Here is a 288,358-nt window from a genome sequence, read left to right as displayed (position 1 = left end):
GGACTAGCCAAAATACTTGTACTTCTGCATGGGACTCAAACACATGCCGTAGGATTACCGCAAAGTAAAAACATTCCTCTAGCCATGTGAATGATCCTTCGCTTTCGTTGCTTCTCTCATTGGTAATATCCCAGGGGGTGACAGCAACATTCTTTAGGTAAACATGTGATGTATGGAGATAGACTGTTTCTCAAATGAGTTCACCTCTGTGGGGTTTTGGAGCAGAAAATTTTAAATGAATACCATCACATCCATATGCATGTTATGACAGCCTGCCTTTAAAAAAAAAATATGTATTTTTAAACATAGATGTTGATTTTACAGGGAACTCAATGCCAAGAAGCAAATGAGTATAAAAATACATAACAAAAGAACAACATTTCCCTATAATGGAAAAAACAATACATTGGAAACAAAATCCTAAGTAATTTTTATAACTTCTGTTCCGTAGACTACTCAGGAGACACAATATGCAGGATAGACAAAGGGCCTTGCACGCATACACAGCTACGCCAACTGCAGTAGCAAATGAGCATTTCTACCAGTAAATGACTTCTACTGTGCCTGCTGGGCTTCTTTGCATATGCAAAAATCAGAAAATAAGGAGGCACCAAGAGAATTATATGACCACTGTGAATTTTCAAATTGTCTTTCACTACTTCTCTTCTTAATGTTAATAAGAACATATTTCTTGAAGTATCTGCATATCTACCGAGTACCAACTTCAGCGCATGCTTAGCAAGGGTATGCTATTTAATGGATAGAAAAAGCAAGAAAACAGTAGACATAAAATGCAACAGTACCCTTCAGACAAATCTATCTACTAGCAGTATCAAAGGAAGATTCATCATGAACTTCAAAACAGGAATAAGAATTGTATCTAAAACTATGATGAAAAAACAGCTTCCAGACAGTGAGAGAGCAGGGGAGCTGCCTGTACGAACAGGATCTACTATATCAGTAAATTGACTTAATTGAACCTACATTCATTGACAGTCGAGATCAACATTAAACTGCTTGCTTCATGCTCTCCACTGATGCTAGCACAGAATATCACAGAATATCACAGAAAGACACAGCCTGTTTTTTTTTTTCATCCCAGAAGAGCAATCAATCTCTATTCAATCTACAGAAAATGACAGAGAAAAAAAGGCAATAACCAATTTTCTTCATGGCTCTCTGCAAAGAGGAACAAAAGGGCCCCAAGATACTATTATTTCTGTGGGCTTCAAAAGAGAAAAGGAAGATGATCCTTATAATGTTCATAATTTATTTTCTTTGTTTTTGAAAAACAAAATAAATTGGAAAATCGTTTGCTTAAACTAATCTTTTGGAGATTTTTTTAAAGGACTTTCACAGTCATAAATGTGAAACTACCATCTCCAGCCAACGCTACTTATCTGAGACAAAACCATATTGTATCTGCTTCTGTCATTCCACCCCACCCCCCATGTTGAAGTAAATCAGGTAAATCAATTTTGATTTATAGAAACCATGAGGATTTAGTCATGATAGCAAAGCCAGAGTGCATTGCTATATACCCAGCATAACCACAGTCCTAGTTTTTCTGCATGACCTCCATAAAATAATTCAGAGATATACAGCATTTTAAGGCCAACGTCTGTATCCTCAGTGCAAAATCTGAAATCTAAATTGAAGGTGACTCTGACTCTCAGACCCATTGCCTGCCTGAATCTTTTCATTAGGTGTGCAAGGCAGCTGGGCCCAGGAACAAGCCAGGGAACAGGGTATTATTCACACCTTGTAAGGGAACCAGGACAAAAGGAGTCAATACTATCTTATCCTTCTGTTATGTTTAGAAAAGGGAGAGAATGAAACTGTGGATTAAGTTAATAGCAACATATATACTATTTGTGAGGAATGCATGGTGTTTCTTTGGTTCATTTTCTACTAAAGAGCCCCAAATTTTACACTTGGGAACAGCAGCCTGAGCCATGGCTTTTTGAGACACTGAATACGCACCTTAAATACCTGAGACGTGTGTTGATTATGTCAAGCTGTTCCAGATATGAAAAGCTTGTGGCTTGCTTCGTGCTATACAGATATGGCCATAATCATTTATATCATCTGGGCACTCAGAAGAAGAAATACAAAACAGATTTCACTTCATTGAATATGAATAGTATATCTCCTATGTAACAAAATATTTAGGGTTATTTTGTGTGTGTGTGTGTTTTGTTGTTTTGTTTTTTTGTTTGTTTTGTTTTTTAAACACTCCTCTCACCTTGGAGGAACTTAAAAGAGTGCTTTATGTTACAGTGCTGGAATATCAGTTAATTTCACAAGTTTAGTGTAGTTGATGTGGAATTATACTGTTATAAAATTAATGAAATATACTTCCAAATATACAACATTATTAAAAATATCTTCGTAACTGTATAATCAGGCAGCACTTGCCCTCTTTCACCATCACCTGACACCTTAACGTGTTTCATGTTATTCTGCCATCAGCTTTGGGAGAATTAATTGGAAAGATAGCCCTGAGAGCTGAACTAACACACCAGCTTAACCAAACCCCAGTGTAAAATCACAAGGCTTTTCTAGCTCATTTACAGTGATGAACCTCATTTTACCATCAGTCATACCACCTGTCAGCTGGAAATAAAGAAATGCCATTCATATCTTGAGGCAACAGTCAAGCACAACTGCAGGATGATCTGTATATATACTGTCTGATTTCAATGGGAGCACTAGGCAATAGGGAACTAGGTAGCTTTTTCTGTGAATGCCCTTCGCCCTTATGACAACCCTCAAAAAAAAAAAAAAAGGTAGAACTTATTTCTCATACTAGAATCCTTGTAAGAATAGACCCTGTACTTAAGGGTGACATTTCAGACACCTCCCTCACAACTAAAGCCTGCAGTCTCTCCCACTTCCTCCCCCTTGCACGTGTGACAGGGACAGAAAACACAAAGACCATAAAGTCACAAAGCAAGGTACTGAGCTTTCATCCAAGGATTACGTCATGCCACTCAGTAACTACCAAGTTTGCCACATATTTGGGTGTTTTGACTGCACTTTCTTGGCCCAAAAAGACAACATGGAAATTAGACTGCAGACCTTTTTAAGTGGGTGCAAACTTCAGAGAAAGCAATGTAGGACATTTGCTCATTTCACACACAGGAACGAATTTGGCATGCCTGCATTTTTGCATTGTCATGCACTCAGAAGACAAAAGCATTTATTAAAAAAAAAAAAAAAAAAAAAAAAAAAGCAGTTTGTTTGTTTTTTTTTTCCTTGAGAAGAGGGTAAGGCTTTCTTTCATGTACTGGGAAATGTCACTCTGCATATGAAATTATCCAAGTACATCAAGAATGCACTTGAAGTTGAAAAGTCAATTAATGTACATATTACTTACTTTTTTATAGCTGTCCTTCATGTAACAAAACTTATTTCTATCCCATACACTCTTTAAAGGCATTGCTTCATGAAAGATGTTCTAAAACATACCACATAATTGCTGCTGTAATTTCTATGTTGAATTTATGCTGTATTTTATTTTCTGAGTGAAAGCAGTGCTGCCTTGCAAAGACAAATAGGACAGGATGGAACTGAACTACCTTTGGTTCTCTGTGCAGGTACAGATTAGCCACTTGACCTCCCTGATCTCTACTCTGCCTGTGTGTATAATGGTGCAACTCTGCACAGCATTGTTATGAGAAGTAATTAACTGACACTAAAAGGCTTTGAGACATGCTCAGTAAAAATTATTTCTATAAAAGTGCATATGCATAAAGTGCTAATTGATGCCAGCTGGCCTTTCATCCTGGACAGTAAAAACAGCTTTTTACCACACACATTTTGTTTTGTGGGCACCAGCAGCATGCTTTTCATTTTTAGTGCCTGGGTTTTGCCTTAAAATACACCAACCATTTGATTTTCAGGAATACTGCTATTTGGAGAATAATGCAGCAATGTATTTCAAAGATTACCTTTAATTCTGCACAGGCAAGAAGTAACACCCTTCAAACCAAGAAATGAATCCTATTTGCAATGTACAGTCTTAGATTTGGGACTTTGCATCTTGAAGGGTCTGGAGTATCCTCTTAATTTCCTGTATGAACCAGACAACCAAGTTACAATAGCCCTTGAAACAAAGCTGCTGTTCCTGGACTGGCCTTACATGACATGGCATATCTTACTTTGATAAGTAATTATTTTTCTTTTGATTTTCCCTCTATGCTGTAAAAAACACTGTTTTCTGGAGCCCCTCCCCTGCTGCAAAAGCTTGGATGTGCTCCACCTGCTTATGTTTGCTGATAGAAGCCAGAGGAATTTTTTACTTCATCTGTTTCACAGATGCTCAGACTCTTGTCTCAAGACATGTCACACAAAAATGTCTCCAAAATAATTAGCAGGATTTCAGTCGGCTTGATTGTGATGGCTGCACGTAAGGTAAAGCTCAGACAGCTCTTAAGAAATGGCAACTCTGAAATGAGTGTCTGGGACCTTAGCAGCATTCATTTAAATCTTCCCGTGCGACACATTTATAGTTTTCCATGTAGTCAAAAGGGCAAAAGGGTTGGTATGCAGAAAGCTGCTACAATGTGAGAAACATCGTGCACTTCTGTAACCTCTTGCACTCATGCTGACATAAAAGTAATTGATAACGGAAAGCAATGATGGAATCTAAGTCACAGAGGGGAGAAAATTACAGATGTTTGCAATCAAAATCTCTATGTCTCACTCCAAAGTAAAATTCACCATTTATTGAGGAGCATACTGGAATAAAAACAATCTTATGAAATGTATTGCAAAGTAACATTTTAATTTTTAATTGGAAGATGCGCTTCCCTTGGCCGTTTGCCTCGTAGTACAACTGTCAAGTGGGGCTCTTGACCATCCGTCATGAGCCTGCCCCTGCCTTGCTGCTCTTCACCCAGCCCCAGTGTGCCACCAGCCTTGCCATGGCCCATCAAATAATGACTCCATTGCAAAATGAGGGCGCACTGACAAATGTAAAGAGACAGCAAGAGTGCCTCACAATTGTTCACAAGGCTCCTGCTACAAAGTCTAGAGGCTAAATTACTTCTCTCCTCTGGTTTCACAATAGACTTTCACAATATGAGTCCTCAGGTTTCACAATGTAGGACTCATAAGCTGAAAGTCTTTTGCCTGAAATGATAGGAATTTAATTCCCATTGCATAATCTCTGGATAAGAGTACTTCAGACGGCTACGAGTCACTGACAGCCAATTTCGCCTTACAGTGATATGCAAGCCCCCTCCAAAAAGGTCAGCAAGATGGCCCTACGGGAAGGGTGGGCTACTGCGAACTGCGCGCCACACCAGGACACCTTGAGCACTCTCCTTTGGTACTTTCTTGGGGGGACAGCAAGGCTTTTTTTACTGTTGACTTATTTAACTTCTCATGAACACAAAAACTACTGGAAAGATGAGAAAAACATCTGAATTAAGTTTCAGAACTTAACTGGGAGGCAAGAAACATCAAGACAGGCTCCAAGGAGCTTTCTCTTGTTAGCTCGGGCATTGCTATTTTTCAGCCACTGCACAGAGACAGTCATTCTGTGGCAAGGCCTGGGTGCTGCAGGCCCACACAGCTCCTTCCCCTGCAGCACCATGGCCTTTATATCTGAGAGGCTGCAACACAGCCCCACCATAGCCATGAAGCAGGCTGAGGCCATCTCTGATCTGCAGGCCTGATGGGCTCAGGCAGGCCCACAGCTGCCAGATGGCCTGGAGCAGCTCCATCCTGGCCAGGCAGCCTAGGGAGGCATGCAGGACTACCAAATCTGGGTCCCTTTGCTCACCTCCTACTTCATTTATTTATTTAAAGCCAAGCTCAGTCACCAGTAATGCCTACCACACTCACAGCCTGGAAAGCTGACACAACTTCAGCTGCTGGGCAAGACAAGGCCACAGAAATGCCAACACATTTCCTTTGTGAGCTTTTATTTAGTGTGTGTATATGTAAAGATATATATTTATCTTTGAAGACCACATTGGCTACTTATGTAAATGTGCACAAGCGCATTCAGTTGTGCAACACATCAGGTGTCAGATATTTATTAGATAGATAACAGATATTCCAACTTGGGAATGCAGAGTCACAATCTGTTTGGCCTTGTATAAAGACTTTCAAACATAACTCCGGGCAAAGCCGTGGGGTAAAAACACACCTCCCTTTTAATCACTACAAGATGCTTCATGTGATAAAAAGCATTTCAAGACTCATTTAATCATTTAATATTTTTAATACCTAAGCCTAATAACAAATGACAAACAGCACTGGTTCACATATCCTGTACTCAATTACTCTGATTTCATTAACAGACTACTTTCAATCATCAGGAATCCCAAGCCACATGTCAAACCAGAAGCACAAGTTTTCACATTACATAATTTAGCATAGCAGCCAAGTCAAAGGAAGTACACCAATTAATACCATGGCAAAAACAACCCCAAAACTGCATCTTGTGGCAATTCCCACAGTGATTCTGGGCAGTGTGATTACAAATAGCTGAGAAAGGTAAATTATGTTACTGTGCTATATTGAAAGCATGTGTCAGATGAATCAGTGCACAGGAATTTCCCAGCCTATAGATAATTCAGTCAATGAAGCAGCTTCCATAAAGAGCTAGAGCCAGCTTTTCTGTCCATCCTGTCCCAGAGAATACCCAGAGTCACCTTCAGGATCATTCTCAAAATAATAATGAGACAGATATTATCTTACCTTATTTCATTTTTTTTTTCCTTATCTCCTCTCCCAGTTTCATACTCAACTCCACCAGTCTTTACGTTGATCATTCTCTCACCTTAGATTAATTTAAATCTTTGTTTGACTTGAAGCTTGCTTTTTTCCCTCCTGTTTTCTCTCTCCTACCAAAAAAATAAATTGTCGGCGGGGAGGGGGAGCACCAGAAAAAAACACACACACACAAGTAGAAGACCCTGAGGATGAAAAAAATCCAACCAAATAACTATTCATTGACAAACAGTTCAATTAATTTTATAAAGTAGCAAACATTTTCACAGAAGCACAGAATGTTAGGGATTGGAAGGGACCTTGAAAGATCAGCTAGTCCAGTCTCCCAAATTTTCAACTTATTCTCCTTCCAAAATTTGCTCACTTTAATAAAAGTAGTTTCCTTCTATTTGAAATGTTTGCATATGGGCCCTTATTAAATAAGAAGTCATCCACATCCCAAGTTTGTTATTAATTATCAAGTGCAGGTCACTGCCATGCCATTTAAATCTTGAGAGCGTTTAAATCAGAAGACTATATCGTCATCATGGCTTTACAGATGAAAAAAAGAGCGTACTGAATTAAGACCATCTTCCAGCTGATTAACTCATTAATTTCCTCCCAGCATGCTATGCTCTGGCAACCAGGAAACAATCCTGATATCTAACAGGCATGTGAACATGAGCTCCTGAAAAGGAGTAGATTGCACTCTCACTGGCTATAAGACAGTATTCAGTTCTATCAAGGTTCTACCAATTCAACCTTGTAATTTTTTTGCTGACTTCCACAGATAAAACTTGATAAACTTAATTCTAAATTGACATTGTCATGAAATTCAGCATCTTATTTCAATGACAGTATGTATCATTCAACACGATCGTGCTGTGATTAAAGGCAAATACCAGAGATTCTTGGATTGGTAGTACAAGGGAAGTTCATACCAACAAGTACTTACAGATTTTTCCAAACCAGCATGTCTAATGAAGAAAGGAGACAGATCGATTTTAAAGGAAAAAAAAAAATCATAACTCTGTTGCACTTGTTATTCCTATACAAGCGAGAATTTTATAGAAGAAATCTTACTGAATTACCACAAGCCTGAAGTCTAATATTCACAGCAGACTGCAATAAAGGTAGGTCAGCAATAGAGCAAAAGTCTTAAAATTGCCCAGAAGTACGCTGTAAAAATAGTTACTGTTATAAACATTTAATTAAATATGCAAATCTTTCATGAAACAAACAAACAAACAGAACTACTCATACATTGTCATACATCCCCAAGAATGGAAAAATTTCCTTCCTCTTTCAAGCTAATATATTTATACTTTGTTCTGCATTGCAAGCTATATTGCAATAGTACAAGCAATTACTATTGGGACCAACAAAAAAACAGAAGTGGCACACGTAGGATGTTCTCTTCTCCAATTATATATATTTTTGATTGCAACATTAATCTACAGTCCCACAGTCTGTGCATCATAAACGAGGCCAGTGGAGGAATGGATCTGTAATTCAATCCAATTTCAGCCTCTTTTTTTCTTTATTTGGCAATCTCATTTGCTTCAGTGGGAAGCTTTGGGCACCCAGGATCAGCCCTGAAATAAGAACTGATGGCTTTGGGCATAGTACAGCTGTAAACAGAGATTACATATTCCTTAGAAGGGTCATGTTGGCTCAAACCAGTGTGAACATGAGTGCTCAGTGCCAAATGCAAATTCTGCAGTATTCTAATGGAAATCAAAGAAACAATATCCATGGCTGCAGGGGAAGAGCTACACAGAATACCTCCACAGAATAAGCACTAAGCACACATGTCTTTGTTGCAAAAAAAGCACTGCCTAAAAAGATCTGCCAACAGCACTCCCAGCCCGTTCCCTGTTCCCTCCCGCTGCAACGATACAAGGGAGCAACAGCCACTGAACCAGAAGTTCTTGGGTTTTGTAAGAGCACAGCATCACATGCTATGAGGAAGGGTGCCTTCTCCCAGACGCCAGCTCACAGCAGGGCCCTGTAGGCTCTGAGCACCGCTGAGAAGCAGCAGCCACTGCAGCGGTGCCGCTCAAGTCACAGCTCCACATCCCACTGAAACTGCCGAACCACCACAGAAACATTGCTCAAGGACACCCTGGAACAAAACAATCGTCAGTGACTGCAGCATCTGTTCGGCGTAACCACTATAATAAATTTCAATCTCATTTTAATTTTTAGATGTCAAAAGCTATTACGTCTTAGAGATTTGAACCTTAATTATTATGGAAGCAATTAGCTCCTATGACCAGAAGGCCTTGCCTGAGCAATTGTGATGAGCACAGTGTTTCCTACAGCACAAGAAATAAACATACTAACAAAACTGCAGCTATCTAGGACCTTTCCATTGCCCCACGCTTCGCATGGGTGTCTTGGCTTTGTGCCAGGCTGCACAAGGCAGAATTTTCTCCTTTAAGGGCACACACCGTATGATATTATACAGGCAGGTAATTGAAGATTACATCCTAACATAGGAAATTTCGAATGTATTAAGTTTAAATACTTCCATCAGCAGATAGATTAAATTGTTTTAAGATATCTAAATAATCTTTGAGAGAACACTCCTCTGGTATGCTACCTCCTATGATGACAGCCATGGTTACACAACAGCTCTAAGTACCTTGAAGACTGGGATTTCTAGAACTGACAAAACACACATTTGGGTTCCAGGATAGAGAAGTATTCACTGGAGTATTGTGCACTGAAGAAATTGCATTAATACAAATTACTTTTTATTACCTTGTTTCAATCCATTACTACTTAACAGAATTATGCATTTTAATTTTCACCATCTTTTGTAGTGTTCCTGTGACACATTTTATCTGCAGTACTGTGTCCCCATCAAGCCTTCCCCTAGCACCAGTGAGCTGATCTGACCTCTGCAAACAGGGCTGCTGGCTGGGAACGGCAGCTGAACATCATGGGACAACAGAGCTATTTTAGAAAGTGTTTTAGGATCTTTCTGGGTGATAAATCCTACAGAAATACAAGTTACACACTGCAAAGCTGCTGCTGAGCATTCACCAGCACACAGTTCCTGGTCTCCTTGCTACCACACAGGTTTTCCATCTGCGTTTACAAGCAAAGGTGAAATTCAGGAATGGCTGGTGCTCATTCTCAGCCAAGTCACAGGAAGTACTATCAATTTCTATATATCTGTATTTTATACAGTGTTCTCTCCCTCCACACCTAATTGAAACATAAACTGTTTAGTGCCTTGTTTTGCATTAAGGGGTTGAATTTAGACTACTTCTGCTGATAAATATCATTTGCTAACAAAATTAAGGGCTAATGACTTCCAATTCAAGCTTTTGTTAAATCAAACTCAACATCAAAGCATTCAAGGCATAGGACATACTCGATTCCAGCCAAAGGGACTTTTGTTTATGTTACCAATACTTTCCCCAGGCTGCATATCATGCATTATTTCCATTTTCCATTTGCTGCACCTGCCTCCAGGAGAGAACTAGGGGTGTGAAATGAAATATGATGTACAAGGTGGTTGTGCAAGCCATATACTACATGTACCAATGGGAGGAGTAAAGCATAATGTACTAATGGATGCTGTGACTTTATTTCCCTGTGTTTTTCAAGTTTTTTTTTTATTGTTTAGAGGACATTTTCTGCAGCCTGCTGCCCGTGAAAGTGGACTTGGACACACATATCCGAGCAAAGTCTGGCTTACCGGAATGAGAGTGCTGTCACTGTGGTGTGACATTTCTGCTCCTATTTCTTCAGAGCAGTGCTGTCTGGAGGCTGCTCCCCACGCAAAGCCAGGGAACCTGGGCTTTGCTCCCAGGAGGGGCTGAGGAGACCCCCAGCATCCTAACTGTCAGGATTGCTGGGTAACCCAGACCTGAGCATCATCTGCATGGTCCATAGCAATTGGAAGCCTTTCTACCCAGCCCAAGGCGCTGGGGACAACAAAATCCTCTCATCTTCTCCAGAGTGCGCATGACCATGTTCATTAAACTCTCTCCGAAACTCAGTTCACTTCCTAACTTCACTCACAATATGCCGAGCAAAAGCCCTGAGTTCCCTTCTTCTTGAAGGAAATCACAAGGGAACCAGAGGGAGCAAGACCTGCATCCAGGGCACCTCAAGTCCTGCACTGATGTAGGGCAGGTCCCAGAAATCCTCCTGTTCTCTCAAGGTCAATTTCTTACTCATTTTGTGGAATTCCCTGAAATGGTTTTAACAGGCACATTCAACAGCAAAATCCAAAAATAAACAGAAATAGGGAACACTGTTTTCCTTTAATTAACCTGCACACATTCAGAGCAAAGTTACTCCACCATACGTAGAAAACAGCCATATACTTTTTCCTCTAAAGGTGATTAAATCAGAAACACAGAGCTGACTGTGAAATACAAGACCATTTTCAGATGGGATATAAGAAGTTCCCGAATAACAAGATGCCCTTTACTTGAACCATGACTGGAAAAATGTCAGTGGTGCAAATGATATGGAAAAAAAAAAATACCACCAGCATATCTGACAGGACATAACTTATACTGCTCTCAGAATACAGAATATGTTAGTCTTACAATGCCACTTTGCCAGTAAGCAAATAAAATTACACCCAAATACACCCAACACAGCAAAACTGAACATTGCAGAAGGTCCTATTGAAAGCAGGCTCAGTTTAAGATTTAATAAATATTTTGGCCAATTTATATTCTCCGCCTAGGACTCCTGGACTTCAGGAAATGAAGCATTATGACATTTTAACAACATCCTCCACTTCCATCTACCCTTCATATTTCTATTAGCTCTTCTGCACTCATTTAAAGCATCAATCCTCACTGACGTAAATGGGCTTTCCGTGCATGAAATAAATAAAATATGCAAGAGTGTTGAGCTTCAGGGAGGATCTGAGAGCAGCCAGTGCCAGCCATCACGGAGCATGTGCTGTGTGAAGATTGCTGCCATCCTGCAGGGCACCCCATCATGCTCCCAATGGAGCAAAAGCCCCTGTTAACTTCGTAGGTGCAGGAGAGGACCCAGCCATTTGGTCATGCATTGATAAAGAAAGGACCACATTCAACTTTGTTTTTAATATTAGAGCAGGACTTGGCCAAATTGTTGTGAAGCACTCTAGGATGCAGCCATGTGAAAGGCTTCTGCAAGTACTTTACTCTTCCCTAACTTCAGTATTGATTTTTTTGTTTGTTTGTTTGTTTGTTTTGTTTTTGTTTGTTTGTTTGTTTGTTTTTTCCATTTCTGCAACACCGCATTAAGAAAAAGTAAATAAAATACTTCACCTTCATAGAAAACTTACTTGTTGGGGCATTAATGTATTTGATGAACTCCACTTTTGCAAAACGCATCATTAAAGACTCTTTATCTCTCATCAACGAGTACTGTATCTAAAGATACTGAACCTATTAACGTCTGCCCCATGCAAGAGTTCACATGCATCCTGTTACCTCATTTGATGAGGGGCAGAAGTGCAAAAACAAGATAGACTAATAGAAAAATGCTCTCTTCATAGTACAAAATATGCAGTGCTTAAGGATAATAACAGAAGGCCTCTAATGAACCAAGGCAAAATAAGCTATGTGCCTCATGTTCACATTAAATATGGTAGAAAAGAGTACACTCGGGAGTGATGGTATGGTTTAGCTTGTTTCACTTGTTTAATCTGTATCTTTATTAAGGTTAATGGCCATCTTAATGTTACAGGCTTACAAAATGGTAACGAAGACCAGCCAGCTAGCTGGACTTATATTTACAGCTGGGTAAAGCTGCACTCAAGGCAATAATTCCTGACCATGCGATAGCTGCAAATAGAACCATTTTTATTAATCTTTATTAGGATAAACTTAGGTGGTTTTAAGAGTATGTGCAGCTTCCAGCCAGCTATGATTTGACTAGTCAAAACAGCAATAAATGTTTAAGAGGAGTAAGGTATTTAAATCCTCAATGGAAATTTAAATAAAACACTAGATCATTAGCCATCTATTTGTATCTTCTGGATTTCCCCATCTCAGGAAGTCTTCAGGCACATTTTCAACCTTTTTGAGCCAATATGTTGGTATGAACAATAAGGAACACCTTGGTTTATGGGTATGGAAATGAGACAATGTTTGTGTTAATTTTGACTGATTCATTATCAAGGTAAAAACCACAACCTACACTCACTAACAGCACAGCAGAGGGGAGCCATCCACCTACTCTTTGACTGGTCAGAGCAAAAATTTGGGGTTTGGAAAGCAATGAAGAGGAAAAGGCACAAGGCTGGGGTTGCCACCTGGGAGGATGCTTCAACAATTGGGGGTGTTTTCCAAATGCTGAGGAGGCACCAGGCCCAGGAGATGGGGAGCACACTGGGATGGACCAGCTGGCTCCTGAAATTGAGAGCAGTGATGCATGGCTGTGCTGATTAGGACAGGACACAGGACAGAAATGCTGGACAAAATGGCTTAAGAAATTGATCTAAAGGAAAAAAAAAAAAAAAAGTATTTAAGTTTTAAAACCGCACGACTAATAAAAGCAGCAACAGCATTAATAAATTTGCTCTAGAGGCATTTAGGGTAGAGTAGAACTGGGTTATTTTACAAGTATATGGTAAGAGACAGCCCTGCTGCAAGGCCTTTGCAATCAAAATTAACAAGGCAGAAAATCAAAAATAAGCAACAATATCTGAGCAGACATTGTTCCTAAATGACTCTCTCACACAAAGAATCGGAGTCAGGCCTAGCAGGGCAATTTTAAGACAATGTTTTATTTATTTAAATAAGTATTCCAATGAAAAACATCCTATTTCTATGGAACATAGCCTGATCACTATCAGTATCACTTTCTATTCATCCCACAAACTCATTATGAGCTTTCACCTCACAGACTACACGCCACTCTCTGCTACTCCGGTGTAAATGCCATTGCTCATACCATTTGGGGGCAGTTTCACATGCAGAGATTTATTAGTAGTGTCCATATTGTCTGTAAAGGTGGCAGTTACTTCTGGGACAAGAACAGAAATGGGCAGAGAGACAAAAGGGAGCAAAATGGGCTGGAGTACAGCAGCCGGAACACAGAGATGCTGCGTGGTGCTAGCTGCTGGCCCCACAGCTGCACCAGGGCCACAGTCCCTCCCTCCTGCACACACATGGGATAAAACCCACTGCAGTCATGAGCAAGCTTAGCAGCAAGCTTAGCATGGGAACGTTTTCCTTTCCTTTTTTTTTTTTTTCCCCCCTTGTAAGCAAAATGATTAAGCTATACAAAAAGACCGAATTCCAGTTATTGGTATTAATCCTTAGCTTGATTTTTTTTTTAAACTCTCTATCAATATGTACAAGATTTGATTTTAAAACACCAGTATTGCTGTAATGCAATGTATGCAAATTGACTAAATCTTGTTTAGCAATCTTAAACTAAGATATACCACCACAGAAATTTCAACATCATACACAAAGCCTGAATAAATAACCTTAACAACTGTATGCAATAAGACAAGCAAGCAATGTGTATTGTGCCTGTAAACACCACATCCTGAATATATGTTTTGCCATTTAATAAAAGCATTCTCTTAAGAATGTAATTATTTGCACTGTTTATGTTTCTCTCATCACAGCCTCCCATGCTGCTGAGAAAAGCTTATCCACTGGTGGGAACTGAAGGAGTAAGATCACATTATCCAGGTGGATTACAGTTAGCTACTGATTATTCAGCACTGACTTCACTTTGAAGAGCCTTCCAATATATATATATATATAAAAAAAAAAAAAAAAAAAAAAAAAAAGCTAAACCTTAAACCTATGACACCACTTGAAAAATCGGAGTCACCATTTTTAACCTCTGTCCTTTTGCATTAATACAGCGGTGCCTGGAAAAGCTATAGCAATAGAGAGGGAGTCATTCAGGCAGTTCCCTTCACACCAGCACCATAGCTGAAAGGGACAGAAATCATGAAGCATTAGGATCAGCATAAGCCAATGAGGACATTAAGGAAGAATAAAACACACAGAACTTAAATGAAATCTGTTAAGTCACAGAGAAAGCACACATTTCTGAGCAGACAGAGACTTATTTTCTGGAGGTGTTCCAGATTTTCAGTCTCCATCTGGCAGTAGTTAGTGCTGTGATAAGGCAAGAAGAAGTTTCCAGCTACAACACAAGAGCGCATTTGTCATGTAAGACCTACAAGTCACACAAACACAGTTAAATCAAAAGCCTTAGGATCTGAACAAGGACAGACACATTTTTGAATGCATCTAAATGGCACTCATGCCTGTATACACAAACATGCTCAATTTAAGTAACAGCAAATTAGGAGCCCATGATTGGAAAATGTGGTCCAGCTGGGCAGAACAGAAGATTTGTTCTTACTATTTTGTGTCCTTCTGAAGCACAAGGTGGTTTAGCTTAAGCTGAGACTTGCTATTTACAGGTTTACAGTAAGCCAGTTGGGATTTTTCATTCTTCAGGCCAGCTACCACCAATGATGCTTGGTGCACCAGCACTCAAACCCCACATCCATTGTAGGGAAGAAGCAGGCAGCACATGGGGACTCAGCCAGGGCTGGGATTCCTCCAGAGCCCAAGACCTGCCTCCCACCTAACATACACTGTGACTCAAACAAAAGCAAAGGACCTCCTTCACAAGGGTCTGAATGCTTCATTGAGCCCAGAAACCCTGCTGAGTGGGACTGTGACGGTGCAACCCCAGGGTGTGGGTCTGTCACTCCCCATTTGGGAACACGGCTGGTGTGGAATGGAGGTGAAGGAGGGCAAGAAGATGCCCCCTGGGAACTGCAGCCTTCGAGTCAACTGCTGCCTTAGTGAGCAACCAGCATCACAAGCCCTGAAACATGTGAGCATACAGCCCTGTGCTGCAAATCAGTGCAAACAGTATCTGCTCTCTCCTGTTTGGTGAAATCATGCCAAGGCTGGCAGGGTGGGAATGGCAACAGTGCAGCCAGCCCAGGCAGGCAGGTGTGGATGTGCAGTGATTGGAGGAATGAGTCTGAAGCCTTCTGCTGTGAGTAAAAAATATATTTCAGGAAACACAATGGCAGTGAAGTTGCATCAGATCTGGAACTGTGGAGAAATGGGAAGTATTTTTTTTAATTTATTTAATTTTCTAGGTTTTGTGGGGGTTCTGCCTGAATTAGTTAAAGCAAGACATTTCTCTGCTGTTCTTAAAGCCATCACATTCAATTACAGAATGAGATTGGATCTCAGCAGAGAAGTTTTGTTTCTTTGGGATTCAGCAGCTAATGCTGAAAGAAAGAAAAAGAGAAGCTTGTCTTGTGATGAAAGGACAAGAAAAAGAGCAATCACATAAGAAAACCAATGCCCAGACCTCTGAACAGCAAAGCAATTGCATGTGTCAAGTTCCCATAACGTGATGGTGCCAGCTGAGGCTTATGTTAAAACAGTGCAATAAAATGAGATGTCTGAAGCCTCTGTCAGAAGAATGATGCTATCTCATTAATGGGATTACACAGAAAAATTGGAGGAATTTCAGTCAAGAGGAGTGAAACAATTAAGAATCAAAAGGGTATGACTCATGCAAGAAAGTAAAAACTGGGTACTTCGCTCTAGCCTGAAAAGCTTATGTCTCCAAACCGCAGAGCCTCAGTGGTACCAGCAACACTGCAGCATCTCCCCCACTTATGCCTGGAGTAACAGTGATGCATCAGACCCCATAGAGCGAAAACTCATGTTATAAAATATTGGCTTTGTTATGGCAACACTATTATCGCTTCACTCAGCAAGAAACTAATAATCAGAGGGGAAAGAGGAGAGAAAGGCTAATTACCTAGAAATAGCTGGAGGATGTAAGCTCCCTTAGAGAAGAATATATTTAGTCAGGGGGAAAAAAATTTAAAAGATTGTGACTAGAGAGAGTGGGTAAAATTGGAGCACTTTAGTTAACAACTACAGAGGATTTCTTAGCCATAGGAACAACACAGATGTAGAATCATCTTCCCGGTCAAAGTACTGGAACTCACAATTGTTGAATTGATAAACGGAGGTTGGCATGTCCCCAAAACCATCCCTGTAATGCTCTGGCATTGACAGGAGGTCAGTGGCTACTGACTGGCTACTGGAGGAAGGGGAGAAAGCAAAACTGGTACAGGGAGGAAAAGGGGAACATTGTGGCAGCAGATGTTCCCTAGTCACCACTACTATGATATATTGCATGAAAAATAAATGAATAAATAAAAAAGACCTCTAAATATAGAATGAGATTTTCCTCACTGAGTGGTTCAACATCTCTCTGCAATCTCTGCAATCCGTCTTTTCAGTTCAAGGACTATAGGTTAAATAAAAAGGCTCATTTAAATTCTGCACACATTCACAGAGGTAAACTGATTTCAGAAAGCGTTATTATGTTTGAACTCTCTCTCACTAGGGGTGAAAACCAGATACTTTGTGAAACGTTTTTATGATAGCTAATATTCTCTAAAAATTCATTAGATGTCAACATAAAGGACAAAAGACATCAGCACGGAAGAGCAGATGCTACGTGCTACCATACAAAGCATATTAGGGTTACTTGCTCTGTGCTCCACCACATCAGCATAGGGCAGCGCTGCTTCAATACCCGGCAGTGGTCTTGTTTCTCAGCTATCGTGGCAGGCAGAAAGTCAAACAAAAATAACACTTCCCCACAAGGAACTTTGCTGAGGAAGTGCCAGACCTGGAGGTGTCAGAGCACAGCCCTTTATGACACACTCACAGCCCACGCCATGTGCATAGTATGCTACAAAAAGCAGGGGATTTCACCAGGAAGCAACTTATTTCAACCCCATTGCAGTCCCATCAGATCCTTCAACAAGACAACTGCTCAGGAGGAGCGTCTGTGTATGTGTGCACACATACACACAGAACAGAGCGTTATGACAGTTACTTGCACTTTGGACCTTACCTGGCACTTGCAGCATCAGAGAATTGCTCCTCTGCATCTGATGCTTTACAGAGGCTCAAACCCAGTTCTCTCTGTTTTTGGAGACCCTTAAGGCTATGTGGGTTCTCCACATGACCACCACCTGAGGCAGGCAAAGTGGACTTGGCTGCTGAGCCCCGCAAAGGGCAGTACAGGCCAAACTTTGACCTGGCTCAGGCTGCCTGTGTGTGAGGTGAGGCGAGCTCTGCCATGACACTAGACAGCTCCAACACAAGGTACACACAGAGTAGATTTGTTTGCTTTATTATATGGTTTCTTTCCACAGAAGAATGCACTTGGAGTTCTTAAGCCATTAAACTTTAAAGCAGCAGAGCTTTTTCCGAAGCTGCTTTGATGTAAGTAGGCAAATTCATGTTCTTTCTTAACCAAATGATGATCTAACTGCTCCCCAACTTTTTTTTTTTTTTTTTTTTTTTTTTTTTATAACCAACCTTGAGTTTTAACCTGCAACCCTATTTCAGTAGTTTTATACCTCTGATAGTACAGCTTGCTAAACACAAATACGCAGCACTTGGCTCTTTATCTCCCATCTCAGCACTAGCACTTACAGAAAGCAACTGCTGTGTTTACAGCAAGAAATGTTTCTGGGAGGCTGTCAAGAATTTTCTATTTGTGTTGAGCCACACACCTCAACCACATTTATCACTGAAGCCCAGATTTTTTTCAGAAACCCCCTAATGACATTTTTGATTTAGAAACCTTATGGTAATAGTAGTAGTTAATGGGGTTTCCAGAATTACCACGTTGGTTACTTTGGGCTCTTTAGATTCCTCTTACGTATATGGGACAATTCCACAGTGGTCTCATTCCTTAAGTTTTTGCTTGCAAGTACCTTGCATCCAGTGTGAGTCCGGGTCTTCATGAGGGGTGTTGTGGTACACAGCTCAATGGCTTCTGGTTCATGGAAGATCACTGTCGGGAGAGGCTCCTTCCGAAGAGTTAGGACATTCAGCTTGGTCTTTAACATGGTCTGAAAGTGCTGAACAGAGAAACAAAAGCAATTACATTGCATTCTGGTGCAGAAAAATGAGAGATAATAGTTGGACCTGTCTGCATGTTGTGCTTGCTATTCAATGCCTTGGAAGTTTCCATGGGGGGAGTGAATCACAGAATCACAGAATTTCTAGGTTGGAAGAGACCTCGAAGAAGCTTTATAACTTAATAAAGTTAATGTCTCTTACTATAATTAGCAGTTTGGAGACTGTTTTTAATTCAAAGGATATACACACACAAAATGAGATGATTTAGCCATTTTGAGCAAAGAAAACATTTCCAAATTTGCCAAATTAATACGAAAATCTACATATGTCCCAAAAAGGGTCTATATTCAACCTCTAATCACTCCCAGGCACATTACAAAAACTGCTCTTAGACCCAGTTCCACTACTAATGACAATATGGAGGAAAGAACAGGTGATCAAAGACCATTCAAAAAACTACTGTTTCAACCTTTCTTGTTTTCTATCATCTGTACTTAAATGTCATCCCATTGAGGCTAGAAGAAGTTACCATTCCTGCCAAGCCGAATGCCTCATCAGTTTGCCTTTAGCCTATGAATTTTAAATCATCCTGCTTTGTAAGCAGTTGTCTCCAATGTCTCCCGTAGTCTCCAACGTAAATACCACTACAAGTACATAACAAATGGATGTCATTAAAAACTTGCCACTTGCTACAACAAACAATAAAATTTCCCAGACTTGGAAGAAGAACTAGCCAAGTGAACATTAACACTGTTGAATTAAAAATTTCTCAGTAATTGCTTAAGTGAAGAAAGTCAATCCATGAAAAGTTTCTAAATCAATTTTGGAGAATCAGAAGATTTAAAGATTTTTTTCAATGTTTAGATATTTCTTTGAACTGACCTTGATTTGAGAAACTAAATATTTTTGCTTGCTAAAATGTATTTAAAGGGTAAACTATACAGATACAAAACAAATTAATGTCATATTCCAACTAGAAATATACTACAGTTCTGTCTGAAGAAATATGCATTTGTTAAAGCTTCATAACTTGACTCTTATAAATCAGCAGCTATTATACGTATGTGCAATATCTCCTTTTTTATTTTTTACTCTTTAGGTTTTTGTTTTGTTTTGTTTTTGTTTTTGCTTTTTTATCAAAACCAAACAGTATGCTCTGACTTTTGATGGGAGATTCTTAATTTGTTTTGCAACCACTCGTTTCCTCTGCCTCCCCTTAACCTCTGTAAGGCAGAGGAACAGTACGGGGTCTGGTCTGCAGAAAAAGAGTCGCTAAGTGATTTCCCAGAACCATACATGAAGGCTCTATCAGAGCTAGAAATTTAAATTGGGTCCTTGCTTTTCAGTTCTGTGCTTTAGGTGAGGAGAGTGCTTATTAAATATTTTATTTATACACAAGGGATGAATCCAACCATTTGGATTTTACAATGTTTTCATACAGATTTTTGTGGATTCAAGTTTTCCATTGAAAATTCACGAGAGTTTCTTGGAAATTAACCTCCTATGTAATTCATAAATACTTTATCATTAGCTAACTGAAAGCCTGTTAAAACAATATACCTCTGAAACAATTTAATCCTTACCTCATCAGTGTCTGTATCGAATAATTGTTACGATCCTAGATCTACAGCTTTTTCAACACTCTTGTAAGCATATTCGGGGCACAAACACTAACAGCCTGTGACAATAATACTTGCTTTCCTACCTCATGCATGAAGTTACAGCCTGTTACAATAATACTTCAGAGCCTCTGTGCAGTTTATGCAAGCGTTCAAGTTTCCATTCCAGTGAAAAAATGTACTCATACTATTTTTCATCTGGCTCATATTACGTGTTATCCCATTCACTCTCCCAAACACATCTCCAGAAAAAAAAAAAAAAAAAAAAAAAAAAGAGAGAGAGAACTCTGTTTAAGATGATTATACATTGAAGAATTGAAGAATATTCTTTGCTTTGACACATGTTTCTGAAGATAACAGTGCTCTTTGCCAGCCAGAATTACTGAACTCATGGAGAGAACCTATTCCATTTCACCTTTCAGTTCCGATTAGCAGCCTTTTGTTTGGAGTTTCCTAGGCTTCTCTGGCAAAGCTGTTAGCAGAGGCCAGACAATAGCTTGCCAGCCCCGAGGAGCATAAAGCCAGCTCAGTCTGAGATCCTGGGTTTGATGGAGCACTGCTGATTACCAACCACAGCACTGGGCCTACTGGGCCCGCTGGGCCCATCAAGTAACTGCTATCTCCTACAACTGCCATAGCTTGTACTGCTCTTGTATACAGGCTCTAGATTGGCTAACTTGCTGCAAAAATTGTATTTCTGGAGGAAATATGTAGAAAGGAGACCATGCTGGAGGCTGGTTGTGAGGGCTGGGATGACCCCAGCCTGGGACCGACCCTCAGGAGCACCACAGCACTTCTCCCTCCCAGCACGCTGGAAGAGCTGCATTTGCATTGATGAGCTGTTTACAGAGGTTCTTAAATAAAGAACACTGCTTCCATTAGATATTCAACAGATGAAAAACCTCCATTTGGCTCCAGAGCATTGAGCTGGTTCTTTGGTATTGTGCCTCTCCTCTGCTAGCATCTCTATCAACTTCAGTGGGACTACCAACAACATTGTAGAGGGCAAAATTTGACCAAAATGAGGAAAGATATGACAATAAACTACTTTTTTTTTTTTTTTTTCATGTTTTAACAGCCACATATACAGTCTTAAACAAGGAAAAGCCTACTCTCCGCCTTACAAAGAGAATTCAATACTTGCATGAGCAGCAAGTTGGAGTGGTTGAATGCCAAAAACACTAGAGCACAATTGGCAGCAGATAGATAACTGGTTGCCAGAGAAATGCAGGACCGACTAGGGGTGGACACAGAAATATCCTTTTGCTTTGGACTCTGTGGCTGGTGCAGACAATGCTGTACTCCCTGTGTACAGGTCATACTTTGGTTGCCATAAGAAAATCAAGACTCTGCCAGCAAGACATCACGCAGTGAGACCCCAAATAAGCAAGTTATTTAAACACGTGCCTAACTTTCACTATGTGAGCAGTCCCAGTAAAGCACACGTGGGTAGTCAATGGTTTTATTCATGTGCTTTAAGCCAAGAACAGGATAAAGTGCTTCGCTGAATCCATTTCTTAGTTTCCACTCCAAACTGGCATCTCCTCCGGAAACTGTTGGCAAATGCTGACATATAACAGTAGCCAATGTATTTTTTGAGTAAAAAGCGTTAGCTCTCCACTGCTGTGAACCCAAAATATTTCTTTAAAGTGCTTTAAGTTCACAACGTTCTTGAAAAGCATGACTTTGGCAATTCAGTAAATAAAGGTTCAGAGAACATTATAGCATTCACATTTTATGTGCCAGAACCGCTAGCTTCACTTGGTAGCTCTTAAACTGAACATCAAAAGAAGAGATTCTTAACTGGCACGAATATAGCAGCTCGCAACTGCACATCATTCATCCTTTATCCATTTAGATGGTGCTACTGATACAGACTTTATGTTCGAAAGAAATGTGAGGAGCAACGCAGCAATAAGAAATTGGCAGCAAGTTTTGAAATTCTTTGAGCAAACAAAATAGCTGAATTGCCAAAGAAATGATCAGAGCTGTAATTAGCATTGTATTTTTCCTACTTGCTGAACATAAAACCATTCAGTGTGAAATTTAAGTAAAGACCCTACTAATATTGAAAATTTATCTTAATATAAAACCATGGTTTTGCTTATTCAGCTATTCAAGTTCCATCATTTTGTTTTGCTTAGTTACCAATACCAATGGCATTGTCTCCCCCTATAGAAGAAAATGGGACAGTGTACAACTGGTAGCCCAAACTCTTAGCAGGCCATGATTGTCACTACAAAGGTACGAAAGATTCTTTCCTCCTTGGTAAGTGCTCTGTATTGCAGTGAAAATTTCATTATCAATAACTCACCTAGCTACATGTTAATTCAACATAAGAATCAAGTACTTCTGAATAGTTTCAATATATTTTATCAACTCAACATTCATGTTTTAGCTCTAGAATAACTATTTTACAACATTCAATTTGCAAATTTTAGGTTACTATGCATTTAGTCCAAGTTTAATTTCTGTTGCTGTTAAAAAAATTAGCAGCGTTTTGGTTTAATTTGTCAGCAAAAATATGGCCTTTTCCACAACCCAGGCCAAATGGCTTGGAGAAAACTCTGATACTATACAATTAAATGTGTCTTTGAGGAGAAAAGTAGGCACTGACAGTCTGTAATAATAATGCTTAATGCCTCTGCACAGCTCTTCATTTTTAGGTCATAACTAAACAGATGCTGTTGTTTACAATATTGAGTACTCACTAGCCAAGACTGGGCTAGGAGATCCTTTTATTTTCTATCAGGCGACGGAAATAAACTCAAATTCAATAAATACAAGTAAGAAAGTATTATATGTTGCATGTGCATATATATATATATTTTGTGACTCATATATATGTATATATGAGTCACAAAAAATGGGACCATAACTCATTGTAATCTGTAATGCAGCAAAAATGGACTCAGTTTACAGGCTATATGGGTTGTGACGCTGTGAGTGTAACAAAGTTTTCAGGCCCATAGCCCTCAGCCCCCATTATCTCCTAACATCAGTGTTATAACCAACATTCAGCTGCATCAGCTCATCTGGAAATGTGATACTTCATATCTTCTGCCAAATTTTGCCAAAGACACACGTTGAATGAACAGTATTGCAAACCCCAAACTGGTAGGGTGTTAACGTGTTAAAAGCCTCTGAAATAGGGATATGCCAAAATGAGAAGCAAAACTCAACCTTCTACAGCACCTATAAGAAAACTGCCAGATGAAATCCACATTAGAGCAATAGCAAAAGATCAGTCACTGGGAAGAGTCAAAAATAACCTCAGTGATGTACTACCGTGTGCAAGCACTTCCTCTATCATTGAAATTAATTTAGTTCTGGCTTGAAACCCAAACTGTTCAACAGCATCTCACAGCAACAGCAGCCTATGAGAACAAGGGCAAAACCAAATGCAATGAACTGCAAAAGAATTTTGGTAAGTCCAAATGTTCTTTTTCCTTTCCCTCAGCGGAATTTGGCTACTGAAGTCCACATCCAGTCCATATGTACAACAGACTCCACTATCTTACTCATAGATAAAGGAGATGAAAACACAATCGTCCTTCAGCAGTACACTTATCCCATCACTGATGGAAGCAGAGCTGTGACCCAAGGAACGCCCCACCTCAAGATCTATATTTTCGGCAAGAAAAGAAGAATTCAGATACAGTTCATATGAAAACTTACCCTTTTTAAGTCTTTGTTTTATTTAAAGCAAATGCAATCCAGTACAGATAAATGTCAAATCTGATCCATCTCTTGTTAAACAAATACTGGTAATACACTTTAAATACATCTTTCCTCTTCCCCATGTTAAACTTCACTGTGCAGTATTTATTTATCCTGTACTAGCAGTTCATATAAACATTGTACTGAACACTACAATAAAACCCTCCACAAAGGGGATGGAAGCGCTTATCAAAGTCAGAAATCATTCCATCAGCAGCCTGCTCTATAGCACAGCACTGATCGGCATGCACAAATCCAAGATCCTGTCACAGGTCTTTATACTCAGGCAGATATGGCCTGAATAATCTGCTTGAAACTGATCTAAATCCAGAAATTTGGTTATTTCCAGTGTATCCCCTCTAGCATCTTAAGAGAGCTGGATTTTGCCAGCCTATCAAACCAAATCCATCCAATGCCTTTCAGATAACAAACGCTATTTAGGTTAAAGAGCAGATAATTATGTCTGAATTCACATCTCAATGGCAGAGGAGCAGCAGTGGGCACGAGGATATGATGGATTCACCTTCAGGGACCCTGGGACTCAGTTTGGAAGCTCAGGAGCTCAGGCAGCCCATGGTGTGACTCTGCATGCCCACACCGAGGGATGGCATCTCCCAGCGGTCCAGGGGCAAAGCACCTGGCAAACATCATGTCACAAAGAGACCTTCACACCCCGTGTGGTCACACAACAGAAACTGAAAGACTACAAGCCACCACGTCCCTGCTTGTGTCCCTTGGTCCTATCACCCCCCACCAAGCAGCCTGGAGGAGAGACGGGGCAGCAGGGAGTACTTTGGCACAGAAAAGAGTAATCTGCAGCTGCTGGGTGTGCCCCAACCTGTGTGACAGGACACCAAGCAGAAGACAGCATCAAAGCAAGCAAGGCATGAGACTGGAGAGAGGGAAGTGGCAGGAGAGCAGGAGCCAGCATCATGCAGACGCTGCTGCCTGCTGCCAGGCACAAAGACTTCTCCAGGGCCTCTCCCGTATTCGGTGAACACAACAAGGAGGGCAAGGTTAAAGGTCAGATGGAGGAACCCGTAATATACAGGAAAAATGGGTAGGTGAAGTGAAGAGGGACATAGGTCTGTAGAGAGAAAAGCAGGATGGGGATACAAGCCCAGGTGCAGGGCATGGTACAGAAGAAGCCAAATTCAGCTAAGTGTTAAAAATCCTTTCAGCAAAGATGCTGCTGCATGCAAGTGCTGAGAGTTATTCCACCCCACTGCAATACCAGCTTCTTGGGAAATATTCTGCTTCCTGCTGTGATAAAACAAAGCCCTTAAAAATCCACAACTATGAAGATTCCATTAAAAATAAAAAAAAAAATTGCACTGCCTATCTATACCCCCTGATCACCCAGCTGCATGTGTGACGATGCTCACATTGCCTTGTTTTCTTACAAGTTTAAAGAACTTCTGTTTCCTCACAATTTAATTCATGTGAAACGTTTTGTTCTCAGACCCTGTGTACTTTGAGTTTGCTCTGGCTGGGTTCCTCCATCCTGTTGCCAAGCTTATGCGATTCCAATCAGCAGGATTGCTGCCCAAACAAAACACAGTCCCAGATACAAACACCCTCCGAACTGCAGGGAACTTCAGAGCCAGATGAGAATTTCATGACTGATCCTCTAACATCTCTCTACACTCAGCCAAACTAAACCCCCCGACCTCAGCAAATCTGAATACCTAGGATATTCAGCGACCATGCTCCCCGTTTAGCTGTAAACGCTAAAAAACTTAAGTCCCAGTATAGAGATCCACACCGGAGTAATAGAGTCAGTATCTCAGAACACCAGTAAGCAGGAAAATAAAATTAGAAATCCTTAAAGTGTCAGTGAAGGAAGTAAAATAAACCATAGTACTACAATAGCTTTTTTGATAAAAATATATTATTTATTTATTTATTTATTTATTTTTTAACATTACAGTAACATTAACATTCCCAGTCCATTATTTCAGTGGAAATTAGGCATGTGGACTGAAGGTGTACAACTAACTACATCTAGTTGGATTTGGGCTCTGACAGTTTATTGTTTTACTGATAAGTGTAAAATAGGTTTTGCAATGTGTTGCTATGCTCAGAAGTCAAAGAAAACCAGCCTGGGAAACATGGCCCCCATGCACAGAACTAAAGGAAATTAAAGTCATCCTCTTTATCTGCTGTTCATCTTCTCATCACCAGAGCAGCAGTACCTCTCCAAGAGCACTGTGACCACATGCAAGCCTTGATTTTTAACTAGATTACATTTCCAAAAGTACCAGTATGCCAGAATTTCTCCATGCAAACCCAAGTATTTATCAGCCCCTGTACTTTTCAGCCCAAATGGGAACCAGAGCACAGGCCCAGGAGAAGACTAAAGGTGTTTTTTGTTGGTTTGTTGTTCTTTTTTTTTTTTTTTTTTTTTTTTTTTAAGGTAAAAAAGGGAAACGAAAGAGTGGATAGAATTAAATAGGAACTGATATGAAAGGAAACAACAAAATAGGACATGCAGCGGCATAGATATGTCAAGTTCATTCACTTTGATTTTGAGCTTGACCCCTTAGCTGCTTTCCAACATACTTTTTCCCTAACATGTGTTTCCAGGAGAGGTATTATTTGGTATAGCTGGCCCAATATTAAAACAATGGAAACCTGCAGCACGAAGGTGGTTGTTGCTTTTTCAATTTGCTCTTGGAGGCTTTCCAATAATTTCTGTGTCAGAGGATGCTTTAAAACATTCTTTCTCCTCACTCTGAGCCTGGCAGAGCGAGATCATCTTGTACAATACTTGCCAGACAGCCACTGCGTTCCCCAATACAGGTCTTTCAAAAACAACAACAACAAAAAAGCATTTCAGTCACTTTCACTCATCTCCTTCGCTTTTTGCAATAAATCGATGACTTGTTAGGCAGTTCTGTAGTTCACTCATCTCCCTCTTGCCTTTCTGGGACTTGCTTCCTGAGACAGGGCTAAGGACCGGATGACAGAGGTGTCTGCTCCAAACAGGGAATTTGCTCTGATTTATTTGTTAGGTACATGCATGTTTGCTAACACTGTGCAGAAAAAAAGTGTCCAAATTCTTGCCAAAATTATTGGATAAATATGAACCAAATTAACTTTTGTAACAGGTCTATTAATTCTTGTATTTACGGCTATGAGATAGTGATACAATCCTAATGACATAATACAATGGTAATCCACTCCTTTCTCTAAAGCTGTCCATTTTATCACTGACTCCTGGTTACTCTTTGATTCTGTTTTAGAGAAATGACTTTTGTGGGTCTGACACAGTCCCCAGACTAAAGCCTGGCATTCCCAAAGGTCTCAGAATAGGGGTCCTCCTGCTTCCCAGGGATGTAAGCCATCTCCAGGTGAACAGACCTGCTCCTTCAGCAAGTCACCCTCCTTTTTGGAAAGCCTCTATCATGTGTATCCCCCCAGCCTTGCAGAAGACAAAGGAAGAAGCTAGAAGGCTTTAGCCTCCCCTCTCTCCACACATCCCCATGAGTGCCATCAGGACATGCTCCAGGGCATACCCAGAGGAACCACGTCTGGCCAGCACTGCTGTCCCATCACACACATACACGTCCTCTCTGGCCAGCCCTACACTCACAGGCCTTTCATCTCCTCTGCACTATTAATCCTTCTCACTACCATCAGCAAATTATTCATCAGGGAGGCCCTCTAGAAGGATTCACGGCGATACAAACCTTTGGGGCTGAAGATCCAGAATACAGATAAAACTCGGGTCCCACTGCAGTGCAAATGCATAACCCCTGTCCCCAGGAGATTTCACACAGGAGGTCTTCTCACTTCTTAAAGCCATGAATAAGAGCACACCAGAGAGCCTATGTCAGGAGTAAGGGAGTCTACAGAAAATGATCAAAAATACCCTTCCACAAAGTGTCTCATTAATTCAGCAAAGCTTTAGAGTTGGATAATTGACAGCATTTGCACCAAGAAACCTTTACAAAAGGAAATCAAACCAACTCATTTACATTCCTGTTTCTCCTGCAGCTACCTTACTGGTTGAGTTAAGCCAAAACAGACAGATGCAACATTACTCTGCTTTTTGCAGCACAAAATCATTCAAGTGAAGTGGCTGAGAGCGGCACTCCCCCTGCCTGGTGCCGACCCATGGCAGCCACAGGCAGGACAGCCCTCTCACAGCCACGGGCTCCGGATGGAAAGGCTGGATCTGCATGGTGTTTTCAAGGTTTTCCAGAAGTAATTAATGTTTGCTGATGTTTCCACTTTTCTGATTTTCAAAGGCCAAGTCCTTAGTGCTTGATGAGAAGGGAGATTAAGTTCCCGAGTCTCACAATTTAAGCACCCAAATCCAGAGATACTCAGAAACTCCAGCTTCCCTGTAAAGCCTCAGTTTCTTCTTTAATTGCCAAAGTTCAGGTTAGTTAGGCTTTGCAGAAGCCTAACTAAACCCTCTGCTTAGTATTAAGTTTCAAAATGCTAGTGATTATACTTATATACATGTCTACAGTTCTTAGAACAACAACAAAAAAACATAAAAATAAAACTACAGAAAAGAAATAAAATATGCACCAAGAGATTCAACCAAAAGCCCTTATCCCCCCAAGGCATGGTTAATATACTATCTGCAAATACATATGGGACCAATTAAACAGAGCTAACTCCTCACAAAGGCACTGCAGCGTCACTCTGGAGGAATCCACAATTGATTAAACAAACTCCAGTAATTCCATTCTGGAAACACGTACTCATTCACAGCTAAATCCCAGACTTTAGGAATCCCCTATGCCATGCAAAAACTATCCCTGCTTCCACAGAAATACAGGGCAAAACAGATACAAAGTGCAACAGGACCTGCACCAGACCCCTTTTTGCTTCTGCTTTACATGTGCTACTATGTTTACCTACACCTAGCGTTACTCCTGCTTTGTACAGCAGTAGCTAGACGTTGCTATTTCAGACCTGTAATTCAGCATCACCAATGCAATGAAGCACATTGACTGATGGAAATATTTAATTGTTTAATATTTAATATTTAGCTGCATTAAATGTAAGAGTGCAAAACTATCCCAAGTGTTCCCTTCCAGCAAGACTGGCATAATTTAAGACCTCAGGCCTGCATAAGGGCCGTCGTTCAACCTCTTACATTGGGAAGACAGATTCCTCTTTTTCTGGGAAGTATACTCTCACTTTTGCCCAGTCTGCTCCAAGTTTTGACTGACACAGCAATGACTGGCAAGTTTTCCATGCAGAAAACATCTGCAAAATAAACAACCCTGCACATCAGCAGACAAGCAGAATAGGAAAATCATTCTTCTCAGCACATCCCCGTCTTTTCTCACCCCACCCCTACAACTGATGGTTACCTTAAACACAATCCTTTCTCAGCTACCTTACAACTAGAATTTTATTTTGTATCCAAAAAAAAGCCAGTGAACTTTGAGAGTGTGGGTTCACCTTCAAGCAGTGAAGTTGCAGGAGACACGGGAACGTAATTGGGCAAGGTTCATTTTCCTTTTTAAATGTTTCCTGGTGCAAACCCTGCCAATTATCACAAACAAAACTTTAACGCAATTCAGGCTTGTGGGAAATGAAATAATACAGAACATCAACAACCAAGGAAAAGGGCCTGGGCTTTTAAACCTCTGAGCTTGCCTAGATGCAGATTTAACATACGCTCCTGTAATGTAAGGCGATGGAAGTATTCCGAATGCCCAAGACACTTCCAGTCTCCAATGTACATGTGTTGGGCAGCTAGTTAAACAGATGTGAAAGAACCAGGAAAATTAAAATAAATGAACTGCCTGCCCAGCATTTCCCTACTGCCTTCTTCCTTTGCCCCATTCAATTTAACTTACAGGCATTACTGATGCAGTTATTCCAGCATCCCTCAAAATGCACAGCGCTGTAATTCTACGGGAGATGTTAACAAGGTGGCTTTTATCAAACACAGTGCATCTGAAATCTAAATTATTTACCCTGAAAGAGAAGGGAGGGAAAGAATTTAGGTGCCTCTGATAAAATATTGAAGTTTTGAATCTTGTGAGTACCAATTAGTCATTCCTCTGGGAAAAAAAAAAAAAAAAAAAAAAAAAAAAAAAAAAAGACATTTATTTTAATCAAAAAAGACATGTATTTGGCTGAAAAAAGCAAACTCTGATGTAAAATGTTTGAGCAGCTTTACATACTCAGTCCTCTATAATTATAACAAGGTTGCTAAAAATTCCATTTTCACAAACACCACTGCCACAAATAAATAATTGCCAAAATAAATCCAGTAGATTGCCACGCAGAAATGTGTCTTCTACAGCTTAACTTGTGATAATGTTTTTTATAGCATGTCTCTCTGCTCAGATTTGCAGCTTTTATTTGCATTCTGACCACAAAGCCCAAGGGTTATCAATCACAGAATCCACTTTTTCTTGTATTTGCAATTCTTCATGCTGCAGCCCTACTTTTGAACTGTGCTTATCTAAGCTATTTCCATGTATAATGGACATACAGCTCCTTCAAAAAAAATCTCTGGGCCAAACTGATAAGCGATGTCAATGACGGCAATCTGGAGAAAAGAAAAATATATATAAAGCTGATTCTGGCCATTTACTGATACGACAGTAATCAGGTAGGCAGCAGATACGATGCAGATGGATGCACGCATACGGGGATTCAATGTGAACCTTCACATTGCTTCTGTGTGAGTCAGCCCCAGTTCTGCCATGGGAGAAGAATCCACATGGGGCTTTTGAAGGGACTCCAGAAAGTCTCCCGTCCTCTGCCACAAACATTTCTAGGAAGAGTAACTGCCTAGCTCATAGCATCTGCTACAGCTGCCTACTGTTGGAAAGGGAAGATCATTTGTGCAGCACTTGAAGCAAACACCAGCTAGTATCATGAGGTCCAACTCCTCTGACCGAGTGCCATCAGCAGAAGAGAACCTCAACGCAGAGCTTGTCAGATAAGCTGTATGGCACACAGAGAATAACGCAACAGCTATGCAGGACCTCACCACCATGCACTGCCAGCTGATTTTTCATTGCAACTGCCGGGATCCCCAAGACTGTCCACTACAAAGCTTTCTCTGCCTACATGCTGTTCAAGAACATGCAGCACTCAGTGCCCCAGACAGGCACAGAATAAGGTTTTGCCTTCAGTCTGCACTTGGGAAAGTTAGCAGAAGGTCAGAGCCCAGTGCTTGAGATGGATATTTCTCTTCCTGAGGGCTGATCCCAAGCTAGATGTCTGAGGATTGTCTTCGTGCATTCCGAGTTTTACCTTTATTTAAAAGAAAGTCTGTGAGAGTGTTGGTGCTGTTGGAAAGTTACTTGGGAGACCACCACAACTAAAGCATTGTCATTCCAAATAAATAAATAAACAAATACATCTGTGTCAATTCAGTCCAGAAGCAAATCTTGAAACAGAAAAACCCAGAAGTGGAAAGTCTGGGTGAGCTGTTAGTCACAGTCACGGACTTTGAGGGGGCACTTGAACTCCACATCACTCAATCACCACCAGTTCCCCTCCAATATACTGACCTTTAACCCAACTACATTATCTTGAGGCTTAGGAGAATTCCGGAGTGGAAGGTATCCTTGTTTGATTTTTATTTTATTTCAGAACCCAGGTTCTCTGTCTAGAACAGATTTTCAGATGACATTAGAAAAGCCTCAGAAATAACATCAGTAAAGATTTGCATGCACAGCTATTTGCACAAGGCAAATCTACAGTTTTACAAGACAATCAGATAGATAAACATCTGTCTGCTCCATTCTGAGCAGCTGATGAGTGCAGGGGACCTTTGATCATTCGACAAAGCCTGTTCCCTCCTGGGTGCAATCCAGCAACCACCATAACAGAAATGTTTCAAGTTTTGTTTTTCAACATCTTTAAGTGCTGGTTGGGTATCATAAGCATCTCAGTGTCATCCACGCTACAAAGGGCACAACAGGGAAAATCAGAGGTTGAAGAGCTACATCATCTCCCCACAGAAACACGAACACAAACTAAAAGTTTTCTGTTCAAGGCAGGCGAGCATATGCAGTGCTTATCCATAAGGAATGGCAACAGCTTTCGACTGTTTCATGATGAAAAAGCTAAACAACAAGTACATCTGCTGAAACGCTGATTTTTAAAAATAATTATTTGTAGAAATAAAGATTAGGTACCATCTGATGACCATGGTATTCCATGCAGTGCTCCATCCCTTGTATAAATAGGGAACCAGCTTCAACCCGCACATGAAACCAGGCTGTGGCTGTAATCTATTTTCCCTGTAGCATCTGTGGAAAAGTGATTAGTTCCAACTCCTGCCCTATGACATGAGCATTTCCACTTTCATGTTTTATCACCACTGCAGTTAGAAATTAACTGGCTCTGGTGACTACCACTGATATTCCCAAGCCAACAGAACAAAGATGTTCCTGAAGCAGATTTGGGATTGCCTTTTCCGCTTACACAGTAGACAAATCACAAATGCAGTTTACTGTTATGCTGCCAGTATTTAATAGTGTTTAATGGTGCGGTATGGGTCTGAGCGAGGGCAGGGCACAAGCATCCCTATGGAGAACAATTAGTGCATCGGCTCCACCACAGCCTCTCTCCGTGCCCTCCTCCCTTCCTGTGCACTGCTGTACTGGAGAATGGGAGCAAAATGAAGCTTGCAGGCTGAATATTTGCTGAATTACCAGTTCAGACCAGACAATTCCATCAGCAGCTCCGGCTGCCTGCCCCAGGCCCTGTAAAGCACTCCTGGGTGTCACTGCCTGTACTGGGTTAGGCTGCAGCCAGCCTGGCTGCCCACCACGGCTGCTTCATCATCCTCAGCTGTCACGGAGGAGGGTATCTCCCATTTATTCGGATGTGTGTACGCACACACAGCAGAAGGAGCGAGCAATGCTCAGCTCATTTTCCTCCAGCCCATTCGGTTTGGAAGAGATCCTTCTCCATTTCAGTGCCTGAAGTGTTCTGGCCTCAGCCGCTTTTCCATTTGGCACGCAATCAAACCTTATTTAGAGGAAACCCAATTCTTCTATAAAAGTTGCATCTCAATAAATTGTGTCTTACCTCTCTTCCCTACCCATGTTCTAAGGGGGAGAGGACTGCAGTTCTCCCAAAGCCGTTCCCATTTGAACATTGCTTTCCATGTCCACCTTTCAACTCTCAAAACTGCAGTCAGTATGAGAAAAGGCACAGCAAAGAAGTGAAGCTGTCTTCCCGTATTATAGTCACGTAATAATCATAAGCAATTTCTCAGAGAAGTCCTCCAGGCACAGTTTTAATGTTAAAGCAATTCTTGCTCCATTTTAACCATCCAGTGATACAGAGCTGATAGCCCAGCTCATTAAAAAGTACAAGACGCTGTTTCAAGAAATGCCATAATTTCTTGGGCAGAGTTTAGACACGCTCCACAGAGCAGCCCGGCTGTTCAACCCCAGCACTCAAGCCCCTAGGCTTTGGGCTCAGGTGCCCATAATTTCACTGGGAAATTCAGGTGGTTCTTCTGCTAAACCAGGTGCTACACGCAAGTGAGACACTGCAAACCCACTGTACATTACCCATCTCCAGCAACTCTGCAAACATCACACTGCTCTGCTTAAGGCCTTTTTTTTTTTTTTTTTTTTTGAGGAAGAAGGAAAAAAAAACAGCTATTTTTAAAATAAAGCCTACTAGAAGGAGATTAACTATCCTTAAAAAATACTTGACAGCCTCTTTGCATGTTATTGAGTGGCCCATACATATGGCAGATGAGTGCAGTAGAAGATGATAATGCATAATGATAAATAAACACTTCTGTTTAAAATCCATAAGCCTACTTATGACTAGCTTGAGACATACAAGTATCTACAGCTTACTCAGTTCAAGAATCCTCTGCTTTCAAAATGTCCATTCAGCAGCCCTGCCAGATATTGTTTCACAATACTACAGGCTCACTTATTCATAAACAAATCATTAACATTCTTGACATAAATCCATAGTGTACAACAAATCCCAGCTATGATAATGTTTTACTACATTTGCTGTGCCCATCATGAATGGGAGTTCTGTGTTCACCAAAAAAAAAAAAAAAAAAAAAAAGCCTCAACAAATAAAAGGCAAATTATTCGCTGCGAGAAAACCGCCAGGGTGAAATGCCTATGCACAAATTACAAACTAATTATCAATTCCATATAGTAAGAAACCTTGTGTTCAGTTAGTGAACCTGGATGTCACAATTTACGCAAGAAATCTTCCTGCTAGGACTCTAATAACTAAAACCCTGATAGTTAAATATGGAATGGCAGACTTTTAGAGTTTTCTCAGCTGCAAGGAAAACCTTTTACACGTTCCCATTCCTCCAAACACAGGCACAAAAACCATCTGAAAAGATCCATCCGAATCCCTCCAGCATTCACACATTGCTATGGGTTTATTTACAGCTCTGTACCAGAGGTTTTCAGCCAAGCCCTGAAATGATCATGGGCCATTTTTATATGTATACATCAAAGCTTAAATTAGACTAATTAAAATGAATGGAATAGCTTAGGGAACTCGTCAGGACTAGGCTGCTTCTTCTCGCGGAACAGCCTCTGCATAGATGGCAGCACAGAGCAATGCTTTCAGTCGGGGCTTCCCCAGCAAGAGCCTACACATGGTCCAAAACCACAGCCACCACAGCAGCATCCCCATGGGGCGAGAGGGGCAGGGGTCCGAGGGATGGGATTTCCCGAGCAAGGCCGGTCTGCAGCACCTCCAGGGACCAGCCAAGTGGTCTGTCACCAGCAAAACCTCAGCGAGCATGGAGTTAAATCCTCCACCATGTCCCCCAATTCGCTAACGCCTTCCGCACCTTATTTAAAGAATTAAACGTCTTCCTTAATGGCCATGTTTAAATAATTAGGAAAGATACTGGGAGATGGTTAAACTTTCCATTGATGCTCTTGGCAGATGAAAAGTACACTCCGAAGAACTGGATTTCTCTGTGGATTGATAAACAAAACGCAGACTGCTTTCTGTGTCGGCTGCCAGCTCAGCCCAATAAATAAAAGATGTTTTCAATTCCGGAAGAGATACATGTGCACCGAATGATTTAATATTTAGCAAATGCTATCCCGCAGGAAGTTAGGCTTCACTTAGTGCTCAGAGCACAGCCCTTTCGGCACAGGCGGCTGCTTACTCGCAGTAAGTAAAAATATGCGCATGGCTGAAATGAGAGCTTTGTTATTTCTATAAAAGCATGCAAGTATTTACTGTTACACTGCAGCACTTACTAGGAGCATGGCCCCTCTTGTTATTATTTTGATTGACATGGCTTTTCCATTTCCAGCTCGGTTTAGCTCCAGTTTTGTGATAAGGTAACGGCAGGGCACTCACGTGTTGATACCCAGGGCACGGCTAGCTCGCAGTCTTCAGGCCTGAGCTGCTGGGAGACAGTCTGCAGCTCAGGAGAGCAAATTTACAGGATATATTTACGGGTTTCGCTCTGTCTGTACCCAGCCTTCAAAGCCATTTCAAACCTACTTTTGCCAAAAACCGACCAAGGTTATCTAGCCTAGCTTTTGGTACCACAGAGGTGACTAACCTTAATGGCTCTTCAACCCCACATCTCTTGAAGTTGTAACACATCTGTTAGTACAGAAACAGTCAGGAATGAAAGAGTGCAAGCAATGAATAAAATTAAGAAACTCGTTTGCCTCCAGGTTTCTGAGCATCCCAGAATCACCAGTTTAGACTTTGCTTGCAACACTAACAGACACACACACACACACACACACACACAAAAAAAACAAAAAAAAAAAAAACAAAAAAAAAAAAAAACAACACATAATTTAAGGAATTTTAGGCGGAAAATTACACACAATCACATCCACGGAAATGAGGCTCCAGAGAAGTCCCCAGCTACGAGGGTCAGGTTGAAGCAATACACGACTTGAAAGAAGGCAAGCAGCTCCGCCAGGGACCAGCAGGGAGGGTGGACAAGGACTGAGGCATTTGCAGCATGACAGCACTGCAGAGTGGCAGCAGAACAGACAGGCTGCGTGAAGCAAAGCCCAGCCCCTCTGTTCAAAACCTGAGTGCACCTGAGGACATGTGTGTTTGCTGCCTTCCATTTCCTATTTTCTGGAAAAAGCGATATTGCAAATCCCAACTTTCCTCTGCTGACTGGAGACAGCACAAAAAACCTGCACTGTGCAAACCCACAGCCACACATCTCCTAGCACTCCTGCCAGCTGTTCACTAACCCAGCTCAGAAACTAAAAGAAACAACACTTTAGCTTCACAAAGCAAAAGGCAAAAGCAATACCTGTCTGCTCTGGCTGGGCTCACCTCACCCATTTATCTCCTTCAGTACACCAGTGTTAAATCTTGCACTGATCTAGTTCTCAAAAAAAAACAAACAAAAACACGAACTACCAAAAGCCAGCCAGCCAAGCCACAAGCCTCAGGCCCCTGCTCCAGCAGCAAGGCTGTCTGCATTTTACCAGCGATCTCAGCCAGGAGCAGAGCCAAGCCTGAATCTTCAGATTACCCTTTGCAAAATCTCAGGACTGGTGCTACCAAAAGAAAAGAAAAGATCAAGCAGGTTGACTCCGATTGTTATTTCTGTACCTATGTTTATTAACTCTGGATACATAAAAGAGAGGAAAGCTTAAGCAGTGCTAGAAAAACACACATTGATGTTAACCACAATGGCAAACTAAAAGTATGCACTGAACCTTTCCTTCAGCCAGGAAATACTTTCAAGCTGTTTCTTTTACAGCTAGTCACTGGGTAGGAAATGCTTTTTAGACAGAAAAATATTTTCTTTTCCAGAAGACTCCATAAAATCCCTGTGCAGAGTGCATTCGGATGAGAATTAGTTACTTGTTTACTGCAGTAGTTCAATACACAGCTAGACCCAAACCGACTAAACAACTTATTTCCTCTGGTAAATTAAGAGTGGCCTCACTTAATGGTCAACACAAACAAAACAGTTTGATTTTAAGGAAAAGAAGAGGCCAAGCACTGGCAACACATCTGCTGACTGTAAAAAGCTGAATGGCAACATCAGAGTGCAAAGGAGGATCTCCTTCATGTACCTTTCCTTTTTTTCTACATGAAGATATTCCAGAATAAAATGTTACCAAATGCAATGAAATTGAGATGTTCTAATATATGAAAATAATGTCCTAAGCCCTGAGCTATTAATTCTGAAGTGCTGTGGGCTGTAGCTTATCATTATCATCTAGAAGCGAGGAATGGTTGTAACAGCCAATTTCATTTCTCCCCAGTGACTGAATCATGTGCTAGCTAAATCATTTATTAATGTCAAAGGCTGACATTTTTCAATTAAGATAATGAGATTCTGGAGGCTCTGGCCATCTGAACCCTGTTTGTGCACACTCGTTTGGCAATTAAAAAGAAAAAAAGGAAGCAGTCTGATAAACTGATTTTACTTAAAGTGAGTACTAAATACTAACAATTTAGCATTAATCCTAACACATATCTACAGCTACGTTCTGGGAATAAATATTTATACTTGTAACCACATAGTGTTAAGGGTTAACATGAGGTTAATGAGATATTAATCAAAACATAGACATTAGAAATTGGAACTGCCTGAAGTCATCTTGCCCCCCATTGCAGCTCCTCTAGTGAGGACCAAGCCTTTGTCCATCCAGCACCTCAGCAGACAGACAAACAGCATTTCAACATTGCATGAAAGTTAAATCAAATCAGGTCATAGAAATAACATGGTACCAGACAAGCTGGTCCAGATGTTACCAAGATCTGTCCAGACTCCACGTGCTCAGTTTATTTTATTTTGTTTCCAATCAGTTTCCAAGATATGATGATGAACTAATAAAAAAAAAAAAAAAAAAAAAAAAAGTGTTCTCTTTTGAATTCCAGGTGTACAAAGCAGAACAGCATTAACCATTCGCTAGAGCAAGCCCTGGGTCTGCACATGGGATCAGGTAACACACCCAGGACCAGCCAGCATATCACAGCACGGCATTCGCAATACACACTTCGTGCCACAACACTGTCAGCTCCCACACACATCCATCAGGGTGGGCAAGAACTGGTGGCACACAGTGACACAGAGCTCACAGCTTCTCCTTTCAGACACGAGTCCATCCCCAAATTCTCCTCTGAAGCCCACAGGAGTTTTTCCAAGCCCAATTCCCCACGTGCCATGCACTGTCCGGCCAGCCCCTGCTCAGCTGGAGGCCCACTGGACTTCAGCATCCCCATACACCACTGACAGGAGGGATGAGGTGGGCCAAAGGCTGTGATACCAACGGCCAAGCATCGCCAATCACCCAGGCAAAGCGAGCTGCCTCAAAGAGTCGCCAGAGCTGCTCCACACCAGGGCACCACCACTGCGCAGCGTAAAGGCTCCAGCGCGCAGCTGCCCCTTGGCGCTGCCAGCACTGGCACCGCAATGACCTTTCAGCAGGAAAAACTGATTATGCTGAGGAGGTGATGACATGCTTAAAAGCCATTCCTCCATCCCCAGGGAAGGATAACAGACGGCCAAGCTGTGCGGTGTCACTGCTCCCATTGTAGTCCCCAGCGAGGTGCCTGCAGCCCCGTTCCCTCCCCAGTGTGCCAATCCCATGGGTAAGATTCAAGCTGGCACTTAAAGGAAGCCCTCACCTGCTCCGCTAGCTGGATAGCACTGACAAAAGAATTCATATCTATAACACAGCTATACTGCTGCCTGCTGATGCCTGCTAACTGGGGTGCTACAAAGATGCCAAGCTATTTTTCTGGAAACTATTATGCAGCCATAACCACTCCGCTGCCTATAGCTCTGGAGCACACTTGCAGTGATTAACAATGATCAGCTTCGTTATCTGGCTCTTCAAACTCCCAGCTCCCCTTCACTATCTGTATGGGAAGTCACATATAACGCTGTAAGGCCTTGGACATTTTTGAAAGCAGATGTTTCAGTCTGATTTTGTTCAGGTATATGTTGAGTTATAAAACTCAGGAGGCCAGATCTAAAAATTTCCCAGAAAGCATTTTAAAATAAAAAATAAATAAATTAATTAAATTTTAAAAGCACTAGATAGCTTTTGGAATAATAAAGAAGAATATGACATCACTTTCCTATTGTGCTACATATGGATTTGAGAATAAGAAAATGTTGGAAATTATGTTTTTCCCAGGATAAGACAGACTGCTCTCTAATTTCAACTCTGTAAGGACAGCTGCTGGGTAAGAAACATTTTTTGTTGCTCCTGATAAATGCTGGGGAAAAAAAAAAATGGAGTAGGCATTTTAAACCCTTTGAAGAAACAAACATTAAATTTTTTTGCGAAAACATGAAAATAAGAAAAGGAATCAGAGAGACTGTATTCACAAACAAGAAATACGCTTTTCAACCAAAATCTCGAAAACATCTGTTGAAGCCAGGCCACAGCCCACGGACAGCTGGAGGCTGCAGCAGGGGGTGGCCGTGGGCACTGCAGGGCCGCAGGTCGGTGGCCAAGAGCCTGGGATGCTCCCAGCCTATGCCTGGGGACCCAGCATGGCACCCATGGGCCCCCTTCACACATTCTTTACCCTCACAAAGGGAAGGAGCCGTGTGACCACCAGGTTTATTAATGCTTCCCTAAATATTTTGCAAAGTGCTTTTCTCCTCCACCCCAAAGCAAGCGGGCTCCCAGCTCGCAGCGTGACACAGCCATTCCGGTTGGATACGTAACAGCCCCTTGTCCAAACAGCGAGGGCTCAGTCAAGAATGACCTCAGTAACAACACGTTCCAAACAGAGTAACACAGAAACGTTCAGTCTGGCTCGCTTAGACATTAAATCTTTTCACAGTCACATATATCTGCTTAAAAATAAAGGAAAAAAAAAAATCAGGTAAAATTCGGACACTCCCAAATACACATGAGGTTTCTTCAGAGCAAAAGAAACCCTGGGCAGCTCCACTGACATTAGCAATAGCACTTAGATTAATACCAACTTACCAAGATCAGAATTTGGACCAAAAGAGATCTGCATATAGATAGATGGGAGCAAAGTTTATCCCCACGTGAACAAAGTGACATCTATTTAGACATTAATGGTGTCTGAAATGTCTGAAATTCTCTAGTTTGATATAACATCAGTGATTTAAATGCCAAACCACATTCACTTCATTTATCTTGGAAAGCTTCACATACACGGAAGAAAACCCTCAAAGCATAACACAGAAACTGAAGGTCAGCCTGTTGCTTTCAGAGAAGGCATAGTAAACTGCAGAACAAACCAGTTACGGACATTTCCACAGTTAATGCTGCTCACCGCACATGGATATTTTTCTAATGTCATGTAAGCAGCCACAAATAACTCCTGCTGTTGAGAAACAAAAATCCTAAATTGAAAAGACAACATAACAGCCCTCTGAAAATCATTTAACAATATTTGTGTTTCTCGTAGCCAGTCAGAACCAAGTCATGCCAGTGCAAGGTTTTGGCAGACAGGGCTCTGCGCTGTGACAGCCACAGCCCCCTCCGTTCCCCAGTTGCTGACAGCTCCCCACCAAGGGGACATCCTGCTGCCCCCACATCCAACAGCTCCACATCTCTATAAGGCACTTCACATTAGTCCAAAGCCTCTCTTGTTGATGTTTTGCTGACAAACGTCCCTAGATACGTTCACCTACCCACACCCCACTGCCCCACTCCAACCTGCTGCAGCCCTGTCCTGGGCTCACAAAACCAGAGGAAGCCTGTCCGGCCATGGGGTGAAATCCCTCAGCTGCAGCAGTGGGATGGCTCTTTCCAGGAGAAGAGCTTTCTAACTCATTTCAGCTGTTGCTTGCAACTCACGACCTCTTCAGATATGACTCTCCTTAGTCAGATGAGCTCCACTGCTTGTGCCCAAAACTTGTCAGCATCTCAGTCATAAGAAGGATGTGGGAGAGTGACTTCAGGGAAGAAACAATTAAACAGTGACTAATTAAAACTTTAGTGAATACTGTCCTGAAGTGCCAGGGCTTCTCCTTGCCCTTGATTATGAAAGTAAGTTGTCTCAGTCCAAGGCTTGCTCTGTCCCCCAGGAAGGCTGACCTTCACCTCTCCAGACCCTGCAGTGAGCCCAGTATTTCTGATGGGGTTGTCTCCTGCACCAGGCTGCCCAGTCACCACTGGACAGATACCAGGAAATGGCTCAAACTCTGTCCTTGGCAGTAGATGAGGAAAATAAAAACCCCACGCCTCTGTCCTGGGGTTACTCCTTGGAAGTGTGCATCCCATGACCAAGCCAGAAGCTGTAGGACTCTGTAAGTGAGGCACAGGGAGCCATGTGTGACCTCAGAGCTACCAGAAAGAACAAACTGAAGGCTGCCATGATGATCTGCAGTAAAAGGCAACAGCTGGACCACCTTGGCCCCTGCAACCTTTAGAGATGTGCAAATCCTCCTTCTGCATGAACTCTTGATTTTAAAGGTACAAGATTAAAACGTGTAACATTTTTGAAAGGCAACATCCCAGCACCAAGCTTCTGGGCTCTTTAGTGACTCTAAACACAAAATCAAGCAAAACGCCCACTTTCTAGCTGGTCTGCTCCTGTGATTTTTCCAGTGAGTTTTACAGGGATTAAATTCTCTCCTTCCTAGGTTCACACTTACCTTCTTCCTCCACCCTGCCCAGTCTACATCAGCCAAACAGCAGAGAGACACATATTTTGGTGACTGCAGACACAATCCTCTGCCAGCCATGGAATAAACACGTTTCTCCTTACAAAGTGATGGTGCTGCAAGGAAACAGTTGGATGCTGACATCCAGAAGAAACTCAAGGTACCAGCCAGAAGAAGCAGTGGCAGTGAGAGTGCAGGCTGAACACAAGACATGGCTGCACTTCAGGGAACACTGTTGGTGGGTTTGGTGCTCGCTTTGCAGCTCCTTTTTGCAGGAAACACCAAAGCTGTGTTCACTGTCAAGGTTTGCTCAAACACACAGTTTTTCAACAAAGGCTCAATGGCCCCTTTCAGCCAAACTGTTGAGAAGACCACTGTGAAATTTTCAGAATATCCTTCCTTCTGATTCTAACCCAAACAACAAAGCCCAGCTGTGAAAACTGAAGCCTGCACAGATCCACACTGCACAGCCTCCTCCTGGAAAGCACTGGGACAAGATTCAAGCCTCTACAATTTTTGTTGATTCAATGTTATAGTCAGGCACGGAATATTCCTGCGGACTATAAAAAACAAAAAACAAAACACTGAGGAAAAATAAAACACCTCACGTTAAAATTGATTTACTGTCATTCAACAGTGCTGGAACTGGCAACACGGAAAGCAACATGGACACTGTAGAGTATGCAAGCCTGGAAAGCATCACAGAAACAGCTCACTTTACACTCCACATGTACATCCAAGTGCTTCCGTGTTGGGGCTCACCTCTACCTTAAAATATCTACATATGAGAAATGTGCCAAATTGCCTGGTACCCCACAGTAATACTGCCTGTGTCCCCTCACACACAACCCCATGAAAACTTCACTCAGCCCACCATACATTTTGAAAGCCCTAATTGCCAAGCACCACACCACCAAAATCTGTTCTCCAGGCCTTGCTTTGACTCCTCCCTGACAGCCTTCTGAAGGATGAAAGAAATTCTCTGTCGCCTTCTGCCGACATGCTGAGTGGGGATGCAGGGAGGAGGTTTGTGCAGGCCTCAACCCCCAGGCAGCTCAGGGAGCTATGGGCAGGGCTTCCAAAAAGAACTTTCCTGGTCAAAAACTGGGAAAAAAAAAATCCAGATGGAAAAGCTAAAAATTGGAAAAAGATTCTATTTTTAAAAGTCTCAAATCGGGGAAAAAAGAAAAAAAAAAAGGAGAGAGAGATTAAAACCCTGTTTTTGAAGCCTTATGTTTTTGCTGTTTGTCTTGGTGTGCTCCAGCTCCGCACCAGAGTTGCAAGAACCAGCACACCCAGACACAACCCTCCTGGTGGCAGTCTTGTTTCCAGCAGAAGGCAACACTGGAAATTTGAGAAAAATGTCTCTTAACATAACACTAGAAACCAAATTCAGCATATTAATTTGGACTGGTCAGGTTTGATAAATAACAGTAGAATTTTTGTTTTTCTGTTTTTATCAGAGAGACTAGAGGGAGTGATTTTCCCCCCAAGGAAAACCCCTGTTTTCAGGTCAGTATCATCATCAGCTCAGAAAGCGAGCATTAATCCTGACAGCAGGAAAGCTCATCTCCAGCTACAGGAAAGCCACCAATAGAGTAAGATATGCTATGCAGAGCCTCGACCTGCAGCCACACAGAGAGGAAAGGTTGCATCTGCCCACACCTTTTGTCTCTCAGCACCACAGCCCACTCTCAGGAAGGAGTTCCACAGTGTGGAGAAATGTTTGTTTTAAATGAGGCCATACAAGCTTTCTGGATCCATGTAACAGCACGGTAGGTGGGATTGCTGCCCTGCCCTGAAGCCCAGACAGAAGGTCAGTACAGACCCCAGTGGAGCTTGGACTAGCTCCCATTGCAAGATCTTTAGGGCAGCTACTCCCCCGGTAGGACCAGACTTCTGAACACCACTTCTCTACAGGCGCTGAATGAGTGGTCATGTTTTCAGAAGAGCTCAGTCCACCAGGTAAAAAGGTCTCTGGAAAAGCCTGGCCCCAAATGGAGGCTCTGAATATTTGGAAACTTACTCCAGGGTCATTCTGAACGCTTGACACGAAACGTATGGAATATCCATCTCTGAAACCCAGAGGGAGCCTGGAGCGGGAAGAAAGAAGCGGCCACAAATCTGAGCTCCAGGACATTTAATTAACTTTCTATCTGTTCACAGCGTTCCTGGCAATTCCCATCAAATATATCTGGAGAAAATATTTTCACATGAGCAGACGTTTGAAAACCATCTGGAATGGCACAGATCCAGTGCCATGAAGGGGCACAGCACAAGATTGCCAGTGACTTTGGTGCCACGGCTCTGAGATACCTGCGCTCACAGCTCAGGTCAGTCCTCAGGAAGCCCATCAGGGATCCGGGTCACACACAGGGCTGTTAAGGCTGCCTGGAAGCAGGGTCAGCCATTAACCAGCAAGAGCGGAGTGGGACAGCCAAAGAAGGCCTGGGGCCTATCCCAGACCTCACTTGAGGCCCTTGGCATGGGGGTGAAGGAGGCCTGTGAGGGAACAAAGGCAGCAAACAGTGGGAATGGCAAAATTTTTAAGCTTCTGAATTTGCACTGGGACTGTTGTCAACAACAATTGGTTCATCAGGAAAGGAGCTACCATTTAAACACAGCCAGTGAAAACAGGCATGGAGATTCTTCAAAACAACCAACACTTAGAAGCCGATGCTGAACTGCTAAAATAGGGGTCACTGTAACAAAATCAACTTAATCCCTCTGAGACTGTACAATTTTGTTGGAGTGCTATCATTAAAATAGATATCAAGTATCAGAATAACACAACTTTAAAAAAAAAAAAAAAAAAAAAGATTCCCCCAAAGACTTTATGCATCAAGATTTGTATTTGCTACTCCGCATTTTCATAAAAGGTCACATTAGGTCTTTTCACAGACACTTTACCCACACAATCACCCACATTTAAAATCTTTGCTCAAAAATTTTTATGCACTTAATCAAGAAGAGCCCAGCAGACTAATGCTGCTGTCATCTGCAACTTTCCAGCTATTATTTGAAGTGCAAGTAAGTTCAATTATTATACATGAAAGCATTGCAGAAAAGAAAGCAAGTATCAAACATCGCTTGAAGGGACTTTTCAGTTCCACATCCACAAGCACCCAGGCCAGGCTCTCATCCTGCTTGTGCAGCACGCCGGATGGCAAGCAGAACCACCACCACCCCAACCCAGGCACAAAGCCCCTGCAGCCAGAGGCTCTGCTGCCCAGCTGAAGGCCTGCCCGCTGCACACACGACCACCCATAGAAGGTGATGGCAATGCTGCTATGGACTGTACTACTGGCTGCCATCAGGGAACAAAAAAAAACAAAACAAAACAAAACAAAAAAAAAAGCAGGCAGGTAAAATCCTGAACTATTTAGACTGAATGCTTTGGGCTTTGACCGACTTTCCTCAAGGAAATCATTGCTTATTTTTTTTAATTATTTATTTTTATTTTTCTTGGTCATCAAACAGGCTGTCAGCTTCATAAACTGAAACTGGTAGTACACTATAAACGAACCCCTAAGATCACTTCCCAGAGGGCTTTCCACAAAACAAGTCACTGATTTTGATTTTCTTTCAGTCACAGAATGCTTCCCAAAATTAGCATTTTTCCAGAGCCATTCATTTTCTACAAAGAATAAATAACGTAAAAAAAGGCTCTGCCCAGGCTAAGTGGTGCCAGATGAGCTTGGTGCAATTCACTGAGTTTTGTTTGAAAGATCTCTGACTGCTGCAAAGTCGTAGTAGCAAACTGGCATAAAAACTTTGATGCCTTGAAAAATATCCTGTAGCTATATAATGCCAAAACACTGTGCTGTGAGACGTCCCGGACGTTTGCATCCACATGACTTCAGCTTAAATTTCAAATACTTTTCACTTTTTCCTTCTGACATAATATTTAATAAAACCAGAGTTCAGTAGTAGTATCACTCCCGCTATACATGTCTTGCAGCAGTTTCTGTCTAGACAGCTGTTTGTATGCTTTACACTTGCAATCTGTTTGTGTTGGTTTTAAGGAGGAGTTATTCCATATGCTGTTAAAAATTTGAAGAACACTGCTTCAACTGACTGCACAGCGCATTTTCAGTAGACGTGCATCGGAACACCACAAATATAATATCAAGATGAGAAGCTGATTTGAAAGCACCGGCAGCACCACATTACATCTCACAGATACAAACGTTGCCATAAAACCAGTGGCAGAGACACACGCATCATGACCCAATTACCTTGAAGCCATCACATGTGCCACTTTGCTCAAAGCTGGTTTTTCTTCAGGGAACAGTTTCCATATTGCTGACACAGGAAAGGTGTTTGATGTTTACCCTAGGTGGTAGGGGATATTTTCTGAATACTGGAAAGCCCTGTGCAGCGTACTGCACGGGTGTGGGGACTCTGCCTGCTTTCCAGTAGCGTGGGGCAGAAATCAAGGGACTGATTAGCCAGAGGCGACCACTTGCCCAAGAAATAACATCCAAAAGGCAGAGATGCAACATGGAATGACGGCAGCAGGCACCACCACTTCTCAAAGGCCACCAGTGGTACCACGCACAGGACAAAAGAAAGAGCTATTTCCACAATGAGAGCTCGGCACAGCTCTGCACAGGAACGCTCGAGGTTACAGCACCACCGCATCCCCTACTCCTGAAGGAAATGTATTTGGACACAGCGATCCTCTGCCCACACGTGCTAGGAGAAGCAGGAAGACTTATAAACAGGGCTTACGGACAGCCTGAACTCGGAAACTATGCACCCTCAGGGATTTATTATCTAGAAACAATGTCTGGCATCAAGCTTCCAGGAAAATTTAGGTTTCAAAGCAAATACCAGTCATCTCACAGACAGGCAAATGGAACTGCATTAAGACCTTGGTTGTTTTCAAAAACCACTTCAGAGCCCTCACGGGAGCAACACTGTGGCCAGCAGCTCTGAAATCCCAGCTGCGACCCTCACGTCCCAAACCAGACGCAGAGGGTACATTTGGAATTAATTTTAAATACGGATTTCAGAAGAGTTTTGGCTTTATTTCAACCAGTGCCATCACAGCAAACATCAAGCCAAAAATCAGGCAGCACTGCCTGTGACTACCAACAAACTCTGCCACAAATGGCGTGATCAGACCCATGCACAGAGGGCACAGGGCGCCCACAACTGGAGCCCAGTGATCACAACCAGCGGACCAGTGCTTATATATGTGCTGCACCTCCCAGCGAGGACTCCAACAGAGGCAGGGCACGCAGAAGTCCTCTGCTTTCACCAGCATTTAGTTGAACACAAACGAGAAGTGCTGCCGCAAAAATTAGAACAGAAAAAGTTTTCAAAAAGGACACAAAGATCATCCCTTTTACACTGAGCATGAAAAATGCTAATGCCTGTATTACCTGTAAAATCACAGCCTTCTTACATACCACACCAGAGTGGCTGGTCCCTATGGTATACTCAAGCAGTGTCCTAGCCCTGCAGTGTCCCACATAAGTAACAGTCCCACTGACTTTAGGGAAAATGCACGGGGCCGAGATATTGCTATAGGTAAAAGAATGGCGGAAGGGGAAGGGGAAGAAACAAAGAAGAAAAAGTGGTATTGCATTTTCAAGGAAATTCCAGAAACCTAGATATTTACGTTTCTCTTGCTTATTCTTCTACTCCATTTAATTCCATTGGGAACTACACTGGGAGTCTGCTGGGATTTTTGTACATGCACAGCCAAGGCCAAAAACTTCAGCACAAACTGTGAAACTTGACAGGACTGAGCACATTTGGAACAACAGCAGCTTTTACGTGAACAGCCAAAGAGCAGGAACATGCAGCCCTGTTGCACACCAGGTGCGACTAAGGAAAGGAGACCCACAAGCAATAGACAACCACTGCACCCTTCCCAGAAGGAGGCAGGTGTCTGCACGCTGCCACGAGTGTGCCCTTCTCAGCTAACCACACACCGCTGTCCTCAGCAAGGAGGGCAGGGCTGACCCAGGACAGCAGGCAGCCACTTCCAAAGTCGGCTCACAGTCTCTTACTAAACCAGGCCAAAAGAAATATGCAGAAAGATGAAAATATTTTCACTGCCGTTTTACTTAGCACAGAGCTACAGCACGGACTAATAACAGACCTGCACTTTGGCACAGCTGGAAACTGACGCAAGATGCATCTGAGTCACAATGACACCACATACAACTCACGAAAGCCCAGCTCCATGCTCTCTGCACCCATACATCAGCTTGAAGGAGAGCCTACAAAAGACAGAGCTGGAACCTGCCATATACATCCCCCAAACACTGCTGCATCTTGGCATGACTGGCACATAACTGCAGAACACGTCAACAGAGACCACAGGACATCATCGACTCTACCCAGTGCCCCAGTAGCCAAAGCCTCCCCTGCTGCAGCCCAAACCCCATGCCCAGCACCCTCCCACCCACGCCACGGGGAAACACCAGGGACGAGGTGGGGCCCCCCTCACGGTACCCTGGTGGCACCGAGATTTGTTTCACAGCAGCTGGGTGGCAGGAGACAGGGAGCCTGGGGACAAGGAGAAGGACACAGGACACCTGAAACTGGATTAAGATGTTGACGTGGAAAGAAGGGGAAAAAAACACGTATTTATTGCTTTGCACAGGCTCCCTGTGGGAGGGCCAGGCAGCGCTGCCAGCAGCTCTGGCCAGGCTGGTGATGCACAACGTGTGGTGGTTCTTGGAGACAAACACAGAGATCAGGCTACTTAGAAATGACCATGTCTCAATTTTATTTTTATTTTTTAATAAAGTTGGGAATATTAGATAATCTATTGCCAACGCAACTCTGGCTTGTGTGTGTACACCTTAGAATCCAACTTTTAATTAGGTGATTGCATCCCAGTGACTCAGAGCAGCCTTCCTCCTTGGTGGTGCTCACTGCACTCATTTTGCCTGTTGTTCACTATGTTTTTATTTAACCTCATGTGAACACAGAACTATTAATGGCTTCTTGAGTTTTTTTTCAAAGCTCTCCTCTTCTCATTCCAGTAACTAGCACAAGTCAAAATGTCATTTAATTTGGGAGGTTTGGATCCCTCTGGCTTGTTTTTGACAGCACCTACAGCTCTTAATACGCTTCCCCAGCAATTCTCAGTAGCAAGAACCACAGTTACAGACTCAGCATCTTGGGAGACTCAGGATGCCCGGAGGCTCCAGCTAGAGGCAACCAACATTACGTTGCACAAGATCAGTGACCACTGCTGAGTGGTTCGGGGCTCCTGGCTGCCTCCCACGAGCACAGCCTCCCCTACACCTCAATCCCACTGCAACAGGTAAGCGAGGTGCGCGTCCCCCCCTCAGGCAGCCCAGGTTCCCGGCAGCATGTGGTCTTCCCCATGCGCTCCAAGGGAGAGATGCCTGCATGGGCACGGGATGCGATAACTTCATCCCTGCGGGCTGTCGCAGACTGCAGCGGGACGCACGCGCCCGAGGAAGCTGAGTAAGGTTACACTCACAACTTTCCTCTGCACAGCATAAGCACTTGATTCTAATTAGCCTTTCACGTGCTCCTAGGCAGCATCACCCACTTGTTACATTAGTATCTTAGCTTTAAACCGAAATCCAAGAACGGGACACATCCATACCACCCAGACCTGCACACCACTGCTAAGCTCAGCCTTCCCCTTCTCCTCCCCTCCCTCCGCTGCTCTTTGTGCCAAGTGCTGGGTGCAGCCTCAGGTCCTTCCCCCACAGCATCCCAGGGGCACATGCCCTGCCAGGGGCACGGTCCCACCGGAGTGCAGGTGGAAGAGGTGCCCCAGCCTCGGCACCGGGCCCAGGATCACCATAACACAGGTGGTCTCGCTGCTTGGCTTCGGTACCCACAGGTTTCTGGCTCATGCAGAGGAAACAAACAAATAATAATGCGTTTACATAATAATATTACATAAGGTTCATAATATTTACACCGTAAGAATTTACACAATAATATTTGTCCTGGAACCCACAAACTATTGTTCCAACCAACTACAAACCAAGCTCCTGGTCCTAGAGCAAAGCATGCCTATTGGAGAAAAATAACTGTTCCTGTTCCTGGCTGGGGGGATTCACGCTCAAAGATCTGCTCTTCGTGGCTTTAGTATCAACTCAACCCAAACCTCTGAATTTTCTGCTTGATGGTATCAAAGCAAACTCTCAATTTCAATTGCAAAAGCCACAAAAACCTTTAATTGTCAGCCAGCTAAGCCAGACCGCCGGTTCTTGCTTAAAATGCCCGCTCCTCTCTCAGCAGACACTTGCTCTGGAAACTAACGAAGTCGACACAGCGGAGCTACAAAGTGAGTTGGATTTCTTCTCGCCGCCTGCCTGTCTCAGATTTCACCCTGATTTTATTTACATGCAAATCTGCATAAAAGCATACATTAAAGAAAAAAAAAACAAAAAACAAAAAACAAAAAACGCAGAGAAGCGGGGCCAGCACCCTGCCGAACGGGGCCGGAGCTCCCCGACCCTTCGGGACCCGCACCCTCGGCGGTGCCACCCGGCCCCGGGGCACCCCGCTCCCCCGGGACCCCGCTGCAGCCCCTCGGACCCGCAGCGGGCACCGGGCGCGGGGCAGCCCCGCCGCACCCCCCTGCCCCGTTCCCAGCCTCTCCGGGCCGGGGGCGAAGTTGCAGCCGAGAGTCCCGGGGATGCTCCGCCGGCCCCGCCGCCTACCTGCAGGCGCTCCGTGGCCGGCTGCCACATGGTGCCGCGGCGGCGGGAGGCGCTGCCGAGCGCGCTGGGTCCGGGCGGGCGCGCACAGCTCCGCTCGGCTCCGCTCCGCGCCCCGCTCCCCGCTCCCCGCTCCCCTCCGCTCCGCTCCGCGCCCCGCTCCGCCCCGCTCCGCCCACGGCCCGCCCCCGGGCGGAGCGGCACCGGCAGCAGGAGCAGCAGCAGCGGCGGCAGGGGCACGGTGCAAGGGGTGGCCCCCGGTGGGTGCCCCCGGAGCGCGTTGCAGGGTCGCGGCCGGGCTGTGAGCGAGGCTTCCGTCAACGCGGACCTCGAAATTGCTTCTGGAAACGCGCCGCCGGCATGGCCCTTACCGGGGACGGGCTAGTGAAGGACATTCGAGGCTTGTGGCTTGGCTAACTGATGAAGCAGAGGGGCTGGGCCCATGCCCTCCCCCGGAGGGGAGCGACTCACCCCACGGGGTGCTGCCCTGCTCACCCACAAGCTGACAGGGTGGCCCCGTGTGTCCCCGTCACCCTCTCATTTCTTCCAGCTGATGCCAAGGAGGCATTTCCTAAAAGCCCCGCTCTTTCCCAAGCAAACTTTGATGCTGCCCCTCTCCTAACAGTGTATCTACCTGCCACCACTGCCTGTAGCAGCTGGGAGCACATACAAACCCTAACCCTAACCCTAACCCTAACCCTAACCCTAACCCTAACCCTTCTGTCAGCAGCACCTCACAAAGCAGGTTTGGGATCCACAGCTAGTAGGAAGGGGCCAGCTGTATGGCAGGAGGTTCCTTCGTTCTTCGTTGACATGACTTTTGTACAAACCAAAACCACCGAGGGAAACCTCCGCACGTTCTGTGAAATGGGTGGCATGCTATTGCAACAGAAAAGCACAAACACTCACTTCATTCCCAAAAGTACGGGAAAGTGGAGAAAATGCCCACTGTACGCTTCAGCCTGTGTGTTACACGAGAGGAAGGCAGGAATATGCTTGTAGGTAGGGTGGGGCAGCTTGGCTGCAGGTTCCTGAAATCAGGCTGGCTGCTTTCTGACATCAAAGCACCATGCGAGCTCCCGGAGCCTCCCCAGGCACTGTCCCTCACAGCAGCAGCGAGGCAGCCGCAGAGCTGCTCTGTGATGGGGCCTGCAGCCTCCAGCAGCACTCGGCTGCCCTACGGGTTCCTGTTGTCCCAGGAGATTCAGCCCCTTGAGACATGCTCCTCCTGTCCCCAGCACGAGCGCAGCGTCCCCTCCTGTCCTGAGGCTCCCCGCCACACCTCTGCAGGAAACTCATTTTTCGGCTAGACTGGTAAGGGACCAGAGAGGGCCGAGTTCAGGAAATGATCAATTAAGCTCGGGTGATTTCATGTCACAGTCTCACCAAGATGAAGTCATTTTTACCTAGACGTTCTAATATTTTAATCCGAGCACCGTTTTTTATTGGGTATCTGAGCTGTTCTGCATTAGGGAAGTTCCGTCCCCAGCCAGTCAGAAATCTTTTGCTTTTGCTTAAATAAATAGTGTGAATTAATATTTCCAGGATGTGCCATGTTCCAGAATGTGCTTGTAAGAAGATACAGATATTTTTTCTATTAATTTTCCTTCCCCTGTGCCAAATTCTGGGATTTCTCTTCTTGTAATGAGTTAATATGAAGATAATTCTTTCCAAAGACTGCAAAGCATTGCCCAGGTTAGGCCCACGTCGCTCAGTGGTCATGAGGCAGAACTACTGAAGCCAGGGGTGCTCTCCCATTTCAAAAGGGAGTATTTGATGGAATAAGCCAATTTCAGTTTTATTCACAAAGCAAATTTGAAGCTTCTCCAGTGACTCCAGGTATTTTCTCTCTCAATGGGTCTTTGTCTTCCCTTTGGGGCCATCTCATACACTAACTAATATAAGGTGTGTATAGCAACGTGGCTCCTCTGCTTTCAAAAACAAAACCAATCTTTTTTTTTTTTCTTTTTTTCTTTTTTTTTTTTCTGTAGACATTGCCTTTTTAATTACCTAAAATTGTCTGATTGCCAACCACAATGTATAATTGGACTTAACAAGCTCCATTAGCATTAGGGGCACTACAGTTTCACACTGAAACATCTCACTAGAAAAGTCATCCTGTTACTTAAATGCTGCTTCCCCAAATATTGTGCAGACTTTGCAACTCCAGTTTTCAAGATCCTCATTTTGATTGTGCAAGTTTATCAAGTGTACACATGAGTCATTAAATGCATCTTTTTTTTCTTTTCAGAATTCAGTTTACCTTGTTTTTGCTGTTGCAGAGTAAGAGTTTGCCTAATTGATGACTTTAATGTCCTGTAAAGAGCTGTAATTAACAATGTCCTTCCAAAATCTAAATTCACTCTTAAACATGTTGTCAACTCACTGCAAGCCAACATAGCATCCTTGCATAGATGAAGTACATCGAGTACATTGTATGAGTGATATCTTTCTGAAAAAACGTTTTGTGCCTAAGCAACCCAAAATACAGTATCCAAGTAATGGAGACTTTAGTGTTTTGTGTTTGTTTGTTTTGGTTTGGTTTGGTTTTGACAGCTTTATCATACTTCAACATACAAATTAACAATAAATGTATTTTTAAGTAGAACTTCATCGTTCACAGAAGGCAAAGCTAGATCGTATGGAATTAACTCTGCTTTCTGTCTAACTGATACAAAGAGGACAGAGTGAAGAACCAAGTCAGAGATTTCCAGTTCCATTGGTGCCACGTGTACTTGGAGGCTCAGCATGGCAGAGCGGTGGTGCCGGTGCTGCTCAGGGAAGATGCAGCCAGGCTGGGCCTCCAGCGCCGCGTCTGGCCGTGGGACGCAGGCAAGCTGCCAACATCAGCAGCCTGGGTTCTGAGGGGACTCATTCACCTGCTGGCTTCAGTAGCTCCTGAGAGGCAACTTAAATTACAGCAACTTCTAAATGGCAGATACCCGTCCTTTAATAGGTACAGCCACATCTATAGATCTGGCTCTGTATTCCCTACCCAGGAGATATAGGATGGCTGCTGTTAGAGTCACAGCAATTGAACAGCAAGATTATTTCTTTCAAATACTGACAAAATGCAGAGCACATATCTCCATTGCCTTTCAGCATTGTGCTTTGGTAAATTGAAAGAAAAAATTATTGACATACTTGCTTACTGTATAATCCCACCCGTGCAGCACCATCTATTTAGGTAGTCGTCTTTATTCTGATTACTTAGGTGCTTTGGGATGACTGCAGATGCGGCAGTGCAGCTCCACCAGTAGTGGTTCAGCTGAGGCCGCTTCTGCTCGTGGTGCATCTGGCTGATTATCCTCTTCACAAATATTTTTAAATGGCACTGGGAGATCCTCTAAACCTGAAGCAACAGGGTGTTAATGATTTGTGAAATTGAGGCAGTGATAAGTATCCCAGAGAAGGGAGATAATTCAGTTTTGGAGATGGCATATTCTGCAGCCCCTCTGTGCCCGGCTTGCCGGGTGCTATGAAGTCCTGATTTCCAACGTGCCTGAGAAGCACTTGCTGGGGTTACCGTGGTAACCAGGTACTTTTTGTCAGCCATGCTGGTGCCAAAAATGTTCATGTCCCCAGTGGCATCTTCAGCTGGAACTGTCCCACTGCCTTCCTGGAGCACCAAACAGCTTCTCCTCCTCTGCCCACAACAAAAAGATAAGGTGTCACCAGCGCCACAAACAAGGCACCAAAACCAAGGCAGGCCAACAACTGCAGACAGCAGTTCACCACAAATGGCTTGCATGGCTTTACAAGACCAAATCCATAGATTTGGTCAATGGTGGAGCAGCCAGGGAAGGGCAAGAGCCTGCCAGGAGCTCAGCCAGCTCCTCCTGGCTCCACACGCTGCGGCCTAGTACTGTCCGTCAGGAAGCACCAGGGAGCCCAAGCCTCCCAAATCTGGGCTATTCAGAAAAGGAGGTAAGACCACAGCAGAGAGTGATTTTGGCAGGCTCTGGTCTACAGCAGTGGTGACAGGAAAGGCTGAGCCACAGGACATGGGGTCATGGGCAGGAGCCCAGCGGGACCCGCACGGAGGAGAGGGGACAGTGAGGATGGGAAACGGGAAAAGCAGAGGCCCAGAGCCTGAGGGAGCCAGAACACAGAGCATTTCAGGGATGGTGACCACATGTGGGGTGACACAGGAAGGACGAGGCAGAAGGGACAGAAGTCCTCATCTCCAGGGAACACTCCCACCACAGCACCAGTGACACAGCTGTTCGCCAGACACTGCCATGCAGGGACAAAGACGTTCCCAGAGTGCCTCTAGCAGCCAATTTTGCCTTAACAAACACAAAGAATATCAAGTTCAGTTTGTAATGTAATCTTGTAAGCAGCAGAAAATAACACACAATTTGGGGTTTGACACATGCCAGACATTTCTGTCTTTATTCTCTTCTAGGACCAGAAGAATTTGAAACAAAACCTTTAAAGACCCCCATCAGCTCCATGCACCCTAGATTTTACTGGTTTTATTTGTGAATTACTTCTGATGATTATTAAATACTTATTTGTCTATGTTATATTCCCTCCAGAAACACATTCAGAGATCACAATCACCCCACATCACTTTTACACCAGGCTAAGTCCATGACTTGCTTACAGCTCCTGTTCATGACTCTTCTGTGAGTTGCACAGGTGAGACACCGTGAACTTAATGTGAAATACTTCTGATTTATAGCAACATAAACAAGGGAAGAATCATGTGTATATAGAGAAGCTGTTTTTAGGGAAAGTACTAGAGACAGTGAAATTACAAAATGAATGAATGAAGAGTCATAGGTGATAAATAATGAGACAATTTTATAGGTACTGGATATCCCCTCAGAATAAGAAAATTTACTAAGGAAAGAGACTTTTGACCATCTACGGTTAAAATTGTTTGCAGTACAACACTGCAGCAAGAAAACGGTTTGCAATGTCATTTAGATTTCGCAATTGCCAACCACTTCCTTCTCAGTCCATGGGCACTGCACAGATTATTGGGAAGATTTCAGACACATGCTGCTGGGCTGATGTGAATTGATTCACTGACAAATACCTATGGAGGTAGTAAATATAGATTTGCAAAGCATTCGGAGAAGCCCAAGAACCAACTCTTGTGGATGGTAATTTAATGGGGCTTAAGTCCCTTCTAAGTTTTTGGGAACCAGAGTGAATGAGTCAATGCTGAAGGTACAAGGCTGATGCCATCAACATTTCACACATGATTTTACCAAGTTTTGCAACTCATAAATGCACTCTACAAATATGTATACCTTTTCAGCCCTAGAAGAGGCAAAAATACGTAACAGAAAATTGACAAATCTCAAAAGTCCTTCACTTAGCTCCTGCTTAAATTTCAACGTGAGCAGTCCCTAGCACAGCAGTGCAGCTGGGCTCGTGTTTTGCCTCAGCACCATCTGGGAACTTGGTCCAAGCTAAAAGCAAGAGATCAGTTAAGCAGACCGATGTGGGGCTGGGTGGCTCCATCCCACAAACTGCCATCGGCATGCAGGCAGGGCAATTATTGCACAGGTAACATATCTACTTGTAACATAATTTGTTTATCCATTATGAGATGGGATTTGTATTTTCCTTTCAAAAATGTATTAAACATTGTCTTTTTAAAGAGATTTAGGAGTTGTGTGCCTCTTTGGTGTGTAACAAATACATCCCCATGCTGAGGGAAGGGATTTGCCAACTATTGCTGCAGAATGTTACACAGAAAATTGCACTCATAAATCACCCCTGACACTGAGGTTTGAAGAACAGGGATGTAAATCAGAGGCAATATACAAATGAAAAAGAGAGATACAATGAATTCTCAGAAATCTCAGTTGCTTCTGAATGAAGAGTGCATTTAACTGTTAATTTGAAGTCAGATATTTCTCTGTCTGCAATTTCTGCCCTTCTTAAGAGGTACTGCCAGATGGAAAAAGAGAAATAATAATAATAATAAAAAAAAAACTGTTTATACAAAATCAGGGCTTCTTGAAAAACAATTGAAAAAACATGGGTAGTGCCAGCCCTGCTGCCAGGGTATGGTAGTTGTTTTGTTGGGAGATGTTTTTTTTCTGCAGACAGGAGTCCCCTAAAGTGGAGCAAAATTAGAAAATATTAACCAGTTTGTACAGATATTTTGTAGTGCATTGCATGAAACTTTAAAATGTCATTAAAGCCTCACCATATTTACCATTCAATAGCCTATTCCAAGTGAACTCTTTCAAAATTCAGCAGTGTGTATCACCAAGTAAATCACAACTGTGAGACATTTTGATTTAAACCTAGCATGTCTGTCATTACTGCTAACTTACTACCCTATTTTAAATATCACGTGTATTAAAACAGAGTAAACTCTTCAAAGTTTATGAGGAATTAAGGGACCTCCCTGGAATTGTAAGACGATCTGTCTGTGGAAATGAAGTGGGTGAAAGACAGAGGAAAACTGATAAACTCCACACCTAATTCAATGCTCTAAAAGTCTTCTCCAGGCTTTGTCATTACCACACATGGAATAACACAGGGTAAGGGGAAAGGAAGAAGCAGCTTTTTGAGTACTGGGGATTTTAAAAAGCTGGTCATCAGCTGCGATATGTAGAACAATAACAATTTCAAATTCATGGCAGGATGACATAATAGGCACGTGTGAAAGCAGATCCTTTCTTAAATACATGAGGTTTTTGCCAGTTTTGTTTTGACAGACCTGTTCTATCAAGAGCAATACAAAAGGAAAACAACCAAAATACATGTTAAAATTAAAATAACAGGAGGAATTGGCATTACATACAGATCATAAATAAGGCATTATGGATAGCACATCTTCGGTACAAAATCCTTGAAAGAAATTATTCTTCATCGTGACAGTTATTGCCTGGTTGCCTTCTTCACATGACAGATGCAACATAGTGAGTCAAACAATTACAGGCTGCTCTGTAGAATATCAATGCCATATAGCAGGATCTACAAACACCATGTTTTCAGCAAGTTAACACTGATCTGAGATCCCTGAGATCCCAAGTGTTGCACTGTCCTCATGTGCCCCCAATTTCCATTCCGTGCAGCCATCCAAGAGCACCAAGGCTGTGTCCTCCCCTGGGCCACGCAGGGAAGTTCCCTCACCAAGTGAAAGACCCCACACACTTCCATAGCGGAAAGTTGCATTTCCCAGTGTATGTGTCTTCTGAATGACTTCTGGAAGCAACCTGCTACTCTTTCTACTGCCTGGTGACAGGCTTGCAAAGCACAGGCATAGTGATAAAACCACGGAGAAGTTTCTAGACCCATTGGAAAGATCTCCTCTAGGAGCAAGAGGAGCAGCCCAAAATTGCACCTTCAAACTAAATATACAGAGTGGACTGAGACTCAAGTCAAAACCAGTCCTTTCATGTGTCACAGGAAGCAGTCAGGCCTATGACAGGCAGGAAAAATCAGCATTTGCAGACAATAAGCTGTACATGCCTGTCAACACTATGCTGAAGCATGGGCGGGCAGCCAGCAGGCAGCCAGAGCAGCCAGCTCGAGCAATGAGCAGAATCGCTCCGGCTTCTCTCTGCTGGCCCACCTGCCTCACTCCTCCTTGGACGGGGACGGGAAGGCCAAGCCAGTGCCACCCACCACATCCCCCAGAACTCCTGTGGCAGGGAGTCAGTCTAGGCTGAGCAGCTCAGGAAGGAAACCCTCACACAAAACCCAGGGGGACAGAGCAGCTGCCAAGCGCCTGCCAGCCCCCTGCCTCCACAGCCACCCAGCGCCTCCTCCCACCTGGTTAGCCACGTCACCACAGTTTCGTGGGTTGACTTTAAAGGCCTATTTTGACAGTGGGTACATGGCCAAATTACCCAAGGGAAGAAAAAAAAGAATCCCTCCATGCTGGTTAGAAAATAATTTCCAAAGTAGCAGCTGCGTGGCCCTAAGCAGGATGCCCTTGTGGTGCCTCACAGCCCTGTAGTGCAGAGGCAGCAGAGGCTGTGGAAATTGCCTGTCACTCCTGTGCAGGGATGCAATTAAAAGGTCTGTCAGCAACCCTACATTCTGGTTTTGATTTAGCTACATTAGTCTTATCCCTCAAAAGAATAACACTGGCTCGCTAGAATAGGGCTATCAGTGGATAAAACTGAGGGCCACCTTCCCACCCCTGCTCCTTAGGGACTGCGAGGGATAAAGCTTACCCCTCTGTAAGCCTAGACACGAGCAGCAAGGTCACTGCTCTCTTCTGACCTGCAAGCAGCTTTGCTGCAATGTACCAGAGGGGAGATTTGGTACGGGCTCTCCTCCTTTTACAGCCCCTGCAGTGGTGCCAGGGTATTCTGATCAAATGCAGACACAGCTTTATGCTTTCCTACAGCTGTTCTTACACCAAGGAAGAAAGCAGGTATAGGTGGATATTTAGATTTGTGTCTAGTTTGAGTTGTGATTTATATTAAAAAATGGAAAGTGATTCTGAACTGGAACATATCATATGTGCTCTTTACCCCAACACAGTGTAAGAAATAAGCTAACTTTAGGACATTGAATGGTCTGTATCCATGAGCCATTGTTTTTTCCAAAGAAAAGCCAAAGCCAAACTTCTGGAAAGTGGCTGGGGTAAATGAAGCTTTATTGTGTAGGAAATTGGCCTCATGGCCCTGATATTCATTACCTAAGTATTTTCTTGAAGCTAGTAGTGGTCACATTTTCAGATGCAAGATGTATGAGCTGAGATTCTACATCTTGGTTTCATAGGCTCGAGGGCATAAGATATAATTTCCAGAAAGATATTGCAAGTGAGTATACTATTATATTTCAATTCTTTTAATACAAGAATGGACGCTAAGCCATCATATGGGACAACTATTTTTAAATAGCCTTCCTGATGGTATTTTAACAAATTGTGGATTGCCCAAAGGCAGATACACTAAGCAAAGACCATAAAAGAGTTGGCAGTAAAGGTTTGTCATAAATATTGCTTCCACATTCAACAGGGCATTGATCATATTTTTTTCAACCTGACTGAGATATTTTTTGTTAGATTTTACACAGATTCATAAATTTTACAGGTACTAAACCACAATGTAAGTGGTTAGATAAAGGGGAAGTTTGGTGAAACTTTATTTTAGAATCATGGACACACAAATTGACTTTCATGAAAAGATCTCAGAACATTTGAGACATGCATAGAAGGCAAATTTAATTACATGCAGTTTGAATTTATAAAAAATTACTAACCTGTGAATTTAAGGGCTGTGCTAATAGTTGTAGATCCACGGTAAGAACCCAGGAATCTCCTGTGGTTTCCACCCACTCCAGAACAATGCTCACAAGGTCACTTCTGCATCTGCAAGAGCTTTCACTCAAACCATGGAAGTGTTCCAAGCCACCAGCCTGAGGAGCAAAGCTGTGCTGCTTCTTTTCCTGTGGACACATTTACAAGTCAAAGCCATAAGGTCTGTCCGTTAACAGAACCATCTTGTGCTGATATTTTGGCATAAATGTATTCTACCTCTGTTGTAGACACTTATCTTTCCAAGCAATCTTGACTTCATGATTTTAAGTCAAACACTGCAAAGGGGCAGAAATGCAACTATGCCAAAACACTGAGTGTTTGAAACAAGGAACAACAGAAAGCCATGGCTTGAGAACAAAATGGGGCATTCACAAAGGCTACAGACCACTATCTCTATTCATGTTTCATTTAGGTGTTAAATTGTATAGCCCTGGTCAAGCAGTGTCACTCTGAGATACTAACTGCCTGATGCAACGCTCAAGAATGGCACGCTAGAAGATACAGCACAAGCAAAGGGAAAAAGCACAGGATGATGAGGCAATGATCATCCCTCAAGCCACTAGGGGGAGAGGAGGTAAGAATTAAATCTGCTGACAAACTAAGTGTGATTGCAGTTACTATGTGCCAAAGTCATCTAAGTTGCATTCAGTGATTTTCTGGTTCCACAACAGCTATGCACATTTTTGGTGATATGTGCAACTTGTTTCTGGCTCTTCAGCTCAGGTTCCAACCAGATTTACTTCAGATTAGCTCAAATCCATCTAAGTCAATAAAAAGCTGAGGTAAAGATCAGAACAGTCACACTCTAATTTCTTTGGGCATTGATGGGCTGACATCCATGTATCATCCCATGCACAAGGACATTACCTTGCTCATCTGGAAACAAGAATGGACTCCAAAGCTTCAGACACTACAAATTCAGATTACTGTTCATGTATATACTGTTCCCAGGAGGTGGAAGAGAAGTCACAGCTGGCTTCTTAAGATTTCTGTTCTGCTGCAGGGAGCTAACCCTAAAGTGAAGAAGACCAGTCTACAGGAAAAGAAGCTAAACAAAAATCTAAACCAAAGAGCATCTCCTTGAGAAGACACCATTGTCTCCAGACTGACAAACAGGATCACTTTGGGTCTGTGGGACTCTAGCAAAAAGTCTGGGGTCAGTGAGCTAGAGCAGATTGTTTCCCTTAGACTCTTCCTGGCCTGTTATTGAAGCAAGCACAGCAGACCAGCTTATTTTCCTAAATGATTAACTTTGTGCCTTTTCTGCTCAGCACATCAGATAAAGAAGTTTATTCAGTTAGCTTATTTATTTACATTCCTTTGCCAAAGATCTCACCAAACAAAGCCTATCTGATGATTTATTCTTTGCTAAAGGGGAAGCTTATTTACAATAATCATCTTATCATAAACTTCTTAAAAAGAGGATTCAGAAATGGAATTCATAATAACTGAGAAAGCTGACTTTTCCAGAGAGGTCATTTTTGTTATCCATTTTGCACTGCAGAAGGAATGAAGCCAACTGAGCCCAGATGGGGTTTGATGTGGCATAACCACTTTGAAGTTTTGTTTGTTTTCACTGGTTGACCCACTCCCCATCAGAAAGAATCACCTTCACCTAATTGGAGTGCTTCCAAATTATGAGGGGCTAGGAAACGATATAACAGATTCAGAAGCTGGATCCCACAGAAGCTGCTCTGCAGCACAGAAATTGCACTAGTGGGATCACCTCCAGTGCAAGCAGAAAGCGGAGAGCCAGGAAGTACAAAGACAGCTTATGCGTGAGCCCTCACCAGTGACCGCCACATTACTGTGGGAGCTGAGAGCACAGCGCTCAGCCCATCTTCATGACAATCTCCAGCTATTTGAGGCAGCACCAGAATTCAGATTGCTCTGACTCTGGCCTTAGGCCAGTCCCATTTCCCTGATAAGATGCTTAAAATGGCCATAAAGGTGACTCGGACTCAAATTTACTTCATGCCATCCCTTCTGACCCTGCATGGCCCCATAGTGTTGGCAGATATGCAGCCAAGGTTTCCAGGAACAGAAGACAAACTTGTGAAGAGGAGAAAAAGGCAGGTCAAAGCCCAGTTCTGCTCCGTATCTCTCATCTGGCACCTACTAAGTGCTTTGCCCTTCTCCCACTGCTCACCAGCTTGTACAGAGCGTTTCACAGGAGTATTAGGCTCCAAGAGATAAAGCACATTTTAAACAAACAAACAATTCCCCCCACACTTTTTGTTGCAAAATAGAAGGTGACCGAAAGCCATAACCCAGCACATCGCTTTCACAGTAGCCCACAGGTCTGACGAGTCTTTAGGTGCATACTGGACTGCCCTAAGGCTCCCATTTCTTATGTTAGGAATGTGTATGAACTCATTAGCTCTTCTTAATAACACACTCTTTTATTTTAATTATACATAACAAGGAATAGCCTGAGAGACCAACCCCTTCCCTGAGTCAAATTGTGTTGTTTTTTTTTTGGCTTCCCCTGTCCAAGCAGGAAGAAAAGGCCAATGGGAGGCTGATGGGAGGCTTCTGCTCCCCCGCCAAGGCCAGGACCATGAGAGCAGAGCACCTACAAATGGCAGGCTTCAGCCCAGCCAGCACCACATAGCATGTGGAGCTTGGAAACATGGTGGCAGTGAAGGCAGAAGAGGCTCCCACAGCCAGTGGTGCTCACACAGAAATGGGACTGGAGGCACCCGGCGGGAGGCTGGGCTGGATTTGCTCTGCTGGAGGGAAGCGGCACAGCGCTACCTACTGCATGCAGCACACGGAGCTGCTCTACCGGAGCTCAGAGGCTGAGGGCAAAATGGGAATGGAACCAGGGAAATTTGGGGTACAGAAGGATTTAGCCATGTGAAGGGGCAAAGTAGTTCCCTGTAGTAGTAACTCCAGCCAGACAAGTGAGGAGGCGCTGCTTTATTCCTCTCAGCCATCCACACACATAATTACATTCAGAGGTGTTGAATTTATTCCCCATCAAGTGTCTGTTGCTATAAAGGAGAAACTACACATCCTGAGGAACATCGTATCTGCTCAGGTGCTTCTCAGCAAAGGCCCGCTGGAGGAACGCCGTTTCCAGAAACGAAGCCAAGATGGGATGAAAACATCAGTGCTGCGACTGAAGTTTCACCTCGTGAGGCTTCACCCTTCCCAGCCCTCCTGCAGGGCCAGGCCGGCCGGCTGGCTTTGGCAGGAGGCCTTCCCCAGCCCGGGCTGGCACAGCCTCCTACCCTCGCCCGCTTCCCCCAGCACGGCAGGAGCCCGGAGCCGGCCGGGCCCCCTCCCGAGCTTCCCGCGGAGCTCACAGCAGCGCCTCTGCTGCCGCCTGCCCGGCCCGCACTGACACTGCACGCCCGGACCGGCCCTTAGCACGGCGAGGCGAGGCGAGGCGAGGCGAGGCGGGCGCCCCCGGGGTGCTGCCACCCCGCGGTGCCGCCATCCCGGGGGTGTCGCTCCTGGCCGCCCGCCGGGCCGCAGCCCGCCCCGCCGGGCAGCCCTGGCTCCCTCCCAGCTGCGCGCTGCCCTTTGTGTCAGCTCTCGCTCTGGCTTGGAAAATGAAGATTGTTAGAGCCCGTGGAAGATGGAGGTCCGGCCTCTTCCGAGCGACTGAAAACCAGTCCCCGAGGGGCCAAGGATTCTCCTCTAGCCACGGTCACCCAAGGGGCTGGCTGCACATCACCTTTGGAGACCACACAAGAGGAAAATTTGTGTGTTTTTAGTCAATGTGTTTTCTAGCTCTTGTGCTCAGTTGTTCTCTTTGGGCCTTGAAGTTAACCCAACCACAAGAACAGGGACGCTGTCTTCAACATTTTGGGTTGACTCCATCCAGAGTCTATGTAAATCACAACATTTTCCTGTTAGCACATGTGTCACAACTCTGAGCCCTAGCTGCAAGTTTCACAGGAGATATCACAGAATCACAGGATTGTAGGGGTTGGAAGTGACCTCCAGAGGCCATCGGGTCCAACCCCCCTGTCAAAGCAGGTTCCCCAGAGCAGGCTGCCCAGGTAGGCATCCAGGTGAGCCTTGAACATCTCCAGAGAAGGAGACCCCACAACGTCCCTGGGCAGCCTGTCCCAGTGCCCCATCCCCCTCACCGTGAAGAAGTTCTTTCACATGTTGGTGCGGAGCTTCCTGTGATCCATTTTTTGGCCATTGCCCCTTGTCCTGTCCCCACAAATCACTGAAAAGAGGTTGGCTAAATCCCTCTGTCTCCCACACTTAAGGTATTTGTAAATATTGATAAGATCCCCTCTCGGTCTTCTTTTCTCAAGGCTGAACAGACCCAGGTCACTGAGCCTTTCAGGTCCTCATAGGGAAGCTGCTCCAGGCCCCGTATCATCTTTGTGGCCCTCCACTGGAGTCTTTCCAGGAGATCCCTGTCTTTTTTGTGCCAGGGAGACCAGAACTGGACGCAGTTTTCCAGATGCACGATGAGTTGTCCGCACTGCTGGGGAGGAACAGTTAGGGATGTTCTCCTATTCCCAGAGGGAGAAGGAAGAAAAAGGGGGCAAACTCAGGGAGCACACAAGCGCTGAAGGTCAATGACAAGCCCTGAGACTTGTCCCCAACTACAGGAGATCTGTAGGCCATTAGTCCATTGCCAGGGGAAAGAGCACATAAAACCAGCCCTTTTCTGCATCTGGATGATTTGCGGAGGAGGAGGGAGTGTGGTATATTAATAGCAGGTGGTATTTGCTATACAGGTATATTTGTTCTCTGTAGTTTAGAAATAGGGTGTGGAATAGCCTATGTCCTTTGTCACATTCACGTCTATCCCCAGAAAGACATGGTGTAGCTTACAGGCTATAACCAACTTGTTCTAGCAGCTTCAGAGCTGGGATGAAGTACCTCAGGACAGCTTTGTGTCCCTCAGGTCTAAGGTCTAAGCTCCATCTGGCAGGTAGTGCATTGCCTCACAAATGTCTGAGAAGTGCACTGATACATGCACATAACATGCCATCAGAGTTCAATAAAATAAATTGGAAGGAGGAAAAGTAACTTTCAAAGGACAATTCACAGGAACCACAGGATGATTTACAGAAGCCAGAGGCTCCAAGCTGACAGGAAAATAGCTCCTCACAAATTACTTATCTTTCAGGTTAGTCACTTGAGAGAAATACAGAATGGTCAAGAATCCCTACCAAGACATGATTTATATGCAGAAGGGCTACTGCTCATTGCAACATCTCTCTTGTAAAATATGGACCATGAATATGTATGTTCCTTAGAACAACCAAGTTCCTTGTTTACATACTTTGCATAGATTTGTAGTTCTTCTTCAAAGATAAATCATTTATTCTGCCACTAAAAGGACCAAAAACTCTGAAGAATGAGTATTTCTTTTCTACCAGATTAGCAAATAAATTATAACTCAAATGTATTTGCCTGTTCCACAAGAGGTATGAAAAATGGCATAGGGTATAGCTTCTGACAGTGTTATTCTGGCAGGAGTTCTTAAAGCATTTCTGGAAGTCACTTGGAAGTCACCATAATAAAAAAGTTTTCATACCTGGAATAAAAAAGAATTTTTAAAAAATAGTATGACAGCCATCAGATGCAAATACGCCACCTTTGTTCAAACTGTGCCTGAAAAATGAAAGGGAGGCTTAAGTCTAGTTTATTTATGTCTCTTAGTATCAATTACTGTCTTATGCCAACATCACTGAAAACCCATGGTAGCAGATACAGGATGTGAGGGAAGGTGTTCTGTATTTCAGAGATGCATTTGGCATTTACATAATTCAGACAGTGTGCTGTTACTAACCTACATATTCAGCCATCCAGCCATTCATAACAGTAAGAGACTATCTTGAGCAGTGCTTCTCTATAACAGGGAGCAGTTTTACTAAGTCATTTACTACAGACTTTACTCCCAGGTTTACTACCATCTCCACACCAAAATGAGCATTAGAGTTTTAGAGCTAACCAGAGTAGAACTTTTCATTGCAGGTCATCCTAAACTAATCAGGGATTTGAACCTGAGCTTTCTCCTCCTTGACCCAATTCCTTAAACCTAAAGACAGAGAAACCTCATCACTCACCTGTCTTTATCTTGTACTGAAAGCTTAAACAGATACTTCAACAGAAATATCACATAGTTCTCAATTTCCGCCATTCTCCAAGCTAACTTTTGCTAAAATAACTTACCTTGTAAACAAAGTACTTTTTTTTTGTTTTATTTTTCAGGTTAACATCTGGAATATCTTCTTAGGCATTACTTATAGCACATACATGAATGTCTTTTCAAATTTATAGACAACATTGCATTTTCAAATTAAGAAAAACAAAAGAAACAGCTCCAGTCTTCACTTGATAACATTTATTTGATATTTTCTGAAATAAGCAAGAATTTTAAGAAGCCCATAAGCAATCAAATACAGCCACAAAAAAAAAAAGGAAAAAAAAAAAAAACAAACAACAACCAAACAAAAAAATATACTGATCCTAAATTAGAAGCACTGTGAGAAATACACAATATTTCATGAAACGATACTGTACATCAACAACCTTAGGAAACGAACAACTCAAACCATATGCTTAGTTTACTCACAATATAAAAAACTTTAACTTTTAAAGAAAAATATAGATTCAGTCCAATTGTAGGATCTAATCCCATGCCCACTGAATTCAATGGAAATGTTCTCATTGATTTCAATGCTTAAAGGATCATGCCCTTACTTTGCCTCAGGAGGCACTTTAATTATTTTACAAGGCCTAGCCTGAATACTATTACAAAAATGTCAAACATCAACTCAAGAATATGTTCCAGCAACTTTCAGGAAATAATAGAGAAATAGGTTGTCTATCCATGCATGGAATAAGGCAAAAGCTAATTCATTCAGATTAGGAATAATAATTTTTACTAGTTTCTTTTTCACAACACAAACATTTTAGACTTTTTTAATTAATGGATATATTATATATCATATTATGCTTCACATTTTTCCTACCTCTACTGAGAAAGCTGGCACTGACATGTCATAAAGAATTCCTCATTAATTATTGTTTTCTGTTCTGTAACAACCACAAGAAACTCATCTGGGTTTAGTAATAGTGTCTACCAAGAAAAAAAGCACACACTATCGTAAGCTTATAGTTTATAGAGCTCAAGGTACATTAAAATGTAATTCATGAAGTTCACAAATTCTGTTTTAAAATATTTTTCCAAACTAAAAGCTGCAGAAAATTGGTTCTTAAATATTCTACAGAAAATTCTGAAGCATCTAATGTTTTTAAATTACTTATGCTTTCTTCTTAAAAATATTTAAATTAGGTTAGTAGCCCATCCTTTTGAAAAATAATGCAAAAAAGATACACTAGGTTACAAATCTTTTGTCTTAATCAGTGTAACCAAAGGTTTGTCATCTGGGCTGTAATCTTCATAGGCAATGGGGGTTGCATCATACATTGCAGGTCGGGATTTCTTGCCAAACCTGGAAACAAAAGAAAACTTGTGGTGACAAACAGAAGTATGAACAAGTTAATGGCAACAGCCCACTGAGTGATGGTATGTTGTGAGAAACAAACCCAGAGAGCCTAGGTAAATTCTAAATTGCATTGCAACATTCTGGAAGTACAAATATTTAAATATCTGAACTGTAATTTTGAAAATAAATGCATCAGATTAATAATAACAACAGCACAATAAACAGGTTGCGTATCAAAGGAATTCTGCAGGAATTTAGCTCCTGAAATTCAGCAGTACCAGAATCTGGGAAGATGGTGGAAGGCAAGAGTGAAACTGATACAATTTCAACAAGGCCAGAATTTTATTTTAGAGCCCACGCTAACAACCGACATCGAGGTCAGGTCATATATATTAAAAAAAAAAAAAAAAAAAAAAAAGCAACAGCAGTGCAGTGAATTGAGTTGCAAACTGTAGATAAAGGATTAAAAAAAATTTTTTGAAGACTTTGCTCACCTGACATCCACTTGAGAAGCAAGTTGAAATTATCAACATTCAGCACGCTATTTGCAACACTGACCAAAATTAATGGCAGTTAGATTATTGCAATGCTACATAAACCTACCAGTCTTGCAGTCTTGCAAAGGCATCATAAGCAACAGAGTACAGAGATTTCCTGTGGCTGTATCATTGTGGTCCCAGTAGTGCCGGCACGTCCAAAACTCATCTAGGTGCCTTTGCACTGCATAGACAATCTGTCACGCTGTCCTGGTTTCAGTTAGGACAGAGTTAATTTTCCTCCTAGTAGCTGGTAGAGTGCTATGTTTTGGCTTAGGATGAGAAGAGTGCTGATAACACCCCGATGTTTTAATTGTTGCAGAGCAGTGCTTATACCAAGCCAAGGACATCTCAGCCTTTTGCTCTGTCCTGCCAACAGGCAGGCTGGGGGTGCAGTAAGAGCTGGGAGGGGACAGACCCAGGACAGGTGACCCAAACTAGCCAAAGGGGTATTCCATACCATCTGGGGTCATGCTAAACAATATATAGGGGTGGCTAGCCGGGGGAGGGGGCCGGACTGCTCGGGGTTAGGCTGGGCATCAGTCAGCACTTGTTTGTGCATATTATTAGTAGTAGTACTATTATCATCATTGTTATTATTATTATTATTGTTATTATTACTTTTGTTATTATTATTTTCCTGTCTTATTAAACTGTCTTTATCTCAACTCACGGGCTTCACTTTCTGTTTCTCTCCCCCATCCCAGAGAGGGAGGGGGGAGGGTGAGCGAATGGCTGCGTGGTGTTTAGCTGCCAGCCGGGTTAAACCACAACACACGCATCTTATCATTTATTAAGATACAGTGCTAAAATGCAATTTGAATGCAGAAACATGACTTATGTGTTAAAAATGAATACAATTACAGGAATTATAAATAATGAAAAGGATTATATAAAAATGAGGCAAAAGAGTGCCAAAAACTGCCTTCCCTGTAGACCTGATGCAGAGAAAAAATATTAACACAGAAACAGAAAGACTTATTTGTATAGTGATCCAAACAAAGGATTTTTTTTATTCCCTTCCTATGTACCATGTTAACTCCATGTTAATTTAATTTGTGCACATTTGAAGGTGAGGTTCAGAAAATTCAGATTTTGAGGATAATATTTTTATGAAAACAAATTTAACTTGATTTTCTTCCAAGATTTTAATTCAACTTCCTGACCACTCCAATTTAATTCTGGGCTATTTTAAATGATCTAGAATTGTTGATAAAATTAAAATTGCTGGAAGTATTATGATCTATCTGTTGGTAATCTCATTCTTCTAAGTATTTCAGCTGTCAATAAGGCCACACTAGATAACATTTCCATGCAGGAATGTCTGCTTTCTTCTATAGTTTACTTTAATATAGACAGGTCACGTTCCCTCATCAGCTTCATAACTGATAAATCTGCTTTTCTATATATAGGATGAAATTCCAAGAATCAAATCAAGGAATCAAGTTATGGCATCTTACCAATCAAAGGCAGCAGTGAATTCTGAATTTCTGCATCATTCTCAAGGGTTTAAAGGAAACAGAGCTTTTTTCACAGACACAAATGATGATGAAAATTCTCCAGGGATTTAAGTAAAATTTTGCCCTTTTGACAGGTACAGAGAACACATGGCTTGTTGCATATGGTGAAACAGTACAAAATCTGTTCTCTTGTGCAGGTCAGAGTTGACATGTGCCCCTAATTAGAAAATGCTGAGGAAAGACCACAACATATGCTAGTTGTTTGTGGCCTGGCTGAGCCATCTAACTGGTAGACCACATTGCTTTGATCAGGCTGTTCAGAAGCCAGTCCCAGCTCGTAACATTAAACATAGTTAACACAAAACTTGAAGGTCTCAAAGCAGAATTGCTAAGTGGGATATCCTACTTCAATAGGTGCGTATCTAGTAGTGTCGCACACAGATCTGATGCTGTTGCACAGTTTAATTGATGACAAAAACATAAAACAATTGCCAATACAATCTGTAAAAACAATGATTAAAGGGGTAATAAATAGTGAAAAGATGCAGTTTCCTGCTACAAACTGCACCAGATCAATTAATAGACTGCTTACAAAAAAAAAAAAAAAAAAGAAAGAAAGAAAGAAAGAAAGAAAGAAAGAAAGAAAGAAAGAAAGAAAGAAAAAAAAATAATAAATGAAATAGACAACTATGACCAAATACAAGATTATTCATCTATGAGCAAAGATTGTACACCAGATGGCTAAACCTCAGTCCTGAGATGCACACATACTGGAAAAAGACAGAAGGGATGTGAAAGATAATCATTTTAACATTAGCTTTACCATGACAGTGCATCTGAAGAACAATTTTTAGTTTGGATCTATAAACAGAGCATATCAGGAGGACTGGGAAAGTTCTATGACCTCTACATTTAGCATTGACATGACTATTCATGAGCAATGATACTGAGCCAATGTATGTATCAGAGATATTTCCTAGTGGCATAGAGAGCATGAAATTTGGAAAATACACTTCATAATGAAACACTGAGTATAATCAACCTGCGTAACTTGCCTAAGAGACTGGGGGCTCCATGACAACTTTGGGGACATCCTATTCAATGCAGGAATTCTTCCTGGCACAGGCTGCTCCCTGTTTGTCTGTCTGCAAATTCTACTTCAAGCATGGCACAGGGCTGCCTATCCACTTCTTAAAGGGCATTTCAAAAGATGGCTAACCATAGAGAGTCGTTAACCTCTCCAATTCCATTCAAGTAGAACTTTGAGAAAATTTATGGCCAAGCCTTAAGGAAATGATAACCTCCAACTGCTGTGAGATAGGCTGGAGTTTGGAGTGGTCCCAAAAGCAGAAGAAAGAAACCACACATTGTGACTCTGCTCAAAAACAGCAATTCATATAAGGAGTCCACAAATAAGTTTAAACAGGAGAAGAAAAAGAGAGAGATCAGAAAAAGAAAATCCATACCCACAGGAGGAAGAGATTATTCTTCTCTCCACAGGAGGAGAATAATGAGAAAATAATTTCCTCTGCATTATTCACTGAAAAAAAAATAGTTAACAAGTGGTATTGTGCATTCCTTAATATAACTGAACTGTAATCCTAGAGTTTCCACAAAGCTGAGATGCTGGTAGAGGATAAAAAAAGAGAATATACTGAAACTCATCAGATTGAGGAAGCCTCAGATGTTGCAGTCTGACACAGCAGACTCAAACACAGGAGCATGTTCACTGCACGGAACATGCATAGGACATGTGGTGGGGGGAAGCTTACCCTGCTGTGACAAGATGACTTAATCAGAGGCTGATGAACCACACTCTCCAGCCCACACATAGACAGAACAAGAGTCAGCATGTGGAAGTTAGAATTAAGCAAGCTACACTGGAAGAAGTGCTTGGAATCTAATGCTAATGATATCAAAACACAAGAAAAATTTACAGCAGTTCCATCTTTGAGACTGGATATCTTACGAAGTCAATACAGATGCTTTTCTGAAGTGAATGATCCAGTTTCAGCAGCAGTTTCTGGTTCCTATTTAGTGAAGTCTTAAATCTGCATTAGCAAGTGGTCAATTATTTCATAACAATATTCTCTTTGGCCTTAAAATTTATAAGCTTTAAAGATAAAATGAATATAACTGGAGTATTTATTTACTCTGCATAATTAATAGTAAAGACAGTTGTGCTTCAGTTTGTTAGAATACTGTCTAGTTCTGTCTGCTAATCCTAAGAACATTCACTAAAAGTAGACACTTATTAATGATCATGTTCATTTTTGCTTACAGCAAGCACCTTGATTAGCAGAGATCAAATTGTAAAAAGCGATCTGGTTAAAGATCTGAAAAAACTGAACAAGTGATCTTAAAATAATTTACTGAATATGCAACAGGCATCCACACTCCCTGGATGCCTACTGACTTCAACAGAAATCTTACATTTAAAGGAAATAATCTACCCACTTTTCTCAAGACCTACATTTTCCAAAATTACTAATAACTTCTGGTATCTAACTGAGAAAGGGGGATGATTTTCAGAAAACGCTGAGAACCTATTATTTGAAAGTCAAGTCTCTTAAATATGATAACTGAAAAGTCAGAGTTGGGTATTCTTAGTATGCAGATTTGTAGTTTTATGCAAAAATAACTTTAAAAGTTGTGCATCTTTTCCTGGATTGAAATGACCAAAACAGAATTTAATATGTTCCTGAAGCCAAAACGAACACAATAATCTTCACGCTAAATCTCTTTGAATTACCTGACTTGGCAGCTCTATCTTGGCTTTTTATACTGCATCCATTTTCTGAGAGTCAAAGAATTATTATTTGGAATGAAAACATTTATTTTCATTTGCATTACATAGAAACACCTTTCCCAAGGTATGGAAAGCCTATGGAAAGGTTCCAATAACATGATATTTAACAGCATAATACAGATCTGAAAAATCATCATGAATGCATCCCACTTTAAAGACTTCTTTGGAAGTTATTTAACCCTTATGCGAACTTATTTATTTTTTTTATAAACTTCTGCCCTTTGTTATAAGTGGCAATTTATTCAGAGTAATCCAGAGAGTAGTGAAAAGACCTGACCTTGCCCAATTTCTTTTTGAAAGGTTTCATACAGGAAAATGTTTTACCATTTCCATTACCTGCAAGCAAAACTCTAAAAAGCAGGGAGAATTCATATCCTAAAGATCCTGTCTTGTTGGTATTCCTTTCCTTGGTGCCCTTGGATAGAGAGCTGCCAAATTTGCTTTGAGAAGTAATTAAGAAAACTCAGGTGTCTCCTGCTGTTCCTCAGGAGACCATTCCCAGCCTTTGGGAAGCACAAAGTACCACCTCAGTGAGTAGAAACTGAACAGGAATGACACATTCGTCACTGCTGCTGTAGTAAGAGAGGTGTCTGATTTGAAAGATTAACAGTATCATTTTGCACCTTGCTCTCCACCCTTGGAGATGAGCAGTACATAACAGTAGACGTGCACAAGGCCAAATAATAAAAAGCTATAAAGCTTTTTTATGGGCCATAAAGCAACTTCCTCCTCTTCCAATACACCACTGAAAGAAAAAACACTTCTCAGGATGTGTATGGTGTGGAGATGCTGAGTAAAAGAGGTGTAAGGTTTAGTGGCAAAGGAGATGTCAAGGGAAGAGTTGAAAGAACACTCATATTATTTAGATTGTTATGTTAAATAAACTATACAGAACTGTCCTTTTAAAACATTTACTGGTTGACGTGTTGACAACGAACAAATGTTTTAGTGTAAACCTAGTTGGACCAGTTTAAAGAGCTACTGGCCAAAGGTGTGATGTGATTAATTGAACCTGTGGGAATTCCTCATCTACATGTATTTCAGATAACTTAGAAAACTTCAGTGCTGGTACAAATTAACCTTCTTAATTTGCACTGAAACAGAAATAGAGCATTCAGAAAATGAATTACCAGCAATCACCAACCAACATGCACACATTTCTCCATGTCACTGCACAGGAACATGTCTCCCTCCATTCTTTTAAAAGCATTTGAATGGTAACACATATGAATGCTTTTGTTGGAATTCAAAGTGATCTTGACAAATTGAAGAAATGGGAAAAAGAAAAAAGAAATTTGAAAGCTATTAAGAGAGATGTCAAATACTGAAAAAATAGCACTGGCTAGGAAGCAACAAGGCAGAAAGGATCTTGCAGGTGAGGAAGGGGTCTAACAGGTCACAAAATTAAAACATCCCTAGTGTAATACTAATTAAAAAAAAAAAAAAAAAAGTTTAATTTTCAAATGTATGAACAGTAATGACATAAGATACAGGAGGTGATTGCTTAGTTTGTTTGGCACAGGTAAAGCTTCAGCTGGAGAACTATTTCCAGTTTTGGGGACCTTATTTCAGAAAAGAAAAGACAATCCAGAACATGTGACAGAACCAGTAAAGAAGCTGACACGATCCAGGAGAAGATACTGAAAGAATGGGTTAGCTTAGTCTGTGAGTTAAAAAAGTAGTTCTGCTTTGTTTAGAGGGAAAGGGAGGAATGGAGCTAGATATAATTCATGTTACATCAGTACAATAGCTTGCACTGCAGTTGTTGAATCCATTCCAGCCCTACTTTTGTATTATTCTGACACCCAATGCCCTGGCTTGCCAGTGCTCTATTAAAATTAAATGTCAAGAGATTACAATCTCTAGAAAAGCAAGTAAGAAAGATCCTCATCTGGAGGCAAACAGGGGCACAAAAAATCAGTGATTTGAAAAGAGTCTCACTGAATAGCCTGGTAAATTAGTCATAAAATCAACAAGTGGCTTTGCTGTCTAATCAAATTATTTGTGTGCATCTGTTAGAGTGTGTTTACATCCCCCAAAAATCTTACAGGCTAGGAACTGCATCTGTCTCTCTTCACCAGTCACACCAAATAAGATCAGGATAACTCCCACTGTCTTCAAGGAGTTGTGCTGGATTATCATACTTGAGCTGAGAACAGAATAGGGATCAAAAAGAACAAGGAGCAATGCCGGTGATCCTGTCTTTTCACAACAAAGCAGCCCATTCTCTGCCAGCAGTGGTTAACTGCAATACGCATGGACTGAAATTACGTTTCATAACAGATTTTTGTTAAAGTTACCATCCCCAGAACAAACCTGGCATGTCGGATAGAAGCAATTGCATTACTGAATTCACTGTCGATGCTTCTGCAATTGTAAAATTCTTCATAGGCTGGCCTGGAAGAGCCTTGGTATTCAATGCGGCTGATGCGACATATTCCCACAATCAGAATGATCAGCATCAGGACAAATGCTACACAAAGAGCCCCAATTATGATGTAGAGGGAGTGACGAGGCATGTTTGTTAGACTCTCTGCCATATGCCCAGACTTCCACTGCAGATCTGCCAATGAGAAATAAAAGGTATAATTAGTATTTTGTAGTATTAAATAGTATTTTGTAGTATTAAATAGTATTTTATAGTATTCAATAGTATTTTATATCCTTCCTGCTGAATAGAATTATTTTATTATATTCGCTTTCCATATTTTTGTGCAGGCTTTTGAAGCCAGAAGTATGTAATAATACAATATCACCAGAAGCCAGAAATATGACAATACAGGTCTAGGAGTTCCCTCCTACATGTAGGCATGATGCTTTGCTCAAGAAACCTATTACATTTTGCACTAACATCTTCCAACTTCATTCTGCCAAAGACCTTATGTTTGGGATTCACTCTTTGAATGATGTGTGGTAAGACTTGGAAGATGTTGGTTTTGGAACACATTGGGACATGAACATGTTTGGGTCCTTTCACATAAAACTGTTGTGCTCAAGAAAAACTGTGCCTCTTTCATTCATCTTGTAAGGTGTATAGTGCTCTGGAAAGCTCCAGAAGGCAGATATGCCTTAGAGAATCATCTCTAGAGAACATCATTTCAAGGACAAAAAGGGCATTTCATTATACTGAGAGCACTAGAGTCCTCTAGAGCATAATTTCCCTGAGAGGTCTCAAAGTGTCTCAAAGCAGACCTTAAAGTAATGCTAATCTAGAAGAGGCTTCTTGCATTTAAATATTCCAAACCTTTTTTTTTTTTTTACAAATATTCTTGATATTCAAACTATCATCTATCGATGTCAGACTAGAAAAAAAAAAATCCTCAGAGTAAGGTAGGGAGAAAGCCAGAAAGTTTGACATGTGGGATTCATCTGGGCAGTTTGAACAAATAGCTGCTTTTTGTTTCCAATAATAAAGGGCTGTCCTGATGCACCCCTGCACTTGGAATGGCTTAGACTTTTTGTTCGCAAACATGAGCTGAGTTTACAGGACCCCTTGTTTGTGTTATCTTCCTCAGAGATCAGTGAAGTTTTGACCAGCTTGAATCATTTGGGGATTTAATGTTTCTGAAGTGCTGTTACTGCGATTTGCTCAGTCAGGCTCTGAGGAGTGAATGCAGCTGTGCTCCTTGCAGTTTTGGATGGGTTTCTATTTTTGTTCTGCAGCACATTCGTCACACATGGTGGTTTCTGTCAGGTTGTCAGACTAAGCCAAATCAGATCTAATGTGAGCAGATATATGGGAAGACGGTTCTGATTTAGACTCTGTGTCTTCCATCTCTGGATGATAAGTATGAGAGATATTTCCTCCTTGCTTCTCCAGCAGATAAAAATACAAAGATTAACAGCTCATACTCCAAAGATTAGAAAGAACACATGACAGCTGAAAATTACTGTATACTCAGTTGTCACAGTAATATTAATAAAATTAATTAAGAATTAGATTTCAATGAGCACCATACAGTCTGCACTACAAATACTTTTTAATATTAGTACTCAAGTAACCACATGGCTTGGCTTACCTTGGTAACCACATTAATAATTAAGAAGTGGCAAAGGTTATGATATTAACAAGTAACAAGCAGGCATTAGGGGATTCATGAGAGATGTTTTGTAGCATTTTTACACTGAATGCTCCATTAACTTTTTAGGCAAATACAGTTCATCTTGAAAAGAAAAATCTACTCTTTATACTTAAGATCAAATTAATCATAATTGATCAGTACTGCTAACACTGGTAAGAACAATAAGATGATATAATAAATATCACAGTTCACCTAGGCACATTACATTTCACTTGGCTGTTTTTTTGTATATACAGCACTTGAAAATTGAAGAGTGCAGTTTGACAAAAAGATAACCCTGAAATCTTGCTAGGGTAGTCACTTCAAGCCCATAAAACAGACAGCTAGTGGAAAAAAATTGGGAACTACTAACAGCAATTACAGAGTTTTTCCAGGAAAAAAAAAAAAAAAAAAAAAAAGTACATCAGTACATCACTCTCTTTCATGCTTTATGGCTACTAACAGAATATCACCTAAGATAAAACGTGGTCCACCCAGTCAAATGACTCCTACAGCCCTGACTGTTCCCCTTTTGAGCAGCCTGAAGCCTGGCTTTATCCTGTCTTTTTCCAGCATTCAGAGGGATGATCCAGTGAGGAAGCCAGTGCACAGGGTTTAAATTTAATTTCCAATACAATATTAACCATTATGCACAAAATGCTGAAGCGATATGATAAATATTTCAAGGGGCTATGGAGAGACTAACAGAAGCAGAAATACCAAAAGATTCAATCTTTAGAGGTGGACAGGAATCCAATGCACCATTGACTGAACTCCAGCAAGTCCAGATGTACTGCACCAGGTTAGAAAAGGGAAATTAGAGAAGGCCTTTCTGTTTCTGGACATGATCAGGATTGGGTTCGGAATAGCTGGATAACCCAGTGCAGGAGAGAACCAACACAAAGAACTTCCTGGGAATAGACAGTTCTCTAGAAAAATCTGCAGATCAAAATGCTTTCAAATCCTTCTGCAAAGTGATTTCTTCAAAACTCAGTCCCTGTCTATTTGCATAATCCTTTATGTACCTGTTAAAATCCAGACGGTTTAGGAAAGCTTCCACAGCTTTGGGTATAAGCCACTGCATTGATTAGAGAGGCTGTATGTCCATACTTAGATCTGACTGTTGTGAAGCATCGCAGGGCCCCCTAATAACACAGCACTTTACCTTGATGCTGTTTCAAAGTAACTAATAGCAAGGGAATGTGTGACCTTTGCTGATGTTATGCTTATTGAAGAAACTTTTGGTAAATTTTAAATGTAATTGTCCTTCAAAATATATCTCTGCATGATTATGCAAAGATTTTTTTTTCCCATTTTCACTCCTTTAAGGCTAATCCAAACCAGAAATTTTAGATTGGATTTTTAATATCTGCTATGTTATTATTATTACATATGCACACTCTAGTAGCTGTCCTGATTTGTTTGGAGAAAATAAATAAATAAATAAATAACTTTAACCTCTTTAATTGAGAGCAATTGCCATGAAAATAACTACATGATTTTTTTCTCCAAATATTGAGATGGAAAAAACAAAAGGTCCAGTATTTCTGGTTGAGAATCAGACTTGCAGTATTATCAATGCCAGTTAACTTAGATAATTCTCTGCCTCCTACTTCTGCAATCACAGGATAAAAGAAAAATCAGTAGTGAAAGGCTTAAAACAGCAACAACTATGTGCTATTGCTCCTTCCTATCATTTAAACTTACATAGTTTATGCGTGTGTAATGAGCAGAAACACCAGGTTCCTGAGCAGCAGACAAGGCCACTGCGGTTCAAGTATAAGCAGATGCTACATGTAGAGAAATATGCACTAAGCAGAGACATCTCCTCCCTCAAGAGAATGAAATTTCAAGCATAGTTTTATCCACTCTCCCTCCAGCCAACTTACTAATGGGGTCAGAAAGGAATTGGTGTTGACTACTCGCAGATGTAAGCCTGAACCTCACCTGCCTTACACAGTGCTTAGGGGCATGCATCCCTTACAGGGGCAAGCAGGAATAGTTGAGCAGCTAGGCAATAGAAAACCTTCTGCTTCACCCATCTTCTCAGGTGTTTACACCAGGTATATGTGGTGCAAAGAGCCAAACTTAGTGACTGTAGGGCAACAGAATAGAATAGAAATAAACTTAAAAAACAGTTGATATGTTTAAGTAATGTGTAAGTAAAGAGAGAAGTTTCATATCCTCCTTGTGGAAGTGAGATAAGGAAAACATTTTTATTCCATCCTTTAGGTAGGCATTTTCTCAGGAGTGTACAATAGGAGTTTTCTGAGTCCTGAGTCCCTTCTGTTTATTTTTTTTTTAATATGTGGCATATCACTGCAACATTAGCTGTGCTAACAGGTGTAAATCCCCTCACAGAAACGTGTATATCTGTGCAATATCTCGAGGGGATCCATGAGCACAGTATCTGAGCATTGAAGCAGTTAAATACATGGCGAAACTCTCTAATAAAGAAGACATCTGAAGCCCAAGAACAAGCCATCAGCGAAATCCAAAGCAGCTCTCAAAGCAGGAGAAATAATGAAGTCTAATTTCTGTTTTAAATCTTCCACAATTAGGCTTTAGTGTGAGTTTACACTAAAGCTTTTTCCATGCTAAGAAGGATTACACTGGAGCTGTTACTAGACCCAACCCCGGAACCTCTGTAAGTCTTACTAAATATTAGAAAATACTTTGTTCTGGAGACCTTTACCTTTCTAACAAACCTAGTGGAAATTGGCCTAGGGTTAGAAAAATTAGTCCTGAAAAAGACAGTGACAGCATGCATACACCAGTCAGCAGAATTACACAGGATTTGTTTCCTTAGGTAAGCAAGTTCAAAACAGTTTTGCAGAAACACTGCTGGAACTGCAGGTGCTTAGAAGTTGGTACCAGTCTGTTAGCACCTTGCTTATGGCTCTGTGGAAGTATCCTTTACACAAGGCAAGTATGAAAACAAGCTCTGAGGCATACATGCAATTAAAAGGCAAACTGCTTAGTGCCCAACTGTGAAACAGCATCTTTGACAATCTGGTCCAGCACCTCAACCAAGCAGGGTGCCCAGAAACAGAATTTTCTGTCTTCCATAGACACTTTTGAACAGTTACAGTCTCACCTTCATCCAAATCAACCTTATGCTTCATCCCTATCATCCAAATCTGGTTCAGCATTTTCCTCTAAAACACATTTAACAGAATTTTGATGATTTACAGATGATTTAGAGTGCAGCAGACAGATATTTAGAGACAAGTGTAAATTTCTGTAACATCTGTATCGCTTTTAGAAGTTTTTAGGACAACTAACTACATAGCTATATATGCATAAAACTTTTGTAAAGTTTTTATGAACTTTACTACATATATAATTTTAAAAAGTTCTATAAAGTTTTTACAAAACTTACGTATTTCGCAGTTTGCACCAACCCATCCATGTGGACAATGGCAGGTGTAACCACTGGGCTGATCTATGCAAGTTCCAGCATGATGACAGGGGTTGCTGTCACAGTCATTAATATCAATTTCACATTCTTCACCTTATATAATGGAGAAAAAGAAAAAAAATCTATATAGCAAGTATATAATCTGTATATCAGGTATGTCATCAATGTCATTTGATTTTTCTTTAACTGCATAACACCTTATAGCTCAATAGAATCTTTAGTCTCAGAACATCAGAAGTATTCCATAATGTTTCAAGAAGTCAGTCTCACAGAGCCCCTAAAAAGGAAAAATCCTCATTCAAACAGGTGAAAACAAAGCCTGAGGGCTAAGTGACTCGACTGACCTCACTTAGATTATCCATCTCCCCTTTCTTTAAATACGAGTTCCTTCCAAAGCAAATATGATATAACAATTTGCTACATATATCCTGAAGTGCTAGAGTAATTATAAGTAATCAGTGCCTCTAAGAAACAGCCATTGTGCAAGAGAAAGCTAAATTTTTCTGTTTTTTGTTTGTTTGTTTGTTTTTAATGGCCTTTAACAATCACAGAACAAAGAGCACCATTTGATCTACAAAAAGGCTATGAACAGGTTCATCTATTCCCATGACTCGTCTATTACCTTATATGACTAACAGAACATCAGGTTGCAAATTATTTTGACAGCAGATATTTGGATTACACCAATCATGTCAATTTAAATACAAGGCCAAAGGATTAAATGGGCTGCTTACCATTACTCTGAAAGCACAAATTGATTTGTAACAAGCACTTTAGGGCTTTTAGCAATTGCATATTCAGGTAACAGAATGAGCTGTTTCTTCAGCTCACAATAACTAATAGGTCAAGGTTAAAACATCCTCCAGTTTCAACAGTGTCCAATTAGTACAATAACTTACCTGAAATTCTTCAAAATGTTATTTTTAAAATGTAATCTAGTCGCAAGCAGAAACGCCAGAAAGCATATTAAACAGCTCTTCGTCTAGTAAATTCTCTTTAGCCATAGTTTGTTTTTTGTTTTTTTTTTTTGCAAAATTATTAAATATCAAAGCAGTTGCAAGTAATATCAATAACTTTTCATTCTCACCAGACTGATTACAATTCACCGATGTCCAAATTAATTTGTTTTCTTGAAGAGATGTTGTTTTACATGGTATTTGTCTTGGACACTGCAAACACTGACATCCTGTGTACTACACAAATTAACTTGCCTGCATATCCAGGTGCACAAATACACGTAGCATTCAGTCCTTCGCTGTCACAAGTGCCACCATTCTGACAGTTGATGTTAATGCAAGGGTCTTTGTATAATTCACAGTGCCTTCCTGAATGGGAAAAATTAGTAACTGCTGTTAACTTTACCCACGCTGACAGTCTGAAGTCAGAACAGGTGATAACTTCATCTGGATGAGCACAACAATGTCCAGCTGTCAAGCCTACCATAAAACCAAAGCCCTGTATTTTATGCTGGCTAAACTTTTAACGCATGTGCTTCCCTTCTGACCCACCAAGGGAGGCAGGGAAGTTTCTGCTACCAAGAACTGCTGGTTTTTCTATGAAAAACCAATGGTACAATAAAGCATAATCTGATCAGCTATGTAACATTCCTCAATATGATACATATCATATAATATATTTTTCATTATTTATTAAATTTGTTTTTATATTATATATGTATGATATTATTCCTCAATATATTATTTAAACAATAATCATCTTCAGTAGTAATGTGATGTAAGAATTCCTTTAATAGGCATTCTGATACCTCTGAGTGACTTTTGCAGGACACTGAGGAGTACAGCTAAGTCAATAAGAGGAGACATTAATTTATTCAAATGTATACTTATAAGTAAACAGCTCAGTTTAGTTAATCAGCTTCTTGCCACTAGTCCTGCAGCACAGCAGCAGAAGCCAGCATAGCCAGAAGCCCACCCGTGCATGCTGGCCCAAGCTGCAGTCCAGAGCAGTGCTAACAGCCTGGAGCCCACGCAGGGGAAGGCAGGGGGTGTGGAGGCAGGATTGGGGACTGCAGACAGGGGCAGGTGTTAGTAAAATTGAAGCCCACATAATATCTTGAGCTGGTTACCTCTGCTCCATTCATTAGTGTCACTGAATACCTTAGGTATGGAATGAAGGAAGCTCAGTTATCAGGAAAAACTGTTCAGAGGACCAGGTCCCCTGCTTTCATTTGAAGCACAATGTGCTGAACACATAGTGCTCTCACTTGTGTGTACACGATGGCTGAAAACAGAACATGAAGTCATAACATTATGGTTAAGTGCTCTTTAAACTGTCATGAAAAGCTGAGGGTCATTTCCTCACTAAGCCTCTAAAATGATGAATTCTCTATTGTCCAAGAACAGTGCAATCACCAGCATGAAATGAAGCTGTGAGTGAGTGTTACTTATCAACACAGATATTGGTACTCTTAATGAGAAAAATGCTGGGTTAATGTTCCACAGAACATAGTCATCCAATGTAAAATATATTTATTTTTAATAGCAATAATATATAAATTCAAAATTTTCTCACAGCATGATTCAAAACAGAATACACAAAACATAGTAGCATTTTATCCCTACATAAAGGGATGTATCGCAGAGAGCCGATATGTACTACGCTGTCTAAAACTGAAGTCTATCTGAAGATAAAAAAAATTCTACATCTGAACACACACTTTTCTGCTGTATTTGATAAATTACTTATGAAGAACTGAAGACAGATTCCATTCAAATATATCCAGGACTACATGTGGTTAACAGGAGAAATCACAGAACTACTGCTGTCTATGGGCTTTACAGTCTTCTAAATGAACAACCAGAATAAAAACTTTATTTTTTTCTCCTTTATGTTGATCTGTTTCAAATACTGATATTTTAGTACTGTGTTTTTATTTCCCTTCACTAGGAAAATACAAAATATGTTTTAGAAAGACCTCCTTATTATGTCTCCCAAGAATAGCTGATGAAAAATTTTATTTAACTGTTATGATGTCTTTTAGAAACGTATCACTTTCTAAAGTGTCTTAAAAACAGCTTAAAAATATATAAAAATATATAAATAAAAAAAAAAAAAAAAAAGAAGAAGGGGAAGGGGAAGAGAAGTAATACCTAAGAAGAACAGACAAACTATTTGTCCACATTACAAGGACATATATTTGTAACAGGTCAGCAGCATCTGAATGACTCACTTGAATAAAGACTATGGGATCACGATCTATGTTAGAGTTTGTTTCTGTTAATTTCACATGTGGGTTTTCTTTTTGCTCAATGGAGGATATTTTATATCTGTTTGTAGAAGAACCTATTATAAGAAACAAAGAACAATTCAAAGAACAAGAGGCAAAAACCGTTTTACCTTCATATTCAGCAAGACACGCACACTCATAGCTATTGACGAGGTCTCTGCAGGTGGCCCCATTCTGGCAGGGTGCAGAAAGGCATTCATTATATTCCTCTTCACAGTAAAGGCCGTGGTAACCTAAATCATGTGAAGAGGAAATAAAACCATCAACAAAACACTTCCCAGTAAAAATTAACAACTAAGTCTTCATAGATTGCAGGCAGACGTGTTAATTGAAATATACCGTACAGAAAAAAAAAAAAAAAAAAAGAAAAAAAGAAAAAAAAAAGAAAAACAGGAAGCACAATTTTCTGAGAGATGCCCCAGCCACTACCAATGCGATGAACCACAGAAAGGCAGTAAGCATCAAGGCAGCTGGCCAAGGCCACTACAGACAATGCAAACAACTGCACTCTGCAAAATAGAATAATCTATTATCTACATGTCTTTGAGTTTTCTTGAATCCTTGCATCAAAGAGGCTTTTCATCAATGAGGTGATAACTGTATAACTGTAGTTAGAATGATAATAGTTTATGTATTTCAACTTTAATGCTCTACTATGTCAAAACAATTTAGAAGCATTAAGATATATTATTTTTGCAGTATTCACAAGTAGTAGGCAGGTATTGTGGTCTGAAGAAAACAGGAGCACAAGAGATGTTCAAGACCTGCTAATAGCCACTTACTAAGTCAATTCTATCATGAAATAAGAAATACGGAATTAATCTGCTTGAAATAATGCTTTTCTTATGATTCAGCTTATCATGTGATCATCAGTTTTAACAGTAGTTGAAATAACTTTCTAGATATAGTAGATAAGATCAAAGCAATACCTATTCTTAAGCAACAATATAAATTAGTACAGTATAAAAATTGAAATAAACCAACTGCAATGCAGTAATAATAAGCTCTTGATTATATTGGTTATTTAGGATTAAATAAGAAGAATCGTAATCCTGGTCATTTTGAAGACAATTTGTTACCTTAGCTTATTTAATTCCTCCAATAAACTCAGGTTATACTTCTACTAATGAAAAGCTTCCTCTCTTCTGCCTTCTACTTTCTACTTTTTTTTTTTCTCTCTCTCTCTCTCTTTTTTTTTTTTTTTTTTTTTTTTTTTCCTCCCAAGTAGGGGCTTTCCAGCTCCAGAAACGATATCTACATTTGTAGGTAATTAATCCATCAACAGGCAGTTGAAACAGGCAGTTTCAGATTTGCTTTCACATTAAAAACACTATTTCACAAAGAACAAGCATACAGAAAAGATATGTCATGATACATTAACACTACATAAAGCTACTCCTCCAACCCCTACCATGGATTAATTTAGGTTAAAGCAGTTATACATTTAATCTTCCTAACTCATCATAGCCGATATTTCCCTCTTGACCTCTTGTTAGCATGATGCAATACCATAAATATGTGCTTGTAATCTACAATACAATGCTGTGCATTGGAACACAGTTTATGTTTTTTCAAATCTTGATTTATGTGCTAACTATAAAAGCAACAGGTGAATGAGTATACCATGAACACAGATGCTAAGGGCATGGATAAAGATGCCAAAAAGGACGAATTACAACGTGTAGTATTTCAGAGCAATTTTACTTTCTCAGATAGTCTCTAGGTTGCAAAAGCTTGCAGATATGAAGTGAGGATATCTTTCAAGTAGAAGCAACCAAAAAGAGGGGCAGATTCTCATCTTAGTAAGGGGCAACCTATATTCACTCTCGTAGTCTAAAGTTTTCCCCAAATTGTCACAGAACCACAGAAAAGAGGACAAATGGCACCTCCAGACACCGTTTCACTCCCTCTCCTCCCATTACATATAATTAAAAGTAAGGCTGCCTGAAGATACACCAGATATTAGTACTGCACAAGATACATCCACAATACCATGGTTTTGCACACAATTATCTTTCAATAGTCCGTAGTTGGACGAGTAGCTTACTAAGAAAAACTTCAGAAACACTTTGTCGGAAGCTGCTAGCCAGGCACCACAGAACTGATGAGCTAAGTGCCACCCTCCTTCCTCTGCCTGCAGGTCAAGAGCCGGTGCTTGCCACGTGTCCCACACTTTTCACCCTTCCCAGAGACAAGAATCCTTGAAAATCCTTGCCCACTCCCCAAAACCCATGGGAAACATGGCATGGAAGGCGTGGTACACAGGGAGGGAAAGGTGCTTTCAGTCTCCTTGACAAGGCACATCTTGCCCATGCATGGTCCCCCCTCGCCGGCCCCACGCTTTTAAATTGTACTTATATAAACCATGTATGATGCTGAATGCATACATATGTCTTCAAAAAGGCAACAGTAGAATGCTTGTATCTTTTATCAAAGAATTAGATGGAAATGGGAGAATTTTTCAGAGATAACTTCAGAATAACGGGTTCTAGCAGGGTCGTTACCTTTCTTCGTTGTAACGTGAATTCTGATATTTTTGTATTCACAGGCAATGGCAAACAGAGCTCTTTGCCTATTTTGTGGTGTAACGTTTCTGTGGACATATTCACAAAGAAAGAAATGATATCTACATGAACAACACTACTCTAGCTTCTGTGTCCTGGGCAGCAAAAACAAACAAACAAAAAAAACAAGCACATTTGACATTGCAGCTTCAAAAAGGGCACCTAAAATTATTAAACTCTTTTTTTTTTTTTTTTTTCTCCAAGTCACTACAAAGTGAATATGCCTTCAGTAACTATGCCTTCATGCACGCAAGCAGAACTCGCCGGTTGACTTGATATGCGCTCTTCGGAGAGTTGGGGAAGGGACAAGGAAACTAAAAAATACAAAATAATTAAAATTTAATTAAAAGAAAGTGTCCCTACATTATGCCTTCTCCCTCTACACGACCGTCCTTTTGTTATTGTTTTTTTGGCTGCCACCCTCCTATGGATTCCCAAATCCTTCTCTGTGAAGCAACGGAGAGGCTTGGGCTGTAGACAGCTACGTACACCAAGGTAGTTTTTCACGTCTGTGTTAAAAATTGCAAAGGGAGAAAACATGAAAGGGAGCACACAATCTGTGTCAAACAGGCTGATGAGAAGAAGCCATGGGTTTTATCAAAGCCCTGAAGAACAGTTGATGGGGCAAAAAGTACAGCAGTGCTTGCCAACCTCTTGAGAATATCTGCACTAACAGGTTAACAAAAGGGAGAGAGAAATGCTTGCTCTCCCTTTACAAATCAATAAAGAACAAAGTTGAAAGCTTTTGACGCTTTCTCAGACACTAGCCCCTCAGCAGTGATTCCCTGTGCTTATTCACACTTAACTCTTCAGCAAATCAAGACAGCAAGACAAAAAAAACACCTTTATTTGGAAGGCCTAATGGGATAAAATGCAATAGAGTGCTCTAATTCACAGGGGACGTCAGTTCATACATAGCCCCTCACTAACAGAGTTGCTTATATGGTCAAGAAATAAATGTGATCGGTTAAAACCTGAGCTTATATAGAAATTAAATAAGTGAGAAAGAGAGAAAAGCTGCTCCAGATGGCAGGAATGTAGGGAGGCATGCTTACCAGCCTGCCATGGGCAGATTGCATTCAGGGCTGTCTTAAAGTAGAGGTGGAAACAAGATGAGGAACCAGAGGCAATAAAGGGCTCACAGAGAGTCTGGAACTAGAATTAACCTGAAGTCACTTCTGCCAGAGTTTGCATTTCCCACCCCAGCTCCAAAATATGGGAAGGGGAAAGACAGAGAAAAGAAAAATTGCTATTGCTGTAGGCAAGTGTTGCACCTGCCTCTGCAGATGCACTAAGATAAACCTACGCTCGCACGCCCAGCTATTTAGACACATGAGCAAAAAGCCAAGTGCAGACGAAATACTCCAAGGCACTACATCTGAAATTGCCACCACTTTTCATACCCTGGGGATTTTTTTCTGACACTCCTCTTATTTTCAAATTCTCTCTTTTTGCTATCATATATGCTTACAAAGCAGGGGAGAAGTGTTTATGTCTGTATGTGTGTTTTGCAGTTTCAAACTCCTTACTCCTATGTCTTTAAAAAAAAGCCAAATGCAAAAGTTTGCTGCAATAGTAAGTTATTCAGTTTCTAGATAGATGTCTTCACTTTGAGGCAGAAAAAATAATAAAAGAATATATTAAATGTTTGCATTTGAAACTAGCAAAAGCAGCTTTATTAAATGAATAGAGAATAAAGAGGTGGAAAGGCTTAAGACGAGAAAGAAACGGCTCTGGGATTCAAGGACTAAATAAATGTAAATGTGAAATGTAAGAATTCACATACAATTGAGAAACTACACATAAATAAGAAACAGTTTTAGAATTTGTTGTACAGGCTTTTAAGTTCCAACTAACCCTCTCAGCAGGACATTTGAAAAAGATACATATTCAATTTAGAGATGACTTATGCTTCCTACCCCCTACATTTGGGAGCGGGAGCATTCAAAAGCATTAGACAGCTTTCCAAGTTAATTTATACAAATTAGGTTTTCTATACAAGCTATTAGATGATGTAGGTTATCCATAACCATGCTCACGAGAGCCAACACAAAAAGAAAATCAGTATCAAATGCCTGGTTGTGTGTGTTCTGCAAATTGTGCAGATAGGCAAGTTCAATAATGATCATTTATCATTCTTTAAATCTGTAAGCTGGCAAAAAAAAAAAAAAAAAAAAAAAAAAAAAAAAGAAAGAAAAAGAAAAAAAAAAAGAATCCAAATTGCCTACTAAGCAAGGAGACTTGCAGACCTTGTGCTGATTGGAACTGTTTAAAATTCCTCTCCTGTTTAATTTCTGAGACAGAAGTAACACAGATGAAAATCCAGCTGACACTGTATGCCTGCTGGTAGAAACTGTGAATAAAGGAAGGATGGCATTCAGGTCACAGATACAAGCAAAACTCTGCAGTGCTTTGCTTCTGTAATAAGAAATTACATCCCCTGCCAAATACCTCATAAAAAGAACATGGCATCCTAGGACTGAACACACACACAAAAAGTGAAATTGGCAACTTCTAAAGTTATGGGTTGTTTTGTTTTGTTTTATTTATTTTATTTCCTTTTTTTGTTTGTTTGTTTGCTTTGCCTTTTTAATTTAAGTAGCAGGTTCCAGATATACTGTACAACCAAGACAGAAGAGAGATCTAAAATGTAATTTAATAGTCCTACCATTAATGTTTCTACATTACATATATGAATTCAGTGATACGTTTGAAAGTGAGAGACACCCTCACAAAGAAGTTTGTAGTCCTGGAGCTGGCACACTGATGCTGAGAGCCTGCAAGTCAGAAAGCCCCAGGCTCAAGAAGAAGGGATCGTTTCTTTCTTACTAATATATTGTAACATCTCCGTTTAGTCCAGAATGTTTATTATTAAACCTTGATAATCCTGCCAAACTGCACGCAAATTTTATTCACCCACTTTACAAGTAATGTAGCAGAGACTATCAAAATCTCTGCAGGCAAAATTGTAAATAGAATCCAGGTTTTTAATACAGCTGAGGCCTAATTCATGCACTTTATCACACTGCTTTTTAATGAGGATAGCAAAAACGTGTTGGGCCATGTTCTGTAGTCTCTACTTTAGCTTTTTAGGAGTTGTAACATTGAAATCCTAAAATTTAATTGTTCTTGGCTGTCTTTAAAAAAATTATGGAAACCATTTGCAAAGTTTGCGTTATGGTGACTTCTAAACACTGAACTATAAAGAACTCAATTTCCATTTGTCTGCTGTGCCATTAAACTATGGGGAAAATCTCTGAAAGTAGGTTGTTAAAATTCTGCTGATAATCTATATATTAAAAAAAAAAAAAAAAAAGAAAGATTCATAACAATTAAAAGGCACAAGAAAACAATTTTCACTATTCCTATTTTCCTACATCTTGAGTGCTGTTCTAATGACCTTCAGAAATAAATCATCCAAATTTTTCAATTATTGACAAGTTAAAAGAACAATTTCATAATTTGGCCTTTAGTTTTACCACTATATGAAGCAGGTAATCCTATTTAGAGGGAAGTCCTTCTAAAACAAATAATCATTTTAAAATTGAAATTGCAGCAGTCAATCGTAAACAATGGTTTTAATGTTTTTAAAAAAGAAATCATTTTTTTAAATACTTCTAATAAAATTTCACATGTGGAGCAATGCAAAAAAGTACAACTTTAAGAAGGGTAATATAGGGTCTTGGATACAACCTCTATGGCTTCTTACCTGGCTAACTTTTAAGATCACAAATATTATTTAAATAAAAATAAGTTTCCATAATATATGAGAGGTAGAAGACAGGTAGAAGACATACTGAAGATTCTTAAGCCTTCTCTGGTTTTCCCAGAACAAGAAATGCCTAGCATCGCCTTTCAGGGACACCTCAGGAGAGCCCTTGTGCTGGACAGCTCCTGATACTACAGTTCCAAGTTGGATCCCTTTTTGTGCTAGAAACGTAGGAGAAAATTTTGACACTAACTGGGAAGTTCAGGCTTCGGATGACGTAATGCATCAGTTATCCAAGGGTAAAATATCTTTCTTTGTTTTTCAGTTTCTATAATTCAAAGCATTTGTCTCCTGTCTATTCTTTTCAGAACTTTCCAGAGCATACACAGCACAGGTATTTTTTTTTAAAATGCTCTTTGTACTCTTTGTAGGTCTTTTTTTTTCCCCCAGTTAACTCTGGTTTCAGTCATACATCAAAAACCACTGAAGAATCAAACCATATAGATATATTTTCATCACTTTCCATGTCCTCCAGAGTTAGGCAGCTCCTCATCTCAATAGTTTCACCATCCTCTGTAGAGATTTTTCTTGACCATGCCCTAACTGCTTGCACTATGCAACAGCTAGAAAAACAGCCCTTTTCTATTCAGAATCTGAACAAGTTAACAAAATACACACTAGCCAAGCAAGGAATAGCTTGATGCTACCAAGCAACTTTCATGTTCCTACCTGTCAAGTGTTCCCCTCCACATCATATCTACAGGTGTAGATATTTATTTATTTAGAATCACAACCCGTTTTCTCCTGTTCACGCCCTCTGCTATTTAGTCCTTCTGAGGACTGGGCAAGGAAAAGAACAGTGAATGAGTAAATATTAAACTATCACGTTATTAGTTCTAATAAAGAATTCAGGAAAATATCACCTGGAAAATTCAACCACTTGCAATCAAAAGATATTTTTTCAGACATGGAACTAATTATCAACTTATATGAATTCTAGCTTGTTCTCTCAATAAGACAGGTATGCTAGCTCTATTTAAATATGATTAAGTATGTTGCTTTTCATCTCAATAATCAGTTATATTCTCTAGGGGTTCCTCTGTTATGCAATACAATGGCAAAGCATTTAAACACTTCAAAAAGGAGGACTGAAAATTTGAAATGAAAGAATTGTCATCTTCACTTCCTGAAGTATATAACAGAAACCAAATGATAGGTCATACTACTTCTGTATTCTGAAGTCACTTAAATATCCTCACCTATCATGCCACCAAAACAAACAAACAAACAAACAAACAAATCTACCTACACTCTAGTTTCAGAAAAGCTGCAAGCTTTTATTTATTTGTTTGTTTATTTTTGTTGGGGGGGTAGTGATGTTTGTTTTGTTTTAAATGAGGTAATATGTCTCAATGCTTACAGAAGTTCCTATATGATATCATGAGATTTTTATAATACCATAGGTATAATTTCTCATTTCCTGAACAAGAAATAAATTATAACACTGCTATACTGCTATGGTAGAGTCTGCACTTCACATTTATATCTTTCTCCTTTTATAAAGCAGAATGTAGAATGTATTTTGATTATAAACCTGTAATTTCCATTAACTTCTGTTCATTTGTGAGTACTTCTCAAAAAAAAAAAAAAAAAAAAAAAAAAAAAAGGTTCTGATGGTTCTTTCATTGTGTCTAAGTAGCGATGATTAATGTTAGTGTCTGACCTATTACCAGAAGTGTCTTCTTCCCAAAATCAAAACACAATGAAAGAACAAAATCTCAGCAATAAAGCTGTGAAACTATACAACCATATTTTGGCCTCCCTCTCAGGATAGCATACATCAGCAAGAATCTTGCTACACAGCACGATTCCTTATGCTGAAGTATTCATAATGCTGAAACCTGTTCTTTCCACATCTATTGATTTAATGAGTGATAACTTATTTTCAAAAATCAATCCATTATTCCTACAAAGCGGTGAATGCTTTCATCCTTGACCAGTTTCAAACTTTCTTCTCAACATATGGAACTTCCTTGATGATCATATATATCAGTTACTGAAACTAACACTTTGAAGTGTGCACTAAATATACAATCCAAAATATAAGCTGGTAGTTCTTACTTGTGTCTTCAGAGATCTTTTTTCAGATGAGATACCAGTTTTACGGGCTACAGAATCTTAGATAAAACCTCACTCCTGTCAAGGAAAATAGAAGAGTTGCCTATATTTCACCTTGCTCTAAGAAGGCATAAGAAACACAAGCAGCAAGAAGGGACATTGGATCTTTCTTCCTCAAAATGCCAACAATACTTGAAAGTCAAATGAAACACCTATTTTTACCCTGTTTTTGTCTTAATACTCACTATACTACTGTGAGAAGAAACGCATTATAGGAACAGATTGTGGGCTTCCTTCTAGGGAGCAGAAAGAGAAACTTCTCTGGAAGAGAAAGAAGCCACCTTCTTTCTATGTACAAGCCAAAAGAAAGCATTGGGATGCTGTACATACTAATACTCAGATTAGCAATCTACTTCAGGCTTTATGATTGGTAGGGTAGCTCCACAACTTGCTAACTGAGGAGACAAGGAAAAGAGCTGGAGATGGAGACTTGCGACTGGCTTCCCAGAAGACAAGTCAAAGCAGAGAGCAGGCATTTCTCCAAAAGGAGCTTCCAAAACAATACGCACATCGCAGTGTCACGTTTATGTAGTTACTAACTATCCAGCTTCACTCCTTAACTCATCCTTGTGCACTGGGGATTTATTTTCCACTTAACTTTTGCAGATTTCAAGTTTATAGCTGCATAGGAACTTTTTTTTTTTCTTTTAAACAATAGTGCAAAAATTATTTAAACCAAAAGAAAGATTATTGTTTTTTACCCTGTAAATGCATAAGTGGTAGTGGGTGTGCACTAAAATATAATCTTTTTCTACACATATGGTATAATTCATTCAATTACTCTACCTATTAGTTTTCAGGGCTAAAATATTTAAAGGGGCCATAAAAGCTCAATACTTTACAACATTGGTATAATAAAGAAAAAAATATCTAGACCTAAGAAAAACGCAACCCAGACACCATGCACAGACAAGCTGTGTCATCAAGCAGGTACCACCCAAGCCCACCAGCTGTACTCACCTGAGCAGTACCACTGGAACTTCTGAAGAGAGATAATTTATACAAGCATGGCAGAACTAAACCCTTTAGGGTAACCATTTTTTTCCTTCCTTTGTTGAACTACCTTGTCTGTTTCCATTCCTTCCCCAACATTGCTGTCATGTTTTCCATTCTCTCTATCAAATTTTGTAATTTCGATGACAGTGATACCTCACCTTAGAAAGGTTTATCCTGCACAATACTCTTTTATAACACAGCTGTAAATATCACCAACCCATATGGATCTCAGTGGGTATTTTCAGTGCTTACCCTGCAATTTTTGATTTTCTAAATCAAAAGATTCCTATTGTCATTCTAAACAGATAGAACATCTGCTCAACGTGTTTTACATACTGAAAAGAAAAGAGGAATTAATTTTAAACTATATATATTTAAACTATATATAAACTATATATTGGAATCTACGTATAAAACCTTGGAAGATTTATAAAACATGTAATGTAATTGTTTGGTACAAACCGGGGATACAGAGGCATTTGTAGCTGGTTCCAACACTGCGACAAATGCCATGTGCACAAGGATTCAGAGCACAGAAGTCAATCAGCTGAGCACACATAGGTCCTGTAAATCCAGGACTACAACTGCAGGAGAAGACAAGTCTATCGGCATAACAGGTTCCATTGTTCTGGCAGGGAGATGATGCACAAGGGTCTATTTTGTCTTCACAAGAGGTTCCTAAAAACCCTAAAAGAAATAAATGGTTTTGATAGTTAAACATACAATTGTAATAATTAAACCAAGTTAAAATTAAGACATGGACATATCTACATTTTTTATTCTATGACAATGAGAAAAATACAGACTCCCTATATACTTTAAATTCTAATTTTACCAGTTAACATTGTATGATACAAGATATTTCAGATAGCATCATACTATCACATGATTAAAACAGTGAAGTCCAAAAGTATTTGTTGATTCTGACAGGGCTTATCCACTTTAAGTACATATGGCTAGAAAAGTGGAAGAAATTTTCTAGGGATCAGTAACTTATTAACAGACTAGCCTGGAAGGAAAAAAAAAAAAAAAAAATCCAAAATTGATCTTTTTTCATTACTGCTAATGTGTTGGTTAAGAATAACAACTCTAAAGGACCCCATGAGTTTAACTAATCTATAATAATTTAAAAGAATTCATTTTTTGAAGAACATACCTCTTATTAGCTGACAATGATTTATTGAAGCAACACCATGTAAAATTCAGCATAAAGAAAAGAATATCATTGCAAGGGAGGAGTTCTGTTTTGTCTTAAATGTAGAAAAGAATAATACTTGCATAAAATTCATAATTATTATGAAATATTATTTTATTTACTATAGTTTGTATCACACATATATGCATACATCAGTTACATAGTAACATTATTGTATGTAAAGCAAGTCCAAGAAGAATATTCAAATTCTATTACCCGTCCAAATAAAAGAGCAAACCATCCTTTCAATTTTTATTTTTTTTTAAAACGATTTCCTCGTGGAAATGGTATGGCTCATTCCTACAGATCATCACTTTTGCTCAGCAAACACGTCTGGTCAAAATTCCCTGGCATATCTGACATCGTAGAACAGCTCTTAAAATTTCAATACTGTAATCACTCGGAATGCCAAATCAGGAGCAAATCAGGCCAGCCTCCACTCGAGACCCATCAAGCCAGCTGAACAAATCTGCTCTAATGGAAAGCATAAACTATGGCAGTTGTGCCAGTCTAAAAGAGAACAAGCCACAAAGCCACATGGCCACAGCTACTGAGGAGGTTGCAGCCCCATCTCAGACACCCTTCAGAACAAGAGAAGAAAATAAGCAAACGCATGAAAAATTATTTTAACAGACCAAAAATATTTAATCAGAAAAATAGAAAATGAAATAAAAAGAAATAATGATAACAGAAATCCCACAGCATTTGCCTACTATTGACAGGAGCGATGAAGATGGAGGAGCTGGCTCTGTTCTATAGCAGCCTGCCAACATCTCAGAGCATGAAGACAAATAATGACAGGTGACACTTTGGATTAACACTCAATGTTTAAAATCTTATCCCTGATGGAATGAAGAGGATTTTTGGCCATATAGCTATAGGTTTTATATTTATAAAGCCTCAATGTTGGATTAAAAACAAATGTACGAGAACTGAATCTCTCTATTGCATAAAGCATATGATGAATATTGCAAGTGAGACAAAATACTATATTCAGTATAAACTTTACAGCATCTCATTATCTTACTGTGTAAATATTTTTTGTTCTAAACAGTATCATTTCACGTTTCAAGCAAGATACATGAGGAAATGGTTTTAAGTTAAATTTGACAGATGCGTTAGTTTCAGAGCATACGAGTTTCTACTGTACTTCCAGCACTGTAATCATGGATAGCAAGTCAAGAAGTTTGCATTTCTGAAAAAAAATATATAAGAAATAGATCAATTTGCATTTTAAAGCGTAACAAAAATATTGTGAACAGGTTCAAACTCTAGTTTGTTCTTATTTAGGTTTGTTAAAAACCTGGTCCAGAAAGATCTAGTGAACTGAGCATGGTCTGTCAACTTGACTGAGCTCCAAGACTTGAAGAGCTAGTGAGAATTGAGATAACTAACCTAAAGATGTTAAAGTTTCCAGCACACACAATAAAATAAAATAAAATAAAATAAAATAAAATAAAATAAAATAAAATAAAATAAAATAAAATAAAATAAAATAAAATAAAATAAACTGGCAATTAATTTGAAACCTCCTGAGGGATCCCTCAGAGAGAGGCACACTATTTTATAGATCCACAAAAACTCATTGAACTATGTGAGAAAGAGGGGAAAATGGGTATAAAAAAATTAGTAACCTACACAGAGTGTATTACAGGGTTCTATTCAGAGAATTAACAAACCACAGATTATTGTAGCTACAGAAAAGATGGAAAGGTAACAACTGCCCTGTGAGTTCTAGACAAAATCAACATATTCTTGGACACTTTTGGCAGGAGGCTTTTAGGAACTGAAAAAGCCACATTTCCCTCATATGTTCATAACTCATGCCAGACATATGGAATGAACAGTTTAAAAAAAAAAAAAAAAAAAAAAAAAAAAAAAAAAAAAAACAGAGATTGAAATCATTAACAGTTAACTATGAATAACTCCTAACCTCAGCTACAGACCAGGAAAGAAATGTAGATATGGCAGTGTTCTGGCAAAGAAGATCGGTAAGGACATTCTTCCCTCTCTGATGTCCTATGGCTCAGATTGCTTCACGGGCTTTATCAGTACCACCTGCACAGTAATGTGGAAAAGAGACAACCTAAAAACAGATATCGGGGAATCCTGTAGTAGAGGTCCCTCCTGTAGATGGTAGCTGCATAGCCATCAGAAACTGAAGGGAATGGAAACCCTAAAATCAAATATCTAATTCCAGCAACAGTTTGCTGGCAAATTAGAAAAGCCTTTACTTTTACCATAAAACCCTAGATGGATTTAAAAGAATCTGCAAGGACTTTTAAGTATTACCAGGAGGAGATCAACCAATGAGTCTGGGGAAATCTCTACACTAACTCTGAAACCGGATTAAAAAGGATCAAGGAGATCTGAGGTCACACATTACACTAATGCTGCTTCACTACAACCTTTGCCATAATCTTCCCTACAAAGAGAAGCTTACTGGCAGATGGCTAATGTTTCAAGTGACAAAGCACTTCAAGAACATATGCAAGTTTAAAATATACTAAAACATGTTGCCCTTGTGCTATCTTTGACTGCACTGTGAAATGTGTTCAGTTCTTCTGGAAGTTTAAATCTTATGGTACGAGTTAAGTATCTAAAAGTACTAGAATCAACAGTAGTCACACATCTGCATCAAACATGTATTATTTCAACATTTATGATTGTACCTTTGTGTCCATATCAATAAAATTGTTGAAAACAAAAAATGTCAATAAATTTAAAAATCAAATGCAGAGATGTATTGATTGAAAACAGAGTAAAATGCTGGAAGAAAAAAGAATGAGGATTACATTTAACGGCAGAAGATTATCCCCTGAATTGTTCTTCAGCTAGCTGACAAACACAACCCTGCATCTAGGTCATTATTCATGTAACAGGGACGTGACTAAAATGTAAAGACTACTGATGATTTAAAATTTCTGGAAGCAAAATTTACCAAAGGAATAACACAGAAAGCAAAGGGGAAAGGCAATATTAGAAAAGAGTTATACTGTTCAAAGACACAATGCAATATTTGTGCTTACACTGAACAAACCATGTGGTTAGTTGTCAAGAAAAAAGGTAGCCAGTCAGGTGATATTCTTTCTATATTGCTACAGACCTCCAGGGCAATGACAGAAAGTAGATCAGAAAATGTTTTCAGAGATAAAAAAGCTCTGGATAAAAGCCAGATTTCTCATCATGGTGAGATTTTAATTACTTGGCTATTGAAAGCAAGAGTCAAGCAATAAATCAAGGAAGTCAAACATTTTCTGAAGATGTTGTACAACTGCTTTTTATACAGTCTGTGAAACAACCAGATTGCACGAATGTTATCTTAGACCTAATTCCAAGAAAAACGCAAATGTGGAAATATAAACTTGTGAATTGCTATGACTAGTGATTAGAAAACATTTAGGTTTGAAATCCATGGATAAATACTGAAAGAAAAACAAGCAATTTGTTACTTTCCTTACAGAAAATTGTTTTATGAGGAAATACAAGATGTCTGATGGAATTTAACCAGGATTCTGTAAAGGGAAAAACATATCATAAGGAAACAAGAAATGATTAAAAAGTAGTTGCAAGATTTTGATTGAAATTCACCCTAGCTAAGTCTCAACAAACAGAGGCTAAACATGTTAAAAAATTAACAAGAAGTCTACTAAAAATAGGGTCAATTTGGGACAATGCCAGGTAAAAACACAGGATTAGCATAAAGTATCAGAAACTAAACAGCCATAAAATTTTTAATTAACAACAAAATGTTCTACAGGTAAATTAGACTCTCTTCTGGTAATATGAAGTATTCTGCATTCTGTAATCACTGGTAACCTTGGGAAATCTTACAGATACAACAGCTGTGTATCCTAGTTTCCTGGAATCAAGATAATAAAGAGGTTCAAGTACGTAAACCTGAAGAAGCTAGAATTACATTTGCAAGATATGATCTAGAAAAAGGCTTTTACATGAACAATGAAGCCCAGAAGAAGTGAAAATCATAAAAACTAATTCTTAATATAGGAAAATAACTTATTTTCTCCCTGTCATTTAAAATTCATGGCGATAATGTGCATTTTCTAGCTGCTGTTGCAAATCAACACATATGAATCACAGCTTAGCATCTTCTATAGTTGTCAAGCTCTGTATTTTGTAAATTGCAGAAACCACAATAAGAACATTAATTTGCTGTTTTCCAATTATAAGCAGGTGTTTCAGAGCACTTTTGCTCTGTATGTTACCTAGCTATAATTACCTGCAGCTAGACAAATCAAACTGACAACAATAAAATAAAATCAGTCCTGAAACGTGAATTGCAAGTAATCTAAACATTTAACTCTTAAACATAACATTGTTTTCTCTCTAGTTCTTTCTACAGACTGGTTATGAAACTTACTGCTGAAGAGTATTTTATATTAATCTGGATTAAAAGTTTTCTGTGACTCCTATCAGAGCCGGTAACCTCCAGATAGAGGAAGAAGCAAAATCCCAAGAATCTAAGACGGTTTCACGTGGCTGGTCAACTACATGCCTTTTTTTTTTTTTTTTTTTTTTTTTTTTTTTTTTAATTGAAAATCAATGTATTCCGACAGTACTGGATAAAGTTCATCTGCAGATATTATCAGGACATTGAAATTGCATATAAGAGAATTTCAGAAACATCTAAACATCTTACAGGAGTTTGTTTCTTTCTTATAACTGATCCACTCTTTGTTTATTTTCATCTGGCTTTGTTCAGATAAAACATATCTATCTATCATATTCCACTATTGATTTAATAATATCTTATGAATGAACTTGGCAAAAGCTCTTCAAATGTTTAAAATACATAAAATACAAACATATTATATATAAAAAAATATCAAGTCTTTCATTCTACCAATTTGACAAGATTTGCATGCGTGATAGCAGATTAGTAACACTTGCATTTCCTTATCACAAATGATTATTATTTCTATATTTATTTATTTTAACAAATATTGCAATGAATAACCCCTTCACAATAATAATAATGTGAAATTTTAAAATACATTTTTCAGTCCTTAATATTGCTCAGGTTTATTCATTACAGATTTGAGCGTAAAATACAATTTGCTCTTTAATAAAAGGTTACTCATCAAATTTCATACAGCAATTTATTTTTGAGCATTTTGGACACATTAAATTCTACAATGTGTCACAGAAAATGAAACCTTCAAGTGTAAAAAACTTCACCTTATTAAGAGAATAAGTTTGTCTAAAGAATAATCACGACATTTTCGTATTCATTCTAGGCTTCTTTTTCAGAGATTTTTCACTCAAATCTCACCTTCTGTAAGTTATCACATGCCTCTTTCATGAGCCACAGATCTCATTTCTAAAAGAACTGTACAGTCTCTAGAACATTCCTCATTGTTTCCATCTCATTCATTTTTCTGCCATCTTTTTCTTCTCCCTTTATGACATTTTCCATCTGCTCTTATCGTTTTCTGCCTGTCCACACTATATCTCCAGTTTTAGTTTTTACACATGTATAAGCTCTTTGGCTAGTTTTCCCCAACTGTGCTGAATTAGCACTACAGAAAGAAAGGCCTTTTCTCAACAAGCAATTGCTATTACACACAGCAGGAGAACAGCAGCAGAGCTAGAGATCTTACTTAAATTAGAAAATCTGTCATGGTTTTTGTGTGTGTGTTTTATTTTTAATGGAAAATTTGAGCACACTAAAAAAAAAGCAAATCTGCAAGTTGCAGCACCTGTAATTTTCAATTAATTATTTTTTGTTGTATCTACAAAAATAACCAAATCTCTTCAAAACCAATCAAAAGCACTCAAAATATGCCTCTGTGAGAGAATAAGGTCTCAAAAAGCATCTAGAAAAATGAAACCCTTCTCTCCCTCCACCACAATACATGAATTCCTGAGCTTGTTGGCATTAGTAGGTCTTCCAAAACAAGATGTAAAAGGAACACCTTACTATCTAAGAGCCTACTGGCTACTCCACAGCAGCAGCATTGGCCCTTGCAAACATGCCAAGCATCATTTCTGCAGCAATGCTCTTCTCTCTTTATGGTGAGGACATAAGCAGGAAACACGACTACATAACCTCATCAGAAGTATTCACCCTTTGAAACAGCAGTAATTACTAGAAAGTCAAGGAAAACCCCTGGAGCTGCTGTTATCATGAAGACTTCAGGAAGACCTTACAATGGTCTTCCAGTAACTAAAGGTGGCCTACAGGAACGCTGGAGAGGGACACTTCATCAGGGAGCGTAGTGGACAAGTAGTAAATTTAAACTAAAAGAGGGTAGATTTAGATTAAATCTAAGGAAGAAAGTCTTCTCTACAAGGGTGGTGAGGCACTGTTAAAGGCTGCCCAGAGAAGCTGTGGGTGGCCCACCCCTCACACCGCCCAAGGCCAGGCTGGATGGGATTTGGGCAGCCTGGGCTGGTGGGAATTATCCCTGCCCTTGGCAGGGAGTTGGGACTCGGTGGACTTTAAGGTCCCTTCCGACCCAAACCATTCTGTTATTCTATCACAGGCTCACTATAGAAAAGCAACCATGCACAAAAGATGGCATGTGTTCTACAAGCCTAAGAATGATTTTCTCAGAAAATGCTAATTTCCAAGGGACTCAGAATCAGAAGTATACAAGACTATTCTTTCCAAGGAGAATAACCCTGGCCAGTCCAGAAAGTGATTCTTCAGAAGGTGATTCCTGAAACCTTCTCTTCTCTCCAAAAGTGTTTTTTGTTGTTGTTGTTGTTTTCCCTCTACATTGGGAATAATTCAGGTCAATGTACAAAAATTGATTTTAACAAGAGTTGTAAATGTATTTCAGTACAATTTTTACCTTGGGATGACCCATTGCTTTTTGAGGAGGAGAATATTTATAGCATGTGAGCATGTTAGACAAATAAATAAGTAATCAGAGCAACAGCTCCTTCAGCAACTTCGTCCTGGCTCTGTAATGTGGCTGCTCTTAGAATTACAGAAATTATGCTGGGAAATATTGGAGACACAAAGCAGCCAACAAGGCTGTAGGACCAAGTGGCATTGCACAGAGATAGCCAAATAGAAATAAGACTGACGATAAGAGAGAAGCACAAGTAACTTGGTCCTCCTGCAGCAGAAAACCTACTATTAATAAGAAGAACACTACACATCGAGCAATGGCACATCAAATAACCTCTCCATCCCTCTCTTCAGGTAGAACAGTTCTTGAGAGGGATGAAGGGAGGCTGTTTTCTCTCCTGTGCTGGGCCTGCTCCCAGCCAACGGGCTCTCTCATACCACAGAGAGGAGCTGCAAAGGCCCTGGGCACTCCTGCCCCTGATGCCTACACCGGGGCCTGCCCCGGCCCCCTCGTGGATGACCCACTGCTGGCATGAGCTCCCTGGGCAGGAGAGCAGCCGCAACCCCACACAATAATCAAGGTATTAATTAATAATCAAGGTATTAACAATAATCAAGGACTTTCAGCAGGGCACCAAGCAGCTAGTCTTTGAGCACTGTTTCCTAGTTGCAGCACCACAGCACTCACACAGCAGAGGGTGGCTCATGGGGACCCTGACCCACACACAGCCCTGTTGTCATGGCCAGAGCCTCAAACAGCAGTAAAAGAAGTTGAGCGTTGGTTGTCATATTGATTAATAGGTCATTAGGAGCAAGGAGTTAAGTTACATGACACACAGAAGCCCTTGAACAGATTTCCTAAGAAAAATGCAAATAAATAACTGACCAAGTCTAATATTGAAAAATTTTCTCACTGAATTTTACCACTAGTTGTAAGACAATCACTAAAATTCTTCCAAATGCAAAATCTGCCCTGATGTCAAAACATGTCTGTGTTTCAACACAGTTTTAAGTAGGTCACTCATTAAAGTATAATAATCTAGAAAAGTGAGGAATCAGTCTAAAGAAATTACAAATAATCTTTCATTATTAAGCAATTATGCATTACCAGAATAGTTATCAGTCGTACCCTTAGAGCAAACACAGGGTGCTGACATGACAAAAACATCCGCATATTAACTGACATCAGAAATATAATTAGTTCAAGGTTTTAATCTTAATTATAAATAACTAATAGAAGAATTCATAATTGAGAGCTTTCACTCCCGATAACTTTATCTGCCATTCCATTCAGCAAAACGTTACAAAAGCATGCACATCGCCATCACAGCGTCCTCATCTCACATAGTTACATTTACAAAGTTTACCAATGAGAATCACTGAAAGGATCATGTAGGAAAAGAAACAAATTCCAAATAGAAAGGAAAATGAATTAAATATTTTGGGGACTGAAAATATTCATTTAGTCTTTACCCAGCTGACCCAGATCCAGAAAAATGCAAATAATGCATGGAAGGCAGCTTTTGTCACACATTTACTGGACAACACAAAAACCAGAACAAACGCTAGATCCTCAGATTGTCTTATCTTTCTCACAGTGCTGGAGCCTAATTTCTATTGTGGAGATGAAAGCAAATAGAGAGAACATTTCTGTGCAACATATGCCCTGAAACACTAAGCTCTTACCATACTCTGTGTGTTATTGATGACACAGAGATATCTCATCTGGATTTTTTTCTGCTTATAGTTATGGCCTAAGGTACAACTTTGAATGTATTTTCATGTAACTGAAAGTTCAGACTAAGTACACCCCATGGAACACCACTTTGTACAAGGTACAAGAAAAATCATTACTGTTTACCTTCTGGACACTGACAAGTGAATCCATGGATGTTGGATGAGCAGGTACCTCCATTTTGGCATGGCTGCTGGATGCAATGATCAATCTCTGACTGGCACAGCTCTCCAGTGTAACCTACAAAAACAGCACACAACATTCAGAAAATTTAGGGAAAATGAGATTTTCTCACTAAACATATTATTAGGTCACCGAAACACTAATATTAGTTTCCTTAAACAGAATTAACCAAAGTAATAAATAGAAACTGGGACGGTCTCCTAATTTCTTATAAAATGAGATTTTTAATAAGAACTTATACTTCACTGGAGAAACATAAATAAGTGGTGGAAATCTAGAGATTATATCAAATTGCATTTTACTGGTGATGGGTTCTCATCAGGACCCATACAACCAAAAAAAAAGGTCATTTTGAATGATTTTCAAATGCATCTTGAATCTCAAGTGAAAAATCTTTAGGAAGACTTCAAACAAGACTTGTCATCTGAAATATTTGTGCATATGCTGAATGACTGTTATTTGTTCCTACTTCTGGGATTCAGAGAGGGTGTTTATTTTAAGTGGGAGCTGTGAAGAACTGCTCAGCACAATTGCAAACTCTTCCAAATAAGCTTCTATAAGTTCACAAGCTACAGATTGTGTGTACTCCATTATTTGACCGTCAGTTTGCTTTGTTCCATATGTCTGAAGTCTGTAACATCCAAAAAATGAACAAACTTACAAAGCATAATCTAAATCATTAAATACTCCTAACTTAAATACCTCAACAAATACAACACAAATTCCTGTTCTAATTTTTATTTACTTCCTAGAAACTGTCTTGAATCAATAACAGAAGAAACTACACACTATATACTAGGTGTTTTACTTAAAAATAAATAAATAAATAAAATCATAAGCACCATGGCTGGTGTTAAAGACCCATAAGCTAGGACTAGATGACACTGTTAGAACACTGCTGTGAGCAGGTATCTGAGACAAAGACTCCAAAATGAGGCAGAGGACATGCCTGGACTAAGATTTTGCTTATGCAGGAAAGGAAAAAATAAAACCAAAAATAATAAAAAAGGTGTGTGTGTTTTTGTTATTGTGATTAAATAATTGTATTTAATTAAAACCTTTTCATCAGGCTAATAGTTGTCTTTTCAAATCTATTCATGTCACCAGAAAGTAGGTCTCAACACAGATTGTTATATTTGGAGTTGCACTACTATAGAAAAGAATCTCTAAGACTTTCTTCTCTGTGTACCTTACCGCTTTTATATGCTATTGAGAACTACATTATGATCCTACTTTCTGCAATGTGAAGCCTGGAAAAAGCAACTCTGTTGTATCTAGATTAATGCCCATAAGTAACCTAAACTCAAGAGGAATAAGGTTGAAAACCAGAACTGTGCTCTTGTGAGATAGCTCCTCTGGACCAGGGGGCATGTGGAGAGACCTCAGCCTTATTCTTAGTCAGGGATTTTATCTAATTCTAATCGGTCTTAAATTAACATAACATTTACAAAACCAGAAATGAAATACTAGAGACTACATCAACTGATTTGTTTCATCTATATGCTTCCCAGTTCTCACATTCAGCTGATTATTTTTATGAATCATAATGAAGTGTTTAATGCACTTAAATCATTAAAACATTTTTCCATCTTCAAATCATTGTAAGTATGTGAGAGCTAAGAATTACACAGGAATTCAGTGTGCATCCAAAAGAATGTTAGCACAGAAAAGCATAACTGATTTTGTTGCTCTGAAGCTTGCTGAACGAATTTTCTGGCTTCTTGTGAATGTCACTATAGCTTGAGGCAAAACTCATCAGAGATAATATTTTATGTCAGCCTTATGAAAATAAATATGTTCCATCTTAATATTATCTATAGGGCATGTTTTGTCCATCTGCAAGAGAATATGATTAGGGAGTTTAATGCTAAGTATGTTGCAAGTGCTACAAATTTAGAGGTGCTAAGCAATCATTGTAGGAAAAAAAATGTTTGCTGGTCAAATACTTAAAGAATCATTACACCTATTCATTTTGTGCTGTTATAGATTTTCATATCATTTCCTTCTAGCAAGATTTGGAAAACAAAATACTGTTCATACAGTGAATGGTTCTGAATTTTGCAAAAGAAAACAATAATTAAACTACTGTTGCTGTGATTAAACTCTTATTTTCCCATCTTTAATATTTTTCTATATACATTATTTTTAATGGGTAGAAACACAAGTTAACAATGAGTAGGCCACCTGAATAGACTATTGTTCACTATTAACAAACAAACAAACACACACAAAACAAATAGTGTTTTGTTGTTGTTATTGTTGTTCATGTTTGTTTTTATTATTACAGGGGTAAGAAATAAGAGTATATCCATCTCTAAGAGAATGTAAGAATGCCCACTCCATGATCTCACCTTAGGTCAGAATAAAGTGTTGTTACCATATATTTCATATTTATTTTTTTTAGTTCATACAAATAAATAGCCATCCAGCATTAATGTGTATCTTTAGACAACCATTTAGAGACAACCACTGGAAGCCTGACCAAATTATTCATTTCTCCATCTGCTTTTTATATTCTGCAGAGCTGATGATCTGTTCCAGAAGCATCTTCCATTTTCATTTTTCCCAGATAAGACCCCTTTCACTCTTATGTCAAGTGACCAGTAAGTGATTTCATAACTCATTAGCCAGCAAATTGCTCAGTTTTTTGACAGAAATAAAAATGTACAGTAAAATGTTTGTAGGAGGCAAAATAAATTACCTGATATTTATCTTAATCTTATACAACTTTTATTGTACTTTAATTTTCTAAAATTATTTAGAAATAAAGTAAATGTTCTATTACAATAATAGAGCTTATCTTTGAAATGTAAGATTTGAGATAACACTGAGTTTTCTATAACAGTCATTTTGTAAAGTTTTTCCATCAGCATGTAACGTTAATTTATCCTCCAGCATTCAACTATGACCATCATATTTAGTTTAATTTTAATTTCAATTAAGATGTCTATGTTCATTTGATCAAATTTTAATGGCAAATGTTCTTAAAATAACTTCAGAGAACTCAGGCACTTGATCATTAATCAAATCCACAAGTTACTCAGTTTAGTTTCTGAATTTTAAAAAAGTTTTCAAAAATTTAAGGTAATTTAACAGCTGCATAGTTTGGAGAAACATTGTTCTGTGTCACCAGTGTAACTAAATAAAAGAGTTTACTAGTAATAATTAAGGCATCTTCATTGAAGGGTTAGCTACAACGTATACTTAAAATCTAAATTTGAAAAAAAAAAAAAAAAAAAAGAGAGAGAGAAACATTAAGAGAAAGCTGATGTTAGGCAGCAAACCAACTAATTTTGGTCATCTTTTCTTACTAGGTAAAGTTCTATCAGCTATGAACAATTCCCTCATTACATTATGGCTTGTCTGTATGGTGGCGTGCTTTTGTGGCACTATTCACACGTGAAGAGTCTTCCAGCCTTTTAAAACTGCCTTTATGTGGTTTTATTTTCCTCCTTTCCCGCTATCTGAAGACACACAGTTGACTGCTCTGCAGAAGATATGCACCAAATGTTAAAACAAAATGCATTATTCACAGCACAATATGATACCCACCAGCCAGGCAACTGCAGGTGAAATTGTTCCCATCGTGTTTCTGTAATAGGTCGGTGCAGGTTGCGTTGTTCTGACAGGGCTGGCTTTGACAAGCATCAAATTCCTCACACTGGGAGCCTTGGTACTCATCCTCACAGTCACAGAAAAAGGTTGCCTAAAAAAAAAAAAAAAAAAAAAAAAAACAGAATCTATACTTCACAGTGAATCTAAAAGGCCTGTTGTAGGCATAGTGTGTCATTTATCATCTTTGTTAGTAGTACAATAATTAATACTAGATTTGAAAAATCTTTATATTGCTGAGATTGTTAAGGTTGTCTCAAAAGACAGAAGCAAGAAAAGTTCTCAACTGTTCTATCCATTTAGATTAAATACCTTACTTTCTTTGTTCATTAAACACTAGATGGCAACCCCATTCACTCTCTTTCACATTTCCAAGCTGGATCATTTAGGCTAGAAACATGCAGCTGTCTCATGCACAAACATTGTAATGCAAAGTACAGGATGTGCATGGAACAAAGAGATGGGGTTAGTATTTTATCTTCTATTTTTACTTCTGTTTGCTTCATAGAAATAAAGCTGTGTCTTAAGGAGAAAAGAAAATCTTCATAGAAAAAAATATGTTCTCAGTAAAACACATTTTTCCTTAAAAATACTGCACTGGTAGAATCTAAACAAGGATTAACATTATACATTTCCAAAACTCAAAACAATGTCTGTATTTATAAGGAGCACCAAAAGTACCAGCTAGGAACATGCCCTATGCATGTTATGATATTTACCCAAGCCTGTTCACAAAAGTGCTCCGAATCTCTCATGTTAGCAGTGCCAGGTTTCCATATGAGGCTGTAGTTCAACAGAAAGGAAAGATGGGCAAACAGTTGAAGATTTGCACTGCCCACCAAGGCAGCATTGCTGTTATTCCAGGCTATTGGGTTGTGTTTCCAATGTATGTACATCATACCACAGCAGGTAAAATTGTGCTCCATGGCATGATGCATCTTAAGTCCTGTTTCCCCTTCTCCCCTTTATGAAGCACTTGGAGACAGATACAGATGGCTGGACTAATGCTAATGGAAGTAGAAATAAATAGTTTCAAAAATGACATGGTTTTCTACATCAATATTGATAAATGGCCGTGGAATATAGATATTAGGCAGCTAGAAGTATAAACTAGACAACCTGGATAAAAACAATCAAACAAAAAATTATTATAAAGATAATCCCCAATATCAATTCATCATCAAACACATAAGAATCACCTAGCCTGACTTCCTTTTACAGTGGAAACAATTACTGTAGGACACCAGTCCTACACTGTGTGCCTTCCTTACCGTCAATGTCATGTCAAAGGAATCAAATAGAGGAGTTGAGAGGAATAAACCTCCAATTTTTAACTCCAGTCTCAATTGTATCTGTTTCTCTGAAAATCATTATTAATCTAGTATGTTTTTTATACCTTTAAAGATTATTCCTAGTTGATGCATTTTATTTTATTTTATTTTTTGCCACTGATTATGAATTTGCTGGAAGCAAATATGTATACAATAATTTTGCTTTTCACGCTACAGAAATAAAGGCCAGGTCTGAATTATAGAACTATCTTTCCTATCAAAAATAATATTTCAGGTAGTACAAATCTCATATCTGATAAATATAGTACTGAAACTTAGAATAGCAACATCTAAAAATAAAAATAAATCATAACAAATATACTCTTCAGAGTATAACCAGGAGTATGATTAAAATGGGAAATTCTGCATCAGAAAATAATAATTCCTTATAAAGTTAAAACCTTATTTCTAATAATGTTTAGAAACCTGCAGTTTCACCTTATATTCAAATATCTAGCCATGATCTGTTGTGAATATTTCTTCTAAGTATCCCATATTTCTCTCTGAAATACAGATTCTCTCTGCATTCACGTAGCCATATGCATTCAGTTTTTCTTAGACTAATACCTTCATTTAAACAGTTAACATTCTGAGCTTGTTGAGATCTTTTCATTAATAGAGATAAAAAATACAAATACACTGAAGACATTGTGTTGGTGCTACTACTGTCTTTGTGCTATTGAAAGAATTGTTACAGCTTAAAATGGACATGAAGAGAGTACCAGTAAAGATACATGCACTGTGCCTAGATTCTGTGCCCTGTTCAAAGAGATCAGAGTCTTGATCCTATTTAAATGTGTGTCTCATCCTTGCATATGCACTGAAAATGAGAATGGGCTGATCCACATCTGTCACTAGAGATACACTTTGGCAAGACATCCAAGTGTAACATCCCATCAGAGTTAACTCCGTCAAAACAGAGAGTTTGGTACCTGTTTGTTTGGAAGGCTCACTTTGTGGCTGCTTTATGTTAAGTCTGAGAGTAAAATACAAAACTACGTGAAACGTTCATCAGAGAGGAGGATGATGACAGATGTCTGGACTGTCCACTCAGACACAAATAGCATGGCTCAGCCTTCACTAAAATCTCATCTCAAAGCAACAGTAGCTAATATCGTAAGTATTAACAACATATTTAAACAATGCAGTGATGTCGTTGCCTCAACGATATTAATGAAATAAAAAGTTTTTAAAAAGCTCAGATAATACTGATATCTCTCTAAGAGCATGATATAAGGATCAAATTACCCTAAAAAGTAGTTAACAAAATGGGTTTTGAAGGCAGCACAAGAAAAGCGTTGTAACACTTCAAACTGAAATTCATAATGACATATAATAGTTATGAGATGCAGACAAGTTATTCTGTAGATAAGATTAGGTGTCATTGGTTTTATTAGGCATGTCATCTTCACTTTTTCCAAATTATACTATTATTTTTTCTCTTGACTAGATGACATGTACTAGCAAACTCAGGAAAACTATGTCAAGGAGAAACTACACATTGCCGTAATGCTAGTATTGAAGTCACTATCTGATAATTCCATGACTGTCCATCAGTAGACAGCTCATCTGTGTATTTTATTTGATTATGGAATTACAGATCTATCATATAGAAGATGTGTATTATTTTGGACAGTAACATAAATTATTTAAAATAATTTGCTTTTACCCAAGCAAATAGTGTCTAAGACACAATATTAGAAACGTAGTTGGAATACAGTGTATTTTTCCCTATTGTAAGTAAGCAGATTTATAAACACTGTGCTCATCAGATTCAGAAATTTCAGACTGAAGAGAGACCATAAGACCGCAACTTTTTTTTTTTTTTTTTCCTTCTTCTGTAGAAAAGAAGCTCGTAAGTGGACTAGAACAAAATGAATGTCTAGGCTTTCTCTCATTGAGAAAGACTTTCAGCATTCGTTGCAAACATTACAGTAAGTTGTTTGGGCAAAACATAACTGTGATAAATATATTGTATTTAGGAATATCCTGGAAACTAAGTAATTATGCAGGAGAAATTGCCTTTAGACATGCAGCGGGGTATTTTATAATCAGTCTTTTGTAGTGGGTCTGGCTGGGATGTTAACTTTTCCTGCAGCAGCCCATACAAGCCTGTGGTCTGCATTTGTAGCTAGAACAGCAGTGGTAGCACACCAGTGTTGTGTCTGCTGCTGAGCAGTGCTGGCACAGCATCAGGACTCTCTCTAACTCTCCTAGGGGGTGGGCAAAAAAGTGAGAAAAGAAACATCACCAGGGCAGCTGACCTAAACCAACCAAAGGGCTATTCCATACCACATGATGTCACACTCAGCAACAAAAGGTGGAAACAGGAAGAAGAGAGGAGGGGTGGGCTCTCGTGAAAACGTTGGTCCTCCTCCCAAACACCAGCTACATGCATTGAGGCCCTGCTGCAAGGACATGGTCAACCATCACTCATTTGTGGGAAGTAGAGAGTAATTTATTTCCTCTGCACTTCCACATAGCCTTTATTTGTTTTGTTTGTTTGTTTGTTTTTCCTTTTTTTCTCTTTCCCCCCTCCCTTTCCCCTTTCCTTTTTTTTTCCCCTTTAGTTAAATTGTTTAGTTAATAATAACCTTTTCTTAATAATAATTATTATTATTGTTATTTTTCCCTTTAATTAAATTATCCTTATCTCAACCCGTGAATTGTTCTTTACTTTACTTCTCATCTTTACTTTTCTCGTCATCTAAGGAGGGGGAGTGAGAGAGTGGTTGTGGTGTTTAGCTGCCTAGCACTGTAAAACCACCACACCTTTCTGCAAATATAATCAAGTGGATTTACCCCGTGAACTTATAACCCATATAGAGTACATGGAAACAATCACTATTCAGTTCAATCCATTATTTCTTAATGTAGGCAGAGGCCAGTTATTTTTGTATAAATCTCAAGGGTTCTAATTCTAGCAATAAAATTTCATATTTACACAATCTGCTCTTCTACATTTTACACAGGAGAGCTGAAGTTATGGACCAGAGCAATCTGTGAAAGAAATCATTATATCTCTATATGTAAGCAAAGTTGTGGCTCTCAAATCCAATGGATGCCCACAGTTCACTTTAAAAACCTTCACCAAATCAGAAATTCACACTAAATATATCTCACTTTAGATTTGTACTAAGATTTCTCTCTTCTATTCACAGCTAACTTGTTTGTGGACAACTTATTCTGGTTGAAAGTTGAGTATATAATTTCAAATCTGATATTTATATGGTGATGATGCCAAGATCTTTTATTTTTTTGACACATTCATTCTTCCATTGTGGAAAAACAGCAAGTATGGCAGCAAAGCTGTAGTACAACGTTTGTACAAAAGAAGGAAAAGGTGTCACTTTGGTTCAGCATCACCTCACTTCACAGAAGTTCATAGTTCAAAGCTGTGAATTTTATGTTCAATGACAACTACTATAGAAAAAGAAACTGTCGTTATGAGCTTGTAATTGCATGTCCACATTCTATATTAAAAAAAAAAAAAAAAAAAAAAAAAAAAAAAAAAAAACATCTAACTCAGTAAGGAATGAGTGAAAACTGGCCAGAACTTCCAGGTTAGACTAGAATTCATTTGTTTACAGGTTTTATGCACTCCACAGATGACTGTATGCCACTGCACTTATGTAACTGCAGATTGTTAATTACATTTAACTTTCCCGTTAAACAGATGTGTTACTACATTCTATTACATTAAACTCGATATGGAATAAAACTATGAAGTACATAAAAACACAAAGACGGTCATTAATCTTCTTGGCACTGGAAACAAAATGACTACAGCCAGCACAGCTCTGAGCCCATTCACCACATTAGGACTTATATGTATTCTTCTAAGAAGTTGTTTTTCATCCTGCATGACTAGATTGTGCAAACAGAGTGAGTTACAGATAAAAACAAACACCAAATCACAAAGGGCATGTTGGAAATCTAAAGAAAAATAAAGTTTCAGTTCTGAAAAAAAGAGATGCAGAGGACACGTCTTGGGATAAACCAATACAGCAGTTGGTACATGTCAAGCATGTAGTTTTGGCAGTTGTTTGCACTGTCATTAGGGAAATGACTAATACATTTTAGGGTATATCTCACCTAAAATGAGTTAAACAATAGCAAAACCATCCTGCTTAACAAAACATTCACCTTCTATTTTTAACTATGATGCTTATGCTGGGCCTGAATTAGTTTCCTGGCTGAAATTCTATTATGCAACTAATAAGCTGAAGAGTAAGGAAAACTGACAGATTTGAAAAATCATTATGGCTGGACAGACAACATAAGATTTTTACTTTCCCTGGAGTAGGAGTCTGGTCATAAATTAGCAACATTTGGAAACACTGAAGTTTTACTGAGTTACCCCCAGCCAGATCACTACCTGGCGTAGGTTTGATGACACTGCAGAGGATCACTGGGGACATTCTTCATGTGTTGAAGGTCTGGAAAATCAGGAGCAGTGAGAAAAAACATACTTCTGAAGTTAATAATTTATTTGAAGAGACAAGATTTAAAGAATCCCACAAATACCAGTTCACTGACTACCATGAACTGGTAGATGCCTCTTCAGAAATGGACTTCAGCATGGTTTCTACATCTCATAGCTTCAGCTACAGGGGTGTCCATCAACTACAACCTTGTGCATGTTATGTCAAAAATACTACCTTATAAAGTTTGCTGTTATTAATCCTCAGGAGAAAAGTAGGTGGAAATACAGGAAAAAAATCCTGTTAATTTTCCATGGAAAGGAACACACTGCATGCACATGAGAGAGTTCTTTTGTCACTAACAGTTCTAGTTGTAACCTATAATACTTTCAATGTGATGATAAAAGGTGGGGAAGTACAGGTAATGAGTTCTCTTCTTTTTTTTTTTTTTTTGAGTGAAATAACAGCTCCCCTTTGCGGCCAAGAAGCTAGTTTGTCTGTCTTTTTAAAGATTATTTTATTTTCCTTGTAAGTCAAATGCCATGTCTCAGAGATTTTTAAAACATAAGTGATTATTAAAAGCAATATATGCATTTTCCTTAGTATAAAAATATATTAGTTCTTCTGCATACATACAAGAATTAACATATTTTCTCTTTGTGATATATAGCCTGCAGTAAAAGAAAGAAATTAGAGACATAATAAAGGACTAACAACACGAAAAACAGAAAATAAGACTATTTATCAAAGCCTTTAACTCACAACCTGATAAAAAAAAATGAAAAAAGGGAAGATATTTTGATATGCCATTACACATAATATGTTTGAACATATTACTTACATTAATCAAATTCAAAATGCTGAAATGCAAATTCAAAATGTGTGAAGAAAAACATTAAATACAGTAAAGCAGGAAGAAATAAACTGAACTATGAAATAGTACACTATGAATGAATAAATTCTGGGGACATCAGTCAACTGTTATGGTAGAGTATCATTTACTTCTAACTGCATCTTGCAGTAATTGTGTTCACACATTACCTCAAGCAATTTAAATTTTTATCTTTAAGAAATAAAGATTTTCTTGTCTTCCAGATGTTAGCATTGCCATGCATATATAGATTACTGCAGCAATTTAATTATTGTTGTTACAATTCAAATTGTCATTTTTCTATCAAACATGCTTATTGAGAATTTAAATCAGAAAATGGTAGCAGATGAACTATCAGTGAATTCCCTAAATATGCCAAATTTTCTGTGCTCACAGCAGGCTCACAGCTGTTAATATTTACTCAACAGTTACTATTGCTTTTATCTCCCAAATGAATATTAATAAAACCAAAGATTAACTGCACATATTTGTGCTGCAAATGACTTTTAATCCAAGAAATAAAATCAACACATATAGAATGTGGCAGAGCATACAGGTTCTTGTACATAGAAGGCCAGCCTGGTTTTGCCAAAGCAGTACATAGAATGCCAATTTAACACATCTGATTCTTATTTTTTTCATGTTACTAGATTGTACAACAAACAAACAATCAAAAACCACAAAGTGGCCAGTGGAATTCCTGTCACCATTGTAGTCTCCCAATAGTGTTAATTTAAGGAAAGAACTATACAGGAAAACTTTCAGACATTACCAAATTACTCCATTCTATTACTTCTCATTATAATGCTCAGAGAATTCCATGATACTGTTCACTGATTTGTGAACAACTGAGATGCGGAGAGGTAAGTTTAGAGTAAATCAGACCTGAAGAACAAAGGCTGAAGATTCACAAACTGGAGCACACCGCTCCGGAGATTGGGGATACGAAGTGCCCACCACATCTTCTCATCTCAAAAAGAATTATGCTTGTGTAACAACAGGCAGATGCAGTATACATTACCTTATATACCTGCTTTGAATAATTGTTTTTTTATTGTCAGGGCAGCATCTGACTCGGCATTTCTTATCAGTCCTTTTTTTTTTAACCGCTTCATTTTTATGAATAGGTAATTAATACACTGTTATTATTTAGTAACATCAGTGAGCATTTGAAGCCTATTTCATAACATCAAGGTATATGCACACTCAGAGGACCCCTGTATTTATATTGGCATGGACTTTCCACATTACACAAAGATCTTGATAAGTTCACCTTACCTTGTCTGGTTTGGTGATGCATTTTCCCTTCCCCGAACATGGGAATTTATCTGAATGGCTTCCCACAGGCATGCAGGTGCTGACTTTCACGATCACAGTCAAGCGTAAAGCCACGATGCACTTTGTAACTGAATCATTTAAAAAACCTTTAAAAATAAAAAACATAAAATAAAAAAAATAATCTTAACATATGAGAAAATACAAGAAGTTATGCTAATATATCACAGAATCACAGAATCACAGAATTTCTAGGTTGGAAGAGACCTCAAGATCATCAAGTCCAACCTCTGACCTAACACTAACAGTCCCCACTAAACCATATCCCTAAGCTCTACATCTAAATGTCTTTTAATGATATTAAGAATACTAAAAAAGTCCTCCAAACCAATAATGCCACCCTGAAACACTGTGCACCAAAAGTTTTAAAGCCCAGTATGAAATATTATTTATTTGTACCATGTGTACTGTTTTCTGTACCTACAGAAGTATGACCTGTAATTGGTCATGTCTGTAAGGAAAATACTGTGCAAAGCTCATAGGAAATATGATTTCATTTTTATTGTATGCTACGCAATGCTAATTTCTAATTAACCATGACTGGCTACAAGAACAGGGCATGGAGTAACTCCACTTTGTTTCTTTTAACTCTTCCTTCCTCATTAACAAGTAAAATATGAGTAAAGGTAGCATAAAGCCACCTCCTCTGGACAAACTGAGGTTCCCACCAGGTTGACACCCACCAGCCTGACAAGCCAGTAAACAAGGACATACCAAGCCTGTCTCACTTGCACTTCCACCTTTTCTGTAGTAAGCACTGAGGCACGGGAAGTTTGTCTGAAAAGCACTACCCAATAACTTATCTCCTCCACTTTGTGATCACAAGATCAATATGGACCCTACTGTATCTCTCTGTATCTCTTCATTAACAGCAGCTCCAATGAATATCTATGCTCCCAGTCCTCATTTCTCACCCCACTACAATTTTAGGAACCCCAGTCTCTGACAGCCTGCTCTGGAACCTCACTCCAGCCTCATAATATCCACCCCTAATCTAGTGCCTTCTTCATTTCTAGTAACATCTCAGTGACGCCTACTCATTTCACTCTCACCCACCCATTTTGATTACCCTCTCATAAGCATTCTGTACAGCTTCCAATACATATAATCTCCCTTCAAAACCCTAATTCTATTTTAACGGCCATCTCATCAAACTTCCACACCCACAGAAAAAAAGCCTTAGTAGATCAGCTTTCAACACAATCATTTTTTCCAGCTGTCTTCCAGCACCATCCCAGGGGCTGAGATCCTGTTCTTGTAGATTTCGTGTAAGGTAAGTAGGCTAACTCTGCAGATTTTTTTTTTTTTTTCCTCCAGTATGGCTAGATTCTTTAAAGAAACCTCAGCAAGTAAGATATGGGTCAACAGGAACCTCTTGAAGTTGAAGGAAAACATGTCAAAATATGTTGATGCTAGACAAACAAATAAAATAGAATTGAAAGAAACTATCAAATAAGAACATCATTGCTCATATTTCATACAGACCTACCAAAATTTAATGCATGTAAATGCAAATTGGAACGGAGTCTGGAAAGAACTGGTCATCATATTGATTAACAAAAGGAAGACAGGCTGGTGAAACAGATCTGCCTCCTGGGCTGTAATCTGCTACAATTTCTTAGGTCTCTAATAATCAACCACTTTTATTTGCTTTTTGATAGTTTATATTTCCCTAACTTTTAATGGCAAAGAATATTAAAAACATACTCAGTGGAGAAAAACGTTTACCTGAATTTTCAACAGTTACTTTAGATAGAACTAGAAAGCACACAGATCATAAACAGCATTACAGTAAAAGATGGACAGTTTCTTTGCTGTGTTTTTGATGGAGTCTGCAAATACATACATGCTCATTTTGACGGCATTATTTTGAATATTTGCAGTACAAGTATTACTGAATGTCAGATCTTATCACTGTAGAAGTTGATTCTAGGCATAGGTGATAAAGGTGAACAAAACACAGAAGTGATAACATTTGATAAGGAAAATTCATGAATTTCTGGCTAGCATCTGTAGTTGTATGAAAGTTTGAAAAAAAAAAAAAAAAAACAAAAAAAAAAACATTGGAAGCGATTAAAATGCACTGGAGCATAACAAGATCATTTTTATCACCTGTATTTCTAATAGAAATATCTGTAAAATAAAAAGTCAAGAACAGGAAAGACAAAACATGGAAATACACAGCCCATAACATACACAGTTAAGTCAGAAATACATATAGTCCATTTCACTTGTGCTCAAACTGCACCATTCCACCACTGTGATTAGACTCCTGGGTTACAGCCCTTGTGCTTGTGGCATCAGTTAGCTGTTTCTGCTTTGACCTGGGAACTTGTAGCAGAATATATGTGAAGTGATGTCACGAGTGTGGTTTTGGTACAGTGTATATTTTATGCAGAATACATGCGTTAAAAAAAATAAAAAAATAAAAAAAATAAAATAAAATAAATCCTTCTATAACCTTATGTTGAACCTTATTTTATTTCACTACCCTTAACATAGGGAGACTTGTAAGGTTCTAAGATTGTTCCAGTATCTGTTTGGAAAGTTGCAGACAGAGAATGAATGCAGGATTATACTTCAGAAATTAATAGAACTTAAGGAAAAATAGATGCTTTTTCTTAATCTGAATAGCTGTAATTTCACAAAGTATGACAGCAAATACATGCAGGAAGCGTATGACTTTTTTCCTAATATTTTCTTCTTTAAATTCTAGGATACATTTATGGTATAAACCTCAAAGGAGCATTCAGGATGCAGTCCAGCTTCTTGTGCTACAGACTAGAGATGTAACAATACTTGGTCAAATAGAAAAAACAGTACAATATAATATTTACAATGAACAATGTTTCAGGAAATAGTCTGAACTCCAAGTGAATTTTCTTTCCAGAACAGCTGTTAAAAATTACTCGCATTCTGCATATAAAAGTGTCGAACATGAATAATTCTACAAATTCCAAAGAAAATTGTATGGAAGACTTTCATTCTCTGTTCTTCATTTTTAGGTTTTGCTTTTTAAAATGCTGCATCCTTTGAACAAAGAGTTGTCTATATTAGAAACACCAAATCATATCTTCAAACCAGGAAAATCTCATGTCCAATACAATTATCAGCAGCTTGAGTACAGCTGCCACAAGTTAGCTAAATCTAAATATTCAAGAAAATAAGATTAAAACTGTATAAGGTACAGTTGCACGTCTAATGGTCTATTTTGGCTAGCAGAGATTATTGTAATCTGTTGAACTCTTCTAAAACAGCCATTTAATTCTGGCCTCACTACACACCACATTTTTACCCATCTGTTCAAACATGCAGCCAGAATTGTTTCCTTTAACAATTGAATGTGATTGTCACAGACAGTCATGCAATTATATGTGAATGCTCAGAAGAATGTGATATTTAGAAAATGTCTTTGGGTTCACATTTGCTTGTCTGAAGCAGGTTGTTACGTATTCTTCGGGACAGTTCCCTAAAGGAGTATTAAATCAACCTTCTACTTTGAGTCTTGTTACTATTTTGGTATCAACACCCCTTAGGCAAAACACTGAAGAAATCATTATTCTCACCAGAAAGCCAAACAGTTTCCTGTAATTTCTAATTATCTCACCTAATTTCTAAATACAAAAAGATAAAAATATGACTATTTTCCTTCTATGGAAGTTGCACACAACTTTCTGAAATCTGTAAGTTTTAAGGCTAGAAGAAGTTTGCTCATCTAAATGTGACTCCCTGCTTAATGCAGGTTAACTAATTCCTTCTCCAATTCCTGTAACAGTGACTAAACTAGAGTGAGTTTTAAGCTTATTTTTAACTTCTAGCTAGGAGAACATTTTCAGAAGCGTATTTAGAGCTCCCTTCATCTCAGGTCTGGAGAAAAATTTTACTGTTTTTCATAGCAAAAGTTCAGTTAAATCTTACTGGTTTTCTAAATCTACTTAAAACAATGACATCAAGGTATTTTAAGTTGAAGAATTCAGGGTTGAACTACTTACAGTACTATTACAGAAATTATTAAAACCTAATAAATCAGAATATGATGTGACAAGTCATTTATGTTGCAGTGGAGGCATTTTCAAGCTTTCTGCACACAAAGCTGATAGTCTGAGAAGTGCCTGAATGATTTCATTGACAGCATTCATGGTAAAATATGCTACAATTCCTTCCATCCTGGTAGATTCACCTACTTAAACCCACAAGCACAAAGCACGAATACTCCTGTTTCTCCAAGATTCTTACTGTCAACAAGGTGAGAATGAAAAATAAATAAAATAAAATAATAAAATAAAATAAAATAAAATAAAATAAAATAAAATAAAATAAAAGCTGACAATATTATTTGTATTCAGCTACTTTCAACAAGATCATATTATGCCATTCAGATTACTGCTATATCTTTTGTCCCAGTCACATATGATTTCCTTACACCTGTATTTAGTCAAAACTGTAGATTAAGTTAGCATCCATATGCACAACAAAGTAAATAAGGAGTGACTACTTTCTTGTGCTACTATTTACTTGCAGAATGCCCCATCCCCTCCATACTTTTATGATCACCAGTAGTACATTTGTAGATTTTGAATTTCACTTCAACTACATGAAGGATTTATTCATTTATTTATTTATTTTACAAAAGAAGTACTCAAGTACTGATTGACTGTGGATTTTGCTGTGCTACACAAACTGATTTGCTTCCTTAGCAGCATCCATTTCTGAACAATATCTTCCTGCAATGCATTTATTCTTATTGCATATTATGATAATGTGACACATAAGATCGTACTACAAATTGTAACCAATCTCCTATTGTAATTGGCTCAAATGTATTTTCTCTATTGCAATTTTAATAGATATTTAGCTACTGCTAAATAATAGATTATAATTTTACTTCAGAAATACAGCAATAGTTCCTTTCACCAAGGTTCTGATTCACAAAAGTATGCAAGTCTTTTAAGTCACACTTAGGGAATAGGTCTTTAACTCCACCTAAAGATTCTTTGAATGAGAGAGAGTGATTGCCAAGGAGTTAGGACACTTATGAAGCATCAGTCCCAAGATTTCAAAGTATTTTTAGTCTGGTTTCCTGAGGAAATAAGACAGCAGTGGAATGTCTATCAGTTTCTATCTGTCCTTTTTTTTTCCCTCTGCACTTGCCCACTCCAAAAGATTAAGCAGAAGTGAGAAACAGGTAGACAATGACATTGACAATCTTTGATGCAGTACTTCTGGGACATCAGTGCCGTAGGATGATTGTACAGAACATCTAAAATCATTCTCTAATGATACTAATGATACACAGCATCTGGGGATTCAAAAATACAGCTGCAATAACAGAACTGCTATTTTGCCCACAAATAGTGTTATTTATAAGTGATACAACTAATCAAATATCCCAGCTTCAATACAAACCAGCATGCTTACTGTGTTTTGTCACTAAAGCCTTGGTCAGATACTGCTTTTAAAAGTATTGTTATCTGATTCCCATTGCGATAAATAGGCTTCAGTGAGAATCAGTTCAAGAGATGTTTTTTTAATACTTTATTTTTCAAAGCATCACATGAAACACAGCCATTTAAAGAGTATTTTCTTCACTGACAAGGGACTGCAAAACTTCTCATTGCTTTCCCCTCACCCCAGTTGATATCATAGTCACATTCTGTTTAAAAATAGGTATGCTTTCTTCTTTCACTACCAGCACTGAAAAGTCATCCTGGACTCTGAAAAAACAAACATACACTTTGTTTGCAATCACCATTACAATGATAAAGATAAGCATTGTGTTGGCCAAGTGATATTCTCAGTAACATTTCTGCAGTGCCATAAGAACCAGATTGACAATGGTAGTTATACGCGGGTGTAACAGAAAGCAAAAATTGGTTGTCAGAAAATTGATAGCAAAACTTTGGGAAGAAACAGCACACAGCTTGACTTTCAAGCTGGAGCTGAGTAATGCAGGACTGGGAGTTAAAGTACATTTATGAACTCAGCAAATTACTTGGATACACGTACCATACAAAAATTCTCAAATACATGATCTATGTATGCGTCTCCTCTATAACAAACAGCAATTTCAAAATTTCATTATTCCTAAACAATAAAATAAAATAAAATAAAATAAAATAAAATAAAATAAAATAAAATAAAATAAAATAAAATAAAATAAAATAAAATAACCAATTTTTTTGGCTGGACCAAAACCCATGATGGGATTATGAAATAGTCAGTTAGCAAGAGTATGCTTACACTTACAAAACCACTTGCATACAGCTTATTAAAGAGATGTGGCACTAGTTTAGAGTGTGACCTATCATGGCTTCAAGGACTCTGCTTACTGTCCAAGATAATGGTGAAAGCACAGGGAAGGGTGACAAGACTAATCCACTGATAGATTTCCTGTATCACAGTTTCCCCATTATGTGCTTATTTATCAGTATCTCCACAGTGCTGCCAAGCTGGCAGTGAACTATTTTGGGCACAAATGTAGCCCACCAGAATTTCTGATATGACACTTAACAAAAGCAGTATGTGATGGAATACAAATGACATAGCTAGGACTGCAAAAAGAGGAGCTGCAGTAGATTGCATGGGTGGCACAGTCAGCTAGGATTTATCTATAGCAACTGTCTCAACTTAAAAACAGAAGAGTAGCTACCCTATATTTAAATACACTGCACTTACTGCTACACTACCAGCTGAAGATCTCAAAGCACTTTACACATTTTATTAGAATATGTCTCACATTTTCTTTTACATTATGCATTAGTATCCTCATTTTATAGATCATGGTAAACAATCTGTCCAAGGTCTCACAATGCAAACAACCACATGATCAACTGAATGTAATTATCTGTGAACTGGTCATAAGAGTTGTATTTGAATAAAGAGAAATCTTCAACAACAAGAAAATTGAAGGTATTTTGCCAAGTATTACCAATTTGAGCATATAAACCTCCAGATATAGACTAGAAGAAATATTTCCCACCATTGTTTGGTAAAAGCAGCAGTGGATAAAAATACTAAAAATTTAGTAATTAATTAAAGAAGTTAAAGTTATTTAGTTATTTTAATTTAATTTAAATTTAAATTAGTTATTAATTAAAGAGTAAAAGTTATTTGGATATTAGCTTAAAACGATCTACCAAAAAAAAAAAGTGAATAGCCATATGTTTACATCTGTGTATGTTTAGACAAGACACATATAACTCAATCATGATGGGCAGGACAGGATACTGATTTTTTTATACTTTTTAAAATACCCTTTCTTGTATAGCATAACAGCATTTTTCAGATTTTTATTATTTTATTTTTTTTTTTTTAGCTAGATGCTTAACTTCTTGCTGTATAGGGTATAAGACCATCCTTTGAAAAAGTCACTAAAATCAACACTTCATTGAACTGTTTGTGCTGCTCACACTGCTGCTGCTACTGTTTATCAAAAGGCCATTTTCCATGAGGTTAGCTCTTATGCCCAGAACCCCAGGGAAATGTTCACAGCTAAGGACAATACTCAATACAGCCTACAGTAGGGCCATTACAGGCAAATTGTGCACATGAAAATGAAAATCCCATTAACTGGAGTGGTTGTTTTCAAATTTCCCACTAGTAATGCTGACTTGCACTAAAGTAACTAAACAGTCACAGAAGCTCAGGTAGCTGCACATTGGTACAGCAGCACAAACACTCCAGCTGTGGCATGTGCAAGGCAATGGGATTTAATTTAGTCCAGAGTGAAAGAGAGTTAAGTCAAATGACCGCACATATGCCATGGGCTGAGAGCTCACACCACGCTCAGCCGGCACATGGTAACTTGCTAAAGCTGGAATAACTTGACTACGTAGTTTTCAGTGAATTCATTTCACACATTCCTATTACGAAATAAATTTGTCCTATTTCAGTTTTGCTTAAGCAAATACAATTTCAATATGCAGCAAATTGTTCTCTTTTGGTGGAAAAAAAAATGCATGTTTTAAACATATACTACACAAAACTTACCATCTAAAAGACAGAAGTAAAATTTGCATCCTAATCTGAACCTCTTTAAAAACAGATAAAAACAGATAAAAGAATTTTTTTTTTTTAAATATTTCTCTATATTCTTTATTTTAATGAAGTATTTTGTACATTAACTTTCATTTTGGCTATTCGTATCCCTGCAGTCTGTATTAGTGGTGACCATTTGTTGATGTATGATGAGATGTTGCAAGGAGATTGATGAAGTGAACTAAAGTGCATCAAAAGAGCAAATAATTGAAATGTAAAAAGAGAGATGCCCTACTGCTCAGTGTAAAAATATTAAAGACAGGACTTTGCTTGATTAGAGAGGCGGGACAGCATTTCAGATAGCAAAACATCTCTGTACATATGTACATATGGATCCCATTCTTTTACAAATTTACCAGATCGCTTCTGTTGAGTATCCAAGCATTAATTTTCCTTTCTAAGAAATACTTTTTAAAGTGATCCAAGCAAGCTGCCTTATTGATGACAGCATTTGAAAATCATCAGTGTTTTTCATTACACCATAAAGATGCTATAGCATCCACTTTCAAGTGAGTTTGTGCAGTGACCACTTTTCAAACCCTTTGTAGTTACAGTTTAAACTAGTTAAATTGTATTATCAAAAAAGACTTGGCGTCTTGCAGGAAAACAGATTACAGATCTACTATAGGTCTGCATCAGACTTCTTTGCTGCAGTGGAAATAGCAGTTTAAAATAAACATTATAATTTAAAGATTTTTCTGGATAATCTATTTGCAGTTCATATAAAAATGCATTGTTTTCATGCATATTACACGTTAAACCTTCTGCCTTATTATTTGCAATGTCTTAACAGACAAATAGCAATTTTGCTTATTAATTTCTTCCTCATTTTATAGACAGACAATCTAAAAGCTAATGTAGCAATATGACATGAACACTGCTTTTATGCTGCACAGTGGAAATGCTACATAGAGCAAAAATTGCAAAGCAAATAATTTCAAGTTATTTACATGCTTTTTTTCCTCTCTTTAAACAATTATAGATAGGTATAGATATACAAACTTTTCTAGTGTATTAATTATGGGGAAATGGAGGCTAAACACTAACACCAACCAATCTGTCCTTGCTTTGCTATTTTTCTGAAACATGTTCCCTCACTGTATCTTCAGCAGCAGGCACAACAAGGCAGAAAAGCAGTCTTTTCAACATTTTATCATAGAACCTGATGAGGAACACATTTTGTCAACACTGTCAATATCATAATAAGCATACTGAAGACCTAAAAGCATAGAAAATATTTTACTAGTGAAACAATAATTGTGGGGTTTTTTCACTTGGGGGGGGGGGGGAGAAAGGAAGGACACTGTTGCTGCACAGTCAGTAATGCCAACTCCCTGTTCTAACCTTATGCTCAAAACCTCAAAATAAATACTTCTTAAAACTTAAGTGATTATCACATATGTAATTTTAATACCCAAATTCACCAAAAAATATTAGCAATGATGGCTTTGGTTATTAGTAGAATAGGACTGTTAAGTATCATATAACTAGCATTAAATATCATTTTCTAATGCAAAAACTCAATAGCAAATCATACAATTGCTAAATGTATACCAATACAGGTTTACCTGTACCAGACTACAAGATAAATTTGAAAATGGAAAATGACAACTGACACCCGTGGATGTTAGAGTTGAAGCATCTTTAGTCATGAAGGACAGAATTGTTAGTGTAGTGAACAATTATGTGAATTTATTGCCAGAGTAAATTAACAGACTAAGATATGTAATAGATGGTATACAGTTTCTATAGAACTTCTAAATATCTCAGCATTAAGAGAATAAAGTGTTTAATGCTTTTGGGGAGTTGGTTTTGCTTTTCGACCATTTGGATAGCAGACCGTATTTCCAGAATAAATGTTCTAGTTTTCAATTACAGGGTGATGGCACATTTGTATAAATAAGATGCATGCAAGAAATTATAGAATATTACAATAGAGTTGCTATAAAAGCTGAAAATATCCTTCATCATCCATTAACAAGGCCTTTTTATATTTTTGAAAGGAAATCATTAATGCATTATTTTCTCATGAGAGATATTATTTAATCAATTTAGTAAATCTTATGCACTTGCAACAAACTTGAATAGAAAAAGATATACATGTTCCTGTACTTATGCCAAGATGCAATATATATTCCCTGAAAGAGAGAAGTGCATAATTTTAGGTGTATTAGACCCCTGTCAAACATATAGCAAGCAACACTTTCAACTATGGAGAACCCTGGCTGTAAACTAATAATATTCAGGATAACTTCAGTCTGAAAGACTCATGCACAGACTGACAGTGCATCAGGGCATGCTTATCTCATTTTTTCAGACTTGTAAAATGCCTTTCATCTGATTTTCATTTTTTGTGATACATTGCAATAAAGAATAGGTATGCCACTGTAATAAGACTAGGTTTTACAATTAGTCATTTTCATATATTCTAGTACAAATGTTGATACAAAGATTCTGAATTAAAAGCAATATGGATGATACATTTTATAAACATGACAAATAGCTTACAAATAATGACTCATTACCTTCAAAGAATATTGGGACAAATACTGTGAAGCTGTTAACTTTCGTAAAAGGCAGACTTTCAATGAGTTACTATGTTTAAATTTTGATTCCTTTATCACCATCTCTTCATCTCTTATTTAAAAATGAATTCTACCTTCTCGTTCACTTCCCAGCTATCTCTTTTCCAAATCTTGATATCCACCCTTAGCATTCCACTTTACACAATAGTTATTTTGGGTGCTATTCTGAGAGTACAAAATGCCTTCAATAACACACTTTTTTCTTTTTCTTTTTTTTTTTTTTTTTTTTTTTTTAAAAAAAAAAAAAAACTCCTGAATTTGGGGACAAAACTTTTTAAATTTTAATGGCATCAAATGAAGCATTTTTCTTGCAAACAGCTGGGCAGAGATTGACAGTTCACCTGGCCTTTACTACAGATTACTTTTGTCTAGCATTAGTGTGGTTTTAAATGTCATTGGCACCTTGGGATATACTCTATGCTTCATCCTCCACCTAACCCAATTAGCCTACTGAGTGAATCAGTATTCTCAGGGTCTTTTTCACTTCACGACCTAAACCATATTGGGCATTTCTTTTTTCCACTGGCTGATAAGTAAACTTTCTAATAAAACTTAATACATTATTTTAGAAGACTGCCCAATTTGTGGCCAGAAATGCATTAATAAGTACTCTATGCAAAGCAGGCAGAGTGAGAAAGCATGGGCTTCATTCAGCTCAGTATCCTTTCCCATCTGCAGGGGCTCATGTTAATGGGGACAAGTGTTGTAATTTAACAACACAATCATACTGCACACTCTTAGCATCACAGGTCCTTTCCTGCCCTGCCGAAGTCTGTTCAGTTGCAGCAGCCATTTCATAGCCATCACATCATGGAAAACAGACCAAAGTTTTTGGTTTAATTGTGCTTAAACTCTTCTCCTTCCCTCAAGCCCTTCCACCTCACAGTACAGGCATTTCGACTGTCTCCAGGATAATCAAATTCTCTATTTCTGTATCTCAGAGATAGCATTATTTCCAGTCTCCAAAACTGTGTCCTAGATCACACGATCAGCAAATCCATACGTTATTTCCAGCTTCTAATTCTTTTCAATCTTGTCAAAGCATCTTTAAATGAATGTTGTTTTTTTTTAATTAGTTGCCATAAGGTAACACAAAAAACAAGTAATATTTCCCACAATATTTCCCACAATCTTTGACATAACCATCTTATTCAGAAAGATTTGTAGGAGGTAACAAAGTTGCATTGTACAGAATTTGCCAATTAATAGAAGAATCCCTTTAAAAATCCTTTGAAAATGGAAGGAAAATGTTTGTTGGTTTTTTTTAAGTATATAAAGTAAATATATTGGTTGGCATGGTCCGAAGAGTAAAGCATTGCTCTGCTTACAGCATCCCACAGCACCTCAATTGTTCTGTCTTAAGTATCATCAATAAAAACACATGCTAGATTACTGTTGTTTTTATAAAAGCATCCATTTTAACTTAATTATGTAAACCTTACCTGAATTATGGATTTCAGTGGAGTTCATCATTTTTTACACCAATTGACTAAGTTTGCGTGCAAGCTATACACCCAAGACATACAATTTATTGGATGAGAATTAGTGATGGAAAGCAAGCAGAATATTTCTATATGAATAAGAAACAAATCTATGGGATGCTTTGTTTTCTCTTTCTTACAATAAATGGTGATAGGTCACAAACACTTTTAAACTAACAAATGAATATTTCAGTTTCCTTATCACTTTAGCATTTCACTCTTTTTCTTTTCAAGTGTTTTATTAAAACAAGTTAATTCTGGGAAGACCTATAGCTAAACTAAGGCCACATAAAATAATCTAGTCCAGAAAACTGATGAGTTATCTCACTACTTGATTATCTCATAGAATGGAGTCACAATTTCTCAGAACTAAAAGGTGTGCAGACAAAATATTTCATATTCATTTTCTATCAAAAGCACTATGGGTAATCATTCCATTTGATAAAATAAATTTAAGATTTTTAAAAATTCAAATGCACTGTATCTGCACTTATCTTCACTAAGCACTCAGATGCTCCCATTCATGAATGTATCACTGTATTATTGGAGTCTCCCTGCTGTTCCTGTATACACATTTATGATTCATGTTCTTAACATAAATCAAATTACACTACAATGACTGGAAAAAAATCTACAAAGAATTTCAGTACCAGGAAACTGAGACCACAGAAATACCAGAAAGTAGGTGAAAGTAAAATAAGATGCCTCAGAAAACTTGTACTGCATCAGATAAGAATTGTACTAATGGTCTTGCTTATGAACTAAACTTGATTTTATATTCATTAAGGAAAAGGTGTCTTTTCTGCTCATGTTAACTAGCATACAGTAAACTATTCAAAGCAAAAACCCCCAGGACAGAAGGGCAACTAGGACAAGGCAAACGATATGACAGAGTAAGACAATATTCATTTTAGGTATCTAAATCAATAGCCTATGCTATAGCCTGGTGGAACATTCACAGAGCATCTTAGGCCCTCTGTCTGGGGGCATATTAACTGAAACATACATTTAGCTACATGTCTTTGTGAGTGCAGGAAAGTTACAAATTATTCTATGTCAGGCAAGCTTTTATTTATTTTTACTAACCATTAACTACCCCAAAGCCAAAGCAAAAATTTATCCCTGAGGAAGGCACTTTTTAACTCCGATAAAATAAAATCAAAACTAGAATAAAAGGGAAAAAAAGGGAGGGAGAAAAAAAAATATTATTAATCTTTTAGTTCTTGGAAAGAAGTAAAGGATAATGAAAACATAAGGAACTAAAAAATTATTTGCAGGAAAAAAAAAATTGTTAAAGAAACCACAGCTGATAGTTAATAAATGATTACACTAACAACCCTCAAGCAGTATCTGTGTTAAGTGACAACTCATAAATGAGAGAACATGGCACTACTGCATTTGGGTTTCTCTCTGTATTAGACACACACACAGAATTTGTCCCAATACTTCTGCATCAGAATGAATTTTATTTCACATTTATTAACATGACAAGTTGCTGAATAACAATTTGTGGCAGCTTATGCTTCATTTAAAGAGAGACAGCATTTCAAGAACATTACAACAAATGCTGTTACTGCAATGTCTTTCGTTTCATGTCATTAGTACAACAAACAATATACCCAGAAAGCTCAATTTAATTAAGTCTATTATGTCTAGCACAAAGGACGCATTTAAATCAATATTATTTCCCATACACTTAAAAATACCATATCAGCCTATTTTCATTATACCCCTTTTACAAAGATACTTCACATTTAATTGCCCAATGAAACATGCAGTATATCTGAAGTTTCATATTTACAAAGGCAAAACTTGATGACTAAAAATGGTGGAAATAAATGCTGTCAGAAGATCAGATCTCCCATTATATTTTTTACTGTGTACAGGCTTAAGCTTGAATACCTTGTACACTTTGAACAGTTGGAGTTTTTTGCTGTATCATTTACCAAAAATTTTACAGTTTATTATAAAAGAGCATATACAAAATCATTCATCATCTAGATTTCAATTGAATAGTGCCACTTGTTAAGAAATTAGTGTACCTTGTCTGCTCTGAATGAAACAATGTCTAAAACATGGCCATGCTATCAAGTCTGGATTTTTTGGCAGTACCTAAATTAGGACAATTATCTCTTTGTTTCTCTAAATGTTGGGTAAGCTACTGACCGTCACGTAGAAGTGATAAAAAGTCAGTTTGCTACTCACCAATAAAGTAGTTGTTTCCTAATGCAAGCATTTCTTCAGAAAGAACAAGTCCACCCAGTGCCTGGAGGAGAGTGACACTTCTGCCATCAATAAGCGAACACTGCTTAAACCCAGTGGTTGTCACCTTCCACAGCAGGATAAGAGAAGCAGTAGCATCTTGCCTTATTCTAAGAAAATAAACAATAAGAATACTTACAGCAAGGAAAATTGGTGTTATCAGCAAGTACATCAAACAAAAGCTTATCATCAGAGAAGAAGAACTTAAATGTAGCAAATTTGGAACCAGAAAAAGGCCTGAAGGCTTTCATTGTGTCCATAAAATAAATAAATGCTTCAACAGTAAGACTTGTATAACAGTATACATAAAGGCAGATTTAATCGTACAGAGTCTCAATTTCTAATATTTGAAGGACACCATCTTAGTGTCCAATAAGTGTTTTATATAAAAACAGTACATAATAGTAAAGCAGCCTTCTTCACTGGCTGAAATTATGGCTTTTGAATAGTACCTCCATTCTACAACTACAACACTATCATTTTCTTCTCTTGCCTACTGAAGAGCATTCAATGTTCATTCAATACAGGGAGATAGATCCTGGTAGAAACACTCATTTGTTTGATATACCAGATCGAAGGTTCAGAACAATTTATTCCTGCAAATCAAATGAGTCGTGTAATGCTCCCAAGGTCACTGAGTCAGTGGTGCCTTCCTAAATATTGACAGGTTGGATAAGCATCTACAACTGCATATATACTGCTGGCTCCACTAGGGAGCACTGTATCTATGTTGGTGTTGCTTCCCTCTCAGGATACTTTCTTCCACTAACCTCATAAAGACAAAATAAAAATCTGTAGTATTTCTGGCAAGTTCCCAAACATTTGCACTAATTTCATCTGATAAATCACAAATGAGTTTGAACAATCCCACAAGAGTTCAATCGCAACACCATCGTACTGCTGAGAACTGCTAATTCTCGCTTGCCAAAAAGAAGACTCCAAATACCAGGAGATGAAATTCTGTTGCACAATTTCCTATAATGAAATTGTTTCAATCCTACTGAGAACACAGGGTGGTCTCTCTCATTTTTTTATATTATTATTAGAGTTCAAAACAAGAAATGCAAAGTGTTCCAATTATATTTGTCATGAGTGCAGCCTTTGCACCAGAGGTCCTACTACTTTGGTGCTTAACAAAGGAAATACAATGTCATGAAGATGGATATCAACCTGCATTTATCTGTCCAGATTAACTGACAAAATAAAACACTATTGAAAGTACATTGTATAAAAAATGACCAAAACCAACCCTGTATACTCTGCAAACCTTTTTAAAATGGGGTCATTCTGTCATGAGTCTTACAGTTATAGAATCTACAAACTTCAGTTTATTCCTAATAAAAAATAATAATAATAAATCTCATTTGCTTACATATTCTAGTCAGCTAGAGCATCCACACTCACAGGTCTCTTCCTTACTTAGGCTTAAATGCTCATGAATGAGAATGATTCAAAGTCCTGTGGGAAGCACAGGACAGCTCCTACGTTTACAGTTACTGCTCCAAACTGTCTGCAGCTTGTCTGCTCGCAGCAGTTTGTTTTTTCCTGTAACCATGGCCTTTTTTAACTGAAAGCTGGCATTCTGAAAGATAAGATGACAGTATGAGAAAAGTAGGCTATTTGGGGAAAATCTAAGTCTAAAATTGCAGTAAAGTTGTGAGCCAGAGAAGAACTATGTTGGCAGATTTTTATTTGAAATAATATTTTCAATAGAAAATGCTTTATACCAGCTGATAGAATCAGATATTTCTAGGAAGTCAGGTTCTGTTAATTAAAAGTTACAAACCAAGCATTTTATTGAAAAAAGCATGAATTTTAAAAGTGATTAACAAAATAAATTCAGATTTTTGAAAAATGTTATTTGTAGAACATTCGCATCAAAAATGTTATGGCTGACTGATGACACCCAAAGCTATATTCCAGAAATTAAATAAAAATGCATGAAATAAGTGTATTTATATAATTATTGATAATCACTTTCCATAAGGAAATGCATTTGGGGGTTAAAGAAAAAATGTGTTCACTGCATGAAGGAGAAAGGAAACATTGCATCTTCTCCAAACTGACATCTTCAGCATGCCTGCCCTAATTCCTAACACATTCTGATGGCCCAGAGACAGTTTACATGCTTGCATCTCCTAAAACATTAAATATGTGGGAGAAGTTATATCAAGCAAAGAGCTTTCATGGCACTGCTAGATGCCTGATGGCTGTCTGAAGTTCTTTCATATACTTTAAACCATTTGACAAACCTGTGTATCCATAAAACAGTTGTCTAAAATAGCAAAGTGAATTAAAATAAAAGCATTTTTAAATTCTATCACATAGGACAAATATTCTTACTTTACTGATGTGTTCTGTGGAACTTCAAAGGAGACAAGCCGGCCTCCAGCAGAGGTATTGGAACTGGCATTTCCACAAGCCATATCTGGGGTTACCTGAAAATAAAAATAGCTTTATTTAACACTAAACCACAAAATCTGACCAAAAAAACAAATAAAATAAAGCACCAATGATACAGCAACTATCTTTTCAGGATGGGCAAAATCATTCACCAAAATATTTACATTAGAAACAAACAATATGAAAATTAATTTAAGTAACCTTTTAATTTTTTGTTCTAACAAAACCTTCTTGCATACAACTGTGGACTTCTAAAGGTATCTTCCTTTAAAAGTTATCACATAATTAGAAAAAGATAAGTGGGCTTCTAGTCTTTTGAAATATTAAATAAAGCTCTAACATTTGCCACATCCAAAAAATGTTGCATCATTAATATAGGCAATTCTGGAAGATTTATAACAGCAGATACTGATACTGTCTTTCTACTATATTGAAATGTTTGTGTTTTTTCTTTTTTTTTTTTTTTTTTCCAGACTGCTTACTTTTAAAAATATTTTCCCATTTGCTCTAACAAAACTTGATAATATTATTTCCAAATACAAGTTGCTTCAATAAATGGAGCTTTCAGATGGAGAAAAATGATGAGTACAGTTAAGAGTGAAGGGACTTATTTGCCAAGTCTCCTGCAACTAGTAGGCATGGAAATCAGCTACTGCATGAGCTGGATCAGGACGCCATGCAGGATGGCATACAACACTGAGAAATCACAGAGACCTCCACATACTTACTTGTGGAATAGTAATTTGTCCTGGTTTCAGTTAGAACAGAAGTTTCAGATAGAACAGAATTAATTTTCTTCCTAGTAGCTGGTGGAATGCTGTGTTTTGGCTTAGGATGAGAAGAGTGCTGATAACACCCCGATGTTTTAATTGTTGCAGAGCAGTGCTTATACCAAGCCAAGGACATCTCAGCCTTTTGCTCTGTCCTGCCAACAGGCAGGCTGGGGGTGCAGTAAGAGCTGGGAGGGGACAGACCCAGGACAGGTGACCCAAACTAGCCAAAGGGGTATTCCATACCATCTGATGTCATGCTAAACAATACATAGGGGTGGCTAGCCGGGGGGAGGGGGCCGGACTGCTCGGAGTTAGGCTGGGCATCGGTCAGCGGGTGGTGAGCAATTGCATTGTGCATCACTTGTTTGTACATATTATTAGTAGTAGTACTATTATCATCATTGTATTATTATTGTTATTATTGTTATTATTACTTTTGTTATTATTATTTTCCTGTCTTATTAAACTGTCTTTATCTCAACTCACGGGCTTCACTTTCCATTTCTCTCCCCCATCCCAGAGAGGGAGGGGGAGGATGAGCGAACGGCTGCGTGGTGTTTAGCTGCCGGCCGGGTTAAACCACGACATAATTTCATAAAGGCAGTTTAAGAACCATTACCATTTCCAATTACACCTTTATTTCAAATAAGTAATATTTTATATAGGATAATTGGCTCTTTCTATTTCTGTTAAGCAGTTCTCCGGTATCTTCATCAGCTATGAAATAACACATTAAATTGAAAAAAAAAAAAAAATCAGTCAATCTCACCATAAAATTATTAGGCAGATTTTGCCATGCTATTTTTTAGTTACCTGGAATGTGTGTACAACCTTTTTACATTAGCCTTACTGGTGAAGTGAAAACTTATACCTGACACACTTCCATGAATTAATCATCCACTAACAAAAAAGCCAGAATCTAATTTGTAATTATATTTATAATTCAAATTCATATTTTAAATGTTACTGTGGAACACCTGTGAAAACACAAAAAATAGAAGTCCAGAATATGAAGGAAGTAACTGTTTTTAGGGGGCTTAGTTGATTTTGATTCAGGCAAGACAAATGCTCAATATTCACATCTCCACAAAATATACACATTACTCGACTTACTTCTTCCTTACTTCATTCTCTTGTTTATATAATATGAATACATATATTTTATGAAAATAAAATGAGATGCAATTTTATTCTTTCCTTAAAGAAATAATAATAGTTTTAAAGGGTAATATACCCATTAAAATTTCTGAATCCTGGAAGTAAAAATTTCAAAGCATGATGAAACAAAAAGGAGTTTGGTTAACACTCTTCCTCTTAAATTTGCCAACATTTATACTTTCATTTTCTTTGAGAATCTAATGCCTACTGGAACAAAGAAAAGAAAAAAAATCAATATCTTTGTTTTTACACAGTCTCATGGTATATCCAAAATTATACTCATTAGAATATTTATATAGTTCCACATTTTCATGCATCTTTTACCTTGGAATACAAGGAGGAAAAAAAAGGTAATTTAAGCTCTTCATTTACTTTACTATTCTATATTAGAAGTTTGTAAAGTAAAAGGTAGATCTATCTTTGAAACTATAATAACAAAAACAACAATGATAATAAAGCAAGAATTGAAAAAAATTGGCTTCATAATGAGAGCTGAGTTAATCCTGTGAAAATGGGGAAAAAATATGGTTTGCAAAGCAATCAGAATTAAGGATTATTCAGCATAAAAAGCCCAAGTAGAAAATATTTTATTGGTAACCAGCAGAGCAAAAAGCAAAATACAGGGGTTTGACTCCTCTGCTAGGAATACCTGTAACGTTTGATGTCCTTCTCCAAGTAGAAACACCTTGTAATTGTCCCTGATGTCATTTGTTATGAATCTGATAAAATAATTATCCAAACCAGTAGGATGCTAAATGTGGTGAATGATGGAATTTTACAACAGCTGAAAATTGACTTTTTTCTACTACTAAAATGGTACTTGGATCAGACAAAAAAAAAAAAACAATAAAAAAGGAAGAAACAGCAGCACTCATAAGGTCAAAAAATGGTGCCAGCAGTACTCTATTTCAGACAAATACTATGGAGACAAAAATGACAGTTTTGACACCTGAATTAGCAAATAAATTACAGCGAGTTTTTTTGTTTTGTTTTGTTTTGTTTTTGTATCCGTGGGATATCTGTACAAAGATTTTTAAGCGTGTCTCTCCTGTCTTAACAGAACAACCTGCAAAACTGAAAGACTGAAGAATAAGGGCAAAGAAGACAAATACATTACAATAATAAAGGACGCCAAAAAGATTAAAACAATCTGTGGGTCTCATTCAAAACAAAAAAAAAAAAAATGCACTGAAAGAACCAGTGGAGACCTAAAACAGAACTTACTGGAAAATAGAGTGAAATAATTTAGAGAAGGTAGAATGAAGAGCATATGATAAACTCCAACTTCCTATTCTAATCACTATTCAAAATTTTAAAGTGAGATGGTTATAGTTAAAAATACAAACAGACCACTTAGTCATTTAAAAATAAATTTTCAAAAACAAACAAACAAAACAAAACAAGAACACATATGCCTTCAATGAGATCAAACTCTTCCAATACTCCCCTGCTGCATCCAGTAGTACAGATCCGTTAAGCCAGCAAGGAAGCTCCTTGGGGAACAGACTTACAGATACAACACAAATGATGCAGCTATTTTAAAAATAGTCACCAAAGAAAACTAAATCTTCATGCACCTGCCAGAGCCTGAGGTATGGTTAGGAGGTGTTTACAAAGATAAGCTCCCACATCAGCACAGATCTTATGCTCTTCAATATATTACTTACAGTTTAGACTTTTTGAATACCAAATTTCTGACAGGAAATATAGTATTCCCCTTTATATATATATATTCCATAAGTTTGTGTCTTAATCATGTTTTCGTGTTTTTGTTTTGTTTTTAAATAGAACACAATATACAAAAACTACATTTCTGTTTCAACAGTTTTAATAGTGTTAATTTTTTGAGTCTTTACATGAGTAAAAGAAGAGCGGTGTCTGAGAAAGCAAGAGGGGAGTCTCCAGAAGAACATCTATTACTACAGTATCTCCCTGGACATTAAAAAGACAGCAGTGACTTGACTAGATGATTACCTCATCAGTCCATAGTACTAGCATAGATGAGATTGAAAAGGAAATCAGCTGCACTACCTAGGAAGAGATCAACAGATTCTGCTCTTCTATACTATACCTTTTCTAAAAAATTAAATAATGTGAATTGTGGAGACAGTCACATAAAATCTCCATAAACACACATAATTCAACATGTCCTGGAACACGGACAGAGATCCCAAGGGAATATTTTTACATTGGTCTTTTTATTACTTTGGTAGATTAACTGTACTGATCTTTAACTTGATGAGGCTAAAAAAAGTAACATACAGATTCTAAGACCACATAGCATACCTATACGCAGTCTTTCACTACTGATAATAGTTCTCTGAAGATATTTGTTGTAAATTAAATTTCAAAGCATGTTTCTTGGAAAGCTGACCACACTGGCATTTGCAATTTTACAAAGCCTTATCATCACTGGTAGGCTAATCCTGAACAATGCAAAAACACAGTCATTCTGCTACAGTGATAAATGTTCACGTCTTCTGTATCTCAACTCTCCAAGCTTAAAGGACTGCAGAAAGCTTCTACTTCCTGCAAAATACACCACACTGTCCTCAAACTTAAAAGTAATGACCAAACACATTAGCCTTAGCGATTTCACAATACCCTGTTAATAAGATAGTGATGAGTATTTCCGAATAGTAATGAATATTTCCAATCATAGAACATTTTGACCAGGAATTTTGAAGACTCCCTATCCTTGGAGGTATTCAAGACTTGACTGAACACAGTTCTGAGCAACCTGTTCTAGTTGACCCTGCTTTGAGCAAGGGAGTTGGACTAGGTGGTCTTCAGTGTTCTCTTCCAATCTCACCTATGCTGTGATTCTGTGAATAAAAATTCTCTTCATGAGCCAACTGTCTACTAACTCTTTCCTGTAAATTGTCATTGTAACTTCAGTGATATCTCAGCTTTCACAAAACCCCACTCCAGCATACAAAACAAGCGCTTCGTTTTGAAAACATTCCCAAGGGTTACACAAATAAAGAAACTTATAGACATGTGCAAACAGTCATGCAATGTGAAGTGGCACTTTCCTTCTCTATTAGCTCTGAAAGTTCTCTTTGGTTATTCTCTTATCTTTCCATCTCAAAAACCATTCTCCAGCTATTACTCCTAATGGGGCAAGAAAGAAACCTGCACAGCCTTGCAGCCAAAGTGAAGTTGGGCAAACTGGTCTGGAATTAAACAGAATACATGAACAAACATATCATTCCCATGCATTCTTCTTGAACTAAATAAAAGAGCTGTACATACACTTATCTTCAATAAAATTGTCAAGAAAAAAGTAGTACTTACAGGGAAAGAATGCTCTAGGCTTAAAAATTTAAACATGTGCTTAAGCATATTTGAAAAGACATCATGTTAATAAAGAAAGTATGAATATTAGTTCTTTGAGAAAAACAAGACTGTGTTAGGGTGGTCTCCCATGAAAACTGATGTGGTCATTAAGAAAAACAACCTTTCCTTTCTTCAGGAGCACAGAAACAGTTGTGATGAATGCATTATGAAGAGTGTTCTTGCAAATACTCTTTCAAATCTTTTTCCAATGGATTGCATATTAACTTTTAATTCAATAAAGTAAGTTTCATAACTTCCAGATTTGCCTCTTCTAAACATATAACTACTTTTCCATCAGGTTAAAGCCTGCAGGATTTCTTCTTTTCCAGATCTCAAAGGGTGTCAAGAAATATCTTTTATTTTCTGAGAAATATAACATGTCTGTCAGCTGTCATTTACGCAAGGGAAAAAGTACCGTAGAGAATTTAAACAGGTTAGATATTGACTACAAGATCTTGAACTGCTGTCTGCAGAAAATTAAAAAGGAAAAGGGATGTAGGAAAAGCCAACCTAATAGAATGAGAAGAGAGGGATCAATTACTATCTTATTTTAAACAAGATGCCAAGCAATAAGCCAGGATCATTTCTGGCACAGAAACCTCATTCAGAACAAAATTATAAAAGAAAAGCAGTTCCTTTGTCCTGCAGCATGAAAAAGCTACCGCTTCCAGAAAGCTGGTGTTATACAGCTTAAACCCCACACAAGTGTATTTGCCTCTACCCTCAAGAGCCTCATATGGGATGATGCCTGAAAGAAAACCAGAACAGAAAGAAAATAAAGGCTTCCTTCTAACATATCTCACCAGTGGGAGAGAAATGCAGAAGTGTTTAGAGTAGGAGTAGTGCCTCCCTGAAGAGCACCAAGGGAAGGCTGACAGACTGCATCCAAAAACAGTATCAGATGAAGAAGGCTTGCCAGTTATTGTAGCACTGAAATTTAATGGAAGGAAGTCTACATATCTACCCAGCAAATTCTGTCACAGACAGTTTGTGTTTCTTTGCTCAGATGAGCTAAAGCTACTTTGTAGAGTCAGCAGTCACATTGCCAAGAAGATGCAGGAACAGAAGATTCTGATGTGCAGCAATCTTCTAGATAGCATTACTAAACCTTTGTATTACTGACAAAGGTTATTAATGTCAATATTACATGAAGCGGTAGGTGCTTTAGCAAGCATAGTAGGTTATCTTAAACAATGACAGTTTCTCAGATAAATTACCTGGGTAATCATATTAGTCAGATGCCTTCTTGTCTCAAGCTGGACACCAAAATGAATGCCACCTTCATAAAATCTTACAGTAAATCATTAGATCGATATTATTTCCTTGAACAAGTAATGGTCATTTCTTACACCAGAGCATATGGAGCTGTTCTGAATAATAGAGGTAAGCACTGTAAAAACAAGCTCTTAAAGCAAAAAGTCCACACCGTCAAACCTTTACATGAAGACTACAAGCTCAGGTCATTGGAGTAAAAGCTAGGAAGTAAACTTCACCAAAGTCTGTCAGGTCAGCCAGAGATACTTCTACTCCATGTGCTTTTACATCAAAGCAATGAAAAAAAAACAAAAAAAAAAAAAAAAAAAAAAAAAAACCACCACTTTCAGGTGTTCTTTCACTCAGATGCTCCAAAACTTCAAAGTGGCTGAAAGAGTAGCTAAGAATCCAGATACTTCTTAAAGACAGCATCATGCTGTCAAAAAAATAAGTCCTGAGCCCCCCACCCATCAATATAGATCCATACCGGCAGGGCTTCAATATCTTGTCATAATTACACTCTCAAGAATTTTCTATATGGTAGTTTTGTTCTGAAAGGGGATAGGAGGATTTTGATGTTAGGAAAGCTAGTATTCATGACTATCTATTAAACATCTTTCAGCAATGGAGTATATTAAAATATTAATTCTGTGAGCTTCTCTTCAGTTTTGTTTGAGGATACTACACAGATGTTTTGGAGTCGTTGGGTTTGTTTGTTTTATTTTTGTTTTTTAATAATTTTAAGGGTATCACTTATAAAGCAATGCATATACCAAGTCGTCTATTAGAATGGCATTTGTATAAAAAGTTCCATACACATATATTGTAGAGGAAAAATTTGATGAAATTACAGATTATTAAAAAAGTTAAGATTATTCTAATGAAATCTTTGTTTCTGCCAGTCTCCTTTGTTCCTAAGATAATTTTTTTCTAAAGGTATAAGAAAAGTAATACAGACTTCTGAAACAAATCTTACACACAGGTATGAGAACAGGTCCAAAGTCAAACTAAAAGTCTACATATTCCAATACTTTAACTCCAATAGCAGTTATAAGAAGGAATGCCAAGAAAATTGGTTAAGAAAAGGGCAAGCATGTTTCCACTAGCCTCCACTCGTTTGCAAGCCAAACGTTTTCCTAAATTTTCATTTCTAAGGATGGAGTTTCTGTGTGTTTATTAACCTTAAATGGATCTCTCCTCCATGACTCTGTTTGGTCTCCTCCTCTACCCACAGAAGGCAGGAAGGAAGGAAGGGAGGAAGGGAAGAAAACAAATGAACATTTAGCAACACAGAAAGCACTCAAAGATTCAAGGGTCTCTGTTTCAAGCACAATTATTCCTTAAGCATATTCAGTTGCCAAAGAGCAGGAGCACCCTCTTTCAGGAGCTTCCACGTGGCCCAGCCACAAATCTTTAAAAGGTATAGAGTTTACTGACTGGAAACACATGTAAAACAAATGTTGTCCCCATTACAGGGGGAATTATACATTTACTGTAGCCCCTAATCACTAGTTCCAAAACCTAGAAACTGAGCAGTAGTACTGCAGTATAAATGAATGTTAGACTAGGACTCACATGCTTAGCATTCTAATTCCTGGCTGTGCACGTGGCAAATCACTTTACTGCTCTGTGCTTCAGTGTCTCCATCTGTAAAATGTGAATAATACTGCTGATTTCCTTTGGAAAAAAAAATGAGCACTATTAAGGAAAAGTAATATATGGGAGGGGGATACTGGTATTCTTACAGTTGATTTTTACACTGCAGCCTTTGTTGAATCTATTATTTGATAAGTATTAATGGAAAAAAAAAAAAAAAAAAAAAAACAACTTTTTTTTTCTTTCTATTATTGGCTAATATATCTATCTTTTCTACATTGTAACCTGAAGGATCATTGGACTGGAGAAATTTGGGCTGCTATTTGTATCTCTCTTGCAAGTTGCCTGAAGTGGGGAAAAAAAATATCTCTCAGTACCTGAGTACAAAGATAAATCCCCGTTCTATTAAAGCAAACAACAGACAATTTTTTTCCCTAAATGGTTTGTAGTTTTAGCAAATTTGCATATGAAGAAAAGATTATTTTGTTATAGCTAGAACTCTGTTAGAAAATTAAACTGTATCCAAAGACTTCTGTATGTTGTTTACTCCTTCAGGCCTTATTGAGACAGCTTGGTCAAGTATGCATTGAAAAGTATGATCCTAGTATCTAAGGAATGAAGAAAACTTTCCAACTCTAACCATATGTCATGCCTCTCTTAGAAGATATACTTCTCTCAGGAGTCCTTCCTGAGACACCTACCATGGAAAATTCATCCTTGCAGTATTGAGAGAGCTTTCATTTGGAGAGATTCTGACAAAATTTCTCTCTGTGCAGACAGACAAACAAAAGAGTTTGAAGAACATTGGCTCATTTGTGGCATCAGTACAGATAAAGGTGAAAAACAGGCTGACTTGGAAGACCAAAAAAACAAAAACAGCCTTTGTGGCCTCTTAATCTCAAGGAAGATCAAAGGAGTAGATTTTTGCAATACAAAACCTACAGTTAATTTTTTTCTTCTTCTTTTAAGAGAGGGCAAGAAAGGATCAAGCTTTGCAAAACTTTTAAAGCTACTAGGAAGGGTAGTATTTTCCTGCTTAACATTTAACCCTTTACTCTTGAAGCCTCCTCCAAAGAGGTTTTGGAATATAGATCTTCACGCATATCAGCTCTCCCTTTGGTTTAATATAGGTCAGAGAAAAGGTCCTGTATTAGCAACTGGAATGGTTTTCTTCCACAGAGGTACCTCTCTCTTACTGTGAATTCCAAAGAACACAAGATCACTATGTTACATAAGAAAGACTGAAAAAAATACAAGATCTATCACAATGAATTAAAAACATATCAGGGCAAGTAATTTCTAATAGTATGACAACTAACCTCCATATCAGAGTTACTAATGTGATTGATAAATTCAATTTTAAGAATTGAAGGTAAGAGAAGACATGAAGAAGGATGAATTTCAGCTTGTGAACTGATGAATTTCAGCTATTAAAATACCTACTTGTGAACTATGCGTTTGGCTGAAATGCTTAGTGAATCTATCTGAAAACATAAACCAGGCAGAAATGTTACTTATACAATACCAGACCACAGACTGAGGAAGACACACGAGGCAAGACGGGCACAGGGAATGGCTTGCCCTTAATTGATCAGGACATACAAAGCACCCACACAGAGATGACACTGCATTTAAACTAACTAATAAAAGCAGATCAGTATTTGTTTCTGCTTCAGTGCTTTCTCTCCAAAACCCATCCTCAGTACCTGACATATATTCTACTGTAAAATAATAGGTATGGGTAAAGACTTTTCAAGAAATAAAGCTTTGTTCTCCAGATATTGGTGACCCAAACTCTCAACAAAATATGATACAGCCCTATAACTATTTGTACCTCAAATTTAAAACGAGAGTCATAACATATCCAATATATATTTTACACAGGTTGATTTAATTTTCAAAAGCTGATTTAAATAAATGTTAAAGTAGACACAGGAATATATTTGTTTGGGCTAGCAAAGAATAATGAAAAATTTAACATTTTCAGGAATTAAACTCAAACTTTTTCACTTTTTCATTAGGTAGTGTGTCAATACACCTCAGAAGTATCATGCTTCATGAAATGTTAGAAACAGAGACAGCTGACATTTCACTTATTTAATCCTGAATAAACACAAATGAAGTGACTTTCTTCTACAATGCGTTCTTCATTAAGAAAAAGATGGCACAAGGGTTTTAATTCTTTGTTTACTGAAATTAAATTATTTCTTCACAAACACGCTTCCCTGCAGCCCCACTGCCCCAAAACATATGTTCATATCTATGGCAGAGACTGTTCTTTGGTATGCATTTTGCACATATGCAGTATTATTACAGCTGATCTCCAGATCAGTTGGAGACTTCCAGTACCAACTGCTGTAGGAACAACATATGCACTAGCACTGGCCTCACATCTTCAAGAAAGAGAACAGAAATGCAGTTCTAAACCATCTTTGCAGCGACAGACATGAAAGCAGCAGGGAGAAGAATGGTCATGTGACAGAATGAATTCAATATACACATGGAAAAGGTATCAAGAAATAAATAATTGATTCTCCTCAGTCAAGTTGGTGAACAAATGTACTTCCCACCTACACATGATTTGCACATGTAAAGACAAATATTAAAGAGTAACTGGGTAAGTCTGTAATTCTACAGATGTCTATGTAAGACATCTAAAAACTGCTCTTAAAACAAAGAGTGCACAGAAATAGTAGAAAATAAAGATCATTTCTTCTTAAGGATTGTTATGTTCTGTGCTTTCTAGTTGTAGTTTTGCTAAATATTGTAAGGTTATGGTTTTACTAAGAGGTACAACAAATATTTAAAATTTTCAGTTATTCCTTCAACACCATTGGATCTCTGCAGTTATGTGATGTGGGATGTAGTGACTGACTGCCATTTTTAATCCTCAAGTAGCTATGTTTTCTTAACACTACAGGGACAGTTTTCAAAACACCATGGGATTATAATATATATATGTATTTGTCAAAGGTATTGTTTTAACCTTCTGATTTCCCTAAATTTATATAATTGGAGATATGGGGTCATATGAATAACTGGAATAAAAGATAAATAAAAATCTGATTTTGAAGAATTATCTAATAAAATACATCTTAAAAAGGCCAAGATTAAAAGCCCATTACCTTTAATAAATAACGTTATTTGTGTATTTAATTTTACCAGAAAATTTACTCAAGGCAGAGTCTGTATCTTCAGCCCTTCTCATGTAGACTTCCATGACGTCATGTACAAATGACAACCCAACAACCATAACACTCAGAAGTTCCTTTCTGTGCATTTTTACTTAAACAGAATACTCTCACCTCTATTTCATCCCATTTCAGATCTACAACTTTCTGTCCTGCTTTCGGCTGCCACGTTGGTAACGTCACCGTTGCTCTTGAGTGTGGAAGAACGATGTCGGGTTCCAGTGTGGATGAGACTGGCCTGCTTTGGCTTGGTGGCAATGGTTCCATTGGCTCAGAGGCCAGAAGGCTGCGAAATGAATGCTCACAGTTTGTTCCTTCATAGCCTTCACTGCAGATGCAGAGGTAGCCATCACCGCTCGTGCTGCAGTTGCCATGGTGACAGGGGTTGCTGGCACAAGGGTCTGAAACGAACTGCAGGAAAAAAACATCATATGGGTCAATTACTGCATATAAAAGATGTGCGTATGCTTCACAAATACCATAAAACAAGATTCTTTTCCCCTTCTGTATTTGTCTTCTAAACGTATTTATGAATAAAGCTCATCTTTGATACATCTTAAAGAAAGTAAATTTAAAGGATTAAATAATATAAATTAATCTAGATTCAGCACTGCTCTCAAAATATTGCAAGCAAAGCAATGAACGTGAAATAGCCTGGCCACTGCTCATAACCAGTAATTTTCAAAACAATCTTCAGAGTAACTTGTCTAGGGAAAAGAACAAAAACCTAGAAATTTAAGGCAGTAACAGAAGTAGGAATGGGACATTGACCTCACAGAGGTCACCAGCTCAGGATGTAGCTGTGTGTTGTCAGAGTTCACCTCATCATGCAGCTAGGTTTATGGACATAAATTCTGTTTTATAACAGCCAGGTCTTTTGCCTGCACTTCATTTAGAGGACAGCAGCTTCAGAATCTTACTCGTTCAGGTGCTGAAAACTTCCTAACATGAATGATTAGGGGGTAAAAAATATTATTTTTAAGACAGCATTTGTAATAGAATAGAATGGGAGCTCAGTGATGTGAGAAAAATTCTGTCTTATGCTCACCTGCTTTCCACTGATTTCTGCCTTATCTACCAGCTAGCTTGAACTCAGTTTCTTACATCATCATTGACTTCTAGGTGAAATGTCTCTTCCCTCTTCCACACCAGTGTTCACATCCACAAGGTATTTACTGAATATGCTTACAAACTCATCTCAAGTTTCACCTGATAGACTAAACGAACCAGGCTTGCTCAGTCTCCCAGTGCAGGACAAGCCCTGTGTTAAGGGGGCTGTTCTCACAACTTGCACTCCGAGGCCTAGCACTGCCTTTCCAATGCATCAAGACTTCTGTCTGTCCTGCAGATAGCTTCCTGATACTACCTAAGAAATTTTTGTCTTAGTCAAAGCTATATCACACTGCTGATTCACTGTCAACATCTGAGCAACCAATACAGCCTGGCAGTTCCCTTGGTTTGTCCTCACATTAAATGATAATCAGTCCATCAGTGGAAACAGACATTTTCAGTCTTTACATGCAAATTTCATGCAAGTGTTCCAGTACTGTAAGGTACCTAGTTCTTTCCTGCACAGTATTTCAGTCCTTCCCTGCATAGGCAATGCTGCTTCTTAATATATTTCTCTAAAACACCACAGTTATGATAGTCTTAACAAGTATTTAATAATAAATAGGAATTGCATAAGCTTTATATATCATTAATTTGAAAATTCCTATCCCTCTAGAAATGACCTGGGATAACTTTACTTATAGCAAAACATAACAGTCACTTAATGTCCCTAATTTCAGAATCCTCAGAGATAAAGACAGGTATTGAAACTACGCTAGGAACTTTACCTTCCCACCGGTTCAAAGGCCACGTATCAGGGGTAACAAATCCTAACGTTACATTTTTTACATGTATCTGAAACAGCACTAATATTGACCTCTGTAATATTTTTAGACAGAAAACAGAGGAAACTTTACTATAAAAGTTAATTTTGGAAACAGTTAATCATGAATGTTAGATTTTGCACTGACTGAGGCAGGAGAGTTACGAGCCATGGAAGACAGTCCAAAATATACAGTATCCTTGCCTATCTTGTCACTCGGTTATAGCTCTGAATGTTATTTGCTTTGCATGGGGACACATCTCATGCATATTGAATGATATATCTGACATCAGGCACAAACTCTGACTTCTTTATTTTTAAAATCCAACTGTATATTGAGTTTATATATATTTAATATATCAAGAATCAAAGAAGCATTGACTTTTGTGGTAAAGTTGGCTTATCTCCTTAAAGTCTCTTTGTCCTTCAAATCAATAGAACATCAATGTTGTCAGAGAACGCTTTCTAGACCACCTCTCAGTGAGAGAAAGGACAAGGACAAGGGCAAGGGACAAAACCCAGCTTGTTCTATAGTTTAACTATATTTTAAGCTTGCTTTCAGTTCCAAGTAGAATAATTTTTTGTGGCAATTTTCTTTTCCTTTTAGAGTGTTGAAGATAAAATTGTTCAAATGCGAACAAAGCCCAGTTCAACTATTGTTTGGAACAGTTTTTCATGTTCTGGTGGCTTGGACTGGATCTGAGTTTCAAAGGCATGCAGCTCTCCTATTGTTAGATAAGCTCTTTACTCATTCTTTCACAATTAATCCAAATTTACCTTAACTCGTTTTGATTAATGAATCAACATTCATTCTGCTCTGAGGAAATTTAATTGTTTTTGTCACACGTGAAATGTTAATGTTATTACTGGCAAACCCTAGGAACGCAAAAGCAAAAAATCTTTTCAAACAGTCACAAAGGGCACTTTTTTCCTCTCAAGTCAATATATCCATTCATTTTACAAGCAAAATAATCAGAAGTGTGCTGTGATGGATGTTCCTTGCTGTAAATGTTTTTGAGCTTGGCCAAGCACTGAGCAGGAGGAGATGTGCTTGCCAACAAGCACTCCTCCTTGCTGTCCGTGCCACACACCGAACACCACCGGCCTTGGGAGCTGCCACTAACATTCCCCACACGCTGCAGTGAATACAGTTAAGACTGCTTGGTTTATACGAAGAATTAAAATTGTTGAGCGTAGGTGGAGAACTTCACTACATGCTTTCTCAGAATTGAGTTTTATGAAGTACTTCATAAGAGTTTTTAAGATACCTTTCCCCTTTTTTCTAGCTACTATCAATTCTAAAGCTCTTTTTCCTTTCAGGAAGCTTGTCAAAATGAACAAATGTTCATTTTGCATGTAGATTCTCTATTGAACCAAATAATGTTTATTTTGATTGGTGGTTACAAAGAGATGAGGAAACAAAACTGATTAATTGGTGTTGGTTATGGACTTTCTGTGGCCCTGTCTTAGGTGGCAGCAATGGTTCTGGAGGGCTCTGAGAAACAACAGGACACAGTGGACAACACACCTACAGCAGAACAAAAAAAAAGGGTAGCAAAATTTCAGGGCTAAACCTTCAAAAAACTTTTGAAGTCCACAGAAAAAGAGTAAAAAACTTCCTTGATTTTTTTTTTTTTTTTTTTTTTTTTTAAGGCATTCCTTGTGAAGTTCACAGCATTTTGAAATATTGCTGCACAGAGGACACAAGTAACAGGTATCAACATAGCTACTAATTAAATAAGAATGTATTAATAAGAATTATTAATTACATAAATTACATAAGAATGTAACACTACCAAAAATCCAGATGTTAAGATGTAGAATTTCAATAATCTTGATAAAGTATATTTTGTATGTAAGTCTCTTGTTGGTTTTATCCTAATTTCTCTGTTTAATAGTCTGTTTTCATAATATATACATTAACTAATTAGGTACATTCAGCATTTCAGTAATTAGCTGACAAAGCTAAATTAAAAATCATAATATCTATGCTCATGTAATTGCTATCTCTATGTGAACAGACGTAATTTTAGAGTATTCTTCCAATAAAATCCTAAGATTGATACATATCAAGGTGGCCTTGATATTGCAGTTCTTTTTCCAAAGGCAGATAGAATATTAACACAGGTACTGTACAAAAATGAGGCTTGTTTAAGAATCACATTCACAAACATAGATTGTTAGATTGTTTGCAAGTCAGTCCAATTGTTTCCTAAGGTTTTAGTTTCAGATAAAACACAGCAAGATGTATATCCGCAAGATCTTTTCACCAGTACTCTTTGTGGTGACACCGATTTGTCATTTAATGCTCACTCAGTGTCTCCCCAGGGTGGTTGCACTTGTTCTACCTGAACATGGTCAGAAAGGACTCTTGGGAGAGCTTCAAAAAATAAAATAATAAACCTAAAGAGAAGGTTAAAATGAGCTGCTAAACACTATGCAAAACCTGTCTCCCATTTGCAAGCCTCCTCTCAGATCTGTTTGTAAGAACTAAGTTTTGGTTCAGTTCTTATAACCATTTCTTACAATCACAGATTACCTTATACCAACTTCTAACTTAGCTTTGGTAAAATATGGAAAGAAACATAGGGAAGAAAAAAAAAAAAAGTACTCAGGTTAGGTATTCAGCTAATTTTTTAAAATCATTCTATGTTCTGATTTCTAATCTGCTAACAAAGCCAAGCTGCCACAACAATGTCAAAGGCTGGCATTTTACATTTGTGTTCAGCAGCACTCGAAACCTCCAAAACCATCTTCAGATATTAAAAGCCAACAGAGGCCAAAAGCCACTGGCTTTGGATCCCTGAGATGTTTTTTTTTCTACGTAAAGAATGAAAGTTATGGTTTTCAAATACGTAAATTGATTTGAGCTGGTTGTAATTTAGACTAAATATATTCACCTTCATGTGTTCAGCTAGAAACAGATCTTAAGAGAAATTTAAAGCAGTAGAAGAAACTGGCACCTACATTGTTGAAGAAATGCCCTGATACAAAAGCAGACAACTGCTCTACAGGAATAGATCATGGGAAGATCCACCCTGTACTACCAGCCCAGAAAAAGGATTGAATGCACCAACTTCAATCTATGCACTATACATTAAAAGCTACCAAATTCTGAATACTTTAGTAAGAAAATAATTAAAACCTACACTCTTAAGATATTATCAATTTTTTTCTAATACTTTAAGCAGAAAAAATCTTGCAACTGTTTTATTCTTATATGCACATCTGAAATATCATACCATATTTGCATATGCAGCAATTTATGAAAAAAATGGAAACAGATTTAAATCTTTTATATAGCAATGACAATAAAGATTATCTAGAAATGCAATCTCTTTGAAAAAATGGTTTATGTTCAAATTATTATTTAAAGTTAGTCTTATTCAAACCTTCAGTCCATTGAATTTTTAAATCCCACAATAATTGTTAATGCAAAGTAGGAAATGGAAGACAAGAAAACAGGATTAATTGAAATAGAAAAAAAAAATCAGATGTTCCAAAGAGTGTCCACAGAAGTATGGAAATTAATAAGTTAAACTAATGATTCCATTCTATTTTACGGAAATACATTTTTAGGACTTAGTGGGCCTCAAACAAACAATGTGGGTTCAATTTCTGACTCCCTGAGACATCCTGCGTGACCAGGGAACAAACAGTCAGATTACCTCCACCTCTTTTCTAGCTAAAATGGAGATTACATTTCTTTCCTCACATCCCCTGTGTTATTTGAACAGAACAATTTTTTTTCACAATGGGAAGCACAGGGCCAACACAGATAGGAAATCCCTGGTGGGAGTGAAATACAAATAAATAGAACAGGGAAACACAACAAGGCTAAACCTGTGACCTGTGGCTATTCACGTTTGTTTATTTCTTATTCCATCTTTCTTGTTTCTTTCTATGGCTATTCAGGTTTCTACTGAACACTTGTATGCTTAGACAAACAGAGGTGTTCAGAGAAATATCCAGAAAAAAAAAAAAAAAAAAAAAAAAAAAAAACACTTTAAAGTTAGTAAATATTTATAGTGTATATGTTCTTTTCTAATTAATCCTTGAAAGACAGCAAAATCCTATCAATACTGCATGCTTAGACACTATGCTTATCATCAAAACAAGGTCTGCTTGAAAACAAGCAGCTTGAAAAGTATATTAATTTTCCAATTATGAACAAATTAATAATAATGACAATAATAAATACATAAATAAAAGAGTGGTTTATGCCCTGGGCTCAGAAAGTTAGGATGAATGAGATCATCTCATAAGAATGTAAAAATTAACCAGTATCAGCACCTTGGCACACACAGACTTCTCCACCTTAAATGTTCCTGAAAAGTTACCTTCAAACACTTTTGCATATGTTTAAGAACAGTCTGGCTACCTACACTGAAGTAGTTCTCCTACCATATGTGGAAAAATATAGTACTAAGTCATGGTGAAATATTGCCTGACAGGACACGGTGATGACTTGCAACTTGATCAGGTACCACCGTGTCCATACAGGAATGAGAATGTCACAGTTTGTCAGATTAAAAATAAGTAAATAAATAAATAAATAAAAGATGCCTGTATGGTACTATTTCTAACTAGAAGTAGCTATTGCCTGCTGTGAACTACATCAGTCTGAGCCTTGGGTATCTGCAACTTTAAAGAATAGGCAGGCCACAAAGTATTGGAAAGTGCTTTATAATAAAGTCCTGGAAGTCAGAACAATCAGGACTTTTTTTCCCATCCTGGAACACCATGTAAGCAAGGAGAAAAAAAAAAAAAAAAAAACACCTTATATATTGCATAAAACATTAATATGGCAACTACATCAGTTTCATTTATTAGATACTCACTACATCTGCAGCACAGTGGGAATTAATCAAAATTTAGAAAGCTAATGTCAAAAACAGTATCCTGCTGAAGTGACAATGTAAGCAACATTCTTCTAGAAATAAACATTTACTATTTTCCCTCAGCAGTTCCACTCGATGCCCCAGCCCATCAGGAAAGACATCAATAAGTGCAATAAAGAAGAGAAACCTTTATCAGATAACTCAGAACATGATTCTTTGAAACACCGTTAACTGTGACTATTTTGGATTGCTTCCAAGCTGCCATTCTCATCCTATGAGTTTTGAATACCCAGAGTAATGAAACTGCCAGTGAATGTAATAAATGGATAGAAAACATTTTCTTTACTTCAGTGAAGCAGCAAAAAAATGCCTAAAGAAATTGTCTGTCTAATTGAGACCAAAAGCATGGCTGCCCAAATCTATTTGGAAAACCAGCAAACATAACAAGGCAAATTTTAAACAACATGATAGATTTTAAAAGCAGAGTGCCAGCAAATGGGTAAGCTACCCTTGCATAATAAGTTACCATACATCAGCTGCTTTGCTATACCTATCCTCAGGCACAGTCTAACCTTGAGGCATACTGAAATAACTACAAAATAAATTGAGATTGCTTTCTGCCTGCCTCAACAAAAGGAAAATATCTACTTCACAGTAACCATGGAGTACTGCTAGATGTGAGCATACACATAAATAATTATTGAGAAGCACTTTATAGTTTTTCCTCAGCTTTTCTCATCAGATTATTGTTAGTACTGTTTTTTGGTATATTTTCCTATATCCCGCTGGGAAAGGCCATTCAAATTGTTTGCTATTTCTGTAGATACAATGGATTTAATATTACACTTCCAGTAGACAAGCTAAACCGACTTACCCTGTTTTTCAGCAATTCCTGCACTTACATGTAGCCAAGATGTTTTTTTTAAAAAGAAAATGAAGTCAGAGTATCCATTCTGAAGATAAAATAGGTCAACTACCTGGCAGAAAGAATATAGGAAGTACCTATAGATCTGTAAAGATTAGCAGTGAAGTTTTTTTACAGCTCAGCATCATCTCATTTTACTCTCAGTAAGTATTGGCAACCTACAGTGTCATTGTTGAACAGGACCCCAGTGGCACTCACATTACTGCTGGTAAAACTGACGGGTCATTCTGAACAGAAACCATTAACTTCATTACAGTAACACAACACATTGTTTTGTTTATATCTTATGCTATTATTTCATTATGAAAACATCAAACAGTGAAAGAATCATCAATGGTGTCTTTATTCTTAATATTGTTTCCATTTTCAGAAGTGTTTTTTTCTTGCATAACAGTCGGGTGCACAAAATATTTTATGCTAGGAAATTGTGATATGCGATGATATGAAAATTCATAACATATTTACTTCTAGAATGACCTTTCTACTAGTTTCAAACACATCATTCACTTGTGAGAGACTGAAATTAAGTAAAGACCATTCCTAGAATATACTTCTTCATATTGTTCTAGAAGTCATTAATTGATCTTAATGATATGTAGCATTCTATAGAAAGAAGCAAGCAAATATTCCAACTCATATGCAAAGATTTTAGAAGATTTTTAAAAACAAAAGATAAACCAATTCAAATGAACTTAACTTTGAAATTAAACATCATGAATCAACATAAACATCAGCAGCATGATATAGCCTCTATTCAGGTATGTCAACACATGCCAACACATGAACATGTTCTCTCAGCATTCTCTGCATTGCTGTAGTGCTGTGTTACTTCCCATTATTGCTATTTTAAAAACTTTTTCCTGTGCATATTATTTTGGTTTTAATCATTTGGGCCCTGGATTAGAACTGCAAAACCCAGCTAAATTTTGCACGTGGTTATTGGGGGTAAACACTTCACGTTCAGCAGAACTGACATCTTAAAGGGAACCAGAGAAGAGAGATGCCAATCTGACGTAGTTGCCTTCAGTTCTCAGTTTGGTCGTCACAGAAAGTAGGATTCGCAGCCTTCTTTCTTGAATTGGGAACCTAGACAGATTTTCTGGTTACAAGTGATTAACTCACTTGTTTTTTCTTTAAATCAGGGTCGGAGGCAATGTAGAAAAGTCAGTGTCTTTGTCTCATAACCAAAGTGTCTGTCTGCACGTAAAGAACAATTGCCAAAGAGTTTCAAACCAACATCCCCTAAGAATTTATCATTTAATGCAAAAGTAATTGGATTAAATATTTGAACAGAGATAAGAACCCAAAATTTCTCCGCTCCTCCTTGCTCGCACTCCATCAGTCAGTCCCGCTGACGCTCCTTCCCATCCTCACTCACTGTGGCCCTGTGATTCTTGCTCTGTGAAAGCAGTTTGAACTACAAAATTTTATCTCACATTTTGTGACAGGCTGAGTGAACTTGGTTACTTCCTGGCAGCTAACACACAGTAACTTGTTAAGAGATGACAGCAGCAGCATATGCCTGCACCTTGAGATCTTCAGATGCATAAAATAGGTCTCTATATTCGCTGGCTAGAGGTAGTGCCTTTTTATCCTCAATTGAAATAGTTATTTTGCCCAAAGAGTATTTCTTTGTGTCATCATTAAAGTCAGTAGAACAACCTTTTGGGGAATGTCTTTTTAAACCAAATTTATCTTGCACTCCAAAAGACCTTCTAAATTTTCATTAGGAATAAACTTGATGATTTACATAACATACACAGTAACAATTGTTTAGGGTTTTATCTTTCTAGTCAATGCCAATATATTTTTTCTAATGTCAGGTTTTGATTATTTTCTTATAATTTCAGTCTCTAGATCACTCTCATGACTTCTATTTATAATTAGATTTTTCATTTCTTTAGTGCAGAGGCCCAGTCTTCACGCTAGGAAAATTCAGACTGGAATCTACCTCAAAAATCTCAGGTTGAGGGAAATGGAAATTTTGAATTTAGCCCATGCCTCTGGAACAGTGGCATCCATTCTCAAGGCTCCTGTAGCAAGTTACAGGGAACCTGTCATTACAAATAACAGAATTACTCCTCAGTGTGCTTTTATTTATTTATTTGTTCCTCTTGATCACATCAGAGATAACAAGCAGAAAGTTGTTTGTCATAAGATCTTCCTTCTGGCGTGCCCAGGATACCATTTATACTCATTGTTCAACACGATGAAAGATACATCTAGAAAAGGTAAGATGACTTTCAGTAAAGTAGTGCCAAGCAACCAAATTCATCATCTATCATTTCAAATCTGCCCTAAAGAATGTAACTGTTACCAAACGCATTACAATATTAATGAACACTGCCTGGAAAGGACTTATCTCCCCTCTAGATGAAGATGTTCCCCTTTGTTAGTAATTATTATAGTGGGGTCTTTTGTGCTAAACTCTCTCTTAGGAATCTTTGGAATACACAAAATCAGATAAAATACAGCCCATTTTCCTAGGACTGTAGAAGGCAGGTCTGTGACCTAAACAAGACCTTCTATGAATTCACTATATTAAAAAAAAAAAAAAAATCATATCTGTCACCAAATTACACAGTGTGCACACCATCACTTTGCTGTCCACTACAAGCCCAAGGGACAAGAGTTGTAGGTTTTTTTAATTTTTTTTTTTTTTCGGAGGGGGGTGTGTGTGGGGGGGAAGGGAGGGTTGTTTTTGTTTTATTTTTAAACAATACTGTTCTAGAGCTTCTATCACTTCTACAAATTTACCTTTTGGTCGATTACCCTCACTAATTAGTAAAGACTAATTGCAACTGAGCTGAAACATGTCATGGGTCATTCCCCATGTGTTTTTTGGTTTGATTTCACCAAATCTTCTTCATATGATTTCAAACCTGCAATCTTAGCTAATAATCCCTATACTAATTTATGTTTCTGTTATGTAAATCACACAGTCCCTTATTGTTTTGATGCTATGAATTATGTTCATCATTTTTTGAACTCAACAATACTTCATTGCATCTAAAAACTGATGGCAATAACTAAATTGCAGAACTTTTGTGCTGAACGAGGAAATGCTCCTTTTGTCTGATTTAAATTTTCTGCCTGGTAATTTCATTATATATCCCTACCCCTTATTCCATGAGATTTATTAAATATTCTTTGCCTTTACTGGGTTAGGCACAAACTTTACGAGGTTCTGTACATTATTCTCCTGCACACATGTAGGATACACCATGACAATTACCACATGAATCAAAAAGGTAAGGATTTACAGATCTGATCATGATTATGCTGGGAAGCATTGTAAGTACTACAGAGACAACAGCAGCAGGATTCTGTCTCCTGAAGATGGATTTAACAGCTTTTTGTTAATTGGAGTCCAGTATGCATGTTTGCATTTTTTATTAATTTTTCTGGATTTTGTACGTTTGCTTGTTATGGTTGGGTTTGGTAGTGGGTTTATTTTGTTTGCTTTCCCAGGATTTCATTAATTCTTGTGGCACAACATTCATTTTTTGGTGGCAAACATCAGGGCTTCTGAAAGGTACACTACCATAACCTCCTTCTGAAACAGCTGCAAGAATTCAAGGGAATTTTCCCTGCTACTGTAAAAGAAACCCAGGTTGTTCCTGTCATTTTCAGCCAGCCTATTGCCTCCTGGTCACATGCATTCATGAGGCACTTGCATGCCTCATGTCTCTCAAGGTTTATCTCTCATGTTAGTCACAATATTAAAAATGCTACATTTCCTGTTGTAACTGCATTGAAAGCTGGTGGTTTAGGAAACATTTGAAGAGGCAGCCAAGCACTGAGTCTACAAATAGCAAAGCAGTATAGTCTGTTTTGCACAACAGTATCTCTCTAGTGGCCCACCCAACTTGGTAAAATTCGGTTTGGACATGCATGGATTTACATCACAGGATGAGACAGAATCTTTTGATACATGTTAAATATTCTTGAAAATTATTGAGAACTACACTTCTACATCTTGCAACAGTATTTCATTCTTCACCTTCAACAAACATATAAATACTGAAACAAACTAAATAAAAAATTGGGAAAACTGGAAAAGAAACGTAAGTATTTTAAACCTCTGTTACAGGTGTGCCATATAGGAAGCTTCAGATGATAGGAAAAAAAATGATTCATTATATCCCTGATGTGCCATATCTTACATATCTTATTGTGTCAGGTTACATTATATTTTAAGATACTACACAACGGCTATTCCCTCTGAGGATGGAAAGTACAATGGGGTAGGAAAAGATTCTTAATGCTGTATCTGCAAAATGACAATCAACAACATAACCTCATTATGCTTTTATTATTATTATTATTATTATTAGTCCCTATTCCTGAATTGTTAGTTGCTTCAAAAATTCTTTTAATTCATATGAATGGTTAACAAAGCTGACAAATTTCCTTACAGGAAATTTTTTGAATTAAAGATGTTTATGATATTTTTCTGAGATATAAGATTTAAGACAAAATTATCTTCATAAAAGGTTCTGTTTAGTAATTCCTCATTTCTCAAAAACAAAATTCATAGTGTGGAACAGGGACAAGTCCGAAATCAGACAGGAAAGAAATGCTGATTCTAGAACAAGAACAAAAGAAGCTAAGAGCAGTTAATCGGGAGAGCTAAAATGTATTTTGACAACACAAGAGAAAGAAGTATTACGTTAATCAAAACATCTAGTCACAGGATCTGTTTGACTTTCTAACATTGAAGAAGATGAATCATGGGTTTCAGTTCTTTATAGCAACAAGACAGTTACAGATGAAACAGAGGGAGAAACATGGTCAGTACAGCTTTCAGCACAAAGAAATTGATTTGTGTTGCAAAGACAGAAGAATACAAGTATTTTTTGTATATAAATACAAGTATTTTTATGTATATTTTTATGCTTGCTAACATTCTCATGTAAAATCATAGAATAAAAGAACTATTACTCCATGTTTTCATATTCCCATGTAAAATCATGAAAAATGAGTCAGCACTAAATACTCGCTAGGCTTTGTGCTGTATCTTTAACCTGAAATCTCCACCTAAGGACACGTCCTTGAAGCATTCAGCTGCAAGACACTCATAGAATATGAATTACTACCATTAAAAATGAAAAACTAAGAAAGAACTGTAATATGAGTATTACTTTCTGAAACATTGGAATAAAGAGGCAGCTGGACACTGAATGCAGAGGAAAACTAGTTAAATTCTAAACCAGTTGAAGACAAAAATGTTATTTATACATACATACCATACATGTATAAATAATCCACATCATTGCTTTTACTTACAAGGTTAACACTAGAAAGAATTAAGAAATCCATCTATTGCAGGGCACACAGCAGAAAGTCTTTTTAGAACTATTGAGACATCCTGTTTGCAACAGAAATAACTAGTCTGGGGGGCTGATCTAGTCCCATCTTTCCCCTCTTCTGGAAAAAATCAGGCTCTTGCTCAGCTTCCGAAAGGCTTTCTTGTGAAGATCTTCAACACTCCACTACTACTTCTTGTTCAAATGTTTTGTAAGGTGTCTATAAAAGCTGAAATATATTATGATTGCAGTGCCATCAGAGGACACCTACTCCAATAACATCCTTGAAGACTACAGATCTTTAGACCCTCCTTTTTTTTTTACTTTTATTTTTATTATCCAATGGATAGTCTAACATACATTATAACCTAGCTGCTAACAAGCTGTGGACTTAATCACCCCAGAGTAAGGAGGTGTCAGATATATATATATATATATATATCCATCCTATAAAGTACTGTTACTCTACCTAGAAGGTATTAGGAATTAAGTGGTCAACAACTCTGATGTCTCCCACAAAGTTCTGGTGGATATTCACAAACATGCAGACCTTCATAATGAAGCCTGGATTTCAGCAGCATTTGATCATTTGATTTGCTGGTACAAGTTTTAATATTGTCTCTCTGTCAAAATTCTTAGGCACACATCCAAGTGCGACCCCAACCTCTCAGTCCCATTTGGTGGACACTATCATCCAAATGTCCAAGCACTTTGTTTCAGGAGAAACTCCCTCATATCTTCAAAAGCTATTTCACTCTGGACTTGCTCAGCTCATTGTTTGCAACCAACAAAGAAATGACGGTGAAGTGAATTAACACTCCGGCACTGAGATTACATGCCCTTACTTTACCAGGAGAAAATGATAGAAAAGAAGTACAGCTGGATGAGAAACAACAACATCTGAGCAAAATTCCTCATCAACTCTGCAGGCTATCCTAGGAAGCTTGGGTTACAAGGCAGTCCTGAAGCCTTCTTACTGCACTTTGTAAAATCTACTCTCCCCTATAAAATGGCTGAAGAAAAAGCATTCTCTTTACAACCTTTTCTATCTTACCAGACCAATGTAATCTTTTTCTCAAACAATCTGATGTTTAATTACAAGCTTATCTGGAAGGATCAATACCTCTTGGAAGTAACCAATTCATTATTGTACTTTTCCCGCATTTGATTATGAGAAACTCAAGTCAGTTTTAATTATTTGCTCTGTATATGCATCCACAGTTAATAATTCCTGAAATTCCAGGACCACATAGGGGAGTAGAAAAAAAGACAGAAAGATAGAAAGACAGGAAACAAAACAAAACAAAAATCATTAATGGTCTTAGTCTCATAGTATTTTCCTTTTGATTTTTATGACAACCAGACACATACTAAGTCTTCGTGGTCTTGGTTCTTAAAATTAGTGGGTCAAGTGTACATAAAAAGTTACTTCTATTCTTATGGCCTCCTCTGACAAATCACTGACTTTCTGTGACAACAACAGCAAAAAAAGGACAAATAAAATGTTAAATTCCCATTGAAATCAGATAAACCATTGTGTTCATTACTGCTTTCAGCAAGATTGAATTTGGCTCATTATCTGCTTTCACCATACCAAACAGATAATAGGGATGGATCACGGGAAAGCCAAACACAAGAAGTCAGCCTCAAACCAGTATCAACAACTCCATAAATAATCAGCCAGAACAAATCTATTTAAAACACAGGTATATACAAAGTCTAATAATTATACTCAGAGCTGTCATTTCTCTAACTTCACTTCCATTTAACTATTTTGAAATAATAATTTTAAAAAAAAAAAAAAAGCATACCATGAACAAACTGGTGCCTAAGACAGTTTGACTGGAATTGAGTGACTACATGTAGCCAGGTTATTACTAGTCCAGTTCTGGCCAGCCACACTGATTTACTGTCTCTCAGATTGAGACAGTAAAGAGAAGCCCACGAGTCATAGAAATTTTTATGGGATCTTTGTCTTTCTAGGCTTGTATGTCAGTATTGAATTTGGAAAAAGTGAGAAACTGAAAGATAAGAAAAAAGCAGGTGGCTCTTGCTCAAGCTTTGCTACAGAGCTTTGCCAATATATTTCCAGCTTGATTTGTCACACCTCTGTTATTTTTCTATTAACGTTTAATGGAACAGACTGTATATTTCATAAAGACTTTCAAGAATAATTTCTTACACAGAAAGATGCCAAGTAAGGACAAAATAATTAGCAATTTCATTTTAATTAATTATCTAAAACAAGATTTGAATGTTGATAAGCCATAGAATACTTCTCCAGAAAACCTAAAAATGGAAAAAAAAAAAAAAAAAAAAAAAAAAAACCTTTAGACTGGCTGATTTATGAATTCCTCACACTGTGATTTGTTTAAAAATAATACTGAAATATTTACATACCTCCTCACTCTACAGCAAAATATCAAAATGCAAACTACTTATTCTAGTCACGTGGGGAGATTGGTCAGTATTATTTACGTCAGAAATAAAACTAAAAATTTTGGGGGGTATCTTAACTGCATAACTAACCACAGAAACCTTCCCCTTCACAAAACCAGTTGAATTACAGCAAGTCGTGTTGTAAGCATATGCAATGTTCCTTGGTGTGTCATGGAGCACTGTGGAAAACAGCCATACTCCACTATAAGCGTGGAAGAAAATCTGCCAGGTGAGTGCCTAGAGAGTAGACGGCAAGTATTTGGGGCAAATTGAAGCAAGGCACTATCCCATCCTAAATTTCTTCAGGATCCCTTCCTCCTCAGGTCAACACTGACAAAAGTTAGATGGGAAAAAAAAAATAATTAATTAAAAAAAAAAAAAAGTAAAGTAAAGCAGTTTTTGACAAACCATCTGGTAAAATGCCTAAAATAATTATTGTTTCCTTTAGAATAACTTTCCATATGTTGGTAACTAACCGCATTTTCTTGTCCCATAATACAATTAGTTCGGAACTAAAAATGCATGCAGGAGTGCAGAAAACAGAATTATACTCACACTTAGGAAATACCCTACTGCAACGATACTTGTTCTTTTATTCAACATAGGAAATTCTGTTTGAAAATTTATTACTGTTCTTCATCATCAACTCTTATTAGATTTCAAACTGCAATGACCTTCCAAAACAAAGCACTAGCTGTTATACCAGGGTTGGTTTTGTTTCCTCCCTGCCCATCCCCTCCTTTTTTTTTTTTTTTTTTTAAATGAAGTCCACCATATTACTAAATCTGTTCCACCTATTTACCTTTCTCTTATTATTTTAGAAGTATTACCAAAACAGAATTATCTTTTTATTTCCATCCCAGTAGACACATCCTGTATCTCCATCAGTCTTTCTACAGCCAGGCTACATTACCACACATCAGCAAATCCAGTGCACTGAGTACTTTTTTTTTCCTCTAATCTTATAAGTCCCTGTTCTGCTTATTATTAAGATAATAATAATAAAAAAGCCCAAAGCCCCATTCAACCTTGAACACCTCCAGGGATGGGGCATCCACAGCTTCTCTAGGCAGCCTGGGCCTTGCCACCTTCAGAGTAAATAATTTCTTATATTTAATCTAGATCTACCCTTCTTTGGTTTAAAGCCACTACCCTTTGTCCTATCAAGTGAAATACCAATATCAAACAATCATCCTCAATGTTTTTCTTACAATCAATATTTACCACTGTAGTGGGTTTACGTGTCAAGGTTTTGGTAGCAGGGGGCCATAAGGGTGGTTTCTGTGGGAAGGATCTAGAAGCTGCCCCATGCTTGGTAAGGGCCCCATTGTTGACCTGAGCCGAGACAATAAGTGATGTTGTTTTGCGCCTCTGTGAGAGCATATTTAAGACAGGGAAAAAAACGCTGCGCCACACAGCAGCTGGGAGAGTGAGAGGAGTGAGGAACAGCCTTGCAGGCGCCAAGGTCAGGAGGGAGAGAGGTGCTCCAGGCGCCAGAGCAGAAGTCCCCTGCAGCCTGTGGTGAGGCCCATGGTGAAGCAGGATGTCCCCCTGCAGCCCACAGAGTACCCTCCACCGTGGTCTCCTCCACGGGCTGCAGCATGGAACCCTGCTCCACCGTGGTACTCCATGGGCTGCAGGGGGACATCCTGCTTCACCATGGTCCTCACCACAGGCCGCAGGAGGAGAGGTGCTCCAGGAACCGAAAAGGAAATATTCCAGAAAGGACTGTCTTAGTCCCGCTCAAGTGGGCAGCCGAGCTCCACCACAGCCGCTCTCTCACTACCCCTCCTCAAAGAGGAATGGGGAGAAAATACGATGAAAAGGGCTCAAAGGTTGAGATAAGGATGAGGAGATCATGCAGTAATTATTGTAACGGGCAAAAACAGACTCTGCATAGGGAGATAGTAAGATTTATTGCTTCTACCATGGTAAGTATGTAACGTTTACCTTGGCGGGTTTGTAGAAGTGGTCCAATGTAGTCAATCTGCCAGGCCTCACCATATCGAAATCCAAGCCATCTCCCCCTATTCCAAGGAGACTTTACCCTCATGGCTCGTTTGATTGCAGCACAGGTCTCACACTGATGGGTAACCTGTGTAATGGCTTCAATGGTTAGGTCCACCCCTCGATCACGAGCCCATCTGTATGTGGCATCCCTCCCCAAATGTCCTGATGTTTCATGGGCCCATCAAGCTACAAACAGCTCACCCTTATGTCCCCAGTCCAGGTCCACCTGCTCCTGCGTGGTGTCCTCCACGGGCTGCAGCATGGAACCCTGCTCCACCGTGGTACTCCATGGGCTGCAGGGGGACATCCTGCTTCACCATGGTCCTCACCACAGGCCGCAGGGGACTTCTGCTCCGGCGCCTGGAGCACCTCTCCCCCTCCTTCGGCACTAACCTTGGCGCCTGCAAGGCTGTTCCTCACTCCTCTTACTCTCCCAGTTGCTGTGTGATACAGCATTTTTTTCCCTGTCTTAAATATGCTCTCACAGAGGCGCAAAACAACATCGCTTATTGTCTCGGCTCAGCTCAACAGTGGGGCCCTTACCAAGCATGGGGCAGCTTCTAGATCCTTCTCACAGAAACCACCCCTCTGGCCCCCTGCTACCAAAACCTTGCCACGTAAAGCCACTACAACCACAAACGAAAAGCCAGGCACAGAGGGTATGCATGGTCATCACTAAAGTGCAAATTCCTGTGATTTAAGTTGTAGGTCCCATCCTGTAAATGCTCTCATACACAGATAGTGAAAATCTGGGTCACTGTTTTAGAAAGGTGGTGCTATCTTTACACAAGAGGGGAAAAAAAGTGGTGAATCATGTAAATCTCAGATATGCTCTTTCTACACTTCCAGGATCAAGAGTAGTTGAGACATAGAGAAGATATGCCTCCATTTTACAGCCATCTTTTTACTGTACCTGCTCCATTCTTTGTTCCAACATCTTTCTCCATGTACTACATTCAAGCTGTGTTTTCACCTTGATCAAATGGGAGAATATTACATTTCACTATAGTGCTTGTTTAATGAAGTAGGAATTTACTCCACTCACAATCCTTTAATATCAACAGAATACATGAGAGTGTGTTTTGGTAGTTAGGGAACATGTCACTCTCAAGCAAAGGCTTCTGTAATTCAAGAACAAGTTCAGAAATCTGTAGTTGTACAATGAGCTGCAGCTGGAGCTGTTTGAAATAGAGATTTCATATACTGCAGGATATTCTCGGCTGCTAAGTACTACATTTCTAAGTTAACTAGAAGATGCTTAAAATTAGAGGCAGGAGGAAAGAACCTTTCCAATATGCAATCTCCTGCATGGTGTTTATCTCTGAAAAAAAAAGAAGTACATATATATCCACTAGAATTCATTTTCACCAAGATTATACCCCCCCCCCCAAAAAAAAAAAAAAAAGGCACACATGGTTAGCCTACACTGCTTAACAGACTGATATTCTTCTGATGAAGATATGCAAATTTATGAACCTCACAAATTATCTTATATCCAGAAATGGGAGGGCATAGACTATGTCTTTAATTGAAATTGAGGCTTTGCTACCTCTGCAGTAGAGGTTTTACCCAATTAGATTGCTATTAAAAGATACACTTTTCACATTTTCTTTCCAGCTGCTTCTTCTTATCTGATTTCTGTTCTTGGATCCTCAAGGTGACCTATAGAAAATGATAACACCTCATTGTCAGAATTCTACAGCACCCAGAACTAGCTGTAGTGGATGAACTGAAACCACAGCTGTGACAGTGACCTGTATTTCCAAAGCCAAGCAGGAATCCATTCCTTCAGAATAAGACTGAAACAGGTTATTCCAAAAAACACAGCTTTGAAAACAAGGCTTGGTAAAAGTGTGAAGTTCTACTATAGAGAAATAAGGAGGATTTAGGGAAAAAAAATCCCAGACTGACACTTTTATCATCCTAATCTGTTCTATCCATACAAATATGGGCAACTCACTCAGAGTTCAGACAGTCATTCAGGATCACCATTCTTTATGGATTTCATGTATTTACAACAACAGAAAGGAATTTCTCCTGCAGGGAGGGGAGGAAGGCTAAACAAAACAAAACAAAACAAAACAAAGAAAAATTTCTCTTTACATTGATTGTGCAGCATAAAGGAGGGGTTGCTCCATACTGAACTAGGCGTTTGCTATCGCTTAGGAGATTAGGAGAAGACATAATTGACTTAGATGGTTCAAGGGTTGGCCACACAAACATGGACGTATACTGTCTTTTGCCATATAAAAACCTTAATCATTAAGTGTAATCACAGAACAGCAATGGAGTTCACAGAACTCCATAAAGGATATACACAGGCACCATCCAATAAAAAATAGTTAATCATAAGGGCTTACAACACAGAGACCCAACACAGACTAGAAGAACAATAAATAAATAAAAAATAAGAAAATAAAAAATATTTTAAGCCTGAGAGAACAAAAATTTCACCAAGACTAAAATGGGAGAGTTACTTTTGTCTCATTAACTGACTGTAAAGTGAGAGGTCAAATGTTCGGTCATCCGGGCATCCTGCCTCATTCTCTTGAGATCTAGAGCCCCCGTGGGACCTGCATTGTGCAAAAGCTGTTTTCCTGGATGTATCTAACATGCTGGTCTTCAAGTATTTGGTGCCTACATTTTCTCTCCATCCTGACTGCACTTATATAAGAGTTCTGTAATACGCCCCAAAGAAAATTTTCCTCTGGGTGTAATTCAGTGAAGAAAATTTAGGAACACCTGATGCAACCTCTCCAAGCTTCTGAGTTCTAAGCGTACCTGAGATAAAGAGAAAAAGATCACTAAATGTCTTCCTATTATTACTACCTCTTTTTTTTTCAATTTAGTTCTACTTCCTTTTTCAATGCTTAGCTTTAATTCCTAATTTCACTCCAAATTGACAATTGTAGGCTGAGCTTTTTACTTTTGTGTCACAGAGCATTCCTATGATAGGTGCAGGGTAAAGGAACCAGTGGTCCCTGCCCACACTTCGTGGTATTTTTGTGCTAAGATGGGTGCAGTAACACAACTTTACCACAGAAGCTGATATTACAGTTTTAAGAAGTTTGTTATCTTTTAGAATTAACTTTTATAGTTTCAAAGTCCATGTAGTACCAGTACTGGCAAGTCAAACGGGCCTCCAGGTCTTTGAAGAGCTGTTGTTGTGACCAGCTTGTGAGAATTTCTCAGTGTTCCCAGTGGTACTTCAGGCAGCTACACACACGAGCTGTCTTACTCGGGCATCAATACGAACTGACTACACCTGACACCAAAACCTCCAGCTGTGCAAGCATTTCCATCCAGGAGCCATCACAAACTCATTCATGTCAAAACTGTTGGGGTTATCAGTAAGTAAAAAAGTGAAACAGCAGGGGTTTTGTTAGCTGACACTGACTTAGGTAGAACTGTTCAAATTTTCTTTAATCTGTACTAAAGGATTACATCACGGGTTTAAATGTACTCATTTCATATCTTTGTTTTTGTTTTGTTTTTAAATCATGTAACTAGTACAATAACTGGAGTTAAAAGAAAAATAAAGGATATGTTGACATGTTCACTGTTTTGAAACAAAACAGTAGTGACAGTAACAACATAAAAATATCAAACTTCAGTCAGAACAGGCACATGACGTATTTTGATTCATAGCCTTAGATCATAAGACAAATGTCATCTACCTATGCACTGTCACAGATCATTTAAAACAAAGCTTTTGTGCCTCACAATATATATATCAAATTAGATTAATTTTATCTATATTTTCCCACTTAAATACTTTTTTACATGTAAAATATTAGTGAGCTGGCCCACAAAAATTTTTCAGTTTGAATTGCACATTGTACTGAAGCAAAGGATTCATAACACTATAGTTTTATGTTTTTTTTTTTTTTTTAGAAAATAAAATCCTAGAATTGTTCTAGATACAGTTACTGCTTCTAACTGAGAGGTATCACTTGGTCCAGAAAATAACCTTTCAGAAATTATATTTTAATAAAATGATATAATCTTTATTCTCTGCAAACAAGAAGTGATTCTTCCCTAACAAGACTCCTGAAAGTGTAAAGCCCTTCAAAAAATTTGGACTACAATGACCTGTTTAGCAAAAAATGTCAGAGCCTTAGTTCAGGAAAATATACACATGCCTTCCTGGGTATGTGATCCAATTCCACTGAGTTCAGCAGCAATTTTATTCCAGACTACTCTTCCTAAATCATATTCAGCAGAAGACTTCTCAAGTGTATTTTTGTGTTTTCAGAATATGAACTGCTGATTTCTATGTTGCTTCATATCATCACATTGAGGATGACACTTAGGTATTATAAACAGGTACTATTTATCATAAATATGCATGTTTATCATAAGAAATGAACACTCCTAAAATTTAGTGAACAATACTGCAGTTTGCATGCAGTTCATTAGGTTCCCATGCAGAAACCTGAAGATGCAACAGCTCAAGGTTAACAATAGTGACTGCAAGTGATTCTTTTGGGGTTCCTCATCTTTTAACTGAAAGTGGGAAGTGAATATAAGACAACAGAAGGGGCAGATGCTGTAAGTTCAGACCACTGCTCCTAACTATGCATTGTTTTCCAGAAGAGCTCCCTTACTGACAGCATGTAGATTGATTCCTACTGTACAAGTCATATTCCTGTAGTTGTATTTGTATTTGAAAAATAATTTTTTCTACCATATTTCAGTAATTTTAATAATTTTCTCTCCCATTTTCTTGTGTTAATAGCACATTTTTGAAGATCTCATCTCAACTCTTTTTCAGTAATGGAACAAAAATCATAAGTAATTTTTATTGAAGTATTTCTTTCTTCCAAAGCAGAAAAACTATGTTTCACATTACAGTAGTGTGCTAGGAGTGTTGTACTTTCCAGAAAGGACATACATTTGCTCAAGAGCAGTGGCTAAAACAAAGATGATGTCATGATCCAAAACCATGAAATATTTTCACCAAAGGTTTATGAGAGTAAAAAACATGAGATAAAAGCAATAAGAAAAGAATCTCACAAGCCACAGCTGTAGCCATTAAAAACAGATTATTTTCTGTAATTTATAAAAGCTTAAGGTGTTTAAAGAATTTCCCTAAAATAGTTGAAAAGTTTAAGCATTTACCAAACTAATAGTATTTTTATTTTATTTTTTTTTTTACCTCTGAAACAATTAAAGGGGTCCTGATTATTTTGCTGTTTTTTGTTTGTTTGTTTTTAAAAGCTTACCTTGCTACAATAGAAATGTCTGTCTTGTCATATTCCAAGGCTGTGTAATTTGTTTTTGTACTTTTGTGTCCCCATAGACTTTACATAGCTATGAATTGCCATAACTAACCAAAGCAGTCATGTACCTACACTTTGTAAATGTAGGGAAGAAAAAGACTGTTGATGTTTTTAAATATGTTAGATATTTTAACTGAAGCAAGATTTTAAGATGCTTCCAAAAAGAGTCTTTTGAGGATAAGTACTGAAAGAAGCAATGAGGTGAATAATGAAATGAGAGAGGTTATCCATTCACAGTGGGACAGGTACTTGGAAGGAAAAACATGGACAGCAACAATAAAAATCTTTAAATAAAAATAAAAAGTCTACAGTAAAGACTTATAAAGGTCATATTTTGGCAACCAGTTCAGGGCTCTGTCACTATAATGTCAGTTCACATGTTACAAGCTGAGTTGGTTAAGTATTCTGAATAAGAAACTGGACTCTAACTGAAGCCCAGGATGCTCTGGGGACACACAGTAACCTACAAAATGCTTTCTTCACTGGGTATCAACAGTCTTTTCCCTTCCCAATCTGAAATAGATCTTCACAACATAAACTCAAAGTACAAAGTGAGATGCTAAGGTAGTATTCCATGTAATTAAACAAATATACTGTAGATAAACATGCAGAACATCTGGGAAGAAATTGAATTTTTTAATAACTAACCCTAACCCTACAGTTTTAATAACTAACTCATTAATGCAACTAATCTAACATACTGCTCTGTGTGTGTAAGCATGGACCTGAAACCTCACCAACACAGAAAACAAGTAGAAAATAGTGCTGACTGACAGTGGAAAGCCTCCTTCACCCAATGTTTTCTTAACACACACTCCCACGTTTAGCCCTGCATTTTAGTGATAAACTGCAAGTCAGACTGTTAGCCTTTGGAAGAGTGCAAAGCAAGCAAGTAGTTTGGGACCCTGTAACCTTTGGTACTTTTCTTAGGAAAAATTCTAGAGTCTGTAAAAATTTATTGTCTGAATTAAGATGTGTGATAAATCTGGCAACCAGGTCTTGTTTTACTTCGGTAAAGTGGTAAAAATGCAGATAAAGCACATGCAAAGTGCTACTGCATCCGGCTGGGTTAGCACATGTCAGACAGAAAGGAATAAAGGTAAGCTTCTATTAGTATTTTAGCAACACCAGAAATAGCAACTTCAACTCTGAGAACTCAAGAAGAATACATGAACCAGAAAACAGCATTTAAACAGAAAACATGAGTCACTGGCAGGCACAGCCTTGCAGAATGCATGCACTCACCACAGAATCTGGTTGATGGCCACACACAGAAATCACACCATGTTAACTGAAATTGGTTTGGTTGGACTGATACTCTTTGTGTAAGGACATAGAAGTATGATAGGACACAACGTAAACTGCGTCTGTAAGGCTGTGCTATTGTCATCACATGAGAATTGTACATAATCCTAGTAAAGAAAACTTTCACCTTCAAAGTCCTCTGCTTTTATTATTGGGCAGATTCAAGGCAGTAGGCACACAGATCAAGGAGGTTATTAGACTGGAGTCAGGCAGCTTTCCTAGTACCTTCAGTAGATAGTAGAAAGCAAAATATTTTGGTTTTGTGTCCTATTAACCAAGCTTTCAAGTGTATGTTGAAAGCTGTATGCTTCAACTCTATGTTGTATGTTTTTCAACACTGTGATGATAAACCAGTCATGGAGCAAACACTAATCCGTCTCCATGTCAAGCCATCCATTTTCATTTGTGACAAACTGGAATATTTCTCACACAGGAGTCATTCATTCCATCTTTGTTTGTAGAAGTACTGCAGGTTCCTCATTCATGGCTTATTTTCTAGATGCTATAATGACACACACAAATTACTACAGCAGGAGAGTACCAGGTGGTGGTCTTGGTTGATATCAGTGCTGCAAATTCATGTTCTTATTTTGGGAGGTTTTTGCAGCAGGCTTAAAGTGACCCAAATTTGACGGCTCTGCAAACTCCGTCTCTCCAGAAGATAATCAGCTTGAACACCTCTCAACATAAGCATAAGCATTTTAGAGAATATTTTATACACTCTGCTTGAAATTATGTGCCCAAGAAGGATATACTTTCCTTTGCTGATTGCTGTTATCTAGCAAGGAGTCTACATCCAGGAGAAGCAGTTAAATAACTCAAAAGTTTTATCTGAGGTGGCTTCAGAAAAGTTACACTTCACTTTTCAGCTACTGCACATGAGACTATCTACGTAGAGCCTAGATGCAAGAGCGTAGTAACTCATGTTGTCCTTAAAGTCTGCTAAAAATTTAACTAGCTGGAATCCAAAACATGTGACCCTAAATTGAAAAGCTGTTAAATAAAACATGCAGGAACAGACTTGAAGCTTTCATTTGGAATTCTATTGTGGCCATGCTATATTTGGAGCTCAAATGCCTCAAGAATTACCTCAGATAGCCTATGAAAAACCTGCAGAGGAAAACATCATATTTTGAAACCAGAATCACACAGCCTACATGAAGTGGAAAAGTAACAAAGCAGTTAAAGCATACTTTTTACAGCTAATAGTTTACCTGACTAAAATTATTTCTCTGTTTATATTAAATAGTGTTCAACCCTTAAATTGTTGTCCAGAATGAACAGCCAGCTGATGGAAAGTGAAAGAGATAGAGATGAATACTAATGCATGCTGTGGAGGGGGGGGGGGGGAAAGAAAAAAAGTCCAGAAGTTTTGCTGTCACATTTAGTTGTTTCTATAGAGAGACCTATATTTCAGTGTTTGCTGCTCTCCAACTATACATGATAACAACCACAGCTCCAGCCAACATTACCCAAGGTTGATTAATATTACTCTGAGAGTTTGCTTTTCCAGTTTTAGACCATTCTGTTAATTAGTTAGATCCTGATATATGAACCAATACATCTGGGAGAAATCAAATCCTGATAGTCTGATAGAAGAGGTAACTGAAGACACACTTTTCCTAATAGACTCTGCATGCTCTGTGAGCATGAGCAAGACTACATTATATTTAACAGCCTTTGGTTATGCACTTACCAGCTTCAGAAATTTCTCTTTAACTTTTCCCCCACGGGAGGAACTTGGTTTTTCAGAAAACACGCTATGTTACAAGACACTACTACATTATTTTTAAAATATATTAAAATACGCATACACTTTCTGAAACAAAAATGAAAATAGATTTATTATGATAACATAAAACAAGATTATGTACTCTTATCCAAACATTTAATATTATTAGTCTTCACAGTGTTTATTAGATTAATATTCTAAATTAAGTTTTCACCAACCCAATAATAGTACATTATTTGGAGGCTTGTTGTACAAGGTTTACCCATTAAACATGAGATGTCTTTTCAGCATCATGTGTCTGAGTTGAAATCAGGATACTACTTCATGTTCCTGGTCCCTTCCACAATATCAATTCACTGGCTGAAAGTGTTTTTAGTTTCTTATTGGAATAGTATGACTTACAGAAGAAAAACGTGTGAGAAATATCTTCATACACTCGCTTTTACCCCTTCTAGCACACAAAGCAACATAGAAGGCTGTCTTTTTAAATCCTTTATTTAAATTAGCATCCCATCAGTTTCTCCTATAAAAAGACCCAAAAAAGACTGAAAAAAAATGATTCAAATGTTTTATGTAATTTATTATGAATTCTCCCAAAATATAAACCTATATGATGGTCAAATAAAGGAATAAAAGGAATAAGAAGTGAGTATGAATTTTCCCATTTGCATTATGTCAATAAAATTATTTCTGTTTTCACTACAGCACAACTTTTTTCTGTTCAACAGCTCTTAAAACAAGAAAAATACACGTACATTCTTTTTCACAAGTATGAAAAAAATGCATGCCATCGAAATTATCCAGATTTCAATGTGAAACAATACTCCCTGGTACTAAAGTATTATGTAAGAAGAAAAAAAAAATCATCTAACAGGCAGTATTTTAGTCAGACAAAGTTTCTTTTCAATAATGAGCTCTCAAGCACATTGATAAAAACTAGACAAATTCTTTTTCGTTTCTTTAGCTACAAATAATTAAGGGTAACTATTTACATTTTACTAAACAGAGTATGTGCTAGTGGTCACTGATACATTTGGATTCAATTTCTGCATAATGCCAGACCTCTCCATGTCCATTCATGTTACTGTGTATACTTGTGAATTCATTATCTATTGAATGTTCTGTGTAGGGCGATTTACTTTTTTAGTTAAACCAAAAAGCGTTGAAATTGTTCCAGAAATTGTTATATAGTTTATACAGGCACCTTCATAAACTTTCAATTTTTCCATTTTTATTTAGAAATATGATGCCAAAATCAGACCTAATGTGAACTAGCAAGATCTCAAATCATATGTAAATAAATACCTTCTTGAAAAGTTATTGAAAATATTTGTTGTGATTTCATTAACCACTGTGCTTGTCAAACTTGTCATGCTATTACGGAACATTAAAATTTAATGCTGTGCCTAACTATTCAAAAGCAGAAAGCAAAGAGATAAATGGAAAAATAGCACATTGTTACTAGAAGCCTGAAGCAATCGATAACAGCGATAGTCAGCCAGAACTGCAATAAAACTGGGAGGCTTACTACCTCAAATACTGAGGAAGTATGCAGTTAAAAATCAAACAAACATAAAAAACCACAGAGTTAAATAATTCTGGGACAGGAAGAGCACTAACATTTATTTTTACAATCAACAGAAATTCCGTCATTAATACTAACCAAGGAATGTTTCTTAGCATTTTTTTCTACTTATCATGGAGTGAGTTTAAGTATTATTAATGACAATAAGCAAATCCAGAAATAAATTGAGACTTATTAGGAGATACCACCAAATGCCACCACTGTTATGGAACAAGTGGAATCTTAAAAACCATGTAATGTAGAAGATGCTAAAAGTGACATTATTCCATGACACCACACTGGCTCAAAAGAGTAGACAGCTATAATTCACGTTATTTATAATATCTGGAAACTATAAGCAGAAGTAACAGTTTCTTCCCACCCTCACCCTTCATTTCTCATTTTGTACATTACTTATTAGTTGTTAATATTACTTATCATTAAGACTAACTTCTTTGCTCAAACTGTCTATCCTATCCCTTCAGCATGCCTTATACGTAATCAAGGAGTAGAGTTCAAAAAAGTAACAGCCCAGCACTCCAGACAAAAGACTAAGAAGTACGTATCTGTCAGATGAACAAAAAACAATGGGCCACAGAATAAGTGTCAGAAGATAGGCAAGATACAAATGATTTTTTTTTTTATTTTTTTTTTTAAGATAGTGTAGAGCACAGTTACATATATGCTCTTAGTGGAGGCAAAAAGTAAATAATAATTTGCCAATGAGGCAAATGTTGAAATCCTTATTAGACATCAAGATAGAAAAGCACATTTTAGAACTCAAAAAATATTAACAGTATGTTTTGAATCAAAAAGACCGGGTTTTCTGCAGTTCCAAAAAGAAAATTAAAAAAAAAAAAAAAAAAAAAAAAAAGGAAAAAAAATCACACAATTTCAAGAACTGCATGTTTCATGACAAAAGCAATCCTAAATTTGTACTTTTGGCTAGGACAGAACTCCAAAGATTTCATATTTTTAAAAGCGTCTAAGAAATAAGCTGTTTTTTTTTTTTTTTACAACATTAATGAACCAATTCACTGACACAGCTGCATCTGGACAATCCTAGGCACACACAAGGAATGTGCAAGCTTGGAAAGTCATTTTATTGGTAAAGAACACTATAGTCTGGCATGGTTGATGGTATTCTCAGACTAATACTATTATCTGAAATTGTGCAACCCAGTAAAATATCTCGTACTCTTAGTGGGACCACAGAAGTCAGACAATATAACAATGAAGCTGGACAGCTGAAGTAGCATTCTAGCCCAAAGCAGACTCTAGTGTCCATTTGCCAGAACTATTTGTTTCATTTCATAAAAGTAAGCTGAATAAAAATCATTTCTCCCCTTGCACGCAGCAATAACAGAATGCCCTATTGTTACTGTTTTTACAATCCCAGATTAAAGAAATTTGGCAAAAAAAAATAATAATAAAAATGTTTCCTCTTACTTATAGACAAGTTAGAAAACTTCTGGCTCCAAATTTCTTTGTTTCACAGACCTTTTCCATTTTATTTTAACATAAAAGGTCACATGATATTTCCTTTACTAATTGAGCCCATCCCCACAATAAGTGCAAATAATGTGGTAAGGATATTTCAGGAGACTGGAAAAACAGGGTGCAGACAGCATTGCAATATGACAAGAAAGCATCTAGTGATGACGGAGCGCCCTGGGCTGAAATGTTTTGATGCTCGCTGCTTTGTCATGACCAACAAGGTACCCTCACCCCTGCTGACCTCCTGTCCCCTGGAGAGGATGGAGAACTTCATCCCGTGGCAATAAGCAGCCTTGGCCAGGCTGAAGGACAAGGAGAGCAGGATGGGGCAGCCTGACAGACACCAGCACGCTCAAAGCTGCGGTATCATGAGCACTTCCCCTGCCAGAAATCTCTCATGGGAAGCATTCATTTTCCAACCATTATCAGTGGCATTTTTGTCACGGATCATCTTTGCTGATAGGTGACAGATTCAAGCATGGATATTAATGTGCTGTTGAATCAATGAAGGGTCTGCTGCTAAGCAAGCTGCTAACAGCTTTATTTCAGAGAGCTCAGGTAGGATTGGTCCTCCTGCCATATCCTCCTCATCAAGGACCACAGCCTAAGTAAATTTTGTAATAAAGGGGAGTCTACAAAAAGACTCACAGTACATAATTAGTTTTTAGCAGCCATCTTATGCAACATCCAAAAATCCTTGCACGGTGTGGAAATCCCTCCTTGTAAAGAATTGTTCCACATTATTAGGTCTTTCTATTACAGGTTCCCTATTATTCGATTTTACAATTTTAGTTTCTCCCCAGGAACTTGCAACGCAGCTGTACCAACTTTACACTATCGTTTAAATGCTTTGCATGTGCTTTGGGTAATACTCGGACAATTTCAACAATTAAGACCCAGAGATGCTGATTACTTTCCATTCATTAAGAAGCCAAGGAAATCTAGTGATATAAAACAATGATTCTCAACTAAGCTCATGCAATATAAAATCATGCAGTCTGTCTTCTGAAATAAAGAAGGCACGTAAAACTTAGTTTTCAACATTCATTTGCTCAAAGGGTTTAACATTCACCTATTGAAAGGCAACACATTTATACTTGAGGACTACCAAAATGAAATTAATATTTTCAATTATATTTTAAGACTACAAGGACAGTTAGCATACAGATGGCAATATAATCAGAACTTTTAAAATAACTTTCTCAGATGTAATTTATTCTGTGGGAGAAGTTTATTTCATTCCTAAAAATAAAAATAATAATAATGGCTGAATTCTTAACTGACTTTTTTATTCAGTTAAGCCAGTACCAACAATTTGTCCAAAGACCATTGGTGTATAACAAGAATACACAATGTCCATTTTTTTAATGTTTTAATCTTTCTTTAGAGGAATCCAATTGTTTTTGACACTTTCTATTACCATGTGCATCTATTCCTAACAGCAAAAGAAAAAATTGTTTTTCAGAATTACATATACAGACAAAAGGAAAAGTTGATGAACAAAATAGGACGTTTATATATATCTTATATTCCTATAAGGTATATAAGATCTTATATATAGGAATATATATCTTATAGGAATAAGATTTTGAATTCCTAAGAAACAGAGTTTAATTATGGGTCAAGATAAACTGAACAATGAATTGAGCAAAATCTACCTTTTCCATGAACACTCTGCCTCTAATCTACAAACAGAAAACCTGTTCAAGCAGTTGCACTCCAAGACTGGCTTCTTTCCAGGTGATAAGCACGTGAACTGTAAGGTGGTTCTCCCAGAGAAGGCTCGTTCTGTGCGGCACTTACAGAAGTCATTGGTGGTATAATCCAGGGAGGGGAGAAGAAACAGACAAATATGGATTCCTCAGAAACGATGAGTTTACTTCCAAAACTTATTTGCAAAAGCCAACTCACAAGGAAGACTTCTTGACTTTAACCAAGTCCAAAAAAAAAAAAAAAAAAAAAAAAAGTGATTTGCTGACATTAAAATATTGACTTTTGCAATTAGTAGGCAATCAGCTGGGAGAAAGCTGGAGGTGAATCAAACTCTATCATGAGTCGACCTGGCAGCCAAGGAGCAATGAACAGAAAAATATTTCTGCATCTGTAGGTTACCGTAATTAGTAAGGAGCACACTATGAAATCTCCTAGGACATAGCATTAGAACTAGACCATATTCGTACATTACAGGAGGAATTTCGTGTGGACAATTTTATGGCTCCATTCAATTTTTGCTTGCTAGCAGATTTTTCAGTGTGGAAATGAACCAGACCATGGAAGGGGAAAACACTGGAGCTGGCTCAGCAGGGTTAATTCTGGCAGGATGCTGCATTACCAGTCAGCTGCAGTGCTTCAGCACCACACTCCAGGGACCAGAGTAATTGTGCATAGAGTTGGCAGGGAGTCAGGAGCTTTGTTAGCTCCTGATCAGCATTAGCCCTTCTAAATAAAGCTCAGCTCTACATAGACAAATGTAGGTGACTCCACATGACCCTCATCAGTACCGTGGGACTTTCTTCCATGTGGAGTATTCTATTTCCCCAATAACAAAGGCAATGGAAAGTAGTCTATGAGCAGAAGAAAGATTTTTGCTGTAGCTGTTCCACTTGTTTCAGCCGTGCACTTATATACACTTCCTTTCCCCAAAAACACATACAAGTGAGAAGGTCAACCAAATTAACCTGTAGAAGAAGGCAGGCCCTTAGCATTGTTACAGGTGCACAAATAAAACCTGCAATATCATTAAAAATTAAACGTGCATTTAGTGCACTTGCTACTTACTATAGAGGGGAAATGTTTCATTATAATGGGAAGAGTTTACTGAGCATTTCAGAAGTTTAGTCTACACGGGGGAACACTTCCAGTGACACAGAACAAATCCCCAGAAATTAAAATAAATTAGATGAACAATTTACTAGAATAGCATCCTGTGACAAGGCAAAGTAGGAAAAGTAAAAATAAAAGAAGGATCAAATTAAGACCTTGCCATAACTAAATACAGGACCAAAATCCAGTAGGTTGTTTGATCACATACTAAAAAACTTATAGGAAAATGTGAAATGGGCTATAATGAAAGTAAATTAGTGTCAGACTGAAGAAAGAAGCCACAGTAATTACCAGATCTGCAGTGCACCTCCTTTACCTGTGAAGGGTCACCAGATTTTGAGACTGTACCAGAAAGTTTGTACTCTTTGAAATTAAAATTACATAGACCACTTTGTGGTCTGAAGATCTCCTTTTCTTCATAATATTTGGAAGTGTGCAGAATGAAGCATGAATACATTTTTTCTCAACACTATAGATATAAAAAAAAAAAAAAAAAAAAAAAAAAAAAAAAAAAAACTTCTGGTGGTGAAGAATCTTTTGAGAAACTTCCTAAGACCAGACTAAAAGTCAAGCTTTACAAAATGAAGTTTCCAAACCTTTGGATTAAAAAGCAAACGTTAACAGATCAGGAAGGAGTCCAGGAAGTACGTAATATGATGGGCAAACAACTGGCTGAAAAACTGTACTCAAAGGGTGATAGTAAGTGGGGTTACATCAAGCTGGCAGCCAGCTACTAGTGAAGTTCACCAGGGCTCCACTTTAGAGCCAGTTCTCTTCAGTGTTTTTCTAAAAATACTGGACACAGGAGTTGAATGCATACTAAGTAAATACGTAGATGAAAATAAATTAGGAAGAGCTGTTGAACCCCTCAAGAGATTTGCAGAGAAGAATAGTACAGAATGTACCCTGGAATAAAAATACAAAACTGTATTTCAGAGAAACTTTTCCTGAAGAATCATCTCATTACATCTGGAATAAGAGCAGAAGCAATGCACTCCCACTTCCAGATTGATGTAGATGACTGTGCACTGTGCCCTTAGTATGCAACTTCTGCATGGTTATTGGCCAAAGTGGAAATAAGATCTTGATGCTGTCTGTTGAAGTGAAAATAAATAACTGCATTGCTTAAAATTGAGCATGGTTAAGTTATGCAAACTTATGGAAATTCTATAAATTTGTCAAGTGTGTAGCAAATTTTACTTAATTCTTCAGATCTGCAATGCAGTAAAATACTTCTAACTGTTTTAAGCCATTGTTGTAATTACTATTGCTGAACAATATCATTTTACCTATGAAACGTACATGATGCATATAATAAGAGTTAATGAAAACTAACTGGATCATTCTAGTTAGTTCTCTGGCATTCCCTATAAAAATGGAAATCATATTTGCTGGGGGGAGAGGGGGGAGAAAGAGAGCAAGAATTAACTATTATTACTGTTGAAGAATCATCAGCAATGAAAAATGACTTTTTTCCCCTCTCTTAACTAAAAGCTAAGAGTAACTATTTAAATGATTATATGTTTTGCATTTAACTTTGTCTTGAAAAACATTTCTTTACGCTTACACTGACAATCTGTAGACTCAACTAATTCTACCTGTACCTAATCCTAAAGGGAAGTAATACGAGAATATCCAAATGGCCTACTGAATGAATAAACACTTACCTCATACCTTATGCTGTATGTTAATAAATGGCATCATCTTAGTCACAAATCTACTCCTTGTATATTCAGACTCATACACTAATGACAAAATTAATTCTTATACTTATTATTACCTTATTCCTCTTATTTCTATTCTTGTCCATGTATCCTATGACAGATGTCTAAATACCTGTCTGACCCTATATTATAAACCCAGGCTGTTTTAAGAGACAGTAAAATTTAGAAAGCCATACAGACAACTATTAAAAATAATTTGGATTGCTGAATCCACTTGAACAATGGTACATAACATATAATAGGAATACAGAAATTTGGTCTTTTTATATCCATGAGTGTGAGTAAGATAAAGGAACCTGGAACACTATACAGTATTATTAGTACTTTTTTTTTTTTTTTTTTTCCAGACCTGGAATACAGGCAGGTGCTGAAGAAAAGGCCAACAGTCAAATTCTCTGAAATAAGATATATGAATATACATCTTATACATACACAGAAGATTCAAACCAACAATCCTTTCTACTTATACCTAAAGAATTGTTGGTACTGAAATGAAAATCCCACAATGCCACTGCAATGCATTCAAGCAAGAAAAGAAGCCATCAGGCTTTTTCAGCCCTAGGGGCCTTGTAAGAACCAGGCATTGAAGTGAAGTCATTCTTAACAAGGTAGAATGAAACTAGGAAAATGTATATAGAAATTATTTAAAGTAAAATTGCCTTTTATAAAACTGCCTTCTAATAGCCACTTCTATCTGTTTACTCATCTAACTAGTATTGAAAACACTTTTTATTTTATTTTTATATTGTTGCAAACACTGCGAAGGTCAAAGACAAGGGCAGCTTGGTGGTTCAGGAGCACTGCTGCACATGTGGATGTAATTCCCTTGAAAAACACAGAGAACATCAACTACTTCAAAATATTAGAGAAAAATACTATGTGAAGATCTGCAAGTGATGCTCTAATCATCTCCAAAATTAGATTAGATAATGGCAGCATCAACTTCTAAATGCACACAAGGAAATATTAGAGAATTTTTCCCACTAGACACCACCGCACCATGCTTCTTAAATTCAGTAGAAAGTTCTGACTGAACACTGTGCTCAGCAGAAAACACCATTTCATTGAATAGTGTTCTGTGCCAACGCATCTCATTTCAGGAAGCCAAACCACAGACCTGAACCTGATGGAAGCTTTCTGGTGACACCTTGCCTGTGCTCTCCTCAAAGACCTGGAAACAACACCCTGAAGCTCTGCTCTCCAAGTCCCAGAAAGAGTTTAAAAGCCAAAAGACTCCCAGGATAACTTGAAGCTTTCAAGACTTCCCAGCATCACAGAAGAGCCCTAAGCCTCCTGACACTGGGCAGAAGAACTTCTATCAGCCAGCAGGTGCTTGCAGTAAAGGCCCCACCTTCAAGCAGGGTTTACTTTCGTGTCCTAGGCAAGGAGCCTAGAACACCTGAAAATACAAAATAGAACTGGAAACTCAATTTGAAAAAGAAAACTAACCTCAGAACTAGAAACCTCAAGTTGGAAGCTGCTGCAGTAGTTTTCACAAAGTGAAAAGCATTTATATCATGCAGAAGGCAACTGAGATACTGTTCTTAAGTTTCCTGTATGTCATTTGCACAATAAGATTTACTAGCACAGGTGTCATTTCAGAGTGTCCTTCAGTGGACTATCGCATATAAATGTACAACGGTGCAACATATTAATGAGTAATTTAACCATAACAGAAAACCCTCTATATTCCTAAATTAAATATAGTGAGCTTTGGTCCATACATGGGTTTGCTCCTTGCTGCCAATAGCAGGACTTAATAATCACAGGCTTTACCCTCAAGTGATAAATTACCCAGTTTTTGATCAGGGGATCATGAAAAGGCAGACCCACTATAATTATTAATCTATCACATTTGTCTACAAAAAGAGTGAAAATTTGGTGTTGCAAGGGGTGATGTTTAACTGGGGAGGAAAGCACCTTGTAAGCAAGTGGCAGAGCTGACCTTGCTCCAGCTTTCATTCACCTTGGAGAATTTCTTTGGTACACTTTGCACAGAGAAAACAAAGCTCCAATGGTTACTGAAATAATTAGTTCTAAATTTTCTTGGTCTTTAGAAGGAATAAATGTAATGACTGTGAGTTTACTTCACCTTTTAGAGATGTCAAAATGAATCCTCAAGCAGCCCTTTAAAGAAAATGCTCCACATTCTTATATTCTCTACCAGCCTGCACCCTCAGACATTTCTACAACTTTAACCCAGTACCTTTCTACTCCTTTTAAGAGGTAATAACTGGCCAAACTTTAACATTAGAGTCCTATTACAGTTACGTAAATTAAGTTTTAATTTGTCCCTCCCTCAATTAAGCATGTTAATTTCCCCGAGGACTCAACACCATTTCCTTTCATTGTCACATACGGCATCATCATGCAGTATGCTGTAGCCTTGAAAATGACCATCGAGTATTTGGTCTTACAGATCCTACCTGTATCAACAATCTTCTTGTAACTCAACTTACTGAAATTCAAAGGTATATTCAAATGAGAAAGTTTCTCAGACCCAGATACATGAAAGGTATTTTGATGCTCCATAATAACAGAACTATGGAATTAAGTCTCTCAACGCAGGAGGTACTTATTTCACAAATTTTGAGATATCTACAAGGCCAGCTTTACCCCCTTTAATTTATTAATGTTCATTTAAGCCTGCCCGAAAAATAGGTTACAAAAGAAGTACATGTATAAGTAAGACTCTCACGAGTTGTTAACAGACTGCTAAGTCTATATGAAACCTAAGCCATATATTTTGGTTTGGCATTACTGAGATTCATTTATAAAGTTATTTTTGATTAATAGTATTTAATAATTTACCTTATTTCTTCGGCAGATGAAACCATACATTATAACCATTACAAAAACTAAAATCTTTGTAACAAAAATAAAAATCAAATTGGCATGAAGTTTTACACATTCGATAAATTTTAAGCACAAATCATCAGGGCTGAACAAGAAATACAGGAATTGCTATAGTTATTCAAGGTCACAGCTACTGCCCTTAATGATAAAAGCCACTAGCAAACACTTGAAAGGGAGATCAGAGTAACATACCAGGTGTGGAAATCACCAAAAATTGTCCATATTCTTCCTTTAGCCATGTTAGTCAGTGACTAGCTGATGCCCTGAAGAATTTCCAATTCCCATAGTTTGTTTTTTAAAGCATTGGCCAAAAATACCTTTTATTCATATCTTCTTGATTTTCTCAACATGAAAGTGAATGAGTTGTTTCTCCCAGATTATTCAACTCCTTCCACATCTACTAATCACTTTTGCTGCCCTTCTGGCTGGGTCCTATCTATTTCTGCCCTCTTTATCTTGTAAGTGAAGTCACCTGGAGTTGATTTCAAGGGATTAAGTACTACTCAGCTTAGAAGAGAACAGCATTCTTAAACTGCTTCTCTTCTCTTGGCATTATCTGCACGTCTTTAAATTATTTGCATTTTGAGCACTAATGCTCACTAAGGATTATTATTAACATACAACCAAGAACATATAGGTCTTCCTCCCAGATAATCATTGTTTAGAATATGTGTGGTTAGCTGAAATGATTCCTTGTCTTGTGCATTTCTTGACAAGTTTCAACTTTATTACATACAGTACAAAGGATCACGTAAAGGCAACCTGGACTGAAAAATGAAGTTTGTTGTAAATAAAAGGAATTGTATCTGGTTACCCTTTTTACAGCTCCTATTCATTGACATGCTCAAAAAAACGTCTTCTCAAATTGATAACATGGTTGCTGCTGTAACTAATACATCAAGTACAACGAAGTTCCCAAAATCATTAAAATTCAGTGTCCTGAACTCAGTATAACAATCCTACTTTCACAGTCAAATTGAATCCTATTCTTACCTTATTCAAGAACACCTTGTTCATAGACACCTTTGCTACAAAAGTCTTTGAAATACTGATCACTGATCTATTGCCCCTGATAGAGGGAAAGAAAATTACAGAACTGAATTAATCAGTAGACTGCTAGCCTGAATACTTTGCCAGACAAAGTAATATAAATGGTTGATTTTTTTTTTAAAATAAGGCTTTTTTTTCCCCTTACAACTTGAATATAGTCTGATAGGCCCCGACATGTAATTCAGAATAAGTGTATTAAAACACTAAATTAAGTGTTTTTCACTGTACTTTCTTAAAGCTTTTGAACACATTCACAAATGAACCATTTGAACATCCAAAATTATCTTAATTTATAGAGGAGAAATTTAAGTAAAAAAGTAAGAGTTTTGCCCAGTATGGCCTAGACAGGCAGTGAGAAGTCCAAACACTAAGCCCTGATACTCCAATTCCTACCCATGATATTTCACTTCAAACCTTTCCCTAGGAGGTTTAGAGATGTTTGTGTTTTGTGTTTTGTTGTTTTTTGGTTTTTTTTTTTTCAGGTTTACAGCAGAATGTAATGCAAAAATAATACAGTATAATTGTAACACTTAATACAACCTGTGTAACTGTAAACCAAGCCAAGGCAAAGCTGAAGAACAACACAGGGCAGTAATATGTATTGCTGAACTCTAACAGCTTATCTGCAGCCTACAAATCAGCTTTTGAGTGCAAGAGTGCTTCTGCAAGAGAGATTATACCTTGCCAATAGAAAAAAAATCATTAATTTTCCTATCAAGCAAACATTTCTTTTCTTAATTTTTATCTTTATGTACATTTCCGCTGTTCAAAACTCTTGGAAAACTGCAACAATTGTATTGTTCTTTAAGATTTGTTTTCCTAATGATCCAATTCAAAATTATGTTTTATACAGCTCATATTGATGAGTTACAAGTTTCTGACCAGACAGTATATATTTCAGCATTCACACTACTTGTGTATAAATTTACAAAAACATATTGAAACGAGAAGTTGAACAAAATTATTTTTTTTTGCTTAAAAAGTAGAGAGCTAATTTAAGACTTAATAAACGCTGCTCTACAATGTCAAATGCACATACTGGACTGCTTTTCCCTTCAGATTTTGACCTACATGCCAATAAGTTATTTTTGATGAAGTTAACTCTACCCTCACCAAACGCAGTGCTTTCAGTCGACATGGATGTTCTTTAAATATAGATACTTTTGTTTTGGGATCTTTGCTCCACAATCAGACACTTCTAGGTTATTGAGTTCTATTCACCAATATCAATGAAAAATAATAACACAAGAAAAAAAGCAGGGAGGTGAAGGGTGTGGTTATTGAAGACTACTCTCAAATGCAGTAGTCAAAAGAACAGGTTATCTTTCAGCATAAATAAAGAATGAGATTCAGCATTATACAAAGCAGATCACATTAAGATCGAGCAGTAACCAACAGGAGTATTGTTATTAACTCAATTCACTCAGCTCAGAAAGGAAACTGCAGTATCCAATATTCATTATTGGGACAGGGAGAGAAGAATGGAATAAATCACTTTTAACAGGGGAAAAAGAAAAAAAAAAAAAAAAAAAAAAAAGGAAAAAAAAAACAATAACATTCAATTAAATAGAAAGACAGAAAATAAAACCTAATAAAATAATTTTTCCATGCAGTTAATGTGTGGGATTCATAGGAACACAAAAGTACCACAGCCATAAAAGTTACTAGGAATAAATGAGGGCCTTGATATTTAATAAGAACAGAGTGAGCTATGAGAGAAAGTGCCATGCCAATTAAGACTTTAATTTAACTCTTATTAGGGTTAAGCGGGCACTGTTTTCCTCAGACTCATGCCTGCCTATTAAAATGGAATTTCTTGCATCATCTTCTAAGTTTTCTGGTCTCCCAATGACATGATGAAGCTGAAATTCTGCTAAATGTCACCTCTGAAATTAATAACCTCAAACTCATACTTCTTCTCAGGAAGGCAATATGCAGATGATTCTACAAGAGCCCTTCAGGAGAGGCTAACTGCCTCCTGCAATAGTGAATCATCAGACAGGTCCACTATTTTGAACAATATTCTTGTTTACGTGTTTCACCGTCCATATCCAATTTCTTCTCTTGCATTCTTATCTTGTATTCAAGATAAGGCATTCTCCTGTTATTCTCCTAATACATTGTGAGTCTACTCCATTAAAGAGCATTTCCAGAGCTACACATATACAAACAGTAACATCGATTTTAGTATTTCAAAAGAAGGTAAAGCAATTGTAGTTTTTAACCAGATAGCATTGCAAAGCAGTTCTCTCAGGAAAATAAATAAATAAATAAATAAATAAGAAATGCAATGAAATGAAACTGAAATACAATGAAATATGATCTATGAAAAAGCTGAAGCATCCTAGTATGGCATATCTTCTACTATTATTCAATTACTCTATATCTGATCTGTTTCTTTGCAACCTTTACTTACAAAAACATAAGTAAAACCAGCACTTAAAACCTTTACTTATATGATGGAATTTTACAAAGCACATATTACTTGGTTCTTAAATGACCTTACTAGCATTTATAAGGAACTATTTTGAACCAATTTAAAGTGACTGTTTCAACAGATTGAAATCGACATATAATTGAGAAAATTTGGATTATTAAATCACTTCAGTTCTATTCTACAGAAATTTAGAATAATTTGTTTAGATCCCATGGCAAAATATCACAGCACAATTCTTTATCAACTGATTCAGGAACTGTTGAATTACAGTTCTCTTACAAATTTTCACATGATATGCTTCAAGGCAAAATGCTAATTTGAAAAGCTTAAGGTTCTGAATGGAAATATATTTTTACTACAGTTACAGAAAACACTTTAAAATAGCTAAAATGAAGTGGGTAGAAACATGAGTATACTAATTTGTGACTAAAGTGGCTGTAGACACAGTGATTTGAAATTAATATTAAAGATTTTTCAGATGTCTTATCTAATATTAATATTGCAGTGTTAAAACTCCTGTCTGCACTGCACACAAGTCCATCAAGGTATAGTCTAGACTTGATGTAAGTAATACGCATTCGTATAATAATATAGAAATCATTTAGTAGAATATCCAGGAAAGGGGGAGACAGGAACAGGACAAGAGTAACAAAAAAACATACACACATGTTTATATGGGATCACAGAACAGAATGACGGAAGGATTTAGGTCGGTAGGGTCCAACCCCTGCTTAGGCCAAGTCTGACACTAGGCCATGGTACTCAGGGCCTTCACATCTCCAAGGATGAAGATCCCACAACCATTCTGAGTACCTGTTCCAGTGTTTGATCACCATCATTGCGACGTTTTTCTTAAATTTCACGGAAACTTCCCCTACTGTAACGTGTGTCTGCCACCTCTCATCCTTTCACTGGCTGCATGTCAGAGAAGTTTTGTTCCATCTTCTCTATGACCATCCATTAGGTAGCCAGAGATGTCACTTAGTTTCCTCTTCAAGGAGAGCAAACTGAGCTCTCAGAGCCTCTTCTCATGCATCAATGCAAATATTTAAAGTTGGTAACTTTAAAGCATTGCAAGCATTAGCACAGTTAGTCAGCAGGACATGACATGGTGCCTCAGAACTCAGCTAAACTACATTCAAAAAAAAAACAACAAAACACCAGGGCACTTGCTAACTATACAATTTCCTCTTAATAGCTACGCAATTTCATAAAAGAGAGAACAGAGTGGTCACATAGCAAAATACTTGCATCACAGTAGCCATATAATCTAAGAATATGTCCTTGAATAATGAGTAGAGAACAAAGAAGTAATAGCATTTTAATATGCTAGAGAACTCATTGTGAAGGATTACTTAGAGACCTTTCAGTACAGATGTCAGCACTTAATAGAAAACAGGAACTTGTGAAGAATTAATCAGGATAGTGACATGAAGGTGAATTAGCAGTTAGATTAAAGGATGTCCCTTTACTACTGCAACCCGAAATAACCTGGCCAATGAAAGTCCTACTGCTTGCTCAGAAGTAGACCACTGAGTCAAGAAATGATAATCCTTCTCAGTTTGCTAGCCTTGGATTTCTACATTCAGCATTAAAGAGCACATTATCAGAAGTATACTGAGAACAGGAACGAATTCAAAGAAAAAGTAACAAAAACCCAACAGGAGATTTAAAAAATAGAAGTAGGGGGCACAGAGTAAAAATCTGAAGTTATTGTATTATAGTCTACAAGTATTCAAATACTATGATCAAAAGACAAGAATAAATTCACCTTGTATTCAAAAGCACAAAAAAAAAAAAAAAAAGGGGGGGGGGGGGAGAGAACGAAGGCAAACATAATCAGGCTGAAATTCAAGGAAAAAGAAAAATAGCACACAACAGAACTTCCCCAAGGAAATAATGGAAATGCACAGTACCTGGAATCCAAATAAAACAGCAAGAAGTTTATTTCTAGTAAAATTTAGGGAAAAGAGCACAACCTGCCATTATTGCTAACTTAGAAGATGACTAAAATATGAAAAGAAACATTTTTCCCAGGGTGCTTTGAAAAAAAAAATCTATATTTAAATGAAGGCACTTCACTTTAATGTAGCTGAATGACCAACAACAAGTCACTCTGGGAAGAAAATTTAAAAATAACCTGCAGTCCATCTGCATTAGTTTTTATGAGTTCCTTCCCTGACAGTTTTAAACTCAGCTTTCACCTTTCTAAAATTCCATTTGAATTAAACTGTCCACAATTACATTTAAAAATATTATATATAATATTTTCCACTGTAGTCGCAGGAAGATAACCATAAGAATGAACACAACAAATTCTCCTCAAGACTAATGAGATTTTTTGGCTACTAAAATACTACTTTCAATACTAACTCAAAAACCAGCTACATCAGGGGCCACCACATCACCCTGAGAAGTACACGGAGGTCGTGCCACCACTGCAGACCATACAGCAGGGAGCTGGAGATGGCAGCCAAGCGAGAAGGCTGGTTCCAAGCTGTGCGTGCCAGCTCAGAGACACTATCTGATTCCTAGCTTTAATTGCTGACAGAAACTATAAAGTAACTAAAAGTACATTAAAATTACTGAAGAAATAAACAGTGGGGAAAACTGTCAACAAAAGGAGAAAAAGGGGGGGAAAAAAAAAAAAGGAAAAATGAAAAAAAGAAAAGGAAGAAACAAAAATCAAAACCAAACCAAGCATGTATGATAGTAGGTAAAAATCATTAATAAATCAATGTTTCTTCACACAATAGTCTTTTAATGAAATTAGCACTAGTGTTGAAGCAAATAAACATAATACGATTGAATGAAATTAACTGTGTTCAGATTTGGTATTTTTTAAGCAAACAATCAAGTCTGTCACGATTTTTTTTCATTTTTATTTAGTTATTCTGTACCTTAGGTCTCTAAAATTATTTCAAAAGGCACAGATAATACAATTTTTACATAAAACCTTCCTGAACAAGAAAATAATTTTATTAGGTTATACCATGTCATTGGAAATAACAGAGTAGTCATTAGACTAGTGGTTAGAAATAAAGGTTAAAGATTGCTTTTCAAAGTAAAACATAGGTTAAAAAAAAATAGGTGTGTGTCAGCATAACTTTAACATCTGTCACTCAGTTTATTTCAATTTATTTCATCAAATTTTCTCAGAATAAAGCTGAGAATAGGACAACTTAAAATTCCTGCAGAAAGGCACCCAAATTCACTATGATTTTTCTACAATTTCACAAAGAATGTGTGTGATTTCTCTGCTCAGACTAAAGTTTAAGATACAGTGATTCTATTTATTCCCTATACAAGCTAGAAACATGGCACAGAGAAGTGGGAAAAACTCATATCCATGAAAAGAAGTGGAGTTAAAGTACAGCAACGTCCCACAGTGTGAAGCCAAACAATCCATAACAACACAATCTTGAAGTCTGCAGAGCAAAGTACACTCAAACCCTAAGTAACGTGATACATATAGACATGCATAATGCATGGAATGGATATACTGAGATAGCTTTTGTTGAATAAATAATGAGTTCCTGAAACAACTATAACATAAGATCATAGAACTGGATTAAGTCCAAGTTAAATACTTCACTTGGTGATAGGAAAGCTCTAGACCTCTAAAAGCATCTCATGCATGTGATGACAGTTTTATTCTTTGCCACTTTGCCTGTGCCAGCACCAGCTCCACCAAGTGCATCAAAGCCAGGTACAGTAAAAACTTCAGCAACACAATCTGTGGCAATCTCCAACTTTGTTATCAGTCCCTCTACATTATCAACTTCACTGCACCCAGTTGATTTGCAGGTATATTTGGAACATTTTTCCCTCATTCCATGCCTTAACGCATCTGAGCAGAAGGAGAGAAATATTGCCTTTGCTACAAAAAGTACCACAAAAGTGATTCTGTACCTTTAGGCAAGTGTAGTTCCAGAGAACTCCAGTTTCATCACAACCTGTATAACCTCAAACTTACCTTCTACATGTATGATCTGGGTGTTTAAGCGAAACAATTACTGCTCTTATTTCCCTGTTGGTAGTCACTTCTCCAAGCCCAACCTCCATAACAACCTCAGCAGTAAGTTGGAAACCACCTGGCTAAATATATCCCCATGGTCCCCCTGATTTAGCCTATAGTTTTCCTCCTATCCTCTAAGGGTTACAATCCTTTTACTTATTTATTTTCACTGAATAATACAATAGCAAAACACAAGAATTAACGCATTTGTACAATGTTTATTTAATTCCTATTTTGATAGAAAGAGCAAAACCTCAGCTGTGGATAAAAGCAATGTCTTTATCCCTTTAAATTCTAAACCACCCACCTGCTCTACAGTTAAAGTTGCATTTCAAAACCATATTAACTTTCCACAGCTAACTAATATCCATACTTCAGCTGCTGACATAACAGCCAGAAGCGGCATTCACTTGTTTATCAGATTCTGTTTCAAGGGTCATTACTCGGTATTTCATAAAAAGAAACAAAATGCATGACACTCAAAGCCTCCTCTTATTACTTAATAAAAAGCGTAACTGCTGTGAGAATATTGCCTCTCTTGTATTAGAGAAACAATTAAACCCCATTCCCCAGACACAACACTTCACAGGAGGTACGATGCCAGCAAGCGTTACATTTTACTAAGTCTTTAGAAGGGTCATTAATCCTTCAGTCCTGGCTCGCAGACACCAAGTCTAACAGCAGCAAGCAGAGGCAAACATTCAGCGCTCTCTCCCTCTCTTTGTAGCAATAGAAATGTAGTAAACTCTTGAGAGACCAACAGCTAAAATTAGCCAGAGAGAATTCTATTTAATCCTCTTTAATCTCTCTGATTTTGCAGAATCTCATTAGCGTTAATATTTTCACTTTCCCTGTTACACTGACTCATCCGAGATGCTTCAAGGCCGGCACAGAGCTCGGAGCAAAGCACTCCTACCTCACAATGACTTCCAAATTCACCTACACCTTAAGTCTTCAGTAAAGGTATTATCCCTTTCATCTGTTCAGCAGCACAGTTTGGGTACTATCCAACCAAGGAGCAGTGAATAAATAAATGAATAGTGAAACTGACTGCTTTTACTTGAATTCATCTGCTTTTACATCAAATCCATGTAAAACAGAAGGCATTGTCCGTGGAAATGGAAGGCAGCCCGTACCGCCTCTCTTACGCTGCTGCCACAAGGTAACCCGAGGCACCATGCATGCATGCGGGAACCAAACCTCTTTGTCCCTGCACCTGCTTTTCCTCATCTGAGGATACAGAAGATGAACTTGGGCATTTCCGAGCAAGATAACGGGGATTTTTCATCCTCACTGACAGGCAAAGAAGAAGACGTCTCCGCACGACGGTGAGAATTAATTTCGATGACACGAAGCCCTGATATGACCAAGCAAGTCAGAAGGACGTCGGTGGCGGTGTCTCGGGTCTCAGCTCCCGGGCGCTTTGCCCTCCGGCAATCCGGAGCGGGCCGTGCCGGGACCCCCCCACGGCCGGGTCCGGGCCCCCCTTGGCGGGGCGATGCCCGGGGGGGCCGCGATTTGCCGCCCGGCGCTCCGGGGCCGCTTCTCCCCCCGGGAAGGGCGGCGGCCGGCTCGGTGGGCTCGGTGGGCTCCCCGCGACCCCCGGGGGAGCTCGGGGGGACAGCCCTTACCTGGCAGGAGGCGCCGGTGACCCCCGGGGGGCAGGAGCAGCGGTAGGCGGCCGGGGGCTGTGGGCGGCGGGGCGCGGCGGGGCCGCGGGCCGGCCCCGGGGAGCAGGTGCCGTTGTTTCGGCAGGGCTGGCTGAGGCAGGGGTCCGCGCCGGGGGGCGCGGCGGTGGCCGGCCCCGGGAGGCAGGCGCGGCGCTGCGCCAGGGCCAGCAGGAGGAGCAGGAGCAGCGGGGCGGCTCGGGGCATGGCGGCGGGGTCGGGGCGCCGCTCCGCCTGGGAGAGAGAGAAGGAGGGGATGGAGGGATGGAGGGATGGATGGAGGGAAGGGTGGAAGCAGGGAGGGAGGAGGCAGCGGCCGCCCGGCAGCTCCCTGCCCTCGTTCCCCGGGCAACCCGCGGGCGGGGACTGGGCGGGGAGGAGCCCGCCGCGCTCCGCCGGCCCGGCAGGGGGCAGCCGCCGGCCCCCCGCGCCAGGCGGCCTGAGGGGCTGAGGGGCTGAGGGACGGGGACGGGGGGACGGGGGGCGGGGGGCGCCGTCCAGTTCCCCCCCCCGGCCACTGGCTTCGGCTGAGGCCGTGGACAGCAGCCCCTGAGCCTGGGAGTGCCGCTCAGTGAGCAGCTGGGGCTGAAAGCGTATCAAGAACAAAGGAGGCAAAGGGCATTAAAACGATCCCTGCGCCTGCTCGCAGTGGGGGGAAAAAACTTGAGAAATTGCACGTTTGCGTTTAGCTAGGTCCGTTTTTTTAAACCCGTCTCTGTCTCTCTGCCCCTGCCTCTGAGCCGAGTGATGTACGAACCAGTGAGCGGCCCCGGGCCTTCCGTGCTGCCACTCCCACAGAAGAGGAGCATTTAAGCCTCTAGTAACTAATCGGCTTTCATATCTCTGCCAGCGGGTTGCAGGAGAAGGGGCAGCAGCAGCAGCTCTCAATTTTTAGAAACCCTTCAGCTTCTCGTGCAATAAAGGCTGAAACCTGTGTCCTGGCCAGAAGCAACTGGCAACGCTGACTGAGCCGCGTCCCCCGGGCTGTGCAGCCTGGAGGCACTGCTGCAGCCCCGCTTCCAGGCTGAGGCGTCCCCGCTTTCTGTTCCCTGACCTGCCTTGCTCTGGTTCACTTCCCCTGCCCTTCAGTCCCATTTCTGTGCCACACTGGCTCCCTCTGCTGGCCCTGTTCCCACTGCGTCCCTAACTCCTTGGACCAGCTCGTTCAAGCGGCTCTGATTCGGCTCCTCTCAACCCCAGGTAGCGGTGGGTCCTGATGGTACCATGGTAATGTAAATTTTAAATATATATGCACATAACTCAAATTAAGTTGCTTCTTTTTATTACAACTATCTTCTCCTTCGGGTTACTTTTTCTCTCAATATCAGAGCTCTTCACACAAAAACTGCTGTACTTTTATCAGATGAGTTCATCATCCTTTCTTTACTGATCATTGTCAAATGTCATATCTCTGCAAAAAAACAGGAACTTGGAAGCAATTCTTCTACTTTGAAACTGAACTATGACTTACTGTTCTTTAAGTATGGTGGGTTTGTTTTTTTTTGTTGTTGTTGTTGTTTGGTTTTTGGGTGCTTGTTTTTTTTCCAAGCATTTTTTACAACCATTGTGCACCATGAGAAAACAAAAAGTTCTTAATTTGCTAAGTTTGTTCTTAATAATGTCATAGAAAACAATCCCAAAGGCCATGCCCATATTAAGTTGTAACCACTTTTTTCTATTCCATTCATGAGATCTGTTGCCTTGTTCTACAAGAAAATTATTTGGCTTGACATGATTTATTCCCGATAAGTCCACAGAGGTTTCTACTTGTCTCCTTGTTATCTTCTAAATGCTCTGCAATAATATACGTATAGCCCGGAATTCTAGGGCATTTGATGTTAAAGCAGCTAGGCTGTAATTCTTCATTTCCACCTTTTCAGTAAAAAAGTTTGCTCTGTTCTAGTCTCCTAGGACTTCACCCTTCCACAGTGGTTTTCAAAGATAGTTGTTTATAGAGTTTCATGCTGTTCTCTAAACATCTTCTAGAGCAAATCATCAGGACAAGTTGAGATGTTCTGCTCTCTAACCTGATCTTTCTTTTTGCTTGAGCTCCTGATGGATCTTTGTAATGAACAGGATGCCTGAATAGGCTAGGTAGGGAGTACCCCTATTTTTTTAGTTGGTCTTTGTACCCCCAAAGGTTTTACTAATTCTGATGGAATTCTGACCTATGTCTAAGGCTTTTCAGTGGCCTTATACTTAATATAATTAAATAAGTGTTGGGAAGTGAGGTTTCAAGACTGACAGCTAGATAAGATATTGAATTCTGTTCACATAGGAATGTGGTATTTGCAAAAAAGAGAACAACTTGAAAATTAAGCTAGTCAACACATCCACCTGAGCAGGACATAACTATATCACATGTTCCTTTTGTGTTTTACAGATTATATAAGCAGCATTTGCATTATACATGCCGTTTTCATAAGAAAATATTTAACTGTGCAACACAACATATTATGCCTATCTAGTGATTAGCTAGTGATTGTCGAAAATGCTGTATTTTTATGCATTTTAATGTTCCAATATGCATAGTTTAAATAATTTTAGTCAGCTTTCTACAAACAAATTACTAATTGAAATATTCAGTAAGGATTGCAAGCTGTCTGCCTCATTTACACTTGCTAGAATGTGAATTGTATTACGTCTAATATTTAAGACACACTAATAAGCTAAGCTACATTGCAGCTTAACTACTTATTTTGATGTAGAAGTGCTCACCCTCTAGTGACTTAAAAGAGATTTTGCCTTTTTTTTTTTTTTTTTTTTTTTTTTTATCTGTTATGATCAAATATTTAGTGAGGAACAAAAATCTCTGATTTCCCAAGGGGAATGTCCCCCATAACAACAATGATTTTTTTTTTTTTTTTAATATTGATGAAATCTTTTAAAACCACCTACCTTAATTAAATTTTATTTTAATAGTATAGGACTTATTTAGATGAGATAGTCACTGTGTTGAGACTTCTCTGAATAGTACCTGGACTAATTCTTTTCTGTTTCATGTTTTAGGTCAAGCTGCAATCCTGTCTTTATGATTTGGTTGTCAGAGCACAGCACTGATATTTTCCTCATCTCTCCCTCAGCTTGTGCCTACCTTAAATATCTCAGGTGCTTCACTTCCAATTTATCAAAAGGACTAGGTTTTAAATTTTATATGAGATACTTCAAAAGTGTCCCATTAATGCAACTGGAGACAAATTCCCCAAATTGCTCATTATGTTCCCAATCCCATATCCAATAGCTGCTAAAGCTAAAATCCTTTTGAAAATCATTGCCTCAGTCACTGAAACTATTAGTGGGTTTTTAATGTTGTGTTTCGTAGGGTTTATAATGCTATTCAAAATGTTTTCTACATGCTTTTAATTTTCCTTCCTAAGTACGTGCCTTCTATTCAGGCACATTCTATTATTATAACTATTTGAATGACCCGTGCTTCAGTCTATCAAAGTACTAAAGTATCTGCTTAAGCATATAAGCAGCCCACAGAATCCAGTGACCTTTCAAGTTGCATAACCAAGTGCTTCACATTGTAACTTATTTTGGCTGATGGTCGTGAGTTTGCGTTGCCAAGGGAATTTTTGGTGACAATAGGAGATTAGCTTAAGGCTCTGAACAGAGACAAAATTATTAAAAAAAAAAAAAAAAATACTTTACTGCTATAGGTGGATGAGAGGAAAATATTGGTTTATTTTTATACACAACTGAACAATTGCTATTTTTCTTTTATCTTGACAGAGATTGGAAAACACCCTGCACCATGACAATGTGTATGGTTTTATCTGCTTTCCTCCCCAGACCTTACATTTCCATTTATTTTTCTGCACTGTATTATTAAGCTGCTTGAAACATGCAAGTTTTTTTTGTTTGTTAACTTTGATTTTGGAAACTGGTGATAATGATGTGTTTACCACTGTCAATAGTGAAAGTATCTATTGTTATTTAACATTTGCAGTTTAGGGGGATCTGTAATACAAAGAGAGACAGTAATGCAACTACTATCAAGAGAGTTGCCAGCCCAGGTACAGAAACATTCTTCGCTGTGGTCTTGGGAAGTTGCCACGTTCTAAGAGGGCATCCATATGGCAGAAGTTAAGCTTTTAGACTGGGGAGCACAAAAACACTGTGCAATGGAAATCCCTGACACCTGTTTTTATCAGTGTGACAGTCAGCAGCATTCTCCATATATTCATCTCTTTGACTCACAAGAACTTTCATCATCCTGAATATTGGTTTATGGATTTAGAGCAATGGACTGAAATTAATCCACACCTGTAAACAGCATAGTTGTTTTACAAACAAAATGACTGTCAGCAATTTAAAGTCTTTCTCTGGAAGTCACCAGAAAAAATGAATGTCTCACTAGCTACCCTACCTTTCTCTAGTAAGCTGTATATGTAATTTGAAACTAGAGACTTTCACAGCAAAACTGTGCTTTATGCTCTTTTAATGATTTTTTAGTGTCATGTTGTGTGGTATTACAGCAAGTATTAATTTCTTATTTCATGAAGTACAGTAAACTTAGAAGACATGATTGATCTGGACCCATGTCTAAGTAAATAAAGCTACAGGTGGGTAAAATCATGTATATTTATACCGTGTTTGAATCAACTTCCAAGGAGCTTGTTTGAAAAATCTCTCAAATTAGTTTCAACATTTGTTTTGTGCTATTCACAGAACTGTAGCTTAAGACATTTAAGTCCTATTATATAGGTATAAAATAATTGAGAGAATGTATGGGTTTTGGCATTTACAAGTCTTTCCTCTGTTCTTTCAGCCATGTCTTTAGCTCTGAAAAGATGACAATGTGACCACAATTTCAGTAGAGATAAATAATTTAAGGCATCATTCATAGACTTTTTTTTTTCCAGTCAGAAACAGAGCAAATGGAAAGCACAATCTTAATGTCAGAATGATCTTAGATCTTTTAGAATTTGCATAGATGTTTCAACAACTCAAATTAATGACAGTTATCAGAATAAGTATTTGACCATGAGAATTTGAACTACTAGATCTGAAGAGCTATTTTTATAGTCAATAAATAAATGACTTTTTTATTTATATGAATTTCAAGGTGCATGTGTCAGAGGACATGATGTCTGTATTCTTGTTGAGTGGAAAAACTTCCACATCAGAAGCTGTACAGAGGAGAAGAGAAGAACAAATAAAATTCTGAAAGACCTTTTACTGAAACAAAAGCAAATCACAAGGTGTTCTAGTGAAAAATATTAAGCCTTAACTTTTCTCTTTGATATTCTTCCTGAGCAATAAACAAAAAGGTGATGCTACAGGTTTCAAGGTTTGTGGTTGGAAAGGGACAGCACCTGTGATTTTAAAGGCAGCAGCTGGAAGGTAAAACATCTTAAAGAGAGCAGCTATTAACATTTCAACACAAAATCTGAGAGCAAATACAGAACTTAATTGGTGGTGTGTTGTTCTGTTTTCCTTTGTTATTATTTCTAGCTGTTTTTCCTTTTTTTTTTTTTTTATTTATTCCTCAATAACACTACCCTCACTAGATTTAGAATTCATAGATAGATACTGCCTTTTCTATCCATGTTCTCTTACACCTCATTTTAAAGTACTAGATTATGCCTTAGTTCAAACTTTCTTTTCAATTTCCTTCTCTCCCTAGGCATTTCTTTCAATTGAGAGATGTATACCTCTATTTTAGTCAATGGGGATCCACAAAATACCTCGATGCCTTCATACCTTGAATCATCAGGCTCCCAACTAACTTATTCAGTGCTGATCACAACTCACCACATCCTCACCACCCTCCCCTGAGATGTGCAAGTACTACTATTCCAATTTTACGGGTGAAGCTCCAGGCCAGATTCTAAACGATTTAGGCACCTAACCAACAAGTTGGATTCTTGCCTAGCATCCTACAGGAAACCAGTGGTAAACAGAAAATTCATCCTATTGCTCTAAACTGCTCAGTTAAGCAATGAAAACTTTTGCTAAATAAAACAACCAGGCCCTAAATTCTGTAAAAAATAAGAATAGATTTCATTTGTGCACTATTTATGGGAAAAAAATGCAGCCAGTCTGACTGACACTTACACTGAAAGAGGAGGCACTGTGTAATTAATATATACGTTGTTAATGTCAAATAAAGTTAAGGAAACAGAGACTTAATGGATTCAAGGTACTAGTACATTTTGCAGAGGGAGTGGGTGTGCACTGGGCACTTCACATAGTCAATGGTCAGAGTTAATGACAGCCTGTTACATATTGTACTGTGTTTCTTAAGACCTTTTGAAAACAAAATGGTAATGTTCTAAGACACTTCTGGGACAATTTTCATTTGACCTCCCACATATAAAACCCTCCCTCATTTATATTATGCCAAGACTAGACTAGAAGTATGCTTGAATAACAGTATCCTGTCCTTACTTGGAGACTGCAAGCAATAAAAGACTTCAGGTGTATTTTCCTCAATAATCTAAATCTTAGTTTTAATTTGCATCAATCTAGTTTCTTCAGTCATCCATTGGATCTCATTTTGCTTTTTTTTCCTGACAGACTAAGGAGCTATATGCTATCAGAGTCTTTTTTGTAGGTTTTTACTTCTGTAGGTTATTCTACACTAAGATCAAGCAATTGTTAACATGCTTTTAGATGAACACCTCTTAGTCACTGTATTTTTCAGTGTGTTATAGCTCACAGGGAGAATTCATGGCAATACATGCTGACTGCTCACCATTTCTCCATGTATAATCATTGCAAATACATGTTCTTCATACAGTTTCCTCCTGTTAACAATCCTCGTGTTCTGAGGAAGCAGGTATTGTGTTTAGCTTACAGTGAGCCTGGAAAAGCTGCATATGGAATAAACCAAGAAGTTACATGGAATTTTTCTTATACCATAAAAAGCTTCAGAAATAAATGCCAGAGTGCATAAGTGTCACTTACACATAAATAACAACTGTAAAATGTGATGTTAAATTTATTACTCATACAAATAGAAATAAGGTTTCTTAACTGTTTTTACTTATCATAGCAGGACAGGCGTTGTTAGGCAGGTGTTTAGGTCAACTGCAGTATGGTTTGCAGTATGGTTTAAACGTGGCTGCATCACTTTGGCCCTGAACATTTTTTGGGACTTGGACACACAAAATACAGACATCCTTATTCTGTGCCTTAATGCTACTAGAATAATTCAGTATTTGGGATAATTGGATAGAAAGTGATTTAGGACATATCATGACTCAACCCAAAAATCTTAGGGAGAGACATGAATATGCCAGCCCAACTTTTTTCAGCTAGCTGATCCTATGTAACATTAGTAGGTGGAATTACTCCCTATACTCCCTATAGTTCTGAGTAAATTGTATATTAACATTTTATGTTTCTGAAAATGACTAGAAAATTATAGAAATCTGCAGTACTAAGAACATCAATGAGCAAATTTTTATTTTCTTTGTCTTCCTGTGTAGCTCAGTAAGTGTCTATAAAGTTCTTACATGGTTTAAAAAGTCAATGATTCAAAATAGGGAATACAGATTCTTTCATTTTTATTCTATATTCAGCTTTAACTTTTTTAATTTAAAATGGATGTATGCCTATTAACTAGAAGGAAAGAAAGTATACTTACAGGATTCTCTGGAGTACATGGCCACATACCGAATTCCCTAGTGCATAGGGTTTTGTTCAAGTAATGAGAAATCCAGGCAATAAAAACTTAACATGCTATCTCAAAGATGCGTCTAGTTATTTCAGCAAAATGCATACATTTTTGGTGTGCATATGCTGTAGTGTCACAAATGGCCTTCATCAGCCAGGCAGGCATTTTTTCCATTAGGTAATACCTCTGTAAATGAAGTTTTACTCTGGGGAGGAAGGCTGGTGGTTTTTGAAAATGACCGTGTCAAGGTATTGATCACCTACCTTAAAATAAACAGTTCCTTTCCTCCATCATTACCAATTATATAAAAAAATAAAAATAAAAATAAAAAAACTATCATAGCAATTTAAAAACAAAGGAACTTTTTTTGAGTTACTGACATTACCATGCTTACTAAAGATTTTTCAAAAAAGATACATAAATTGTAAACTTGAAAACCAAAGTGCACTTTTATCACAGAATCACAGAATTTCTAGGTTAGAAGAGACCTCAAGATCATCGAGTCCAACCTCTGACCTAACGCTAACAGTCCCCACTAAACCATATCCCTAAGCTCTACACCTAAACGTCTTTTAAAGACCTCCAGGGATGGTGACTCCACCACTTCCCTGGGCAGCCTGTTCCAGTGCCTCACAACCCTTTCAGTGAAGAAGTTCTTCCTAACATCTAACCTAAAACTCCCCTGGCGCAACTTTAGCCTATTCCCCCTCGTCTTGTCACCAGGCACGTGGGAGAATAGACCAACCCCCACCTCGCTACAGCCTCCTTTAAGGTATCTGTAGAGAGCAATAAGGTCGCCCCTGAGCCTCCTTTTCTCTTTTTTCTTTTTTTTATGTATGCATATTGACCAAATTTTCCACTGTCACATGATTTTTTTTCTACACTCTGTAGTTCAAAAGGCAAGGTATTAAGTATTTCTTTACTACATTAAAAAAATGCATGGCAAAAATAATCTTTCATCCATACGACAGTTTCAGCTACTTGCACAGGTGCTGTAGCAGTCTTTTGTGACTACCATGTTGTTTAGAAAAGCAGCAGCACAATACATATCCATGCTGCTTACAGCCTAGCAGCAAATGGAAAATACGTAGTCCTTGCACTGAAGGGGAAGTCACGCACTTCGACAAAGTTCTACAGGTTCTTTTTGGAGCACTGAAAGACAATAACTATGTTTAATGTGGTGGAGAAAGGGGAGCTAAGAGACACGCAAAAAAAAAAAAAAAAAGATCCATACACAGGGAAATCCTAGTTGATCTCAGCTATTTGCTAATTTTCTACACCTTTTTCTGTTTATGCTATTATGGACATGCAAGATCTGTATCAGCTCAAGATCAGGTATCCCACAGCTGTCAAAACTAATATCAGATGTTATTGAGCTTGAATGTACAATTCACTGAGAGAAACATGCATCCCATATCAAACAGCATCTCATTCTGTTCCTTCACCCATAGCGTAAAAATCTAAAATAATCTGTAAACTGCATAGGGGACTATATAGAAGATGAATTTTGCAGGCGCAGGTTACTAAAAAGTTAGCCAGTAGCACTATAACACAGAAGGTTAAATTACATAACATGGTCAGAAACATCTTGAGCACCACTATGGACATACAAACCATTACTGTCATCATTCACCTATTCAGATTCCACATTTGGGATAGGAGTTACAAATACATATATGTAAGTCTTTCACATTTCACAGTCTTCATTTTACCTAATCTTTCAAATTTCAGGCAATGTCTAGATGATATTTTTGGCTAATACATGTAAAAACTGCTCTTTCCAGAAAATCCTGTATATGGAATTATGACATCTCCGTAATTGCTGTCAAATCATGTTAACTACTTATCCTGGAAGAAGTTGGAGATGACATCTGCTAGGACAGAGAGAAACTATGAGACATAACTCCTGGACACAGGTAAATATCACTTCACTAAATATTAAATAACATGCCACAATAAATTTTTGAAATAAAAACCCATTCTAAGTAAGAGAAGTAGAAGCAATTAAGGCCTGTAATTTTCTTTCAGTCGAAACAGAGTCCTATGAAGACAAAGATTACTCATGATCTGCAGCTGCAGAGACCCTTGTCACTTCCACTCATTTTATTGGAAAATTTAGAAAACCTCTCTGCATATAAATTTCTTCTGTTGAACTTATTTAAATTGATAGAGTAGTACAAAACAGAGCAAGACTATTTAAGATGCATATCAACTTCTTTCTGATTCTCAGTTATTAGTAAATGTATGCATGTAGTTTTGATTTTATATTCTAAATATAGTCAGCTAATTTTGGAACTGCAACGTGTTTTACTAAAACTGATTTATCTAGTTGGGTCTTGAAAAACCCAGGGATGGGGACTGCACAATCTCTCTGGGGATGTGAAATGGGGATAACCCCTTCCCTCAGTCTACCAGCCACGCTCCTGTTAGCGCAGCACAGGATGTTACTGCCTTTATTTGCTGCCAGGGCACAATGCTGACCTGAATTCAGCCTTTTTCAGCAGAGCTGTTCTCCACATAGTTAATCCTTTTGTCTCTAATTCCTTGTCTACTAGAAGAACACGATGCTTCTGGTCTTAAATTGGAAGTTACCAGTCGTAGAACTCAGCGCTACTAAAGTTGGGATAATTTTACTTTTCCCCACTATATTCTTCCCCCTCCTCCTGCCTTTTGAAGAACTTCTGTAGTTTTAGCTTCCCAGAATACAGCTTGCTCCTGGGAAGTGCTGGTTTTAGGAAAGAATCAGGTTGGGGAAAGCTGGGAAATAAAGTGCCACCTCACAGACTATTTCTGCACCACGTTTTGCATCACCCCTGCCTGCCAGAGAGGCTTCTGCATACAAGAAGTCCAAAGAACAAAGCAGCTGCAGTCAGACCAAGCCTAGCTTATTTAGCCTAGAACACATGGATGGCAACTACAACTGAAGGAAGAGTAAAACAAAACACATTTTCTTTAAATACTGTTTCTCATCAATTCTAGGTCAGGGCCTTTCTACACCAAACAAAATTTAAATAAGTTATTTTTTTCTCCTAGGACTTATTTCTTAACGGACTTCAAAGCACGCTAAGGTTGCTATCTGCCCTGAAATAAACTTCCCTTTAGTGAAGATCTAAGATATTTACCCTGATTTTTATCAGAAACTACTACATCAAATCCTTTCAATATTTAAGCTCATCCACCATGTGAAGTCGCCACAGGAGTCTTGTGAGTCTTGTGAGATAAAATTGGAAGAAAGGGGAGTCACAGAATGGGAGGACAGGCTTCTGCAAAGCAATGAAGTATGATTCCATAATACCTAGCTCCTGAATTGAATGCCACAAATAGCATTGTTTACAGATACATGTACATATTTGCCACAAATTCTCATACTTATTATAGTACTCTTGCATACGAGGGAAGAAACAGAAAAATTCACTATTTTCCCTTCCTGTAGCATCGCAGCACCCAAGACAGTTAAAAACAGGTACAACCCAGGAGTGCTGGCTGCATAGACAGCTATATAGCTATGGAAATCTCATGACATTACCTTCTCTGTTTTATTTTTGGGAAATAGCTGTTTAGATGAGAACTTCGTTACTTAAGGACCATGGCAGCAGCAACCTGCCTTGGCTTTCAGTCTGAGATGGCGGTGTTGAAGCTTACCTGTGCAAAGGGGAACCTCCTCCTTCCACCTCTTCCCTTTGTCGCATTCTCAGAAAGCGGGGGCAGAATAATTGCTGTCTCCCATTTATGCCCAGGCTTACCTACCTGCTGTCTTTAATGGGGACTCAAAAATAGCTACAGCCAATCAAAGCAGGGGGAAGCAACCAAAAGAATCATAACACTTTTGTCTGCCTCCCTCCCCTCTTCCAACCTGCTGCTTACAGGTTGAATAGGACATTTTCCTTAACTATAAGATGAAGAAAATTTCACAGGAGGTTCCCCCTCCACGTTTTGTTTAGGAGGTAGAAGGCATTTACTTCATTCACTTTCATCTCTCCTCTTACTTCTTTTTTTTGTCTTTTTTTCTGGCCCAGGTTGCAGAACTTGTAACCAAACTGTAGTTACAGCAAGACACATCAGGGCCTTTTTTAGCCTGGTGCCTTGAAAACATTAGATACATCTTCATTGTTTGACACATACACAGGCACACGCACTGTTTCATTCTGTTTCTGCTTCAAGACTTGACAACTCCCAACATGCGCACAGCAAAGGAGACCCAACATCAGTTCCTCCTCTAATCCCTCAAAAAGGCACATGTTTGTTCAATGCATGCACGTTTCCGTAAAGGACGCAGACATGGTATTTCTTTAAAGGCATATTCTCTGTTAGCCCACTGAAAGTTATTCTTTGAGCTCAGAGACAGTAAAACCATGAAGTGTGTTTCCTAGCTGCTATATAAACACGCATTAATGTTCTGTTTAGAAGTGTTTGATGGCACAGTTTATACCCTTGCACTGGTGGAGCGCTGCAGGGGGGTGACTACTCCTGCAACCAACTACACTCAGCTGAGCAAACTTATTAAAAACAGGAAAGAGCACACGGAGAGAACACATTTCTTCTGCCATGACAGAGAACTTCTTTTAGGCCTTAGGAAACAGAGCATATTAGTTGTGTAGCTCCAACTGTAAAGAGACTAGGAAAGTGAAACTAGGAAAGTGGGGAAAAAAAACAACACAGAACAAGCCCTAACATGACTGAATTATCAGTAAAACCTTTTCCCCTTTCCAACATTTTTATTGTAATCTCTCAGTAAATTTCACTTTTCCTTAGCTCTGTCACTGTTACCTATAGAAAAGTTTTTTTTTGGTTTTGTTTGTGGGGGGCAGGGGAGTGGGATCCTGCATTATCCTTGGTCCTGAAGTCAGGTATAGGGTTCAGAATCACAGGAACTGATATTACACTTGAAGACAGGTTGCTGAAAAGATGTAGGACAGGGCTCAGAAACTCTGCAGATTACACACCTACCACCAGGAAAGAGGGCACAAGTAACCCAGGCACTTGGAATTTCAATCCCTGCCTGAGGTGCCCACCTTCTCAGTCAATGAAAGCTTGGCAGGGAAAGGAGATGGTAAAAATTCCACACACAGATGGCTTGCAAGATTTAATTGCTGAGAATCTCTGTTCCCCTCAACCATATTTATTTTTTTCTATCTGATCAAGTTCGACACTAGCCATAGCAATTTTATACATACTTGGAGCTGATTCTTGTACATCTTCCTACAGAACCTAAATTAAAGCAGCACTGCAACTTACTAATTTCATTTCAGACTTTGCACTACTTCAATATTCCCTATGCAAAGGATTTCTGTATAAAGCAACCCTTTAAGGACAACAAAAAAAATCACTGACCAAGTTCAGTAACATGCATCAGTGCTTAGGTGGCACTGTTTTCATGAATTAAAAGCAGCAATAAAAATTATTCTGAAGGATTTGAAACTCAACCAATAGAGTAGCGATCGTGTTCTCAAAATCTGTTAAGTGTTACCATGTTTAAAAAGGCCTCTATTTTCAAAAATAAGACTTTCTTCTGACAAAGGTACACAAAGCAGTTCAGTCCTAGACGTATTACATACTCTTAGGAGTTCTACATAATCTGAAACATCTACATCTGAACACAGCTACAACTGCTGTTAGCAAGTTTTTCTCTGAAAGCTCCTGAAGGAGGAACACCTAACATTCTGCCCCACCCCTCTGCTGGTTCTCTGCTACTCTTAGATACTACGTTTCTCCTCACAGTAAGTACTGCAGTCCTGCAAACTGTAACTTCAATTTGTTCTAATAGCCAACTGCCTTTAACCTTTTAAGACAGACTGCTCCGCCAACACAATATAAGCTGCACTAGGGGACACAGGGCAGTTGGGGGAGAAAGTGTCACACAAAAGTGTCACCGAGAAGGTGGTTGCACACTGGAACAGTCTCCCCAGGGATGTAGCCACTGCACCAAGCCTGTCTGAACTTAAGAGACTGGACTGTGCTCTTAGTTACATGGTCTAAACTTTTGGGCAGATCTGTGCGGTGCCAGGAGTTGGACTTCATGATCCTATGGGTCCCTTCCAACTTGGGATATTCTATGATTCTATGAAAAGAGTTTAAGTTGCTTTTTCTGGCCAACTGCATCCTTATCCTGCTCTGTGCTGATAATGACAGCTAGAACAACAACAAAGATCAATTGTCACAGGAGGTACTTCTTTTTCCCTTCCTTTTGAAACGGGCAACCAACAACTTACTTTCCCACTGAAACAGTTACACAAATGGCTGTAAATCAAATCTGAAAACACCTCAAGGTCGATGAAAGCCAGATTCTGGAGGGAGACAACAGGGGTAAAAAAAATATCAATACACATGATATTTTAATACAAAATATTAGCTTTTTTTTTTTTTTACACAAGTCAGTTTTTTAAAATATAGAACCTTAAAAAAAATGAACAAATTGCTATCCACACACTATAAACACTTCTTTGTGCTCAGTTTGATCAAGTTATCAGAACAATTTAAACACCAGTCCATAAACACTGCCTTGAAGTTTTATGAAAACTATGCCGCACTGTGCACTACCATTATATGTACAGTGTGAAGCGCCTTCTTTCAGTTTTAATACCGTAGTAGAAACTGTTCAGTTATCAGGTTCTTTGTGCAAGGATTTCACATTCTACTCATGCTCATGACAGATTTGCGTTACATTTCAGTTGCACTGGTATGAGCAACCACATGTAATTCTGTGAATGTTCACTGTAAGAATGTCCGTACATGTGTTGAAATACATAATCTGAAAGTACAAGTTCTTCAGCTAGATAAAAGAAAGTTTGTTATTGTTAGTTGAGGGGAAAGACTAGCCTGATTAGCCAGAATTTAACAATTACTAAGCACTGAAATGAATTTTGATTTCTCAAAGTTGAATAAAAGTAATTAACTATTATATTTTCATAGAGATGAACTAAATAGCATGTACATCTCAGGAATATTTGTAATCGCCCATTTTTTGAACCCACAGAACAGAAAAAAATCCCTCTAAGTTGGAGGTCTTAAAAGGTCTTGTTTTAATAGTAAATCATCCACAAGTTGCAGGCTGTTAGCCAAGTAGGTTTAGGATGATTTACTTGCATTACAGCAATTTACACAATTGAACTTTATGCATACAGTACAAAACTATGAACAAAAAGGTGAAGCAAACTTTTTTTATTTATATTCAGGTAAAAACATTAACCTGATGAAGTAAATTATTGCAGATTTGAGAAATCAGCACATAAAACAGTTGGACAGAGCATTGCTTACAGGTGCTTTATCTGTGTCAAAAGACAAAGGCTGAACTGTCTGTTCCAAGCTAGCGCTGAGGGGACAAAAAAAACTACAAAAGTAACCAGGAACTTAGATCAAGAACAAGAAAATCGTTTACTCAAACAGGGAATGAAACAGCTAATTTGTCTTTTAAAAAACTTTACATCAATTCGAAATGCTCTGGCCTTACCACAATACACACTGGCCAGCCCAAGCTGTTGGACTTCAACTACATGAAATTCTTCCTAGCCTCTAGTAAGAGGCTTCTGCTGCCTGAATCACTGTGTAAACAGCTCTAGAGCGCAGACTGGTAAAGACTGTCACCAGTATATCTTACCACTACAGTAAAACTATGCTATAAGAAAGGTTCTACCTAGTTACAAAGGCTGAATTATATTGACAATATATATTTGATTTCAGTAAAATTTAAATTATCTTAATCAGAGAAAGAGGCATGGAGCAGTTAAATGCTCATGCTAACCAAAACATAACAATTGTTGAATGTTGCACACAAAAAGAACCAAGTGAATTGCACATCAGACAATACATGAGGATGGGTAAAATTAGAGGCAGGTGAGGGTACACAGAACTAGTCTACTAAACTAGATTTGTCAAATACATGGTGTATTTTAATTTCTGTACTTATGTACAAAAGTTGTCTTTGGAGGAAAAACTTCAGACTTCAGCTAGATGGATACACACAGCCCAGTATTAAACTGCACAGCGACATTTATTGTTCCAGCCTGGAAAAACATCCCTTTTTAAATTTCACACAGCAAAGCAAGTTAAAAACTTCACTCATCAAATAAATGATAATTTAAACAAGAACTTGCTAAAGAAACCTTGTCACAACAACTTTTTAGGGCCTGATCACTTTAAGTCCAAAGGGGCCTTTAATGAATATCAACCAAGTGTCTTTTGCTTATAATCTGCAAGCCGTTTTTCTACAACAAGAAGGCGTAACACGTTTCCTTGACTCAGGTGATATATTTAGAAAAGAATCATGAGTTTCTTGTTTGCTGTAACAGGCAGACATTGCATTTTTCATTGTGATCAGGAAAGATGGAATGACTGCTGCCCTTCTCTTGCAGCTATTAAGAGTTTTTCACGCATTATCTCAATGGTTGAATAGTCCGGCAATTTGAGATAGTTCACACAAGTCATTACTGAGGGCAGGAAGTCATCTGGATTCTCTGTAGACTCAAATGTTTTGCGTACAATTGTCAGTGGAGGATTCAAACTTCGAAAGCCTATTGAGAAGAGAAGAGATTCAGAACAGCGACAGCAGGCAGACATCTCCGAAAACCAGCTCTCAATCCATGCTTTTCAAAGTTTAGTATATGGCTTTACAAGGCCATGGAACAAATCAATCTTTTCTGTAGAGTAGCTTTCCAATATTAATAAAAGAAATAAACTAGACCCCTCTATTTTTAGTCGCATTCTTTATTTTGGGGAAAAAGACATACTGTTCCAAGCATGTTTTGTTATTCATACACATTTTCTATGATTCTCCAAATTTGACTGCGGTACCAACCACATGTTCTCTAGCTAAGGTTTTTATACTCCTAACCCTCAATCCTACCTGCACTCTCTCCCCAAAAGAGATTTAAAAAAAAAAAACCAAACATTTCTTAAAGCAACTTGTCCTTATGTCAATTCTTCCTTTATCTAGGTATCTTCCTATCTCTAGTAGAGAATTTTAGTAGTGTCCAGACAAGAGTATGGCAAGAGATGTATTTTCTAATGATGCCCAGCAAACACAGCTAATTCCTCAGCCTCCCGCCCCCCCCAAAAAAAAACTTTGACATTCAAAAAACAAGGAATAATGGTACTAAATATTAGAATTTCAGTTTTGCTTAGAAGTTCTACATATTTTGAACTTTGCCCTCAGATAGGTTATCTGGTAACATGAATTAAACTAGGAGAGAGTCCCTCACATGAGAATATCATAAGATTAACACGGAGTTCATAGTACATGTATAACTCTACTTTAAGTCTACCACAAAACACTCCTAAAACTAGAAATTGCAAACATATGAAGTAAAATAAACAAGATTTATTTTCCCCCTTTACTGAAGGGATCAATCCACCTATTCTGAAATAGATCGGTAAGTCTTGATATCACATGCAGTAATATGCAAAAACCAAAACCTACCTCCTACAGGCAGTCTGGGGCTACCCGTCACAAACTGAAGAAATAGTCTTTGCTGCTCACTATCAAAGCTACTGAGAATTTCAAAGAGATACTTCACTGCTCGACTAAGAGGGGAAAAAGAGAGAATTTAAAATTTGTATTTAAAATAATTGCAGTCATCTTCAGTGCAATGAATCTTCAAATACATAATTTCCACAGCTTGAACACATATAAAGGTTATTTGGATGCGCATGTTCTATTGCCAGTACTTTTTTTTTTTTTTTTAAATAAAAAAGAGACCAGCACCATATTACCTGTCATGTGTATAACCGTGATCTGGCCTGCAACACTCCATTAATGTCTTTGCATCCCAGGTGTCAGTTTTGCTGCCACACAAGAGCTGCTCCAACTATAAAATAAAAAAAAAAAAAAAAGGAATTTTTCCCTTTCAGAACTCAATGCAGAGTGAGTATTGTGTTTTGATTACTACTATAGTAGCAATAGTATCCTAATCTGCTTTTTGGAATACCTTGCTTCAAAACGACCTTAGTCACACCAAACAGCCTCCCTCCCCACCCTGTTTTTTGAATGCAATAGCTTTAGCCAAATGACAGCCTCATTTGCTCAATCCGCCTTCGCACTCAATCCACTCCTACATGAGATGTGGCATGTATCTCTTAGGAAGGTGATGCAGCTGTAATAAGCAACTTACACTGGGGGACTAAAAATGCCTTAAATATTTTAATACAATTTTTACAGTTATAAAGATGTTAAAACTTTACTATTTTGAAGACAACTAGGGAAATTGAAAGACTAGATTATTTACACTTGCTTTTTTAGAAATCTGTTCTCTTCTCTGAAAGAAAAAAAGATGTAATTATTAGAGGTATATCTGTCAGACGGTAGTTTCTGATTTTTATTTCAGCTTTTCTTGCTTGTTCTTTCTATGCACATGGGTAAGCAGAGTTGACATGCTACAGCCAAAGCATTAAAAGCTTTTAGAGATGTTCTTCCAGGATAGACAAGGAGTTGTAAAGCCCAGATCTCAGTGAAAATAGTTTCTCTTTGTGAACAAAAGTAGAATTCTACAAGTTCTTTATAATCGCTTAGAGGGCTTATGAAGAGGATCAAATGGCTTGATAGACTATCAGCAACAGAACCCTACATCCCACACATATATCCTATTAAGGACAAGGTATCTTATTTGGTACAACTCCCATTGCTCTATTTAGATCAACTATATTTGTAGATTAGCAATAGACTGGTGTCAGCATTTTGACGTTTCCAAAGAGAAACATGCATTAAACCATGGCAAACAGCGACAGAACAGAATCCCATCCACATCCTGTGGAAAGGAAAAGGGTAAGTATGCCACTTGAACTACATGAATTCGCTTTTTTAATAGCCTTACATTTGTTACAGAGAAAAAAAATAGTGGTATTCTCTGCAAGTAGTATCAAGAGAAAGTCATGAAAAAGAATCAATACTAGCAGACACAGATCTAAGCTCTAAGAAACTCTTACACTGCAAAGCATCAAGAACAAAAGGTTTATGTGGTGTATGTGAAGATTTCCATGAAGACTTCACTAACATTTTCAAAGCATGTAACATTTCTTCATGAAGTCAAAGGTGTAAGTTTATGAAGGTTTATGAAGGCCAATCCTTGAAAATATAGTCTTCAAATAAACTTCCCAAAGGCAGAGTATTAAAAAGTTCTCTTTTCTAGTCTGGACAACCATAGTTGTGTCTCAGTTCAGTCCACTTTAACAGTTAATGTGGTAGGTGTGAAAACAAGGCATCAAGATCAACTATTCTGTTCTTTACTTTCTGTTACTGCCTAAAACTGTAATAAAAAAGCAGATTATGTTTTTTAATAGAACATTAAGGTATCATCCACATCTTTACCTATAGCTATTAAGAGATACTATAAGGAACTAGGTAGTTTCCATGACAGTATAGAGCCTGTATACATAAACAGAAGCCCTTCTCTGAGCATAGCTGGATCCACTTATCTTTAAAGAAAACTGTTCATAATAAAAAGAGCAAATGACTATTGAACACAAATCTCAAACATTTCAATTTGTGATTTAAAAGACACCGAATTTCACTACTGTGCAGCAGATGCGTAATGCTGTCAGACAGCATGTGTTAGGACCGCACAGCATTCAGTGCATACCTCAGTTCAGACTGTTCCTACGTATTTAGTCATAAGGTTATAAAAGCATCATTTAAGAACTCATACTAACCTCCTCAGGATAGAAGTACTGAAGATGACTGAGGGGGAAGACCGATTCAAACCCATCTCTGAAAGAGTCAAACTGTCTGGCAACGCCTTCATTTAGTGCCCAGAATATCACCAACTGCAAAGGTGGGAGGAAAAAGTTTATTTAAATAAAGGAACAGTAGAATGATCAAAATTGCACAAAGACTAAAACTACAGAAAAAAAAAAAAAAACACCTCCATATAAGCCTAGCCATATGCTCACTACAGTTTCAGTAAAGTTAGAGCGTTAATTCATGGAGCTGTTCTACAGCATTGCCTCGTTCTGCCTTCATTTATAAGCTTGGACTGCTGCATGTGTTCTAGTGCAGCGCAACACAGTTGCAACAAATCTCAAGTGGTCTGTCATTGCAGATTAGCAAAAGTCATTTGAGTTCAAACAAGCCTCATAGAATACCCTAAGCATACAACTCAGACTAATTTCAACAACTTCACTGATTTTATTTCTGATAAAACAAAGCTAACACACAGAAATCAAAAGAGCTGGTTAAAACGATTCTATTCAACAGAATATTGCAAAAACAAATCTAAACCTACTCCAAAAAGAGTTTCAGATACTTTTACAAGGCTAAGAATCTTCATACGTTTCTCTCTTTAACACTGACCATGATGCTTAAAGGATTTGTTTCAATATTGCAATATTGCATTAGTTTCTCCTCTAGAGAAACATGTAAATTCCTTTTCTAATATATAGGTAGAGGAAATAACTTTTTTTTTTTTTTTTTTTTTTTACTATATTAAGTGTTTTAATCCATATGGAAATGAGGGGAGCCGGGGGGGGGGGGATACCTTGATTTTACGTCATTTTAAGAATCATAAGGCAAAAGACAGTAAGACAAATAGGGTAGGTTTTGGGGGTGAGTTCTTGCTTGTTTTGGTATTTGCAGTTGCTCCCTCAGGATTAAACAGACCTTCCAAAGAAAACAGCACATACTTGAACAACAATCCTGGTCACCTGGGCAGGAGAAGAGGGGAGCAGGGAAGACATGACACAAACGATACTAGATTTCTTTTCCACAACCTGCAGTAAGTACTAACAACCACTAGGTTCAAAAGTATTTTATACATGACCGATTGCATGCAAAGCTCACTCTTGTCAGTTAGTGCTACTGACTATCACACTAGCCTTGGATATCCTCAGCTGTAGCAGGAAATGAAGACTGGTTGTAAAGGAGGATGTCAACACACAGCTTATTTTTAAGTGTCTTAAAAGCTCTGACCTGTAAAAAGCTTTGGAAGGCCTCTAATGATGCACCTGAGTATGATCAGAAAAATCTTATTGATACTGCTGGACTGAAGCACATAATTAACTCTGTCACAATATTTAAAAGTTAAGTCCTGTGGGAAGGTAGAATGACAACTGCAGGAGAGGGAGAGAGATGCATAACGGGGAAGGTTATTCCAGCTTTATGAATTACTCTCAATTGTATTCCAAATCAAAATGACAGTGTCCAATAGCAGTGCAATTGACGCACAGGAAACTATGCAGAATACTTGATAAATATACTGTTTCTATATAGCAATTCATCTTAATTTTGATATAGATACCAATGTTTTCTCTGATTACTTTTTATTTACCATCAAGTCTGTACTACTAATTAACACCATCTAGTTTAAGCTCTCCTTTAAGGCCTGAATATAAAGACAAGAATAGAAAAGCTATACAGATGTCCTTTAAAGAAAACAGTCCCAAAAGCTAGCTGTTTACAAAAAGCAAAGTTTATGTAATGATCTACTTTTCATTTAAAATGTCAGATGCCTGCAATAAAACAACTACAGGACATCTGAGATGCCTGTAAGACTCTCACCATATTAGACACCTGATACAGGCTGCCTAGAGGGAAAAACTGACTGCAAAGTGTATGGAAGTCAGACTTGAAAGTAATCTTTCTTAAGCTTTCCTCAGTAAATCAGGAACACAAATGTTGTTTCTGACAAAGTCTGCAAACAGCTTTATATCCAAATATGTTTAATCCTTTAAGCTCTTCCTGAATACCAGACCACACTTTGAACAAAAGGTGATGAGAACTGGCTGTGTGTAACAGCTTGAATGTGGAAAATTAACTGGGATTATTCATTATTCAGCTGTGAAAACTATGGAATAACTTCAAAGTTTTTAATTTATATCCAACAGCTTATATGGCCGTTATCAAAACACTTCTACCATAACGTTACGTATACAATTTTATTATTCTTTGAAATTGTACTTGAAAAAAAATTCAGCCCTTTGAGTAAAACTGGCAGCAGACTAGCCAGGCAGAAAGTGTCTTATTTACCAATTGGAATAATGCATTTTCATGATGCAGTCCATTATTCCTATCCCCATTCTGCTCATGCCTTCATGTTATAGTATAGTAAAGAGAGGGGGGGACAGGAGGGAAGAATTCAGTACTGTTTTTAAACCTAAACCATTCAACTCTATCTTTAGTTTTTCTAGGTTTTATGTCCCTTCTAACATAGGAATCGATTAAGATGAAGGTATACAGTCAACTTATTATGGCACTGTATTGTTCCGTTCTGTCCATTTTTATTTTTTAACACTGTTGCCTTGATTTCTACTCGCAACTAAGCTGGTATTTTCTTAAGTCTGTCTCCAAGAATTTTCATTATTACTGTAAAGGCTCAAAGCCCACTCAAGTGTGGTAGTAGGTTTACTATCATACAGAAGCATGAAGACTTGTTAAAGATTCTGAAAGCCCACAACTCAAATTAACCCAATTACTACAATATTTTTAATCCAAAAAAACATGCTTCTAGGTATTCCTTATACATATGCCAAACTTTTTTGTACTACAGAATTTACAATTAAGGTGAACTGATTCAGAGTTTGGTGTTTGGGGTGGGTATGGATTGCTTTCTTCCTCCCCTTTACTGTAATAAGCTAGTACAGAGGCAATGAGTAGGAAATTCTTCACTGTTCCCAGTTAATGAGCATGAACTGAAACATAATGAAATGAACTGCTTTGGATTGAGGTGAGGAACAATTAAAAAATATAGTCCTAGCTTTGCTTGTTACATACTCTGAGGTATTCCTCTAAATTATGGATGGTGACTGGCGTGTCTTTTCCCCCTTTTTTCAGCTCTATATTAGGAAACCCAGGGAGTGTGAAGTCCAGCCCTAGATCTTCCACTGAGCAGCCATTCATAGTCAGAGCCTCCAATGCATACTGTAGACTTTCTTTGGTCTAGAAAAGTTGCAAACAAAAAACAGCAAGAAGAATTCATTAACATCAACTTATCCAAAAAGTTATTACTTTTAAAACAATTTTGACAAACATTTCCAGAGAAGTATTATTGTTAATATGTTACAGTACTCCTTGCTTTCCTCTGTATTTTTCAAACATAACAGTAAGCCAAAACAAACCAAATAAACCATCTCAAAGGATAAGCCTGAAAGATCTTAACAGTAGGATTTTCTCTAGCAACTCTGGGATAATTTTAACTTCTCACATAATTATTTAGAAAATACTGTTGCAAGAGAATGAGATGTGTAATACAAGAGTTCTTAAGCTGTTTTTTCCTTACAACAGTGAATAGCATTCATACTTGGCAGGCATACTGCCATTTTTCAGCTTTCATCCATCAGGTTTCAGGTTTCTCAAACTCTTGCTGAGAATTTAAAAGTAGTGATCAAGGAGAAAGTGATATAGTGAGATGAAGAGGAACAAGGGCCCACAAGCTTGCAATACCTTCAACTAGTAACAAAGCAGACACATTAAGAATAGAAATTAGGTTATTACCACCTGAATTGATTAACAATGGATGCTACAAAAGAATATGCATTCCACAAGTATTTTTATCACCACTCTGTAAGTGTTATTTATAGCTAAGAGTTGATAACCTTGTGAAAAAAATTGGGATTCCTCTGCATCTGTAAAAACTTGTTCACATGTGAAGTCAATTTATACCATTTCTACATAATAGCTTTTTCAATGGGAAAAAACACACACAAAAGGCACTTTTCAAGAAAGCCTGAAAGACTGATCAAACCAATAAACCCAAGCCTTTTTGAATGTTCAAGAAAAAAAAATAAGGATAGAGCTTTTCCCCGATACTAAAGTTGGTAATCTTTTCAAGATGAACCAAAAGGAGACACTCCCTTATACAGGCATCTCAGTTCTAGCCATTTCTTGCCCATGTTTAATCACACGCAAAAATTCTGTAATAAATTTCTAATGTTAGAACAGATTTCCTAGAACGGATTTATCATGAAGTCTACAAAGAAGACCATTATAATTACTAGCCACTGAATCAGTAACGTTAAAACTGCTCCTTCTATTAAAAACATTATCAGTGCTACCCCAGTATTAAGCACTATCATACATTCTCAATTACAGCTACTTCAAAATCCAAACACATATAAAGATGTACTCCTCCTTCCTTAGGTTCACTTTCCCACCTGCGTTTTGTCTTGTTCAAGTCTTTTCTTTTGTCTTACAATATCTTCAAGGTGATATATTGATTTGGCTACTACTGGATCAATACTGAACAAGTCATGTGACGTCAAGGAAGTTTCCTGCCGTAACATCCACTTATAAAAAGGAAGTCCAAGAGGAAGGTCCACCTAAGAATTGAAAAAATGTATTGCTGAACTGTTAGTCTTTTTAAACTATTATCTTACAAAATTTTTATCTCTTGCCTAGATCTAGAATATTTACTAATTCATAACTCTCCCACATACCAAAACACTAAGTGTTTTTAGTTGAGGTATTTACAGTTGAGTAAATACAGATGACTGCCTAAAGCATGTCTTAGAACATCCACCAAGTTAACAGCTGGTATAATAATTATCCTAAAATGATCTTGAAAAAAGATTGAAGAGATAGCAACGCAAGGCAGACATTTGCTTTTCCTTTTTTCATAGTCTTAGGAGTTACTGTAAAGATCTTCAACATACACTATCCTTTCCCCCTTTTCAAAAAGGCTCAACTGCGTTTCTTGACCCAAACTGCTAAAGATGAAAATCGCAGAATAGCCTAAGTTGGAAGGGACCCACAAGATCACCAAAACATTTTCATAGGATTCTTAATGATACTTTTTCCCTTCAACAACTGGGAACTAGAATTCTTATCTAACCCTTTAGTATCATGTTTTCTGTTTTAAGCTTACCAGTCTAAAATCCATGATTGCCTTTGCCATTAGTTTTCCCAAAAAGCGGAACTTCATTTTAACTTTTGCAATGTGAGCTGGCTTGGCAGTTCTACCAAAAGGAAGTGCAAAAAGGCCTTGAAGATTATGAATATACTTGGTACCTTCCTGGCTTCCTGTTGAGAAAGGGTGAGGGGAAAAAAAAAGTTCAACATACACATTGCTAGTTTCATTCTGGACAAGTTTCAAAAAGCTATCAGGTAAGTATCAACTTAGAATTTCTTGTAAGATTATAAAAGAAAACATCCATAGACTTAGAATCAATTCAGTATCAAAACAACACCGGTAGCTCAGGTAGTAAAGCATTTACCTTTTGGATTGGCTAAAGTTACTTCTTCTCCCCTCCAAAGGCCTAAATCCGCTCTCTGTAGTTCCTGAGATACAAGTGCATAGAACTCTAGTGTAGGGCCTAGGCCTGTGCCAACCTTCAGAGGGGAAAGCAGGGTGCAGGGAAGGGAGAGGAGCGGGGAGGGGGGAGAAAAATAAGTAAGTAAACAAGAGTCTATTAGATCACTTTGAATATCTAAACCCCAACTTACACTGAGAAAATATAGTATGTGACAGGCTATATGACAACTGCACTGCAAAAAGCCTCTAGACAGTATAGCTATGCCAACATTTACAATACAATTGAAGCAGCTTAGGAAGACCACATATTGGAGCAAAAAATAATGGAGTAAAAGTATCAACCACCTAATGATCATATTATAGAAATGTAGCTGTTCCCCAGAGTTAGAGAAAATGTACTCTTCAGAATAGGATTGATAAGATTTAGCATAACAAATCTAAGTTTTTCCTAGCAACTAAGAATCATAGCCAAGTGAAAGAGGGATAATTAACAAAGTTTTGTAGCACCAGCAATGGTAAGGACCAAGAGTCTGACCAAGTCATTCTAAGGAAGTTGTAGCTTTTTGTATTAATCTTCATCAAAAAGGGGGTAAATTAGACTGCATTGACATTACTTACTTCATTCTCATACTGGATTTCCAACATGGCTCTTGAACTGCCTAGATCCTGCATCACAGATTCTGCCTGTTTCAACAGCTCATCTCTGTTCACAGTGCGCTACACATTAGAGAAGTTTTAAGTAGTGAAATTACGTCTGTAAGTCCCAGTTCCCAAGGCAGTTACAACAGGAAAAAGTTATGCAAGTTTTTTCCACCCCATGCTAGTTAGTTCCACAGTTCAACAATTTCTAAGTTAATACTTCTATAAAATAATTCTCTCCTAAATAAAAACTGACCGGGAATAAAACATTCAATTAAAAATGAAAAACACTTCACGGTTGTATATATATAATAACTTAACAGGTACTACTCCTACTAAGAATCTGGCAGCAGGACTGTAACACAACAGAAGTGTTGTAATGTGCTTTTACATACCTCAAAGTAACATGTTAGAACCAGACTAGAGATGCCCAAGTCCAAAAACTTAAGGAAATAATATTCTGTTCTGCCCTCTCGGATTCTCTAGTAGGGGAAGTGGAAGGCTTCTAAGAGAACACCACTAGGATTCATGGTGGAAGCTATGTTCTAGTTGGCTAGATTCTCACTTCTTTTCTTCCAGAGATATTCAAAAACATGCAGATCTAAAACTAAGATCTGCTGTATAGTAAGGATAATCTCTCTCCAGACTCAAGGCAGACACCAACACACTCTCCATTAAAAATAGTCATGGCTTCATTTCATCATGTTGTGACAGTATTCTCCCAGCATAGAAGGATAATGTTGCCATTTATTCAAGTAACACTGCCTCTACATCCTATAGGCTGAATTTCAGAGTTTTACCTGAAGCAAATCAGGGGTTTACAGACAAACCTACAGAAATATCACTAACATAACCTAAAATTTGACATTCATTCCTGGTGTATAATTTCAGAAACTGTAAAGATTCCACTTCCAAATTAGGCTGGTTCTGGAAAAGCAGTGTGGAGTATACTGTAGTGCCTTCTGCCATCTAATGGCAGATATCTAGAAGACATTGTGCTTTCAACACTGGGACTTGGAAACGAATGAAAACAAGCCTCCCCTTTACCTGTATACTACCAAAAGTTGATGTCTTAAACTTCTCACAATGATATTCTTAGAAACAATAGCAAAATTAACAAGTCACTCATTCCATTTTTGAACAATATATACCTACTTTTTTCCTGTCCAGTCGTGGTGCCACTCTGCTATCCTGAGAATCTGACTGATTGATTTCTGGATTAGTATCCAGTAGTCTTTGCATGGCTCGATCACGATCAAAAGCAGTTACATAAAACAGCATTTGCCGGGTATCAAACGGAAAGAAAAATGGGCTGTAAAGAGCATTGGATTTGTTAGCTGAGATTTGACTAGCATCTGTGGCTACAGTTTAAAACACAAATGTAGTAGCCCTGAAGCCAGTGCTTTATTAAATGCTCTGGTAAAAGCAACCTCCAAAGAAAACCCCCAGGACATGAATTAGCTCTGGGGAATGCACGACAATGCTTATGACCAAAGTATAGAGATGGGAAGTTAAAAAGGCATCACACAAATCCAAGAAAATTCTGAACTCTTCCAGGAGATACCAACTCCAGTACTGTACCAGAAATTAAGTATTTCTTTACTTGTTGAAGACTGCTTTGCAGTTAGGAAATCTGATTCAGATAAAAGATCTTAAGATAGCTCAAGCTCCTGTATTTAGAGGAGAAAAAAGGGAACCAACCTAGAAACAGCACAAGCACTCTACCTTTCATCATTTTCGGAAACGCTTTAAATGATCTGTAAAAGACTACCAATTAGAGAAGCTTCCTATTTGTCAGTTTTACTATTCTTGAAGACCTGTGCATGTTAACAGTGTAGTCCTCCACTGACATCACAACTGAAAAAATTGTTTTATGGAGTAAACGCTACAGATATTTTTATAAGAATATACACTGATAATCACTAAATTTCTTCATAAAAATTCCGGACAATAAATTATTAAATCGAACCACTGAAAATTAAAAGGCTAAGTAGTCTCTCTAGAGTTGAACTTCCAGTGTGGCTTCAATTAACATGCTCGAAAAAAAGCATGAATGTCAATCCTGACTTCTCATTCTTTCAAGCGCAAAAGTCTTAGAGCTTATAACATAAGAACTTGATAAAGATCTGTATTTTATCTATTGTTTTAAAAATATTTCCTTTTATACCATATTGAATGTGCTAAGATAAATGCAATGAAATAAGAGTCATTACACAATTTAACAGGAGAATAAATGATACAAAGAACCACATTTCTGTTTCAATCAGAAAGTTTTAAACTGCTCAGGAATTCTCTTAAGAAGTTGCCCAAACTTTGCAGCCAGTCTAACCATCCACGCTTGGTTTAAATTATGCAGCAGAGGTGTATCATCCAAGCCTCACTATGCAACTTAAGACTTGTTACTACACTTTTTTCTCCCCCAGTACTTTCAGAAGTGAAATATATGCTGCACCTGGGTTGCTCAGCCAAGAGGCCTACTGAACTCAAATTAGAAATACTACACAATAAGTCATTCATACCATGTTTTTCCAAGTTCTGTCAGCCAGGTTGGTATGTTTCCTGTCATAATTACCAAAGGATCCTGAAGCTGCCTGTTTGCTTTTGCTGTCAGTTTACTGTTGATAAATTCTGATGTTGGAATAATCTCCTTGCAGATTGCGTTCTGCGATGTTAAAGAACAGGATATTTTTAGTTAAAGAAACATTGGGGAAAAAAAAAGTCTTTCTACAGTATTTTAACGCTTCCAATTTGCTTATCACAGGAAAAAAGTTTCACTGCTACTTTAGCAGTGAATAGAGTCTGACTAAAAAGACAGAGTGAGTAGGTTTCTACTATACATTTTCTTTCCTGGATTAATGATATTTTTGAACTTGAAGAAAGTAACATGGAAAGCATTTAACATACTAAAGCATACATGACTGACTATATGAATTCATAGTCTTCATCAGAAGTTAGATAAATAGGTATGGGAAAGAAGACAGTATTTACATTGTTCTTTTTTTCTGGTTGGTTGATTGCAGGGCAGGGTGTAGGATACAGACCAAACAGAGAGATAAGGCTATTTTATGGTGTTTCTGGACAGCTGTTTGTATCGAGTATGAAAGTGATTTTACAAGTGCTATACTTACATCATACAAATAATACCAGTATCGACTGATAGCATGTAAAACTCTCAAAAGAAGAATAACATCTAATGAAGGATCTTCAAACGTTATGTTTTCAGGTGGAGAAGATATGAGGTAAACTTCTAAAGGATTTAATACCGAAGGGCATACACCATCTAGCATGAAAAAGAAAAAAACTGTTATCAACACTTATCAATCAAAAGTCTCCCTAAGATTTACATTAGAAACCTAGGTAGTATTGTCATAGGGTATTCACTCAACCAAACAACTTCATTAGACAATTCATTTAGTACTACATGTTTAGTTTTAACATCAACATTAACGTGTGCTTTCAAGGAAGCTTCTTGTACTACGTATGCTTTAAAATGTCTCTCTTCCTCCCTATCCTTTCAGTAATTTCACGAGTTAACATACTACCACAGCAACACACTCACCGTGCCACAGTTCATCATGCTTTTTAGAATTTCTAGGTGAGGTTTTTGTTGGAGCAGTTTGTGCTCTTCCTCTTTTACCACCAACGCAGTCCTTACTACCATCTTCATCCTCTCGCACAGGTTTGTACCTAAAAAGGTAATTCAAAATTAGTATTGCATATACGGAAGGAAAAGTTACAGAACTGTTAGTTTGACTACCATAAATTTACTTCAGTGCAAGTTAAAGCTGAAATAAAAACTTCAGTTCTTGAGTTATATTCAATTTTTCTTTATTTATATCTCTCTCTCAAACTGGAGAGGCTGTCCCTTGATTTCTCCAGCCAACTTACCAAATGGTATGTGTTTTTGTCCAAATCCCAGCTCTTCCTAATGGGTTGCTTTCATCATCCGTAGACTCCCTCTCCTCTTCAGCTTGCAAACTGTACTGCCTAACTGCTTGATACACAGTCATATTATATGGCAGCAAGTGATCTCCAATGTAAAATTGCAGTCTATGTCTCACATTCCCTGAATTTAAGAATTGAGCAGCCTGAACAAAACAAAAACCAGAAAACCACACAAGTTAGGAAACTTCACAGAATCACAGAATCACAGAATTTCTAGGTTGGAAGAGACCTCAAGATCATCGAGCCCAACCTCTGACCTAACGCTAGCAGTCCCCACTAAACCATATCCCTAAGCTCTACACCTAAACGTCTTTTGAAGACTTCCAGGGATGGTGACTCCACCACTTCCCTGGGCAGCCCGTTCCAGTGCCTCACAACCCTTTCAGTAAAGAAGTTCTTCCTAACATCTAACCTAAAACTCCCCTGGCTCAACTTAAGCCCATTCCCCCTCGTCCTGTCACCAGGCACGTGGGAGAACAGACCAACCCCCACCTCAAACTTGTTGCTTTCCTTTAAGCTTCTTTCTATACCATCCCCTTCCCTTACCCACAAAGGGAATCCTTACCAAAGATTCATCTATTTCTTCATCTGACCCATCATCATCACTATCCTCATCATCTTCTCTAACTCTTCCATAACCTGAGAAAAGAAAGGAAAAAGACATACTTACTTGCTTTTACACAAAATGTAGTAATGCTTTTGTACTCCTTTATAAACCCCACTTCTTAAAACACTTCCAAAACACGTAAATTCAAAGATGTAAGGTTCATCCATTTTAGAACAAATTTCAGTATTTTTCAAATATATATATTTCAAATTTGCGAACTCCCCAAATTATAATCAAGTTCACTATCAGATTGGCTACCCTACTGTTATTTAGACAGAATTGTTTACAAACAGGAAACGTTTGTCCCAGGAAGAGGCAGCTTTATTTTTCAGCCTCACTCTACCCCCACTGTGAATGAGATACATTTATAAGTACCTCACGTTTGTCTTCAGCATAATCCTCAGAAGCTTTTACAGACTTTATCTTATTAAGCAGCAAAATACACACAATGACAACATAAGACAAATACCTCTAACTACAAGGTATCTTTCAATGGCTTGTACCAAAGCCAGAGGATCAATCTTCACAGGTCCACCCTTCCACTGTTTCACATTAGCACAGTCTGGGTGTCTTTGCAGCTGGCATTTTAATTGATGTGTATTGAAGAACTTTAAAGCTTGTGATCCTCTGTTAAGAGAAAAACTCAAAATAATTTGTGAAAAAAAGTTGCTACACAAAGAATCTAATAACCATAATTGCATTAAAAGTGCATTAAAATAGGCTTATACATGCATTTAAGAATCCACTTGTGTTCATTCACAGAGTATAATTTCTCATCTTATTTCTTTAAGAACAAACTATGAAGAGTCAGATATACAGGTGAAGGTTTTTAATTCTATAAGAATTCCAGAATCTAAGTTGGACAAAGTTTTATTTCCAACAGAAGCCGCATGGTTTATGGGAAAGTCCAGTTCGAGGTCTGATTATAATATGGCCTATACTGCCCATCTTTGAGGTATGAAGTTCTTCAGTGGTCAGCTGATGCCACAGAAGAGTTAGAGCTGTGTTTACCTGCAGTACTATGAGGATAGGAATTGAGGATGGAAAATGCAAATCTCTCTCATGTTTTTTAATGACCTAAAGAGACAAACCAAGACCTTCTGTTTTTTCTTGCCAAGTATAGTTTATACGCATGTTGCAAGCTATCAATACTCAAGCTAATAGTTCTTACTCAAACCTCTTACTCTTGTGCTGCTTCTGTTTCCAGGTACTAGTGAAAGACTACCAAATCTTAATGCCTCAAAATCTTAATTGACATAATCTATAGTAAGACTAGCAGTCAAACACTGCTGCAGTAGTCTGACTTTCCACATTTAGTATTCTAACAAAAAGTAGCAGAATTTTTCTTTTATGACTAGCAAGTGTGACTTTTGTAGTTATCCCTTTTTATAAACATAGTGCATATTAGGAAGGATTAAGATTACAGAGCATACACTATTTGAAAAAGCTAACACCAAGAACAGTAATTCCTTCAAGTATTAGAAAACCATATATTGCATTCATCCCCAGTAATTTTTATTTAAGTCTCACTAAACAAGTACTGAACTTCAGTGTACATTATGCTACAGCATGAGGCTCTAACACACCTATTATAATGGATGTTCTATCACAACTGGTGATAAAATGTCCACTCTGTCTTGCTACTTGAAAAAGAAGTTTATGGCACTTCAAGCTTTAAAAGGGAAGGAGTGTGGAAAATATACATATGCTCTGAAAACTATTCTTTAATTTTTGAGTAGTCCAAAGAATATCCATATAATTAAACTGAGCCTTCAGGTAGCACCAAAAATACTCCCAGAACTCGCATGCAGCCTGTACTCTAGTAGACTTTCTAGCTGCTATATACTGAATGAAAAATAGTATTGATTTACTACAGAAAAGTACAGAAAATAAACTGCAGAAATAGGTTTTCAGTAGTTCAAGTTTGTTACTTAGAACATAAATATTTAATAGGATTCTAAATTTAATCTATATTAAGATCTATATTAAGACACAGGACATGTCTACAGTTATTTTAAACTATGACAGCCAACTGTTATCACTCAATCTATTATCATCCAAGAGAAGAGAACCTGTCCAAATAAAGTTGAGCACTGTAACACAAACTTGCAGCAGTTCATCACTTCACTAAAAAAAGTGTTACCAACAAAGATTATGTCTTTCTAGTGTTGGTTACATGGGGACAAGGAAGATGTGAATTTTTGAAGTTTAAGTTCAGTGACTGCATCCATCCCCACTCTAAGGGGGAAGTAGTTTCGGACTGTCACCAAAGATCTGTTTAAATATTCAACCCCTCTCTGAATAAAAAGAGGCAACTGTGTAACTGCTTTTGTCTTTAAGAGGGTCAGAATTCTCCATTACCTCCTGGAACTTTCAGTGTTGGTTGAATCAAGGCTTGGCAAACAAAAGCTTCCAACGGAACTGTTACCTGAGCATTAATCCTTACCTGCTCCCTGTTCCATTTCCACTGGGGAAGTCATGCACTTTGACCGGAAACTGTTCCATCTGACTGAGGCAATTGTTCATTTTATGGACCAATGCCAACAAAGGTGCATTTTCTAATGGCTCTAATCTTCCAAGTGGCTCTTCTCCAGGAAGCTGGAATATATTCAAATGTTTTGGTTACATGCTTCAATTAATGCGCCTTCAATAACTTTCAACACACACAGTACACAAAAAGGTTAGAACTCAGTGCTCTCACTTAAAGTACTAGCAATATCAGAACAACTAGACTACATTGCACATGAGACTTGTTTCAAGAAGGCACTTTTCATTTAGTTTAACAATTAATGCTTAAAATCTGTAAGGCTATTAAATCTAACCAGGAGCAGGAAGCTTCACTGAAACAAGGTATTCTAAAGATTTTTGTTCTTTAAAGACACAGAATTCTGTGTAAATTGTAGTGTTACATATCTTAGTCATAAACAAAGCATTCCTTATAGCACCTCAGAGTTAAGGTCATTGCTGAACCTCTCCCACAGTCACGTATGTACAACTTAAGAGAAAGAAAGCTAAGAATGCCCAAGTAAACAATAAAACTTACTGGAGAGGAAAAAAATACGTGAAGAAATCTTTTTAATCTGATATCCCTGCTTACAGCATCTTTCTCACTTTTAGATGTCAAATAAAGCAGCAGTTGTTTCACAAATCCACTGTGCTGGATTTCAAATGAGGAGACGTCAGATTCCGAGACAATGCTACGGATTTCTACAAGGCACTCTGTTCCACCATCCACCTGAAAAAATATGAAGATATTTTACTACCCAAGTAATAAGGGATTAAGAAACACTCTCCTCCCACCACACAGAAGAGCTCTTACAGGGAAAAAGGTTTCTTTTTAGTAACTCAATAGAAGTCATGACTGAGAAAGTAAATTGAGGACAAGCAACTTCTCTGTTCAAAAGTATACATTAGAGGTAACTATATATACCACCACCACCCCCGGCTTTTAAAAGAAATGCAGGGTCTTATTTCTGTCTCCTGTAAACTAAAGATGAGCTCCAAACAAAATGCAAAGAAAAATAAATACTTGTACGGTACATCTGTGTGGAGAGAAGGAGGTGGTAAAGTTTCATATTCTAATGATTCCTTAGGTCAACCTAAGTCAACTGTTTAGTCTAAATCTTGAACTTGTAAAGTAGCTATTTGTCAAGGATCACAACTGCCTGACAAGCAAGGCTCAAATTCTTGAAATTCTACTACATTTGGCCCAACCTGTATTTCTTCTGTCCTTTCAGCTAAATACTACTAACCACTCCACAGCCCCTGCCTGAAGTTCTGACTACAAATTATGTTCTTCTGCAGGTAGAAAGTCAATCTCTAACACTTAACTGCAGAATTTTTGAATCAGAAAGAAAATGCTTGAAGTGATACATCACCAGGAACAAACAATACCACTGTTAACACAAGTCATTTATCATAAAAGATAATGTGTCAAAGGTTATATAGAAATTAAAAAAAAAAAAGAGCCACAAGTTTAAGAAACATTGCATCGTTGCTTAAAATAACGAAAACTACAGTTAAAATATTGGCCATATTGTTTAAGATGGCCAGCTTTCTTCTAGACCCACGGCCTCCTCTTAAGCACTTGTACTGCTTCAATTCCCACCCCTTTCAAACAAGTCTGTCACTTCTAACCTGGAGGTTGAGTTGTTCAGTTGCAGTGCAAAGTCTCTGTAAAACATTTAGTGCAGGATTGCTTCCGTCCATGTTTTCAGAACTAAAGTAACGGTCTACAAATTTATGGGCCTGCTCCTTAATCCAGCCCTTAATTTTTTCTCTGTAAAGAAGCATATACAAGTCATTTGGCCATACGCTTAGCATTTGCATATCTCAATATTACAAGTAACAACAACCAGACTACTTCTCTCCATGCCTAACAACAAGCATAGATAACAAGCCTTCCCTTTTATTCAAATGTAATAAAGACATTTTATGCTGATTACTTGTTGCACACATTTTTTCCCAATTCTCCAACTTTTCCCTAGTACATTACTATATGCTATGAAAATAAGTTACTTTTTCTTCCTAAAATTCTTATTAAAGACTGGGTCGGGAAGATCATCTAGTCCAAAGATCTAGCTCAAACCCCCCTCCCCCGTCATGCACAAAGCCATCTTTCACTAGATCAGGTTGCTCAAAGACCTGCCCAACCCAACCTTGAATACCCTGAGTGATGAATCCACAGTTTTTCATTCTTTTCCTAGAATTGTTTTTAACAGTGCTTACCCCCAAAATATCATTGATGTGCTACCTAATCACCTGATAGCTTTTAACAAAGTGGCTGCACCTAAAAATCATCTTCACAGTATGTGTATTTTGACTTGCATACCTGTTATTGGAAATTGTATCCTTGGAAGCAGCCCTTGCAAGACCACTTACTCCTGCTGTTCGTGCTGGTTCAATGTTATTACTGTTAGACTGTGTGCTTAATCTTCCCCATGTTTTAGGATTTAAACTTGCCAAGAAGGAAGATTTAGGAGATTGAGTAGTTGTAGGGCTTTTAGCTGTAGAAAGCAAAAAAAAATTCAGAGGATCTCCTAGAATCAATGTTTATTAGAGCTAGCACTGTTGACAGCTTATAAGCTTACTTTCAATTTAGGAGTTAGTGTCACATTATGCATATTTTACCTTGATTGTCTACTTTCTCATCATCTCTTGGAGGAGAGTATTTTGGTCTCCTTGGCCCTCGTTTTGGCAGTCTTTTTCTCTTTAGAACATCACTCAGTCGTCTGTCCAAATTTAAGAATAAAGTATCATGATTCCATCCGTCACATTCATAGGCATACCCATCCTTTCCATTCAAGATGCATCTACCAGATATATCCTCAAGGATATAAAAGGTTCCAATCCATAACAAGGGGGAAACAAGGGAAGAACAGACAGAGGGGGCCTCAACTCTAATTTAATGGGAAGGACAAAGTGATTACTCCATCGAGAAAGAAGGGACTTGGCTTGCTGTCACCCCTGGCAGTCAAATACAGACAGGAGTACCACTGAATAAAGACATTTGAATTCTGAGGAACTGTCATAACTGTTCATAACATGTCGTCATTCCTTTATTTGAATGCATTTAATACAAAATATACACAAATTATTGAACAAACAACAAAAGACACTTGACCTGCTTGCCCCTTATTATTAAGTTACGGATGACTCCTCCCTCCAGTCTCCAGCAGAAAGGAGCCACACACCATAGCTAGCACTTCTCTGAAAGAATCCTCTGAAAGAATCCCTGTCCTCAAGAGTTACATGAGACTACAGCTGTTGCTCTTGGCATTCTCCAGTCTCTCCCCAAAAAGCATGGATTGTTTCCTACCATTACATCATATGTATCAGGTCACTAGTTTTTGTTTGGTTGTGGTTTTTTGTTTCTTTGTTTTAATTGTTTGCTTTTTAAAGCATTTCATATGAAATGAGTTAGAGCTACTAATTGGTCACTTCAACCCCTCTTCATTTTACTAACTTGAGAGGAAAATACACAGCAAAATGCAGCTGATACTGTAGCAGCCCACATCAGTCAAGATTATTTTTTTTGAAGAGAAAAGATCAGATCATTTGTTCAGAAGAAATAGCACACTTACCCCTGTGGGCTCAGATCCAAAGAATCCTCCCGGCTGTGTTGTAGGCTGGGAGAGCCCAAATCTGCAGCTGCATTACTGGCAGCAGTGGCTGTTCCAGTACTTATTGTTGTAGTGGTACCCAGCGTTCCTGATCCATTAGTGCATACTTTTGGTGGGCTTGTTAGCAAAGCCTCTGACTCTGCTAAGTTTTTCACTTGGTGCATCACTCCTTCAAAAAAGAAGTAGTCTTTATGCTTGGGGGGTCTTTGGGGCTTTTTGAGGGGGAGGTTGGGGATTGTGTTTGCAGAGACAGAAATAGGTTTAACCTGTGGTTTGACTATTGCACCTTTTGCATGCGCACATATTTTAAAAGCAGATTAATTCTTTCTGAAAAAAAATTAACCTACATAGTTTAAAAAGAAAAGTGACAACAGCATTAACAGTGGCTAAAAAGTCATAGTAGCTTCAGACTCCCCACCTAAGATTCATTCATTTTGTCCAGTAAGACTACCCATGTAACTTCTGCTAGCCTTCTCCAGCCTAAACTTAAGTTCTCTAGCATCTAGTAAGCCTGTACAAACTTGTTTCAGATGTCAGAAAATACATGTGTCTCCTCCAGAGCCTTGGTCAGCTCCTCTCCAGTCATGAGGACAGCTTACATGGATTTGCCTTTATTGCGCTTGACAGATGAACTTGTTACAATTTGGGGAAAGGGGATTTGGACACACACCCTACCCCCAAAATACTAACTACAGAGGGAGGGGCACAGAGGGGTACAGGAGGGAAATAAAGAAAGGATTACCTTCTCTTCTGAAGTAAACGCTAAAAATGTCAGGTAGCTTTTGCATTAAGATTTCTGCCATCTGCAGGGCTCCAACTACTATCTTAAGGTCTTGACTTGACAGCATGGAGGCAATATGACTACAACAGATGATTTGTTAAAGTCAGGTTTGTCGTTTTTTAAAAAAAAAAAAAAAAAGAAAATCAAGCCAGTTCATCTTGCATACGCTCTCAGTATTAATCCAAAATAAGCAAATTTCACTGCACTTTCATAAGAGTTATAAGTAAAAGACAAAGTTCTTCTGCCACCTAAGTCACTTATGCCAAGTTTTTACATGTGGCACAAAGGAAAGTAGTTTAGTTTTTCAAAGGTGGTACAAAGTTTTTCAAAACAAGCAGTCAGTTTTCTAACTGCATCCTTTTGTCTACACCCCTATCCTAATAGTATAGCAAGTAGGGGATGTTTCATGAATAGAACTGAACTTTCCAGCATATTGCCTGAGAAGTCTGTTATTGTTCAGAATATTACCTCAAAATTCACCTTGCTACAGGCAAACTTTAGAAATTAGGAAAAACAGTAAGTAGTAATATTTGACATAACTAGTACACAGAACCATGTAAGTAATAAGAGTTTCTATTATGGAAGTCTACAGTCAGCCCTACTGCAAAATCTAAGATTAAAAAAGTCTTGAGAAGCTAGGCAGACCCAGCTTTGGGCAAACAAATAAAAGGATTTATAAAGATAAAAGATAAGTCAATTTGAGCTGTAAGATCCAAACTAGTTTCATTTACAATTTTTCATGAACCTACCTTGAAACAGCATGGTTTTTCAGCACATCCTTCAGAAGTTCAGCATCAGCAAAATAAATTATCCTAAGTATTGCTCTAAGGCACTTGTGTCTAACAGCAGGTCCAGCTGAAGAACTATATACTTCATAAAGGACACCAAACAATGTTTTAATAAAGGATTTTGCCAGTTCTGGGTCTTCTTTCATTAGTTGTGCTCGGGCATCATCCTTCTTCAAATCTGAATGTCCACCTGTGAGAAATTGTGCAACAAATCACTGCATAGTTCTTTGCATCTCTGCTCCGAAGTGCTTGTTTTTTGTTTGGTTTTTCTTTTTTGAAACTGAAAAAGTTTAGATCTTGAACTGAAAAGATATGCTAATCTAGTAAACAAGAGTCAAACTGATATCAAGAACACAGCTACAAATCCTCTTCTTCCAACAATGCCAAATTGTGTTTATTCCATTGTTATATATTTCTGTGCCATAGCAAAGTTTTTTGTTTGTTTTTGTGTTTTGTTTTTTTTTTTTTTAAACAAAAACAAAAAAAAAGTATGAACATTGTTTCATAAAACTCCAAGCCAGGAAGCCTCCCCGTCCCCCAATTTTTATGCATTTTCAGTCTGCTGAAAAGGAGGTTCATACGTTTAAAATAATGTATTTCAATTTGAATGGTTGTAAAGCTGTCTTCCAGTTATTCAAACTAGTTTGATGTTCCATAGGAACAAGAAATGTATCAAACAAGAAATGCATTGGCCAATAAATTGACTACTGTATACAGCATTAGTTAGATATATATAGCTGGATGTCTCGTAAGCTATACTTACTAGTGTTTGTATTGGCTAAAGGGTTTGGTTTCCGCTGAATGGCACGTGCTGTTCCAGTATCCTCATTTATTTGCTGCATAGAGTTAAAATCAATAGTATAGACACGCCCAAGTGTCGACAGGCTTATTTCATCCTCACCCACCTGATGAGCTGCCTAAAGACAAAGTAGAGTTTAAAGGTAAGAACAAACAAAGAAGAGTTTAAAGTTAAGAAAGCCTTAGCAAAAAAGGAATTCATACCAAAGTGGTGAGAGGCACAACACAGTAGCAAAAACCAGTGATGGACAGAAATACAATAAAAACAGTGATTAAGCATTCAACAGTTCCTCCATTACTGAATACCCAGTGCTACATTACAGCAGGATGTTTGAGAAATTCATGTGCTTCTTTCTCAAAAGATGTCTGGTTTCAAAACCACAAAGAAAAGCACTCAGTTCCCTATACGACTTTTAAAGAACATCACCACACAGATATACCTCTATTATTCGACTATCAATCCTGTTATAGGGATGCCAGAGACCCCTGTCATCTCGCCACTGCCATATTGCGCCATCGGTATTTTGTGCATTTCCTTTCTTCAGCATAGTATCGACAGCAAAGATCCCCTCTTTTGGCAGACAAGGCATCAGTTCACTGAAACGATCGTTAAAACAGCATTTTACTAGCAGTATACAATGAAGTCCATCTGAGCTGAATGCTCTTTGCCTTCATTTTAGAGTTACAGAATTTAACACCTTTACCAGATCCAAAAACTTAAAGTAGATAACTTACCAGATAAGAGAAGTAAGCTCATAAAGTTCTTGAGGACTTCGTGGAACAAGGTCAATTTGTTCTTGACAACTCCCATTTGAGGCTCCACAAAGGAGAAAGTGAAGAGTTTCTGCAATATCTGTAAAATTATTATTCAGATTGTTCACACTGGTATACAGACTCCAGCTTGTGTTGAATGCTATATAGAAGAAATAGTCACTGCCCTAAACAAACAGGCAGAATACAACGTAGGACAAAAAACATCTTTCTAGACATTACAAAATGTGTGTCTGTTCTCTGACATGGGGTTTGTGGGTTTTTCATTTCCACCCCCCACCTCCCACTTCTCCTTTAAGAGAAAGCAGTGAGTGGGGAATATCACTAAACACACAAGGCAGGGAAGAAAGCAGGGGAACATACAGGGCAGTTGAAGTTGCAAGTCAAATTTCACAAGATGAAAAGAAGGAACAGAGAGCAGACCAAAACAGCTACACAGCAGTTACTTTTCATTATGTTTTCCCTTTGAAAAAGCCCTTAAATCACATTTCCCCTACTTACTAAATATTAAATAATTATATAATTTGTGTTGAAATAAAAGCAACTTGCAGAGTTAATACAGACTCAGAAAAGATCAGGTGAGCATTGCAGTGACAACAGCTAGAAACAGGAAAGGGAGGTAGTGGGGGGAACAGAAAACAGAACAAATACTTTCAATGGGATTAACTAAAAGTTTTGTATCCCAGGAGCAGCACAGTAAGAAAGAAAAAGAACATATTTGTTTAATCAAGTGCTTAGAGTTCCATCCTAACCATAGGCACAATTTTAAGTAGGCCCCCAAGACACGAAAAACCAAGAACTCACTTTGCTTCATAAGTTGGACTGCAAGTGTCGGACAATTGGAGCACATTAAGGAAAACATGCGCACCACCATGATGAACATTCCTGAGCTCAGGATTGGAGGCGTCACTACCAAGAGTTGCTGGATATTTGTTAACAAGTCCTTGGAAGCAACCTGTTGGAGCAAGTTCTTCAGAAGAAAACAAAATCAAAAGCATTAATGCGATTTCAAAAGGTAATCCCTTATGACAGACAAAGGAAGGAAACAAACAAACCCACCCCACCTGCAGAAAAAAACAACACACACCCCCTTACCTCCTCATGCTGGAAGTTGTCCACTAGCCGTGCAAAACAGAGACAAGTGCTTTCAACAGACTTTTTGTCCTATTAAAAGAAAACATTAAGTATTTATTTGAATTAAACAATTTTAACTTTCATTAGACTAGGCTGTCATGAAGACATTCATAAAACAGCTCAAAAAGAACAGTCAGATGGTCTTTTTTCACCCTCTGCCAACTAAGCAGCATTGTTCAAATTTCTTTTGGTGCAATAGTCATTATGAGTGCCCATTTATTATCACAGCAGCATTACAGAATAGGCAGATCTTTAGAGTTCCGTGATTTAGAACCAACTACTTGAAACTATTGTGCAGGAATAAGTGTTGTTTTTTTCGCTTTTTTTTTTTTTTTTAAAAAGAGCGAAATTCATCCCCAAGGTCAAACCAGCAAACTAATCCTCACAGCATAACATTAATTGAAACTCAAGCTTTCCAGAAGTAGGAAAGAACCTTGCAACTCCTTTATTAGGAAAAAAAAGAACAGCATTACTACAAGATTTACTCTTATTGATGAGGCAACAAGTAAGGACAACAAAACCACAGTCAGTCATGCTCTCAGTTCAGGTACCTTACTTATCTCATTTTACAAAGTTAACATGGGCGTCGTGAATCCTTACAGCACAGTTAGAAAAACAAGAGCCTCATACGCACACCGAAGTATCACAGCTTGACAGTATAGAAGCTTTAAGGTAGTTAGCAGATTGCAAAGGCAAACAATACACAGTAAGAACTAGGTATCTGGAGGTAGCTTTATACTCCTTTCAGATCAAAGTGAAACTTTCTGCTTTGTAATAGCTTCTTACCTGATGGGTTAACCTTTGCGTAAGCAGTGGCAAAGAGTCTGCCACAAAGTGAAACTCATCAGGTGTTATACTCTGGCAGCAGTTGGCAGCGATAGCTAGTGCATTCCTCTGTGCATTTATACTGAAGAATTCCAGATAGAGCAAGCAGTCTGCCAACCCACCCTATAACAAAACAAAGAAATGGTTTTTACTCTCAGTAATACTAAAAGTTACTGAAACCGATTTTCTTGCTTCATCTTCACAGAGCTTTCAGACCACCCATGTGGGAATTGGTATGTCGAAGTAAAGGATGATTTCTTTCATACTTACTGCCTGCAGAATGGCTTTACTATGCCTGCGTGATAACATCTCCAGGGCTGTCAGCGCCTGCTCCGCCACATCAATGCACTGAATAACTTGCAACTAGAATAGAACAAGAATATTTGTAGATCAATTGTTAAATCGCTTTGTAAAGACAGTTTTCTTCATTAACGTTAGACTAAGACGTGCTAATGCAGCTACACTGCTAGCAGTAACCAAATTAAGTAATTGAAGGCCAGATCAGCTATGTAGCTACTCCTCACGTTATTAGTTTGTATAACTCAGTATCTTTGCAACACCAAAGTTTTCTGTGAATCAGAGAGTGCTTTTCATTAAGGATATGAATAAAGAGTAAACCCATCTTAAAAGCTTCTGATATGCTATGCAGCATCATATAAACTATGAAAGAAACTATTATATTGAGGGTAATCCTGAAGTTAAAACAGAAGTTAAGACAGAAACCCCTAAGATTTTTTCAATACTGTTTTGATTTCATGTTACCTTTTCCAAGAAGACAGGAATTGCATCAACCACTACAGCAGATGATCTAGGAAGTGCTTCCATCATGTATGTTAAGGCCCGACAAGCATGGTTCATCTATTAAATATATAGATTTGTTACAAGTTCAGCTGATACACTTGTTCAAAAACGTTTCTTAAGAATTACAGATTACTTACTATGTCAAAGTTGTGCTCCATCTGCAGCAATGTTATCTGTTCAAAAAAAGATTCTTAACTTAGTAAAGAGTATAAAGATCTCAACATAACAAACACAAATCTATATTGTAGCTTTTGACTCGGGGCTTTGAATTTCAGTAGAAGTTACAAGAGTCACTACCTATTCTTGATCTACTACAGAATTAGCAAGACAAAGTTTAGCTTCATGAGACAAAGTTTAGCAAAATGTGCCCTCAAAAACAGATAATGCTTTTTAAGTATACGTGTATATATACACACACACTCCACCTAACATACATACATAACCATGCATAGCCATGCATAGTTTTAGACTATGGTTTACACAATATTAATTGAAATACATCATATGAATCATATGAATCAGCATAGGTGGTGGTGGGTTTTCTGTCTTGTTTTAAATATACAAGTATACACCAGTTGTACAGATTTTGCTGCAACATAAAAGCACAATCACTTAAATGTAAATTAACCCATGAGACAGCTGTGGAAGAAGTTTCACGTTTTTCCTATACATCATTCTCTTGGCTCACACCTGCCTCCAGGCATGGAAGAACCACATCCATCCTGAAAATTATCTGATGGTTACAGAATTGGATTTTCTATATTCTCTTAAAGCACTTCCATTTGTTCTGACCATAGTATCCAGAGGCATACAATAACCTTACGTTGAAGTAAGTGCACTGTCTTCAAAACCATCTATCAGACCTTATCTCACAATGCGGGCAGACTTGACAATTTTCTCTTTAAACATGTAATGAGCTTTTTTTTCCTAAGCATTTTTAGTGGTTTTTGTTTAAAAGTTTGCTGTTCTACTTCTGTATACTTTTGACTACTTGCTGCAGTTTGCATTTCAACATAAAATTTAAGTCCTTCTAAGCAGCAACTACCTTACTGACAACATGTGCAGCAAGGACTTTTTCCACTGACATTTACCAATTCTTACCAGAGGAGAAAGACTTAATGGCAAGCAGACTCTGTTAAACTGCAACTTAAAGGCTATTTACTGGAATCACAAAGTTCTGGGGGCTGTTTTTCTGAAGAAATACCCAACAATACACATACTACAGCCTGAAGGCTATGCAAATAAGAAGGGAGAATAGGAACTGTTCCTGGAAGTATTTTAAATTTTAGGCCCACTAATCCTCATCAATTCTAAAAAAAATACTGACTAGTGAGGCCCAGTATAGCATAACTTATTTAGGAAAAAAAACTGATGCTAAAAAGCAGATCAGGAAAAAGTAGATCATAGAGCAAGAACAGACAGTATTTGCAGCACCTAATGCAAGCAAGCTATGGAAGAAAAGTAAACTACATGCCACCTGTTTTTTTTTGTTAGTACTTTAGTATAATTAGTAACACATTACACACTCATTCCTTAGACCATCAAAACACATCCCCTTCATATATTTGCAGGAACACAAGAAAGTGATATCTTTTATATACCCATTCAAGTTATTAGCTCTAAGAGATAAAGAGTTACATTATTAGAACTGTGCACAAAAATGAACTCCATACTAAAAAGAGAAGAAAGAAATGACACATTGATAATTCCAGTGTTAGTTCTATGTGCAAGCTAACGTCAAAGGCATTTGTTGTTCCATTTTAAATACTTCATTTAAGCAAGATATTAAGTGAAATATTTTATCTTCCAACAGAAACACAGTTTTTTGTTTGTTTTTACCAAAGCTGGTACAACACTCTTGACTGGAAATCCTCCTAATGTTTCTTCATTTCCCATGACCAACAGCTGGCACATCTCAATCACTGCCTGTAGTTGCTGACTTTCATCAGTGGCTTGCAGACCTTGTAAAAGCTGTTGGGCTTTAGAACCTATATATCCAGAAAAAAAAAAAAAGATTAGGAAAGAAGATATTAGAGAATTTAAGTGTTCAGTGCAGTTGTTACGCTATATTTCTGCCAGAGTGGAAGACGAGAGACAGTTTGTCTTCCTCTGCATTTGTAGTTTCACTTCCTTTCCCTGCCATAAAAAGGGGGAGGGAAAGAGAAATGAAATCTCACTCTTAGCTGGCCTTCCAGTGCAGACTGGTCACAGCTCAGGGAGTTCACCACACTGCTCACCATAGCCATCTTTGCCAACCTACAGTGGGTGACAGAACCCATACCACTCCACCTTTATAAAGTAAAGGACGTTTCAGTATACCCACTAGATAATACAGCACGTAGAGTATCCATTAGACCCCATCTTCTTCTTGGCAGGCAGTGTTACAGGCTGTCTTTGGCTCTCCTGAAAGCCAAACCAGCTGGGACTAGAAGGTACACATCTTAGCCAGCTGCATAATGCAGATATGGTGGAACAAGACTAAGAGCTCATGTTCTCACTGACATAGTCTGAGAACTAAGTCCCTTTTGAAGCTCTGAACAAGGCACCATAAAACTGTTAGGTTGTATTGGTTCTAAAGCTAGCTTAAGCTCTTGTTTAAAGCTAGCAAAAAACCCAAGGGGGTTCAGAGGTCTTCTGCTAAGCAGCCCATCATGCAAGAGAAAAAGATAATGAAGGGGTGAAAAGGCAAGAACCCTCCCTTCCCCACCTAGAAGGGAACATCAAGGTTTAAAAAAAAAAAAAAAAAAAAAAAGAGAAAAGAAAAGAAAGGAAACATGGCTAAAGCAAATTTCTCTTCCTTACAGGAAGAAAAACTCATTAATGCTGCTGACCAGTGGTCTAGCACTCATGACATACAAATCTCCAACATGGAAAATATAAATTATGTAGCTAACACAAATACTAGAATGTACTAGTGGCTGAATTCTACTCGTCTGGAAGTGGAAAGAATCAAGTCAAATTAGACAAACTTGGCTTACTAGCTCCACTTCCAATTGTCCTGTGGAAGAGCTGCGACATCCGAGGACCAAGAGGGCCAAACAGGTGAGGAGGAAGACCCCTAGCCTCTAATAGAGCTAAAAGCAAACAGAGGATAACAGCCATTGTCAAAGCTTCTACATATATTTTAAAAAGCTTAAATTCCATGAAGCTATAATTTAAGACTACTAGAATCTTGATACTTTAGGAAAGAAGAGTTAGGATTAGATGACTGTAGTTACTTCAGTTTCAAACACACCAAAAAGATGACCCTTAAGGAACAAATAGGTCATTTTTATACGCAGAGCATTAATGCCCCTTAAGAAGTCACCCACCAAGTTTTCAAAGCTTTATATTTTACAGAAGAAATCTGGTCTACTACATTAACGTTGTAAGTTTAGATCTAAAATAGCAGATACATAGGCTGTAATTTCAAACCTGAACTCAAGCTACACAAAACTGGCTAAACTTATCTTCACACGTTCAGGACTCAAGTAGCATTATTAATCTGAGGAGAGGACACAAGTTTCACAGCTTTACTTCCTGATGAATAGGAAGGCAAGATCTCTGCTAAAAATTAGCATTTTTTAAATAACACTTTTCAGTAGTCCTAAACTAGACTAAGTGGGTGATTCCAATTTTTACGGTAGCAAGCATGACCACTTTTGATCAACACAAATACTGATCAATAATAATAAAAAATTAGTTCAACATTCCTAATGCATACCTATGCTTACTGGGGGCTATAAGCAAGTGAACTGATACTGACATAGCACTCACTTCCACATTAGTGATCCAGATTTACCAAATCTGTCATTTGCAAGGAAAATTACCATCACAGAACTCCTTGCACAGTAGTGACAAAATTGTTAGAAGAGCTGCAGGACATAAACACTGAGTTTGTACCTTCCTGTGTTTCAGATGAGAGACCTGAATTCTTCTATAACTAAAGCATGAAAGCAAGCATTTTTAAGAACATTTAGACTTTGATCAAAGCTTGTAGTTATATGGCTATCAATGACAAGGACAAAAGAAGTTATCCAGAATCAGGTAGATTAACAGCAGACCTAATCCAGCCTGTCAACTGGAAACGTATTCTTGCAAAAAAACATTCTCATACTTCCAACGATAGCCTACACACTTCATAGGACTCAGTTCTCAATTCTCCTCCTCCCTCCCAACCCCTATCTCCACCTGAAAAAAAAAAATCAATAGCAATGTATTACACACCATGGAAACATATAAGGACACTAACCAATCCCTACAGACATTAGTTCCAAATTCTCACATCTTCAGTGAATTAAAGCTTGCAGTGTCACAGTTCATGAAAACTACAGTAAGCAAAGCAACACATTCACAGACGTAGAAACAAGATTCAGCCTCCCCGCATTATATAACACAGGACGTGGGGCAGTACAGCTATTCACAGGCTGCAAACAAAAATAATAAATTGCAAATTAATTATAGCTTTTATACCTTGTAGTCTTCCCATTTCAGAGTCATCTGACTCACTTTCTCCAGATGTTGTCATACCTACAGCTCCAGCAACAGAACTAGAAGCTGAAAGAAATAAAATAGATTAACATGAGTTGAAGCACCTACAGAACTACAAAATTTGCATCGACTCCACCATCAAAAAAAGCATCCACCATCAGAAAGTGCTGTGCATTTAATACTGCCACCACACTTGTACAATTGTCACTTCAATTAGACCAATGTCAGTCTAGAGATCAGCCTTTCCAAAAACTAACAGAAAGGCTATACCAACACAAGATTATGAAAGAAGTCAGATCAGCAAATAACATTTCATGTGTATTTCATAGAATCATTCAGGTTGGAAAAGACCTCTAAGATCATCTAGTCCAACCTTTATCCTAGTACTGAAGTCCACCATTGAACTATGTATTTCTTAAAGACCTCCAGGGATGGGGACTCAGCCACTTCCCTGGGCAGCCTACTCCAATGCTGCACAACTCCTTCAGTAAAGGCGCTCCTTCTAATATCCAACCTAAACCTCCCCAGTGCAACTTGAGGCCATTTCCCATTGTCTGATCACTTGGTGCTTGGGAGAAAAGCCTGATCCCTACCTCATTACAACCCTCTTTAAGGAAACTCTAAATAAGGTCTTCCCTAAGCCTTATTTTCTCCAAACTAAATAATCCTAGCCCCCTTTTCTAGACCCTTCACCAGCTTCATTGCTCTTCTTTGGACACAGTTGCCTGCATTCTTAGTAATTTTATTCTCTTGTTATGCTGCCCTTCAATCCAGTTCATTTTGACTTTTATTAGCAATGTAGCTAATTTTAAAAACACAGACATTTTGAGTTTTTCTACCACCCAGCATAATTGTTGGAAAGCTCCTTCAGAATCACTGTTGATTAGGACCAGGTGATAAAATTAAGTACCATTTAACAGAACTGCATAAACAGGAGTACATGTATTAATTAACCCAAAGACAAACTTCTCCAATACAGAGAGGCTTGCAGTTTCAACAGAAAACATACAAAATATTTTCCAGTAGTTATTAAAGAACTCTCACAGATAAATACTTGTCTTCTATATTCTGAACAGTTTGGCATCTCTTCAGTCAGCAGCACAGTCATTTATGTAGCATTAACTGAAATCAGTTTTCAGGCTTATTTTTTTTTTTTTTTTTAAAGTGTACTTGATTGGAAATAGGTTGGAGACTATGAAGTAGCATAACTGAAGCTTGTACCAGATGTCCAAGAGATCAGATTCAGTTAAGGTCCCTCTCATTCAAAATGTTCCAGAAGCTGTACCAACTTAAATCATAACTTCCTCCCAGAACTTAATCCACGTAAGAAGTTCGTATCCACATGTATACTGAAACACTGCAACTGGTATCTCTTTTTACCTGCAGCTCCCTGGGGAGCCTCATCAGTACGCGCAGCTGAAGAGTTAACTCCATCCTGGTTGTTGTCAGGATCAGCCATCTTCTCCTGTCGGCGAGCTTCAGCTGCTCCTCTTTTGCCCAGGCCAGAGCCCCGCCGACTAAAGATTTGAAAAAACAAACGTTTGGGAATTTAAAAATAGTCAAAATTATCACAATTAAAGTGACTTAATTACAAACCAAGTAACTGATTTGTACGCATCTGAAAAGAAGTTTGATGCCTGAGTATTCATCTTTAAAAAAAAGAAGTTCTGAACTACTCAAAGTACAAAACTCTGACATTGAGCTTGATTTTCAATAGCAGATCAAGTTTAAAGGCATTGGCCTTTCTAAATCTGCTTTTTTCAACATTACTATTGTCACTACTAAAAATATACATATGCTTATGATGTAAGGCATCAAATTCAAGTGCATAACTGACGACAGGAACAGACCTCAGGCATATCAAGTACTTCAATATCCACCATACCAGTTGTTCAGATGCAGCTATTGACAAACTGATTGGTACAGTATTAAAACAGACACCCGTGTGGCACCATACGGTCTTTTATTTTTCAAAGTTGTCATTGATTTTATTATTCATAACAGAGAAGTTTAGAACTCTATCTTTTTAAACACAGCCTTTGTAAGAAAAGGATTATTTAAATTTGTGACATTGCCTTTGGGTACTTCCTCCCCTCCTTCCTCAATAAGTACCTCAGCTACAGGAGTTGTAATAGTGCCAAACTCCATGCATTATCCATGACATTAGTATACAGGGTGACCCTGCAAGCCTGAAAAACTGCAGCTCTTTCTGCAATAGCCATGAAAGATAAATACCCATCCACAGCAGTAATCACATCTTGTTTTAAGTTTTACCTGGTACTAGCACAGGAGCCCGTGGTCTTTTGCCGTGTGCTCCGCCGCAAACTGGGGAGCTCAGCAGGTGGTGATTCACTGCGCTTCTTGGTGGATTTTCTTAGGCCTATGTAATATTTAAGGGATTGAGAGTAAGTCAGTCTTTAAATACATAGCAGCTCTACAAAGTGAAACAGGACAGCTTCTACATAACTACAGGAAGTCTACAACAGCTTTTTGTCACCTTACACTGATCTGCTATTCCACTGAAAGAAAGGCTTAAAAACTTATTTTTACTCATTTATTTTTTGTACCAAACTCCGAATTGTTACTCAGACACCTTTTTGTAACCCATATGCTCCAGTTACACAGGAGCTTGTAGGCCTCCTCATGCTCAACAAATACTGTAAGATACATTATTTCCATGTGTTTATGTTCAAAACACCTAAAACAAAAATGATTTAGCTTTAGAGCATAGAGAAAAAGAAACCACAGTGTGTTTGGGGGGGGATATCTGTTTTGCCCCTACCCCTTAGGTAAACGTGTGCAGCATTAACTTAGCCACAATCACTAGACAAATCTTAACTTTTAGTCACAAGCAGTTCGATCTACATTAGTATGGCTTAACAATAACTGCCTTAAAACCAAATGAGACTCCCCCACCCTCCAGAAGTCAAGCACTGCCAACATTGAGATCTGCAATGTTTTGTGTGTGTTTTTGTTTTAACTACATCCCTTCAAACCCTATCACTGCTGTAATGTCTTCCTTTAGGCAAATAACCAAGAATATTTTCACAACTCTGGGGAACGAATTGAGTTTTTAATTTAGAAGTATTTGCACTGTTGAAGACTAACACAGCTGATATTAATTTGCTCTTGTTTATGAGGAAATAATTAGAGCACTGCTCCCTCTACTGGCAACACAGCAGAAACAGAACACATTTAAGCATGAACTGTATTTTAGCACAGTACCTATCAAACTGGCTTCTGCTAATTATTCCTAAAAAAAAATCCAGGAATATTGTCATACTTAAGAATGAAGCAACTATGTAACTATGTAAGTCTTGATAGAATACTTAACAGAAAAGGGAATGTAATCCGAAAAGTTATTACTGACCTAGTCAATAGTCTGTCCCCTGGACACTACACCATATTTGATCCAGGAACACATTAACTGCATACAGCATTAAGTTCCATGCAGATTAAGGTTAACCTGATATTCCTGTGTTTACCATACACCTGGCTTATTAACCCCAGAAACTTGGCAACCTAAGAAAACAAGCGACTGTACCTAACAGCTACTGCAAACTGAGCTGAAACAAGGCAGCCACCTGGATTTTCAGTCTGTACACACAGATTATGCTTTTTTTTTTTTAATATATTTTACTTTTTTTTTTAAAAAAAATACTCCTAAAGCAGTGGCACTTTTACTATGCATGGTTGCAAACCAACAGCTTAGGTTGAAGTTGCTAAAACAGAAGCAGTTAATGAATCCAGCCCTATTTACATCCAGTAAATTACTTGCCTTGTTTGTGGTAGGGAAGGAAGGGGGAGTGCTGGAGAGAAGACAAGAGCAGTTTGAAACAGCTGCTGCAGGATCCTATGCCACAGCTATCTATGTTTCAAGTCCTATAAATGCAGATTCAACAAAACTCCTCTCATAGCTGACTATTTTACATTAAAAAATGCATGCATTAAGTATAATAGCACTACATTTGACCACAACAGCCACTCTAGGAGTTCATAGCTACAGATTAGCTCATTAGCTACAGATACCAAATAGTCTACTTCTCCATGTAACATCGTGATGAGATTCTAAAAATGAGGTGTACTTTTGCTTTACATTTGTATCAGAGATTAACTTTATGTCCACTGGAAAAATAAACACTTGAGCTCCTCACATCAGAAGGTCAGCTGCTGCTTGAAATCTGCGGGTTCTCTGTTTCAAGTGGTCAGCCCTAAGCATGAGGTTTGTTCTTAGCAGATTCGCAATAGGCAGATCAACGACAGACACCACCTTCACTGAAAATGAAGTGAAACGGACTTAGCATAAATCCTGTCTTAACATAAGCTAAGGGCAGCGGTTTCACAAGGCAGCAGAGTTAAACAGCCTGCTGCTGTGTCTAACAGTGTGGTTCTGCTCACTCATGCCTTACTACCCTGACCCAAGGCCGAGGTGCCCAGCACACACTCTGCACACCTTCCTCTTGGTCGCTCTCTGTCAGACCAGTGAGCTGAGCTAGCGGGACAGGGATCAGCTGAGCACAGCCACCACGAAACACGATGGCAATGAAGCTGTAGAGGGGATTGCCCTTGTCCATAAGAAGCACTCAATTAGTTGAGCCATCGCTTTAAACCAAATTACCTCAGTAAGGTTCTGGAGAACATAGAGCTTCCCGTTATTGCCTGCTGGATGAGCTGCAGAACACATCATAGGCTGAGCACCCAGAAAGCTGAGTTCATTTTCTCCTGCTACTCATTGAGTGCTCTGCTCATCACATCTTTTTGCACGTTTCTTTCTTCCCAAATCTTTTCTTCTACACATCTACCATGGCACTTGCATGCATCTACCTCCCTCTAGTCATTTCCCAGGCTAAAAAGGAAGTGACAAATGATTTCTCTGAACTTGTTCCCTTCCTGCTGTCTGTAGCCACTCTCTGCCTTTAAAGTTCATCGTTTAAGAATGCTAAGTCAGTCTTACCTCTTGCATATTTTGGGAAATCCTTCGAGTCTTTCCAGCACAAGTTCAGGACTGCTAGCTCCTTCAGCACAGGACCTTTTTCCCTCACACTTTCAGATTTAACCCTCCCCTGAACATCCTGCTAGCAGGCCTCCTGCCTGGGAGTTAGTCCTGCACCTACGGGAGTCACAGGATGAAAACAGCCCCAAGCCTTCACTGGCAAGCAGGGTACAACCTATATCCATGTAGATGGAATAAACGATCGCTATGGCTGTCTGCCCAAGGAAAGCACCAGTCATGCTGTCACAGACAGCAAGGGCTTTCAGGTGAACTAGTTTCATGTTCATCTCCAGAAGTTAACTCTGTCTGTTACAGGGGTGGCGCTGACTGAGCAACCCTGTAAGATCCATTTCAAAGAGCTAGGAGATGTCCACATGTGACACACCTTCGAAAAAAATAGGTTTAAGCAGTTCATATTAGGCAACTACAGAAGTTTCAAGATGGAAGCTTTAGAATTGAAGCAGAGCCCTAGGTTTCCCTATGGCAAGCAGATAAATTGCTCATGCCATGACATCATCTTATTTGCATGCCAAACACGCATGTTAATGAGTCTGAAGGAAAAGAGAACCAAACAGGCTAAACCTGAAACACTGTAGCCTTACCAAAATAAAATGTAAAAAAAAAAAAAATGTGAAGATGTTCTTCAGATTATTATTTTTTTTTTTTTTAAGTCTGTTTACTGGTCAGCATTTTTTACAGGCATTTTTGCTGTATGAAAGAAACAAGTTCTGAAAGCAGCCATACTACATTTACTTATTTTAACAGCCTGAGTGTATTACATAAGCCAAAACCAAGTCAGATTTTCAAAGTATATAACCCCAAACACCATTTGTTGGCAGTTCAGAAAGATAATCAATAGAGATTTACTTCTTAGGGCTGTAAATTTACATTTTAGATTGGCTCCTGCGTTGAGCTGCTTTCTAGCTCAAGCAATAAAGGTGGGGTAAAAACACCATTGGCAGGGGAAGGCACCTACTGTCTCTCTAACATGCCACTGTGCCCCTCAATACCAACCCAGACATCCTCAGCTGTTAACTAGAACCCCACAGAGCCCATCACCACAACTATAACCATCTCTTACCTAGTCAGTTTATTTCCTTAATGCAACATACAGGCACTACAGGCCAGCATTGCCACCTACCATTGCAAATAAACTAATTCAGAGCTATTTTCAGACTTCCCCTCACCCCTGCCCATCCCCTTTCAAGTCAGGAGTTACACCACCACCATGCTCTGTGTTCACCTTTATCTGGCTTTTCACATCAGCCTTCTCTTCTCAGCCCCCCAAATCTTCAAGTACTAGGTTGAGGATTCTCATTTATGGATAGCTACTCCAGGTCACCCTGCTCTCAGCATCATCCCAGCCATCACTGACAGCTTCTTCCTACTTAAAAGGTAAGACCCCATACAAAGAGAGGCAGAGATTTCCCCTGATAATAGAAGCATGAATAACTATAAAAAAAAAAAAAAAAGCTTAAGTCATTTGACACAATTTGCAACATTCCAAAATTTCTAAAAGTTATAGTGCTTGAAAGGACATGAAAATAGTCAAATCAAGAGCAAAACTAAAAATTTGCCTTTTTTAACCAAAATATTTAGCTGCAGAACAAGAGGTGGAAGCCTTCAGTCTATTTTGATTTTTCCAGTGAACTTCCTAGTCTTTATTCAGTAATGCCACTGACTCAGTTACCCTTGCAACACACAACTGCTATGTATCTAGCTGAAATCTCTGAAAGTCAGCTTGGCTGCATTTAATGCCCATTACTTATCCAGTGAGGACAGAACAAGAAACCTGAGGGTTGTCTCCTCCAGTATGTGGGAGGCTCCTGCAAAGATGGCAATCACATCTCTCCTCATCCTTCTCTTCCATAGGGTAAGCCACCTCAGCTCTTCTGGTTTTTCCTTCAAAGATCACAACCACTAATAATAATTCTTGTACTTGAAACTACTTTAAACTGAACCATGTCATTCTTTGACTGCAATATCCAGAGATGAACAGCACTGTATTTACACAGACATGGCTGACCACATCGGCCAGTCACAATAATCTCCCCTCTCATCCCAGACCATTCTTCAGAGAACCACTCCCCCACCAGCATTTTTCCTGACTTCTTCCATGGCTGTTTATTTTACACTAGTTCTATCAGCCCTAGTTCAATTTTTAAACAGTTCTTTCATATTATACCTTTATACAAATCTACTGAGTTTCAGCTTCTACTAAGAGAACTACCATGACTTCTAAGTACATTTCTCCAGAGGGGAGTACACCACAGTTTGATCTAGATCACCATTTGCTTTACTGCTTTAGAAGGCCTTAGGGTTGTTATTTGTGTGAGATACCAGCTACTCCTGCTCCCTTATCCTCCAAAGGTATTAGCTTACCAGAGAAAATAAGTTTGACCTGACCCCTCCTTCCTTAAAAACCTACCCTTGTGATTTCTTATTTCTTAATATTTTCTTGACATTTCTCAACATTATTCAAAATGTGTATCTTGTTGAAATATTTCAAACTTGTACCAGTATTTTCTAGTTAGTGAAGCTGTATAACAGCCAAGTATTAACTTATCCATTTAAGAAATAATTACTATTGATTCCCAGATTATTTCAATTTGTTGTCAGAGCTTTAATGCACTATTCAAAAAGCTAAGACTATTTGAAAATACAAATATTAGCACTCTCCATCTATTCTAGATGGAGTTCTTACATCTTAGTGATATTTAGCATAATCATACTCCAGTGATATTCAATAATAGCTATTCAATTAAGTTTTGTTGTAATCCAAACAGATTACACATTTTAGACTTCCCAATATCACATCTTTCCTCCTCAAACTGGGATGCTACCTAGAGAAAGCAACTTTCTTTAAACTAAAACGGAGTCTAGAAATTCTTACTATGTTTTGTAACCCTTAACACTGACTTTTTAAGTATACATATTTACAGTCTATACCAACTTGGTTTTCTGTCATTACTTGAATATCTTAGTTCTACTTACGTTTATCTTATGCCAAAGCTGACTTTCAGGTCACAAAAGAACTAAAGCTAGTCAAGCTGGCTTTCTCAGTACATTCTTTGAGATAATTTAAGCTTGTATTCTCAATGTTGTTTTTCAAGCTACTCCACAACCCCACCACCGCAGGTTGTGCTATCCCACCTTTCTCACTCCATGCTGAAGGGTTATAAGCAGTCATATAAATTACCTTCTGCCTTCACCTTTTTGTGTTCACATAGAAATACATTCTTTCACCTCCCTGTTGCTTTTCTCCTTTGTCAAAGAGTTGCCCATAACTAAAAGGCAGGCTTCATTAAGAGCTAACTTGATGGTCAGTCAGTCTTGTCCAATTCCTACCCATTCCTTCATCTCATTATCCTGGGGAAATTCAGTTTTCCCCCTCAGGAGCCCACCAAACAGTGGAGTCTTGAATCAGGTACACGTAAAGTCTTGCCATAAGAGAGCAGCCCCTCTCCCCTTCCCCAATGCCATCCTTCCCCAACTAGGTTAGGTCATTCTAGAATCAATACTCCAGTCATGCAAGTTATCCAAAACAAGCCTGTTAGGTCAATTAAATCTATTTTGATTACACAGGAAGCCATCCAGTTCCTCTTGTTTATTTCACATATTTCCTGCATTAGTATTAGCTATAGACATGCCCTAGTTGGGACATGCTACTCATGATCATGCCTAGGTAAATGTGCAACAGTTACCAGGCTTAGGAATCCAACCTATTAAAACAAGTTTTATAGAATATATGCTATGAAAAAAGCATTTGAAGTTTATTATGCTGCCTTGGTGTACCATGTTTTTCAAGCAAACAGAGCTCTAAGCATAACCGCGCACTAATGAGCAGCGGCTCTGGCTTAGAAACAGCCTAAATCCTTATCAGAATATACAAGAAAGGTACCTACTACTCCAATTCAGCACTAGGGAGGACATGTTTTATAAGAACAATTTAAAAGATAAAGTAATTCACATGCCAGTCACTATGTATACCAGTTTTAAAGTTTAAAATATTATTGATCTTAGACTAACATGAGAAACTGGCACCATAAAAAAAGTAGCAAACCTAACCTGAAAAAAGAAACCACAAGTTAGATAACTTGTTTAACAGTGAGTATCACTCCCAGTCAGGGCACAGAGTTAAAGGAAATGAAAAAAGAAGTTAAAACAGAACAAGTAAACGTTAGAAAACTTCATTTTGTATGTCCCATGACAATGATATGCAAGTATCTTGTATAAATTTTAAAAATTGACATGCAAGATAGAGAAGTATCTTAGGCCTACAGAACAGACGGCGTACTTTTGCTTTATCTAAATCATTTGCTATATATATAGCAATATACACATATAGATAAAACAAATGATATAGATATATCTAAGTGGTTTCAGTCACAACTTTACCTAAAAGCTCAGTAGAATAAAATAATTTCTCTTTAACAAGGACCCAAGAACCCTGTAAACAATGAAGGAAGTATTTGTTTAGAAGAGTTAGTTTTAAAACATACATGTATATTCTTCCGTAAAAGAAAGTGAGCAGCTTACTTGCTAGCTTGGCCTGTAGTCCTGAAGGTCCAGGTTTTGATGTCTCAGACTTGGAAGAGCCTGGTAGAGACAGTTTTGTTTTAGGGAGACTAACTTTTGGACTGAATCGAGCAGCCCAGTCAAACTTTGAAGAGCCACCTGTTTTACTCTGTTCTTTGTCCCTGCTGCTCCTTCTTGGACTGGGGCTGGATGCAGAACGGGAACGTCTAGCCTTATTCTGGTCCTTTCCCTGTTTCACTCTGGCACCCTGAGGAACAGTAGAAGAAGCAGAGGCAACAGCAGAAGAGGAAGAGGACGTCGAAGCTGAAGAAGAAGAATCAGTGATGGTGCTACACCCAGCTTTGGCTGAGGTCACCGATTTTGAAGCCAGCTTGGAGGGTTTTGCTGACTTCTCTTCAGCGCCAGTTGATTCAACTGCTGAACCACTCTTTATACAAGACAGACTCTCTGTCCTTTTCCTTTTCTGACTTCGGGAGCTACCAGCAGCTCCACCCTTTCTGGTGTGAGCCTTGCTCGTTGATGGCAATTGTGTAGACTTAGACTGTTCTTGGTCTGAGTGTCTTCTCTTAGATTTAGTATGTGGCTTGTTAGTTTCCAAGGAAGTTTCAGTGTGTTGAAGTGCTTTGGGTTTTTTAGCAGAGCTAGGAGAATTGGTCCTGCTGTAGTCTGGACTAGCACTGCGTTTAACTCCTCGAGAATTTTCTTTCTTAGGCACTTGCCCCGTTTTTTGCTTTTCTGAAGTATTGACTCTTTCTGGATCTTCTTGTTGTGGTACTAAAACAGCAGATGAACTACAGCCTCTGTAGAAGCAAGCAGGAATAGCATTAGTGTTAAACTCAAAGAACCTCATGCTGTTGCTGACACTTATCTTGCAAAACCATTGCAATCTCTAATAATAAAGGAAACAACAGGTAAAATAACCTGTCAAATATTAAATTGACATTGATACAAAAAGCATGCTTATACAAGATCATACTCCAGATTTCATTGCAAAAAAAAAAAAAACCTTTGCTAGCAGGAGAACTAAAACGAACTGCAAAATAAAAGCACAGGGCGCTACTTTTTAGCAAGAAAAGCTACTAGATTGATTTCACTAGGATTGTATATAGACATGTAAATCCATTAAAACAAAAATTCAAGCCATGAAGCTGAATGTTTGAAAATGTAATTCCACAAGAGAACAAGAACTGTTCAGTAATGTGTAACTGGTCATAACTGGATTCTAGTTCACTAAAGGCTGTCAGACCCAAGTCTCTCAATCTTATCTGATTAATTACCTTAATTTTAAGAAACAAAAAGTGTAAAATTCTCCTCTATATGCTAAAAAGCTGTTCCGGTGCATACACAGCAGAAGTGTATGAAAATAAATAATAAACATGACCAAGATGATTACTCTGAACAGGCATTCCTTAGATTGTAGGTTTCAATTAATATTGGACATCTCTCAGAACTCCTTGGTCTATCTTCCTCCAAAACAAAGGGGGAAGAGAGGAAAAGAATCTGCAAGTATTCCAGGACTAGTTATATAGAATGTGTATGCTCCAATCACTGACTGAATACTCTTAGCTGAATTACAAGTACAAAACATGAACAGAACATAAGACACTGAAACAAATCCATTGAACATAATGCTAGTTTAAAGCCTGTCATACATTTCATAACAGTTCTGTATAGCCAGACATATTACATACAATAATGAAGCGCAGATAACACTGATAACATATGAATATGAAGTGCAATTACCTTCTGGAAAAGTGCCCCTTGGACTGTTCAGAAGTAGTATTAGACTGCACTTTGGGTGTCTTTGAAATAGATTTTCTACTCTCAGGAGGGCTATGTGCCTTATGTTTTGCCTGCCCTAAATGTGACCTGTCAGCAGAAAGTCAAAACAGAAAGCTATCAGGATACTGAGACACAGATTAAAAAATTCCACCTACAGGTTTGTGTTTGTACCTTTTACAAATAAGTATTAGATTAAGTACAACTTCAAACTCTTAACACATCAACCCTTTCACATTAAGGCAGTATTTTAAGAGAATCACCTGGTCTGGTTACAAGTCACTACCAATATCACTGTTTTGTACAGCACAATTTTTTATTCATTTTAAGTAAATCAAATATTTCCTCATGCCTAAGCTGTGCAGGTAAGTCCAAATTTTTCTGGTGTGCAAGAATACTTAAGTGAAAAATTCAGCAGTGTTTGCCAGCACAGTAAGGCACAAGACCAGACCACCCCTCAAAGACCTCCTCTCAGATATATCTATACGCTCAACCTCAAGATTCCATGCATTAAGACTTTATGCAGTTACAAGTATTTACAAGTTTGTCTCTTTGCTCTTCGGTGTAAGAAAAAGCAATGCTTGGAATGGGAATGCAACCAGTTCCACTTGGTAGGAAAGCTCAACCTTGCCAATTCTTCTATGGCTGCAGCTCCACCAACTCAAAAGGACTGAGCACTCTCTGGAAGTGAGAGGAATAAAGTAACACATGCTACTGATGAAGGAAGACAAATGAGACGGGAAACCTGTGATGTCAGAGAAAGGAGCAAGTTTCACATAGATAAGCTACGAGAGTTCTTTCAAGCAGCTTTCATCTATGTGCAAAAGCTTGTTTGTTGTATGAGCTCTGACTAGAGGACAAAGTTCATATTACACTTTCAGTAATATTTAAGACCGAAGTTACATCTTCAAAAATATTCCACATCTGTGTTTCAAAACCAATGGGTATCACCATCTGCAAGACTCAGAAGAGACAGCTCATCAGCATATAAAACAGCACAGTGTAAATAATTGCTAAGGCAACAGACATCTTTCTTTTACTTCCCTGTCTAGAACACGCTTTTGACTTAGCATTAACTAGGAAATTTCAACCATTCATATCCTACCCACATAGAACAGCTGAGCACCAACCTTTATTAGCCTCAAACTGTCCAAGTATTAATGCTGGAAGCAGCAACACTTCAAGTTAAACAAGCGTTGATTGTTTCCAAAGAGCCTAGACGAATCACATCAAAATGCTACCCATCTCATCCTTCAAGCAGAGCTATGCAAACACTTGTGAATCATACAGGCAAGGGAGGTGGAATGGGAATTTAAGACCGAAGCGTCCTATTCCAACCTATGTCCCCAAACAAGCAAAAAGTTTAGGCCAGGGAGCAAGTAGAGGTGATTTCCACAAGCTTTCAGATAGCTCTGCCCACACTACTAGACTTCTGGGATTTGGCTGGAAAAGACTAAGCCTACTACATGTCATGTCTGACATGTTCACTTTCTTTAGGAGGAAAATCCTGCTATGACTAACCAACTAAGTGATAGCCACATGATAATACTTAGAGCCAAAACACTAACATTTGAGTAATACAACTGTTTGTCTTGGTAACTTTCCTTCATCAGTTTTTCCTAAAGTTATTTTTGTTACGTTTTTAAACTTCCTTCTGAAGTGACTTTTCTTATTCTCCTCAAGTATTTTTCCTAAAGTATTCCTAAAGCCAGTTACTCAGAAATTAATGAAGGCATCTAGACGGCCCATATTAAAGCAATATGTGGTGGCTCACACTTCTAACAACGGAAGTCTGAAGAGATTAACTGAACAGCATCTTCTCCATACTCAAATAATTTGTCTTTATTCCTCATATTAAGAAAAGTAATTTTTACTACCCAAAAGATGAAGTAAATCTTAGTCTCAAAACTGCAAATTCTATGAAAATAACCTTGGGAATGTTTCACTCAATCCTGAGTGTTTAGATTTTTCTTTTCCCAACAGAAGATTTCGGCATTAAATTTACTGTTCTCCTGAAGATAACTTCCATTACTCCAGCAATAGAAGTATAACATAGTTTACACTTGATATTAGTCTTTTTTTTTTTTTTAATGTAAGCTAGCTGATCAGAGTTCATTTATTCTGAAATACATTTGAGAAGTTGATTTTAAGATTTTGTTTTGATTTAATTAGAATTGGATTCAACTTAGTGCTTTAAGCATTCACAGAACGCAAATAAGTAAAAAATCTTTTCAACCAAAATATGGCAAAAAGCAGTGCACCACCATATCAAGTATTTAATGCATACACTGAAGAGTTTCCACTTATTCCAAGCTTGCTCCCTTCCACCTCTGAACCCTCCGGGTTCTTACACGCTTTACAGATGTAATTCCATACCAGTGTTCAACTCATATGGACACGCTACAACCATATTGTAGGGATTGTGAATGCTGTACTGTGCAAGACTATTCATATTCATTTTTTCTTTATCCAAACTATTAGTAGTAAATGCCTACAACCAAAGCAGGAATGTTACATGAGAAGCACAACAAATAGGTAGTCAGAAGCGACAAGGATTTTTATTAGTATTATTTTATTTTCAGAAGACTGTGCTTTCAATTTTCACTCAAGTTTAATCATTCACCTTGCATGTGGTCAAGTAGGTACACAAGACAATAGTAACCATACATATAGTAGCACATCAGTTAAAAGGAGCATGACATTCAACTCCCTTCTCTAGGATCTATACAATGGCAAAAAGACTGGCAATTTAAAGACATTGTAAGAGAAGGTTAGAACTATACACCAACTAACAAATGTCCCAATTTATTTTGGGATTGGGACAGCTTGCTTAAGGTCTTGTTAAAAGTTAACTTATGTTCAAAAGTTGTTAAAATAGTCCAATGATATAGAAACAAGATGAGGAACACTTTGAAAACTAAGTGTTATGGGAGTTGCATGGACAGTTGAAAGTTTGATTCATGTTAAAAGGCTGTAAGCTGCCTGTAATTTCACATGTGATTCAAGGCTTTTAACCTTAACTGGCCCAGTTACAAGCTCTTTTATTTTTTCCCATTAATAAATCTTCCATTCAGAAAATTAATTTCAATAAATATTCCAGCAAGAAGTATTTTGAGAGAATAAGTGAGGAAGAAGGTTAAGTATGAGCTTGTGTTTGTCTGTTTTCATTCGCAGAGGCAGATCCAGAAAGACTGAGGGCTTGCTGCACCTTCAGGAGTTTTTTCCACAACAAAGAGGACAGTGTCATTATTACTTCAAGGCTCACTTAGCTGGGCTGAGCTGTCTGCTGATACACATTTTAAATCACAGGCAGACACTCAGTTCAGCATAACACTTAGACAAGTTGACAAGTGACCTACCACCCAGCTTGCCAGATTTGTAGAAACAGTCCTGTGGAAACCACCAGCCCTTAGCTTTCTTTAGCAAAAGCATAAGGAAGATCTCACTAGAACCCTTCCTCAAAAAGTTACTCAAAAAGATACCTTTTGAAGCTAGTTAATAACCAGTGTTTCACCTAATTGTTGTTCCTCAGTAGCTGAAAATAAAGCACTCAGTGCTTCCAAATATGAAATCTACAAAACTAAGAACATTTAGTTCTACCAAAAGCAAGATACAAAGGTAATTGTACACATGAAATAGGCTGTGTAAATCAAAACAACCAAAAATGAAAAAAGCCTCTCTCCTCAGGCAACTCAAGCCTCAGGCAAGATGTTAGTTCTTAACATATTATCGAGACTGGTCCAAAACCAGATCCCGTTCAGAACAGAAGTGATGTAATTGACAGAAAGGCTCTTCTGCCTTTAGTATTTTAAAAGGGTCAGACTAAAACGTATTCCAATGTTATCTATACAGTTTACAACTCTTGCTTCTCATTTAGTCTCTAATCCCAAGCACACATGAATATTTAATATATTCCAAAAATCTACTTTGCATACAATATTACACTTTTGCTACAACAGTCTGTACATCACTCATGTCAAATTGAAATCATACTTTAGAATTACTTTTCCTAAAGATCACAGAAAAGTTGACGATATGCAGTTTAAGTACTCACTTCATGCCACTGGAAAAAAATAGTATTTTGCAATACTTGCACACAGGACCACTTCCATCACTCTGCACCAAAACACTGAAGCATTGCTCAGAACTGAAAGAAACAGTCATCCACAATACTTTCTGAAAAGATCTTATGTGCCTTGCAACAACACTTCCAAATGGCCGCTGTTCAAAATAAATGCTAGTGGCTCAGCAGCAGTCTGTGGCCTCACTGGGGTTTTAAGCCACAAGGATGTAGCTCTTCAACATACATAGGACAACGTAGTTACGGAATTAAGAAAGCAACAGTAAGTACCTCCTAGCCCTTTCACTCCCCACAAGAAAGAGCACTCTTATTAATGGATCTGTGTCCCAATCCTCTTCAGTTTCCCTTTGCAGAGGGAAACTATCACTCCTGCTTCCTTACAAACCTGAGAGTCCACGTTCAATGCAAAGTGCTAGAAGAAAGAGTTCAGACAGGAGTTCTTGTTGTACAATTGGGGGGGTTCCATCATAACTTAAAATTACTTTTATGAGGATACCATTAAGTACTTTTCAAGCTGAAAGTACTGTATCATCCACAACAGCAGGGCATTCAAAGCAGTTATTTCAAAATCACTAACAAAAAAAAAAAAAAAAGGAAGAAACACATTAGTCAAACTTCACTGAGGCATGTGTATGTGCATACATGGAAGGGAAAGGGGGGGCAGTTCACCTGTTTATATATCTGTTTTCAGAAACATACCTTTGGTTGTTTTTCCTGGGTGTTTTTTTTTTTTTTTTTTTTGCTTTTTTTGTTTGTTTGTTTTTAAAAAAAGCACATTGCAGACGCTAAGCTTACTGCCAATTTGTGCTGTAACAATCTTTCCACATGGCCTGTGAACTTAGAAACATTTGTTTAAAAAAAAAAAAATCAAACACTTAAATATCAAATCAAGTTATCAAGCTAGATGTGCAATCACTAGTAAACAACAGGAGAAAACACATCACAGGCTTTCCCCATTCAGAAGTGTTATTGGGGTGACACTAATAGAGTCCAGTCTAAAACAAAACAGGATCGCACTATTGCTTCCAGGTTAAGGTAAATCTGCCAATACTATATATCAAAGGAGGAAGATTCCACATTTATTTTTACTTATTAGACCAGACGGGAGTTCACAATTTCCAAAGTCTTTATGTAAGTGAAGAATAGCTGCTCATCAAGTAAAAAAAATCAATGAAGTTCTAGCAAGAAACCTTTCAGATGTACAAGAATCAGAGATACAAATTAGCATTTCAGCTTGGAAGAGATATCTTTCTCTGACCTCCTTCACAACAGACTTTACTTGAGGAACCTTACTGAGGAGAACATACAGAAGACAATAGGAAATGGAATTCATTATAATGTTTATATTTGCAAGTATGCTTTATCCAGGCCTTTATGTGCTTTGCTAACCAAAAATGCTCGTAAATAGCTGCAAAGGTAGCAGAGGTCCCGTTCTAGAGAACCCACATTTTCAAAATCGTGCTAAAAAGAAGTGAGCAGGTTTGAAAGCTTCCATCAATTTCAAATAAACAAAGACCTTTAGTTCTGATAAACCTCTTACTTAGAGTATTTTGACTGACATTGACTTAGTAAGAGATGGAAGATGTTCAGACATTTAAGACAAGTTGCAATGCACGAAAACACACGATTTTCATTGTAAGAGAGTAGTGTTACTCCTAAAACTCTTCAGATTGTCTGCTTCATTGTAGAGCTTCTTCCTGACATTCTGCTACAGAATATCAGGAGAAAAAGAAAAAGAGTTGGTAGGGCAGTATCCACCTTAACATTTATTTGGATGTAGAGATAACACGATATGCAGAACAGTATGAAGGGTTCACCATGCCTCAGTTAAGGAGAACTCTCTAGAAACAGTGCTGGTCTGCAAAATAACCAGCTACATCAGGCAACAGCTTTATCCTCCCCATGCTATAAAACACAAGGCTTCTGCCCAGTGCTTCATCTTTCATTTTTCCATTTATGCAGTGTCTAGAAAAAGTAAAACCCAATTCTGTGGATCAAGTTATTTCCTACAAGGTTCCTTAAAAGAACAGTTAGCATCCTTCACCCATCAAACAGTGACCTTGTTTTCAGTTAGACCATATACCAGTAAGAAATACTATCAAGGATTTGAATTCTAGTACAGAAAAATAAGTGGTGCCACTTAATGCAATATTTTAATAATACTCTTATACCATAGAACCCAAGGCCAAAATTCATGTATTCAAGCAACTGCACCAGTAATAGTTCTGAGGAAATGCAATGCATGGACAGATGCTGCCTACCATGGTACTGTAAAATTAGTGTAATGAAGAAAGGTTAACAAAATTAAAGGAAGACATATCCTTACATGCTTCACTCAGATAAAGACTCCTACTTCCTTAGTTGACATAATAATTACACAGGAAAGTTTCAAGGATCCAGTTCTGCATTACAGATGCAGCTACTTACAAAAGAAATACTACCCAGCCCACTTGCTCACAAGTATGAATACATGACAAGCTCTTCGTTCTTGAATTATTCAAAACCTGCACAGAATTAACATGCAATGCAAGACAGAGATGCCAGTTACTTAATATTTTCTAAGAGCAACATAGATTTTCCCAGATTCCACAGACCAGTGAGTCTCCTTGCCCTCTGGAGACTCTTGTTAAAAAGACAAGGAAGAGGAGGAAGGAATTTGTTACTACCTGTGATTTTGTAATATTGCCTAGTTATGCTTCTTCCATACAGATCTATTACTGCTATTCTAGCTGCATCATAATGTGTAAGCCATGTTTTCAGGCCGTGCAACAATATTACAGATAGCATTTGAGGGGAGAAGAAGTTTTTACTCAAGTTTCAGTGCTTGGATTTCAGGGTAGAAACTTTAATTAAAGAATAAAGTTACCTTAACTTTGCCTTTATACATAAAAAACACAGAAACAACAATCATACCTTCCTCCTACTGCGTCGTCTTGTGGCTGGGCCCCAGCAGTGTTCCTCTGTGAACGTCGCAGTGACCCCCCTGGATTGTTATTAGGCCGGTTGGACATTGGCACCTCTCTCCTGAAGGGACATACCCTTTCTAGACACTATCATTCACTGAAAGACAAGAGAGAGACTCATTAAGACGTGAAGCATGAAGACTCACAAGCCATGCCTCAAAGAAAGCACATGTAAAATGCTATAGTTTAAGCAAAAGCTTAAGACAAAAAGACTATTAATTTTAAGTTTAGTTAAAAACACACAGGGTGAGATATAAATACCCTTCAGAAGAATCTTATGTAGAACAACCAGTTTCTAGTGCATCTATAACAGAAGACAGTCTACCAAAAAAGCAACAACTTATTTTACAATTAATTTATTTAAGGAGCCAAGATGAATGCAGTTTAAGAGCACCTGTATTTGTCAACATCAAGGAAAAAACTCACCAACTAGTAAAAACTCAATGCTTGATACAGAACCAACAGTATTTAAGTATTTTAACTGGTATTGTCATCTCCTGCAATGAGTTTCAAGAATAAGCAGCAGTATCCACAAGATAACAGAAGTAACTTATGCTTTTAAATCTGCTTCTTTCTCTAATCAGATTTACGCAACTCCCATTTATACCGAAAGCTACAGTAATTCAGAAAAAAAGATCTGACTAGAAACAAGAATTTATCATTCATGAGAGCCTAACTAGTGGGAAAATGTTTAGTTTTATAGGTGAAAGAATTAAACTGCACTATTGCTTTAAAAATATAAATGCCATAAAGCCCAACTAAACTTCAGGAACAGAGATATTTTAAGATTAACTCTCGCTTAAGTTCTCAGTGAAGAGAGGTGACCGGTATCCTGTAAAATCAGTGGTTCCAAACAGAAAGTACAGCAACAGGACCACAACCAGCAAATCCAGTTTTACTGTTTTTAAGTTGTGTGGAAACCAGTAAACACACAATTCCCCACACATGTTCACAGGTGAAAAAAGCCACAAGGAAAACAACCCGAGCTTAAGAACACAGTCTACAGGCTGATTTAGTATCTGTTCTATCTGTAAGCACAGTAAGCAAGAAGTCTGACAGGAAAGGTTTGAGATACCACTTCAGCTGTAGGTAACTAAGGCTCAGCTCAAATCCTGTATCGCCAATAAAGTAACTCTGAAGACATCACTACAGCCAGATGATTCTTGACGGCCACTTTCTATTCCTCTAGAAAGATTTATGGAATTGAACAGAAGTGAGCAGAAAATAGCAGAGACTCCGTAGTTACTCCATTTCACTGGAGGCCGTAGGAAACCAGGCATATAAATTGGTATTATGCAAACCAGCACCTCACACACCGCGCAGCATGCCCACAGGAACACAGACGCGATCGAGATGCCTGCACAGCACAAGCCAGCCATCAGGCTCCCGCTAGCTCAGATGCAGTCTTCTTACACTTGAACGATTTAGAGTGGGTTGGAAAAGGTCTGCTATAGCTGGAAGTCACGCCAGCTTGCTAGCACAGGCAGGTTAGTCAGCTGAAGGAAGTTTAGGTGGTAGCATTCTCTACAGAGCACACAGGACAGGTGTGAGCCCAGTAACCCTGCATTACTAGCATTAAACAGGCAAAAAGCCCACTGAGGTTCCAGCACTGCCAAGAGGATCCAGCTGAAGCCAGTCACAGGCATTGTCAAATACTGTTGTGCACTCTCCTTCATTTCTTTATATTCAAACACAAGTGAAAACTACATCCCGGCGTAAACACCAGCAAGGAGGCAAGTTTTATCAAGTCTCTTTCTGTAAGGAAGAAACAGTATCCTCTGCACAGAGGTCAGCTTGAGGATTAAGTGAGGTGCTTATGTCAAACTGTCGGTCATATTATAAAATGGTTGCCATAAATCTCATACAACCTACAAGAACGTGCACTTCACGAGGACTCACTGTGCAAGGAGCAATGCTAACTAGAGCTCTACTGCCCCAGCCACATGCTTCCCCTGCTAGGGCCAGCACATAGACTTCTCCACAAAACGCCAGAAGATGCTAAAGGAAGCATCATACCCACAACCCTGGCACCATCTAGAGAAACCTTGATGCAATGGTGGCCTGCCTGCATCAAACAGCCACTTTCAGCAATTTGCTTTTAAGAGTTACACAGCACAAAGCATTGTTATACCCAAGACATTTTCAGCTGTGTCCAAAAATGAATTGGCAGTCATCTTTCCCTGCAAGCCATCCATCAAATCAAGACGATGCCCAGGTTGCAACATATATTGAAGTCTCTCAACTCAATGTTTCTTGATGTGTAGTGGTACCACAACTCCCCATTTGCCTTTCAATACAATGAATATAATGCTGCCTCATGATTTGGCTACAACATTTGACATCAAAGCATTAACTTCGGTTTCCCCTGTAAGTATCGATGACACACAGTATCAGCTGCCCAGTTAACCCTGCAAGAAAGAGATCTTTTTAGTGAGTCACAACTGACTAGAGCTGCTATAAAAAAAAAAAAAAAAAAAACACAGAAGAGAACCCTGAGGTTCCTAAATCTCATCTGTTCTCATTCAACTTTGTTCCTCCAATCCATCTGTAAGCTAAGTGCTGGGAGTGAGGCTTATTCCCCCCTCCCCAGCCTTAGATACCTGAGCCCGGTTACCTCAGAGAAGATGCACATGCCAGCACATCAGCTGAGCTGCAGTCCTGTCACACTGCAAGACATCTATCTCCTTGACCACGTTGAGTGCTGACTCCACGCACCCACAATAAGATGAAGTTACAACTGTACACCAGACCTTTGTGCTTCAGTTAACAGGCTTTGTCATCTGAAAATGTTAAGTTCAGGTCCTTTGCTCGTATAAAGTTTTCTGTAAACACGGTATTTTAGTTCAAGTTTTACAGCTCTATACTCCTAGCTGTAACGATACCAAAGCACTGGCCTGCAGCAGCTTTCCTCATAAGCATAGGTGTTTTAGACTAAGAATGAACTCCAAAAAAAAAAATGTATTTCAAATAAATTCACAACACCTAACAGTGCTGGCATCAAATTGTTATCTTGCACAATATCCTTGTTTTAGTAAACACTTCCTTATTATGTTTGCCTGTTGTCTTTCTTACTCTGAAGAAAAGTAGAAATCAGTTTCTGCAGACCTAACAAACCTATCATGAGTGTTACAGCTACAAGTTGTGTATGCCAATGTATTACTTGTAGAGAGTCCCAATTGACCAGAAAATACAAAAACAAAAAACACCTGTCAGCTTGCAGTGGAAGCTTTTCTGTTTACCTTCTCACTCCTGAAAGAGATGACAGGAAGTGACCGACACTCATCTGTAGCTCGCAAGCCAACAGATGAAAGACAACAAGCCTGTATCAGCTTTTATTTAACACCCAGAAGTACTTGCTGAAAGATGCTGAACTGTGATGTCCGCTATGGAGAGGAAAAGGAGTAAACAGAAGTGCTCCAACAGGCCTCAGGTCTTCAGTCACATTAGATGAGAAACCAGTAAAAATCCCCATGAAAAAGAAACTAAGGCTTTTCAAGAGAAAGCGGCTTCCTGAATCTACTTGGATCACCTCCACAACTGGTACTCAAAGTTCTTTGTAAGAGCCTTGGTATGCAACAGCTTCTCAGGCTCCTGTAATCCAGCTTCTTGAGTATTCAGGGCCATGTAGGGCCCCTTCCTGCAGCACCCCATTACAACGCCAGTTACCTGCTGGGACTTGAGCTAAGTGTGTTGGTCAGCACACTTTCCTTCACACCTTGGTCCAAACAGTGCCTTCTTTAACGCTGCAGCAGCAAACCAGTTTGTCAAAGTTACAAAAGCTTAGCACCCTGAAGCCAGTATTAGGCAAAAGGACAGAAGAAGGAAGGAAAGACATGAGGATGTTATGTGCCTTGAAAGTTCAGGACATTTTCTTCCAGCAAGTTGCAAACGTACTAACCAGAACTAGAGTTTAGTACATTTGTCAGAAAAAGTTAATTGTGAGACTTCAGATTCATATGCCCTCGCTTTAGTGCGGTGAATTTAGCTGATCAACTATATCTGTGACAAATCTAGTCATTTAGGGTAAAAGCAGCATTCTAAATATATAAGCATAACGCATTTAGGAGTTGAAAGCAATTGCAACCAAACTGAAGATCTTACTGCATAACGTTCAGTAACTACTGATTAGTTTCAGATCTTGCTTCATTTTCAACTGATCTCATTGCTGCACCTCATTTTTGCTCACTGCACACAAGGTTCTCCTTCACCTGCAAACATCCACACCTATTTTCTTGCCTTGCAAGCAAGCACTTGCTAATACTCAATTACTTCTACCACTTCACCAGCTAACTCAAATTTAAGTAGCAGTTTTACTCCAGTAGTTGGTTTAAACCAAGTCCTGTGCAGCTGATTTTCGTACAGCACTCTTCCTCACTACAATCTCTGAACTCAATAGTTCTCAGCTCTGCCCAGCTCTTTCCAGTGCAGTCCTCACCTCCAAACAAGTGAGCCTTCACATCAAAGCTCCATGCAGGCAAAAGCCCTTATTCTCATTTTAGTAAGCTCTCATCCATTCTCGTACAAAGAGTTCATGGAATGACTGGGTAAAACAACTACTAAAGATTTCCTAGACAAATTAGTTTCTGACCACATTTCCCAAATTATCATCTTTCCCTTCTGCTGGACAAGAAGTTTCTACACAACAAGCAAAAGAGATCTTATCCCATGAAATACAGTAAGGATGCTGGATTTCAACTGCATTGATGTAAAGACTGTAATTCAGCTGCCTGAAAGCATTGGGCCTGAAGGAATGCCAAGCTTTTCTTACCCCAGCGCAGAAGCAAGCAAGTTACCACTTATTTTCTGATCTCTTTTCATGCCTATGTTCTACCCACAAAAAGCCATAAGCTAAAGATGCTAGAGTTTACCTGCTGTACTGCATCTACTGATGCAAAATTCACAAGGGGACTTTTATCAGATTAACTGCTTTTAATATAAAAAAACATACGAAACTGTGCTGAATGACACACAAGGCTGGATTATGTTATTTTTATATTCTCCCTCATAATGCTAAAATGAGGAAAAAAAAACAGCCCAAAACACATACACATGTATCCCAGAGCAAGTTCAGTACATGGAGTAGAACATTAACAGCTAAAAACATCATACAATCTCTCAGTTCTGTAACAATACCTCAACACAGGGAAGGCAGACAAACGAGCCAAGGAAGTTTGTTCTTAAGAACATTAGGTGCTAATGAAACAGATTTTTATACCTGCTCCAGCACAGAATTTCTATACACTGAGAAGCTTCATGACTTAGTTCTCTTGGAAGAGATTAATAAAATATTCATGGAAGGCAAGCAGACTTTAACAGCATACAAAGGCAAACTCCCATTCAGACCCGATGCCTTTTCGATACAGGGCTCAAGAGCAGCCCAAGTGCCAAGTTAGAACCCCAGGAATCCCAGGCTGGAAGTGACTTGTAGAGATTCTCTGGCCCAACCTCCTGTCGGAAGCAGGACCTTACTCACATTAGAGTTCCTGAACTCTGCAGACGAGTGACAGTTCCTGAACCTCAGTGACAAAACAGAGAGGACTAAGCAAGAACAGAAAGGCAGAAGGTAAATCACAAGTGATCCCCTGAAGGGAGGGAAAAGAAGAAATCACTGATTAAACACCAAAATACCATGCCAGGTATAAGCTGTTACACCAACTAAGTTACACCAACTTAGCTACAGACAGATTTTTCCAGATTGCTGACAAAAAATAGCTTCAATACAATACTCTTCCTAGATTCACTTACAATGGAACAGTTGCTAATTCAGCTGTTCTGTAATCAAAGTGGAAACACTTCAAAAATACCTCAGTACACGGAAGAGTCATGGATACTGCAGAACGCTTCTGAAATACCAGCAGGCCATAAGTACACTCAAGATACAGAACCCACAGAAAAATCTTAATATTATTAAGAGATACTCACTGTTCCACTGGCTTCACAACACAGACAGCCCCATCACAAGATGAAGGTAACATTTGATTTTTGCTGCATTAGAAAGCTTTACCCTACAGTCTTTCAACACCTTAGATCTCACCCAGCAATCAAGCTGAGACAGTGGCAACACACAAGGCCACGTTGACAGAATCAGCAAGCAAGTTGCTGGGAGCACAAACAGATATAACCAATTTTCATGTACATCATTTTATGTACATGTCTATAATAACCAACAGAGAGATTGGGAAAAAAAAGAGCAAAAAGAGGAAGAGAGAAAAGTTAAACATATATTCATTTGTGATCTCAGTTCAGAATTAAGGGGAACTATGCTGCTAATCGGCAGTTAGCGTATTCAGTACCTCAAACTGAAGACTTACAAACTCCCAGAATAGAAAGGAGCACTGAAAGTACCTCTGAAAAGATGCATAATGCTGCTCACAAGAACAACAAGGCAGTTAGGTTGGCCTATGTCATCCAATAAGTTATACATGCCATGACCCCAAGCCAGCACAGCAGCATCTTTAAGTCCTCGTTTCTATTAGGCAAAAGGACTGGAAGATATTGGGCAAAGTACACCGGAGCTCGAGAACAAGCAGACACCAGTTTAGAAAGAAAACAGTGAACTGTCCATGTTACAATCAGAACCTTTGCTAGTCCTTTTGGGCTGTAGATTAAAAAAAAAAAATAAAAATAAAAATGAAACACCAAAGAGGATGCTATTCTGACTTGTAGGAAAGCACTGCTCCTGCTGACAGGTGGTTTCATTACCAGTCAACAGTACCAATGACTGTCTGAAGAGCCTACAGTACAAAGAGAAGCCTATGGGTGGAAGGGACAGCCACCAATAAAGCTAAAAAATGTACCTGTTGGACAGTGAAATATTCCCTAAACCACTAATCACATTCCTTTCTCCGTACGCTTGTACAGGATACCCAGTTGAGCTCAGGTGTTGCAGGCCTGCTTGTACAGGGCTAGTGTCCCCAACCAGCGGTAACAGGAATCCCTAGCTTCATTTCAATACTGAAAAAACTATTTTAGTGCACTGAGAAATTAAACCAGAACTAAATCCTGAGATGCATGAGAGCTCTGTTCAAAGGTTACCTAATGCTAAGGATGTAAAAGCACTCATGCCCCATACTCTTCTGCATTCTCCTTCTCTTCTGAAAAAGAAGCTGCAGTATGAGGAGGCAAAGTAAAGGAGTTCCGTGGAACAAACAGTACTGTTCTGAGGGCATTCCTCTGCAGTTCTGTCACCGTATTGCTTTGTTTGTCCTATGTCAGGGGCAGGAAACATACAAGTTGTTTCACTCTTCATTGGATTGCATTTTGGTTCACAGAAGTATACTGGTGCCATTCAAATCTTAGATCCTCATCCAAAGGAAAAGTTAGGAGTAGTACCATGTATTTCATTTTATTCTTTCTTTTCAATAGTTAAATGCTCTGCATCTTTCAAAAATAAAAACCTTTTACTATCAAAATCAACTGTTCCTCTTGTTTCTGAGAGTATCATCAATGAAGTTTATTACAGAAAACAATCTCTTAGGATAGCTATTAACAAGGGGAAAGCACAACCTAATTCAAACTAAAATTCAAATTAAGTTGTTCTCCAAAGAAAGCAAGCTTGTTACCCTTCCATATCATCCTTCTGGCATGTCAAAACTAGTTCAACCCAAGTTTTTCATCAGTGTATTACTCATCGTGAATTCATTAACAAAGAAAGGGAATGCCCTCAGCAGCAGGATGCCGTGACTCAATACTTTTCATGTTTGCAACACCTGTAGCTTCTGTCTTCAGTGCCTTGATGTTTGTTTTTGTTCTCTTTTTAAAACCAGCTAAAAATTAAGTTCTTCTGCATGCTTCAGCCCATACTGCAGCAGTTAATTTTTTTCTGCTCACCAGTATGAAGGCTATGAAAAGCACAGAAACCCAGAAGCCTCTGGATCAATCTGTATTTGACAGGACAGTCTGAACTGGATAGCTGCAAGTCAGTCAGCAACAGCATCACTTCAAAAGAAGCCTGGAGATTTTTAAGCCACCTCAACATGAAAGATTTGTTATAATGCAAGGAGAATCAGCACATGGGTACTTCAAAACTCAGTACAGAGAATGTTAACTGCAGAACACTGAACCAGTTTGTTTCTTGGTTGAGAAATCATTTCCCTTCCTTAGGGTAGCAATGGAAAAGAAGGGAAGAGGGAAGAACCTGTGCTTTCAGTGTTTCTTCTGCATACTTGGGTCAGACCAACATTTCTCCAACAAAGCACATCCTACACCAAGAGCTTGACCCCACCCCTACAGGAGCCTTTAAATTACTGTTACTTACTGAGAAGCTGCTGAACTGAGAAGCTTACCCTGTGCGAGTCTGTGTGCAATTCTGCTACCTGGTGCTCATACATGTGTGCTTTCAACTTGTTAGCAACAGTGGAAGTAATACTAACTTTAATTAAAGATTAAAACAAGCAGCTGCAATCTCAAGGAAGAAAATAACATATAAAATAAAATAACAGAACAACCAACTTCTGCCCAAAACTCGATTTCTACCCAGAGCAAACTGATGTGAACTTGGTTTCTAGCACATCCCCAAAAACTATCACAAGCAATAGAAGTTAAAAATGCTGTCCTTCATTTTCAGCTTCTCTAGAAACCCATGTTTAGTAGAAGCCAGGATTTTATCTGTGTGCTGTCTTCAGCTTTCAGTAATATTACAACAAACATGCCGCCTGGCAAGCTGGAGGGAGAACATTCTCTTTGGAGGACAGGAATGAATTTGAATGAGGAACACTCACCGGCTGGGAGACAACGGGAATGGAACTGCAGAATCCTTCACAAGTACCAAGTGGTGAAACTGCCAGTATGGAGGCAAACTAGCAGGTAGGTGGTCAAATATGATCAAACAAGTGAAGGCACAGGGGGGTCACTGTCAGTGAAGTAGCAGAGATTCAGTTGAGCAATTAGTACAAATTCCAGTTCAGAAGGTTAAATCCAGCATTCACATGCAAGTGAACCAGGAAATACCTGCCATCACCACCTACTCCAGTTCTGCCCTACCCAGTGCTTAATGCCTGGCTGCCTTGGGGTGGCAGCTTCTTTACTTTAACATGAGTTTGACTGCAGAACTGTCCTGGTTTCAGTTAGGACAGAGTTAATTTTCCTCCTAGTAGCTGGTAGAGTGCTATGTTTTGGCTTAGGATGAGAAGAGTGCTGATAACACCCCAATGTTTTAATTGTTGCAGAGCAGTGCTTACACCAAGCCAAGGACATCTCAGCTTCTTGCTCTGTCCTGCCAACAGGCAGGCTGGGGGTGCAGCAAGAGCTGGGAAGGGACAGACCCAGGACAGGTGACCCAAAGTGGCCAAAGGGGTATTCCATACCATCTGGGGTCATGCTGAACAATATATAGGGGTGGCTAGCCGGGGGAGGGGGGCCAGACTGCTCAGGGTTAGGCTGGGCATCGGTCAGTGGGTGGTGAGCAATTGCATTGTGCCTCACTTGTCTGTGCACATTATTATTAGTAGTACTACTATCATCATCATCGTTATTATTTTCCTGTCTTAATAAACTGTCTTTATGTCAACTCACAGGCTTCACTTCCCACTTCTCTCCCCCATCCCAGAGAGGGAGGGGGGAGGGTGAGCAAAGGGCTGTGTGGTGTTTAGCTGCCGGCCGGGTTAAACCACAACAAGAACCTGTGCTACAACAGCAAGCCTCAGCCTTACTCCAGTCCCACAGGCCAGATGCTGCCTTATTTGCCATCCTGAAGTGAGATGGAGGCAGTAGCACCACAAGACAAGTACTGATACGGTACATACCACTGTCCTACCTGCAGAGCCTGTTACACAACACAAAGCCCAGGTTGCAGCACGGTGGGGTCACCTCAGCCCTGCCAAGCTCCTCATCAGCTTACACCATTTTATGGCGTCTTAGATTACAAAAGATCTACCAGACTTAGTGCTCGTAAAACATGGTTTGGCCACCAAAAGACTAAATCAACATACAATGATCTCAGCAGTCTTCTAGATAACTCAGGGAGAGGAGGAAACCAAGAATAAAAGAACTTTAACTAGCTCTTAGAATGAAGAATTTCGTAAGCCAGCTCTTACAGAAGCTGCTGCAGGAAGCAGAGAACAGCTGACCTGTACACACAGGCGAGAAAAGTTGCACAGAGGAAACCAAGATTAGACATCTAAGTAAAGGCATTATGTAGATCTACCATTAAAAAAAGGTAAATAGGGAAGAGACTGGGTCTTCATTTCAATGGCGGTCCAGCTTCAGCTGGAGGCTAGTTTATATACAGAAATGCCTGAAGTTGAGAGGCCTGCTCACTCTTACCAGCAGGTCTTAAAGACAGCTGCAAGCCAGAAAAACTGGCAGGGTACATACTCACCTGTTACCTGCAAAACTAAAATGGATCTCAGGTTTTTGCATCTTTCACAGATCATTTGGAAAAGTCTTGGACAGATCAGGAGGATCTTGGGAGGTGGTTGGTTTTTGTGTTTGTTTTAAAGTCACTGGTATTTAGTACCAACACAAGCAGATGTCTGCTAAGGCTTCTTTTCCAAAGCCATCTAAAGCTGGTTAACTGCCCTGAACAAAGGCTTCTCTCCATCAAGCTACACAAAACAGGCCATAAGCCTACTACATAGCAAGATTCCTACACCACATAAGACAACTGGGGAAAGCGATTTCTTGAGGAAGAAATCTAATTAAAACTGATCAAGACTGCTGCTTCCTCAGCACCAGATCTGCACACGGATCTTCAGCTCTCACAAGGATACCTCAACAAAAAGCAGAGCGATTTTAAGAAGTTTAAGGTTTCTAAATCAGGTAGCACTCAAAGCAACAGCATCTAGGAATTGTGTCCCAAGTAAATTTTCTCAACCCAGGAAAAACAGTTTTATACATTAACATCATAATTTTTAGCAATGTAGTTAGTGAGCTCCAGAACATTTACCATACTACCACACAACTGTATAAAACCATGAACCAAGCAACCTCACTTACGTACACAGAAGAGAAGTTCTGCTTAGAACTGAGCAAATGGAAGGCACACCCAGAACAACACCTGCTAGATTGAGGATTAAGCTGTCTTTAGTCCTATCAGTGATGGGATCAGGACTTTATTATGCTCAGAGCTACTCTTTCACAGGAACTGCACACAAGAATATACAATATTAGCTTATACATTTGCATTTTAGGAATGTTCCAACCTTTGCAGTAGGAGAAAAATAGCTGTCAAAATCCTGAGTACCAGGCTTTAAGCACAAATTAAACAACTTTATGGTACACTTTACCTATGAGACTACCTTCCCTCTGAGCATGCACACACTCCCCTTCTCATTACTCCATGAATACAATGAGTTAGAGGAACAAGGTATTGTACATCTGGATTACAAAGAATGTGAAAGGCGCACACACATCCAGAGACTGAACTGAGATGTTGAACTTGAGCAAGTTTAAATATTAGAAGTCTAATGCTTTTTAGCAGGATGCCAGACTTAGTTTTAACTTTAAACTAGACAAGAACACATCACCTTTTTTTTTTTTGTGCCCCCAAACACAGAAGAATCACCAACTCCCCTCTTCCTTCCCATGTATAAAAGCCACCAGCTCTTTTTTCTGCTTTACCTTACCAATGGTAAGGTAGAATAAGGTACAGTGGAGGTAATTCTTACCTTTACTCTCTGAGGCTACCTGCCCACTTTCCTTGCCCAAACAAGGCCCACAACTACACCTATATTTTACAATTCACTAGATTCGTACTTGACAAAAAGTGAAGTATTTATAAATGCAGAGTCACAGCTCGGTCAGGTTTGCCAGAGCCCAAATACCTTCCTGACGGTGTTTCTGAGTTGGAAGAAAGCCTTCTTACTGCCAGCGAGGAGACAATCCAGTAGATGCCACCCAAATCTGCTCAATGCTCTTTAGTTACCTTCCAGCTCAACTCCTGCTCTCCGATGTACTGGAAAGATTCACAGACTGTCAGTAATACAGAACAGAGATCAGAAGAACAAATTTTTTCCACAGCTCCCAGATACTTATGAAAGAATAAGCAGAACTGTAGGCCCTCTACAGTTTTATCTTTTGACCAAGATGATTATCTCAGAGTCAGATATTATAATAGCTGATTTGATAAGCCTCTGCTTTTGCAATTTGCTCTGTGACCCAATCAGAGTACTGAACAGTTGCCTCCTATACAGGTGACCTTTTATCCTACATTAACACTTCACCATACCTTAAAAGTAAAGCTACAACTTACCCCCATCCCACCCAGACCCCCAAAAGAAAAAACAATACTGGTATTGACCTTGTCTAGAACTGGAAGAAAATGTGGTGAGGAAGAAGACAAGGCTTAATTATCATATGTTTACAAAGACTAAGGACTTGGCTCTAAAGCTATGCATCCATCTTGGTAGGCACCTGAAAGATTTTTGCAAATGTGAAAAAAGCCCATACTGTTAAGATGGCACTGAATTCAAAAGCAAGCTTCACTTCTCAACTTCTATGCAAGATGTTTTTTTCTTCAAAAAAAAAAATCCACAAAGCACCCATGCAGCTTTATAACTATTCCACCTCCTTCTCCTCTTTACTATTATTTTTTACACCATTTAATAAAATGCACTTGCAGGGGAGACTCAAGGCAAACAAAAGGATATTTAGCTGAAGAGGGCTGCTTCATCACAATGCAAGATAGAACACCTCCTGACAACACTTGAGCACAAAAAAAATAGACACAGGGAATTGACTGACTTCAGGGAAGGATTAAAGAACAAACATGAATCAGACAGGCTTGTGAAGGAACAGGAAAAATACCTGCAGGCCCAGAAGCAAGTACAGTTTCTTCCTACCCTCTGCACAGTATCTTATCATATTAAAAGCAAAATTTACTTATTTCCTACAGGCTGCAGCCTCTCCTTATCCTACATCTGTTTTGCTAATCAAAGATATTCAGCTAGCAACATGCACATCCACATCCCACATACGATTAAGGAGCAATGAAGTGTTCGAGTAATCATGGCATCTTTACTACCTTTATTTCCCCACTTCAAGTCTTCAAAGTAATTAGTCCCAGCATCTCCAACACCCATTTGCTACCAAAGATGCTGAATTAATTGAACTCAGTTTGGATCTATCCTTCTATGCTGTCTAAACTTCACTGGTATCTTTTCTTTGTATTTAAAGGCTTCCCTGGCAGAACAGTCTTGGGACACAGCTACTCCGTGCCGCAATTGAGAACAGCCTAGTCCAGCCATGAGCTACTTACACAGAACTGAAGTAGTTCGAAAACAGTGCCCACTGAAGTTGCAGTATTAAAGACTACTTAATAGCACATCTATTTTAACTTGTTAGAAGAAGGGGGATTGCATAAAGCTTATGATTTTATTTTTTTTCATCAACAGCCTGCTGCTGCAGTTTCAAATATCAGGGCTAGCATATGCCATCACCATACACTAGTATGACAATATTCATTACATTAAACAGCTGCATGATAGAGTTTCAGTGGAGGGAGTGCCTTTTTTTTTTTTTTTTTAAGAAAAAAGTTTCAAACCTAGTGTAGCATTGTGCATTTGATAACCGGTATTTTCCTAACTAAAAGGACACCATAAGCATTCTGCACATATTCAAGTATGACAGAAACTGAGCGAAAAATTGATGTTTTTTTTTTTTTTAAATATCTTTATTAACGCTAAGCTCAATAGTGATTACACTGAATCCCACTTCCAATACTCTTCATACACAACTTAACTTACCACTGAAGTCACCATACAGACTACAGAGAGAGAACAGAACAGTCATTAGAGCACTGGAGCTATCATCGTGCAGTTTTGCAGCAGGACTCCACTCTGTACTCCATAGAGTACCCCAGTACTGAGGGGGGTAAAAACCCAACCACAGCTCTTGGGAGACATCTTAGTGAACATGATCACCTTAATGAGCTAGAATTAAGTCAGTTCCTCTCACCCAAAACCTAAGTGAAAGTCTTAGGTACTTGACAGAAGATGCTCTCTGACTACATGTATTTATCCAAAGCTGCTGCCTTGGAGTATGTCATTACTCCAAGCCCCTGCTCTTACACAAACATCTCAGAAAGTACGGGGATAAGGTACAATTATCAGCCTCACTCTAATGCCTGCACAGGCTGATTTCATGCTGAATTGGGTGTATCAAACTTCAGGAGCTAGGTCAAAATACAGATGACTGCATCTGTACAAGTTTATATCACCAGTTCTCAGCAATAAAACCTTCCAAATTCTGCTGAAACAACCTGAAATTAGATCAACTTCACCACCACAAATGGTTGCTCAATCTATGAAAGTAGAAAGAATAACGCAGCGTAGCTGATAGCCAGTTACAAATACATAAACTGAAATTCCTTCCACCTCAGAGCTGGGCCACCAACAACCCCACCCTCCCCAGTGCCATGGCAAACATCAGAATAGGTACAACTCAAGTCTGATGCCATAACCTGGAATACTATTAGCAAGCAACCAACTACCTCAATTTTGGATGCACCACTACTTAATGTACCCATTTAAATCGCTATACTCTAGAGCAGGTTGAGCTTCTGCTGGTAGCTGCTACAGGTCTGGACTTGCACTTGTCACTTTCATTGATGATGAACAGCAGAAAAGATCAAACCCTTCTAAAGTAAGCACGGGACTTTTTTTTGACTGCGTTAGCTTTGCCATTTGATATTTTTTTTTTTTTTTTGTTTTGTTTTTTGTTTTTATAAAAAGGCTAGATCATGTGTAACACACACACAGTGCTGGTGCTTGGAAGCCCCTACACCTAACACCAACTCTCTGAGTTTCAGGGGAAATTGAATAGTTTGCATCTTTTTGTCGCACTTTGTCATCTCCAAGCAGCATTCATGGAAGTTGGCACAAAACGCTAGGTCACAGAATTTCTAGGTTGGAAGAGACCTCAAGATCATCGAGTCCAACCTCTGACCTAACACTAACAGTCCCCACTAAACCATATCCCTAAGCTCTACATCTAAACGTCTTTTAAAGACTTCCAGGGATGGTGACTCCACCACTTCCCTGGGCAGCCTGTTCCAATGCCTCACAACCCTTTCGGTAAAGAAGTTCTTCCTAACATCTAACCTAAAACTCCCCTGGCTCAACTTAAGCCCATTCCCCCTCGTCCTGTCACCAGGCACGTGGGAGAACAGGCCAACCCCCACCTCGCTACAGCCTCCCTTGAGGTACCTATAGAGAGCGATAAGGTCGCCCCTGAGCCTCCTCTTCTCCAGGCTGAACAAGCCCAGCTCCCTCAGCCGCTCCTCGTAGGACTTGTTCTCCAGGCCCCTCACCAGCTTCGTCGCCCTTCTCTGCACCCACTCAAGCACCTCCATGTCCTTCTTGTAGCGAGGGGCCCAAAAACTGAACACAGTTCAGTTCAGGTCCTTCAATGCCTCACCACAATTGTTCAAGACTGACACGTGGCAGGTTAATATCTTTCAAACACCTTCCCTCAAGGAAGCTAAGTGTAGAGAACCCTGTGCGAGCTACTAGCATTGATGGCACGGATATAATATTTATGACAACATGGCCAGAGTCAGTGGCATATAAACTGAATGCTTAAACATACCATCACCTTTGGTTTTTCCTCTTCCTTTTTGCCTTTAGCTGCCAACAAGGTATTTCAGGCTAAAAATAAGGCATTTAAAGCACCCTCAGCCAAAAATGATCCAGAAACACAATGAAGAATCATCATCTCCCTAGCTTTAAAAACAAAAGAAAAAGCCAAACCACTTTAAAAAGAGATCCCATTAGTGCTGACAGTATTTCCAGGAATAGGCACTCCCCTTTTCTGAGAAACTAAGATTTAAGACTGGTTCTTTCAAATACTTTCCGCAGGACAGCTTACCTCCCCTTACCTTCCTTCTCTACATCATTAGCAGCATGAAATTGTATTTGTTTACTCTGTGAAAGCAGCAGACACATTCTCACCGAACCAGAGTTTAGCAAGAGGCCAAGTGTTCTTTGATGAGGACAATCAAACTACGGCTTTGCACCCCTGTCAGTTCCAAAGCTGTCTGTTACAGCAAGCAGACTACAGAGAGAAAGAATAATTGCCTAATGCATTGTAGTTCCTTCTGTCATAGGTAGACTCCATATACTCATATGCTGCTACTACGGTTGGAAGCCCAAAGCTGAGAAAGACACTGGAAATCAGTTCCTGTAAGTTATGGATGCTTAAATATTTTTTAACATCTGAAGGCAGGCAATAAACCTTACATTTGTGATGCACTTAAGCCTTGAACAATTATTTCAGCAGTGACAGGGTAACTTCAAATTCCAGAAATAAGATGTTTTTGGAAGGAGAACTCTTGCTACTACTTCCATGCTTAGGGAAGAGAGGTCACACACTGCTTTATTTGTTTTGTTGAATCCAAAACTATTTAAACAGCCGTTCACTTAAGTAGCATCCAAATAGAATACACCACAAAATGAGTTTAGCAGAAAGTATTTGTAATGATGAGCAGAGTATTATCCACAGAAGGAAAGCATGAAATAAGATGAAAGCTTTGTAACTGTTACAGTCTACGCTTATTTCAACATAATCATATTACCTATGTGGTTACCTAAAGCCAGATTTGTTCCCTTGTAACATTTTTCCAAAACAATCAAAAACTGTAAAATTCCCCTCACTTCTTCCCTCAACTAAAATACTAATCACGTGTCAAAATTATGGAAGAGTAAACTACTCTAACAAGATACCTGCAATACAATGAAGTGCAGTAATACCAAGCAGCATGGAGATCCCATACCCAAGTACTACACCAGAGGTTTTACTATAAGCCAAGACCTTGTCGGCTGAAATAAGCATTACTGACTACACACTCCCAATACTCACAGGCTGATATGCTGTGTATCTGGGGACAGGCTGGGGAGGTAACAATACTTTGGCATCCACAGTAACAGAGTAACCGATGAACCTCCAGTGCTTTTGCACAAAGCCTTTATCTGGCATCTCTATCCCGTCACAGTTGGCCTTGGTCAACAGAGAGGAATTCCAGTTGAAAGAACAGAAAAACGCTCTTACAGGAGATGACTAATAAAGCCTGTATTATTTAGCCTGGCAACATCAAGGTTATAAAAGCCTTCTGTAAGGGCCAAGGGTAAGACACCATGAGAAGAAAGTTACTTTAAATGAGAGTCCAGTACTAAAACAGTTAGCAGGCAGAACAGAGCTATGCAAACTTCCATGCTGGAAGCTGCACAATAGTTAAATTCAATAAAAGGCATGCCAAAAGAATCTTTCAGGAGGACTGAAGAATTAAAAAAGTATAGAAACAAAACTAACACAGGCACTTAATTGCTTTTTAGACACTTGCAAATTGAAGATTTACGCGATGTACAAACAGCGTTAGCAGATTACACTTTTGACATTAAGAAGTCCCTTACTAAGCTTATTCCTAGGCAGCAGTACTTCACTGTCCTGACATGCAGCTTACGAATGCCAAGTTCTGTAGGCCAACCAACAGAAAGGAGATGCTAGTGCTGCTCGGGACTGAGACACTTGGGGCAAGCAGTGAAGAGGTCAGAGATGACAGTGGGAAGAAGCACGCCTTTACTGTCTGCAGTTTGAAGTTTTCCTTGCCGTCCCATGGTCCTACCAAGAATAAGCTTGGTGGCAACTAAGGGAAGAGAACTTGTACCCACACCTCCTGCTCGGGTGGGAGCAGGCAGAAGATAGCTCTCCACAAAGCAACTTACTGCACTATAAGCAGGGACTTCTAGGATTTAAAATAAAAAAGCCACAAACCATACTCCACACTCTTGGATAGGGTTATTCTATGCAGAGGTTGTTTATCCAGCTCGATCCTCCTCTTGCTGTGTCACTCTGTGCCCATATGTTCAAGTTTGATATCTCCCAGATGTAGGGAGGGGTGGGGTCGGAATAGTGCCAGAAGTTGATACATTCAGAAAACCAAACCAACTACACTTTTTTTTTTTTGGCAAGAGCTCCTTGTAGAACTAGCAGACTAAAACATGGGAGCACTAGGAGAGGTTAACACAGATTTTGCAATGGAGTTATTAAACATTTAAGACAACTTATTTCAGAATGGGTTACAAAACAAAGACGGACAAAATATCACCTTAACTCTGCTGATAGAGCAATTTCCAGTATCACCTGCTACCTAGTTTTGATTTGCCATCTTACTGCACTGGCTTTCCAAAGAGCCTGTTGGGATTTTGTTAAAGGAAACCAACACAAATCTAAAAGTCTGTTAGGAAGAAACCATTTCTTAGTTGAAGGGGAATAGCTTTTAGATGACAACAACTGTCAGACACATTCAACAATTTTGTGACGCGTAGCAACCCACTGGGCTTACTTCTGAATAACTTTTTAAAAATACTCCAACACTGCTACAGTAAGAATAAATTCACTTGCATTAGTAGTACATGTGATATCTAACAGGGTTTCCAGTAGCTTTAAGTGGGAATGAAACAAAAAAAAAAAAAAAGCAACAAGGAAACAGTGCAGACAGAAGCCAGGCGAGCTTAGGACAACCAAACTACTAAGAACAAGTGGAGGGAATGGATGGAGTGGTTCTGGTGACACTGCAGATGCTGCCAGCAGGAATCATGGTTAGAATTTGTAAAGATCCCAATGTGATAGAAACCCCGACCTTACCTGAACAAAATACACAGAGTAGAGTTTGGAAAAGTAGATGATGCAGCTACATTAAATTTATCCACTGGGTTCAGTTACCTAACAGGAATTTACCTTTAAAGCTACACAAGTAGTTTGAGCAGCTTTTGACCAAGTCTATCACAGAGGAAAGCCTGACGTACCCAGGCAACGTACGTTACTACAAACCACCTCTGGAAGCTATATAGCAACAAATATGTTCACTGTAGGGTATTTTGACACAGACTGAAATTACTGATTGTCACTTCAGTGAAGTCTCAAAGGCAACGGCAACATTAATTCTAAGTGTGCTCTCAAGAAGTAACTCATTACTGAAGTTGTGTTTACTTCGTATTTCCAAATTTATACTTCTCTGAGTCTAGCTTACTTGAACACATCTGCACACAGCCAAGGCAGAGCCTTCAGTGCCCATTCTGTTCCGGCTCCAGCTTGGTTTCAGCAGTATGTTAAGAATCCCTGTGCTATTAAAAAATAGTAAGAGGGTTTTTTTTTTCCTACTTTGACCATAGTGCTCAAGTGTTTAAACATGAATGAAAGGCATTTAATGGGGCATTCCTTCACATACTGAATTCCACAACATTCATCTCTGCCCTTCACAGTTAACCTGAAGAGAACTCTATTTCCATTCTCTCAATCAAGCATTGCAATTTCCAGATCAAGCCATACAATGGTATTTCTCTTAAAAATGCTTCTTTCAGTTGTAGTTGAAGTGTTGATGAAAGTTTTGAGCTGGCGTCTTCTGTCAATAGCCTAGTATAAAACGTGGCTGGGACCTACACTGAGCTATGAGTCTACAAATAATTGAGGTAAACGAGAACTAGGGAGGATGCAGCAGTACTATTTCAACTTTAGAGTTGCCATACAAGAGATCTGAAGAAAGCATACTTGCTATCTTTTTTTTTTTGGGGGGGAAAGAATTTTATTTGTTCTTCTGCCAAGCTTTTGGTAAGAGAGGAAGGGAACAGAACTGATGCCTTTAGTCCTTATCCATAACCTTACGGTATAATAGCAGCCTTCATTCTTATTGCTACTACTTTACTGCAGAAAGCTGACTATCTGCTGGAAACCACCACGGTAAGAAATGGCAACATGCACGCTCATTAAACAAACGCGCACAAGACAGAACATGGGTCATCTGTAAAGCACTGCTTTTGACACTTGGAATCCTGACTGAAGTTTTGCCAAGGCCACGCAGCTTCCACCGCTTCCTTTCAGTGACAGTCAGTGAAAGTGGCAGCCTCCCCTCAAGTTCTGATTTAACTTCAGGTTGCATTTCAACGTACAGCAATAAAATTTATGCCCTTTTTGTCGCTTGAATCGATTTAAGTAACACCAGCAGTCAAAACAAAGGCCTGAAACCTAGCTATGCAACATCTTTTTGGGTACCGTTCACTCCAGCTCAGCCACGCAGACTACAACTGCCTGCAGGCCCCCCGTTCAAGCTGGTGGCTTCCCACCTCTCCCCCACCACTCAGGATGGATGAGTTCATCACATTGCTATACCTGGAAGAGCTGTGAAGGTCAGATAAGAAGTCCTAATCAGAAATCATGGCTCCCACTCAGTATCTTGATTATAACTGAGCTTATTGTCAAAATAAAGAGGAAGAGAAAATTCATTCCGTAAGGCTGAGCTCCAAGCCTATACTCAGCAGACAGCCTATTTCTTCATGAGTTCTCTTTAAGTGCATTGCCCCACTTCAGCTGTGTTCAGAAGGCTCAGTTGCAGTGCACACACCTTCCTAAGACCAGGAAAGGACACCCTTCACACTGAATAAGTTTAATTACAGAAGGGATTTGGAAACACAAACATGGAAAAAAAAAGTCATCTTCTAGCCCTGCTGTTAACTGCATCTTACATTGTTATTTGATCCAAAAGTAGACGTCTACCACAGTCATATGCTACAAGTGTGTATGACATGAAGGCAGCAGGCCTCACTAACTCCAGGAGTTTGAGTAAGTGTTCATTATTCCAGCATCAATTAATGCAAGTCCCTGATGTGCGGTGGTAGAGGCAGTGGGGGCAAAACTGCAACACCTACATTGCTCCTAAAAAAGATCCATTCTCAACTAAAAAGATACTACATACGTATTTTTGATTTGCACATTCCTTCACCTGTGCTTTTATATTTAACCAGCCTTAGACTAAGAGAGGAGGTGAAGACCAGAGTTAAATCACATGGAAGCCCATGGCACAGAGACACCTTCTCATATCATATATTCAGATAGATAAGACAAGCCATAACAAGCTCACAGGGAAGCAAGTAAGACACAGAGAAAGAAGAACAGTACAAGCACGCATGATTTCTAAAGAGCAAAGATAGCAAAAGGCTAGACCTAGTTACCCTGGAGCAGACGTATGTACTAGATTACCTAGGAAATTTTATCCGAGGCCTATTTTTTCCTAATGGTTTTACATTTAGTAACTAACTGTGAGGTGCAAAGTACAAACTCTCCATTACAATTACTGCTCTGCTTTAACAACAATATTAACCACTTTTTCAAAACAGCACAGTAGTCAGCCACAAACCTAAAAGAGATACACAGTAATGCCTGCCTCATAACTAGTCAGCCATCTAGAAGTTTAACACCCTTGCCTCCAAATAATACATGCACATCAGGAAACAGTATCTTTGAACCTTCCACTTTTACAAAAGCCTAACAAGTATTCGCCTTTCTTTACACTAAGTTTACTTACTTGGATGTTAGGCAATAAAGTAATGGTGGTCAATAACAAGTTATTCTGAATGGAGAAAAAAAAACACAAAATATACCTTGCTTCTCAGAGCTTAAAGAAAGCCCTCTTGTTCAAGGAGTACAAATAGCAGGGAGCTCAGCTTCCATTTTGAAATACCAAATTGCTCCCTACAACACAAGGTTCACATTCCAGGAGATGACTCAGTCCCTTCATACCTTTTAAGAAGGTCAAATCTTGGCAGCTTATCATGCACTTCATGGCAGCCAGCATCACAAAGCTGACCAATTCATTCAGAAAACACTGAAAAATTCATGATTTTTCACCCCCCTTCTGTGACACAGCACCATACTGCTACACATCATGGAAGCCTTCCAGAATCCACCTCTTTTTTTTTTTCCTTCCCTTTTTTATCACTCAAGAAGATGGTGTAATTTTATCAGTTTGCTAATCAATTAAAGCCTATTTATTCAAAAGCAGAAAAGGCCAAGCAGGAGCAGGACCAAGTGACCTCCAGAAGTCCTTTCTAAACTTGCTTTTTCTATGAACAATGGCAAGAAAGGCTTTCTTTGATCAGCTGAAGGCAAGTATGGCTTGAAAACCACAGACAGTACTAGATCCCTGATGAACACCTTGTTGATACACACCTAACTTTTCCAGTTTTTCCTACGCAAGTCTTCACTTTGAAAGTAGACTGTTACTCTCATACACAGCAGTTTTCTGCCACATTTGTACCGAGTATGTTTGTGAGTCAAGTAAGACTGGCAACAGCCAGTACATTACAAGACAAGCCTTTTTACAGACAGTGCGAGTAAACAGATCAGCTGTGTGCGCTCAAACCCTGGCTGCCAGACAGAATTAAAGGGGAACATGATTGTGTATTTACACAGCTAGATTCTACCAACTTGATGAGAAAGATTTTCTCACATGGCAGGATTTGGAGAACAATTGCTCCTCAAAACTAACCTCCACAGTAAAGTAACCATCACCAGACTTTGAAAGCACCCAATGGCTGCTAGTTGATTTAGGTTGTTTTTCACACTGACTTGGTATCACATGCAGCTAGAAATCTCCTGCTCATACAAGATCACTGACTTCATGTTTTGTGTGCAATTACTTTGTTTAAAAGACATCCTGAACCAAACAGCTACATGTATTTGGTCACATTCAGATGCTCGATTACCAGTGAGAAGCATGAAGATGGTTTAGCTCCTTGAGAGACATTATTTCACGTACATTGAAAAAAAAAATTCATGAGGAAAGAGTTAATGTGACTTTGTATTCCAGTAACCAGGCTCATGGCCTAAATTAAAACTTTACCATGGAAGCACTCTAAGAAATTGGTTCATATACTGCCATAAGCCTGTTCTGATACTGTGCATAGATTAAAGTATTAAGATCAATTTCACAGTAAACATTACTACTTTGGGAAAGTAAATCCACTGACCCAAAGGTAGCCTGTTATCCTACTGCCAAGAAATTCAGACGTATTACTACCTTCACAGTCAGTACTGAATTGGGCGGTGACAGCCTGATGAGAAGTTTCCAAGACTATGAATTTGTCATAGAGTCCACAAAGTGCTTTATAGGGAGTGTTACTAATTTTACAGGTGATTAACAGGACATAGATCATCAGACCGGCCAATGGAAGATCCCAGCAATATTCCAGGTCCAAGTTTTTGACAACAGGACAGCATACCACATTGAACAACTCTGGGATTTGATTATACATTGTCACAGTAATTTAGTATCGTGTGACAGAGGACAGACCTGTGACCAGAAGTGTTCTACTTGCTGCTTACTAATTAGCTAGTTAGAAAAAGTAGCTTACCCTAAAGAACTAACACAGATAGTTCTGAGCTTCACTTACACTGAAAAATAAGTACAAACATGCAGGTTAGTCAAACAGTTTTCCTGCTCAGGCTTCAGCTTCACTGCTGAGCAACAAAAAGGATTTAGTCAGGTTATCTTACTGGATTGTCTCAAAGTAAATAACTACTTATCAGTAATCTTAAAGACTCAAGAAAATTTCATGCACCAAGCCGTGATGAGTTAAAGTCAACTATATTAGGTCGCTAAGAAAATGCTATACTAGCAATGCAGAGTCCTTGTGGCCCATAGTTTTGGGCTTCAGATTTTGTAAACATAGAAGAAAATCATGGTGAGGACTTGTTCTTATAAAATCATTCCATCTTGGGTTTGAAGACAGTCAAAATACAATATAAAAAGAAAAACAAAGAAAATGAACTTGCGCATCTCTCCTGATCGAGAATGACAGCTGCCATCAGCCATTTACTGGGAAGATACAGGTTATTTCCCTACCGGTCACTGGCCAGAAGAACTTTTGCAGGACACAAAAAGACTCCATTTTCCTAAGCCTCTTACTCAACACAGCAGCACTCCTGCTGAAGTAGATCTGCTGTATTAATAAGCAGTAATGCCACACCGTGGATGACCTACAGTTTCCCTACTAACACTAAGGCCTGTTTAGACTCCTACCTATGGAGCCATCTGGAGACTGGAGAACATGCCGACTCAAAAATCATCAAGACAAGCTTACTCCCAGCATTTTTTATAAATCCTAGGAGTGAAAGAAAAATCAGACAACCTATATTTCTAACGCAAGAGACATTGAACAACAAATGCTTTAGATAAAGCCTTCCATTAAGATCAAAACCAGAAAGCTACTCTATATACACAGCTGAACCACACACAATAAGCTACATTTTACAAATGTAGAAACTGTGACAAGTTGAAGACGTGTATGCTTGTAAGAACTACTAGAAGTGTTATTTACAGTATTTACTCACCAGAACCCTGCTTTTAAGCATCTTAGTTTAGTGTTAAAATATTAGCTGCAGAAACTGAAATACTAATATTTTCATGAATATATGTAACCCCTGCCAATATTTATTAGATAGGCTACCAAGCAAGAAAAAGGTATACAGTTGTTTTCCAAGTACTGCCTTCATGTTGATTATATTTGTATATGCAAATATTAAAAAAATATATTTTTTTAACCACAATGAAAAAAAAACTCTCAAATATGTTTGAGGGGAAACTAAACACCAAAAAAAAAAAAACCACCCCAGGGTTAAATTTACAGTGTTGGGGTGGGGGGAAGAGAGAGAACTGCAAAGAGAATAGAGCAGAGATAAACAGAAGCAATCACTGCAACACTTGCATCTCAAGTCTTTCTTTTAAAGAAAGCACATCCACAGTGACAGTTCTCCTACGAAAAGCTTGCAAAATTAATTTAAATTTAAATCATTAGAATACCTCTTCTTCCCAATTATGAAGGATGTACTTCATATTTGTCAGGTGGTAACTAATTAACTCCTCTTTCTGCCAGCCTTTAAAGCACCAGGAAGCTCAATACTGGTAATACACAGCACACAAACTGGGGAAGTTATCCCGTTTGAGTCAACTTTTGCGTTGTGGTGTTTCAACACCTGGATCAATATTATTTCCGCTGAACAAAGTAGGAAAAAAAGACACTAAGCAGTCTTCTGGAAAAAAAACAAATATTTCAAATTATTATTAGATCGCCACGCATAATCAAACCACCCTGAAAACACACTGCACGGACTCTGAAAGCCTTTCCAAGCAGCACGCCAGAGTTACAGAATAAATTTAGGCCGGTACCAAGCACTCGTTTCTTCCCCGTGTGTAAATGCGACACAATCAGGCCTCACACGCAGGCCTCTCTCTCCAGCACAGGCAGGACCTTTGTTCGATACGTCGATGTTTTTCCCCCAAAGCCCTTGACACAACTTTCCATTCTTCCCCCCATTATTTTCCAGCTCGCGGGCCAGACTTTCGGGCTCCCGGGCCCTGAAAACCCCCCGAGTGTGGAGAAAGGCAGCGCTGGAGGAGGGAGGAGGGGAGGTGGGGGGGCAGGAAGGGGGAACAATAAAAAAGTTGAGCAGCAGCAGCAGCAGGAAGACGGGCCTGCGGGGCTCCCGCAGCACACGGCCGGGGTCGCTGCCAGCCCGGCGGGGCCCGGCAGCCCCCAGCGCCCCCCCGGGCCGGGGGCAGGAGGAGGCCGGGCCGGGGGAGGCCGGGCCCGGAGCTGCCGAGTGCGAGGCGTTATGCAAGAGAAGGCGAGGAGCCGGCAGCTCGCTTCGCGACCGAAAGCGAGAAAAAAAATATAAAAATAAAACAAAATAACCCAGCGGCTCCGAAGCGCGAGCTGCGGGAAGAAAAGGAGAGCACATAATGGCCCTGCCAGGCGGCCGGCGCTGGGCTCCAGCCCGACGAGCGCCTCCATTCCCTGCCCACCGCCCTCCTCCTCCTCCCTCCATCCCCCCCACCACGAAAGCCCGTGGAATATGGACGCCGGGCCATTATTTAGCATTTTTAGCCAGCCGGGAGGGGAGGGGAAGGAAATAAGAGCTGCTGCTGGTGGTTTTGTTGGTTTTTTTTTTTTTTTCCTCTCTCTCTGAGATATTCGATGCGCAAAATAAGGAAAGAGGGGAAGAAAAAAAAAAAAAAAAAGAAAAAAAAAAAAAAAAAGAAAGGGCAGCCCTGAGGGAGAGGCCGCGGAGGCGGAAGGGCAGCGGATCGAGGGGGGGGGGGGAGGGCAGCCCCCTGCGGCCTCCGGGGGGCCCCGGGGAGGCCTCGCTCCCCCCCCGCACACCCGGCCGAGCCGTGCCGGCCCCGCAGCGGGGGGCACGCAGCGCCCGGCCGCTCTGAGGCCCCGCTCCCCTCCCCGGCCCCCCCCCCTCCAACCCCCGACCCCCAACGCCCCCCCCCGCCCCGTTCCCCACTCACCCCGGCGGAGGCCCCGCGCCCCCCCAGCCCACAACAATGCCCCGGGATGGCGCCGCGCCGCCACCCCCCACCCCCCCCGGCTGGCGGAACGCCGGGGACGACACAAGGGGCCCGGGGGGAGCCCCGGAGCCCCCCCCAACGGCCGGCGGCGGGTACCTAGTTTGTCCCGGTGCGGCCTCCGCAGACGCTCCGCGCCTCCCCTCCTCCCGGCGGCAGCCGCCTTCCTCCCTTCAATTATCAGCTGAAGCCGCAGCACCGAGCGGCGCCGCCTCCGCCGGCTCCGCCGAACCCCTTCCAGCGGCGCGGGGGGGGGCGGGGGGGGGCGGCCCGGGGGACTACTTTCTCCCAGCGCCGGGGCTCCGCGCGCCCCCCCCCTCAGGCCCTGCGGGCGCTCCACGCCCGGCCCCGGCCGCCGCCGCCGCCGCCGCCCCCCGCGCAGCCCCCGCGGCTCCCGTGTGCGTGCGGGGCCCGCCGCCTGCGCGCCGCCGTTCGGCCAGGCGTATCCCTCCGCCGGGGTCGGCGCCCCGCGGCCCGCTCGGGGCCTCCCCTCGCGGCGGGGGGCGGTGAGGGCGGGCGGGGGGCGGCGGGGGGAGCGCGGCGCGGTGTGGCGGGGGGGGGGGGGAAGGCGGACGGGACCCCGGGCGGGCGCGGCGGCGGGGGTGGGCCTGCGCCTTTAAGAGGGGGCCGGGCCGGCGGTGACCCCGCGTGCCGTCCGCCTCTTCCTGGTTGCCATGGGCACCGCCTGCCGGCGTCCCAAGATGGCGGCGCTGCCGCCCGGCCCGGGGGCGGCTCCCCCCCGTTCCCGGGAGCGCCCGTGCGGGAGGGGAGCCGGGGCTGGGGGCTGGGGGCTGCCCGCGGCGTCCTGAGCCCACGGTAAGGGGGCTGGGTAGGCACCGGGGGGGGGCTGAGAGGGGGGAATATGCCCCCAGAGGCTTGGCAGCCGGGAAAAGTTTGTGTGCGTCTGTGATTCCGTCACCTGGAAGCAGACTAACGCTGCGAAGCTGCATCGCGGATAAATGAGATACTGACGTGGAAAATAAACAAGCAAGCAACAAATCCTTAAATAACAGCGCAGTGTTCTTAAAAAAAAAAAAAAAAAAAAAAAAAAAAAAAAGCTTAGCTGTGCTCTCAGAGTAACTACTATGGTTGAGAAAAAAATGCACATAGAAGATCTAAATGAAGAATGGGAATAGAAGAATTTAGAATTTAGAATTCTTCTAAATGAAGACAGAGAACCTACCATCGAGGGGTGAGGGAACCCTTAGGTTGGCAATGCAGAAATTAAATGTAGGGAGAGGTGGGAAACTGAAGCTAAGCTGCTGTTCCAAATGACCTGTGTTTTGTATTTTGTATGCTCCTCTTGGTTTCTCTTGTGCCAGGATTTCTTAAATCACCAATGCCTTTAATGGTTTCAGAAGCAGCGTTTATTTCAATCTCCTCCAAAACTTTCTTTCAGGTATGGCTCTGCAGGGCAACCTTGGGGAGCTTTGAGTTCCACCAGAACTGAGCAGTTACGGCACTGCGCGACAGCAGAGAAGTGTGCGTTGTTCCAGAGCTGAGGTCTTGTAAGGGGCCTCTCCCGTGGACCTCATGGGAATCGCGTCTGTGCTCTGCTTCTTTGTGGAATATCAGTTGAGTGTTACGGGCTGTTTAACGATTGTTTTTGCACCCAGATAATAAAAATAAGATGTTTCTTATATTATCTAGAGTTTTTCAGTTCTCTTATAGGCTTCCTGTGAAATACTTCAGATGTCTGGTTTTGGTTTCAGTTGCCCAAGTATATCCTTAAACTGACGTCTGTTATGGTAAGCTGTGCAAGAAGCCAACAGTCAGTGGAAGTACACAACAACTATTTTGTAAGTGTTTATTGCACAAAAGCATTATCAGGAAGTTGGCGTCATTGAAAACTAGTTGGTTTTGGTGATTTGAAAAACTTGCATTTGATTTTAGTACAGTAAGCTCATTTGAGTATAATGTAGTGAATATAAGTACTTGGACATATCATTGTATCCTCTGGAGCTAACGTATCTAATTCCAGCAAAACTTCCAAATTCAATCACATTTCAATTACCTATTGTTGAAAACAACTAACTTCACATAGTAATCTCTCCAGTTTTAACTGCTATATATGTAAAAGTTAGGTTGCTAGTTAGCCTTTCTGCAGGCTGTGGAGCCTCCTGAGAAGAGGCCTGTGAGAAAAATAGGAATTCAAGGTGTGTGCATCGCTGAAGTGCCAAGTTACGGGTCGCATAAAGCATGTTGAGCTGTATTGTGGTAGCATCTGGGAGGCCCAGGTACTGGTTCATGTTTCCAGTATGCTATTCAGCAGTTCTCCTAATAAATGATCGCCAGTGCCTGAAAGATCATGCGGTGTAAGGCTACAACCTTGCACATAGTTACATGAATGCTGAAGTTTGCTACTTTGAATAGTGCCATTATTCAAAGTCAGTGGTTTCAAAATGGTGCATTGTTTGTTGTTGTTGTTTTTTTTTTAAAAAAAAAGTAACTGGATGGTGAATTTGTATGAAGGCTCCTGTATTTCTGTGAGTGTGTTTCTACTTTGAATTGGCTTCTTGGGCCTTACATGAGCAGTAAATTCAACTCTTCCAGGATGAAGTTCCTGATTTACTGGGAATGGTTTATACAGCTATGGAGTGTATATACGTGTTAGTTAGCTGATACCCTGAAAGCCTGACCATGACTACAAGTCAAACTATAGTAGAATCAGAAATCCTGTGCAAATGCAAAAAGTTTTAAGAAACTACTAAGACAAAAATCTCAGCTGGACGAGGAAATCGCACCTGAGGAAGAAGCCAGTGCATTGCAGCATGCTTTCTGTTCAGAGAAGCCTGTGGAAAGTCAGTGTGTTTTGTTTAGCTTTTTCCCTTCACTCTAGGCAATTGAAATCTTTTTTCCATGATGCAGCCTGGAGATGGGGATGTTTTCCACAGCAGGAATGTTCTCCAGAAGGCGTTTTTGAAGTCGACTGCTGTCTCATGATCAATACAGTAGGCCCAAGTTATTGTATATTGTATGACAAACCATAAATGAATTGGAATTGCTAGAGACTAAAAGAAAGGATGTCTCTAAGAGCAGAGATAAGCATACGTGCAGAAGTTTGCTGAGTCTATGTATAGGATAATATTAAAAGGCAGAGGACAAAGCAGGACAAAGAAGTCCCAAAGGTGTGATACTACAAGGGTACACATCTGCTGTAAGCACATAAATTATTTTATTACTGCAAAAATAAGTCAGAAAACATTTATTGCTAATTTAATTTATTACTAAATCTAGAGAAAGTAGGACACCTGGAGAAAGGAAGGCAAGGCCTGCTGCAAGCAAGCAAGGTAGGAGAATAGGAACCAGACAAAAGCAGAGGATACTCTGAATTGTTTTAACTAATCAAGTGTGCAACAGTAGTTGGAAAAATTAGCTGGAAATATACCCTCTCATCTGCATGGATGTATTTGCAGCCCAAATGTGACCAGGAGACTCTGATGCTAACTTTATCTTTTGCAGCAAGAAACAGCTTCCATTTCAGATCCAAATTCAATTTCAATTACAATTTATATTTTAAATATAGAGGCATTAATCAGGACTTCTTAAACAAAGGTATCGATTACTCACTAGGAAGTATGCAGTTCCATTGAGAAACTGACAGGGGAAGATTGCCAAATAGTTTCTGCATAAAATACTTGAAGGAGGAAGCTGAAGGAGGAGCCTTGTAACTCATTGCACACAGTTCTAAAAGTAGACTGTATAAAAGCTGTATAGAAGTTCAGGTGTATAAATGAGTATTCACAGAATACAGCTCAACGGGGTTGTGTAGAAGAAATCTTGTGAACCAGTGGTGAAAAGATTTATTTTTTTTTCAAATAATTATTTTAAGGCTTTAATCATAATTTCACAAATGCAGGGTAACTATCCCAGGTGTTCTTCCTGCATGGGCATCTACCAGTTTAGTTGCAGAAACAGAAGACTGAAGGAGACTTCTCAAGCCACTGAGTCCTACTGCACACTGTTTCATCTAGCCATGGAACAGAACCTCACAGCATACATGGGGCTTGATGTATTTCAAAGGTGGTGATGCTTCTTTTTGCCTTGCTGCTTCAGACAGAACAACTGCTCCAGATCAATACTTCTCTAATGGCAGAAAATGCGGTTATACAGGCTAATTTACAGTTTAATTTTTATGTGGATGTCCTTTAGCATAAATAATGCCATTATATGTGGATAACAATGTTCTGTATATATACGTGTTCATGTATGTATATGTTTCAATTATTTTTAATAAATATGCTCTTCTTTTTTTTTTTTCAGTTTCCAATCACAAAATAGACTATACTTCCTGGTCACTGTAGTATCTTTTCTCTGTGTTTCTTACCATTTGAACTTTTGTTTTAAACAGTGAGTCTTATGAGAGCCTAGTGCAAAGGTATTGTTACTTCCCTGTGTCTTCTGGAAAATTCTGTGTAATTTAAATTTTAGCATTGTATTTAACTTTCTCTACCAAAATCACTTTACTGACTCAATTATCCCTTGATCAATTACTATTCCAACATCTATCTTCTCCACTGCCATCTTCCAATTCATAATCTTTTGGTTTATTGCAGAAATTATTTGTAAATGAACGACTTTGCCATTTGTACTTTCAATTTCTTTTTTTTTTTTTTTTTTTTTTTTTTTTTTCCAGCAGTGCTTTGGTTTGTTATGGAGAGGTTGGTGTACATGTCAGGAAAAATGTACTAACTAGAAAACATGTTTGGCCATAAAATCCTTGTGTGTATTGGGAATCCTTGTACAATTTATGGGAATAGTGGATAGTTCGTTTTGTGTGTATAATGTTACATAGAATGGGAATTTATTTTTTTTGGCTTGAGGCTGCCAACAAAGATGGCAACTTGTTTAACATATGCTTTTCCAGCTACCTTTCATTGTACGTGTTCTTCAATCATTCTTGAAATGCCAAATTAATATTTGATATGCCAGTTATAATTTGGCAACGTTTGTCACAAGCAACAATAGACATTATCTGTTTTTATGAAGCAGGCAGTAAATCATAGGGCTTACAACATGGAACGTAAAATGACTTGAGATAACCACACAAACAACCTTTCAAAATAAAATTTCTGATAAATTGTCTTTCAGATTATAAGTACAGGCTTTGAAAAGTGCAAGAGGGGAATCCAGATGGTGGGATAGTATAGAAAAGGTCGGTCACTCGTTTTGATCAAACAAGCAATAGACATCAAAAAAAGAAGGGAGGAAAAAAAAGTCTGCTTAATCTGCTTACAGGACAGGCTGATAACTAGAAAGATGAAGCTGGTAACAAAAGAAATGTAATAGGAAAATGATCCACTCAATGCATAATTAATACTAGCATCTGTCACTATTTAATGAATCCAGCGCTAATCAAAGCATTTTATGTTTTAAAATTTTTAGTTGCTTACTGTAAAAGAAAGGCATCAGATGCATACCAAATTACTGTTTTGTGCAATGTTCTATATATGATTTGCTTGTGTAACAGGACTACTGAATTTTATTGAACATGTAACTGCAGATTTATATATATGGTCAGAGATCAGCAGCTACTTTTTATAACAAATATATACAGAACATGAACAAATAATGTAAGTAACTTGGCAAATGCTCCTGGGGACCATTCTTGTTCTTTATCTGTTGTTGCTCCTACTGTCTATTGTTCTCTTTTACATCTTAAATCAGTTTCTGATTAAATTGATAAATTTTGAGCAGAGAGTATTATTTTGGATTTTGAGAATACCACAGTATTTGCAGAAAGCAACAATCCTGTACCTAACTGTTTTCATTTCAGAAAACTAAGTTTTCTGGCATTTGTAGCTGTAAGTTGGAAAAAAAAAAAAATAAATCCATCCTACAGCACTTAATCTCAAACATCATTAAAAAATGATTTTTCAATGAACAACCTGAATGTTTGTCATTTCTATATAAACCCCAAAACAAACCAAAAAATCTTAGTGTTGTCAATAAATTCTCAGTGTTAGGAGACATAACTAAGTGACTGATTTACTGGTTATGGACTGGTTGTTTTTAAGAAGTTGTGAGTGGTCTGAGCCTCTGTTGCAAGCTGCAAGTATAGTTCCTCCATTTTGAAAATGGTACTGTACAGTTAACTAAACGTTGCCTTTATATCTTGGGCTTGTTTGTAAGTCTTAATGATGACACTTGATAAATAACCTATTTGATTAACAGAAGATGCCATGTGAAATGTTTAAGCCAGATGGATCAGGGAAAAAAAAAATTAACAGATGTTATGAAATTAATTTCAGCTTAATTACTGTAATATCACATGAAACATTTTTTTTTTAAGATAAATCTAATTTCTTAAGTAAAGATCTGTAGCTGATGAACATTTTTCCAACTTGTACTATTTTATTTGAATTTCAAACCTGAGGGATGCTGTACCAGCTATTGCCTACCCAGACCAATGGTAGTCGCGTCTTTTCCTTGAGATGTAAAACTGAAAATTTGAGTTTTCGATGAACCAGAGTGCACCAAATTCTCTATAGGGTCACTTAAACAAGATAGTTTTGTAATGACTTAGAGGACTTAATTTACATCAAATTATCAACATGTCTTAAATTAGAATAGTTTGAAGCACAGTTCCTTCACTTCAGCAGGAGGAAGCCATTTTGTATCAGCTCAGGAAGTGCTCCATTATGTTGAAAAAGCCTATTTCCAAAATAATCAAACTCTTCCATGGTAATGGTTTCACACAGTATTAAGCAATTATTACCAGGAGAATGTTTGTTAAGCATAAAATACATAGGGAAATCTCCTGTAGAGTTGCTTGAAAAATGGAAATAGTTCCTGTGGGGAAATAATGCTTTATTGGAAAAACGCAAATATTGCTATTGGGTGGGTTTGTCCAAAACTAAATATGTTGGTCTAGTGATGTTGTGATGTTGTTTTACAGTTTGGATGCCTGATAGTATTTTACTTCTTCCATAATCTGCCGCCTCTAGCTGTACACAATTGTTAGATCTTATCCATGCTGTTTGGGGGAAGATTTGGGAATTCTTTGGTCATGCTGCAATATTAAGTTTGTAATCCAGCACAAAAACACAACCAATGTAGGAAAATTTTGACTTTCAGAAACTGAAATGCAGTTTCTAATGTGTTGCATTTCAGGGCTTTCCTTATTGGAGGATCAAGGTTTTCCTGCAAAAGGTATCAGATACAACAGTATATGTGGGTTTTTTCTTCCCCAAAGACTCAATTTTCTCATTATTTTTTCCCCCAACAAATATTACCGAATGCCCAGCCCTATGAGAAATTCACCTAGGTACTTGAAATTAGAGATATAATTGATATTAAATCTTTAACTGAGCTTCCCATGTGACAAATACTTGTTTGTGAACCTACAATAGTTCAGTACTGTCATATGAGCTTATAAAATTATGTGTAATAGTGGTTGAGCTCTGGTTTCAAGATATGGTGGAATATTCTTTCAACTTCAACTAAGGTATGCTAAAGTAATTACTTCTCTTATCATTATATGCTACTAACTTGACTTTCTATCTCACTGGAAGGCATAAAGGTGAGCTTTAAGCTACCTTTTGTCCCCTTGTAACTAGTCTTAGTACATGAATAGCAGTACCACACTGAATAGCAGTACCATACTGAATTGCAGTGTTTAAGCTCTCGTTTTGTTTGAAGTTTTAAGTATGGCTTTAATATTTGTGGCTGTCTTCAACGATACCATTCTCGATCTAGTTCTACCTGCTAAGAATGATTTTCAGGTTATGAGGGTGTAATAGTTTCTCAAGGTAAGCATGCACCAGTGTCTTCTGCTTAATTAAGTAAACGTTTCCTACTGTACTTGAGTGTCTGTTTACATGCTCATTATTGTCAGTGATTTTTCTTCTGGAGAAGATTTTAGTTATGTTCTTCACTTGCCTTACTTAAGGTAGTATATCTAGCATCTTTGTTGCTCTCTGCTTTGGGAAACTTCAGGAATAATTCTACTTCTGTACCTTTGTGGTAACTCCTGCTTCAAGTTAGGGAGATAATTATTTCTTCTGTTGCTTTTATTAACCAAGAACAATTTGCTTTATTGCATTTCACATGTGCACAGGGACATTCATCATGAAAAACTATCAGATATGTTTACTTGACTAGGTGTACCATATATTTATACTTTGCTCATTTAGAATTAAAAATGAATTAAAACAAACAAACAAACAAACAAACAAAAAACAGTAATGTGTTCAAGGAAAGGAAAAAAGAAAGAAAGGAGAGTGATAGGCAAAGCTAGAGCAGGATTAGGGTTTCATCTGAGTGTGCTAGGCTATGCAAAGTCTCTTCTAAAGATGCACCAATGTAACTTCGTTAAACAAACTTGAAGTTGGTCTAAATTGTTCTGTGGTCAATTATTGTAAAGGCCTATTTGATTTTGGTTGGACATAGACTAGATCAATTTATGTTAAACAGAAAATAGTCTAAGTTGAACCAAAGTAAAAGTGCCTGCAGCTTATGTATGGGTTTTAATAAATTAAATTAAAATTGTGCAGTGGGCACAACCAGTGTAAATGTCATTTGCTGGATGAAACCTGAATTAGATATGTTTTCTGGAGAATTGTAGTACCCATAGGAAAGCACTAGAAGTCAGTGCACAGTGAAATTATTAGTCATGTGTTGAAAAAGGCAAAATAATATCATAGAAGCTGAAACCTAAAATAGTGTCTGAAGTCAGAGTTCTAAATAGCATAATAGGATGACAGTGAACAATACAGTGAAAGGAATGGCAACAGATGGGGACTGCAGGCAAGAGAAGCTGTGTGGCTGGGAAGTATCAAAAGAGCAGGCAGATACTTCTGGCAGGAAATGCAATGTATGTTTTTAATGTACATACATATCAACTTATCGTGGCAACTGATAATGAAAGGATAGATTTCAGCGTGAGCTAAGTTGGTGCTGAAGCTGAATTGTGCAATAATTCCTTTCTATGCAATTTCCAATAACTCTGAAAGCTACAGGTAGTAAGTGTCAATTTCATGTTAAAAATAATAATAAATAGAGTTGGACTGAACAAAATCAGTGCTTGAAGAAACAGATCCTACCTTTGGTGCTGAGTTGATAATTGAGAAAAAGGGCATATTTGTCACACCTGTTTATGGAAAACCAGAGACACAGGTAGTAATCAAGTATATCAGAACACTTGCACAATGTGATGGATTCTTTAGTGACCCTGTCATTTGATCGGATGGAATTAAAGATGTAAATAGACAGCAAGGGAACCTTGAAAACCACGCTGAGAGCGTTTGTTCTTAAAAAGTGTGATGGGATTTCTGGGGCCAATGCAATAAGTGTTTCTCAGAGTTTAGAGTAAGAGATGGTGCTGAAAGTGAGCTGGCCATATAATGTAGGAAGGCAATTTTCAGCAGAGAGTAGGTGAGACTGATTGCAGATGTACAATTCAGGATGATAAATATCTGAGAAGGGAGTAATGAGATGGCTGAACTAAGACTTCATCTGTAATAAAAAGGATTGCCAGTTATATTCACAGACTGCTACAGGAGATGCAGATTCCCTGGAAAAGGACTTTACATTGTAACACTGCTGTACTCCAGGACTTTTATACACAAAGCAGGGAGTCCAACGGTTCCATTATTTGGCTCCTTACTCTAATGGAATGGGGGGAAAGGGGAGGAGGAAGAAAAGTGCAAAATTTAAAGCATAGACTAGACCTGAAATTTAACAAAGAGACCTTGAAACTGAAGTAAGAAGGAGGAAACTGAAAGAAACTGCTTCAAATAAAACCTGTCAGTGCCTTATCCATCTGGAAAGGAATGTTATGTCTCACACTTAGCTAGCATCCTTTGTTCTGTTAAATAGTGGAATAATCTCTTTGTGGTGGTCTTATCTAGGTCTGCCTGTTTAATCACGTTAATAAATGGCAAGTATGCTCATAATTGCAGACTCTGATCCTCGAGAGTCATTCTTTATTCCCTCTGATAGTGTTGCTTTCCTCTCAGCACATACCCCCTCCCCTTTTTTTTTCATCTGTCATTGTCCTGGTTTTGTATTGTTTCCCCTGATCCATGTGCACAGGTCTGTATGAGGGAGTAAGTTGGCCTCCAATGCATCTGTGCTGTAAGCATCTGTGTTTTGTGTTTGTGCTTTTTTGTGTATTTTTTTTATTTTTTATTATTGTTTTATTTATTAATTTCCCTGCAAGTTCAGGGAAAATGGATGAGGAAAAATACTAATATAGGAATAAAAGAGGAATGTAACTGAGGGGAGGGAAAAAGACAGTATCAAGGCAGCAGATTTCTTGTACAGACTTACCCTCTGCATTCTCTGAAAAAATAAATAAATAAAAATCCAAGCTTTTTATTACCTCTTCCTTCTATTATATTTCTATTATTACCTCTTCCTTCCAGCTTTTTATTACCTCTTTCTACCTGATCTAGTAGGTGGCGTCCCTGCCTGTGGCAGGGGGGTTGGAACTAGATGATCTTTAAGGTCCCTTCCAACCCAAGCCATTCTCTGATTCTTCTGTATTTTACTCAAATGTGTTATGGATGCTGTAAGTGGCAGCCTTTGGCACTCATAAACGTGCACAACCCTAATTCCTTATCTGAAGTGGCTTGATGTTT

The 288,358-nt window shown here is 38.6% G+C and overlaps 3 protein-coding genes and 1 long non-coding RNA gene across 13 annotated transcripts in view; 1 reads left to right on the top strand and 3 right to left on the bottom strand.

Moving 5' to 3' along the window:
- The window catches only part of PID1 (phosphotyrosine interaction domain containing 1), an 83,295-nt gene extending 32,968 nt beyond the window's left edge, over positions 1–50,327 (bottom strand). For both annotated transcript variants that reach the window (XM_082766713.1, XM_082766714.1), the window contains exons 1-2: positions 50,225–50,327; positions 18,506–18,652 (exon numbers count right to left, since the gene is read on the bottom strand). In XM_082766713.1, coding sequence (XP_082622839.1) covers positions 18,506–18,652; positions 50,225–50,254 — 177 coding nt within the window. In that variant the 5' untranslated portion in view covers positions 50,255–50,327. The remainder of the gene's footprint in view (positions 1–18,505; positions 18,653–50,224) is intronic.
- A 15,402-nt stretch (positions 50,328–65,729) lies between these two features.
- Positions 65,730–187,127, bottom strand: DNER (delta/notch like EGF repeat containing). Its single transcript, XM_082767545.1, has 13 exons — positions 186,790–187,127; positions 141,588–141,884; positions 130,103–130,197; positions 127,703–127,869; positions 113,338–113,483; positions 105,374–105,527; positions 101,765–101,878; positions 92,351–92,575; positions 82,552–82,674; positions 80,406–80,519; positions 79,156–79,287; positions 74,029–74,275; positions 65,730–66,913 (listed from the first exon to the last, which is right to left on the bottom strand). Exons 1-13 carry the CDS (start codon positions 187,030–187,032, stop codon positions 66,802–66,804), a joined length of 2,169 nt encoding a protein of 722 aa, XP_082623671.1. The 5' UTR covers positions 187,033–187,127; the 3' UTR covers positions 65,730–66,801.
- A 5,512-nt stretch (positions 187,128–192,639) lies between these two features.
- On the top strand, positions 192,640–197,520 carry LOC309881286. Its single transcript, XR_014318111.1, has 3 exons — positions 192,640–192,726; positions 196,237–196,368; positions 197,486–197,520. It is a non-coding gene; the product is annotated as an uncharacterized lncRNA (long non-coding RNA).
- A 4,075-nt stretch (positions 197,521–201,595) lies between these two features.
- On the bottom strand, positions 201,596–278,350 carry TRIP12 (thyroid hormone receptor interactor 12). 9 transcript variants are annotated; one of them, XM_082767082.1, is made up of 43 exons: positions 277,875–278,350; positions 276,225–276,454; positions 251,607–251,753; positions 244,577–244,702; positions 242,834–243,633; positions 235,576–235,681; positions 234,682–234,818; positions 233,284–233,367; positions 231,810–231,905; positions 230,671–230,819; positions 228,969–229,004; positions 228,793–228,888; positions 228,301–228,393; positions 227,992–228,153; positions 227,167–227,235; positions 226,876–227,041; positions 226,036–226,153; positions 225,741–225,897; positions 225,266–225,419; positions 224,464–224,692; positions 223,676–223,794; positions 222,895–223,102; positions 221,942–222,042; positions 221,643–221,817; positions 220,949–221,090; positions 219,855–220,046; positions 219,258–219,409; positions 217,281–217,453; positions 216,770–216,843; positions 216,148–216,347; positions 215,819–215,946; positions 215,388–215,539; positions 214,779–214,921; positions 213,415–213,571; positions 212,239–212,337; positions 211,583–211,697; positions 211,234–211,388; positions 210,524–210,688; positions 209,145–209,309; positions 206,090–206,203; positions 204,158–204,252; positions 203,865–203,968; positions 201,596–202,959 (listed from the first exon to the last, which is right to left on the bottom strand). In XM_082767082.1, the coding sequence occupies exons 3-43, from the start codon at positions 251,702–251,704 to the stop codon at positions 202,763–202,765; spliced, it is 6,201 nt and encodes a 2,066-aa protein (XP_082623208.1). In that variant the 5' UTR covers positions 251,705–251,753; positions 276,225–276,454; positions 277,875–278,350; the 3' UTR covers positions 201,596–202,762. The 9 variants fall into 9 exon arrangements, with proteins under 9 accessions (XP_082623208.1, XP_082623212.1, XP_082623207.1 ...); XM_082767086.1 differs by lacking the exon at positions 276,225–276,454 and having other exon boundaries at positions 242,834–242,893; positions 242,972–243,633; XM_082767081.1 differs by lacking the exon at positions 276,225–276,454.
- Between the last annotated feature and the right edge of the window lie 10,008 nt (positions 278,351–288,358).

This window comes from Aythya marila, assembly GCF_965140915.1.
Source record: "Aythya marila genome assembly, chromosome: 9".
In the NCBI taxonomy this organism is placed as follows: domain Eukaryota; kingdom Metazoa; phylum Chordata; class Aves; order Anseriformes; family Anatidae; genus Aythya; species Aythya marila.
Note: the sequence above shows the minus strand (reverse complement) of the source record. Positions and strands in the feature narration are given on the sequence as shown.

Excerpts from the sequence above, each read along its gene's own strand:
- DNER (XM_082767545.1), bottom strand. The coding sequence starts at position 187,032 with ATGCCCCGAGCCGCCCCGCTGCTCCTGCTCCTCCTGCTGGCCCTGGCG. Across the intron at positions 127,870-130,102 it reads CCACAGAACACATCAGTAAA|AATAAGGCAAGATGCTACTG; the intron begins GTAAGAATATTT and ends TTATTTTCTTAG. Across the intron at positions 80,520-82,551 it reads GTGTCTTGCTGAATATGAAG|GAAGGCACTGTGAATTATAC; the intron begins GTAAAACGGTTT and ends TTTCCCATTCAG.
- TRIP12 (XM_082767082.1), bottom strand. The coding sequence starts at position 251,704 with ATGTCCAACCGGCCTAATAACAATCCAGGGGGGTCACTGCGACGTTCA. Across the intron at positions 231,906-233,283 it reads TGAAATGGGAAGACTACAAG|CTCTATTAGAGGCTAGGGGT; the intron begins GTATAAAAGCTA and ends GTTTGCTTTTAG. Across the intron at positions 227,042-227,166 it reads ACAACTTCCAGCATGAGGAG|AACTTGCTCCAACAGGTTGC; the intron begins GTAAGGGGGTGT and ends TTTCTTCTGAAG.